Source organism: Oncorhynchus nerka, linkage group LG9a, assembly GCF_034236695.1.
Source record: "Oncorhynchus nerka isolate Pitt River linkage group LG9a, Oner_Uvic_2.0, whole genome shotgun sequence".
Lineage (NCBI taxonomy): Eukaryota > Metazoa > Chordata > Actinopteri > Salmoniformes > Salmonidae > Oncorhynchus > Oncorhynchus nerka.
The window spans coordinates 55,280,652-55,569,009 of NC_088404.1; the positions used below are offsets into that span (position 1 = coordinate 55,280,652).

General features: G+C 42.8%; 8 protein-coding genes and 1 long non-coding RNA gene across 11 annotated transcripts in view; 6 read left to right on the forward strand and 3 right to left on the reverse strand.

Moving 5' to 3' along the window:
• Nucleotides 1–23,844: 23,844 nt before the first annotated feature.
• On the forward strand, nucleotides 23,845–28,321 carry rxfp3.3b (relaxin family peptide receptor 3.3b). The gene has a single exon (XM_029668998.2). The coding sequence runs from the start codon at nucleotides 23,963–23,965 to the stop codon at nucleotides 25,127–25,129; it is 1,167 nt and encodes a 388-aa protein (XP_029524858.1). The 5' UTR covers nucleotides 23,845–23,962; the 3' UTR covers nucleotides 25,130–28,321.
• A 6,824-nt stretch (nucleotides 28,322–35,145) lies between these two features.
• calml4b (calmodulin-like 4b) lies at nucleotides 35,146–50,928 on the reverse strand. Its single transcript, XM_029668648.2, has 5 exons — nucleotides 50,476–50,928; nucleotides 50,322–50,352; nucleotides 41,021–41,161; nucleotides 40,684–40,872; nucleotides 35,146–38,466 (listed from the first exon to the last, which is right to left on the reverse strand). Exons 1-5 carry the CDS (start codon nucleotides 50,476–50,478, stop codon nucleotides 38,369–38,371), a joined length of 462 nt encoding a protein of 153 aa, XP_029524508.1. The 5' UTR covers nucleotides 50,479–50,928; the 3' UTR covers nucleotides 35,146–38,368.
• A 3,727-nt stretch (nucleotides 50,929–54,655) lies between these two features.
• cln6b (CLN6 transmembrane ER protein b) lies at nucleotides 54,656–68,119 on the reverse strand. The gene is made up of 8 exons (XM_029668650.2): nucleotides 67,580–68,119; nucleotides 63,506–63,620; nucleotides 62,291–62,389; nucleotides 59,661–59,849; nucleotides 59,081–59,136; nucleotides 57,574–57,696; nucleotides 56,395–56,523; nucleotides 54,656–56,194 (listed from the first exon to the last, which is right to left on the reverse strand). The coding sequence occupies exons 1-8, from the start codon at nucleotides 67,639–67,641 to the stop codon at nucleotides 56,044–56,046; spliced, it is 924 nt and encodes a 307-aa protein (XP_029524510.1). The 5' UTR covers nucleotides 67,642–68,119; the 3' UTR covers nucleotides 54,656–56,043.
• On the forward strand, nucleotides 64,462–77,785 carry LOC135573422 (uncharacterized). The gene is made up of 3 exons (XR_010464744.1): nucleotides 64,462–64,658; nucleotides 68,990–69,214; nucleotides 77,189–77,785. It is a non-coding gene; the product is annotated as an uncharacterized LOC135573422 (long non-coding RNA).
• An 839-nt stretch (nucleotides 77,786–78,624) lies between these two features.
• On the forward strand, nucleotides 78,625–84,864 carry fem1b (fem-1 homolog b). Of its 2 annotated transcripts, XR_010464743.1 has the most exons (3): nucleotides 78,625–79,385; nucleotides 79,546–81,628; nucleotides 84,083–84,864. XR_010464743.1 is itself a non-coding variant. In XM_029668651.2 (2 exons), exons 1-2 carry the CDS (start codon nucleotides 79,138–79,140, stop codon nucleotides 81,179–81,181), a joined length of 1,884 nt encoding a protein of 627 aa, XP_029524511.1. In that variant the 5' UTR covers nucleotides 78,625–79,137; the 3' UTR covers nucleotides 81,182–82,754. The 2 variants fall into 2 exon arrangements, 1 of the variants encoding a protein (XP_029524511.1); XM_029668651.2 differs by lacking the exon at nucleotides 84,083–84,864 and having other exon boundaries at nucleotides 79,546–82,754.
• A 1,730-nt stretch (nucleotides 84,865–86,594) lies between these two features.
• On the reverse strand, nucleotides 86,595–175,970 carry itga11b (integrin, alpha 11b). Of its 2 annotated transcripts, XM_029668653.2 has the most exons (32): nucleotides 175,846–175,934; nucleotides 150,884–150,949; nucleotides 150,365–150,431; nucleotides 144,448–144,559; nucleotides 128,807–128,916; nucleotides 128,291–128,382; nucleotides 128,072–128,186; nucleotides 127,834–127,961; nucleotides 126,903–127,051; nucleotides 126,506–126,650; nucleotides 126,060–126,225; nucleotides 125,650–125,720; nucleotides 114,205–114,349; nucleotides 113,439–113,587; nucleotides 112,400–112,543; nucleotides 111,433–111,636; nucleotides 111,163–111,293; nucleotides 110,894–111,057; nucleotides 103,739–103,881; nucleotides 103,382–103,492; nucleotides 98,028–98,113; nucleotides 96,965–97,169; nucleotides 96,635–96,733; nucleotides 94,407–94,483; nucleotides 93,200–93,283; nucleotides 92,991–93,081; nucleotides 92,700–92,813; nucleotides 91,983–92,066; nucleotides 91,609–91,719; nucleotides 89,069–89,164; nucleotides 88,027–88,140; nucleotides 86,595–87,581 (listed from the first exon to the last, which is right to left on the reverse strand). In XM_029668653.2, the coding sequence occupies exons 3-32, from the start codon at nucleotides 150,396–150,398 to the stop codon at nucleotides 87,501–87,503; spliced, it is 3,555 nt and encodes a 1,184-aa protein (XP_029524513.2). In that variant the 5' UTR covers nucleotides 150,399–150,431; nucleotides 150,884–150,949; nucleotides 175,846–175,934; the 3' UTR covers nucleotides 86,595–87,500. The 2 variants fall into 2 exon arrangements, with proteins under 2 accessions (XP_029524513.2, XP_029524512.2); XM_029668652.2 differs by lacking the exons at nucleotides 150,365–150,431; nucleotides 150,884–150,949 and having other exon boundaries at nucleotides 175,846–175,970.
• Nucleotides 175,971–201,418: 25,448 nt separating this feature from the next.
• Nucleotides 201,419–255,229, forward strand: coro2bb (coronin, actin binding protein, 2Bb). The gene is made up of 12 exons (XM_029668654.2): nucleotides 201,419–201,625; nucleotides 223,675–223,875; nucleotides 243,577–243,693; nucleotides 245,121–245,270; nucleotides 246,487–246,651; nucleotides 250,671–250,787; nucleotides 250,885–250,989; nucleotides 251,401–251,497; nucleotides 252,057–252,169; nucleotides 253,033–253,123; nucleotides 253,244–253,377; nucleotides 253,658–255,229. Exons 1-12 carry the CDS (start codon nucleotides 201,611–201,613, stop codon nucleotides 253,787–253,789), a joined length of 1,437 nt encoding a protein of 478 aa, XP_029524514.1. The 5' UTR covers nucleotides 201,419–201,610; the 3' UTR covers nucleotides 253,790–255,229.
• A 6,998-nt stretch (nucleotides 255,230–262,227) lies between these two features.
• On the forward strand, nucleotides 262,228–278,431 carry nox5 (NADPH oxidase, EF-hand calcium binding domain 5). Its single transcript, XM_065022168.1, is given in 15 exon segments — nucleotides 262,228–262,398; nucleotides 262,710–262,860; nucleotides 263,157–263,367; nucleotides 263,723–263,963; nucleotides 264,248–264,401; nucleotides 268,164–268,336; nucleotides 270,195–270,377; nucleotides 270,715–270,847; nucleotides 271,833–272,311; nucleotides 273,127–273,171; nucleotides 273,389–273,513; nucleotides 273,813–273,897; nucleotides 274,098–274,197; nucleotides 274,456–274,622; nucleotides 274,910–278,431. Coding segments are annotated over 15 exon segments (2,499 nt in total). The 5' UTR covers nucleotides 262,228–262,278; the 3' UTR covers nucleotides 275,042–278,431.
• Nucleotides 278,432–287,788: 9,357 nt separating this feature from the next.
• The window catches only part of ambra1b (autophagy/beclin-1 regulator 1b), a 56,762-nt gene continuing 56,192 nt past the window's right edge, over nucleotides 287,789–288,358 (forward strand). Inside the window, 1 exon segment of the mRNA XM_029668655.2 lies at nucleotides 287,789–288,063. The gene's annotated coding sequence lies outside the window, so the exon portion shown is untranslated.

The window sequence follows — 288,358 nt, forward strand, 5'->3', positions numbered from 1 at the left end:
TGAGGCATGAGCAGTTAACAAATTCATGTTTTCCAAAGGCTTGTTTATCAGCTGCATTGGGTATCAGGATTGGAACATGCGGCCCTTGATTGATATTATTTTCTCATTGAAATACTTATAGTATTCCGACTGTTTTATGGAAAGGAAAATAAAAAATTACAAGATGATCGGTAGCTTAACATTTTTAAAAGGCAGAGAAACCCAGAGTTTAGAGTTCAGTGCACCTGGTGTGGAAAGTTTATAGTCTTTCTCGCAAGCCCCAAATCCAACAGTTGAGTTGCAGAATTATTGTAGTTATTGAGGATGACACAGGCCTTGAACCAGTGACCCTATGGATAATGGGTACGTGTAATACTGTACTACTGTAAGTGTATTACTGTATCATAAAAACACAGGTCTCATGGCTAAGGCAATAGTAGGCTGAACACATGTACAAGAAAGCTACACTTTTATCCCTCTCCCTAGAAGAGTTCCATGCACAACAACCAATGCAAACAAGGTAACACGGCCTGAGAGAGGACTATCCCACTACTCCCACCAATGTAGCGATTAAGAGAGAACTGCCAGGGCGAGACCCTGTGGTTAAGGGGAAAGTGCACTACTACCTGGGCCATTAAATCCTGGGCCCTTTCCTGTACCCTAAATGTATATTCACTGACTCTACAATGCCACTGTCTAGCAAAATAACTAACAGAAATAACAGGTTTGAAACAGGTTGAAAGAATCCATCAAATAATTGGCAGCTATACTACAGCAGCTATACATCAGGGGATAATGGGATATGTTTGCCTACCCCCGACTGTATCTGTCATCGGCGAAAGATCCTGGTTAGAATGGAGGATAATGTTTGCATAACGCCAACATGTGACAGCTGGTATATTTGCATGTCTAGTCTTTCACGTAGACAGTGAAATATTACTGTGAAATTGAAACTGGAGATCGCATACCCATTGGTAAGACTATAATAAGCTCCACAATCCACCCTCTACGGCTGCACTAACAAAGTATGGAGTTTCATAAATCAGAAAATAGATTATGCTTCTGCACAAAAAAAGTGTTGGTGTTTTTTTAATTCAAATACATTATTTTCCCACAATCCCTTGTTTACTTTTTTACTCAATTATATGTGCATAGGAGTACAGATCTGACTTCTCAAAAACTTAAAAATACACAATTAACAAACGTATGATCGGTTATTAGGCTAATCCGATTATTAGAACACTTAAAATGCACTCTGCGATAAAGGCTACCATCCTTTGTGAAAAGATTTAGCCTGTTCAATAAGTGTAACAGTATAACTTTAGACCGTCCCCTCGCCCATACCCGGGCGCGAACCAGGGACCCTCTGCACACATCAACAACAGTCACCCACGAAGCATCGTTACCCATCCGCTCCACAAATGCCGCGGCCCTTGCAGAGCAAGGGGAACCACTACTTCAAGGTCTCAGAGCAAGTGACGTCACTGATTGAAACGCTATTTTAGCGCGAACCACCGCTAACTAAGCTAGCGTTTCACATCCGTTACATAAGCCTTTAACATCCTCACTGTCTGGTGCTCGAAATCAAAAACATTTTGAAGCTGTTTTGTGGTGGAATGTCGATGTGTGCGTGCGCTGTCCTTTCAGCACCTCAGCGTGACTACAAGAGGAAAATCATGCCATCAAGGAGCTGGTTTATTCACTGTGCAAGCTAATTTCTTTATCGTTTGTAACCCAGTTGATCCATACATCATTTTCAACTCCACGTCATGCATCTCCCTATGTTAGTTGATACGGTTTGGACCCTGATTAAATGCTAAAGTATGCAGTGCCTTAGACCGCTGCGCCAATCGGGAGGCCCTGGCCAATGAAATATAATGGCGATTCTGATTCAACCATTCATTCATGCAATGTTGTGCCCCTGTCCTGAGAGGACGGAAGTTCAATATGTATTTAGGATGTAGAAGGCTAATGTTAACTAGCTAACGTTGCCTGTGAATGGAAGCTAGGCTAACGAGCGAGCAAGCATTTTAGCCAGGTAGCCTAGGACAACAAATTAAAGTGTGTACTGTTTCGTCAACATGAAAGAGATGAGGATGGCATTGGTGTTCTCTACAAGTAGGGTGAGTCAAAACGTTTTTCTACGAGCACAAACTCGCATGCACACACACACACACACACACACACACAGGGGCACAATCCCCCCACATTCTGAAATTGCATTTTTGACACCCCCAGTTTTATCATTGGAATGTGATAGAAAATACGGCAACGGTGTGCTTTAGGATGCCGCCGAGCAGTCGGGTGGGTTGTTTGGACTGGACTGGATTTAGGACACATGGACACCACAGAGTGGGCTGACAGGCTGTGTGAAGGCAAAGCTTCTGGAAGGCTGGCTGAAGCAGCATGGGAGAGTTAAACATAGTGTGTACGTGTTGCGCTCTTTCACCGAGTTGTTAAAGAACCAGAACTAAAACTGGCTACTCTTTAGTTGACTGATGTAGCTGGCATTATGCAACGGGTGGGTCTAATCCTGAATGCTGATTGGTTAAATGCGCAATCCACTGTCTCATCAGCCCAGCCAGGCAAATTGTGAACTTGATCTCCACTATAAAAAGCATTATCTCACATTTAGTTTAGACTAACATTCAGTTTTCAACACTGGATCTGATCTGACGGATTCACTAAACACACATGCTTCATTTGTAAATAATGTCTAAGTGTTGGAGTGTACCCTTGACTATCCATAAATAAAATAAAAAAGCAAGAATATTGCACTGCTTGGATTGCCTAATAGAAGTCATTTGAAATTATTTATACTTTTCACACTTAAATATACTTAAAACGGAATACTTTTTGCCTTTTACCCAAGTAGTATTTTACTGGGTGACTCACTTTTACTTTTTTTAAACTTTTAAAACTTTTTTAAAAACTTTTTAAATTTTTAAATAATATTTGTATTATTTTCCAACAAAAAAATCAAATGAATACTAATACTAGCAATACTAACAACGACATTCATTGTACTGTTGAATGGGATGGCCAATTTAGAGGACAAAACTAAACTTAACTCACACATACACAAAATAAAACAAAATCCTATTAGGTGGTACATGTATAAGAAGACAGCATATAGTCATGACAAGCAGTGTAGTTAAACCCAAAATAAATATTGAGTGGAGTACAGCACAGAGTAGCAGCAGATCATCAACCCAGTTATGAAGCGGGAACTAGACCATTTATCCAGAATCGGCTGCCATATTTTGTAAAACATTGGACTTCTATTGGAGGTATTGTATCGAATCTTTTCCATATGTATTACATTCCCTAAATCCCGTAACCACATTTCAAAGGTAGGTACAGTCTCCAATTTCCAAAATTGCAATATAAGCCTTTTGGCTAATAGAGTACAAAGAGAGACAGCTTTCCCTTCCTGGTTATTCCCATCAACTGTACCAAACAGAGCGATCAATGGGTCTGGGGCTAGAACTCTATCAAAGGCTCTAGATAAGTAATAAAAAATGAGAGCCCAGTAAACATGTAACTTAGGACGTGTCCAGAATAAGTGGGTCAACGTCCCCTCATCCTGCTTGCACCTCTCACACAGTGGTGAGTTGTCCGGGAATATTTTATGCAGTTTCACTTTTGAGTAATGTAACCTGTGTATCACCTTAAACGGTACAAGGTTTTGTCTGGCATTCACTGAACTGTGGTTTATATTCCTGAGAGCTTCTACCCAGTCCTCATCTGAGATTTCTGACCCAAGTTCTTGTTCCCAAGCCCTTATAATGGTGTCTGTGGATACCTCTATGTGGGCCTGTAGCACATCATACAGTCTAGAGACCGACCCTTTTGAATGGGGTTTGACAAGGATCAAGCTATCTAATGTAGGTCTATTTGTCTTCATGCCATACTGTGGGATATGTGTCCTTACGAAATTCCTGATTTGGAGGTATCTGAAAAAATGTGTTGTTGGCATGTTGAACTTTCCCTGTGATTTTTGAAATGAAGCTAACTGACCATCTATGTATAGATTACCAATTGTTGTCCCTCCACTGTGAAAACACCATCATCCAATGCGGGGTGGAAAGCATGATTCAGGCAAATCGGGCTGTCAATATATACAGTGGGTATGTTAAGAAAATACCTAATCTGTTTCCAGATCCTAAGCGTATGACAAATGACTGGGTTAGAGTCATAAGTGGATTTTTTCACATATGATGGGCTATTAACAAGTGCAGGGAGTGAGGAACGTTGACAGGAGGCCTGCTCAATCAAAAGCCATGAAGGCATATCCTTCTGTCTCACCGCAGGTAAACTTTCCCTCCAGAAAGACACAATGTTCAGATTAGCAGCCCAATAATACAGTTTAAAGTGAGGAAGGCCAAAGCCCCCCTCTATCTTGTACTTGCATAAATGCTTCTTTGAAATTCTGGCTGCCTTGTTATTCCATAAAAATTGAGTTACTATTGAATCCAGTTTCTTAAAATAGCTTTGTGGTATGAAATTGGGTCGACATTGGAAGAGGTAAAGAAACCTGGGTAGGACAACCATTTTAATAGCGTTTATACGACCAACCAATGAGATAGGCAGAGTTTTCCAAAACTCTATATTATGTTTAAGCTGATATATTTTCATGTCCCAATTCGCTTTCAATAGCTGATCAAGGTCTCTTGTCACTACAATGCCAAGGCTTGTGAACTTGTCCATCACTGTTCTAAATGGGTTAGATTGCAGAAATTGCATATCTACAGGCCGTGATATTGGCATCAACTCACTTTTTTTGCCAGTTTATCTTGTAGCCAGAGAAGGAGCCAAATGTGTTTATAAGTTTTAGGCTTGGACAAAAACAAAAGAACATCGTCTGCATATAGGGAAATGTTGTGCTGTGTGTCCTTTATCTTAACAGAAGCTATATCGGCACATGCCCGAATGAGAGTAGCAAGGGGTTCCATGGCTATAGCGAAGAGAGCAGGCGAAATAGGGCACCCCTGTCGGCACCCCTTGAACAAGCAGAATGACTGCGACAATTTCTTGATTGGTTACCACGGACACCATTGGGTGTGCATAAATAATTCTTATCCAATTAATGAATTCCTTTCCAAACCCGAAGTGCTCCAGAACCGACATCATATACTTCCACTCAATCCGATCAAACGCCTTCTCTGCATCAAAAGCTATTACCACTGCCTCAACCTTATGATCGTGATACACTACGTTGAAAAGGCGTCTCAAATTGTAGTATATATGTCGATCCAGGATAAAAACCTGTCTGGTCAGGGTGTATGATGTCGGAAATATATGTTTTCAATCGGTTTGCCAATATCTTTGTCAACCCCTTGTTTTCTATGGGGAGTAACGACACGGGGCGATAAGACAACATCTCCATGGAATCTCTATCTTTTTTCAAGATCAGTGCTATTGTAGCCTCATACAGTGTTTGCGGGAGTTTGGCATTTTCTTTGGATTGTTTAAACATTCGCAGCAGAAGTGGAGATAGAATTCTATAAGAAGTACTGCGCCAGTCTATTACATATCCATCGGGCCCAGGGGCCTTGCTGTTTGGAAATTGTACTATCGCTGTGTTAATTTCCTCTAAGGTTATCCCTGCATCGAGTGCAGCAGCTGCCCCCCTGTCTAGTTTAGGAAGTTCACATTCAGCGAGAAAGCGTTCCATAGTTTGTGGATCAGTAGCATCGCATTTTGATTGGTATAGCTCTGAGTAAAACTGCGCAAAGCATTTATTAATATCCTGCGGATCTGTTACTATTTTACCCTTCTTGTCTTTTATTTTGTGAATAGCTCTAGATGCCTGTACATGCCTTAGCTGTCTTGCTAATAAGTTATGTGGTTTGTCACCCAGTTCAAAATAACTTTGTTGCGTTCTAGTAAAGAGCCTACCCGTTTCGAAAGGATTGGTATTGTATTCATATTTTAACTTTGTGATCTTCTCAAGGACTGTATACGAGGAATTCGTCCTAAAAACATTCTCCTGTTCCCCTAAATCTCTTTCAATTTCTCTCAGCCTAGTATTGGCGCATTTCTTCCTCTCTGATGTGTAAGAAATAATGTAACCTCTAATCACAGCCTTTAGAGATTCCCAAAGGGTGGAGTCGTCAACATCCCCCGTGTCGTTAGTTCCGAGGAAAAAGGCAACCTGCTCCTTCAAATACTGACAAAAAGCCTCATCTTTCAGCAGGTATGCGTCTAAGTGCCACGTTCGCCGACCTGTCGACATATTGTCGAGTTTCAGCACCATGGACACAGGAGAGTGGTCCGAAATTAGAATAGGGTGATAGGTAACCGACTCAGCTGCTGAAATTAGTTTGGAGTTCAACAAAAAATAGTCAATTCTGGAATATGATTTATGAACTGATGAAAAGAAAGAGTAATCCCTGTCTGTTGGGTGCGTCAGTCTCCAAATATCGACAATGTTAAGGTTTGTCATCAATGTATTTAGACAGACACTGGCATTTGATTGTTGAAGTGACCTTGATAGCTGTTTATCTAAAAGAGGATCTAACGTACAGTTAAAGTCCCCTCCAACAATAACACTTGTATCTGAGATATTTGGTATGTCCTTAAATACCCTTTGAAAAAATAATGGATCATCGAAGTTGGGTCCATATAAATTGACCAAGGTTACTGGTTTCGAATTCAGTGTACCAGCCACAATAATATACCGACCATTAGGATCTGAAATCGAGGATGAGTAAACAAAAGGAATGTTTTTCCTTATCAGGATTGCTACCCCCCTCTTTTGCATCAAAGTTAGACTGGTATATCTGACCGATCCAGCTGACTCGTAGCTTGGCCTGAGCGGAGCGTTTAATATGAGTTTCTTGAAGAAGCACTATGTCAGCACCCAGTGATTTAAGATGAGAAAAAACCTTCGCTCGTTTCACCACATGCCCTAAGCCATTACAGTCTCAGCTGACTATCTTTATTCCACCTGGTCTACTCTGTGCTCTGTCACTATGTGGCATTTCTTATTTTAGAGCAAATTGTTGCTGTCATACAAAACTCAGAAGAAAAACGTCCTGCCGTGCGGGAGCTTGTCATGCCACCTGTACTAATAATAAACGTGAACATAAAACACATACCCCATCCCCCCTCCCGTCCCTTTACTGAGTGACTTCCCCAAACGAAGCACTCCTTGGCTAACACACAAACCTTAGGGTGTCTAGACATACAGCTTGAACTAACTCGTCGTCTATAGATGCTCCACATATAAACTAATATTAAATAACACTTAACACTTAACTCTCACGTTAGGGGGTGAGTGGCGCTAAAACATGATGTGCTAAACAATGCTATATTAGCCACAACATCTCACCTATCATTTAAGTCCCAATTTCTGATCTTCTAATCGAAAAGACATAGGCCGGAAATTCAAACACATTCCTGGCCTGTATTTGGTCATTTAGCCGGCTGACACAGCCGTTCTGTATCCTCAGCCAGGGAGCTTGCTTGTTAAGAACAGATCGGCCTCTTTTGGGTTGTAAAACTTACGTGTTGATCCTTCAACTGTCACCTTAAACCGGGCTGGGAAGAGGAATCCATATCGGATGTTGACCGCCCTGCATTTGTTGCGTACCTCATCATACTCTTTCCGTTGGTTCCTCACCTCCAAGGTAAGATCTGGATAGAAAGCCACCCTGGCTCTTTTGAAGTTAAGGGGGAACTTTTGACTAGCCAGCTTGAGGATGAGATCCCTGGTCTGGGGATAGTGCAGCTGTACAATGAATGGCCTTGGTGGCCCGCCCTTGGCCAGCTTCGTTGCCTGAGATCTGTGTGCGCGGTCGATCAGGATGGCCGTTTTGAAGTGTTCACTCCCCAGCAATGCCTGTATCAGCTCCGAGACAAATTCAGTGGGTTTCCCTTTCTCAGTGTCCTCCTGGATGCCACATATTCGGATGTTCTGGCGTCATGAATGAGACTTGAGCATTTCCAGTCAGGCTTTCAGGGTTTTGTTGTCATTTTTTAACGTTGCGCACTGTTTCTCTATGTCCTGTAGCCTGGCCTCGTGATCGACTGTCGTCTGCTCAACCTCATGCACCCTTCCCTGAGTTGCCTTCACAGTTTCGGCCAAAGTCCCAATACTCTTTGAGATATCAGCCAACCTTGTGTCCACCTTCTTGCTTAGTGAGTTTATGGCAGCCAGTATGTCACTTTGCGTAGGCTCTGTGGGGGACTCTTGGAAGCTAGCCTCTTCAGCTAACTCCTCGTGGGTCGGCGACATTGAAATTGGTTCGTTGTCTATCTCATTCAAATGATCTTGTTTAGCGCTCCCTTTTTTGGTGCCTTTTCCCTTTGTCATATTTGTTTGAAGTTATAGGTCGTGAGAGGTTAAGATAAATACTAATTTGTTTCAAAATAGAGCGGAGCTCTAGCAAAGCATGTCTACTCCATAACACGCTCTCTAGCGCCACCCGACTCACTTTTTCTTAAGTAATTTTCTATTAATGTATTAATGTCTACAAGTATGACTATTGGGTACTTTTTCCACCACTGTAGCTAATGTAAGCCAACTTTTGGCCAGCTTTCCCTATAACGGTTCATCAACTGGCGAAAGCTTGCCAGGTTCGTTTACTTCTGAAACAGGAAAAAACAAAGGTTACAAACAACTACTGTTAGATAGCGATATCAGGTGGCTATTATCACTATCTGACAGATAACTAGAGGCCAGAGCTGACCTGGCTGTTGTAGCTACTCACTAGCGTAGCGTATTCATTCACCTCAGTTGAGAGGGGATGAAACATTAGTTAACATTTCATGTTAGTTACAACACTAGCTCAGCACAAATAAACACTAGTTTCGATTTTTTTTCTGTTCAGTTAAACAGCAGTTACCTTAAGTGATAATGCCCGTAAAGTCGTGTTTGGAGGATATATTGGCACATGTTGTTCATCGAGGGCCGGCAAACCTGCCAATATATCCTCCAAACATCAGCTTCGAGGTCGTAATCACTTTTATACAATGGGTTACCAATATGTTCAAATAATGATTGACATATTTTCATAAAATGTTTTATTATGATTAATTTATTCATACTATTTCATCCTTCCACAAGATGTAGTCCCAACACAAATGTAGGGTTGCTACCTAAGCCGGCTGGTCATTCATTCTATTGGAACGGTTGCCAGAGATGCGACCCAGTCGTTCAGTCAATGTTTTATCCCTTGCTTGCTAGCTAGCCAACTACGGCTAATTTACAGTCACGTCAAACGTCAAAAAGAATAACAACAGTAGCAACATTTGCATTTGGTTAAGCTGTTTTTTTTGTGACATATATTTGGATACATCCATCAGAATGAGTTAATGAGTCACAATTTCTCCTGGCAGAGAAAATGTGCTCCTTCGTCAGGACACTGTTGTGCAGAGGAGCTAGCCGACAACACAGCTAACACAATCACTTCAAACTTTAGGCTTGGGTTCTACAAATTGAAACTGTGGGGGAACCCCTATAAGTTCTGCAAAGAACCCCTGTTAATGGATCCTCAAAGAACCTTTTGGGGTACATTTTTGAACTACCCCCCCTATTATTTTTGTATTATTAATAATCCGCATAACAATAAAACAATATTTTATTGTTTATTATGATTTTAGTGGATAAGCAGAATAAAAAAATCTAAATATGAGGTAAACTCCCAAGTCCAATTGTTATATACTCTGGCATGTTGATGTTATTTTGCAGTGCATGGTGATCAAAAAGGTTTCCTGTTATATTCAGAAGGGTAGGGAGGGTAACATCTGTGAATCCCCAAAATAGTAATTATACAGATGATTAACAAAATATGCACATGACCATATTCTTACCTTGGATTTTGTGGTAAAAGTTAATTTAAAAAACTGTTTTGATAATGGTTTTCATACACATACCATGTCCATAATGTAGAGGCCAATGGGATTTTCATTGAAGAGGTAAGGAAGGACGATGGTACATGTGATCTGCATAAATACCAATACCAACTGCCCCATGCTTCCCCATGTGTACATATAGCCTAATCTATTTCATTGACACCACACGAGCACCTGATCTTGCAGGTGTGGCTACTGAACTGGAAGCAGCAACAATGATGACAGCGACACTTGCTACGTTTTGCATAGTTCTATAGATTATAGCTTACCTTTTAGGGGGACGATTTGCAGGCAGAGACAAATAAATGGGTAATCCATACTTATTGAAGATGAAAAGGCACAACACGCACTCACCATGGTAGCCTAAACTACAGTGCATTCGGAAAGTATTTCAACTTTTTTTTTTAACTAGGCAGTTAAGAACAAATTCTTATTCACAATGACCGCCTACCCAGGACGACGTTGGGCCAATTGTGCGCCGCCCTATGGTACTCCCAATCACGGCCGGTTGTGATAGAGTCTGGAAACAAACCAGGGTCTGTAGTGGGTTCTGTAGTGACGCCTCTAGCACTGAGATGCAGTGCCTTATACCCCTACACCACTCGGGAGCCCCTTGATTTTTTTTCACATTTTGTTACGTTACAGCCTTATTCTAAAATGGATTCAATTCTATTTTCCCCTCATTAATCAACACACAATACCCCATAATGACAAAGCAAAAACACATTTTACCTTACTCTTTACTCAGTACTTTGTTGAAGCACTTTTGGCAGCGATTACAGGTATGACACTACAAGCTTGGCACACATGTATTTGGGGAGTTTCTCCCATTCTTCTCTGCAGATCCTCCCAGGCTCTGTCAGGTTGGATGGGGAGCTGCACATCGATTTTCTCTCCAGAGATGTTCGTTCGGGTTCAATTCCGGACTCTGGAGGGGCCACTCAAGGACATTCAGAGACGTGTCCCAAAGTCACTCCTGCGTTGTCTTGGCTGAGTGCTTAGGGCCGTATTCCTGGTGGAAGGTGAACCTTCGCCCCAGTCTGAGGTCCTGAGTGCTCTAGAGAAGGTTTTCATCATCTCTCTGTACTTTGCTTCATCTTTCCCTCGATCCTGACTAGTCTCCCAGTCCCTGCCGCTGACAAAATTCCCACATCATGATTCTGCCACCACCATGCTTCACGGTAGGGATGGTGCCAGGTATCCTCCAGACATGACGCTTGGCATTCAGGCCAAAGAGTTCAACTTTAATGCTGCAGACATTTCTTGGTACCCATCCCCAAATCTGTGCCTCTATACAATTCTGTCTCGGAGCTCTATGGACAATTCCTTCAACCTAATGGCTTGGTTTTTGCTCTGACATGCACTGTCAACTTTAGGACCTTATATAGACAGGTGTGTGCCTCATGTCCAATCATTTGATTTTTACCACAGGTGGTCTCCAATCAAGTTGTCAAAACATCTCAAGAATCATTAATCGAAACAGGATGCACCTGAGCTCAACTTCGAGTCTCATTGCAAAGGGTCTGAATATTTCTCTGCATTTCTGTTTTTTATTTTAAATACATTTGTCAACATTTCCACAAACCTGTTTTTGCTTTGTCATTATGGGGTATTGTGTGTAGATTGATGAGGGAAAAAATATTTAATCAATTTTAGAATAAGGCTGTAATGTGACAAAATGTGGAAAATTACTTTACGAATTCACTGTATGTGCGCGTTGTGCCTTTTCCTTTTCAATAGTGATTTTAAAAAATTGATTCCACTTTGACTCACGTTGGTGGGACCCCCTCCACTTCCTTTCATGATCTATATTTATTTACAGACTCTGTGGTAAACTACAGTTTAATCATATTTAAGTCAATTTAATATTCAAGTTAATTAACTGCCACGTGATTATCTGTATCGTGTAGGCAGGCTACTCTATTTCAATGAGACCACACATACAGTACTAGGCGCACTCTCATGCCCAACTAGGAGAGTTAGGCTACTGAAGTTGAAGCAGTGAATTCTGAGTGTGTGAATAATGCAAAAGATATGTATTTTTAATACAATAGGTAGGCTAATGCATACAAAGCAGAAAGAGGACCGTTTCAAAATAATCTGTGGGACAACAAAAATATTTTACTGTCCATCTGACCGCCCGCTCCCACCTGTAGCGTGAAGAATGAAGACCGAATGATCTCTGTCGAGAACCGCAGCATCCCGTGGGAATGCAGCCCTCTAATGCAGTCAGTACACAACACTATGCTCATTGTGTTTTAGAAGGATTAGATGGTGACAGGGGTCCCAGCAGGGTCAGACAGCCAGGGAAGATGAGTCTACGTAGCTCAGGTGAATTTTGCAGTATGTTCAGTGAATGACACAAAGTTCCATCTTGAATTGATGGGTAGACCTACAGTAGCTACATGATAGCAGCTTAAGCTTAAAGCTTCAGTCTGGGATCTGAGAAAAATTGTAATTTCAATTATTTAACCATTGATTCTATTCTTGGATAATATCATGTATAATAGTACACCAAGGTAATTCTTTGTCATGCCTCATTTTAGAAGGATCAGATGGTGTCTGGCCCCCGGAAAAAAAAATGAAATTTGTAAACTAATTTCCTGCCATTCTAAAACGTTTCAAAATTCACTCACACATGGGATAAACTTTTTTTTTTTTTTTTTTTTTTACAATAATGCCTAATTGTGTATTGAATTACATTGCTCTGTTTTTTGGCAGAGATTGGCAGAGATTAGGGATTAATAAAGTACAACTATAACCATAATCATATAAACAGAAATCTACACATTGTTATATGAAGACAAGTCCAGATATTTTGGCCAAGGTTGAGCAAATTGTTGTTTTTATTGACATATTTACAAGCTTGGGTGGGCAGCAGGGGCGTTTGCTCTGCTCTCCTCTTGTCCTCTTGTCCTCTTGTCCTATCTTCTCCCCTCTTCTCCCCTGCTCTCCAGTCATCTCTTCTCTTTTCCTATGCTCTCTTATCCTCTCATCTCATCTCCAGGCAACGACATGTTTTGACTTGCCATTCTTCAATCCAAAGGCCTTTTTGCGCTTATCGTTGACACCGATAAAAGACTGGCATATTCCTTCAAGGTCCAGTCTGTCCAGTTTCTCCTGGTCCCTGTTACACATGGCCACATTGTTCAGCCTTGTTTGACTCGTCGAAGATCTAAGCCATGTCTTAAGCCTCCTCAGGGCACTACAACTCCTCTCAGTCTGTACAGAGGAGGCAGGGATGACCAGCAGAAGCCTTACTAAAGCTTCCACCTGACTGAAGAGACCTTTCACCTCTGGCACCATTTCCCAAATAATCCTAGCAACATCTGAGCTCGTTTGATATGTGTAATTAGCCCCACACATGGCCAACTGCACCTGCAGTAGTTTTGAATTCAATTCAGGATACTCGTCTACCACCCTGTCCATGTCTCTGCGTAGCAGCACATTTTCAAGCTGCTGCAGTTTGTGGAATCCAGCTTAATCAAACCTCTCTATGAATTGATTATTCACTGTGTCCAAGGCATTGTAAAATTGGGCTCTGTACAAAGACTGGGCATCCGGATGGATATCGGCTGCTGCCTGACCGGTGTAACGCCTTGTAGGTTTGAGGATATGAGGCATCTGAATATGTTGTAGGTCCAACTTTGTTGCCATAGCAGTTGCTTTTGTGAACAAGACATCAAAGTGCTACTCCGTTCGCTTGTCCTGCATGCTTGTTTTGACATGGTCCACAGCCTCCAACATGCCTGAAACGGTCTGTTTCCTAAGCTGCAGGGAGGTGTCAAATCCCCCATCAGGTCTTCAGCCATTACAAGGCTGAGCACAGTGTTCCCTTTTAGAAATGTTCCATGAAGACCATTAGCCTTAGTTCTTCAAAGACTGTCAGCACTAATTCATACTGGCTGAGAACTGAGCGGATGGCAAAGGTGCGAACAGTCCACCTGGTGTGACAGAGAGGTTTCAACGAGTTGAAATCATGCTTTGATTTTGCAATTTCTTGGAAAAACAACTTGAACTTTTTTTATTTTTTTATTTCACCTTTATTTAACCAGGTAAGCAAGTTGAGAACAAGTTCTCATTTACAATTGCGACCTGGCCAAGATAAAGCAAAGCAGTTCGACACATACAACGACACAGAGTTACACATGGAGTAAAACAAACATGCATTCAATAATACAGTAAAAAAAACAAGTCTATATACAATGTGAGCAAATTAGGTGAGAAGGGAGGTAAAGGCAAAAAAGGCCATGGTGGCAAAGTAAATACAATATAGCAAGTAAAACACTGGAATGGTAGTTTTGCAATGGAAGAATGTGCAAAGTAGAAATAAAAATAATGGGGTGCAAAGGAGCAAAATAAATAAATAAATTAAATACAGTTGGGAAAGAGGTAGTTGTTTGGGCTAAATTATAGGTGGGCTATGTACAGGTGCAGTAATCTGTGAGATGCTCTGACAGTTGGTGCTTAAAGCTAGTGAGGGAGATAAGTGTTTCCAATTTAAGAGATTTTTGTAGTTCGTTCCAGTCATTGGCAGCAGAGAACTGGAAGGAGAGGCGGCCAAAGAAAGAATTGGTTTTGGGGGTGACTAGAGAGATATACCTGCTGGAGCGTGTGCTACAGGTGGGAGATGCTATGGTGACCAGCGAGCTGAGATAAGGGGGACTTTACCTAGCAGGGTCTTGTAGATGACATGGAGCCAGTGGGTTTGGCGACGAGTATGAAGCGAGGGCCAGCCAACGAGAGCGTACAGGTCGCAATGGTGGGTAGTATATGGGGCTTTGGTGACAAAACGGATTGCACTGTGATAGACTGCATCCAATTTGTTGAGTAGGGTATTGGAGGCTATTTTGTAAATGACATCGCCAAAGTCGAGGATTGGTAGGATGGTCAATTTTACAAGGGTATGTTTGGCAGCATGAGTGAAGGATGCTTTGTTGCGAAATAGGAAGCCAATTCTAGATTTAACTTTGGATTGGAGATGTTTGATATGGGTCTGGAAGGAGAGTTTACAGTCTAACCAGACACCTAAGTATTTGTAGTTGTCCACGTATTCTAAGTCAGAGCCGTCCAGAGTAGTGATGTTGGACAGGCGGGTAGGTGCAGGTAGCGATCGGTTGAAGAGCATGCATTTAGTTTTACTTGTATTTAAGAGCAACTGGAGGCCACGGAAGGAGAGTTGTATGGCATTGAAGCTTGCCTGGAGGGTTGTTAACACAGTGTCCAAAGAAGGGCCGGAAGTATACAGAATGGTGTCGTCTGCGTAGAGGTGGATCAGAGACCTTGCCGGATTGATTAAAGAAGCCCCCCAATTCATGAACCAGATCCATTGAATCTCTTACTATTGGAGAGGCTACACAGTAACTAAGTTCACACAGTCTGGACCTCAGTGACAATACATAGCCAGCGGTCGTTCTTTCCTTAAAATGGCATGCACCCCCTGCAATCGTCCTGCCATGTTTGCGGCACATTCATAGGTTTGTCCTCTAACTTGGGACAGAGGAAGCCCTAGACGCATCATCACATCACATGCCATGCTGGGGGTGTAAAGCACAAAAGAGGACATATTTACATGTGTTGTGGTCTTGTGAAGGTTGGCTGAACTCTGACAAAGTGTATATTATTTTATCTCAACATGTCTACAGATTCTCCTTTTTCCCTGTTTTTGTTTGTTGGAAATGTTGATACTGGAGACTGTTATAAGAAGAATGTATAACCTAGCATTTATAGTGGCTAATAAATGCATTGCCATTAATTGGAAGGTTGGTCATCCTCCCACAATGTTTTGAAGAAATGTCAAGTTATGTACAGTATCACCAGTATCACTTTGTTTTTAGATTAAGGGTATGCTATGCAACTTTCATAAGGTCTAGCTGAATACCTTATATGGAATACAGTGCGACAAAAGGAGTCTGTATTGAAAACATGCCCCTGAGATATACCTATTTAGGCAATCCCTAGTTGCTGGGCTGCAAATCTGCAAGGGGGTCTGGCCCCCGAAAAAAAATTGAATTTGGAAACTAATTTCCTGCCATTCTAAAACGTTTCAAAATTCACTCACACATGGGATTAACTTTTTATGTATTTTTTATTTTTTACAATAATGCCTAATTGTGTATTGAATTACATTGCTCTGTTTTTTGGCAGAGATTAGGGATTAATAAAGTACAACTATAACCATAATCATATAAACATAAATCTACACATTGTTATATGAAGACAAGTCCAGATATTTTGGCCAAGGTTGAGCAAATTGTTGTTTTTATTGACATATTTACAAGTAAACTTGGGTGGGCAGCAGGGGTGTTTGCTCTGCTCTCCTCTTGTCCTATCTTCTCCTCTCTTCTCCCCTGCTCTCCAGTCATCTCTTCTCTTTTCCTCTGCTCTCTTATCCTCTCATCTCCTCTCCAGGCAACGACATGTTTTGACTTGCCATTCTTCAAGCTAAGGATCCAAAGGCCTTTTTGCGCTTATCGTTGACACCGATAAAAGACTGGCATATTCCTTCAAGGTCCAGTCTGTCCAGTTTCTCCTGGTCCCTGTTACACATGGCCACATTGTTCAGCCTTGTTTGACTCGTCGAAGATCTAAGCCATGTCTTAAGCCTCCTCAGGGCACTACAACTCCTCTCAGTCTGTACAGAGGAGGCAGGGATGACCAGCAGAAGCCTTACTAAAGCTTCCACCTGACTGAAGAGACCTTTCACCTCTGGCACCATTTCCCAAATAATCCTAGCAACATCTGAGCTCGTTTGATATGTGTAATTAGCCCCACACATGGCCAACTGCACCTGCAGTAGTTTTGAATTCAATTCAGGATACTCGTCTACCACCCTGTCCATGTCTCTGCGTAGCAGCACATTTTCAAGCTGCTGCAGTTTGTGGAATCCAGCTTAATCAAACCTCTCTATGAATTGAGTATTCACTGTGTCCAAGGCATTGTAAAATTGGGCTCTGTACAAAGACTGGGCATCCGGATGGATATCGGCTGCTGCCTGACCGGTGTAACGCCTTGTAGGTTTGAGGATATGAGGCATCTGAATATGTTGTAGGTCCAACTTTGTTGCCATAGCAGTTGCTTTTGTGAACAAGACATCAAAGTGCTCCTCCGTTCGCTTGTCCTGCATGCTTGTTTTGACATGGTCCACAGCCTCCAACATGCCTGAAACGGTCTGTTTCCTAAGCTGCAGGGAGGTGTCAAATCCCCCATCAGGTCTTCAGCCATTACAAGGCTGAGCACAGTGTTCCCTTTTAGAAATGTTCCATGAAGACCATTAGCCTTAGTTCTTCAAAGACTGTCAGCACTGATTCATACTGGCTGAGAACTGAGCGGATGGCAAAGGTGCGAACAGTCCACCTGGTGTGACAGAGAGGTTTCAACGAGTTGAAATCATGCTTTGATTTTGCAATTTCTTGGAAAAACAACTTGAACTTGCCAGATTGATTAAAGAAGCCCCCCAATTCATGAACCAGACCCATTGAATCTCTTACTATTGGAGAGGCTACACAGTAACTAAGTTCACACAGTCTGGACCTCAGTGACAATACATAGCCAGCGGTCGTTCTTTCCTTAAAATGGCTATAAAATGGCTTCCTTAAAAGGAAGCCCTAGACGCATCATCACATCACATGCCATCTTGGCTATATTTGGCCCTGTCGTTGAAGACACTTCGTAGAGTCCCATGAATTCTTCCATTGTTTGTAGATCTGCATCTACAAAGCACAAACATATTGACTCCTGCTCAACTCCTGATATATCCTGGTTGCCATCAAACATATTGACTCATGCTCAACTCCTGATATATCTTGGGTGCCATCAATAATAAGTGCAAACCGGACCACTGGCATTGATGGTATTTCTGATACAATTTCTTTGACGATTGTATTTCCCACCAGCTTCAAAATGTAGTTTTGCATTTGGGGACTGGTGAAATCAAAGTGACCTTTCAGCCAGTTGGTCAGCTCTACATTGCCCTCTGCCTTGTACTTTAGAAGCTGGCTGAAGTTCCCACTCTCCTTATCAATGCTTTGAAAAGCCTGACCGTGCCGTGCCAACTACTTCACACCCCCAACAATCTTCATAAGATTTCTCCTCGCTTGTTGCTGCTGTCTTTCAAGCTCAAGTGAAAGTTGCACATTAACAGGCTTTGGCTCCTGAATCTGAGTCATCGCAGCTAATTTGTGACACTTGTTGTCTTTATGCGCTCTAAATTTCTCCAGTGCCAATTTTGAAAGCCAGTCTTGACTGAAAGCTGAATCTGCTTTTGACACAAGCTTAGACTTTTGTGTTGCAAAGTATTTAGCACAATAGAAACAGAGAACCCCCTTTAACTTCTTATGGGAAAGTGATGGTAGCATCCCACCTGGCCAACATTCGGTGAAATTGCAGAGCGCAAAATTCAAACTACAGAATAATAAATATTTTACTTGCATAAAATCACAAGTGTAATACATCAAAATAAAGCTTAACTTGTTGTTAATCCCGCCACTGTGTCAGATTTCAAAAAGGCTTTACAGCGAAATCACACCATGCGATTATTTGAGGACAGCTCCCCGCATACAAAAGCATGAAAAACATATTTCAACCAGGCAGGTGCGCCACGAAAGTCAGCAATAGCGATATAATAAATGCCTTACCTTTGATGATCTTCTTCTGTTGGCACTCGAAAAGGTCCAAGTTACATCACAAATGGTCCTTTTGTTTGATAATGTCCTTCTTTATATCCATAAAAACTCAGTTTAGCTGGCGCACTTCAGTCAATAATCCACCCAGTTTCTATCCATCAAAATGCATACAAAATGAATCCCAAACGTTACTAATAAACTTTTCCAATCAAGTCAAACAATGTTTATAATCAAACCTTAGGTACACTAATACGTAAATAAACTATAACATTTAAGAAGGAGAATCGTTATTGTCTTTACCGGAGAAAAATACCAAAGAACACGTTCTCTTCCACGCGCTATGTAACACTACAGACAAAATGGGAGCCACCTAGAAAAACTACCATTTCTGGCTCATTTTTCCAAAACCCAGCATGAAACTCTTTCTAAAGACTGTTGACATCTAGTGGAAGCCCTAGGAACTGCAAGCTGGGAGGATTTTGCCTTATAATAAAAGTGACAGCCATTGAAAACAGTGGTAGGCTGAAAGATTTTTGGGGGGTATGGTTTGTCCTCAGGGTTTTGCCTCCCATATCAGTTCTGTTATACTCACAGACAATTTGAACAGTTTTAGAAACTGGAGAGTGTTCTATTGTATGCATATCCTAGCTTCTGGGCCTGAGTAACAGGCAGTTTACTTTGGGCACGCTTTTCATCCGGATGTGAAAATACTGCCCCCTACCCAAGAGAGGTTAAGGGGAGGCTGTAATGGAGCAAAGTATAATCTTTAAGCAATTTCTCCTGAAACAAGAGTGTCTTATTTGATAGGGAATCCCACCATACCTTCTCTGCTGTGCAATCCGGTTTCCAAGCTGGTCACGGGTGCACCTCAGCCACGCTCAAGGTACTAAATGATATCATAACCGCCATCGATAAAATATTGTACTGTGCAGCCGTCTTCATCGACCTGGCCAAGGCTTTCGACTCTGTCAATAATCATATTCTTATCGGCAGACTCAACAGCATTGGTTTCTCTAATGACTGCCTCGCCTGGTTCAGCAGCAACTTCTCAGACAGAGTTCAGTGTGTCAAATCGGAGGGCCTGTTGTCCGAACCTCTGGCTGTCTCTATGGGGGTGCCACAGGATTCAATTCTCGGGCTGATCAATTCTCGGGCTGACTCTTTTCTTGGTATATATTAAAGATGTCGCTCTTGCTGTGGGTGATTCCCTGATCCACCTCTACGCAGACGACGCCATTCTGTATACATCTGGCCCTTCTTTGGACACTGTGTTAACAAACCTCCAAAAGAGCTTCAATGCCATACAACACTCCTTCCATGGCCTCCAACTGCTCTTAAACGCAAGTAAAACTAAATGCATGCTTTTCAACCGTTCGCTGCCCGCACTGGCCCGCCCGACTAGCATCACTACTCTGGACAGTTCTGACTTAGAATACGTAGACAACTACAAATACCTAGGTGTCTGGCTAGCCTGTAAACTCTCCTTCCAGACTCATATTAAACATCTCCAATCCAAAATTAAATCTAGAATCGGCTTTCTATCCCGCAACAAAGCCTCCTTCACTCGCACCGCCAAACATAAATCCTGTTTGGGATAGAGTAAACTGCCTCCTTCTCAGTCCCAGATGCTAATATATGCATATTATTAGTATTGGTATTGGATAGAAAACACTCTGAAGTTTCTAAAACTGTTTGAATGATGTCTGTGAGTATAACAGAACTAATATGGCAGGTGAAAACCTGAGAAAAATCCAACCAGGAAGTGGGAAATCTGAGGTTTGTAGTTTTTCAAAGCTTGGCCTACTAAATACACAGTGCCTATGGGGTCAAGTTGCACTTCCTAAGGCTTCCACTAGATGTCAACCGTCTTTAGAAACTTGTTTCAGGCTTCTGCTATAAAGGAGGGGGGAATGGGAGCTGAATGATTCAATGGTCTGGCAGAGTGTCTCATGCTCGTGACGTGCGGTCCCGACAGAGTTAGCACTTGTTCCAGTGCTTTTCGACAGACAATGGAATTCTCCGGTTGGAACATTATTTAAGTTTTATGTTAAAAACATCCTAAAGATTGATTCCATACATCATTTGACATGTTTCTACGACCTGTAACGGAACTTTTCAAGTTTTTGTCTGGATGTAGTGCTCGCACCTCATGAAGATGGATTACTGGACTGAACACGTTAACAACAAGTGGCTATTTGGACATAAATGATGGACTTTATGGAACAAATCAGTAATTTATTGTCGAACTGGGATTCCTGGGAGTGCATTCTGATGAAGATCATTAAAGGTAAGTGAATATTTATAATGTTATTTCTAACTTCTGTTGACTCCAACATGGCGGATATTTCTTTGGCTGGATTGGGCTCTGAGCGCCACATACTCAGATTATGCTTTTTCCGTAAAGTCTTTTTGAAATCTGACACAGCGGTTGCATTAAGGAGAAGTCTATGTTGTCTATCGATACATCTGAAGAGGATCTATGTCTTCCCTGTGTTTTGACGGGAAAATATATCCATGCGCTACTTGAACCCATTGATAAAGGTGAACCACAATTAATTGACTGAGGTTGCAGTACCTACAGCTTCCACACGGTGTCTAGAGTCTTGTCATTTCCCTTCAAGTTTTTTCTTGGTCAAACACATGCAGGGCACCGTATCTCCTTAGGTCTAGGACCGGATATTTTCGTTGAGTTTCTAGCCGGACATTTTTCCAGACGGACAGCTAATGATCTTTACATCGCCTCCTGATGAATTTTATCGCTTATTAACGTTTACTAATACCTAAAGTTGCATTACAAATGTATTTCGAAGTGTTTTGTGAAAGTTTATCGTCGACTTTTTGAATTTAAAAAAATGACGTTACGTTTTGAAACGATGTTTTTTTCGTTTATCACACAGTCTACATATAACGATATCTAGGCTTTATATGGACCGATTTAATCGAAATAAAGACCCAAATAGTGTTTATGGGACATCTAGGAGTGCCAACAAAGAAGATGGTGAAAGGTAATGAATGTTTTCTATTTTATTGTGCGGTTTGTGTAACGCCGAAATGCTAATTATTTTGTTTACGTCCCCTGTGGGTCTTTTGGGGTGTTACATGCTATCAGATAATAGCTTCTCATGCTTTCGCCGAAAAGCATTTTAAAAATCTGACTTGTTGCCTGGATTCACAACGAGTGTAGCTTTAATTCGATACCCTGCATGTGTATTTTAATGAACTTTTGAGTTTTAACTAATACTATTAGCATTTAGCGTAACGCAAGCGTCCCAAGTAGAGGCAAGAGGTTAAGACAGCTTCTCGCAAGTTGACCCCGCGGTTCATTGGTCCGTTCCGTATTTCTCAGGTCATTAATCCTGTCGCAGTGCGACTTCTTCTTCCGCGACATCTTCGTCGCGTCCACCCGGTCTTCCATGTCTCCTGTGTTAAACCCTTTCTTCGCACCCCCGTTCGTCTTCGCGCACCTATCTACAGGGTCCGTAAGATTTTGGACATGCGTCCTCGGGGCCGTGGTCATCAGTACCTAGTGGATTGGGAGGGGTACGGTCCTGAGGAAAGGAGTTGGGTTCCATCTCGGGACGTGCTGGACCGTTCGCTTATCGATGATTTCCTCCGTTGCCGCCAGGTTTCCTCCTCGAGTGCGCCAGGAGGCGCTCGGTGAGTGGGGGGGTACTGTCATGTATTGTCATGTTATGTCTTGTTCCTGTTCTTTCTGTTCTCTTCGTTTCCCCCTGCTGGTCGTATTAGGTTACCTTCTCTCCCTTTCCTTCCCCCAGCTGTTCCTCATCTCCTCTAACTACCTCGTTTACTCTCTCCCACCTGTTCCCTTTTTTCCCTCTGATTTGGTCTCTATTTCTCTCTCTGTTTCGGCTTCTGTCTTTGTCAGATTCTCGTTTGCTTCACCCTTGTCCTGTCCTGTCGTAATCTGCCTCTTCATCAGATGCTACGTGTGATCAGGTACCTCTGTCCTCTACAACCCGCGCCTACCCGGAGAGACCAGCAGTCTGTCGGCGCTAACCCTGCTATTCTCCTCTGCTGCTAGAAGGGGACTCTCCTGTTAAGATCAGAGGACTTTATAATTTGTTTGTCGCCCCCTCTGCGGGTTGTCTATGTTGTCTATCGATACATCTGAAGAGGATCTATGTCTTCCCTGTGTTTTGACATTAAAAGACTGTTTCTGTTAAAGCGCTTTTGGGTCCTCACTCACCTGCATAACACTAACAGCACAGTTGAGAAATATATGGCAAATCGAAATCAAAACTGGATGGTGTTCAGAGATAGATGGGAGGGGTTGAAGGAGCTGAAGGATGGGACTAAAAAACAAACAAAAGATAACAATTGTAAAATATACTGTGTGCCCCCCCCCCCCCCCCCCCACTTCTAAAATCAAAGTTGAGCCCCTGGACACACACGCACACGGAAATCAGAAACATGGACAGCCACATCATATTTAGCTTACCTTGCTTGCACTAAATAGTTTTTGGTATCTTTAGTTGTCAGTGAATTAGACTTGGCAGGGGTTATTTCATGAAGTTGAAATGCTGAAGTTGAAATGGTGCTGGAATAGTGGAAGCGGCTCCAGTTTTCTTTGCGACTTGCAGTAACTCTCTGTTGTTCTAAATCAATAGTTGTTTAGTGGTCTGAAAATGTCGGAAACGTTAACTTGCTTGACTATGCTCTAGGTCATGTAATTGTTTGTTACTGTACATGCAATATGCTTTGTGAACTTCACTGGACAGAGTTTGCTATCCGGTTTTGTGATAAAACAAGGTGTGGTTGAATTTATTCTGCCACTGTCTTCTTATTATCTCGGCGTTTAGATAACGGTCGCAAGACATATGAATTAACAGGTTATAGATCTAACAAGCAATTATCACAACACATAGGTTGTGTGTGTGTGCGTGGGCGACCTTCCGGTTACTGGGCCAAAGCTTTTTTGCTAGTGTAACGGATGTGAAACGGCTAGCTTAGTTAGCGGTGAGCGCTAAATAGCGTTTCAATCGGTGACGTCACTTGCTCTGAGACCTTGAAGTAGTAGTTCCTAGGCTTTTGTGGAGCAATGGGTAACGATGCTTCGTGGGTGACTGTTGTTGATGTGTGCAGAGGGTCCCTGGTTCGCGCCCGGGTATGGGCGAGGGGACGGTCTAAAGTTTTACTGTTACACTAGGCTACCTGGTTGAATTTCCCCCAGTCCCTTGTGATACGTTGTGTTCCTTGCTGTTCCTTTTACCGTAGCAGGCTTGAAACACCCATGTCAATCAGCAGTCAGAGGAACGTTAACCAATTGTTGCCTATGGGGTGACGCTTCCACTGGCACAGTAGGCTATTTAAAAGCCAGTTTGCTGTCAGAGCGCACGGACCATCATTACATGAGAAGATGGAGACTTTCGGGTATCTGTTTTGAACGTATGAAAAGTTTATGCTACCATACCATGTTTGCAACTATGTATCTTTAATTTTTTTGGAACATATTTTACGTCTGCAACGAAATAGTGGATATGCAAACGGCACTGGGGGACACTTGGAACCATAACATCAGCTCTTATAACCTGTCCTCTACGGACCCAGACCGCTTCAGCAGCCTGGAGGACATAGATATGACTGCGGACGGCAGTCCAGCGCTTCGAATCATGATATCAATCGTGTATTCTGTGGTTTGCGCAGCGGGTTTGGTGGGGAATTTGTTAGTCGTTTTCTTAATGAAAGTGAGACAAGGAAGAAAAAGGTCCACCATACACTTTTTTGTTCTTAATCTGGCCATGACAGACTTCCAGTTTGTCCTGACCCTGCCTTTCTGGGCTGTGGACACTGCTCTGGACTTCAGCTGGCCGTTTGGGAACGCGATGTGCAAGATCATTCTCTCCGTTACTGTTATGAACATGTACGCGAGTGTGTTCTTCCTCACTGCTATGAGTGTTACGCGCTACTGGTCCGTTGCCTCGGCTCTAAAGGACCGCACCAGACACAGATATTGTTCGGTGAGATGGGTGAGCGCAGTGCTCTGGGTTTTTGCCACTGTGGCCACAGCTCCAACGGCTATTTTCTCCAATATGACAAACATCGCTGGGGAGAAGCTCTGCCTTTTGCGGTTCCCGGAGGGCCAGCACTGGCTGGCTTTATATCACTTACAAAAAATCATAATTGCCTTTGTTTTCCCCATGCTCATAGTAACAATTTGCTATTTGATGCTCCTACGATTCGTTCGCCTGAGGAGTATGAACAACAACCATCCTAAACGGAGTAACAGAGTCACTAAATCCGTTACCATTGTGGTTCTTTCATTCTTTTTGTGTTGGATGCCAAATCACGCCATCACTTTCTGGGGCGTCCTGGTCAAATTTAATGTGGTGAACTGGGACAAGTCTTATTATATGGTTCACACCTATGTTTTCCCCGTGACCGTGTGCCTGGCACATGCCAATAGTTGCTTGAACCCAGTTTTATATTGTCTCATGCGAAGAGAGTTCAGGAAAATGCTGAAGGATTTATTCTGGCGGGTTTCCTCACCTGCGAACAGCTGCCAGATACGTCCCTTTTCTGCAACTCGAAAAGCCTCTGTCCACGGTGACACACAAATACCTTTGAATGTCATAGACACCGACCTCTGTCAACTGTCCATTGTAAATGGGCAATGTGACGCATTAGCGGAGGACAGCCAACCATAAAGGTAACTTAATGCGTAAAACCAGAGCTCTAAGCCGCTTCGTAAAACTCGTTCGTTTTTTTATTGTCAAAAGAGTCAAATATTACGACATGTATTATCCTCGACTCAATGCATAGGACTAAGATGAGAACATTAACTTTTCTAAATTAACAGTATTTAAGTTTATAAATGATGATATTCTATCATGTAGCTTACCAAACCATAAGATGCCAGCTGCGCCAAGCAAATATTTGTCTCCGTGACTGGCCTCAGCCCCTATGTGACTTCTAAATTATTTCTACCTATGTACATAGCGTACTACCTAACATAATTTAAGTTGAGGCCTACTTGGGGATCTATTGAATCTGTATCGCGGAAGTTCAGCGTTACACGCTTGATTGAAATTTATTAAGGCAATATTCCCCCATTAGCAGACTGCATTCATAGTAAACGCAGTATATGTCGGCTCAATCGGGAATTACCTTTACATTTCTGTCGCAGAATGTGTAAAGCTTCAACAATACAGATGATTGAAAAGCCTTTGACCTTGCTAAATCAATGGTATATTGTCGTTACATTGCGCTTTTGTGCTGTTTTTAAATCGAACAAAAACGTTGGCTACTGCCTGAACGCCTGGTGTGATTTCCATGTCCATTGGTTGTCGTAAGTGTGTAAGTGTGGTATAGTAAGTGTGGTATAGGCCTAGGTGTATTTTGAGAAAAATATTGTTATTTAAATTTTGCAAAGTAAAATGCAAGTGTCAGTCATTTTCAGTAATTCACAGTATTTCATTAACAGATACTTTGCAACTTTGTGACTAGGGATTCACATTTCCCCGGAAACTTTCCAACTTTCAGTACCGGGGATACTTCATATGTATCCCTTTGAGTCCCAGAAAGTACGCCGAAAATCGGAAGTGCCCAATTCAAAACGTTTAAAACCAAAATATGGCCACTATGCCAGGGTACTGCCCAAATAATAAGCGCGCTGTGCCACCTTGTCGACTGAGCTGCACCACTATGTAAAGATTTCAGAGCAAATTAAACTGATATTTAGTAATGAACTATCTTTGATCGCCAATGACACTGTTGTGAATTAAATTCCATAAATTCCGAGCATTATCATGTTCCTCAATTAATGTAGTGCATATCTCGATACAGAGCGCGCTCAGGACGCACAGAGCGCACCCCGAGTATAGCGTTGTCTGATCATGCAAACTTGCTAAGCTTGCTAGATAACCTCCTTCAACTATTGACATAATATATTCTATATTTGGCAAAATCGAGTTGATGATTATACAGATAGTATATCAGGAAATTAACAACAGAGAGATTTAAGAGTATAAATTGTTAAAAATGTCAAGGTATCTTAACAGGAACCAACTCTAAAAATATCCATATCTACTTTCATACGGTCTGTTGATCACGCATACCGAAGCTCTCATCTGGGCAGCAACTATACAGTAAATTGTTAACAGACTGTGACAGAGATGCCTATATAGGGAATTGTGCACAGGCCTGTCAAATGTGTGACTGTCTGGAGAGGCACACGTCAAATAGGCACACGTTATTTTACAGGCTCTATTGTAGGGGTTTCCTGTAGGGCAGAGCTCTAAAGATAAAGATATTTCGGAAGCTATAGCAATACATTTATTAATGTCTACATTTGTTTTTGCCACATTTATTCTATTACAGACAACTTGATGCATACAAAATAAAAAAATATTTACTTTTCCCCCCTTAAAGTATACATTTTTTGAGATTCCTAATGTTGCTGTCCCCACTACAACAACAAAAAAATACAATCCCGAAGACACAGATCTTTGAGCTAAAGTAGGCTAATGCAATTAGCATGAGCTTGTAATCTAACTGCACTGTCCAATTTACAGTAAGTATTACAGTGAAATAATACCATGCTATTGTTTGAGAAGAGTGCACCATTTTGAACATGAAAAATTATTAATAAACAAATTAGGCACATTTGGGCAGTCTTAATAACGTTTTTGAACAGAAATGCAATGGTTCATTGGATAAGTCTAAAGCGTTTCACATACACTGCTCCATCTAGTGGCCAAAATATAAATTGCACCTGGGCTGGAATAATACATTATGGCCATTCTCTTGCATTTCAAAGATGATGGTACAATTTTTTTTTCAAAATAACGTTTTTTTCCTTCTTTGTATTATCTTTTATCAGATCTATTGTGATATATTCTCTTACATTACTTTCACATTTCCACAAACTTAAAAGTGGTACCTATCAAATGGTACCAAGACTATGCAAATCCTTGCTTAAGGGCCTGTGATTGTGTCCTGGAAACATTTAATTGAAATACTGTATAATTACATTAATTCCTGTGGAGGACTGCTCCTACTAGGGAGTGCCAATATGGCCAATCGGTGGCTTCAAAGCCTCCCAATGGCCAGGGTTTATTTACATCATTGACTTGTTTTATTATGAACTACAAGTAGAGCTTTGGAAACGAGTGCTGTAAATATTATAACATTTTCTGTGACTGATGCCTGTGAAATACATGTACTCTTCGCTAAACAAATGTAATGACTGATATGTCTACCAATACATTTGCATAATACAATTATTTCTCATGGCCATTTTTTAATCTTATTTAGCAGTGATGTTAACAAGTTTGGCACAAATATGTGGAAAATCATCAACACAATAAAAACTACACATTTTGGAAAACCGTCAGTGCCAAGGGTAAGACAGAACTGGCAGGAGCTAATATACGATAAGTGAATTTGTCCAAATACTTATGACTTCTTCAAAAGGAGGGACTAGATACACAAGGTGCTTTCATTTCTGAATGGTAAAAGCAGTGGTGTAAAGTACTTAAGTAAAAAATACTTTAAAGTACTACTTAAGTCGTTTTTATGGGGATATGTACTTTACTATTTATATTTTTGACAACTTTTACTTTTACTTCACTACATTCCTAAAGAACATTATGCACTGTTTACTCCATATATTTTCCCTGACACCCAAAGGTACTCATTACATTTTGAATGCTTAGTAGGACAGAAAATGGTTCAATTCGCACACTAATCAAGAAAACGTCCCTGGTCATCCCTACTGCCTCTGATCTGGCGGACTCCCTTTACACAAATGCTTTGTTTTTAAATGATGTCTGAGTGTTTGAGTGTGACCCTGGCTATCCGTAATTAAAATAAAAGTGTCTGGTTTGCTTAAAAAATAATTTTACATTATTCCTATTTTTACTTTTACTTTTGATACTTAAGTATATTTTAGCAATTACATTTACTTTTGACACTTAAGTATATTTAAAACCAAATACCTTTAGACTTTAACTCAAGTAATATTTTACTGGGTGACATATACTTTTACTTGAGTCATTTTCTATTAAGTTGTATTTACTTTTACTCAAGTATGAGAATTGAGTACTTTTTCCACCACTAGGTAAAAATAGATATGTAATACCCTCAAATAAAAGGTGACATTCTGAATTGTCACCTCATATGAAATATTTGATCTCAAATCCAAAATGCTGGAGTATAGTCAAATGAAGTGTAGCTCTTAACCCAGTATGTCCACTGAGGGCCCACTACAGTCAATAAATAATTCATTGAATCTCAACGTGTACTTGACAAGACAACAAAACCGTCTAAATATTTAGGAGAAAACCAAGGGAATTATTGGGCCATACATGATGTGTTTAAAGTATATTTTATGAATATTCTAAAATAAACTAAAAAGGAAGTCATCACGGGTTATCTCCAGTTTCAACCCACGTGTGTGTTGTTTTCCAAGTTAAGGTTATCCTGATCTCTAACAAATTACTTCACATTTCATAACCCTTTTATAACCTGCCAATCTCTACAAAGGCAAACGCCATAACCTTAATAATCTACCACACACCAGTTGACCTGCCTCTATCGATTCACTTTAGACATAATCACTGAAAGGGTCTACATGGCTGAGGGGCTATAATGTATATGCTATCTATAGCAATAATTATTATTATTAATCCCCATGGTATTTGTGAAATGGAGTAATGGGGGAGATCATGAAACTATTGACAACCTTTTATGAGATTATTAAGGGCCATAGAGATCCTCAGGGCTACGCATACACACTATTGTACTGCTCAAGGCACATTACTGTAACTTCACTGTGTACACAGTCACTGTACCAAGTCCGCTGAAATGTCTCTATGGGTTTCAATTTCATAGCTCATTTACTGCCATCTCCAAGTCTGAATATGCTAGTTTGCATTGCCCAGGAATAAGCAATACTCAGTGGAAAGGCAAATGCAAGATGGTAGCCAATCAGTCTGTCCGTTTGTATGTGTGATCCTTGAGATCAGAGTTTAAGAGTTTTTATGTTTTAATGACTCTGATCCTGTTTACAGAAGCAAATACTTTTTTTATGTGAAGGTGGATGCTGTATATAACAACTATTATTTTTAGATCTCAGTCTCTATTTTACATTTCGGATTGAGAAGGCATTTGTTTTTTTATACGCCTTTCTGGAGTTGGTTGCTCACGGAGTCAGGAGCGTCTGTCTGCGCGCAAGGCCTGCTACGCGAGCGCAGGTGCGCACTGAAGGCTAGGAGCGGAGAAGCGCCTAATTAGATTGGAAAACCTGATGCACCGTGGGCGGTGGGAAAATATAGGTTGTTCTACACAACGTCTACTGATCGTTGGACACCTGTGCTAAAATACCTATAAAAAACCGGCATTATGTATCTGTCACCGTGCCTGCTCTTTACTCCATGCCATCCTGGATTAAATAGGCTGAATGATCAATGGTTGAGTTACCTTCGCTTTATGCCCTACAATTTGCAAACACTCCGACGAGACCATCATGTCAATACCACCAGGAACTTGGTCTCTCTGCAATTACATTTCTACTATTCTCAAACGCAACTGGACCTACACTTGATGGCACTTGGGCAACAGATATATTGTTATGCTTTTATTGTTGGTCTCTGGTAAAGTGCGACCAAACCCTGGTCCGGTAGATACTATCCAATCTCTACCGAATCCCTATGATTTTAAAAACAGAGCAGTTTTGGCCTCTTGTATGTTAATGTCAGGAGTCTATTTCCAAAAATAGACATGATTAAAACATGGGCCATTCTGAATTGCTTGCGGTTAAAGTGAACGTATTTAAGGATTCCCACATCACTGTAGTCGGCTGCTACAGACCGCCCTCGGCTTCGGGAGACGCACATCTTTCTGATGTCTTGCACAAGTTAAATTACTCTGAATTCATTATTTTAGGAGATTTGAACTGGGACATGCTTACATCTGTATCAGATTCTTTTGAAGAACTGTGTGACTCTCTGAATTTCGCTCAATTAATTCATGCGCATACAAGACCGAATCCCCGACCACCTAACAAATCAGCGCTAATGGACATTATTTCAACGAATACCACTTACAAATACACATCGACTGGGATATTCTGTAATGATGTCAGTGATCACTGTGCAATTTCTTGTGTTAGAAATTTTAAAAAAGACCAAATCCAAACCCCATTATATTTTTAAAATACATTTTAGACAGTTTGACGAGCAAGCGTTCTTACATGATCTGTACCATACTATTGATAGAGTAAGTCTGATTCTTGATGTTGACACTGCCTGGGACTATTATTATATGAAATTTGTGTCGATTTGTGATAAGCGTGCCTCTGTGAAGAAATTTAGAATCAGTGGAAGGGACAATCCCTGGTTTTCAGAAAACTTGGCAGAATTAAATAGAAAGATATATCTAGCTCAAGCTAGACGTGCAAACGCTCCTGTTGACTGGGCCTCCTTCAGAGCGCTAAGAAACAAATGCACAGGATTGATCAGGAAGTCCAAATCAGATTACTATTTAAATACAGTCACAGTCACACATCAGTGTCAGGTTCTAAGGTATCCTCCGACCTTCCTGACCATTTAATGATGGATTCTAATGAAGTGAAGGATAACGCCAATATTGTAGTTTTTTTAACAAGCACTTCATATCTGCTGGTTCAGTTTTTGATAATGGTGGGGCCCAGGCCTCTAATGTAAGCTCGGTTATACTCATCTATGATATAGGCACTCGTGTGAACCATTTTAACCTTGAGCCTGTTTCTTATACTGAGGTCTATAAAGCACTAAAGGCTATAGACACTAAAAAATCTGCAGGTCCAGAGCCCTACCTCTTAAAGATAGCATATGATATTAGTACTGAACCTGTGACTCACATTTTCAACTTGAATTTCTTGACCAATTCCATACCCAGCATTTGGAAATCAGCTTATGTCCTCCCACTGCTAAAGGGTGGAGATCCCTCAGATGCTATTAACTATTGTCCTATCTCTAAACCCCCTATCCTGGCCAAAGTCTATGAATCCCTAGTGAACTCACAGTTAAAACACTTCTTAATTGAAAATAACATACTGAGCGGGTCTGGCTTTAGATCCGGGCACAGCACCATAACTGCAGCTATGGCAGTGGCAAAATACATCATTAATGCACTAGATAAAAAGCAATGTTGTGCTGCTCTGTTTGTGGATGTTGACCATGAATTGTTGCAAGCTAGACTCTGTTTGTGGAAGTTGACCATGAATTGTTGCTAGCTAGACTCTGTTTGTGGAAGTTGACCATAAATTGTTGCTAGCTAGACTCTGTTTGTGGAAGTTGACCATGAATTGTTGCTAGCTAGACTCAGAAACATTGGTCTCAGTGAAGGGGAAGTCAATTGGTTTAGGAACTATCTTTCTTACAGAACAAAATGTGTATATACTGACAATCACAAGTCTAGCTTTTTAAAGATTAATAAAGGTATTCCCTCCTCTCTTCTCCAGACCATTTCCGGAGACCTTCTCCCTTACCTCACCTCGCTCATCAACTCATCCCTGACCGCTGGCTACGTCCCTTCTGTCTTCAAGAGAGCGAGAGTTGCACCTCTTCTGAAAAAACCTACACTCGATCCCTCCGATGTCAACAACTACAGACCAGTATCCCTTCTTTCTTTTCTCTCCAAAACTCTTGAACGTGCCGTCCTTGGCCAGCTCTCCCGCTATCTCTCTCAGAATGACCTTCTTGATCCAAATCAGTCAGGTTTCAAGACTAGTCATTCAACTGAGACTGCTCTTCTCTGTATCACGGAGGCCCTCCGCACTGCTAAAGCTAACTCTCTCCTCTGCTCTCATCCTTCTAGACCTATCGGCTGCCTTCGATACTGTGAACCATCAGATCCTCCTCTCCACCCTCTCCGAGTTGGGCATCTCCGGCGCGGCCCACGCTTGGATTGCGTCCTACCTGACAGGTCGCTCCTACCAGGTGGCGTGGCGAGAATCTGTCTCCTCACCACGCGCTCTCACCACTGGCGTCCCCCAGGGCTCTGTTCTAGGCCCTCTCCTATTCTCGCTATACACCAAGTCACTTGGCTCTGTCATAACCTCACATGGTCTCTCCTATCATTGCTATGCAGACGACACACAATTAATCTTCTCCTTTCCCCTTCTGATGACCAGGTGGCGAATCGCATCTCTGCATGTCTGGCAGACATATCAGTGTGGATGACGGATCACCACCTCAAGCTGAACCTCGGCAAGACGGAGCTGCTCTTCCTCCCGGGAAGGACTGCCCGTTCCATGATCTCGCCATCACGGTTGACAACTCCATTGTGTCCTCCTCCCAGAGCGCTAAGAACCTTGGCGTGATCCTGGACAACACCCTGTCGTTCTCAACTAACATCAAGGCGGTGGCCCGTTCTGTAGGTTCATGCTCTACAACATCCGCAGAGTACGACCCTGCCTCACACAGGAAGCAGCGCAGGTCCTAATCCAGGCACTTGTCATCTCCCGTCTGGATTACTGCAACTCGCTGTTGGCTGGGCTCCCTGCCTGTGCCATAAACCCCTACAACTCATCCAGAACGCCGCAGCCCGTCTGGTGTTCAACCTTCCCAAGTTCTCTCACGTCACCCCGCTCCTCCGCTCTCTCCACTGGCTTCCAGTTGAAGCTCGCATCGCATCCGCTACAAGACCATGGTGCTTGCCTACGGAGCTGTGAGGGGAACGGCACCTCAGTACCTCCAGGCTCTGATCAGGCCCTACACCCAAACAAGGGCACTGCGTTCATCCACCTCTGGCCTGCTCGCCTCCCTACCACTGAGGAAGTACAGTTCCCGCGCAGCCCAGTCAAAACTGTTCGCTGCTCTGGCCCCCCAATGGTGGAACAAACTCCCTCACGACGCCAGGACAGCGGAGTCAATCACCACCTTCCGGAGACACCTGAAACCCCACCTCTTTCAGGAATACCTAGGATAGGATAAAGTAATCCTTCTCACCCTCCCCCCCCTTAAAAGATTTAGATGCACTATTGTAAAGTGGCTGTTCCACTGGATGTCTTAAGGTGAATGCACCAATTTGTAAGTCGCTCTGGATAAGAGCGTCTGCTAAATGACTTAAATGTAAATGTAAATGTAAAGGTGTGCCCCAGGGTTCCATTTTAGCTCCTGTGTTCTCAATTTTTATGAATGATTTGGGAAATGGGATGCAACCGGCAAAATTACATCTATATGCAGATGATACAGTCATATATTCATGTGCTCCTTCTCTGGTTCAGGCTGTTGAAGAGCTCCAGACTGCTTTTCAGTCACTGCAGGCCTCCCTTTATGGTCTCAAACTGGTCTTGAATGTACAAAAAACAAAATTCATGACCTTTACCAGAGCTAGAACTTTTAGCATTGTCACATCTGGTGGCTTATCCCTTGAAAAAAGTGTGCCTCAAATACCTAGGTATTTGGTTGGATGACAAGTTGTCCTTTACAGTTCATGTGGATAATCTTGTGACAAAGCTTAAATTGAAATTGGGTTTTTATTTTCGTAATAAGACTTGCTTCCCGCTTATGGCTAGAAAGAAGCTTGTTCAGGCCACTTTTCTCTCTGTAATTGATTATGATGACTTGTTATATATGCATGCAACCTCCTCCGTCTTACAAAGACTGGACTCTGTTTATCATGCATCCTTGCGCATTATTACAAACGCCAAGTCACTCAACCACCATTGCACATTGTACCAAACGATAGGTTGGACTTCACTTTATATGAGCAGAAAGATACATTTGTATGCGTTCATCTACAAAGCCATTTTGGGTAAACTCCCTCTTTACCTCTGTAGTCTGGTCTCCTTCACCACCAGTAATTACCATACCCAGTCTGCTAGGTGGTTGCTACTTAAGGTCCCCAGGACATACACGGTATTAGGCAACACTGCCTTCTCTTCTTGTGCACCAGATGCATGGAATAGTCTACAATCCATGCTTCATCTAGATATGTTAGTGCCATTGAATGAATTTAAAACATTGATGTTACAGAGAAGTGCAAATGCTTTTTTTAGGCTGGATCATGTTGCTGTATTGTTGTATGTGTCACACCCTGATCTGTTTCACCTGTCCTCATTATTGTCTCCACCCCCTCCAGGTGTCGCTTGTCTTCCCCAGTGTATTAATCCCTGTGTTTCCTGTCTCTCTGTGCCAGTTTGTCTTGTATGTTCCAAGTCAACCAGCGGTTTTCCTGTACTCCTGCCTTTGATATTCTCTTTTTTCTAGCCCTCCCGGTTTTGACCCTTGCCTGTTCTGGACTCTGTACCCGTCTGCCTGACCATTCTGCCTGCCTTGACCACGAGAATTTCTGCTACTCTGTACCTCCTGAACTCTGATCTGGTTTTGACCTTTTTCCTGTTCACGACTATTCTCTTGCCTACATTGTAAGACTCCAACCACCTGCTTCCTGTGTCTGCATCTGGATCTCGCCTTGTGTCATGATAGTATGTTTTAATTATGTAATGTATTGATTGTTGCTGCCTTCTTGGCCAGGTCTCCCTTGAAAAATAGACTCTGGGTCTCAATGGGCTTTTCCTGGTTAAATAAAGGTGAAATAAAAAATATATATGTTGTAAGGTAAATAAATTATATTGGCAATAAAAAATGTTTACCATTTACTCAGCTGTATTCACAATTGCAAAAGGAAAATCTAAGTAAGGAATGGCTATAGTTGTACAATAATAGTAACTGAAGCCATTTCTTATCTGCCTTTATTTTCATCAATTTGTGAAAGTTAACTTTACAGACATATTACCTAATAAGATTAGGTAAACAGTTGCAATACTGACCTCTTTCTGCCTCAAGTTAATGTATCTGTTTGGGTGGTTATGAAATCCAAATATATCTAAATTCAGCAAAAAAAACGCCCCTTTTTCAGGACCCGACCTTTCAAAGATAATTCGTAAAAATCCAAATAACTTCACAGATCTTCATTGTAAAGGGTTTAAACACTGTTTCCCATGCTTGTTCAATGAACCATAAACAATTAATGAACATGCACATGTGGAACGGTCGTTAAGACACGGTAGGCAATTAAGGTCACAGTTATGAAAACTTAGGACACTAAAGAAGCCTTTCTACTGACTCTGAAAAACACCAAAAGAAAGTTGCCCAGGGTCCCTGCTCATCTGCGTGAACGTACCTTAGGCATGCTGCAAGGAGGCATGAGGATTTCAGATGTGGCTAGGGCAATAAATTACAATGTCCGTACTGTGAGACGCTTAAGACAGCGCTACAAGGTGACAGGGTGGACAGCTGATCGTCCTCGCAGTGGCAGACCACATGTAACAACACCTGCACAGGATCGGTATATTCGAACATCACACCATCTGGTGGGCCAGATGGAGGCCAGGACATCAACACAAGGTTAATGTTTTTATGATTTACACATTTTTAAAAAATTGTTGCAAAGTCACTCGGGCTCCCGAGTGGAGCAGCGGTCTAAGGCACTGTGAAGAGGTGTCACTACAGTCCCTGGTTCAAATCCAGGCTGTATCACATCTGGCTGTGATTGGGAGTCCCACAGGGAGGTGCACAATAGGACAGGTTAGGCCGTCATTGTAAATAAGAATTTGTTTTTAACTGACTTGCCTAATTACATTTTTAAAAAGTGTAACAAAGTCTACTGTGTAAAGCAGGGTTCCCTAATTGGTGGAACTCTGACACATTTTATTTTGACACCCAAGTTTTCTGAGCATTTTTTGTTGTTATTTGCTGGACATAATCGACTAAAAACCAGGAAATCAGCTCCAAGTGGTTTTAATTTAAGAAATGTATTCCCAAATATTCCCACGCATAATAAAGAGAAAATGTGATCGTATACAAATGTAAGCAGTTTGAAATGATTCCCATTATATTGATTTCGGCTTCTTGAGGTCCATTTGCTGTCTATAAATGATTTGTAATTATGTTCCGGACCCCCGATCATCTGCTCAAGAAACAATCATCCTGCAGCTGAATCTAGTTCATGAAATCTGGTGCATAGTGTTAAATGAACCCTTGCAACGAACAACCATATATGTGTGAGAAAAATTCTGATATTGTCAAATATTTATCTTTTTTATCTGTATATGACATCAAAAGTGTAATTATTGAAAGATAATTTCATCACGCTTCTCTCTTTCAATTATAGTTGCTAGTTTTTGATTTCATACTTACAGCATTTACCATACATTTTATGATTCATAAAATCAATTTCTTTCAAAAAGCACTTTTTAAATGGTTCTGTAGGTTTCAAATGTAATCCTGCCTTACATAAAGCTCACAGAATTAATATCAGAAGAGCACTGCAGTCAGATGAACAAATAATCGGTTGTGACTAAATTAAAATAGTTTTCTACAATGAAACCTGTCTTTACATTTTTTTTAAAAGTCCACTGCTTAACTTCTTGATCAGTGTACCGTCCACGGGACAGTTGAACTAACGCAGGCTAATGTGATTAGCATGAGGTTGTAAGTAACAAGAAAATGTTAGGACATAGACATATCTGATATTGGCAGAAAGCTTAAATTCTTGTTAATCTAACTGCACTGTCCAATTTACAGTAGCTATTACAGTGAAAGAATACCATGCTATTGTTTGAGGAGAGTGCACAATTTTTAACATCAAGTTAATTAATAAACAAATTAGGCATATTTGGGCAGTCATGATACAAAATTTTGAACAGAGATGCAATGGTTTATTGGATCAGTCTAAACTTTGCACATATACTGCTGCCATCTAGTGGCCAAAATCTAAATTGAAGCTGGGCTGGAAAAATGCATTATGGCCTTTTTCTTGCATTTCAAAGATGATGGTACAAAAAATGTAAAAAAGAACGGTTGTTTTTTTCTTTGTATTATCTTTTACAGATGTATTGTTATATTCTCCTACATTCCTTTCACATTTACACAAACTTCAAAGTGTGTCCTTTCAAATGGTACCAAGGATATGCATATCCTTGCTTCAGGGCCTGAGCTATAGGCAGTTAGATTTGGGTGTAATTTCAGGCAAAATAAAAAAATTAAAAAGGGAACGGGTATTTATTAAGAGTTAACATTGTGTGTGTATAGATATTATAATATTTAAAGACATTGTAAGCATAACGCTCAGCCCTGCTATAATAGTTCACTAAACTACAGGGTATGTTGTCCATTGACGTTGTTGTCTCTGGCTCTTTTGATATCAGATTCGGAATGAATAACAACAAGGTTTGTGGTAGTTTGAAAAGTCCACCTTAGGTCAGCAGTGTTTCCAATTCACATGACCTGACAGGGAAAAAACAGCCCTATAGTCATAGCACAGACGAAAAGGGAAGCTATCTATAATAATGCTGTTTTGTCATAGCCTACGAATAGGACCCAGAGTTTTACCTGACCAGGACATGAGATTAGGAAAAACTACAGGCCCCAGAAAAGACATGTTCATTTTGCCACACCACTTTTGAACCACACCACGTAAACTACCTCTGGTTTACAAATTTTCTCCATGAGAAATGGTTTGATCCAAACCTACAAAGCTTTTTCACATTTACATAAAAACAATTTTACAGCAAGTTTGGACCCAAGAAATCAAGTTGCTCTTTATATCAATAAGAACAATGTCATTACTTTGTGAAAATGTCAGTAGGCTTTTTAGTGATTACTTGGTAATAGTGATAAGCTATAACAATGCCAGTTAGTATTAGTTATATATTTAAAGTGCAGACATTTCAACCAGGCACATCATTGCTTCCTTCAACATACAAATCTATATAAGGGATACATAATAGAAATATAAGGAAAACGTAATAACTAAAGAAACACATACCTCAGAAAGCTAATAAAGAAAAAAAAACTTCTCATCTCAACATGATGTTAGTGGGCAGCCAGCATGCAGATGCTTTGAATCAGTGCACTTTTGTGGTACAGTATGATCGTATCCGGCCTGATGGCTGCTCAGCAGTTTGTAGAAGGAAGGGTCATTGTTTTGGCAAACTCCTCGTAGTGGACACATCCGTCTGGTCCCACGCCAGTCTCTTTCAGCAGCTCGTCAACTGCAGGGAAGTGAGAAGATGATGCCCACACAACTTAACTTAATTATAACTCATCAAATCCAGTAATTTCATCAATGGTCTTTGAATATTTTAAGACGTTTTGACTACTGGTCACAATCTCTGCCACACACAAAGTACCAGTCAAAAGTTTGGACACACCAACTCATTCAAGGGTTTGTCTTCATTTATACTATTTTCTACATTGTAGAATAATAGTATAGACATCAAAACTATAAAATAACACATATGGAAATCATGTAGTAATCAAAAAAGTGTTAAACAAAACATATTTCAGATTTGAGATTCTTCAAAGTAGCCACCCTTTGCCTTGATGACAGGTTTGCACACTCTTGGCATTCTCTCAACCAGCTTCACCTGGAATGCTTTTCCAACAGTCTTGAAGGAGTTCCCACATATGCTGAGCACTTGTTGGCTGCTTTTCCTTCACTCTGCAGTCCAACTCATCCCAAACCATCTCAATTAGGTTGAAGTCAGGTGATTGTGGAGGCCAGGTCATCTGATGCATCACTCCATCACTCTCCTTCTTGGTTAAATATCCCTACCCAGCCTGGAGGTGTGTTGGGTTGAAAAACAAATGATATTCCCACTAAGAGCAAACCAGATGGGATGGCGTATCTCAGCAGAATGCTGTGGTAGTCATGCTGGTTAAGTGTGCCTTGAATTCTAAATAAATCACAGACAGTGTAACCAGAAAAGCACCCTCACACATCACACCTCCTCCTCCATGTTTTACGGTGGGAACCACACATGCAGAGATCCTCCGTTCACATACTCTGCGGTTGGAACCAAAAATCTCAAATTTGGACTCATCAGACCAAAGGACAGATTTCCACTGGTCTAATGTTCATTGCTTGTGTTTCTTGGCCCAAGCAAGTCTCTTCTTCTTATTAGAGTGATATAGTAGTGGTTTATTTGCAGCAATTCGACCATGAAGGCCTGAGAGGTGTCTGTTACTTGAACAACGTGAAGCATTTATTTGGGCTGCAATATCTGAGGCTGGTAACTCTAATGAACTTATCCGCTGCAGCAGATGTAACTCTGGGTCTTCCTTTCCTGTGGCGGTCCTAATGAGAACCAGTTTCATCATAGTGCTTGATGGTTTTTGCGACTGCACTTGAAGAAAGTTTAAAAGTTCTTAATCTTCCGGATTGACTGACCTTCATGTCTTAAAGTAGTGATGGACTGTCGTTTCTCTTTGAGCTGTTCTTGCCATAATATGGACTTGGTCTTTTACCAAATAGGGCTATCTTCTGTATATCACCCCTTCCTCGTCACAAGACAACTGATTGGCTCAAACGCATTAAGAAGGAAATATATTCCACAAATGAACTTTTAAACAAGGCACACTGTCACGAATATCACAGAAGGTGGCTCCCCTTCCCGTTCGGGTGGAGCTCGGCGGTCGTCGTTGCCGGTATACTAGTTGCCACCGATCCCTTTTTTCCCCTTTTCGTTTGGTTTTGTCTAATTGGTTTCACCTGTTCCTTGTTGGGGTATTGGTTTGGGGGCTTGTTGCTGTGATGTCAAGATGTGTTCATTATTATTGTTGTTTTTTTTCGCTGTCCGGTGAGGTACCAGTTTGTACTTGGATAGAGTGTATTACGCCTGTGTTCGGCGTCACCCGTTGTACGCTATTTTGTTGGACATTAAAGCGTTTTTCCCTAATCCTCTGCTCTCTGCACCTGACTCCACTCCCATCACTCTTCGAGCGTTACACACACCTGTTAATTGAAATGAATTCCAGGTGGCTACCTCATGAAGCTGGTTGAGAGAATGCCAAGAGTGTGCAAAGCTGTCAAGGCAAAGGGTGGCTACTTTGAAGAACCTCAAATATAAAATATATTTTGATTTGTTACTAAATGATTCCATATGTGTCATTTCATAGTTTGATGTCTCCACTATTATTCTACAATGTAGAAAATAGTAACAATAAAGAAAAACCCTGGAATGAGTAGGTGTGCCCACACTTTTGACTGGTACAGTAGTGTGCTTTTCAAGTGTTCATACAGAATATACAGTATTGGTGTAATAAAGTAACAAAGTAATTCAATTACATTTACTACCATGTTAAGTTGGTACAATAATGCACACCCATGATTCTGGATGTGCGTGGTTTGAACAAACAAACACAATGCACATACATACACTCTACAACTCTCTCATATACATGTGGCATGTGTGTTTTATGACCCTTACCTTCTTTATCAGTGAGCTTCTCTCCCAGCCCGGTGAGCTTGGCCCGGAGCTCCGAGGACAGGATGTAGCCCTTCTTCTGCTTGTCCGTCATCCTCATGGCCTCCAGAATCTCTGCTCTGGGGTCCTCCTGCTGGATCTGCTGGTGCATCATAGTCAGGAAGGTGGAGAAGTCCAGCTCTCCACACTTATCTAGTTTTATGGAGGGAGAGTGATTGATTGAATGATCGATCAAATGATTGGTTGATTAGAAAATGGATTTATTGAAAGGGATAGTTTAACATTGAAAGACATACATGCAGGCGGGCAGACAGACAGACAGACAGACAGACATGCGTACCAATCTTGGAGATTTGCAGGTGTCTGTCCACCTCAATGAAAGTGGGGCTGACCCCCAGGCAGCGCATGACTATAATCAGGTCCTTGGCCTCAATTTTACCCTTGTGCTTCTTGTCATAGAGTGAAAAGCATTCCTTGAATTCTGTGAGAAAGAAGAGGTTGTCACATTTCCTCAGCTCTTCTAGGTATGTATGCTTCTAATGGCTATTCCCCTGACGTCAAACCATAGAAATAGAATGAATAGAACAGACATCCCCATACAGGTCAATTATGACATAATAGATGGACTGTCAGACATGTTTTGTGCACCCATGAGTTTACCTGTCAAATTTCCTTGGTCAGAGGTTTCAAGAGCATTCTAATCCCTCTAATTCAATAGGTTTTGTTTAGTTTATTAAGATCACGATTAGCTACTGCTCATTGCTGACGACAACAGTGGTAGGTCACCAATAACGATGAGACAGCCTATACAGTGGGGTGCCAGGACAACAACCTCTCTCTCAATGTGAGCAAGACAAAGGAGCTGATTGTGGACTATAGGAAAAGCAAGGCCGAACACGCCCCCATTAACATCAACGGGACTGAAGTGGAGCGGTTTGAGAGTTTCAAGTTCCTTGGTGTCCACATCACCAACAAACTATCATGGTCCAAACACACCAAGACAGTTGTGAAGAGGGCAAGACGACACATTTTCCACCTCGGGAGACTGAAAAGATTTCGTATGAGTCCCTAGATCCTCAAAAAGTTCTACAGCTGCACCATCGAGAGCATCCTGACTGGTTGCATCACTGCCTGGTATGGTAATTGCTCGGCATCTGACCGTAAGGCGCAGAGGGTTGTGTGTACGGCCCAGTACATCACTGGGGCCACGCTTCCTGACATCCAGGACCTATATACTAGGCGGTGTCAGAAGAAGGCCCCAAAAAATTGTCAAAGACTCCATTCAACCAAGTCATAGACTGTTCTCTGTTACCGCACGGCAAGCGGTACCGGAGTGCCAGGTCTAAGACCAAAAGGCTTCTCAACAGCTTCTACCCCCAAGCCATAAGACTGCTGAACAACTAACCAAATGGCCACCCAGACTATTTACATTGATCCCCCCCCCTTTGGTTTTACACTGCTGCTACACGCTGTTTATTATCTATGCATAGTGACTTTACAAATTACCTTGACTAACCTGTACCCCCGCACATTGACTCGGTACCAGTACCCCTTGTATATAGCCTCGTTATTGTTATGTACATTTCTTGTGTAACTTTTTGATTAATTTGATTTTTTTTCACTTTAGTTTATTTGGTAAATATTTGATTAACTTCTATTTCTTGAACTGTTGGTTAAGGGCTTGTAAGTAAGCATTTCATGGTAAGGTCTACACCTGTTTTATTCTGCGTATGCAAATACAATTTTATTTGATTTTAATATTCCTTCTCATGGTCTGAGAGTCATTTAGCTGCCTTTTGGCAAACTCCAAGTGGGCTGCAATGTGCCCTTTACTGAGGAGTGGCTTCCGTTTGGTCACTCTACCATAAAGGCATGATTTGTGGAGTGCTGCAGAGATGGTTGTCCTTCTAAGGTTCTCCCATCTCCACAGAGGAACTCTGGAGCTCTGTCAGAGTGACCTTCAGGTTCTTGATCACCTCCCTGACCAAGGCCCTTCTCCCCCGATTGCTCAGTTAGGCCAGGTGACAGCTCTAGGAAGAGTTGGTGGTTCCAAACTTCTTCCATTTAATGATGGAGGCCACTGTGTCCTTGGGGACCTTCAATGCTGCAGAATTTTGTTGGTAGCCTTCCCCAGATCTGTGCCTCAACACAATCCTGTCTCGGAGCTCTACAAACAATTCCTTCAACCTCATGGCTTGGTTTTTGCTCTGAAATGCAGTCAACTTTGGAGCCTTATATAGGCAAGTGTGTCACTTTCCAAATCATGTTCAATCAATTTAAAATACCACAGGTGGACTCCAATCAAGTTGTAGATACATTTCAAGGAAGATCAATGGAAACAGAATGCACCTGAGCTCAGTCTCATAGCAAAGGGTCTGAAAACTCATTTTAAGTAAGGTATTTCTGGTTTTATTTTTAATAATTAGCAAAAATGTCAAAACTTTTTTCACTTTGTCATTATGGGGTATTGTGTATAGATTAATGAGGAAAACAAATAATTTAATTAATTTTAGAATAAGGATGTAATGTAACAAAATGTGGAAAACGTCAAGGTGTCTGAATACTTTCCAAATGCACTGTAAGTACAGAACAGTTATAGACAAGAACAAAATAAGATATTATATTACATTTTAAATAAAAAATAGAAGTTAGACATTAAGAACACCTTTCTAATATTGAGGAATTAATGGTAAATAATATATTGTGTAATTTTGGTTGTGTTTCAGATGATTTTGTGCCCAATATAAATTAATGGTAAATAATGTATTGTTGATATTCTGGAGTCACTTTTATTGTAAATAAGAATAGAATATGTTTCTAAATACGTTTACACTAATGTGGATGCTACCATGATTACGGATAATCCTTAATGAATCGTGAATAATGATGAGTGAGAAAGTTACAGATGTACAAATATCACCCCCCCAAAAAAATAAAATAAATGTCTAACCTCCCCTGTTATTATAATGGTGAGAGGTTAGCATGTCTTGGGGGTATGATATTTGTCTGTAACTTTCACATTCATCATTATTCACGATCCATTCAGTATTATTTGTAATCATGGTAGCATAACATCCACATTAATGTAGAAGTGTTTAATTTATTCACCTTTATTTAATTTATTTAACCAGGTAGGCCAGTTGTGAACAAGTTCTCATTACAACTGCGACCTGGCCATGATAAAGCAAAGCAGTGCGACACAGACAACAACACAGAGTTACACGTGGAATAAACAAACGTACAGTCAATAATGCAATAGAAAAGTCTATATACAGTGTGTGCAAATGAGGTAAGATTAGAGAGGTAAGGCAATAAATAGGTCGTAGTGGCGAAGTAATTACAATTTAGCAATTAAACACTGGAGTGATAGATGTGCAGAAGATGAATGTGCAAGTAGAGATACTGGGGTGCAAAGGAGCAAAAAAAATAATAATATGGGGATGAGGTAGTTGGACAGCCTATTTGCAGATGGGCTATGTATAGGTGCAGTGATCTGTGAGCTGCTCTGACAGCTAGTGCTTAAAGTTAGTTAGGGAGATATGAGACTCCAGCTTCAGTGATTTTTGCAATACGTTCCAGTCATTGGCAGCAGAGAACTGGAAGGAAACGAGGCCAAAGGAGGAATTGGCTTTGGGGGTGACCAGTAAAATATATCTGCTGGAGCGCACGCTACGGGTGGGTGCTGCTATGGTGACCAGTGAGCTGAGATAAGGTGGGGCTTTACCTAGCAAAGACTTATAGATGACCTGGAGCCAGTGGGTTTGGCAACTAATATGAAGCGAAGAGCATACAGGTCGCAGTGGTGGGTAGTATATGGGGCTTTGGTGACAAAACGGGTGGCACTGTGATAGACTGCATCTAATTTGCTGAATAGAGTGTTGGAGGCTATTTTGTAAATTACATCGCCAAAGTCAAGGATCGGTAGGATAGTCAGTTTTACTAGGGTATGTTTGGCAGCATGAGTGAAGGATGTTTTGTTTGCGAAATAGGTAGCCGATTCTAGATTAATTTTGGATTGGAGATGTTTAACGTGAGTCTGGAAGGAGGGTTTACAGTCTAACCAGACACCTAGGTATTTGTAGTTGTCCACATATTCCAAGTCAGAACCGTCCAGAGTAGTGATGCTGGACGGGCTGGCAGGTGCGGGCAGCGATCGGTTGAAGAGCGTGAATTTAGTTTTACTTGCATTTAAGAGCAGTTGGAGGCCACGGAAGGAGAGTTTTATGGCATTGAAGCTCGTCTGGAGGTTAGTTAACACAGTGTCCAAAGAAGGGCCAGAAGTATACAGAATGGTGTCGTCTGCATAGAGGTGGATCAGAGAATCACCAGCAGCAAGAGCAACATCATTGATGTATACAGAGAAAAGAGTCGGGACGAGAATTGAGCCCTGTGGCACCCCCATAGAGACTGCCAGAGGTCCGGACAACAGGCCCTCCGATTTGACACACTGAACTCTGTCTGAGAAGTAGTTGGTGAACCAGGCGAGGCAGTCATTTGAGAAAACAAGGCTATTGTGTCAGACAATAAGAATGTATTGATTGACAGTGTTGAAAGCCTTGGCCAGGTCGATGAATACGGCTGCACAGTATTGTCTTTTATCGATGGCGGTTATGATATTGTTTAGGACCTTGAGCGTGGCTGAGGTACACCCATGACCAGCTTGGAAACCAGATTGCATTGTCACAAGGAATGATGCTGGAGAGACGAAGCAGGTACGGGGAGTAAAACATTTAATTATAACGGACAGAGACTAGACAGGAACAGCGTCAGAAACAAATTCAAAAGACAAAAACAATACAATGCAGCAGCAGGGAACAGAGCAAGGGAACAGAAAAATATAGGGGAGGAAAAGAACATGTGATAAGTGAGTCCAGGTGAGTCCAATAACGCTGATACGAGTGACGGCATGTGTGCGTGATGGATGGCAGGAGTGCGTGATGCAGGGTAATCTGGCACCCTCAAGCGCCAGGAGAAGGGAAGAGTGGGAGCAGACGTGACATGCATAGCGGAGAAGGTACGGTGACATTCAAAATGGTCGGTGATCTGTTTGTTAACTTGGCTTTTGAAGACTTTAGAAAGGCAGGGTAGGATAGTTATAGGTCTGTAACAGTTTGGGTCTAGAGTGTCTCCCCCTTTGAATAGGGGGATGACCACGACAGCTTTTCAATCTTTAGGGATCTCAGACGATAAGAAAGAGAGGTTGCATAGGGGTTGCAACAATTGTGGCGGATAATTTTAGAAAGAGGGGGTCCAGATTGTCTAGCCCAGCTAATTTGTTGGAGTCCAGATTTTGCAGCTCTTTCAGAACATCAGCTGTCTGGATTTGGGTGAAGGAGAAATGAGGAGGCTTGGGCAAGTTAATGTGGGGGGTGCAGGGCTGTTGATCGGGGTAGGGGTAACCAGATGGAAAGCATGGCCAGACGTAGACAAATGCTTATTGAAATTCTCAATTATCGTGGATTTATCGGGGGTGACAGTGTTTCCTAGCCTCAGTGCAGTGGGCAGCTGGGAGGAGGTGCTCTTATTCTCCATTGGCTTTACAGTGTCCCCGAACGTTTTGGAGTTTGTGCTACAGGATGCAAATTTCTGTTTGAAAAAGCTATCCTTTGATTTCCTAACTGCCTGTGTATATTGGTTACTAACTTCCATGAAAAGTTGCATATCGCGGGGGGATATTTGATGCTAACGCAGGATGTTTTTTGTGCTGGTCAAGGGCAGTCAGGTCTGGAGTGAACCAAGGGCTATATCTGTTCCTGGTTCTACATTTTTTTGAATGGGGCATGCTTATTTAAGATGGTGAGGAAGGCACTTTTAAAGAATAACCAGGCATCCTCTACTGATGGAATGAGGTCAATATCCTTCCAGGATACCCGGGCCAGGTCGATAAGAAAGGCCTGCTAGCTGAAGTGTTTTAGGGAGCGTTTGACAGTGATGAGGGGTGGTCGTTTGACCGCAGACCCATTACGGACACAGGCAATGAGGCAGTGATCGCTGAGATCGTGGTTGAAGACAGCAGAGGTGTATTTGGAGGGCAGGTTGGTCAGGATGATATCTATGAGGGTGCCGGTGTTTAAGGATTTGGGGTTGTACCTGGTAGGTTCATTGATCATTTTGTGTGAGATTGAGGGCATCTAGCTTAGATTGTAGGACGGCCGGGGTGTTAAGCATGTCCCAGTTTAGGTCACCTAACAGTGCGAACTCTGAAGATAGGTGGGAGGCAATCAATTCATATATGGTGTCCAGGGCACAGCTGGGGGCTGAAGGTGGTCGATAGCTTGCGGCAACGGTGAGAGACTTGTTCTGGAAAGTAGAAGCTCGAATTGTTTGGGCACAGACCTGGATAGTATGACAGAACTCTGCAGTAGATTGCAACTCTGCCCCCTTTGGCAGTTCTATCTTGTCAGAAAATGTTATTGTTAGGGATGGAAATTTCTGGATTTTTGATGGCCTTCTTAAAGCCAGGATTCAGACATGGCTAGGACATCTGGGTTGGCAGAGTGTGCTAAAGCAGTGAATAAAACAAACGTAGGGAGGAGGCTTCTAATGTTAACTTGCATGAAACTCAAACCAAGGCTTTTGCAGTTACAGAAGTCAACAAATGAGAGAGCCTGGAGAATGGGAGTAGAGCTAGGTGCTGCAGGGCCTGGATAAACCTCTACATCACCAGAGGAACAGAGGAGGAGTAGGATAAGGGTACGGCTAAAGGATATAAGAACTATTGTTTAGTTCTTTAGAAACATATTCTATTCTTATTTACAATAAAAGTGACTCCAAAATGACACAATACATTATTTACCATTAATTTCTATTGGGCACAAAATCAAATGAAACGCGACCAAAACAAACAGCAAATGCATCAAACAAATGTGTAAAGTCACAGGCTTGATGTAGTTATTGCGGTGCTTGTCACGCCCTGACCATAGAGAGCTTTTATTCTCTATGTTGGTTAGGTCGGGTGTGATTTAAGGGTGGGTCATCTAGGTGAATTATATTTCTATGTTGGCCTAGTATGGTTCCCAATCAGAGGCAGCTGTTTATCGTTGTCTCTGATTGGGGATCATATTTAGATAGCAATTTTCTCATTGTGCTTTGTGGGATCTTGTCTATGTATAGTTGCCTGTGAGCATTAGATTAGCGTCACGGTTCGTTTGTTTGTTTTGTTCTTTAAAGTGTTCTATTCCAAAAATAAAGGATGGAAACATAGCAAGCTAGCTGCTTCTTGGTCCACTCCTTATAACGATTGTGACAGTGCTATGAAGGGATCAAATACTTAACTTTTTACTACTTTAACACACATATAAGTGAATTTGTCCCAATACTTTTGATCCCCTAAAATGTAGGGACTACGTACAAAAAGTGCTGTAATTTCAAAACGGTTCAACCTATATGGATGAAAATACCCTCAAATTGCACTTGACAGTCCAAACCCATAGTCATTGTACATTTCAAATGCTGGGGTAGAGCCAAAACAACAAAAAATGTGTCACTGTACCAATACATTTGGTCATTGTACAGATTCATATTCTTAAGTACAGTTAAATTAAATATTTAGAAAGAGGAGAGGCGCTGTGATAGAATATGTTTATCTGTTAAAAAAAAAAGTTAAATCTGTTTTTGGTTTGGGTACCGTGATGAAACCCATAGTGGCGTGTCTGGTGGGGTATGTATGTCTGTTTGAAGTGTATGCAAATAGATTACACAAGTGGTTAGGCATTTCCAACACACAAATGTTTCTTAAAAAGACTGGAAGGGAAGTTGCCTTTCATGTTTGAGGGTTAAAGAGAAATTGACTATCATGCATGTTGTTGATGTTAGTTGTGTGTTTAAGGGCAAGGCATGCTGTTAAACTCACTGTGTTACGCATACATCTCAGACTGAACTAGCCGACAGATCCCCGAGCTTCCTGTGTAGATTAAGACACCACGAAGCCAGCGTGAGACAAGGCTCGAAAAACGGACCTCAACCCAGGGATGAGAAATGTGTTCTACTCCGAATTGTCCCATTATCCAAACTGTTACACTGAGAAAATGATCATGCTAGCTAGCAGATAACAGTTGTTCAATCGTCTCTGTGTAACAGTTGTGATAATGGGACAATTCAGAGTACAACGCAGTTCTCATCCCTGGAATGAGGTACGTATTCCGAGCCATAGTTTGTCTTAATCTACACAGGAAGCCTGTCCAACTTTAGCGCAGTTGTAAGCAAATTGGATCTGCTGGCTTAAACTGAACTAGAGCATTATACTCTTCAATGGGAGATACAGGTCAGTCTTAATCGAGGCAGTATCTGCAGTCACCGCTCATTAATCTTTGATGAGGGATTACAGCCGTCAGGATCTGCTTCAATCACACAGAGGAGAGCACAGGCTGCCTACTGAAAGGCAAAGAGAAGGGCCATAGAAATATATATGGGTTTCATGGTGCACTGTATACTAGCCCTTGATCATGACTCTCAGTTCCATTACATTATACATAAGAGTCATTGGATGAAGGCGTCTTCTGTACAGGGGAGTTTTGTTAAGAGCCCCAAGTCTGGATCTGAACATTAACACGAATCGCTTGCGGTATGGTTTTGGAAGCATAAGGACCTTATCTTTCATATCAGCAAAACATTTTTTATTTTTTTTTATAAAGTGAAATTGATACACACCTTTATAAATAAGGTTAGGGTTAGTGTTCCCACACGGCCATATATTCATGTTACAGGGCATGTTTATGGAAGACAGAGGGACCACCTGTGCTAACTAGCTATCTAGCATGCTCGGAACACCTGTAACGGAAGTAGGCCGCCAGAAACGTGTTATCACTGAAAAATACTTTTGGCTGCAACTGTAAGTGCAGTGCACTAAGTGTATATTTTGCATTTGTGAAATTATTTTAATTTGAGATGTTTCTAGAACCGTATTGCAAATAAGTATCAATTCACGTTTAGATGGAGTATTTGGCTGTTTTGTGTGCCAGAGTCAGTCTACCTCTGAAAATAACATGTCCTTGGACCTAAAGATAACATTAGGAACGTTAAGAGTACATCTTGGGCTAGGTGCATATATGATGCATGATAGCACCAATCTGACATAGTATTGTATATTAGTAGGCTATATATTGGTATACATAAACTAGTCCTCCACAGTCTGTAATATCCTATTCAAAATATTGTTGAACAGTTTTATGATCTACATTTGACAACAAAAGAAGAAACTATCAAAAGACTGGTGATATAAGTGATGCATTGTGTGTGTCTTCTCAACAGGAACGTTGACACAAATGGGGTGCATTGTGTTGTGGCAGGCACACGGAAAATTACGTGGAATACAAGTCTGTTCTTATCAACATCCAGCAATAAGAAGTAAGTCCTGGAATGTAGGCTTCTGTGAACTTGTAGTAGTTTTCATTTTATTCGCCAATTTCTTGAGTATAGATCAGATACTATCCAAACTGTAATCATCAAGATAGTGGACATTCTCAGACAGTAACGCAAAACAAAATGATTAAAAAAAAGGTTGTGCATACCAGGAATTAAATTAAATGAATACCCACGATTATTTTGACATGTGATAAACAATCCTGCCTCGTGTCGTACTTGCCTAAAATGATCACCTTTATCCAATTCAACATATGTGCACACAGTCTAACGCGTCTTACCATTTATTTGGTCTTGAGTCAGGAACTTTGCCTGTAACAAAACAAGAGAAGCACGTCACTTTTATATTCAACTAAGTATTTATAGTGGATGCTACATCTAACTATGAGCCAACTATTGTACATAACAACGATTTCACTGGAATAACTTGCTTACCATCGTGGTTACGCTCAGTCAGTGCTCCTAGACACACTCGACGTGTCAGGTCCGCTTGTTAAACCTGCGTGAGTAACCTTTATTTTGAAGTTTGCATTATTGATACAGTGTTGCCATGAGCACATGGTGAACTAGACCCCACACCAACTATAGGTTACTATGCTATTTATCCCCGATCACCATGAAACGGTCTGTCACAATAAAGGCACAATCCTTAATTTATGTATTCGCCGAAAGACCCACCACTTGGTTTGCTGTAGGGCTGGATAAATGTAGCCCAGCCTACTAACGTTACTCTCAAATTCGTAACTGGAAGAAGCTATGGATGCAGAATGGCATCACGTTGTTATATAGTTTTAAACTTTTACCGTTATATTGTTTGGTTACAAAGACAAAGGATTCATAAGTAGTTTATGGACTATAGATTGTTTATAAATCAGTAATAATAGTAGCCCAACCAGCAGCAAGATGGCAGTATTAGGCTATTCGTTTTACATCGTTTTTCATTTTACGTCCGACCTCTATGTGCACAGCCGGAAATACACTGGTGTCCGCCGTGGACCGGCTCGTAAATAAAACATCCTGCATTCAGGCTGAAAATGCGTCAGTTTCATCCATAACTCGACAAGGCCATTTTATTGCCTGCCAAAATTCTCCCCCCCCCCCCTCTATTTTGGGATTGTAATGCCTGGCACACTTCAGAATCGTTTTGGTAGCTCATGTTGCCCACAGAAAGTAGTGTGTCTGCCACAGAAAGTATTTGACTCTAAGTACAAAATTAAGGAAATTAGAAGGGGGGGGGGGGGTTCGGCAAGGCCATTTTCTTGCATATATCCATAATTACAGTAAACTGTTATAATATTTTTTTGAAAAGTAAAATATAAATAAATGTATAATATTATAATAAACAAAACTATGACTGAATGTGCCTCCACGAAGAATCTCCTCCCCAATAGGTCCCTTCGCCCTAAATAGGAACCCCCCCAGCACCTCCACTATCCCCATCAACCTCCCCCCACCCCTCATCCCACAAAACACAATAATGATAATAATAATTGAAAATAAAATGTAAAAAAATATACCAAGATTATTCTATAAATGTGTTCCCCCCTTGGCTTTTTCCCTATTTTGTTGCATTGCAACCTGTAATTTAAATTGATTTTTATTTGGATTTCATGTAATGAACATATACAAAATAGTCCAAACTGGTGAAGTGAAATGAAAAAAACAACAAAAAAATACAAAAACGGAAAGTGGTGCGTGCATATGTATTCACCCCTTTTGCTATGAAGCCCCTAAATAATATCTGGTGCAGCCAATTACCTTCAGAAGTCACATGATCTGTCACATGATCTCAGTGTATATATACACCTGTTCCGAAAGGACCCAGAGTCTGCAACACCACCAAGCAAGCGGCACCACCAAGCAAGCGGCACTATGAGGACCAAGGAGCTCTCCAAACAGGTCAGAGACAAAGTTGTAGAGAGGTACAGATCAGGGTTGGGTTATAAAAAAATATCAGAAACTTTGAACATCCCACGGAGCACCATTATTTCAAAATGGAAAGAATATGGTACCACAACAAATCTGCCAAGAGAGGGCCGCCCACCAAAACTCACATACCGGGAAAAGAGGGCATTAATCAGAGAGGCAGCGAAGAGACCAAAAATAAGCTCCACAGCAAAGATTGGAGTATCTGTCGTACACTCCACAGAGCTGAGCTTAACGGAGGAGTGTCCAGAAAAAAATAAGCAAACATGTTTGGTCGTACACTCCACAGAGCTGGGCTTAACGGAGGAGTGTCCAGAAAAAAATAAGCAAACATGTTTGGTCGTACACTCCACAGAGCTGGGCTTAACGGAGGAGTGTCCAGAAAAAAATAAGCAAACATGTTTGGTGTTCGCCAAAAGGCATGTGGGAGACTCTCCAAACATATGGAAGAAGGTACTCTGGTCAGATGAGACTAAAATCGAGATTTTGGGTCATCAAGGAATATGCTACATCTGGCTCAAACCCAACACCTCTCATCACCACAGTGAAGCATGGTGGTGGCAGCATCATGCTGAAGGGATGTTTTTCATTGGCAGGGACTGGTCAGATTTGAAGGAATGATGGATGGCGCTTAATACAGGGAAATTCTTGAGGGAATCCTGTTCCAGTCTTCCAGAGATTTGAGACTGGGACAGAGGTTCACCTTCCAGCAGGACAATGACCCTAAGCATACTGCTAAAGCAACACTCGAGTGGTTTAAGGGGAAACATTTAAATATCGTGGAATGGCCTAGTCAAAGCTCAGATCTCAATCCATTTAAGAATCTGTGGTATGACTTAAAGATTGCTTAAAGATTGTGGAACCCATCCAACCTGAAGGAGCTGGAGCAGTTCTGCCTTGAATAATGGGCAAAAATCCCAGTGGCTAGATGTGCCAAGCTTATAGAGACATACCCCAAGAGACTTGCAGCTGTAATTGCTGCAAAAGGTGGCTCTACAAAGTATTAACTTTATTTCTTGTTTGTTTCACAATTTTTATTTATTTAGCATCTTCAAAGTGGTAGGCATGTTGTTTAAATCAAATGATACGAACCCCCCAAAATCTATTTTAATTCCAGGTTGTAAGGCAACAAAATAGAAAAAATGCCAAGGGGGGTCCCTCCCCCCCACACACACACACGTACATATACATATTCACAGGACACTCAACTTATCTCTTTTCCTACATCAGATATGCAGGTGACATTTCCACCTGGATGACAGCACATAATCAGCCAGACGAAGATGCTCTTCATTCGAGGGAATGCCTGCCCATTCTCAGATGTTAGATAATCCGAGATGATGACTTCATTTACATTCCTGCCCTAACCTGAATGTTCTGCTTCTTCCTCCACACTACACACCATCCCCCAATATGCTAAATCAGAGCTTTGTCAGCTCCAGATTTGACTACTTCAACTCACACCCGGCTGGAATCCCTGTATTCTCAGATTACCCTCTGTTATTAATCTCTATATTGTAATCAAGAAAGTGTTTCAAAATGTTGTACTTTTATTAACATATGTGCAGATCATTCCTAAGAGAGAAGTGGTGTAATATCTCCAGATGGGTGTGTGGTACCTTGCCAACAAGATGTTACTTCTTGTGGGGTCTTTGCCTTGAAAGTAAGTATGAGAGTATAAGTAATGTACAATTAACCTACTGAAAGTATACTGACTAAAAGGCAAAACATAACTGTCAAATTATATTTTAGCTGTGTCATTGTATACTTGCGAATTTGAATCTTAAGTGTAACAATTTTGTTGGGGAAACCAATTTTTTTCCCCAGTTTGCTGAATGTGTTCTGAAGGAGGACTTGATTGTCTTTTCATATACGGACAAAGATGTTAAAATCATGAGAGATGAAATAGCAGTCACTCTCCTCCAAAACACTGCTATGTTCAATTTCTAATTTAAAATAGTTGTAGATAAATAATAAAAAAGCATTTATATGGAACTTTCAAGGTTATCTTTGATCCAACTTCTGACTAGTAAGCACCACCTTTATTTTTTAAACAGACCAGGGGTGAAAACAGACTGCTGCAACATCATTGGCTGAATGTGGTAAGCAACATCCCTGTGTAGCATTAGTCACTCTAGCATAGTGGTGGAAAATTGTGTTTTATTAAGACAGTATACATATTTTCTGTTTCTTTCCATAGACAAGCCATTAAATTGATTTAAGGAGGAAACTGATGCCATTGTAGCCTGCACATTCAATTCGGAAATAAGATGACAAACAACGTAAAAGGAATAATACAGTACTGCCATCTTGCGGCCATTGGGCTATAATTAAACAATAAGGCCGGAGGGGGTGTGGTATATGGTCAATATACTGCGGCTAAGGGCTGTTCTTAAGCACAACACAACGCAGAGTGCCTGGATACAGCCCTTAGCCGTGGTATACTGGCCATATAACACAAACCCCAGAGTTGCCTTATTACTATTATAAACTGGTTACCAATAAATGTTTTGTCATACCCGTGGTATACGTTCTGATATACCACAGCTGTCAGCCAATCAGCATTCAGGGCTCAAACCACCCAGGTTATAATAACAGCTATGTCTAACAGTTTGAGTTTGCCGCATTGGGACATTTCAGACCTTACAATCTGTACTTGTGTAAGTGAGCATACAACACAAACTAAACATAATTCATTATTTATTTATGGGCTACAACAATAGTTTGGACAAGGACAGTATAGAATATATACATTGGAATATAGGAAAATAATTAGTCAATATTTTCCTCTCTTAAAGGTAGACTCAGCGATATGATGAAGATGCAGAAATGAAACAGCATAGTGGGTCAATTTCTGCAAACAACTAAAAGCGATGAGCCTCAACTTTGGCTGTTTTGGTGCCCAGGCTACCACACTGTGAACAGTGTGAACTGAATCCGTGCACATGCGCAGATACTGTGTGTGACTGCGTGAGAGCAAAGTGTTGCATCTCGCTCATCTCTGGTGCTGTCATTTAGCTGAGTCTACCTTTACATTCTACAAGAACACAGTATGAAACAAGGTGGAAAAGATAAAGGTAGACATTGAAAAAATATTTTAAATGAGTCAAGCCATAATAAAACATTGTCAGCTAAAATTTCCTCACAGTGTTGGTGGTGCACATCATAATAAAAGCTAAGATGACTTCATATCATCCAAGGAACTACATCAAATCTGCTTCTGAACATTGATAAAACTATAATGATCTTTTCAATCCTGATAAAGGGTATAGAGTGAGTGACCGAGTTTGGGTCAATTCTATTCCGTAGCTTTTCAACAAGGAAAATCAGTGTACTTCCTGAATTGACTGGAAATGGCATTGACACCAAAATGAAATTGACCCCAACCCTGGTGAGTGTGTGTGATCGAAAAGCATCTCTGCAGGAATCCCAGGAGAATCATACATTCAGTTTCTCCAGTCTCCATTCAGTGTTGCCAGATGGTGCTGGCTCAGCTCCACTGTTCTGAGCTCTACTGTTCTGAGACATATGACACAATCAACAGGGCTTGCATTGATTACACCACATCACTTCTCTGTAAAAAATTAAGCAATGGAGGAATTTCATATCTGTATCTGCATACGCAATCAAGTTAATTTATCTTAGGTAACTTAAACCTTAGTAAAAAAAAAGTTACTTCACTTCGGAGATAATTCAAGTTCTTGACACAGTCCCAAGAGTACAGTACCCCTCAACATCTCTTACTCTTCTATTTTTGTTGCATAGTAGGTAAACTCGTGCTCTATCCCTCTTTCTTTTCCTCCCAGCACACATGACTAGAGTGAGTCATTTGAGCAGCTAGTGATTGTGCGCGTGTTGGAGATCGACTGCATTGCAGTCGGAATGGGAAAAATCTGCAAATCACCTTGCATCCCAGATAGCTACTCATTATATTATGGGTGATCAAGATAAGTGATTCTGTGCCTCGCTTGCTCAAACTGATTCCATCCAACACGCTGATTGTCTCTGCTGTGCACCTGCATCCAAAGTAGCTACTCATTATGTGATCAAGATTACCGATTCTGCAATTTGCCTTGCTCAAGCTGATGCCCCCTTGTCTCTGATGTGCAGAGTGTAGAAGGCCCAAGGCTCCGGTATGTAGATGACCCCGCGGTATTTCTTGCGGAGGACCTGGTCGCTCCAGAGACAAGCCACCCAGATGCTGACCAGACCCAGGGCGATGGAGAAACTGTCAAGTCAAGTTTATTTTAAAATGCATTTTGCTCAGGTCTCAATTCACTTTAAATAAAGGGGTGGTTTCTCAGACACGGATTAATCCTAGTCCTAGTCCATGGGTTTTAGCCTTAATCTGTGTCCGGGAAATCGCCCCAAATATTCTTAAAGAAAAACAAGGAACAAACAATGTAGGAAACAGTATCATTATTATACCTGTAGAGCAGGAAGAGCCCATTGCTATCAGGGACAAAGCCTTTACGTTTCTGGTGCATCACTGTGGCCGTCATGGCAAAGAAGGTGAAGATGAAGAGGATGAAGATCTGGCCCTCTGTGATCAGGTACCTGTACAGAGTAGAGCTGTGTTCAATTTAGCACATGTGATAGATGACAAAAATTGGGTTACTTAAGTCCCCTCCCTGTTACACAGTTTTCTTCCGCTTGGCACCTTGAACATGACGCAGTCAAGGTACCTGGATGGAGGAGGTGGTCTTATGCTGCTGCCTTTTTGGTATCTGTCTCAATTGACACTGATACCCTAAGATCAATGCACTTGTAGAGATCTGAGAATGTTTAATTGATATAAGCATGGGGACATTTCCACCTATCCTATCAGAGTGCACGGTGGATCTATTATTATATTGCTTACACCGGTCAAATCCTCTCAGATCTCCACAAGTCTACAGGTCGATTTGGGATCGGGCCATACTCTCTCTTTGCCTCGTTCATTGAAATGGACCCAAAGTATCAAACTACTTCGGAAACAATGGATGAAATCCTTTCCTGTCAACTGCTACATTTCATATTCGCACATAGGGGAGGTTTCCTCAACACATATTAAGCCTAGCACTAAAAAAGTACTTTCAATAGAGATTCTCCACTGAGCTTGCTTTTTAGTCGAGGACTAGGCGTAATCTGTGACTGCGGAACAATCCCATACAGTTGACATAAAGGATAAAAAGCCATTCAAAATGTTGCCTAAAAACATTCAGTGCCTTTTATTTGACCTGATAACTCTTCCATCATGTTACATTTTAGTAGCATTAAGGAGACCTCTGAAGGGAAATACTGTAACTCTGCACCACCTGTGTGACCTTGTGAACGCAGCCCATAAAGAACTCTACAGATAGAGGGCAAGTCTCAGGAAGTCAGTTTTGCTGTGGTGAATAATGGACAAGAGCCCATTGGAATCAGAATGTACGGTGCATCCTTCGTTCCCTCCCTCCCTCCCTCCCTCCCTCCCTCCCTCACAAACACACACGATACACTGACGTGTCCTGCCCTTTGCCCAGGGCTAAGTCATTGTGTTCAATCACAGTGGATTCGGACAGAAACAAAGCAAACATTCTAGCATTACAGGCTGTGATAGTATGATGTGTCACTAAAGAGGCTGACCAATAGTAGACGGCGCTGGGAGCGAGAAGAAACCAAGCAGCGAGCGGCATCCTCTTCTCCTCCTTGATGTGTGTGAAGCAACCAGTGAAGTAGAGGAAGAGGATGAGGAAGAAGGGAACATACCTGTGGAAGAGAAGAAAAAAGGCACATTTTCAATCATGTTCAATTGTGTTTTTCCCAGGGAAGATTCAATAATTGAAAGTGATTAAAATGCTGGTAAGCTGCAAACACTGCACATCATGTCAATGTATCTATGACAGTCTTCACGTCGATGTAATCTCATATGACATTCACAGTTTGAATGGTATAAATTCATCTATAGCTATGGGCAAGGTGAAATGACCTTTTTCGTCTGATTCAGTCATTCAGTACAGTACAGTAAAGTAAAGATACACTACTGTTCAAAAGTTTGGGGTCACTTAGAAATGTCCTTGTTTTTGAAAGAAAATCACATTTTTTGTCCATTAAAATAACATCAAATTGATCAGAAATACAGTGTAGACATTGTTAAGGTTGTAAATGACTATTGTAGCTGGAAACGGCTGATTTCTTAAGGAATAAGGCCAGCATCCCAGAGTCACCTCTTCACTGTTGACATTGAGACTGGTGTTTTGCGGGTACTATTTAATGAAGCTGCCAGTTGAGGACTTGTGAGGTGTCTGTTTCTTAAACTCGACACTCTAATGTTCTTGTCCTCTTGCTCAGTTGTGCACCGGGGCCTCTCACTCCTTTTTCTATTCTGGTTAGAGCCAGTTTGCGCTGTTCTGTAAAGGGAGTAGTACACAGCGTTGTACAAGATCTTCCGTTTCTTGGCAATTTCTCGCATGGAATAGAACAAGAATAGACTGAGTTTCAGAAAGTTTTGTTTCTGGCCATTTTGAGCCTGTAATCGAACCCACTAAAGGTGATGCTCCAGATACTCAACTAGTCTAAAGAAGGCCAGTTTTATTGCTTCTTTTTTTATTTAACCAGGCAAGTCAGTTAAGAACAAATTCTTATTTTCAATGACGGCCTAGGAACAGTGGGTTAACTGCCTTTTCAGGGGCAGAACGACAGATTTGTACCTTGTCAGCTCAGTGGTTTGTACTTGCAACCTTCCGGTTACTAGTCCATCGCTCTAACCACTAGGCTACCCTGCCGCCCCCCTTTAATCAGAACAACAGTTTTCAGCTGTGCTAACATAATTACAAAAGGGTTTTCTAATGATCAATTAGCTTTTTAAAATGATCAACTTGGATTAGCTAACACACCGTGCCATTGGAACACCGGAGTGATGGTTGCTGATAATGGGCCTCTGTACGCCTATGAAGATATTCCATTAAAAAAATATGCCGTTTCAAGCTACAATAGCCATTTACAACATTAACAATGTCTACACTGTATTTGTGATCAATTTGATGTTATTTTAATGGACAATGAATGTGCTCTTCTTTCAAAAACAAGGACATATCTAAGTGACCTCAAACTTTTGAACGGTAGTGTAGTTTCGAGCAAACATGCTCCTTACCACATAGAATGGCCAAGCTTTTCATCATAATAGTAAAGTAGCTCAAATGAATCTATCTGTGGGAAGAAGAGGACAGTAAAGGTACAGCATTTCTGCTATTACCAAAATAGAATCCAATCAAATCATGCTAATGAGTACTACAATTTCATGTTTGGTCTTTAAACAAAAAAAAGCCTATCCAATAAGCAAAAACAATGTAAAAAGTTACACACAGTATAAGTATAGCAGTTACACACAGTATTCAGCGGAGTATGGCATCCTTGACTTTCACAGCTTTTACATTTAGCTTTCACAGTGTTATTGACTATGCACAATGTAGTAGGCAGATACTGGTTTGTTATTGTGTGGGGTAAGGGTGGGGAGGACACTTATTTTCTCCACCCAGCGGTTTACGGCAAAACTGGATGAAATGACTTTGTTACAACCTTGTAATAACATCCTGGAAAAACTGATTGAAATTACAAAATTCCACATAAGCTTTAAACTGGTTGTAAAGATGTAATTAAAACCAGCTTGCCCGCTGGTCAAGACAAGTGCTCCTGAGTATGAGAGAGGTATAGAGGGTGTCATGGTGGAGTACCAGAGAGGCAGGCTGGAGGTTCTTGATGATGGGGTTCTCTCTGACAGACAAGTGGAGCTGGTAACCACTCAACAGGAGGCGATGGTTAATGGAGTCACCCACCAGGTGAATGCTGGCGCCCATCACAAAGGTGATGATGCACAGGTACACGGCGGCGTGGGGCAGGGTCTTGGGGCTACGCTCGATCAACTGGAGAGGGATGGGAGAGAATTGGGCAGTGAAATTCCTTCTGGGGACAATTTCAACAGGGGGGTTAGTTGGAGATGGCAGGCCAGCAGGGACATAAAGGTTATGTTCTCTGTTCAACTTGACAGCTATGATCTTTCAGCTTCCTCAGTCCAACGTGTGAATGGGTTTTATCTGAGACAGGACTAATCAAATTGTATTTGTCTCATGCGCTGAATACAACAGGTCTAGCTAGACCTTACAGTGAAATCCTTACTTACAAGCCCTTAACCATCAATACAGAGTAAGAAAATATTTGCTATATAAACTAAAGCAACAAAAAAAGTAACACAGTAAAATAACAATAACGAGGCTATATATTTTACAGGGGGTACCGGTACCAAGTCAATGTGCGGGAGGACGGGTTAGTCGAGGTAACTGAGGTCATATGTAATATAGGTACGGGTAAAGTGACTAGTGACAGCGAGTAGCAGCAGCGTTACAAAAAGGGGGTCAATAAAAATAGTCCGAGTAGCCATTTGATTAAGTGTTCAGCAGTCTTATGGCTTGAGGGTTGAAGCTATTCAGGTGCTTTTTGGTCCCAGACTTGGCACTCCAGTACCGCTTGCCGTGTGGTAGTAGAGAGAACAGTCTATGACTGGGGTGGCTGGAGTCTAACAATTTTTAGGGCCTTCCTCTGACACCGCCAGGTATAGAGGTCCTGGATGGCAGGAAGCTTGGCCCCAGTGATGAACTGGGCCGTTTGCACTACCCTTTGAAGCGCCTTGCGGTCGGATGCCGAGCGGTTACCATACCAGGTGTTGATGCAACCAGTCATCGATTGTGCAGCTGAAGAACTTTTTGAGGATCTGAGGACCCATGCCAAATCTTCTGAAGGGGAATAGTTGTCTTGCCCTCCTGAGGGGGAATAGGCGTTGTCTTGCCCTCTTCATGACTGTCTTGGTGTGTTTGGACCATAATAGTTTTGTTGGTGATGTTAACACCAGCTCTTGACCCGGTCCACTACAGCCCCGTTGATATGAATGGGGATGTGCTCGGCCCTTCTTTTCCTGTAATCCACGAATCAGCTCCTTTGTCTTGATCACGTTGAGGGAGAGGTTGTTGATCTGGCACTACACTGCCAGGTTTCTGACCTCCTCCCTATAGGCTGTCTCATCATTGTCGGCGATCAGGCCTACCACTGTTATGTCGTCGGCTAACTTAATGATGGTGTTGGAGTCGTTCTTGGCCACACAGTCATGGGTAAACAGGGAGTACAGGACTGAGCATGCATCCCTCTGAGGTGCCCCTTGTTGAGGATCAGCGTGGCAGATGTGTTGTTGCCTACCCATCACCACCTGGGGGTGGCCCGTCAGGAAGTCCAGGATCCAGTTGTAGAGGGAGGTGTTTAGTCCCAGAGTCCTTAGCATAGTGATGAGCTTTGAGGGCACTATGGTGTTGAATGCTGAACTGTAGTCAATGAACAGCATTCCCACGTAGGTGTTCCTTTTGATTAGGCGGCAGGGTAGCCTAGTGGTTAGAGCGTTGGACTAGTAACCGAAAGGTTCCAAGTTCAATATCCCCGAGCTGACAAGGTACAAATCTGTCGTTCTGCCCCTGAACAGGCAGTTAACCCACTGTTCCTAGGCCGTCATTGAAAATAAGAATTTGTTCTTAACTGACTTGCCTAGTTAAAAAAAGGGGAAAAAGGGCCATGTGGAGTGAAATAGAGATTGTGTCATGTGTGGATCTTTTGGGGCGGTATGCAACTTTGGGTGGGTCTAGGGTTTCTCAGATGAGGGTGTCGATGTGAGCCATGACCAGCCTTTCAAAGCACTTCATGTCTCAGACATGAGTGCTACGGGTCGGTAGTCATTTAGGCAAATTACCTTGGCGTTCTTGGGCACAGGGAATATGGTGCTTGAAACATGTAGCTATTACAGACTCAGTCAGAGAGAGTTTGAAAATGTCAGTGAAGACACTTACCTTACCAGTTGGTCAGCGCATGCTCTGAGTGCACATCCTGGTAATCCGTCTGGCCCTGCGGCCTTGTGAATGTTGACCTGTTTAAAGGTCTTACTCACATTGGCTACAGAGAGCGTGATGTTCCATTAAACGAGTAAACGACCGTCTGACCTTCCCGTTACTGGCCTGGCTGAGTGGAGCTGGCATCTGCTTTAGCAAGTTAATGTCAATGCCTTCAAAGTGTCCCTTATAAACTGCCAGAGTGCCTGCAGAGAAGCCAATGTTGGAGGGACAGCAGCGTGCCCTCATCATGTAGCATTCAACTGGGTTGTCGTGCCTTGTGTTCATTAGGCACCAAGATGAAGAAAACTAACTAGAACAGGAATGTACTACCTGGACTTGTCCAACAAGAAACACTTGTTTTTGTATCAGTTTTGAAACGTATCGCTATGGTGTGTCTAATGAACACCACCCTGTCTCTGTGTGCCATGATTGGTTACCTTGAGAAGCAGGAAGGGTGTGATGATGTTGTAAGCCATGTGGAAGTAGTCCCCAGCACTGGGTCTGTTCAGGGGGAACCACTCTAGAGGGAGGATGATCTGAAGAAATACAGTTTATCAGTTAGAGGAGGGGAAAACAATACACAACAGGGACATGTAATAAGCATTGAATATACTCAGAAACAACATGGTAGTATGGTAATTGTTACACTGACCTAATAATTACTGTGGTTTCTGGGGTGTTGTTGAAAAAAGCACCACTACTTGACATTTGATACTAGGTACCTGTAGTTCTTTTTTTGTGTCAAAGTTACCATACACCACTCATTGTGACCAGATACTGTTTTAAAACCAGTCTGGACGTTTAAGATGGAATAGGCCATATTATGAAAGTGCTACTGCACAACCTCCGACAACCAAGAGTAAGAGAATTGCTCTACAACATCCGCAGAGTACGACCCTGCCTCACACAGGAAGCAGCGCAGGTCCTAATCCAGGCACTTGTCATCTCCCGTCTGGATTACTGCAACTCGCTGTTGGCTGGGCTCCCTGCCTGTGCCATTAAACCCCTACAACTCATCCAGAACGCCGCAGCCCGTCTGGTGTTCAACCTTCCCAAGTTCTCTCACGTCACCCCGCTCCTCCGCTCTCTCCACTGGCTTCCAGTTGAAGCTCGCATCCGCTACAAGACCATGGTGCTTGCCTACGGAGCTGTGAGGGGAACGGCACCTCAGTACCTCCAGGCTCTGATCAGGCCCTACACCCAAACAAGGGCACTGCGTTCATCCACCTCTGGCCTGCTCGCCTCCCTACCACTGAGGAAGTACAGTTCCCGCGCAGCCCAGTCAAAACTGTTCGCTGCTCTGGCCCCTCAATGGTGGAACAAACTCCCTCACGACGCCAGGACAGCGGAGTCAATCACCACCTTCCGGAGACACCTGAAACCCCACCTCTTTCAGGAATACCTAGGATAGGATAAAGTAATCCTTCTCACCCCCCTTAAAAGATTTAGATGCACTATTGTAAAGTGGCTGTTCCACTGGATGTCTTAAGGTGAACGCACCAATTTGTAAGTCGCTCTGGATAAGAGCGTCTGCTAAATGACTTAAATGTAAATGTAAATGTAACCAATTGAGTTGTAGTCATATAAATAGAATTACTAGACCGGACATTGCCATTCAAGTCAATAATACTTTTTATTTTTATTTCACTCACCATGACAATGGGCCTCCCGAAGTCCAGCAGCCAGTTCTGGATGGTGAAACTGACCCACAGGTCCAGGTGGAACTTGGGCTTCAGCAGAGATGAGTCCATGTCTCTGGACCCATGCCTATTGTGTATAAGGAGGACAAAATAAGATCAATATGGACCCATGCCTGTTGTGTGTTAGGAGGACAAGTAAGCTCATTATTAAATTTAAAAGGATTATGTGCTCCGACTTTGAATTGACATCAATAATAACCCTGAAGCTAGGCTTTACTCTCTGCAGGGTGCATTAGGTTTGGTTACACAAAGTATGTATAGTTCAGAGCAGCAGGGGCGGCAGGGTGGCCTAGTGGTTAGAGAGTTGGACTAGTAACCGGAAGGTTGCAAGTTCAAGCCCCCGAGTAGACAAGGTCTGTTGTTCTGCCCCTGAACAGGCAGTTAACCCACTGTTCCTAGGCCGTCATTGAAAATAAAAATTTGTTCTTAACTTACTTGCCTAGTTAAATAAAGGTAAAACAAATAAAAGAGACAGTGTTGAAAGAGTAGGAACCTCAACAGGCTCAAGTTGTTGGAAAGGAGAGATGTCTGTTCAAAGACAGAGTCCTGAGGGGGAGGATACACAGTATATACACAGGGTTGGGTGACATGCCTCCTCTACAGTCTTAAGCAGTAGGTCTGCACAGGCTTTCTCTGCTGTAAGATATTAGGCTTTACACATCAGACCATATTCTGGCATTTTTGAATCCCAGCTGTTCCTCCTGGCCCCAACATTAACAAGGCCAACAAAAGAACAAAACAACAACGCTGCTGTCATCTCTCTCTCTCAAGTTTATTGTCTTTATTTGGTCATTAAACAAGACACATGCAGTTGAGAGAGCGATCCACTGCTGGCTCCACACATTCCCTAGCAGAACCCATTTGGCCTTAGCTTCCATTCAGCTGCCTGAGTTGGAAGTCGGATTATGGGAGCCTCTGTGCACACTATGTGGAGCATCAGCAGTGGTTGGGGTGACAAATGAGTGCCTGTCCTGATCCTGTGGCAGAGAGGACCTCTTCCCTTTCCCAATCCTGGCACGGCCTGGAGAATCAACTCTAATCTCATCCGATTTGTCTCTTTCAAATCCCGACAGAACAAGCTCCTCCTGCACGCTGGTTTCATAAGGTCAGTACTCCTGAGTGGAGCTAAGAGAGGAGAGGCAGCAGCTGCACTTGGCAGGCCATAGTATCACCTTTCTGTGGGCTATATTTCAGACTAATGTGACACATTCACTCATGGGGACTGACCCTGTTAATCCCACAGAAGGAAAGGAAATGCCTGGTAATGGGCATTTGAGCACTTACTTGCAGCATGCACAATAGGGGAACTATACCTTGGTTAGATAATGTATGATAATACACATACAAAAAGAAAGATTCTTAAATGGTTATTCCTCAGCTCTTAAGGTTCCTTGGAGAACTCTTGCCCCAAAAAACAACATTTGTGAAGTGTGGGGTTCTTGACATGGCATCTACGATTCTTCATAATTCTAAAAGGTTCTTGAAATGTATGGAAGCCTGCAGATGTGTCACTTTCATATCACCCAGAAAATTGGCCAGTGTCAACTTGTGTTGATTTTTCAGTGTAACATTTCTAGTGTTGATTCAGGAGTTAAATTAACACTCAGTGTAAAATAACCCCATGGAAATATGATAATGATGGGTGTGGTTTTGGTTAAACTCTGGTTATTGACACCAGAGTTTAACCAAAACCAGACCCATCATTAACTATATTTCCCAGCATGCTCTATTGCAGGTTGATTCTAAGAATTGTTTGTTTCAATATCTTGTTTCATACATTTTTCTAAACTATTCCAATCTCCTACTTGGTCGTATTGCACCCGTTACTGAAATGGTTGTTCCAGTTAGATGTTTAAGGTAGTCTCATATCTTAGTTTTTCCAACCTGGCAAACCTTCTGAATGCAGGTTGTGGATGAATAAAAATTCAAAAATGTTGGATATCCCCACTCTGGCTGGATGCCAATACGAATTACAATTACAATCACTTTGCAAGCCAGCATAACGTAACTTGCAGGCCCGATGTGGCCTGTAAACTATGAGTTTTAGACCATTGTATTAGGGTAAAACTATGTCCGCAAAATAAATATGAAATATACATTTTATTGTCTTAGGACCCGATTCCAGATTTCTTACACACGCCTTTCCTTTGCACGTCACAGTATTTGGTATTCAACCTTACCTTATTCAGTCGCGTAATGCCCTCTGAAGGTGCGGGTACCTTGCGCACTCTGAATAAATGTAATTCAACCACAGAAAACCCTCCCACTTGCCGACCAACAGATTATCTCGTGGAGATTTTATTCAGTGGGGGTTTCAGTACATTTATTTTAAGCCATCCCTTTAAATACGGTGTACCTTTTAAGTTTGAATTTCATCGACAGACTTGAATATATCGAGAAAACGGGTTCAGAATATTAGGCATCAATGAAAGAAAGCCAAGTATGCATATTCGTCTCTGTTTCATCACCAATTGGTAGATTTTTTTTAAATCAAAAGAATTCTGATAATTTAGGTTTAGGGAAGCATTTAAGCACGAAAGAATGGAAAGGGTGGTTTTATTAATTCATACATTTGCCACATTCAGTTCTTCAACGCATGGTAATGTTGGAAGATTAGTTTTCATAAAATTATAGTAGGGCGAATAGGTTACAAAAGTAGGCTATACCCTCATCTATTGCCTCCACTAACCATGGAACTGCGCGATGACACAGTCAAATATTGCGCCATGCGTCGGGTTAAAACTGTTAAGGCTTAAGGCTTGGATCTCCGCTCCGTAACGATTTAATTAGCCTCCCTGTCTTTTTAAAATATTATCAACTGTTAATAATGATCCTCAGCAACAACCACGCGGCCATGACAGCGTTTACAAAGGAAGCAAATGAAGGTAAACTAAACAATGTAATTATATTAAATGATAATGTAGGCTATACCAACTGAAGGAGACTAACAGTACATTGGCAGTTGAATATGCGTGGTTATTAGGCCTACTGATGGCTGATACTGATAGTGGCTAATATCTAACGTGATATAAGTAGGAAACAGAGAATGTCGGGGTAGCCTATCATTAATACATTAAGACAGTCAAGTTCTAAATTACAGTGCATGGAGAATTGTGTTATTTCTATTGTAAAAAATACAGTAGATGCTTTTTCCACTTGGAACCGGTAGATTCGCTAGACCTTATTCATGGTTTCCTTGCGCTTAAAGGTGGTGGAATTATTAGTGAATTAAGTCCAGGTCAGAATATGGTGTATCTGTAGACAAACCTCCACCCGACATTAATTTATTTGATTTCCACCCCAAACGAATAGTGGGTGAATAGCATGCTATCCTCATGCTTAGGTTCAAGGTCAGAATACCCATAGAGAAAAGTGCATAAAAGGGGAATTGTTTTTAATTTACATGTGCTATTATCGCTGATCAGAATCAGACCCTTAAAATAATAAAATTAATAACAACATATTCAGTTAGGCTCTCACTTGGTGAAGGCCACAGGACTGAAAATGAATGAATGCAACAACCATATCTCTGTCACTAGCAAACAGTCATGGGTGGTACTGGTAACTAACATTCACTCCAAAGGCACCCTGGGAAATATGCAAATAAGGCTTAAAACCTGACAGCAGGGCTATTCAAATCTGGTCCTGGAGGGCCAAAACATTTCTGGTTTGGGATTTTTGTATGATTCTTTATTGGACCATCACATGTAATGGTTCTTCAGAGACCCTAAAATGGTTCCATTATGGCATCGCTCTCAAGAACCTTAATTGGTTCTAACTTTTTAAGAGTGCACTGTATGGCATTATTTACAGATACATGGTGATGATTAGGCTTTAATATGTCTACTTATGGAATTGTTAATAATCGTAATGTTGACATTAACATTTAAGGTGTGAGGGGGTCATGCATATGAAAGGTAGGGAAGGCCAGTAAACGGAAGACAATTCAATTGGATATGAGTTGGTTAGGTATGGCTATTTAAATTACGTTTTTCAAATGCTATATTAAAAAGTTGTTTTTCAAACCTAGAGAGAAAAGTTGACGACTGCATAGCATAGCTCTGCCGTTTCCGCATCGACGCGTGCATCCCCCTTCCAACAGAACCATGAAGATTCTCCTCGATATCACTTCTTTCAGACCCGACTTGGCAGCCACCGGTCCCTTTAAACTTGGCCCAAGGAACTAGTTGCTAAAATACGATTTCACAAAGGAAATAGCCATTTGTAGATCTGTGTTGAATAATTGACTAATCAACGATCCGAATAACAATGCCGACCTCAAAACCTCTTCTTTCGCTCACCGCTGCTCTCCTTGCAAAGTGAACGCAACAATAGAGATTGACAGGCTCAGTGACAATCTGTAACATAATAGCCTTGGATGAGATGGGAGTCCCACACTCTCCAGTAGTTTACACGATGTTCCTCTCCTCAGCATTAGTTGACACAGGCTGTTATTGCCCTCAAAGTCTAACCCGTGTCTTGAAGAGAGTTCTGAAATATTATCACACAGTTCGGCTGAGTGAATCTATTTTGAAATGCGTGTTTCAGTTCTATGAGTCTGTGAGTCCAAAGGGATATTGAAATGAAATGGTTCAGTAGCCTGCAGATTAACCGTTAATCTGTTTCCCCCCATCCCCTTTTTATCAGGGGCATAATCTCTGATTTTGGCAGAGTAGAGCAGATAGGATGCAATTTAGGCCGACCCGGTACACATATATAGCCGGCTCCCATCAAACCAAGGTGCCCTCATGTACAAGAATGATCAGTAAAATGATCTCTGTTATACCTCTTATCTCTGCATTATTATAATATCTATATCATCTCTATTATACTGATTATACTATAAAGGGGAGTAGTGGAATCCAGGCTGTGAATGGGACATTCATGATATTAAGGTCAAATTGTGGGTGCTTATAGTTGTTCTGTTTCACACATTTACAACTGGAAATGTTTTTTTTTTTGCATAACCCACTCCTCCTGAGACACCCTCGGAGAGTGGGGTCATGGATCAGCCATTATTGACAGCAACACTGGAGCAATAAAGGTTAAGTGCCTTGTTCAAGGGCAGATGGATAGACGGTTCCTTGTCAGCTTGGGGATTTGAACTAGCAAACTTAACCGATTACTGGCCCGACATGCTAACCGCTGGGCTACATCAATAAGAAAGACAGTGCCAAACCTCTGCCCATAACAGCTAGCATTCAGTTGTCCCCTCCCCACTCAGACCACTCCCAGACAGTCCTAGTAAATGTATTGCTTGAGAAATTGCTATTTGCTAAGAAGTTTTTTTTTTAACCATTTCCAGTGAAGGACAGGTTTGTGGTCCGTCCACACGACGAAGGGGAGAATAGAACCCTCCAGCCAGTGACGCCATTCCTCAAGAGCTAGCTTCACTGCCAGGGGTTCCCAGTTACTAATGTCATCATTTCTCTGCAGATGAGAGCTTACTGGAAAGGAATGCACATGGGTGGAGCTTCTGATCACAGGGGGGAACGTGGAGACAGAACAGCACCTACCCCGGTGTCGGAGGCATCCACCTCCACGGTGAACTGGAGTTCTGGGTCTGGCTTGGTGAGGAGCGGAGCGGAAGTGAAGCGGCATTTGAGTTCCAGGAAAGCTGCCTCTGCCTCAGGGGTCCAATGGAACGGAGTGGAGGTGGCGGTGAGTGGTGCTGCCAGACGGCTGGGGTTGCGGATGAATCATCTATAAAAATGTGCAAACCCCAGGAAATGCTGAAGCTGCTTCAGGTTTAAGGGTGCAGGCTACTCTGACTGCCCTGACCTTGGCGGGATCCATACGTAACCATCCCTGTGCAATAATATAACCCAGGAAAGACAGGAAGCATGGAATTCACATTTTTCAGCTTTAACAAAAAGATTATTCTCCAACAGCCATTAGAAAACGTGTTGTTGGTGAGCCTCAAGAGTCCTTAGAAAGAAAATCAAAATGTCATCCACACAAAAAAACTAAGCATCAAATCACATCCCTCAGTACATCATTGACTAGGTTCTGGAAAACAGCAGGGGCGTTAGTGAGACCAAAAGGCATGACCAAATACTCAGTGGTGTGTTGAACGCCGGTTTCCACTCGCGGACAAGGTGGTAGGCATTCCGGAGGGCGAGTTTGGTGAACACCGTGGCACCATGGAGGGGGGCAAAAGCAGAGCTGATGAGTGGCAAGGGATACTTGTTCTTCACAGTGATGTTATTCAGCCCACAGAAGTCTATGCACGACCTCCGCATCCCATCCTTTTGTCTTTACAAAGACAAATCCAGCACCTACCGAAGAGGAAGAAGGCCTGATACTGTATGTCCTACAGCCAGGGAATCCTGGATGTACACCTCCATAGCCTCCTGCTCGGGGCGAGAGAGGTTGTACAACAGGCTACAGGGGAGAGGAACTCCAGGCTGGAGGTCAATTGCGCAGTTGTACGGCCGATGAGGCGGCAGCGACAGGGCGTGGTGCTTGCTGAACACAGAAGCTAGATCGTGATACTAGAGAGGAACTCATGACAGGTCCGGAGGTTGTGGAAAGGACTGGGGCACAGACAAGGCAGGGGCAAGTGCAGAACAAAGATAATTTGAGTGACAAAATTAACTCCAAGTGGTTACCTTTCTGGTGGTCCAGTCAATTTGTGGATTGTGCAGCTTTATCCAAGGATAGCCAAGATCCAGGGAAGAGAGGGCAGTCGATTATGTGGAGACTGATCCTTTCCTGGTGATTCCCAGAGAGACGCAGGATGACAGGGACAGTTCTCTCAGACACGGGCGAGGAGCTGTCCGTTGAGAGCATTGGCATCAAGCGGTGAATCGAGTGGAACAGTGTCCAAGCCCAACTGGATAACGACACCTCGGTCCAGGAAACTCTCGTCGGTGCCCGAGTCGATAAGCGCAGGCAGAGGAAAAGCCTGGCTCTGCCACACAAGGGTGCCGTCTAGCAAGGGGAGATGGGCTGGCGATTTGGTTACAATATACCTTTTGCTGCCCGCAGGGAACGAGTGGAGACAAAGTGACCAACCTGACCACAGTATAGGCAGCTCCTAGTGATGATTCGCCGCTGCCTCTCATTTACATTTACATTTAAGTCATTTAGCAGACGCTCTTATCCAGAGCGACTTACAAATTGGTGCATTCACCTTATGACATCCAGTGGAACAGTAGTGGATCTAAATCTTTTAAGGGGGGGGTGAGAGGGATTACTTTATCCTATCCTAGGTATTCCTTAAAGAGGTGGGGTTTCAGGTGTCTCCGGAAGGTGGTGATTGACTCCGCTGTCCTGGCGTCGTGAGGGAGTTTGTTCCACCATTGGGGGGCCAGAGCAGCGAACAGTTTTGACTGGGCTGAGCGGGAACTGTACTTCCTCAGTGGTAGGGAGGCGAGCAGGCCAGAGGTGGATGAACGCAGTGCCCTTGTTTGGGTGTAGGGCCTGATCAGAGCCTGGAGGTACTGAGGTGCCGTTCCCCTCACAGCTCCGTAGGCAAGCACCATGGTCTTGTAGCGGATGCGAGCTTCAACTGGAAGCCAGTGGAGAGAGCGGAGGAGCGGGGTGACGTGAGAGAACTTGGGAAGGTTGAACACCAGACGGGCTGCGGCGTTCTGGATGAGTTGTAGGGGTTTAATGGCACAGGCAGGGAGCCCAGCCAACAGCGAGTTGCAGTAATCCAGACGGGAGATGACAAGTGCCTGGATTAGGACCTGCGCCGCTTCCTGTGTGAGGCAGGGTCGTACTCTGCGGATGTTGTAGAGCATGAACCTACAGGAACGGGCCACCGCCTTGATGTTAGTTGAGAACGACAGGGTGTTGTCCAGGATCACGCCAAGGTTCTTAGCGCTCTGGGAGGAGGACACAATGGAGTTGTCAACCGTGATGGCGAGATCATGGAACGGGCAGTCCTTCCCCGGGAGGAAGAGCAGCTCCGTCTTGCCGAGGTTCAGCTTGAGGTGGTGATCCGTCATCCACACTGATATGTCTGCCAGACATGCAGAGATGCGATTCGCCACCTGGTCATCAGAAGGGGGAAAGGAGAAGATTAATTGTGTGTCGTCTGCATAGCAATGATAGGAGAGACCATGTGAGGTTATGACAGAGCCAAGTGACTTGGTGTATAGCGAGAATAGGAGAGGGCCTAGAACAGAGCCCTGGGGGACACCAGTGGTGAGAGCACGTGGTGTGGAAACGGATTCTCGCCACGCCACCTGGTAGGAGCGACCTGTCAGGTAGGACGCAATCCAAGCGTGGGCCGCGCCGGAGATGCCCAACTCGGAGAGGGTGGAGAGGAGGATCTGATGGTTCACAGTATCGAAGGCAGCCGATAGGTCTAGAAGGATGAGAGCAGAGGAGAGAGAGTTAGCTTTAGCAGTGCGGAGGGCCTCCGTGATACAGAGAAGAGCAGTCTCAGTTGAATGACTAGTCTTGAAACCTGACTGATTTGGATCAAGAAGGTCATTCTGAGAGAGATAGCGGGAGAGCTGGCCAAGGACGGCACGTTCAAGAGTTTTGGAGAGAAAAGAAAGAAGGGATACTGGTCTGTAGTTGTTGACATCGGAGGGATCGAGTGTAGGTTTTTTAGAAGGGGTGCAACTCTCGCTCTCTTGAAGACGGAAGGGACGTAGCCAGCGGTCAGGGATGAGTTGATGAGCGAGGTGAGGTAAGGGAGAAGGTCTCCGGAAATGGTCTGGAGAAGAGAGGAGGGGATAGGGTCAAGCGGGCAGGTTGTCCTCTCCTCAGGAGAGAGACGGGCCCGGCCGAGTGGCATGGGTTCAGGTTCTGGAAGAGACTTGGGAAGGGAGGCAGTCAGAGGAGAACCAAGCAAAGAAGCAGATGTCGTGATGGGGCATGCAACCCTACCTGCCCTCTCCCTCCGACGCTCGTGGAGACCGCTGTCGATGCAGATGGCGAGAGAGATGAGCTCCTCGAGTCCATCTAGCTCATCCCTGGACACCAACTCATCCTTGATGGTCTCAGTGAGAGCTTACTGAAATGCTCCCTGAAGGGCCTCCTCATTCCAGCCGCTCTCAGTGGCGAGGGTGCGAAACTCGATTGCCATCTCAGCGACACTATGGGAGCCTTGACGGACGGACAGGAGTCGCTTAGCGGCATCCTTACCGCAGACACGGTGGTCAAAGACTCTCCTCTCATCTCCTTTGTGAAGCTGAAGGAGGAGGAGCAGATGGGGGACTGTCTCTCCCACACCGTGTGGCCCAGGAAAGCGCTGCTCCACAGAGGCTGCCGATCAGGAAGGAAATCTTGGCCGGCTCGCTAGCGTAAGCGAAGGGCTGTTGTTCGTATACTAGTGAACATTGTACCAAAAAGGCTTTGCAAGCTCCGAGGTTGACATCGTCAACCAGACGGCACCAGAGTCAGAGCGGACAGAACTGTAGCAGAGAAGAATACAGCGTCGGGCAAGGGAAAACAGGCACAACACGAAAACAGTATCTATGCAGGAACAAACGTCTAAAACCGCAGACTGACTGAGCAGAGGTTACGATCTGGCAGAGTGGAAGTGGCAGGGCTGAGTATTTGTAGAGGTCTTGATTATGGAACAGGTTGCAACTGGTGGGGATCTGCTCTACCTCCAGCACACCTATCTCCACCCACACAATCACACAGGAAGAGAGCACTGGGGGAGGGGAGACAGGATGAGCAGTAGAGGGCGTGGCAGGTGCAGATGTAACACTTTGGATGTACACAGAGATATAAAATGAATATGTCAATCTCTCCTGGCTCAAAGTGGAGGAGAGATTGACTTCATCACTACTTGTAAGAGGTGACATGTTGAATGCACCGAGGTGTCTGTTTGAACTACTGGCACACAGCTCTGACACCCATGCATACCCCATAAGACATGCCACCAGAGGTCGCTTCACAGTCCCCAAGTCCAGAACAGACTATTGGAGGCACACAGTACTACATAGAGCCATGACTACATGGAACTCTATTCCACATCAAGTAACTCATGCAAGCAGTAAAATTATATTTAAAAAACAGATATAAAAAGCAGGTCCTAATCCAGGCACTTGTCATCTCCCGTCTGGATTACTGCAACTCGCTGTTGGCTGGGCTCCCTGCCTGTGCCATTAAACCCCTACAACTCATCCAGAACGCCGCAGCCCGTCTGGTGTTCAACCTTCCCAAGTTCTCTCACGTCACCCCGCTCCTCCGCTCTCTCCACTGGCTTCCAGTTGAAGCTCGCATCCGCTACAAGACCATGGTGCTTGCCTACGGAGCTGTGAGGGGAACGGCACCTCAGTACCTCCAGGCTCTGATCAGGCCCTACACCCAAACAAGGGCACTGCGTTCATCCACCTCTGGCCTGCTCGCCTCCCTACCACTGAGGAAGTACAGTTCCCGCTCAGCCCAGTCAAAACTGTTCGCTGCTCTGGCCCCCCAATGGTGGAACAAACTCCCTCACGACGCCAGGACAGCGGAGTCAATCACCACCTTCCGGAGACACCTGAAACCCCACCTCTTTAAGGAATACCTAGGATAGGATAAAGTAATCCTTCTCACCCCCCCCCTCCCCCTTAAAAGACCTAGATGCACTATTGTAAAGTGGCTGTTCCACTGGATGTCATAAGGTGAAAGCACCAATTTGTAAGTCGCTCTGGATAAGAGCGTCTGCTAAATGACTTAAATGTAAATGTAAATAAACCTTATGGTACAGCGGAAACTGTGAAGCAACACAAACACAGGCACAGACACATGCATACACACATGGTAACATACACACTATACACACGTACACATGGATTTTGTGTTGTAGATATGTGGTAGTGGAGTAGGGGCCTGAGGGCACACACGTGGTGTGTTGTGAAATCTGTTGTGAATATGTTGTAATGTTTTTAAAATTGTATAACTGCCTTAATTTTGCTGGACCCCATGAAGAGTAGCTGATTCCTTGGCAGCAGATAATTGGGATCCATACTTAATTAATTAATTTTAAAAAGTAATTTATCAAATTCAGCAGGCTATGGTGTGAAATAGGCTTTTAGAAGTGCCATCTTAATTTGATTACTTATCGTTAATGCTGTCTTTGGTGTGCTTATTAATGCACAAGCATACCCACTCTTACGATACAATTATTTAATAAGTCATCCAAAAGTTTTACAGTGCGTGAAGTTTCAAATGCAGTCTGTTATCACTACATTTGTAATGTGATAGTATTTTATTTTATTTTAAACACACAAAAAACATTAATAAAATAATGTATGTCACTGCGGATCTGACTTTTCCGGGATCTTCAGTTTTCTGTACTAAATATCACCTGCGCATGTGAATACCTTCAGCACGTGTATATTCTCTACTATGCGTAGAGACAGGCTACTCGGGCAAATTATGCTCGTGTATTCAAGTTAGATGAAAGCTGAATCAATGTCTGCAAGATCACATAATGATAGTATTCTACATAACAGTACCGAATATAATAGCATTGTATAACGTTACTGTAAGACAAAAAAAACTACCGCATTCAAACGTGAATGGTTCAACATCTGCATGTCAACCATTTGGTCTCAATCAGTTAGAAGGGGTTTCCGCTAGCTTCTATATCCACTAAATTAGATTCCACAGTCACAAAGTCAGATTCCATAGCCACAAAGTCAGATTCCACAGTCACAAAGTCCGATTCCACAGACATAAAGTCAGATTCCACAGTCACAAAGTCAGATTCCACAGTCACAAAGTCAGATTCCACAGACATAAGGTCAGATTCCACAGTCACAAAGTCAGATTCCACAGTCACAAAGTCAAGATTGGCTACACAATTTAATTGTAGGTCAGGAATAAGGTTAGCAGTGTGTTTAAGGTTAGTAAAACGGTTAGGATTATGTTTTAAATCAAATTTGAAGAAGATGCCTTTTAGAAATTGGTGTGGTTTATGACTTTCTGGGTATAGAAGCTGGTGACGACCGTTTCATGGGGATATGCATTTAGATCTTCTTGAGTTATACAGTGTTGTTTCGAAGTAGCCTACAGCGTTGTTTTGAATGATGTACAGTGAACTCTTTTTTTGAGAAGATTGTGTTAAACTATAGCATAGCCTCTGTGTATTTTACCTGGTGATGTGCGCTGTTGAATTTTGGCCACATGAGAGAAAAATCTGTTGGTGTTTTTGTCTTACAGTAACATTATACCATGCTATTACATTCGGTTCTGTTATGTCGAACACTGTGATCATTATTACATTTACATTTAAGTCATTTAGCAGACGCTCTTATCCAGAGCGACTTACAAATTGGTGCGTTCACCTTAAGACATCCAGTGGAACAGCCACTTTACAATAGTGCATCTAAATCTTTTAAGGGGGGGGGGGGGGTGAGAAGGATTACTTTATCCTATCCTAGGTATTCCTGAAAGAGGTGGGGTTTCAGGTGTCTCCGGAAGGTGGTGATTGACTCCGCTGTCCTGGCGTCGTGAGGGAGTTTGTTCCACCATTGGGGGGCCAGAGCAGCGAACAGTTATGTTGATTAAATATTTTTCCTTTATTTAAATAGGCAAGGCAGTTTAGAATAAATTATTATTTACAATGACAGCCTTGTTCTGAGGCAGAACAACAGATTTTTATCTTGTCAGCTCAGGGATTTGATCTAGCAACCTTGCGGTTCCAACGCTCCAACCACTAGGCTACCTGCCGACCCTAAATTTGAAAACATATGAATTGTTGTATCATTATTAGTGTTTGGACAAAACATTTTCATATTAACAAGAAATACAGGTTATAGACACTTATTTATTTATATTCTAATAATGTGGGGGACTTTTTAAAAATTATTTTAATTTTTTATTTATTTTTTATTCCATGACCCAGATCCTACTGAGTACTCCCTACCCCACATCGGCACAAATAATCGTTTTTTCCTGTACAGTGCTCTAATTGTACAATATAATGTCCAGGGAACTCGTTTATAAATGTTGCATATGCACAAAATATGCCCCAAAACATACGTACACAAGTTGCCATTTATAAATGAGAATGTGCTTATCCTCCTGCAAACTTTAGACAATGCATATGCACAGTTTCTAGTTGTTGAAGAATTGCATTGCAAGAAGGCAAAAGTAGTAGCCTTGTGCAAATGGTGAATATACAATATGTCACGATTATTCATAGCAAAGAAAACATGTAGCCTAACTAAATAACAACAATATGCAAAACATTTTCCATTAGTGATGACTGACATTTTTTCTTCTTCTTATCTTTACATTCTAAAATAAAACATTCCTAATCTTTTCAAACTGTGATGGTTTCATAGGCTACTCGTGTTGCGGAATAGCCTATAGGCCTACAACAAGTGTGTATAGGGTACCATTTGTCCCATCTCTCATTTGATGAGAAGTATTTTGTTCTATCCAATCCGATCCAAAGCGCAGATTAACGGTAGAACAGACGGTTCACCTTTTCCATTGACGTTTGTAGGCTACACCTAATACTGTAATGTCCAATTTCTCGGGAAGACAATATTTCATTTCTAAACATAATACATATATCACAACCATTACTGCATCACACTATTGTTCTGTTTCACCTTTCTTTGTGCTTGTCTTCAGCCCCCTCCAGATGTCGCCCATCTTCCCCATTTTAATGTTATTTAATGTTTATTTAACTAGGCAAGTCAGTTAAGAACAAATTCTTATTTACAGTGACGGCCTACTCCGGCCAAACCCAGACAACGTTGGGCCAATTGTGCGCCGCATTATGGAACTCCCAATCACGGCCTGATGTGACACAGCCTGGATTCAAACTAGGTACTATACTGACACCTCTTGCACTGAGATGCAGTGCCTTAGACCGCTGCACCACTCGGTAGCCCATTATCCCCTGTGCATTTATACCTGTGTTCTCTGTTTGTCTTTTGCTAATTCGTCTTGTCTCGTCAAGTCTACTAGCATGTTTTTGTACTCCTGTTTTCTTGAGCCCCTGTTGTCTAGTTATGCCTGTTTTGATCATTCTGCCTGCCCTGACCATGAGCCTGCCTACTTTTTTGTACATTTTGCCACTGCCCTGGATTACTGACCTCTGCCTCCCCTTAGCCTGCCTGCCACTCTGTACCTTACGGACTCTGCCCTGGACTACCGACCTATGCCTGCCCTTGACCTGTCGTTTGCCTGTCCCCTGTTTTATAATAAACATCTGTTATTCAAACTGTCTGCATCTGGGTCTTATCCTGAGTCGTATAAATTCTTCACCTTTTCTAGCCATGTTGAGACAGTTTAGTTCATATTCCTGAAGTAGCCATACAAAACAAATTACCATGTGCATCTCTCATTTAATTGGGCCTATTAGATAGATTATTATAATTTAAAGTTCTTGCTCTATGTATCTGACAGGAAGCACAGTTTTCTAACATACAGTAGAATTTAACAGGTGAACAGACTGTTGCGCCTATTGAATTGTGTAGGCTACCACTCTAAGTTGGCCTACTTGTAGTTTTCCTCTTTTTTATTAGTAGACAATATTTCAGATTTCAGCATATTTAGGTTTGGGGAAAAGTGAATGCAAGACTATTGCATTCAAAATATCCACAACAATTAGGAATTGTTTTTCTATTTCAGAAATGGACAGATAAAGCAAATGTCACTGCAAAAGAAAACATTCTGAGAACACCTCCAAAGACATTTGATCAAGTTCACAATGCATTGTCTTGCCTTATTCCAGTACTTCCAAAGTATACAGCAAATAAGGGTGTTATAGTCACCATAAAAGGTGAATGATGGGCGTTTTTCATGTGGAGTTATATAATGTTCGAACACACACACATAGTTTTACGGAAGATGTGATTTATAATTTATAAGGGGAAACATGCGTATGTATGCCATGTTCCAAGTTTATAAATCTCAACATTTTGGTGGGTGCGCAGTCTTTTCAGAAATGGTGTAGACATCTATTTAGTGTTACATTTACCCAACGGTAATGTCACTTAAATATGAACAAATATGAATCACTGTTAATGTTTAGACAATTATTTGTCATTCATCATGAATAAATACCGGTTATTTTCACTTTTCTTCTATTTCGTGGGGACTTTTATTTAGAAGATTTCTGAAATTCCGTGACCCGGAAGTACTTCTTTTTTTAGTGTTGCTGACGAGACGTTGATAGCCTTGCTCTGTTCTCAAAACACTTACATTTGTTGGCTAATATAGCCGACTGCATTCTTCTTTGACCTTGCCTGCTTTAACGTGTTTAAAGGGGAGTACTGTAATTCAAGAGAAGCGAGATTTAACAGCACGAAGTTCTGATACTTGCATGGTTTTGAATGTGAGCTTGCTAGCTAGCTATCTTCAGATGATGCATTAGCTAGCTAGCTCGGTGCCACCGAAATTGGGGACAACAAAGTTGATAATCGAATCCAGAAGTTAGCCCAAACAAACAATACGAATTAGTTCGGATGCAGCTTGTTTTGTGCTTTGAAATAATGGGTTTCAGTAAAACGAATTACTGTATCAACCAAGCTCAATTGAGTTTTTCATGTGAGCACTGAATAACCTTGTTTCGGTATTTTAATGGGAGGCGGGCTGCGTTGGAGTAGTACATCTAGTGGGCGACACTTGCGAAGAAGGCGAAGGTGCCGGCGACGTGCTGGGCTTGGATGGACTCGCTTGCCGGGTACGTATACAAAGCGGCTGCTGAGGGCCGAGTCCTGACGTTGGCCGCCCTGCTGCTCAACCACTCCGAGGCTGAGACACGATATTTACTGAGTTACGTGACCCACCTCGCTGGCCAACGGTCAACTCCTCTCATCATTGCATCTCGAAACGGACACGACAAAGTTGTGAGGCTGCTGCTGGATCACTACAAGGTGGATACTGAACAGACTGGCACAGTCAGATTTGACGGGTTAGTATTCATTAATTGAATCATTGGTCAGTCAATTGTGTGTGATTGCACTTTATTTCTGCTGGCAATGGTGGGAAAATTAAGCACCGTAATGGTCTTTTATGTCAAATGCATTATTTGCTGGGTAATTCATTTGACCCATCTCTTCTCCCTCCTTCAGGTATGTCATTGATGGGGCCACTGCTTTGTGGTGTTCGGCTGGCGCAGGACACTTTGAGGTGGTCCGCCAGTTGGTGTGCCACCAGGCGAATGTCAACCACACCACTGTCACCAACTCCACCCCCCTGAGAGCGGCCTGCTTTGACGGGCGCCTGGACATTGTGAAATACCTGGTGGAACACCAGGCCAACATCGGCATCGCCAACAAGTACGACAACACCTGCCTGATGATCGCCGCCTACAAGGGCCACACGGACGTGGTGGGCTTTCTGCTGGAGCATGGCGCTGACCCCAATGCCAAGGCCCACTGCGGGGCCACCGCCCTGCACTTTGCTGCTGAGGCAGGCCACCTGGACATCGTGAAGGAGCTGGTGCGCTGCCAGGCAGCCATGGTGGTGAACGGCCATGGCATGACGCCGCTCAAAGTGGCGGCGGAGAGCTGCAAGGCGGACGTGGTGGAGTTGCTGCTGTTGCACGCTGAGTGTGACCCACACAGCCGCATCGAGGCTCTGGAGCTCCTGGGTGCCTCGTTCGCCAACGACCGGGAGAACTATGACATCCTCAAGACCTACCACTACCTCTACCTGGCCATGCTGGAGCGCCACCGCGATCTCGGCGCGCTCATCGCCAAGGAGCTGCTGCCACCCATCGAGGCCTACGGCAGTAGGGGCGAGTGCCGCACCCCGCAGGAGTTGGAGGCCATCCGGGCGGACCGCAATGCGCTGCACATGGAGGGCCTGATGGTGCGCGAGCGCATCCTGGGCTCGGACAACATCGACGTGTCACACCCCATCATCTACCGGGGTGCCGTGTATGCCGACAACATGGAGTTCGACCAGTGCATCAAGCTGTGGCTGCACGCGCTGCTCCTGCGCCAAAAGGGCAACCGCAACACTCACAAGGACCTGCTGCGCTTCGCCCAGGTCTTTTCCCAGATGGTGCACCTGAAGGAGCCGGTGGGGGCGGAGCCAGTGAAGCAGGTGCTGCACTGCAGCGTGCTGGAGATCCAGAGGAGCATGGCCAGGGTGGAAGCAGCGCCTGAGGCCGAGCTTCACACGGCCATGGACAACTACGAGTCCAACGTGTTCACCTTCCTTTACCTGGTGTGCATCAGCACCAAGACAGTGTGTGGTGAGGAGGAGCGCGCCCGCATCAACAAGCAGATCTACAACCTGATCCAGTTGGACCCGCGCTCGCGGGAGGGCTCGTCCCTCTTGCACCTGGCCATCAGCTCCAGCACTCCAGTGGACGACTTCCACACCAACGATGTGTGCACCTTTCCCAACGCGCAGGTAACCAAGCTGCTGCTGGACTGCGGCGCGCAGGTGAACGCGGTGGACCACGAGGGCAACAGTCCGCTGCACATCATTGTGCAGTACAACCGGCCCATCAGCGACTTCCTGACGCTGCACGCCATCATCATCAGCCTGGTGGAAGCGGGCGCCCACACTGACATGACCAACAAGCAAAAGAAGACGCCACTGGACAAGAGCACCACGGGAGTGTCGGAGATCCTGCTCAAGACCCAGATGAAGATGAGCCTCAAGTGCCTGGCGTCGCGGGCCGTTCGCCAGCACCAAATCACATACCGCAACCAGATCCCTAAGACTCTGGAGGAGTTTGTGGAGTTTCACTGATCCACCTGGCCATGGAGACATTTTAAACAATTAGAATCTCTTGTTCTTTTTTTGTTTTGTTTTATAATTTTCTAACAAATCAGAATGGTGCTGGCTGGGGATGATTATGAACAGTTTGACACATTGTGGTTTTTAACAATGGTTCCCTTTTTTTCTGTTATAAGTATGAATTGCGAGTACCAGCAGGAGCGCCCATGTTCTCGTTCTCCAGATCTCTTACTGAAGTGTGTTACTGTCTGTGGTTGTCATTCGGACTACTGGGTGTCACCAGCAGAATGAGGAAATTGACAGCCTGCTTTGTGCTTTCACTTTCCCAGAGTGTTCCAAAGAGAATACTTGGCACAGCCAAGCATCCACACAATGGTGACAACAGCAGGACCATTTGACAGCTTGTACTGCATGGATCCAATTGTCCCAGACATCCAGCTGGGTTCGCAACCATGAAAAGTAACATTGCACTCTTGATTCTTTTTGCCTTATCATGTTTGCCTGTTGCAGGGATGGTGTGTGCCATGTTGCAATGATTATGGGGGTCAGTGGTTTGTTGGTGTGTGTTTGAGGGAGCGAATGCGTGTCAGTCAGAGAAAGGCTGGGAGGTGAGACGGTAGTAGTTAGTCTTGGCGATAGAGAATAAGCCAGAAATGCACGGCTTTGCCAAGCAGCCAGTCAAACTTGTGTGTTAGACAGTGACGCAGAGATCTTGTGGGACTTTCTTTTATTTCAGTCACCCATTGCTCTTTAAAGTTGTCACGGTTCCACTGATGTCTACATTTTGACATTGGTTTGCCTTGTGATTCTCATTTCTAGTTGGATTGTCTGCCTATGTTTGGTTCCAAACTCATGACTGGTGATTGAGTATTGCATTATAATAACAGATCGTTTCAGATTTCTCTAGAAGAACAGCGAGCCAACCCACACAGTACAGAGAGAGAACTGCTGGACAGCACTTTATACTTATAATAGGAGTATTTTATTTTTCTTTCAATAACTGATATTTAAAAAAACAAAAAATCAAAAGAAGTTTTATTTAAGAGGGTATGTTTGAAGATATATTTTTATGGAAAAAACATCTGTGGAAGTAGATGTAAAAGGAGCTTTCTTTTACACAAACACTGACTGGTAAAGATGTGCCTGTGATTCTATTTAGATTTTCTCTATCGGAGTAATTAGGCGTAGATGTCCCCTTTTAACCAAGTCACCAACGCATGTGGGTTGTTGGCCATCCTGATGAGCTTTGCTACAGTGTGAGGGAACGAGCTTGGCGGCTGTCTGTGGAGACTCCATGGCTTTGGCTGAGTATGACCACATACGGGCCTTTAAATGGATGCTGCTGGTATTGATGTTTGAGCATGTCTTCCATTCTACGTCTTTTGGATTTGTGTGTGGGTGCGCATGCTGAGATCGAGGGAAGGACTGTGGAATGTTCCTGGCGGGGTTGAATGTATGCCTATAGTCTTTTCCCTCATGCTTTGCAACATGTCGTTTGTCCATAATAACCAACGATTTGTACAGTCCGTCCTTGTTCTGTTTCCTAATCAGATGGTCAGAGATTAAAGCTGAGAATGAAAGGTGATTTCTGCCGATTTTTCTTTGATTTTCATCGAAGTGATACTGTGACCATAGCGTGCCGTTAAGTGTGCTTTCTACTTTAAAAGGGCGTGCGTGTTAAGACTTTAAATGCTCTCGCTATTGATTTGATCCGATTTGGCTTTTACTGTATGACACTGTTTAAAAAAAAATCTGGAGTGGAGAATGTATGTACATTACCAGTCAAGAGTTTGGACACACCTACTCATTCAAGGGTTTTTCTTTCTTTTAAAAAAAAAATTCTACATTGTAGAATAATAGTGAAAACACAAACTATGAAATAACACATGGAATCGTGTAGTAACCAAAAAAAAGTATTATTTTATTTAACTAGGCAAATTCTTATTTACAATGACGGGCAAACCCTAACCTGGACGACACTGGGCCAATTGTGTGCCGCCCTATGGGACTCCTAATCACGGCCTGTTGTGATACAGCCTGGAATTGAACCCGGGTCTGTGGTGACGCCTCTCACACTGAGATGCACTGCTGTGCCACTCTGGAGCCCTAAACAAATGAAAATCTATTTAATATTTGAGATTTTTCAAAGTATCCACCCTTTGCACACTCTTGGCATTCTCTCAACCAGCTTCACCGAGAATGGTTTTCCAACAGTCTTGAAGGAGTTCCCACATATGCTGAGCACTTGTTGGCTGTATTTCCTTCACTCTGCGGTCCAACTCATCCCAAACCATCTCAGTTGGGTTAGGTCGGGTGATTGTGGAGGCCAGGTCATCTGATGCAGCGCTCTGTCACTCTCCTTGGTCAAATAGCCCTTACACAGCCTGGAGGTGTGTTGGGTCATTGTCCTGCTAAAATAACAACTGATAGTTCCACTAAGCTCAAATCAAATGGGATAGTGTATCGCTGCAGAATGCTGTGGTAGCCATGCTGGTTAAGTGTGCCTTGAATTCTAAATAAATCACTGACAATGTCACCAGCAAAAAAACAAAAAAACATCACCACCACCTCCTCCATGCTTCACGGTGGGAACCACACATGCAGAGATCATCTGTTCGCCTACTCTGCATCTCACAAAGAGAGCGAGAGTTGCACCCCTTCTGAAAAAACCTACACTCGATCCCTCCGATGTCAACAACTACAGACCAGTATCCCTTCTTTCTTTTCTCTCCAAAACTCTTGAACGTGCCGTCCTTGGCCAGCTCTCCCGCTATCTCTCTCAGAATGACCTTCTTGATCCAAATCAGTCAGGTTTCAAGACTAGTCATTCAACTGAGACTGCTCTTCTCTGTATCACGGAGGCCCTCCGCACTGCTAAAGCTAACTCTCTCTCCTCTGCTCTCATCCTTCTAGACCTATCGGCTGCCTTCGATACTGTGAACCATCAGATCCTCCTCTACACCCTCTCCGAGTTGGGCATCTCCGGCGCGGCCCACGCTTGGATTGCGTCCTACCTGACAGGTCGCTCCTACCAGGTGGCGTGGCGAGAATCCGTCTCCACACCACGTGCTCTCACCACTGGTGTCCCCCAGGGCTCTGTTCTAGGCCCTCTCCTATTCTCGCTATACACCAAGTCACTTGGCTCTGTCATAACCTCACATGGTGTCTCCTATCATTGCTATGCAGACGACACACAATTAATCTTCTCCTTTCCCCCTTCTGATGACCAGATGGTGAATCGCATCTCTGCATGTCTGGCAGACATATCAGTGTGGATGACGGATCACCACCTCAAGCTGAACCTCGGCAAGACGGAGCTGCTCTTCCTCCCGGGGAAGGACTGCCCGTTCCATGATCTCGCCATCACGGTTGACAACTCCATTGTGTCCTCCTCCCAGAGCGCTAAGAACCTTGGCGTGATCCTGGACAACACCCTGTCGTTCTCAACTAACATCAAGGCGGTGGCCCGTTCCTGTAGGTTCATGCTCTACAACATCCGCAGAATACGACCCTGCCTCACACAGGAAGCGGCGCAGGTCCTAATCCAGGCACTTGTCATCTCCCGTCTGGATTACTGCAACTCGCTGTTGGCTGGGCTCCCTGCCTGTGCCATTAAACCCCTACAACTCATCCAGAACGCCGCAGCCCGTCTGGTGTTCAACCTTCCCAAGTTCTCTCACGTCACCCCGCTCCTCCGCTCTCTCCACTGGCTTCCAGTTGAAGCTCGCATCCGCTACAAGACCATGGTGCTTGCCTACGGAGCTGTGAGGGGAACGGCACCTCAGTACCTCCAGGCTCTGATCAGGCCCTACACCCAAACAAGGGCACTGCGTTCATCCACCTCTGGCCTGCTCGCCTCCCTACCACTGAGGAAGTACAGTTCCCGCTCAGCCCAGTCAAAACTGTTCGCTGCTCTGGCCCCCCAATGGTGGAACAAACTCCCTCACGACGCCAGGACAGCGGAGTCAATCACCACCTTCCGGAGACACCTGAAACCCCACCTCTTTAAGGAATACCTAGGATAGGATAAAGTAATCCCTCTCACCCCCCTTAAAAGATTTAGATCCACTACTGTTCCACTGGATGTCATAAGGTGAATGCACCAATTTGTAAGTCGCTCTGGATAAGAGCGTCTGCTAAATGACTTAAATGTAAATGTAAAGACACAGAGGTTGGAACCAAAAATCTCAACATTGGACTCGTCAGACCAAAGGACAGATTTCCACCTGTCTAATGTCCATTGCTCATGGTTCTTGGCCCAAGCAAGTCTCTTCTTATTGGTGTCCTTTATTAATGGTTTCTTTGCAGCAATTCGACCATGAAGGCCTGATTCACGCCTGATTTCCCCCCCCCACACACACACCACCTTGTCACAACACAACTGATTGGCTCAAATGCATTCAGAAGGAAAGAAATGCACTTTGAACAAGGCACACCTGTTAATTGAAATGCGTTCCAGGTGTCTACCTCATGGAGCTGGTTGAGAGAATGTGTGAAAGCTGTTAAGGCAAAGGGTGGCTACTTTATAAAATGTATTTTGATTTGTATAGCACTACATGGTTCAATGTGTTATTTCATAGTTTTGTTGTCTTCACTATTATTCTACAATGTAGAAAATAGTACAAATTAAGAAAACCAATGAATGAGTAGGGGTCTGTCCAAACTTTTGACTGGTACTGTATATCAGGTATTTCTATTTTAATATTTTGTATTTGGGGTAATGGATGCAAATGAACCCAAATACAGTTTAACCCTGTTTTTTTTCTTCAGCAGTTTACATGTTTTTTTGGAAAGACTAATGCTTTGAAGACATGAGAGATACTGCATATGTACAAAGTTGGTGTCATATTAAAGCTCAGTGTTTCCCATTAGCTCATTGGTTTTGTCATTCCCCTTTCAAGCTAATTTATTTCATGTATTTAATCAAAGACAGCTATCAAAAGTCGAAGTGAAACTATTTCTGTCAGAAGTTGTGGGACTAGAATGATTTCTATATCACTCCATGTGTAAAGTGATACGTTTTTGCCTTGATATTAATGTTTCTTATACTTTCCTTTTCTACCTGCGTGCAATTAATATTTCTTCAGGTATAATTATCAAAGGTGTAGTAAGTATCTCCCTTTTAATATGACACCAAAACTGCTTATAAGTGAGTACACAACCAAATGTATTGACATTGGTCCTCTCCAGTCTCCGGAGGGAAAATTTTACGTGGCAAGTGGATAGTGCCCAAAATGTGTCTGATGTCACATGCAATGACCCGCATACCAGATGGCCTCTGGATTGAGTCAGAACAACTGTGGGCTTAAATCTTCTCTAAAACAGATGATTCCACCGATATACCACACACGTTTCATTGCATGTGGAAGCTGACCAATTCACTCTGTGGTTACAGTGTACAGATTTAATTACACATAAACTCATGAACTCTTTATAAACCACTTGGCATGCTTTAATGATTTCTACATGGCCATCATTGCATCTTCCTTGAGATCCTTTCTAGGACCCCAGGTCATCTGTGTTCATATATAAATCCACAGGTTGTACGCCACGGTGCAAAACAGCCTCGTATTGGTGTACATACATCTGACAACGTTGTTGCACAATAGCCTTAAGTTAATATTATGTAGTTGTATAGTAATGCCACTTTAAAGGTCATCGACAACTTAATTCAGTTGTGAAGGCACAGTTGGATATGTACACAATTCAAGTTTATCGTTATAAGACAAAAGTGCATCAGCTATAGAATATGGAATTTGCAAATACAATATAATATTTCAGTTGCGTCATGTTCTCTTCCAAAATAAATGAGTAGGTTGTTGCTGTTGCATATTTGAGAAACGCCATAGCAAAAGCCCAAAAAATCATCAGCCATTATAGGTAATCTTGTGTTCTGAACAGGCTGCCTGGTTTTCTTTGGCCTTATATTAATGATGGGCTTATTCCATTCACTCTATTATATTCAGGCACACTTTCTTAGAAAAATATTCTGTGGTCATTGCTCTGGTGAAAGATTGTCATTTGGCTTTGTGGTTGATGATGATGATAGGTCATAAAGTCTGACTGATAACCAGGACCTCAGTCTTGTCCAGATGGTGTCTGCTGTTCAGATGGTGTCTGTTGGAAGTTCCTCAGTCATAAGAGAGACACAGGTGGGCCGGGAGCTTCTGTCGGGTTCTAAGACAGCAAGTAAGAAGGCTCGGCAGTGCAAGACGGGTGCTGTTCAGCCAAGGGGAATATGGACACCGAGGTCACTCCCACAGTCTTGTCTGGGGGTGTGCTGGGGGTCCCTGAGTGATGGGGCTGATGCGGGTCTGCACTGTTGCCATGGTTACCGCTCCTCTGGCATCTTCCCGTTGGCTACTTGCTCCTCCTCTTCCTCCCTCTGTTTCTGCCTGTTGAAGAAGCCCAGCTGGGAAGGCAGAAACAGAGAGGGGAAAGAGTGAAACCAAAACCCTTCACCAGGTGTCTACAGGGACCAACATACTGGTAGAAAGGCTGAGTTATCATTGATTATACACCAGGTCATTGATTATAAACCAGGTAGTTTGGTACCTGGATGCTGATTGGCTCAAAGCCATGGTATGTCAGATCGTATACCACGGGTATGACCTCACAAATATTTTTACTGTTCTACGCTGGTTACCAGTTTATAATAGCAATAAGGCACCTTAGGGGTTTGTGGTATATGGCCACTATACATACCAATGTTAAGGGCTGTATCCAGGCACTCTGTGTTATGTTGTGCATAAGAACAGCCCTTAGCCGTGGTTTATTAGTCATATACCACACCCCCTCGTGCCTTATTGCTTTATTATAATGAAGATTTATGCAGGATGACATTGATTCATTCCTACCTTCCATAGAGCCAGGATGAGCAAGGATAGCAGCAGCAGACCACCCAGCGTGCTCCCTACTATAATCCAGATGGGAATTTTGTAATCTTCCTCCTTTCTCATCTCCAGGATTATCTAGAGGGGAAATTACACTGGACTCAGGCATGTATGGGGGATCTGGTTTGGCTGGACTTTGCGGCGAGTAAACGGTCAACAAACATACATTTAATACTGTCTGAAATGTTTTTCATTCTCTATGACTGGTGGTCTAAAATGTGGATTTACATGAACATATAATGTGTATAGGTCATACCAGCACACTCCATCACCAATCTCCCTGACCAACTCCCTCGGCTCAATCCATAAACCTTTCGAACATCTCATGACCGTCGCGCCATCATTTGGAGGATGCACTCAAAAGATTTGGCCTAGCTTGGCTACTCAGTACTCATGATATATTGCTGGTTTGTTTCTTGTGTTTTTTTAAGCACTTTTAGGTTTAGGCCACGATTCAACCAGTCACGGTGTGCTCTCGGCCATTACCTTTAAATGGCACATAGCCGACAAAGCGCAATCGGATTAAATCCGGGCCTTATTTCGGTTATTCAAAGCGCTATAGAAGTTGAATAAATGTATTATTATTTGGTGTGTTTAGCGTCTAATAAAAATAACAAACTGACCACAACCGAGTGATTAAAATAAACCTTGGAAATGACTGTGCCTGTTCAAGTTATCAAGTTGAACCTGTGGTTTGAAGTGTAGTGAAATTGTAACAAAACAAATGAAAGGCATCTACAACAGCAAAGTAATCAGTATCACTTTCTGCCAGAAGGTGGAACCATAACCACATATATCTGAGCAACTATCACCGCATTCTCCTGGTCCTCCTAGTTCTTATAGGCCTCACTGCACTGGCAAGCCAAACAAATGTGGCCGTTCAACAGAGGGACTATGTACACTTCATTAAGTACACTCAAACCAGCCCATTCCTTCAGGCTGTTATGAAGTGTTACAAAGTGTTATGAAGCATATGAAGTGTGAGTTGGACGCTGCTGGGTCTTACGTGTCGTGTTGGCCTCTCCTCATGCAGGAACACGGGACTGGAAGGACTCAGTTCTATGGAGGCTGCTGTCACCAACTCCAGAGTTTTAAACTTCACCTATCAGGGAAGAGTTTAACAAGAAAATAACTATAATTGCATTGAACAAATAACTCAGTCATCAACAAGTGACATTAAAGAACAATAAGGAATTGAACGTTCTTTACATTAAAGGGGCGATTCAAAACCTCGGGACCAGATCAGGACTTAAAATGGTCCACACACACGTAAACAGTTGTGAAGGCTAAACACCCGAACGTTAAGCAGTACTGGAGCAACAGGCTCCAGAATAGCTTCTATCCCTAAGCCATAAGAATGTTAAATAGCTAACAAAATGGCTACACGGACTATCTGAGTTGACCCTTGTATTTATATATTTTTTTGTACTGTCTCTAGGCACACTCACAGGACTCTACACACTCACGCACACTGACACTCCAACACACACATAACATGCACGCACATTTATACTGACTATACACAAGCACACACACATCTTAATTTACACTGTTGCTACTCCGTTTATCATACATCCTGGTGCCTAGTCACCTTACCCCTATACACACATTTGAAGCCAGAAGTTTACATACACTTTGGCCAAATACATTTAAACTCAATTTTTTTAAACATTTAATCCAAGTAAATATTCGCTGTTTTAGGTCAATTAGGATCACCACTTTATTTTAAGAATGAGAAATGTCAGAATAATAGCAGAGATAATGATTTATTTCAGCTTTGTTTTTTTTTCATCACATTCCCAGTGGGTCAGAAGTTTACATACACTCATTTAGTATTTGGTAGAATTGCCTTTAAATTGTTTAATTTCAATCAAACGTTTCGGGTAGCCTTCCACAATAAATTGGGTGAATTTTGGCCCATTCCTCCTGACAGAGCTGACACCAACCTGAGTCAGGTTTGTAAGCCTCCTTGATCGCACATGCTTTTTCAGTTCTGTCCACAAATTCTCTATGATTGAGGTCAGGGCTTTGTGATGGGCACTCCAATACCTTGACGTTGTTGTCCTTAAGCCATTTTGTTATGACTTTGGAAGTATGCTTGGGGTCAGTGTACATTTGCAAGACCCATGTGCGACCAAGCTTTAACTTCCTGACTGATGTCTTGAGATATTGCTTCAATATATATCCACATATTTTTCCTGCCTCATGATGACATCTATTTTGTGAAGTGCACCAGTCTCTCCTGCAGCAAAGCACCCCCACAACATGATGCTGCCACCCCCGTGCTTCACGGTTGGGATGGTGTTCATCGGCTTGCAAGCCTCCCCCTTTTTCCTCCAAACATAACAATGGTCATTATGACCAAACAGTTCTATTTTTGTTTCATCAGACCAGAGGACATTTCTCCAAAAAGTACGATCATTGTCCCCATGTGCAGTTGCAAACCGTAGTCTTGCTTTTTTTATGGTGGTTATGGAGCAGTGGCTTCTTCCTTGCTGAGTGGACTTTCAGATTATGTCGATATAGGACTCATTTTACTGTGGATATAGATAATTTTTACCTCTTTCCTCCAGCATCTTCACAAGGTCCTTTGCTGTTCTGGGATTGATTTGCACTTTTCACACCAAAGTACGTTAATCTCTAGGAATCAGAATGGGTCTTCTTCCTGAGCGGTATGATGGCTGCGTGGTCCCATGGTGTTTATACTTGCGTACTGTTGTTTGTACAGATGAAGGTGGTACCTTCAGGCGTTTGGAAATTGCTCCCAAGGATGAACCAGACTTTCTGAGGTCTTGGTTGATTTATTTTGATTTCCCCATGATGTCAAGCAAAGAGGCACTGAGTTTGAAGGTAGCCCTTGAAATACATCCACAGGTACACCTCCAATTGACTCAAATGATGTCAATTAGCCTATCAAAAGCTTATAAAGCCATGACATAATTTTCTGGAATTTTCCAAGCTGTTTAAAAGCACAGCTAACTTAGTGTATGTAAACTTCTGACCCACTGAAATTGTGATACAGTGAATTCATTATATGTGAAATAACCTGTCTGTAAACAATTGTTGGCAAAATTACTTGTGTCATGCACAAAGTAGATGTCCTAACCGACTTGCCAAACTATAGTTTGTTAACAAGAAATTTGTGGAGTGGTTGAAAAACGTGCATGTAAACTTCCGACTTCAACTGTATCTGCCTCTATCACTCCAGTATCTCTGCACAATGTAAATATGCTATTGGAATTGACCCTGTAAATAGATTCTAACTTCTCGTGTTCTTCTTATTTCTTGTGTTATTTTTAGTTGTTGTTTTTGTTCTGCCTCATGTTATTTTTAGTACTACATTGATATAGATTATTACATTGTACATTAGAACGTGCAAGAAAGGCATTTCACTGTACTTGTGCACGTGACATTAAAACTTGAAACGTGGATGCTATTGAGCCAACACATATCCTCTAAAATGGTCAAAGTTTGAAAGAGTTATCGAGAAAGAGTGGAATAGGCGTACTGAATGTCAGCGGAGTGCACAAGTAATGTCAAACTCACAGCAAAGAGAGCTTGGAGGTGCAGATGCCCCCTGACTGTCACTCTGACCTCCCTGTACGCAGGCACGTTGAGTCTGCACTGCATTGGCAACGTCATGCTGTTGGAGTGATTCTGCACAAAGCATAACAAGGATTCTCATCAACATGATACTGTCCTAATAGCCCATATGCTGCATACTCCATAACCAGTTGCAAAACCGATTGAAATGACATCACAGTCATTTTATTCCAACCAGTTTCTGGTCGAAATTATATCTTAGTAATGTTATTCCAACCAGTTTCTGGTCGAAATGACAGCACCAGTTTTGCCATCTGGGTAGTACTTCAGTACATACACAACCACACTAGACACATATGCAGATAACCAATACTTACCAGCTGTGGGACATGTGAGAGATCTTCAGGGAAAACATGGTTTGGAGTCATGTGATGTGGGAGGACACAGTTAGAGCTAACCGCCTGGTGAGGAGAGAGCGAGAGAGAGTTTTAATCTGTCATCCTGTAGCTACACACAGACACAGGGTACAGTCCGGTATAGTTAGAAGAGGACTGGCCACCCCGCAGAGCCTGATTCCTCTAGGGTTATACCTAGGTTCCTGCTTTCTATGGAGTTTTGGCAACACTTTATTTTATCTGTCCTTCTGCCCCTGAACAGGCAGTTAACCCACTGTTCCTAGGCCGTCATTGAAAATAAGAATTTGTTCTTAAGTGGCCAGCGAAGAGTCCAGATCGGAATCCCATCCAAACCCTATGGCAAGAGCTGAAAACAGCAGTTGGTGCGAGGGCACCCATCAAACATTGAAGAATTAGAGCAGTTTGCTGCTAAAAAGTGGGCCAAATAGCCCGAAGAAAGGTGCAGCAAACTCATTGATGGCTACAAGAAGCGTTTGTCTGCAGTTATCTTGGCCAAAGGTTGTGCAACCATGTGGTGACCACAATTTTGTTTGAAATGTCAACTTATTTGAGAAGAAATAGGGAATATCTACTAAAGGTGCAAGGGTGCCAATATATGTGGTCGCAACTGTATACAGTAGAATTCATGTATATTGACAATGCAACGTTATAACATTGAATAATAACTGATCCTCTCACCTGGTCAGTGTCGATATTGGCAATCTGGAAGAGATGGTTACCACTCTTTGTAACAGCAAACACGTCAACAGCGAACAGCAAGTCTGTCACTGGGAAGAAGCCCAGATTCTGGATCTGTACGTTGAGAAGAGAATAAATATAAAGATACTGAAGAGAATGTAAAAAAATGTATAGTCTACAGATTATAGTCAGTATTTAGTATTTATACTTATAATGTAGATCGGCCATATGTATAAAGGACAAAGGATTGCAGGTCGGGTCTTGTTAAGGTAGCGATTGAGAGAAACTCACGTGATAAGTAAGGTTAAACATTGGACCACTGCTGCCGGGTTTGTTCCGGTAGTGGTCTGAGTTGATCTCAAAACGAGGAGGCTTGGAGTCCCTGAGGTGGAGAGAAAAGGGATGGATGATACAAAATACGCCCCCCCCACACACACACACACTTTAAATGACTCCTTATGTGTGGAATCATCTAAATTCAGCAGCTCATTGAAACCCACCTTGTGAACAGGAGGTCTGCCTCGTACTTCAGAGGATGAAATATGTTGTTGATGTTGTCCTCTGGGCTCATCTCCTCCCCATCGCTGTAGAGCACAAATCAACATGAAATAATTCACCTGCACCCTGTTTGTGTTTGACACCAGGGTTAGGGTCAAGTTCATTTATTTCAGTTTACTTCCTGAATTGACTGGATTGAAATGGAATTGACCTCAATCCTGTTGGGTACAGTACATACATGAATTGTTTAGGAGGAGGTGATTGTGGAAACATAGCAGGTCCGGTTCCATTAGTCCGTAACGGATGGTTACCTGGTGGTAATAGCTACCCAATGGGCAAAAACTGGCTGAATCAACGTTGTTTCCACGACATTCAAAAAAAGTCTGTGATGACATTGAATCAACGTGGAAAATTGATTGGATTTGAAAAAATCATCAACGTAAGGGAATTTCATAATTTATTCATCCAACTTTTAAGCTAAATCAAATAACATGGTGACAATTTTTGTTGATTTCACAACTCAACCATCAAAACTAGATGTTGAACTGATGTCTCTGCCTAGTGGGTAGGGGCTGAAATGGAATGTGGTGATTGGCAGGACAAGTTAAAAAGTGTGGTATCTGAGCATACAAGGCCCTCACCAATGGTTAATATGAACATATACAGGTGACTGCCAACATGAAGGAAACACTTGAGTAAATGATACAAAGTATATTGAAAGCAGGTGCTTCCACACAGGTGTGGTTCCTGAGTTAATTAAGCAATTAACATCCCATCATGCTTAGTGTCATAAAAATGCAGTTGCCATTATCTTGGCTACCGTGGCTTGAAGAAGACTTTGAAAGAGGGGTCTCAAAGGAGCATAAGGGGTTTTAAAGTGTGTGTGTGTGTGTGTGTGTGTGTGTGTGTGTCACCAGATCTCAACCCAATTGAACACTTATGGGAGATTCTGGAGTGGCGTCTGAGACAGTTTTCCACCACCATCAACAAAACACAAAATTACGGAATTTCTCATGGAAGAATGGTGTCCTATCCCTCCAATAGAGTTCCAGACAATTATAGAATCTATGCCAAGGTGCATTGAAGCTGTTCTGGCAGCTTGTGGTGGCCCAACACCCTATTAAGACGCTTTATGTTGGTGTTTCCTTCATTTTTTAAGTTACCTGTATGTCTATGAATATATTCATATATGCACTGTATGTCTATCACCTGGCAGCCTGCAGGACAACCCTCACATGGTCCAGGAAGACAGAGTGACTCAACTCAAACTCCAGCCGGAAAGACACCTGGGACACGGCCAGAAAATACATATACTATTAGTCACATAGCATCCACATGCAAAAGATTTTATGTTGGAAACTTATAAACAAAAAATGTAATACCCATGGTTGCATTTGAAGATTTTTGATCAAATATCTTATCCGAAAAATGAGAGACTTATAGAGGCTCATATAGGCTAAGAAATGTTAAGGTCTCTGGCAACAAGCTTTGTTTTACATTTCGTTTTTACTTCCAGTCAAATTATACCTGATATGGTCAGAGGTTTTCCAAAGGAGAGCCAGTGGAAATCTGCACCATTGTATTTCAGACATCCGTCTCTGAAGCGGTGCCTCAAGGTCAGGGCCTATACTGGGGCCACCACAGTCTCTACTGCTTTACTGTGGGGTTTCATATATAATCTTATTAAGAGTTTAGAAAAACTTTTTTCCCCTAGTCCAATGTAATCTAATCTAAATAAATGAACTGAAAATGAACAAAAACTAGATTTCTTTAAGACACTGCAGTACCTGCCCACCTATTAGTATAATAAGGTTTTGGGTATGTTACTGTCAAAAATATTCCTTTGCAAAAGAGCTATAACGATCAATATTACACCATAAACACAAGTCTATTATCGCCTGAAGCATCTGCCCTGTGATAGACAACATCTGTCAATTCGTTGTCCTTCTCCAAAACATTTCTTCCTTTCATTCCTCATAACTTCTGCGTGCTATTTCCCCCCCCCTTGTCCTGATTCATCTGACCACCTAAGGGTTTCTATTAAGGGAAGAACAACCCTGCACTACATAGGGAGTGTGGTTTCTGCTCACAGCCAGAACACAGAATGGACCTGTAACTCACTGACTGACCAAGGTATATCAAGAGAATACAACCAGGGACAGAAAGAGGAATCTCCAAAATGTGGCTCGGTGGTCTTTAAGGCACTAGGTGACCGCAATTCTCGGACTACAAAACTATGTGACCATGTGTTGAGTGGAGAATGCAAGTTTTCGTACAGCTTCTTTTTGCAGGTTTAGGTTTCTGTTTATTACCCTCACCTGGTAAGCTGTACGTACGGAATTTATGTCTTTAGTCATGTTAAAGGGACATTTCACGCAAATTTACAAAATTGCATGTTGGTTTCCATACACTGCAAGCAGTTTTTGGACAAGATATGACAGCAATCCATGCTTTGGTTTAGTTTCTCTGGCACTGTTTCCAAATGCTAACGTTTTAGCATTTGTGGCACAAATCCCATAGCCTGACGACTCACACTAAAACCTTCCGCTGCTGTTGTTCGCTGCATACTTTATTCTGAGACTAAAATTGTTTGTGGTGACGAGGGGCACAAGTGGCGTTGTACAAAACAAAGTGATCAGCGTTTGGATCGTCTCTAACCAATAAGAGTATCAAAGCCAATTACAGATTTTCAAACAGACGATTTACCCACGTGTGTTCTGGATCTGGCCCAATCCATCAGTTTCTGGACCAATCAGACAGACGAATGTGTTCACATTCGATGAAGGGTCAGGGAGGTACTCAGATCCAGACTCATTGCGGAGAAGAAACTGACGTCTGTGGGCATGGCGTAGCTTCTCGCCGGAGCATGGAGTCTGGGTAGCCAGGCAACAAATCCCATTCAAGTCGTGGGACTGATATTAGCATTTGTCACACATCATGTTCAAATCTTTCAAAAGTATCTAAAACTGATTGTGAAGTTCAACAAAGGCACTTATAGATGATTTGAACATGATGTGCGAAAAATGCTAATATCGGCCCCATGACTTGAATGGGATTCGTGCCACAAATGCTCAAATGTTAGCATTTGGAAACAGTGCTAGTCACTGCCAGGGAAACTAAACCAAAGCATGGATTGCTGTTATACCTTGTACATAGACTGCTTACAGAGTAAGGAAACTAATGTGTCATTTTGTAATTTGGGTGAACTATCCCTTTAAGGGCCAGGAGTTCTTCCAAACCGTGTGGCCTGACAAGGCAAAAATCCAGTAAGTCCCTCAGTTTTTCCTGGTCAGATGCTTTGGTAAGCAAAAATGCTGGCCCTAGTAATGTTAACTAAATGTGTCCAATTGAAAACCTCTAGTATTGGCAAGGTGATGTAGTGAGGGTGATGAACTGACAAGGCAGGAGCCAGCAACAATGCTGATCAGATACAGTACCTGGGTCAGTGACCTCATAAAGGGTGAGCTGACATTGCAGGTCCTATCGTTCCTCTCCCTGTCCTCAGCACGACATTCAATCTGGATGTCTGAGTGGTCCTGCAGGGTGACAGAGATACGCCGAGTCAAGTGCTGATTTGATCACAAACTGCCATAGGTTACTTATGCTGTAATCTTAACATAATAAGAGATGTCATGAAATCTAACTCATGTCTGAAGAATCATTTAAGGGTTTGTGTATGACCTCTCCCCTCACTGATATGATATGAACATTACTATGCAGCAACAGTTTGCACAACCATACCATGGTTATCCTCCGTTTTCTCCTACCTTGACTATGAGACTGGAGAAGAGCAGGTTGTGGGAGTGGGAGATGTTGAGCGTGGTGCCATAGGCGTTCTCTCCTTGGTTCTCCAGACGAGCTTCTACCACCAGCCTCCTGCGTGATGCCTCCACCACTCGCTCCGAGCCCACCGAGGCCCCCTGGTGGTGACACAGCGCCCATGCGGCCCGCTCCCTTGGCCTACAGAACTGCCTTTGGCCGTAGACAGACATGAACATTAGCGCCACGTTCTTACCCCTTTTTCTCCCCAATTTCGTGGTATTCAAATAGTAGTTACAGTTTTGGGAGAGGCGTACGGACTCGAGAGCCGTGCATCCTCCAAATCACAACCCAGTCAAGCCGCACTGCTTCTTGACACAACGCCCGCTTAAACCGGAAGCCAGCCACACCAATGTGTCGGAGGAAACACTGTACACCTGGCGACTGTGTTATTGTGCATTGCGCCCGGCCCGCCACAGGAGTTGCACATTTTTTAAAAATTTTTATTTTACCTTTATTTAACTAGGCAAGTCAGTTAAGAACAAATTCTTATTTTCAATGACGGCCTAGGAACAGTGGGTTAACTGCCTGTTCAGGGGCAGAACGACAGATGTGTACCTTGTCAGCTCGGGGGTTTGAACTTGCAACCTTCCGGTTACTAGTCCAACGCTCTAACCACTAGGCTACCCTGCCGCCCCTAATGCGCGATGGGACAAGAACATCCCTGCCAGCCAAACCCTCCCCTAACCCAGACGACGCTAGGCCAATTGTGTGCCGCCCCATTGGTCTCCCGGTCGCAGCCGGCTGCAATAGAGCCTGGTCTTTAACCTTAGACCACTACGCCAATCCTTTCTAAGGTGAATTCAATGATTCAATGATTGGTGGGTTCCCAGGGGAACTTTTTCTATTTCCAAATGGGTGGAAACAGTATAGGGGAATCTCCACCTTGTCTATTAGAGTGAAGTGTAAAGGGGAGTGGCTAAAGGGATGACTTGGGATTGGACATACAGACACCATCTCATCTCGTGTGCGTGTATTGTGTGTGTGTGCTTCTGAGGGCTAAAAAGTCACCTGCGGTCTAGAAGGTCTGTCCGACTGTGCAGGATGAGGTCAGGGACACAGCTGTCATCCCCCTCGCAGCCATTCCAGAAGGGGATCTATAGAGAGATATCAAATCAAAAAATTAAATACAAATGTTTTGGGCACATAAACAACTGGTGTGGACTAACAGTGAAATGCTTACTTATGGCCTCTTCCTAACAATGCAGAGATAAACAAAATAGAGAAATAATAGAAAAGTAAAACACGTAATAATGAAAGTAATGATAGATACACAATGAGTAACAATAACTTGGCTATATACGAGGGTACCAGCACTGAGTCGACGTGCAGGGGTACGAGGTGATTGAGGTAGATATGTACATATAACTAAACTCAGCAACAACAACAAAAAATGCCCCTTTTTCAGGACCCTGTCTTTCAAAGATAATTAATAAAAATCCAAATAACTTCACAGATCTTCATTGTAAAGGGTTAAAAAACTTCTTAGGAGTAGAGTCTAGTTTCCTGAAATTCCGCTTGACTGACATGCCCATTATTTTGATACGGCAGGCAAAAATCTTTTTTTTTTTTAGGTCCCAGGCTCTTATAATGGAAACCTATTGTTCCTATGTAATTCCGTCTCCCAGATTACAATTCCTATGGCTTCCACTAGATGTCAACAGTCTTTACTCAAGGTTTCAGGCTTGTTGTTTGAAAAACAAGCAAGAATTTTGATTTTTGGTGAGGAGAGCACCGGAACAATATCAGTCTTTCGGCGCACGCTTGCTAATTTTGCTTTCCAATTGAACATACTACTTTCAGTATGAAATATTAGAGTTTAATCCTCAGAGTACCTGAGGATTAAATAGAAATGCCGTTTGACTTGTTTGGACGAAGTTTAGTGGTAGCTTTTTAGACTCCTTTGTCTGCATGTTGAACGAGTGGATTACTGAAATCGATGGCACCAACTAAACAGACTTTTTGGGATATAAAAAACGATTTTATCCAACAAAACAACCATTCATGTTGTAGCTGGGACCCTTTGGATTGCAAACAGAGGGAGATCTTCAAAAGTAAGTGATTTACTTTATCTCATTTCGTGATTTTATGAAGCCTGTGCTGGTTGAAAAATATGTTGATCTGGGGTGCCGTCCTCAGATCACATGGTATGCTTTCGCCGTAAAGCCTATTGTAAATCGGACAATGCAGTTATATTAACAAGAATTTAAGCTTTTAAATTATATAAGATACTTGTATGTTCATGAATGTTTAATATTATGATTATTTATTTGAATTGCGCGTCCTCCAATTTCATCGGATGTTGTCGGCTGGTGTCCTGCTAGCGGGATGCCTATCCCTAAGAAGTTTCCCATGCTTGTTCAATGAACCATAACTTTTTATGGCTGCAGGGGCAGTATTGAGTAGCTTGGATGAAAAGGTGCCCATTGTAAACGGCCAGATCATCAGTCTCAGTTGCTAATATATGCATATTATTATTAGTATTGGATAGAAAACACTCTGAAGTTTCTAAAACTGTTTGAATTACGTCTGTGAGTATAACAGAACTCATATTGCAGGCAAAAACCTGAGAAATTCCACTTCCTGTTTGGATTTTTTCTGATCTTCAACCAAGCTCTCATTGAAATTACAGTGAGATATGGATGAGTTTTCAATTCCTACGACTTCCACTAGATGTCAACAGTCAATAGAACTTTGTCTGATGACTCTAATGTGAAGGGGGGTCGAATGAGACAGGAAATAGTCACCACTGCCACGAGTTGACCATGCTTTCACCATGCGCCTTCACAGGGTAAGGACCTGCGTTCCACCGGTCATCTGAAGTCATTCTAATTCTCCGGTTGGAATATTATTCAAGATATATGTAAACAACATTCTAAAGATTGATTCAGTACATCGTTTGACATGTTTCTACTGACTGTTACAGAACTTTTGGACATTTCGTCACGTTATAGTGGACACGCTTTGTGACTTTGGAATTGTTTACCAAACGCTCTAACCAAAGTAGCTGATTGGACATAAATAACGGACATTTTCGAACAAATCAAGCATTTATTGTGGACCTGGGATTCCTAGGACTGCATTCCGATGAAGTTCATCAAACTAGGGAAACATTATCATGTATTTTCTGGTTTCTGTTGACTCCAACATGGAGGCGAATTTGGCTACTGTTCTGAGCTCCGTCTCAGATTATTGCATGGTGTGCTTTTTCCGTAAACCTTTTTTTAAATCTGACACAGCGGTTGCATTAAGGAGAGGTATATCTATAATTCCATGTGTATAACTTGTATTATCATCTACATTTATGATGAGTATTTCTGTTGAAATTATGTGGCTATGCAAAATCACTTGATGTTTTTGGAACTAGTGAATATAATACGCCAATGTAAACTCAGATTTTTTAAATATAAATATGAACTTTATCAAACAAAACATGCATGTATTGTGTAACATGAAGTCCTATGAGTGTCATCTGATGAAGATAATTCAAGGTTAGTGGTTAATTTTATCTCTATTTTGTTGTGAATGCTATATTTCGCTGGAAAATGGCTGTGCTTATTGTGGTTTGGTGGAGACCTAACATAATCGTTTGTAGTGCTTTTGCTGAAAAGCATATTTGAAATGGACACTTTGGTGTAACAACAAGATTACATTTAAAATGATATCAGACACATGTATGCTTTAGGAATTGTAATTATGAGATTTCTGTGGTTTGAATTTGGCGCCCTCTATTTTCACTGGTAGTTGTCATATCGATCCCGTTAGCGGGATTGCAGCCATAACAAGATAAACAATTAATGAACATGCACCTGTGGAACGGTTGTTAAGACACTAACAGCTTACAGACGGTAGGCAATTAAGGCCACAGTTATGAAAACTTAGGACACTAAAGAGGCCTTTCTACTGACTCTGAATAACACCAAAAGAAAGATGCCCAGGGTCCCTGCTCATCTGCGTGAACATGCCTTAGGCATGCTGCAAGGAGGCATGAGGACTGTAGATGTGGCCAGGGCAATAAATTCCAATGTCCGTACAGTGAGATGCCTAAGACAGCGCTACAGGGAAACAGGATGGACAGCTGATTGTCCTCGCAGTGGCAGACCACGTGTAACAACAGGTACAGGTACAGGATGGCAACAACAACTGCCCGAATTATCCTAGGAACGCAAAATCCCTCCATCAGTGCTCAGACGGTCCGCAATAGGCTGAGAGTGGCAGAAATGAGGGCTTGTAGGCCTGTTGTAAGGCAGGTCCTCATGAGACCTGTAACATTGTCCTGTAACATCACCTGCAACATTGTCGCCTATGGGCAAAAACCCACCATCGCTGGACCAGACAGGACTGGCAAAAAGTGCTCTTCATTGACGAGTCGTGGTTTTGTCTCACCAGGGGTGATGGTCAGATTTGCGTTTATTGTCGAAGGAATAAGCGTTACACCGAGGCCTGTACTCTGGAGCGGGATCGATTTGGAGGTGGAGGGTCCGTCATGGTCTGGGGCTATGTGTCACAGCATCATCGGACTCAGCTTGTTGTCATTGCAGGCAATCTCAACGCTGTGCTTTACAGGGAAGACATCCTCCTCCCTTATGTGGTACCCTTCCTGCAGGCTCATCCTGACATGACCCTCCAGCATGACAATGCCACCATACTGCTAATTCTGTGCGTGATTTCCTGCAAGACAGGAATGTCAGTGTTCTGCCATGGCCAGCGAAGAGCCCGGATGTCAATCCCATTGAGCACGTCTGGGACCTGTTGGATCTGAGGGTGAGGGCTAGGGCCATTCCCCCAGAAATGTCTGGGAACTTGCAAGTGCCTTGGTGGAAGGTGCAGTCTATCTGGTGCAGTCCGTGAGGAGGAGAAGCACTGCAGTACTTAATGCAGCTGGTGGCCACACCAGATACTGACCGTTTCTTTTAATTTTGATCCCCCCCTTTGTTCATAGACACATTCCATTTCTGTTAGTCACATGCCTGTGGAACTTGATCAGTTTATGTCTCAGTTCTTGAATCTTGTTATGATCATTCAAATATTTACACATGTTAAGTTTGCTGAAAATTAATGCAGTTGACAGTGAGAGGACGTTTCTTTTTTTGCTGAGTTTAGGAATAAAGTGACAGATGGTTAACAGTAGCAGCATCGTATGTGCTGAGTCAAAAGGTTTGTGCAAAAAGGGTCAAGCGTCAATAGCCCGAGTAGCTATTTGGTTAACTATTTAACTATCTATTTAGCAGTCTTGTGGCTTGGGGGTTAAAGCTGTTCAGGGTCCTGCAGAGATAGTAGGATATTTAGTGTAATAAATTGCTGTAAAGTCAAATAACAATGCCTCTCTTCATCAAAAGTATGTATCAGAATCAGTACACCAGTACAAAGGTTACAATGGCGCCGACTGAGAAGGCTGCCTCGCTTCTAGTCCTTAGGAAACTTTGAGGTATTTTCTTTTCACAATCAAATGCCGACCGTTTTATCTTCCAAGAGAATTCTCTTTGGTTAGTGTCACAGACATGTATATACCCCCTCAAACCGATACCACAATGGCCCTCAAGGAACTTCACTGGACTTTATGCAAACTGGAAACCATATATCCTTAGCCTTTATTTATTGTAGCTGGGGATTTTAACAAAGCAAATTTGAGGAAAAGGCTACCTAAATTCTATCAGCATATCGACTGTAGCACTGAACCATTGTTACTCTAACTTCCATGATGCATACAAGGCCCTCCCCCGCCCTCCTTTCAGCAAATCTGATCATGACTCCATTTTGCTATAGGCAGAAACTCAATCAGGAAGTACCCGTACCAAGGACTATTCAACCAATCGGAATCCACGCTTCAAGATAGTTTTGATCACATGGACTGGGATATGTTACGGGTAGCCTCAGAGAATAATATTTACATATACGCTGATTCGGTGAGTAAGTTTATAAGGAAGTGTATATGAGATGTTGTACCCACTGTGACTTATTAAAACCTACATATGTGGCAGGGTCTACAGACAACCACAGACTACAAAAGGAAAACCAGCCACTTCGCAGACAGCAACGCTTTGCTTCCAGACAAACTAAACACCTTCTTTGCCCACTTCGAGGATAATACAGTGCCACCGATGCAGCCCGCTACCAAGGACTGTGGGCTCTCCTCCTCCGTGACCGACGTGAGTAAGACATTTAAACATGTTAACCCTCGCAAGGCTGCTGGCCCAGATGGCACACCTAGCCGCGTCCTCAGAGCATGCGCAGACCAGCTGGCTGGTGTCTTTACAGACATACCCACCTTTCCCTATCCCAGTCTGCTGTCCCAACATGCTTCAAGATGGCCACAATTGTTCCTGTACCCAAGAATGCAAAGGTAACTGAACTAAATTACTCACCTCAGTCCTAAAGGTAGTAGGCCAGCCGTGGTCCAGCACCGGGCCTTGGTCTGGACTCTGCAGACCTACCTTCACCACAAACACTATGGGATGGCCGTAGTCTGCAGTTTCCTGTTGGAGCAAGGTGGAAAGTCAACTGTAGAAATGTAATTACCCATTGCCTTAGTTTGAGGGTTCTTTTTCCATTCTAGAATTTCTATTTCTAGAATGTAAAAAGTCTACTTCCTGCCACAACTAGTTTCAATACAGAACATGTATGTACAATGAAATGTATACAGTAATAATGAAGATTATGCAGAATTAAAACATGAACTGCTTTTACTTGCAGGTGCTTAGCCTGAGACTGTGCTCACTCACCTGAACATAGAAGTGGACATGTTCACAGGACTCCTCCCCGCGTTGTAGTGTCAGATTCCTTGACTGCTGTTGTCTGTCATTGTCGTCCAGCGATGCTCTGGGAGGGTGCCTCCTCTCGTCTATCAGCACCCTGTACCACACACCTAACCACACTCAGAGAGAGAGAGAGATAAAGAGTGTGTGTGAGTGTAACAGTGGTGGTTCTGTTACTTCGATGACCACACTCACGGGTAGAGAAACCTTGTCTGAGACCTCAACAGTTTTATTGGCTCCTCAGCCTGAGCCAATGCTTTGGCTTAGCGGGCTAATATGATGTGCTGCACACAGAAGACCCAGGTACAAATCCCGTCAGTCACATGAGAAGACAATGTTCATGTCCACTAAACTGTGTTGACAGGCTGTACATGTTGGCACCAACTGCTTTTAGATTATTTTAAGCTTGAATTATATGTCAGTGAGGGCTAGCTGTACATAGCAGGCAATAAATATTCCCTCTCCATCTGTGGACATGAATGAGATGAGGACACAGACTAGACTTTTTCATATTTTTCATTCCGGCTTCTCCTCTCACCATGGGCGGTCGTGGTAACAGGAGAATGCTGAATGGGAAAAGTGGAGGCACAGTATGTTGTGTCTGTCAGGTTCTGCTTTCATCTAAAAGTGGGTTTGAAAGTAGGCAACTCTATAACCCTGAGGTAAATCAGGAGATACGCTGCTCCACTTCTATGCGTGTAGAGATGTGTGTGTGTGTGTGTGTGTGTGTGTGTGTGTGTGTGTGTGTGTGTGTGTGTGTGTGTGTGTGTGTGTGCCTGCGTGCATACACTCTTCTGTCTGATATAAACCAGACTAGGGGAAGGAGGGGAAAGGGAGGACTGAAAGGGAAGACAGAGACCGACACACTTTAAGCCCCTCTCCGTGGCTCTGCTCCGCTGAGTGATGCACTTTAAAGAGTTCCCCCGAGCCCCTGGGCTTAGGACATTAGGAAAAAGGTTTTCTTGAAAAAACGCACTGACCCTAGCCACACATCTGACAGGAATTACACACAGACACAACAACAACCACTAACCCTGGGGAGGTTTTTAAAAAATGTCATGTGACCCTCCCTTTGTACTGTAAAAAAATGTGCACACCCCCCTCATAAAATTAACTCTAAAATAATTATTACCACCACAATAAAAATAACTGTAGCAGCCCTGTGTTAATAAACATGGATATCGACTTGAGCACTTCAGCATTGTTTTATCGATCCCACGCAGGTCTACGGGCCAGAAGGTTGATGGTTTTCCAACCTCCACTGACAAGCGCACTCTCCCTGCCTGTCTCATTACACTAAGATCAGAGCCGGCTGCAGACAATGATCGGCTAGGGTGAAATCTGATTTTTTAAATATTTATGCTATATTTATAACTATAAACTAGGTGGTTTGAGCCCTGAATGCTGATTGGCTGACAGCCGTGGTATATCACGGGTATATCACGGCTTAATTATATACAATATTTGCAACAAAGTTTCCAGCCAATAAGCAATGCAAAACTGCTTACCGATTACTGACTGAGTGCTTCACCATGGTTTGCGTTTTCAACATCACAATCAAGTAGAATACAGTATGTCAATCTCGACAAACAGAAAAATACACCCCTCCCTACTCAGTATCGAAGGCTTGGCTTGACAATCTCCGAATGTCATGAAACTTTTTGGTGTTTTGTAAAGGATGTCTCGTTCCATTCCTCAAATGAACGGTGCGCAGTTCGGGAGGGCTGGAATTATATTAGAGTGGAGTGGATGAATGTGTGCAGGTATCATACGGGAGACTTTTGAAGTAGCCTAAGCAGATAGAAACATTGTGACTGGTTGTGTTAAATGCCACACATAAAAGGTAATACATTTAAAAAGTTAAATGACAAACATTTAGGCTATATTGAAGCTTTAGGTTTGATGTCAAGGTTTGCGTCACTGAAGTCAATTGTACTCACTTGAAAACAATAATGCAAATATTCATTGCATTGTGGTGTTGTAGGCTAGTCTAGATAGCATAATTATATTGTCCCCAAGGCCATACAAATTTAATGAATTGTATATTGTAGGATATTTTTTTAAAGTGAGGCGAGCCAGCGAAAAAACATATCATAATAAAACATTTCAAAAAGTTGTACCCCTTGTAATAACACTAAACAACATTTGTACAACACCTAACAACCTCACCAAGAGATTTTAGCCTTTTGGTATTCCCACTTCTGACACTGCGTGACAAACAGCAGGACAAGGAAATGAAATCAGGTCACTGGCATGAAAGGCAAACACCCTATGCATTGTGCCAATAGGGTTAACCCATTAGGTAGGAATTGTGTCATGGCTCATATTGCGAGGATTGTGACAGTTTAATGGTTTTGGAATGACAGTCACAGGGACCAGGGTTTGAATCCAAGTCAGGGTACCCCCCTTCACTATATTGGTGTCAGGTGTTGGAGAGCACCATTGAAAGCATGTCCCAGCTGAGTTTTAGTCACAGTACATTTGTGATGGCAGAGTACAGAGGCATCATGCCCATAGGGGGCACAGATTTGTCCATTTCTTTATTTTATTATTTCTTTATTTTATTTACATTTGGATGTTCCTCTGTAATACTACTAGTCACCTAGTCATTTTATGAAGTTGGCCTTAGCCAATTTGAGGTTCCCAATCTCCCAATCTCATAACTCATAACTAGCTACCAAGAAGCAATTGCAGGCTATTAATAACGTTAGAGTAGCTAGCTTGTTTATCTTAGCTGGGATGCTTGCTGGTAGTGTTAGTAGACTTTAGAAAAGCAAGCAATAACTAAATGTACTGAATGTAATTTACTTTTAATCTTTTACACAGATTTGAGCGGAGATGCAGAGAAGCATATTTTGTTTCTTTAAAAAAAAAGAACCAGCAGTCAGGAGGATACAGACAGCTCAAGAGATATGCTTTGATATGCAAGAAAATATACTTTTTTATTTTGTATTTTGTATTTTTTAAATGTATTTCTTTACATATAATCAACTATCATTATGACTCTAAATTGCAGGAAAAACTGTTTCAGGTATTTGAAAAATGCAAAAATTCCCAAAAGACCACCCCGCAAACATTCTCACATACTTTATGTCCCTTTAGATTTTGGGGGGTGAATGACGCCCCTGACAGAGTATGCAAAACAAATGTGCACCCGATACTGTATATATATACTATATATACTATACCTTACCTTTAGGAGTGTTTACTTCAGGCTGATTACTAGCATCTATTGAGTTGAAATGTCCCATAAATGTCACGACTTCCTCCAAAGTCGGTCCCTCTCCTAGTTCGGGCGACATTCGGAGGTCGACTTCACCGGTCTTCTAGCCATCGCCAATCCACCTTTCATTTTCCATTTGTTTTGTCTTGTCTTCCCACACACCTGGCTTCAATTCCATCATTACATGTTGTATATTTAACCCTCTGTTCCCCCCCATGTCCTTGACAGAATTGTTTATTGTAAGTGTTTGTGCAAGTTATGTCTGGCGTGCGTCGGGTTTGTGCCCATTTATTGATTGCTCTGTTTTCCGGTGGTTTTTATTATTAAACAGTTTTTGCTCTCCTGTGCCTGACTTCTCTGCCGCCAGTACGCACCCCTTAGAGAATTCTGGACCAAACTTATGGAGTCAGCAGGAGCAGGTAGCCCGGGTATAGGGATGGAGGAGCGCGTCCGGGAGCACGCAGCAATGCTCCACCATCTTGGCACCGCCATGGACCGCGTTGTCCAGACAATGGACCTCCACCAGCACAGCCGGGGTCTCCACTACGCTCCCCTCCTTCTCCTAGTCCCAGTGGGATTTGTCTCTCCTTTCCCCAGGAATACGATGAGACGGCTGCGAACTGTCACGGGTTCTTCTTGCAGCTGGACTTATACCTGGCAACCGTCCACCCGGCTCCTTCCGCCTTGAGAGGGTGTCCGCCCTCATCTCCTGCCTCACTGGGAAAGCCCTGGAGTGGGCCCACGCCGTATGGAGAGAGGGAAATGCAGCGTTAGACCAGTTTGAGGAGTTCAGTCTTCGACCACCCGCCCGAGGGTAGAGCAGCGGGTGAACGCCTCTTCCATCTGAGGCAGGGGACGAGGAGCGTCCAGGAGTTCACGCTGGAGTTTCGATCCCTGGCTTCCTGGGCGGGATGGAACGACAGGGCCCTGATCGACCAGAGACACCACCATCACGTTCGACCAGTTGGTGGACCTGTCCATCCGGCTGGATAACCTGCTGGCTACCCGCGGACGTTCAGATCGGGGTCTGTTGGTTCCATTCCCTGTACCCCCTCTCCGATACCCATGGAGCTGGGAGGGGGCGGTGCGCAGGGAGACCGGAGGAGGTTCCAGCTCGTGCACCATCTGTGGCCGCAGAGGTCACACTGCCGTTCGATGCGGGTTGGTTCGCCTGGGTATCGAGGCAGCAGGCAGGGCGCTCTGGCGTCACCCCAGGTGAGCCGGCACCATTCTCACCCAGAGCCCTGTGTTGCACTTATGTTTGTGTATGTCACAGTTTTCCCTGCATTCCCAGCATACGGCGCTCGTCGATTCAGGCGCGGCTGGGAATTTTATAGATAGATCGTTCGCCCATAGTATTGGGATCCCCATTGTTCCCGTGGCTGTGCCCTTCCCCGTTCACGCCTTAGATAGTTGACCATTAGGATCAGGGTTGATCAGGGAGGCCACCACTCCTCTGGGCATGGTGACGCAGGGTAACAAGGAGTGAATTAGTCTCTTCCTTATTGACTCTCCTGCGTTTCCCGTGGTGCTAGGCCTACCCTGGTTAGCTTGTCATGACCTCACTGTTTCTTGGCCACAGAGGGCTCTCACAGGGTGGTCGCGAGAGTGCTCGGGGAGGTGTTTAGGAGTTTCCGTTGGTGCTACTATGGTGGAAAGTCCAGACCAGGTCTCCACCTTGCGCATTCCCCCTGAATATGCTGATTTGGCTCTCAAAATTGACGGGCAATTGTGCGATAAATCTCCTGGAAGACGCTGCACTTCCCAGGAGTCACGTGTATCCCCTCTCACAGGTGGAGACTGAGGCTATGGAATCATATGTCTCCGAATCCCTGCGTCAGGGGTACATTCGGTCCTCCACTTCAACTGCCTCCTCAAGTTTCTTTTTTGTGAAGAAGAAGGAGGGAGGTCTGCGCCCGTGTATTGACTATCGGGGTCTGAATCAGATCACGGTGAGGTATAGTTACCCGCTACCGTTCATAGTCACAACGATTGAGTCAATGCACAGGGCGCTTCTTCACCAAACTAGATCTCAGGAGCGCTTACAACCTGGTGCGTATCCAGGAGGGAGACGAGTGGAAAACGGCTTTCAGTACCACCTCAGGGCACTATGAGTACCTCGTCATGCCGTACGAGTTGATGAATGCGCCATCAGTCTTCCAGGCCTTTGTAGACAAGATGTTCAGGGACCTGCAAGGGCAGGGTGTAGTGATGTATATTGATGACATTCTGATATTCTCCGCTACACTCGCCCAGCATGTGTCCCTGGTGCGCAGGGTGCTTGGTCGCCTGTTGTAGCATGACCTGTACTTCAAGGCTGAGAAGTGCCTGTTCTTCCAGCAGTCTGTCTCCTTCAGAGGGTACCGCATTTCCACCTCAAGAGTGGAGCTGGAGAGTGACCGCATTTCAGCCACCACTGTAAAGGAGGTGCAGCGGTTCTTAGGGTTTGCCAACTACCGGAGGTTAGTGGTCGGCTGAGGTGGACAGGGCTTTTGGTCACCTGAGGGCTCTGTTTACCTCGGCTCACGTGCTGGCCCATCCGGATCCTTCTTTGGCCTTCATAGTGGAGGTGGACGTGTCTGAGGCTGGGATAGGAGCTGTGCTCTCTGCACGTTATGTCTGGTGTGCGTTGGGTTTTGTACCCATTTATTGATTGTTCTGTTTTCCGGTGGTTTTTATTATTATTTATAATTAATATTATTTATTATTTTGCTCTCCTGCGCCTGACTTCTCTACCGCCAGTACGCACCCCTTACATAAATTGAATGTCCAAATCCATTTAAAGTATCTACTGTACAAAATGAATTTTGCAGGGACACAATTTGAAAGGAAGGCTACAGCAAAAAAAAATACTTTTACTGTTTGCGATTCACAAATTATTATTTTGATTCCCATGATTCAAATCATCGCATTTTAACCGAACCCCAACTACTGCAATGGTGAAGCACATCATTCAATTAGTCTAAAATAATAATTTAAAAATAAGTGATTCATGTTAATGAAATTTACTCACTATTTTATTTTTTACTATTTTGAGAAATGTGAAGAGGGGAATCAATTATACAGTAAATGTAATTTATATGGCCTAAACAAGATCAATAGGGGAGCTTTTTGAGCTGCGTGTCTCATGTCTTGACTGTTCTTTCATGTGCAATGACACACCTGGCCTCTCCACTGCCTATCAGCTATTCCTCTATGTTCTTGTGGATTTATATGGAAAATTGGTGCAGATTTGAATAATTTTACGTGTGGTATGATTGCTAGTTAACCTATTGCAGATCTTGACAAACCATCCACCTACCACTATTGTCACTATGGGTAGAGGGCAGGATAGATTTGACTATATAGTAAGTGCTCAGAAAGCGTAGTGCATAAGGGAACTACCAAAACACCTCGATAGGGAAGTTGCATGCTGGCAGAAATGTAGGTCCTATTTTGGAGCCACACATTTGTGGGACATTGGGGTGAGTTTTGCACGTACAACGTAAAAGTGAAAAGTGCTGCACTGTATAAATGCAAACCGCATTGTTGTTTTTATTATGGCATTTTGATTTGAGAGGAGTGGTTACTAGTCTTGGAGGATTAGTCCAAATGAGGACTAAAAGAGATCCAAATCAAATCACATCACATAAAAAATCCTGAGTGCAATGGAGTGAGAACAAGGGGATCTTTATGTAAACAGCTCTGCTCTGAGGTACTTGAGGTTTTGTTGGTCTCATTGTGCACCCAAATCGTTACTGCAATAAGCAGTCAGAATCTAGTCAGAAAGCTCAATGAACCCATAGTTAGGAGTCCCAACCAAGATCTACATGAAACCACATGTACGCACTAACACGCCACACACACGCTCATTCCAACCCTTGTAATTCAGTAATAATGCCCAACTAGACCAAACACACCCACTCCATGGCTCTGCATCCGAGTCCTGGCATCCAGACTGATACACACGATGGCAGACATGCAGGTGACGTCCTTGCCTCCCCTGCGACAGTCCTTGTTGAAGGTGTTGATCTTTTCCGGTTCAAAAGTGATTTTTCCTTGGATGCGCACCACACTGCGAGACCTGAGGGAAGAGAAGGGGCATAAGGGACATTATCAGTGTGTCTATGTGTGAACGATGGGACTGCAATAGTATGGGAGTGTGTTGGGGTGAGTGTGTGTCACGAACCAGATCAGTACTGCTGCACCTAATGCGCCCACTGCCAAGTCCACCAACCCGTCTTCATTGACATCCATCATCCCATGAACACTGCGGCCAAAATACTGCAGACCAGCAGAGAAGCCTGCTGCTCCAATTCTCTGAGAGGGGGTTGTAAGGGAGGGAGGGAGGGAGGGAGGGAGGGAGAAAAAGCCAGTTAGTGAGACAGCAAAAAATACTTTTAGTATTGGTTCTGAATAATCCACTGCATGACTAGGGGTTGTGTGCCACTGAGCTCACCTGTCTGTATTTGTGTTGTATGCCACTGAGCTGGCCGTAGAACAGGTAGATGGCCCCCTGGTGATCGTCCTCTAGAGGAGCTCCCACCACTACCTCACTGTACGAGTCACCATTCATATCAGGGATAGGGGCCATCGCTCCACCAAAACGAGAGTTCTGGGACTGGTCGGAGACCTCAAGTGTCCCTTCCAAAAGGAAATGGTTCTGTAGATAGAGAAAGAGAGAAATCTCGACAAGCCTTTTCTGTATTGACCTTGCTTTGTGCACAGCTGAATCAGGAATGGGCCTTCCCCAAACTGTTGACACAAAGTTGGAGGCACAGAATCGTTTAGAATGTCATTGTATGCTGTAGCGTTAAGGGGCCTAGCCCGAACCATGAAAAACATCCCCAGATCATTATTCCTCTTCCACCAAACTTTACAGGCGGCATTATGCATTAGGCAGGTAGCATTCTCCTGGCATCGCCAAACCCAGATTCGTCCATCGGACTACTTGATGGTGAATCGTGATTCATCACTCCAGAGAACACATTTCCACTGCTCCAGAGTTCAATGGCAGCGAGCGTTACATCACTCCAGCCGACCCTTGGCATTGCGCATTCTGTGAGCTTGTGTGGCCTACCACTTCGCGGCTGAGTCGTTGTTGCTCCTAGAGATTTCCACTTCACAATAAAAGCACTTACAGTTGACCAGGGCAGCTCTAGCAGGGCAGAAATTTGATGAACTGACTTGTTGGAAAGGTGGCATCCTATGGCGGTGACATGCTGAAAGTCACTGAGCTCTTTAGTTAGGTCATTCTACTGACAATCTTTGTCTATAGAGATTGCATGGCTGTGTGCTCGATTTTATACAACTGTCAGCAACAGGTGTGGCTGAAATAGCTAAATCCACTATTTTGAAGGGGTGTCCACATACTTGTGCATATATAGTGTTCATGTACACTCCGATTCACTTCTCCTGGTTCTCACCTGCTGAGTCACCCTGTAGATGTAGACCTTGCCCCTCTCCCAGCCCTTACTGAAGAACATGGGCGCTGCCACCAGGAGGAAGTCTGTCACACCGTCCCCATCGATGTCCAGAGGAGCTAGCTCACTCCCGTAGTATGACCCAATCTACAGACACACCAGATGACAAAGAGTCAAGCCATATGTGCTCTTCTAAAATGTGCAGAACAGTGATTCATTTATATCTATGCACATACAGCCCGAACCATATCACAATTTGAAAAGTGTTAAATTAACACAGTACAATTACCGCCCATAGCATCCAGTGAGGGGAAAACCCCATTCATATCAAGTCCATTTAATTGTCCTAATCGTATTTTTAGCCCATATACCCCACCAGCAAGGAAGGAGTGTAAGAGGGAAGGGGAGGCATGTGAGACCGGATGCACCACCTAACACATCCCAGCCGGACTAGCTTACTGTAAATCTTGCCCAAGTGGCCTCAGGCTACCTCAGAAAACACCACAGCAGCCGTAATTAATCCTAGAGGCGTACTGCATTTCTAATGTCCCCTCAGGAATGCGCAGCGCTGACTCTAGGACTCTACTCCTCCCTCCCTCCCTCTCCAAAACAACAGTCTGGTCTGACACAGTGGTTAGACCTTATTTACAGGGAGCCTGTTGCCCGGGGCGATGCGTCTGTGCTCAGTAGCATACCCTGTTTTGATTGGATGCATACAGATGAGAAGCACATGAGCCGATGAGACAAAGGCCATCTGGACCGGGCAGCCGAGTCTAGACCATAATGTAACGAAGACTCCAATGTGTCACACATGTGCACACACAAGCTTGACACGTAGAGCCAGTGTGTGTGTGTGTGTGTGTGTGTGTGTGTGTGTGTGTGTGTGTGTGTGTGGGTGTCACTGTCAGTGTTGGTCTGTCTTGTTGGTGTGTGTTTGTTTGTTTGAGCAAATCAACTCAAGCACCTGCCTGTAATGGTGTTACCCAATGTTCAGTCCTTGGCCCCCTTGTATTAGTCATGTATATCTCTTGGTGTGTCTCACCTGCTGGCCTTTGAGTGAGTGTAGGATGGTGAGGTTGCCATTGTTTCTCAGGGTAAAGATGATGACTTTGCCTGTGTGGTTGAAGCGAGGGGCTCCAGCAACATAGAGCTGCCTGCCTTTGGCCGACACCACTGAATTTACTGTGTAACCTGGGACATTGGACACAAGGACACACTTTCTGAAGGCACTGTCCAAAAGTTATGGGAGAGGGTGCAGTTATGGGTGTGCAGTGAGATAACCAATCGGTTGAACTGTATTTTCCTTGTCAATCATTTTCAAAAAATATTTTCTTAAAAATTGGAAATCAAGATGACCCTCCATCGTTAAGACAGTGAATGAATCAAATGCATTATTATCTAAATACAGAAAATTTTGGGCTCCAGAGTGAAACAAAATAGTACAATTTGAAGCCATATGGCATAAAGTATTACAAGCACTGGAGATATTCAAAGGATGAGAAATTAGGCGGACAGAATAGGTAAAGAACTTGTCTGCTAAAATGTATGTGTGTAAATGTTAAGTCGTCTATTGTTTTTAAATTGTCAAAAAAGAAAAAGAAAACACACTATAGTATAGTACTGCATGCAATGTTAGACAGACTATTCATCCATCCATCTATTTATTCATCTATCCACACACCCATTCATCTCTTTATTTATTAGTCTATGCATCCATCCATTCATCCATCCATTCATCTGTCCGTCCATCCACCCACCCATCCACCCATCCACCTACACAATTCTACCTGCCCATCCAGTTCACTCACCCAAGTAGGCCCCATGGTTCTTCAGTTCTTCTGGGAACTCTTCTAGATAGGAGGACTTGGGTGGGACTACCTTCCCATGACGTGTCTCTTTCAGAACAGCCCCGTTCCAGTCATAGGCCCCCACGGCCCCCACCAATATGCCATCCTACAGGAACAAGCATTTTCACATCACTCGCCAAATACGCATCTCTCATTAGGTCAATGTACCTCTTTCGCCACCGTACAAAGAGGTACCAAAGCAGAGAGTGATGATGGTGGACAGATATGTCTTTTATGAGAAATAATGGGTTGAACATTTGTCTTTTGAGTAAGTCCAATCCTTTCAGTGAGTTGATTTATTCTTTGGTAATTTTCCACTCTCTATCCTGTTTTTCTCTAATGGCAGGGTAGCCAAGTGGTTAGAGCGTTGGACTAATAACCGGAAGGATGCAAGTTCAAATCCCTGAGCTGACAAGGTACAAATCTGTCGTTCTGCCCCTGAACAGGCAGTTAATCCACTGTTCCTAGGCCGTCATTGAAAATAAGAATTTGTTCTTAACTGACTTGCCTAGTTAAATAAAGGTTAAACAAAATTTTAAAAAGAGCACCGGGCAACAAGGAAACAAACGACTTGGTTACACTTTCTAACATGAATGCATCACCATCATTGCTAAACGTTCACAATAAAAACACGTGAGTACATTTAACAAACACACAAACACGCACAGGTGGTGTTGAATTAACTATACACACACCGTCACACACAGATGTGAATGCACTGTACAGTATGTCATGTCCAGAGGTGAAAGTCATTCAACCGTGAGTTACACATCTCTACACATCTCTCAGAGCAAGAAAAACAGGGATCATGGTCAACGACCAAATCCCCAGCAGTGTGTGCAATGCTCCGTTAGGCTGCATGATGCATGGGAATGTTCATAGAGCCCTGTCAAACTCTCATACTGTTTTGTATTATTGTTTTAGATGCTGGTGAAGCTATCACCACTGTCACCATACTTCAAGTTCGCCTGATCCCAGATCTGTTTTGTGGTGTCTTGCTGTCTCCAATGGTCACGTGACTTGAAAATGACCATAGGTGCTGGCAAGAAAGCACAAACAGATCTGGTACCAGATTAGCATTGACCACCAAACTATACTCAGCAGACCGCATGTACGGTACTATAGCAACGGTCTTCCTTAACCTTTGGAAGAGAGAAAGAAGGTGTTCAAGAGAAACCGTGTTCTACAGGGTTGTAATTGTGCCGCATACACAGCCCATGTGAATTTACTAATAAAAGTTCAAATGCTGACACCATGCCAGCGGACAGATTTCAGCCAACGCTACAGTCATGGCTAAATCAAGACAGCAGTGGGGCTGTTGTGAAGATACGCCATGGCCAAGTATTCCCTCACTCATAGTCATAGGCTGTCGACGTGGACAGTTTGACTGGCTGCCATGGCAACTGTTGCGGAGTAAAGTAAGTCTCCCAATGGGATGGATACAGTATTATCCATGACTTATGATTTTAAGAATTTGGGTATTAGCTAATAGTTTATTCGCTAATTTACATGTACAGACAAACAGAGAGTAGGTTTACTGGCCCTTCTGTGATATCCTTAAAGGGTGTTTTCACATACAGTCCTCTTTAAAAGACGCGATCTCAGTCCTCTTTAAAGTGAACTCTGGGGTAAAATAAAGCTAAATAACTCTAGTCTCTTTGTATTCACACTGCCCTTGCCTTTGAATGAGGACTCAACTCTTTTGTCAGTTCACTTCACATATTTGTGGTCTGAGTCCTCTTTCCATTCACGTTGTTATGTTTAAAAAGGAACCCAGATCTTTTTCCAGCATTCAGTCAATGCACTCTGGGTTGTGCAGGACAAGCCATTCCATCAGAATGTGTTATTGGACAGCTGTACAGTGCCTTTGGAAAGTATTCAGTCCAATTAACTTTTTTCCACATTTTATTAGGTTACAGCACTATTCTAAAATTGAAAGCCCTATAATGACAAAGTAAAAACAGGATTTTAGCAATTGTTGCTAATTTATAAAAATAAAAAATAAAAATAAATATCACATTTACATAAGTATTCAGAACCTTTACTCAGTACTTTGTTGAAGCACCTTTGGCAGCGATTACAGCCTTAAGTCTTCTTGAGTAGGATGCTACAAGCTCGGCACACCTGTATTTGAGGAGTTTTTCCCATTATTCAATGCAGATCCTCTCAAGCTCTGGAGTATTGCTGCATATCTATTTTAAGGTCTCTCCAGAGATGTTCGATCGGGTCCGGGCTCTGGCTGGGCCATGCAAGGACATTCAGAGACTTGTTCGAAGCCACTCCTTCGTTGTCTTGGCTGTGTGCTTAGGGTCGTTGTCCTGTTGGAAGGTAAATCTTCGCCCCAGTCTGAGGTCCTGAGTGCTTTGGAGACGGTTTTCATCAAGGATCTCTCGGTACTTTGCTCCATTCATCTTTGCCTCGATCCTGACTAGTCTCCCAGTCCCTGCCGCTGAAAAAAATACCCTCCACCATGCTTCACCGTAGGGATGGAGCCAGGTTTCCTACAGACGTGACGCTTGGCATTCAGGCCAAAGAGTTCAATCTTGGTTTCATCAGACCAGAGAATCTTGTTTCTCATGGTCTGAGAGTCTTTTGGTGCCTTTTGGCAAACTCCAAGCGGGCTGTCATGTGCCCTTTACTGAGGAGTGGCTTCCATCTGGCCACTCTACCATGAAGGCCTGATTGGTGAGGTGCTGCAGAGATGGTTGTCGGCCTGATTGGTGAGGTGCTGCAGAGATGGTTGTCCTCCTGGAAAGTTCTCCCATCTCCACAGAGGAACTCTAGAGCTCTGTCAGGGTGATCATCGGGTTCTTGGTCACCTTCCTGACCAAGGCCCTTCTCCCCCGATTGCTCAGTTTGGCTGGGCGGCAAGCTCAAGGAAGAGTCTTGGCGGTTCCAAACTTGTTCCATTTAAGAATGATGGAGACCACTGTGTTCTTGGAGATCTTCAATGCTGCAGGCCTTTTTTTTTAACCTTTCTTCAAATCTGTCCAATCAATTGAATTTACCACAGGTGAACTCCAATCAAGTTCATCTCAAGGATGATCAATGGAAACAGGATGACCCTGATCTCAATTTTGAGTCTCATAGGAAAGGGTTTGAATACTTATAAGGTATTTCTGTCTTTAATAAATTTGCCAAAATTTCAAAAAACCTGTTTTCACTTTGTCATTATGGGGTATTGTGTGTAGATTGCTGTAATGTAAAAAATGAGGAAAAAGTCAAGGGGTCTGAATACTCTTTATACCTACTTACATTTTGGAAGCTAATAGATTGCATTTAGTTAAAAGATGAGACATAAACATTGTAATCAACAGATAATATTAACATGTAAATATTATCTTTAACAGGATAAATAGCAGAAGAACAGCAGCCGATTAAATAATGCTTTAATTGAAAATTGCACACCCAATGTCGGCTACTGCCCCTTTAAGGGCTAGAATTGATTTTTATCCCATGTTGGGATTCTCATCAAATATGTTGTTATCTTCTCACACCATTCAAACCCCACACGCGAATAAACAGCTTATGAAGCTCTCTTTATAGATCACATATTGCAAACAAATAATCTGAACTAAAAACTCCACACATATTTTGGCATTTCTGTGCATCATTGACAATCGCTAATCAATATCCAAGAACAGCACACGTTTTTTTCTGCGAACCTGCGCATCATCATCTTCTCTTTTGTGGCACCAATGTGAGGGGTTATGGCAGGTGAAACGGTGTTGCAGTATTCTAGTGTGTGGTGAGGGAATAATGACAAGTGAACCTGGGGGCTTAGTGTTCACGTTGCCCTAAAAAAAAGGGAACCGGACCAAGGAATTAAAGGGAACCAAACTCATACCACCTCTCAGTCCTGTTTGCTTTGGGGACTCTTTTGAGGGGTCTGAGTTCCTTTGGAGTGTTCACACTGGACACAATATTAAGTGAACTGCACTGAGTTAACAAAAATTGTCTGAAAGGGACCAAGTGTGAAAAAACCTGAGTGTTGGCCATACCAGTGTGGAAAAGTGGTTGGAGGAAGTAGCCATATGAGGTTCAAGGTGGGTTGCAGGCAACTGTTTTTGAAAAGGTTACATCCTTATTTCATCCATTCTTGTTTCCTCAATTCTTCTCAAAGTGCATTGAAGGAGAGAATCCAAGGTACCTCCCTCGGATATCCTTTTCCAATGAGCTTTGAGAAGGACTGAGGAAACAAGGATGACGGAGGAAGAAAGGATTTGACAGTGTTACGTTCCCCTAGCAAGAAAACCAAAAATGACGCTCAAACAGAAGGGAATCTAACAAAGAGTCACTGACAACAAACAAAATGAAACGGTAGGGTACTGTTTTCAGACACAGCCACAAGTTGCGATATGGACAGTGTGCTTCCCTGCCCTGATATGAGGGAACAGCATTCAAATGGCCAACGTAGAGACAAATGAGGATTGAGGAGACAAACAAAAGTGAGATGATACATAAAACTGATACCTGGAGAGATCCCTGAAGACTGGGATTTGGTATGCAAGAGGTAAAACCCAAAATTACTCATGTCAGTAGTGCGGCAATGTCAGCCAACACAACCAATGACCTGAACAAATCTTTCCATATTATTTTTACTTGTACTATATTAAATGACTTCAGCTAATAATCCCCTAAAGATATTAGGATTTCAAACTATGAGCAAATAAATTCCATCACAATAGGACAATCTCAAAATATTTGGTGTGTCTGTGTCGTGTGAGCTTGTTGATCAGTGTGTATCCGTGTTAATGTGTATGCTGTGTGTGTTAATGTCTGTCTGTCTGTCTGTCTGTCTGTCTGTCTGTCTGTCTGTCTGTCTGTCTGTCTGTCTGTCTGTCTGTCTGTCTGTCTGTCTGTCTGTCTGTCTGTCTGTCTGTCTGTCTGTCTGTCTGTCTGTCTGTCTGTGTATGCATGTGTTTAGCTGGCAAGCTCTGCATTCAACTAAACCATCTGTACTCTCTTGCCTGTTTTCCTCTCAAAGTCCCCCCCACCCCACCCCTCCCTCCGCCAACAAAAAATACTTTCCACAACGTTATCATCATCTCATTCTCAAATTGCCCCTGTGCCTAGAATCCAACAATGCGTTGATGAATATATAATTTTTCCCAGAGACGGTTAATGCTTTCTCCAGTATCCACAGTGCCGTGGTCCATGCTAATATGAACAATAATATGAGCTCCTTAGAAGTAGCTCACATTCATCATCTACCACCCATCATCTTTCACCAACATACACCTCCCACCTGGGTAATGTAGTCTTCCCAAGAGATCTTTAAAGCGGTGTATAAATACAACAGATTTGGTTCCGTTCAGCCCTGGACACAACTCATTGGAATGCAACCTCCCCATGGCCCTACTTGCAATTCACACCTGGGCCATGTTTAGTACGAAAACGTTCTTGAACGTTGCAGACAGAAACACCAAAAATAGAGCTGACGTGATTCCATATTCTGCATGTCAGAGATGCATGTTTGTTCTACATAGCATATTTCTATCTGAACGTTCCAAAACGTTGCTTCCCCAGTACAATGGTGGTCCACACAGTGGGTGGACAGGGGCCGGTGAGTGAGTGAGTGAGTGAGGAAGAGAGAGGGAGAGAGACCAGCCACATAGACTCACACTAGTTAGACAAAGTTGTACATTCCACAGGTTATCTATCATCCCATCTGGAAGTACACATGACTGACTGCAACAAATCGATGTAAATAAGCTAGCTAAGATAGCCAGATATGCTAGCCAGCGAGCTAGCTAGCTAGTTACCTAGACTATTTATGGCTATTTTGCTCAGCTTCCCATTCTTGTCTACAACAATTCCATGCAGATTAAAGAATAGCCTAATTGATGTTTGCTCGTCATTGTAACCAACTCCTTCTCATTTAATTAACTTAATTCCATCATTTTCATTACATTTTGCACTGACTGTAGACAGTGCCACTTTCATTGGCCGACAATAACAACTAAAACGCATGAAACCCATGTGGGCTATTAAAGGATGTATTTTTATGTTGTGCAAGTCATACACCTACATGTAAAAGTGTTTTTGTTTTTTTTGTTAATTGGCATGTCGGATGAGCAATAGTGTTTTCCCCGCTACTTGCATTTTAGTAAATGTGAGCTTATTCTTGTGTGCGCACTGCTGCTTATAATGTGAATAAATAAATAATAGTTTATCAGCATTTTAAGCTAAACTTTCTAATTTGTTCTATCAGTTTCGTTATTTCAAAATATGGGGATTTACAGTGGATGTAGGAACTTTGGATCTAGCATCCCAAGAACTGTCCCAGAGTCTGTTTAGAACCGTCACAGCCCTGGCTACTTGTCATTAATGCAACTGCAATGTTGCATATGTCAGAACAGCAGAACACTTATAGAAGGTGAAAATAGAATGGATGTTGTTGGCGTATTCAAATAATTTTAAATACTGTAGCCTAAATGATGCAGTGCAACATGGACATGGCATGAATATCTGTCAGGGAGGCTACAGCAGTCAGCTCCCAACCAGAGGCGTCATGCCAATAGGGGGCACAGATTAATGTGATTGTTGTTGTTGTTTCTCTGTATACTACTAGCCAACTAGCAATTTTATGAAGTTGGCTTTAGCTAGCCAGATAGGTTTCCAAACACCCAACTTCATAACTAGCTGTCAATAATCCATTTCAGGCTATAGAGCAAGTTCGAGTAGCTAGCTTGTCTGACTATCTTAGCTGGCATGACTGCTGGCAAGGTTGTTAGACCTTAGAAAAGCAAGCAATAACTAAAAGCCTAACATTCATTTCAATATATTACCCATATATTCATGAAAAAAAAGAACCGCAAGTCAGGAGGATACAGACAGCCCAAGAGGTATGCTTACACATATGCAGAAAAATGTACATATTATTTACATAGAGTGCCTTCAGAAAGTATTCATACCCCTTGAATTATTCCACATATTGTTGTTACACCCTGAATTCAAAATGGATACAAAATACATTCTCCCCCATCAACACACAACACCCCATAATGACAAAGTGAAAACATGTTTTTAGACATTTTTGCTAATTTATTGAAAATTAAATACAGAAATATTTAATTTACATAAGTATTTAAGTCATAAGTCCTTACTTTGTAGAAGCACCTTTGGCAGCGATTACAGCTGTGAGTCTTTCTGGATTAGTCTCTAAGAGCTTTCCACATCTGGATTATGCAACATTTGCTCATCATTCTTTTCAAAATTATTCAAGCTCTGTCAAATTGGTTGTTGATCGTTGCTAGACAACCACTTAAAAGTCTTGCTATACATTTCCAAGTAGATTTAAAAACTGTAACCCTGTAACTCAGGAACATTCACTGTCTTCTTGGTAAGCAACTCCAGTGTAGATTTGGCCTTGTGTTTTAGGTAATTGTCCTGCTGCAAGGTGAATTCATTATCCAGTGTCTGGTGGAAAGCAGACAACCAGGTTTTCATCTGTGCTTAGCTTCATTCCATTTCCTTTTTATCCTGAGAAACTCCCCAATCCCAAACAATTACAATCATACCCATTACATGATGCAGCCACGACTATGCTTGAAAATATGGACAGTGGTACTCAGTAATATGTGACTGACCGACTTGATTCGATCTTATGTAGCAAAATTTGACATTGTTGGATAAAAGTAGAGACTCAGAACTAGAACATGGTTTATTGTACACTACAGTCGAGGAACAATGGGAAAGTTAAAGCGTACTGTTAGCTAGCTGACGTTACGTGTATAGTCTTTGTAGTAATATTAGTCATATCTCAGAGCCATTTGCATTGCTAGTTATAGCCTAATGTCACGCCCTGGCCTTAGTTATCTTTGTTTTCTTTATTATTTTGGTTAGGCCAGGGTGTGACATGGGTGATTTATGTGTTTATTCTTGTCTAGGTTTTTTTTGTAGATTTATGGGGTTGTGTTCTTTTAGGTGTCTAGGTTGCCTGGTTGCCTGGATTGGTTGCCTGGTTGCCTGGATTTATGGTTGCCTGGATTGGTTCTCAATCAGAGGCAGGTGTTTATCGTTGTCTCTGATTGGGAGCCATATTTAGGCAGCCATATTCTTTGGGTATTTTGTGGGTGATTGTTTCCTGTGTCAGTGTTTGTGCCACACTGGACTGTTTTGGTTAGTTCACGTTTATTGTTTTTTGTATTTATGTTCATGTTGAGTTTTCCTAAAACCATGGACACTTACCACGCTGCGTATTGGTCCGATCCTTGTTTCACCTCTTCAGAGGAAGAGGAGGAAATCTGCCGTGACAGAATCACCCACCACAACAGGACCAAGCGGCGTGGTGACAGGCAGCGCCAGCAGGAGCAGCGCAATCAGGACTTCTGGACGTGGGAGGAAATCCTCGACGGGAGAGGACCCTCGGCAAAGCCAGGGGAGTGTCGTCGCCCCAAGGTGCAGCAGGAGAAGCGGCAGCAGGAGCAGTGCAAGGAGGAATGGACATGGGAGGACGAGTTGGACGGTGATGGACCCTGGACACAGCCGGGGGAATATCGCCGCCCCAAGGCAGAGCTGGAGGCAGCCAAAGCGGAGAGGTGGCGGTTTGAAGAGGCAGCACGGAAGCAGGGCTGGAAGCCCGAGTGTCAGCCCCAAACATTTCTTGGGAGGGGGCACACAGGAAGTGTGGCGAAGCCAGGTAGGAGACCTGCTCCAACTTCCTGTGCTTACCGGAGAGCGAGAGAGACCAGGCAGGCACCGTGTTATGCTGTGGAGCGCACGGTGTCCCCAGTGCGGGTGCATAGCCCGGTGCGCTACGTACCAGCTCCTCGTATCGGCCGGGCTAGAGTGGGCATCGAGCCAAGTGCCATGAAGCCGGCTCTACACATCTGGTCTCCAGTGCGTCTCCTTGGGCCGGCGTACATGGCACCAGCCTTACGCATGGTGTCCCCGGTTCGCCTGCACGGCCCAGAGCCGCCAGAGTCTCCCGTCTGTCCAGAGCCACCAGAGTCTCCCATCTGTCCAGAGCCGCCAGAGTCTCCCGTCTGCCCAGAGCCGCCAGAGTCTCCCATCTGCCCAGAGCCGCCAGGGTCTCCCGTCTGTCCAGAGCCGTCAGGGTCTCCCGTCTGTCCAGAGCCGCCAGGGTCTCCCGTCTGCCCAGAGCCGCCAGGGTCTCCCGTCTGTCCAGAGCCGCCAGAGTCTCCCGTCTGTCCAGAGCCGCCAGAGTCTCCCATCTGTCCAGAGCCGCCAGGGTCTCCCGTCTGTCCAGAGCCGCCAGAGTCTCCCGTCTGTCCAGAGCCGCCAGAGTATCCCGTCAGTCATGAGCCGCCAGAGTCTCCCGTCTGTCATAAGCCGCCAGTCAGCCAGGATCTTCCAGAGCCGCCAGTCGGCCAGGATCTTCCAGAGCCACCAGTCAGCCAGGATCTTCCAGAGCCGCCAGTCAGCCAGGATCTTCCAGAGCCGCCAGTCAGCCAGGATCTGCCAGAGCCGCCAGTCAGCCAGGATCTGCCAGAGCCGCCAGTCAGCCAGGATCTGCCAGAGCCGCCAGTCAGCCAGGAGCCGCCAGTCAGCCAGGATCCGCCAGAGCCGCCAGTCAGCCAGGATCCGCCAGAGCCGTCATTCAGCCAGGATCCGCCAGAGCCGCCATTCAGCCAGGATCTGCCAGAGCCGCCATTCAGCCAGAAGCTGCCAGAGCTGTCAACCAGCCTGAGCTACCCCTCAGTCCTGAGCTACCCCTCAGCCCTGTGCTACCCCTCAGTCCTGAGCTACCTCAGTCCGGAGCTGCCTTTCAGTCCAGTGGGGCCATTTAATAGGGTTGCCAATCCTAGGTCGGCGGCGAGGGTCGCCGTTCCTAGGAAGAGACTAAAGCGGACAAAGACTATGGTGCAGTGGGTTCCACGTCCCGCGCCAGAGCCGCCACCGTGGACAGACGCCCACCCAGACCCTCCCCTATGGGTTTAGGTGTGCGGCCGGGAGTCCGCACCTTTGGGGGGGTACTGTCACGCCCTGGCCTTAGTTAACTTTGTTTTCTTTATTATTTTGGTTAGGCCAGGGTGTGACATGGGTGATTTATGTGTTTTGTCTTGTCTAGGGGTTTTTGTAGATTTATGGGGTTGTGTTATTTTAGGTGTCTAGGTAAGTCTATGGTTGCCTGGATTGGTTCTCAATCAGAGGCAGGTGTTTATCGTTGTCTCTGATTGGGAGCCATATTTAGGCAGCCATATTCTTTGGGTATTTTGTGGGTGATTGTTTCTTAGACTGCTGCGCCACTCGGGAATCCCCTGCCAAATGTTTTTCATCAAAGTACTGACTAAAGGGTCTGAATACTTATGTAAACGTGATATTTCTGTTTTGCAAAACTTTCTAAAAAACAGTTTTTGCTTCGTCATTATGGGGTATTGTGTGTAGTTTCATGAGGGGAAAAAAACTATTTAATCACTTTTGGGATTAAGATGTGTCGAAACTTTTGACTGGTACTGTATATCACAACGTTCAGATAAAATAGTAGTAGCATAATATAGAGCAATTCAATACAAGCACCTGAGGCTGTAACGTAAGGAAATTTGGAAAAAGTCAAGAGGTCTGAATAGTTTCCCAATGCACTGTAAAGTGTATATCAGGTCCGGGTGGGAAGCCCTGGGACCATTTCTTAACGGGACCTCTAATTCCCATCACAATTTATCCTCATCATTCAGATCAGATCTAAATGTTCAAATCTCAGATCCTCCAAAAATCTGTGTTTTAATAGATTTCACCTGCGTTCTAACTTAACAAATGGACATTTAAAACCTGAGTCCACTCAGCGCTAAAGAAAGCAGGAAAATATGCATCAGTTCAAGAGGGTGCTATGGTAGATGTAGTTTTCTTTACCCTATGTCATTATACATCACATTAAATAATCATTATATTAATCTGAACGATATTATAAACTTAATATGCATGTACTGGACAGTGTTGATGAAATACGAATAAGTGTGTTGGGAAAATTACCTGCTCCCAACATGCACCATTAATTCATTATGAATAAGATTTATTTGATTTTATTGAAATGACATGTGCACTCGTATTTGCATGCACCAACAGAAGGGACATCTTATTGGTAAAATATATAAAATATGTATCTGGGCTAATTCACCAGCTCAGTAAGTGGAAACTCAAAATGCATTACTTAGATAGCTAAATATACAGTATGCTGCTAGTTTGCTGTGTAATTGATAGCCTAGTTACCGTGACTCAACAGTCACGTGGAATTTGACTGCGGTCATGAGTAGTGACCGCAGGTGTGTTCATACCATCACTGTAACAGCCCTATACCCACCTTGAAAAAAAAACACTCCACCTTTTTGGAAGGAAGAACCTGTAAAACTACTTGCCTATTCCAATAAAGTGTGAGAGGGAGAGTCAGTGAGTATAAAACCAGATCCCAGGTTAGACTCATGTGGTGACTTATTTCAGACTCACCTCCACTATGTGTGATGAGAAGCCTGCCTGAGACATCTGCAGACCGAACCCCGTCCCGTTAGGGTTCACTCCTGTGGAGAACAGTGAAGTGACAGCTAGTCTACACACTTCATTAGAATGATCATCGCAGTCTGCTACAATGGAGTCCTCCAGAATTGTTCTATATTGCCACCATTATAAACTTCACAATTCCGTTCATCTCTAGAGACAGATTTTCATTAAAAATTTTTAAAAAAAATGAACATCTGTTGCAGAATGTTAAACGTTGTTCAAATTCAGACACGTCCACCCCCAGAAGTAAATGCAGCTAGCTAGCCTAGCTAACACATGCAAGATGTATTTCTGGGTGTTTCTGAGATTACAATCCCTTGAACACTTGATGAAACTAAAGGGTCATTAAAGGAAAATACCCTCGAGACTGAAGATCCTCTCTCCCAGGGCGTCCACTATGTCCTTTAGCGCCGACTCATCAGTCACATTGAAGAAGTGTTTGTCGTCAGGATCGCTGGCGATATATTTGATCTCTTTCAAGAAGGCCTCTGGGTTTATCCCGCGCCGATTGTAGTAGCCCAATACCTGGTGGTACATAACATGCAATGTCAATACCAAACAGAGGATATAGGAAATACCATTAGAACGTCAAAAGAATACTAGGCACATGATCTGATAAATGCTATAGAACATTGATAGAATAGTAGGCAGATGCTCTAAAAAAATAGAGAATATCAATTCAAGCACAGGATATGGATATGGAAACGGTATAACATGTAAGTGATAGACCAAGACGTGGCAGAAGGAACAGAGAATGGGATTACAGTGTTCCCAGGGGAATATAAAAAGGGACAGACTGACTCACAGCGATGGCATACATGGTGATGTTGTCCGCCTCAGTGTCCTCCATGGCCTTCTGCAGGTCAGGGCTGTCGTGGGATTCACCATCCGTGATCACGAGCATCACTTTCTTAGCCCCTTTCCGACCTCCCCGTTTAAATCCCTCCGTCCTTTGAGCGAATACAGTTTTTTTTTCTTTCAGTCAACTCATTAACCGTTATGAGTAACTATCGGTTAGTTAGCCAATCAATCATTATGGATAAACAGCATTAGCAACTTTACCTCAACACACTGCGCAACCAATTCAGCAACAAAGTGCTTTATTTTACCCCCTGTTTCGAAAGGCACTACTATGGAAAATGATACTGAGAAACGTGGGATTAGGGTGAGAGTTATGACCAGTGCTCAGCAGCTCTCCATACCGTGCCACATTGATGCCCAGGGCCGTGCGTGTCTCCTCCCCTCCCCGTTGGTCGATGGTCTTGGCTGCTTCTACCACCTCCTCCACAGAGCGAAAGTCATTCAGGGTGAACTCATGGACCACCCTCGACCCATACTGCACCACTCCAACCTGTAGAGATAGGAGTGTGATTCACTTGCCCCTGGGTGCTGATCTAAAGGCAGCATAGTATTTTCCACATTGATGGTCAACGTTAGGATTTGAGGAAGATAAAGATGATCCTAGGTCTGTGCCTATAGGTACAACTTCCACACAGAACGTAGAGATACTGGCTCGCACACATGCAGTCAGGTCCACAGTTATTGGCATCCTTTATAAAGATGAGCAAAAAAGACTATATGAAATAAATAATACAAATGTTGAGCTATATTGTATGCACATTTTTGTGTGAAAATTATTTTATACAAAAAAATTGCTCAGAGAAAAAGATTTTGTTTAACAAGTCATAAAAGAAATAGGGGCCCCTGTTTATTTGCACCTCTGTTTTCAATTCTCCAGCACCCTGCCCTTGCGAGGATAACGACACTGAGCCTTTTTCTAAAATATTTTATGAGATTGGAGAACACACTGGGAAGATCTCAGACCATTCCTCCAAACAGAATCTTTCCAGATCCTTGATATCCTTCTTCTGTGCTTACAGACTGCCCTCTTCAATTCAAACCACAGGTTTTCAATGGGGTTCGGAGACTAAGATGGCCATTGCAAATATTTAGATTTTTTGGTCAATTAACCATTTCTTTGTGGATATTGATGTGTACTTGGGGTTATTGTCTTGCTGGAAGGTACACCATAATTTTGGACATGACTATATACACTCACTGGCCACAGAATAATACACATTCAGGTACACATACTTGTCTATCAGAATCAGATCAGAATCTCAGATAACACACCTGGATCTGACCTGGCCCAATGTAGAACTTCTGCAGAATGTTGATGAGGAAGTCCTGCACCTCATACCAGGGGTAGATGGAGTTGGACCCGTCCAGGACAATCATTATGTCCATGTAGGTCTCGCACCCTGGAAGAAGCAATTGGAAACGGTCTGTAACAGTGAGTAACTCTGGGAAGCCATTGTCTTATGAGGTGTATGTGAGTGAATTGTAGATTGTGAGAGTATATTTTTTTTACTCTGAAAGGCTGGCGAGATGGTTTTGGAGAACTTGAAGCTTTCGTTAACCCTGGAGCAGATGCCTGTGCTGTAGTAGGAGCTTCCACATTCGTACGACCACAGAGGACCACAGGTCTGGAACACAAAGCCATTGATGAACCACCTTCAATTGGGTTAAACACAGACCACAGTAAATCTCAATTTAATATTTTCAACAGTCAAGATCAATTGACACCCACCACAAAGCTGTTGTCCTTGGGGTTGGAGGTCAGTGTCATGCCCAGCCTCATTTTGTCCTTGCGCTCTGACACATTGTTCAGGGATACCTTTCCTTGAAGGAATTAATGAAAGCAGACAAAGAAACAAAATTTAAAAAATTGCATTGAATGAACCACAACATTAGACAAATTCAACAATATCAATGAAATCACAGTCAAGCTGATGCTACGATACTATGTTTAATGCATCATCGGGTGGCCTATATGGGTAATTCATACTGTAACTGTCCATCATGCATAACTCCCACTGGGCATAACAGGGTGTAGAGTTTCCTCTGCATGAGTTGGACTTGAGTCAACAATGTGAGATCTCAATCTACAGCACACAATCCTGCCAGGTGTTTCTAATCCAACTGAACACCTGGTCGGAGAGCCAGCTTCTGGAGGGAAGCATATTCTTCAAAGTATGCGAAGGTGTGCTGTGATTTGGAGGGAGAACAGTTCCGTATGGAATCTATCTATCTCATTCAGCCATACCTAGGTTGAGTCTAGTGCAGTTGGTGCTGGGACTGGTGTCCATCGGGCATTTGTATATATCGCCTGTCTGGTGTTGGCCACTGGTTTCAAAGGGAGCTCCAACTAGTAGCCTGGAATGACAAAAACAGCAAAGGATGAGGACTGATCTTCATTTCTACATCAAAAAGAGAGAATACCCTGCTGAAAAAACAGCATAGACCATCACCATTTCAAGATGGTCAATGCTGGTATTTTCTGGTCCTTACTGGTCTATGCTGGTCAGTTCTGGACAGATGCTGGTAAAGCTGGTCTGATCAGTATGGTCAAGCTGGTCCAGCTGCTCTGACCAGCATGGTCTGGCTGGTTATGCTGGTTTTCAGGTGACCAGCCTTCGCTGTGTTTTGGGCACTGGTGACCCGCCTTCACTGTGTTTAGGACACTGTTGACCGCCCTTCACTGGTCCAGCATGGTCTAGCTGGTCATGCTTTATCATCAATTCTAAGATGGCTCCGTGTACTGGAATGTACTGGTACAAAAACAGACCATACAGTTTGAAGAGCTAATTGGCGTAGGAGCTAGCCTAGCTGCTAACTAGCTACCAAGTTAGCAAGGTTTCCTTGACAGGTTGAACACAGCCTGGAAAGCGGTTAGCCCTTGTGGCTGAGACTGTTTTATTAGTTTTGAACTGACGCAAGGAGATAGGATGCAAGGAATCAAGGAAAGACAAATTGAAATAGAGCCTGGAATGACTAAAACAGCAAAGGATGTAGGCAAATATTTTCTATGTCAAAAAGAGAGAATAGACAGCGGACGGTGGGGTGAAGTACTAATTCTGTGAGAGGCGTGGAGGCCATTTGCCCTGTCAACCTCAGGCGTTTACTATAAATATTACCGTTATTACAAACATAAGATGGAGTCTCCTGGAGTCCACACTTCAGCGGTATTTAAACCTACAGTATGACAGCCAGAGACAAGAAGGCCTTATCTACTGGTATTCCAACCAATTTCCAGAGGACCTGCTAAAACAATCAGCGGTGAGCCTGTTATTAAAGTTAGAACCGAGTCATTAGTGTCAAAAGGAGAGGGTAATAGTGCTCAATGGGGCCTTGGGCAAAATGGTGCTTGGGAAATGCCTGAATCACCTTGGAGTTTGATGCCATACCAAAGAAGACCTAACCAGCAATCTGCTCATTTATTTAACATTCAGATCAAATGGTCTGGGGAGTGATGGGAAACTACATCCAAACCCTCAGCCTGCATAATGGGTCTGTGTTTTTGTATACAGTAATGAATCCGCATTCCCCCCCTACGTTTCACTCATGCAGTGTGAGTAGTTCACATCTCTGTGGTATTAATATGTCCTTTGAACACTATAATCTATTTACAAGCATGATAGCTGTACTTTTAGTCGCTGGTTTACGCAGGTTGTCGTCCATTAGCTAATCAGCATTTCTCGATGAGTTCAAAGCACGTGAATGCATCCAACTGGTATTTAAGACTTCACAACCTGTAAATTCCCAACTCCTGCTTTTCCCTGGTCTCTCCCTAGTCTCTCTTTTTCTCACACTCCTGGTTTTGACCTTTTGCCTGTCCTGACTCTGTGCCCGCCTGCCTGACCCTGAGCCTGCCTGCCATCCTGTACCTTTGCCCCTACTCTTGATTACCAAACTCTGCCTGACCTGACCCTGAGCCTGCCTGCAGTCCTGTACCTTTGACTCACTACTCTGGATTATCGACCCCTGCCTGTCTTGACCTGTCATTTGCCTGCCCCTGTTGCTGTAATAAATAATGTTACTTCAACACAGTATGCATTTGGGTCTTACCTGAAATGTGATATTCTAATTATGTTGTCATTTAAGAGTTGTAAGTTTACATACACTTAGGTTGAAGTCATTAAAACTAGTTTTTCAGCCACTCCACAAATGTCTTGTTAACAAACTATAGTTTTGGCAAGTCGGTTAGGACATCTACTTTGTGCATGACACAAGTAATTTTTCCAACAATTGTTTACCGACATATTATTTCACTTATAATTCACTGTTTCACAATTCCAGTGGGTCAGAAGTTTACATACACGAAGTTGACTGTGCCTTTAAACAGCTTGGAAAATTCCATAAAATTATGTCATGGCTTTAGAAGCTTCTGATCATCATTTGAGTCAATTGGAGGTGTACCTGTGGATGTATTTCAAGGCCTACCTTCAAACTCAGTGCCTCTTAGCTTGACATCATGGCAAAATCTAAATAAATCAGCAAAGACCTCAGAAAAAATAATTGTAGACCTCCACAAGTCTGGTTCATCCTTGGGAGCAATTTCCAAACGCCTGGTACCACGTTCATCTGTACAAACAATAGTACTCAAGTATAAACACCATGGGACCATGCAGCCATCATACCGCTCAGGAAGGAGATGCGTTCTGTCTCCTAGACATGAACGTACTTTGGTGCAAAAAGTGCAAATCAATCCCAGAACAACAGCAAAGGACCTTGTGAAGATGCTGGAGGAAACAGGTACTAAGGTATCTATATTCACAGTAAAACAAGTCCTATATCGACAAAACCTGAAAGGCCACTCAGCAAGGAAGAAGCCACTGTGCCTAAACTGCCATAAAAACCCAGGCTACGGTTTGCAGCCGCACAAGGGGACAAAGATCGTACTTTTTGGAGAAATGTCCTCTGGTCTGATGAAACAAAAATATAACTTTTTGGCCATAATGACCATCATTATGTTTGGAGGAAAAAGATGGAGGCCTGCAAGCCAAAGAACACCATCCCAACCGTGAAGCACGAGGGTGGCAGCATCATGTTGTGGGGGTGCTTTGCTGCGGGAGGGACTGGTGCACTTCACAAAATAGATGGCATCATGAGGCAGGAAAAGTATGTGGATATATTGAAGCAACATCTCAAGACATCAGTCAGGAAGTTAAAGCTTGGTTGCAAATGGGTCTTCCAAATGGACAATGACCCCAAGCATGCTTCCAAAGTTGTGGCAAAATGGCTTAAGGACAACAAAGTCAAGGTATTGGCTTGGCCATCACAAAGCCCTGACCTCAATCCTTTAGAAAATTTGTGGGCAGATCTGGAAAAGCGTGTGCGAGCAAGGACGCCTACAAACCTGACTCAGTTACACCAGATATGGCAGGTGGAATGGGCCAAAATATACCCAACTTATTGTGGAAAGTATGTGGAAGGCTACCCGTTTCGGTTTGACCTAAGTTAAACAATTTAAAGACAATGCTACCAAATACTAATTGAGTGTATGTAAACTTCTGACCCACTGGGAATGTGAGGAAAGAAAATAAAGCTGAAATAAATCATTCTCTCTACTACTTTTCTGACATTTCACATTCTTAAAATAAAGTGGTGATCCTAACTGACCGAAGACAGGGAATTTGTACTAGGATTAAATGTCAGGAATTGTGAAAAAGTGAGGTTAAATGTATTTGGCTAAGGTTTATGTAAATGTCCGACTTCAACTGTACTTACAAAAAGTATTTTAGATTGATAGGCAGTCTGGCGATTTATTTATGTTCCTGATATGTCGATATTTCATTTGAGGCGGGAGTAGAGAACCTACACGCAGCTGTCTGGTGTCAGACTCGTTTGACACACTAACAACATGAGCTCAACTGAATGGTATGCTACAAAGTAGGATCAATGAGTTAGACAGCTAACTTTTACAAACAACCAGAAATAACAGTTGATTTCTGGTTTGGTTCATTAAGAAAGCCAAATATAGATACAGTGCATTCGGAAAGTATGAGGACCCCTTGACGTTTTCCACATTTTGTTACATTACAGCCTTATTCTAAAAAGGATTTGAAAAAATCCTCATCAATCTACACACATTACCCCATAATGGCAAAGCAAAAGAAAAACTGAAATGTAACATTTACATGAGTTTTCAGAACCTTTACTCAGTATTTTCTTGAAGCACCTTTGGGGGTGATTACAGCCTTTAGTCTTCTTGGGTATGACGATACAAGCTTGACACACCTGTATTTGAGGAGTTTCTCCCATTCTTCTCTGCCGGTCCACACAAGCTCTGCCAGGTTGGATGGGGAGCGTCTCTGCACAGCTATTTTCAGGTCTATCCAGAGATGTTCAATTGGGTTCATGTCTGGACTCCGACTGGGCCTTTCAAGGACATTCAGAGACTTGTCCCTGAAGCCACTCCTGCATTGTATTGGTCCTGTGCTTAGAGTCGTTGTCCTGCTTCACAGTAGGGATGGTGCCAGGTTTCCTCGAGACGTGATGCTTGGCAATCAGGCCAAATAGTTCAATCTTGGTTTCATCAGACTAGAGAATCTTGTTTCTAATTGTCTGAGACTCCTTAGGTGCCTTTTGGCAAACTCCATGCAGGCTGCCATCTGCCTTTTATTGAGGAGTGGCTTCCATCTGGTCACTCTACCATAAAGGCCTGATTGGTGGAGTGCTGCAAAGATGGTTGTCCTTCTGGAAGGTTCTCCCATCTCCACAGAGGAACTCTAGAGCTCTGTCAGAGTGACCATCGGGTTCTTGGTCACCTCCTTGACGAAGGCCCTTCTCCCCCGACTGCTCAGTTCTGCCGGGCAGCCAGCTCTGGGAAGAGTCTTGGTGGTTCCAAACTTCTTCCATTTAAGAATGATGGAGGCCACTGTGTTCTTGGGGACCTTCAATGCTGCAGACATTTTTTGGTACCCTTCCCCAGATCTGTGACTCGAACACAATCCTGTCTTGGAGCTCTACGTACACTTTATTTGACCTTGTGGCTTGGTTTTTGCTCTGTCATGCAATGTCAACTGTGGGAACTTATATATACAGGTGCGTGCCTTTCCAAATCATATCATATCAATTGAAATACCACAGGCAGACTCCAATCAAGTCGTAGAAACTTCTCAAGGATGATCAATGGAAACAAGATATACCTGAGGTCAATTTCCAGTCTGACAGCAAAGGGTCTGAATAATTATGTAAATAAGTTTCCCTTTCCTTATTAGGGGGTATTGTGTGTACTGTAGATTGATGAGGGAAAACATTTATTTTGTCCAGTTTAGAATAAGGCTGTAATGTAACAAAATGTGGAAAAGTTCATCTTTCTAAAAGCTTATATTTTTTTAAATGTTGAAGTTATTTCAGAATATTCTTGCAAATTAGTTGGCTAACTCCTTGATCTTGCTTTGTAGTCTACCGCTCTGCTGGTTTATTCTTGTGAGGTTTTAGTTGCAAGCAAGTTTGTTTTAACACGCAGGTGCAGGCAATCTCCCATTAGCAAAGTTTTAAGAAATAATTTTCTAACATGTAGGCACGAGTTAAGTTCTGCCCGTAGTTTGCAGTCTACCCGCCAAGTCACAGACCAAAATCAGACACAAAGATCAAAGGAACAAACAGACTAAACAAACAGATTCACGCAGCCCTGCAAACATCTGCCACCTCTTAGCGTGACCTTCCCTTTGACTCAAAGGTCAAAGGCGTCTGACCCCATTACGCAATACTCTGATCCCTTTGGCTTCTCATCTGAGGTAGCAGAGAATGTGGGAGCTGACAGCTGGAAACACAGATGACTAGGAGAGCGTTAACGGCCAATGGTATTTGGCTGTGATATACAACACCCTCACATTTGAATGGCAACTATTCATATATAAAAGCCAGAGGCCATTAAGGTTTGAATGTGATGCTTGGTGTAAATTCACCAGAGGTACATATCGAGGAAACAAGTTTGCATATGTTCCTCTGGGCCGTTTAATAAGGGCCAAATACATTTCAAAGCATTAAACATGTATATTTTTTTAACCTTTAATTAACTAGGCAAGTCTGTTATGAACAAATTCTTATATTCAATGACAGCCTAGGAACAGTGGGTTAACTGCCTTGTTCAGGGGGAGAACAACAGATTTTTACCTTGTCAGCTCAGGGATTCGATCTTGCAACCATTCAGTTACTATTCCAATGCTCTAATCATTAGGCTACCTGCCGCCCCGTAATGTAATGTCTGCCTAAAAGAAATATGTGCCAGTTGACTCCACATACTTTTTGCATGTCACCAATGCCTCTACAAAGGTCCCAGGTTCAAATAGAAAACTATGGATATATTCATTAGTCAGATTCAGTTGCGTTTTGCAACAAAAACGTTTACCGTTTTACTGCTCAGTGATACGGGAAGGAAGGGGTTGTTACTTCACAAGCAGAGCCTGGGGTGTAGTCGTTTTTCTTTTGGAGTAAATGGTTACCGTTGCAAAACGTTTTGCAACAGACAAAACATTTTGCAACGGATTCCGACTAATGAATACACCCCAGGCTCTGCTTGTGAAGTAACAACCCCTTCCTGTATCACTGTGTAGTTTGTTTTTCTCCCCCTACTAATCGGCCAGTGATGGGATGCACAGAAGGGGGCTTGGGAATAAACGACCACAACACATTCTTTCCAGAGTCATCAAAAGCCTCTGGGATGCTTGCGAACAGGTTGCTAGACAAACACAAATACTTTCCACTTATTTACCTGTGACTTCATAGGGCAAAATATTTTGCAATCCTGGAAGAACCGCAAGATATTCCGCATGGCTGAAAGACTTCCAGTCTGGAAACAGGAAGAAGACCTGGAACGTTGCTCAATCTCGGCCATCTTGACGATAAAACCCTCTCATCCAAGACGCCCGACTAAAAGTTAAGCTAGCAGCTTTTAAACTGTTAGGTTTACAAATGATAATTTATCACATTAATAGTTGAACAAAAAACAACCAGCTGGAGACGGATTTAATTCATGCTCCTTTCCACAAGCTCACTTCGGTAAAGGACTTCAAGTCCATTCCTGTGGAGAGTAGCAGCAGTTGAGAGCCATAAAGATGAGGGATGTGATATTCTATCAGGCTAGACTCATACCTCACTGACAGCAGACATTAAGAGGAAAGGAATTTCAGCCTGGCGTCAAGAGTTAACATATAATGAACAAAAATAGAAACACAACATGTAAAGTGTTGGTCCCATATTTCATGAGCTGAAATAAAAAAATCCCAGAAATGTCCCATACACACAAATAGCTTATGTATCTCATTTTGAGGACAAAATTGTTTACATCCCTGTTAGTGAGCAATATCCATCAGAGCTGTTGTCAGAGAATTGAATGTTCATTTCTCTATCATAAGCTGCCTCCAATAATCATTTTTGAGGATTTGGCAGTACGTCCAACTGGCCTTACAACTGCAGACCACGTGTAACCACGCCAGCCCAAGATCTCCACATCCGGCTTCTTTACCTCTGGGATCGTCTAAGACAGCCACCTGGACAGATGATTGAACTGAGGAGAATTTCTGTATGTAATAAAGACCTTTTGTGGGGAAAAACTCATTCTGATTGGCTGGGCCTGGCTCCCCCAGTGGGTGGGCCTGGTTCCCGAGTGGGTGGGCCTCCCAGGCCTCCCATGTGAAATCCATAGATTAGCGCCTAATGAATTTATTTCAATTGACTGGTTTCGTTATATGAACTGTATCTCAGTAAAATCGTTGAAATTGTTGCGTGTTACGTTTATAATTTTGTTCAGTTTAACATAAATCTGTGAGACATAAATTAGTATGATATGTTACATTTGGCCTTGTTACATAGGAAAGACGGTAGTGCGTTGCTGCACAGCTATTTTCAGGTTTCTCCAGAGATGTTCGATGGGGTTCATGCCCGGGCTATGGCTAGGCCACTCATGGACATTCAGAGACTTGTTCCAAAGCCACTCCTGCATTTTCTTGGCTTTGAGCTTAGTCGTTATCCAGTTTGAAGGTGAACCTTCCCCCCAGTCTGAGGTCCTGAGCGCTTTGGAGCATGTTTTCATCAAGGATATCTCTGTATTTACACAGATCATCTTTCCCTCAATCCTGACTAGTCTCCCAGTCCCTGCCACTGAACAACATCTCCACAGCATGATGCTGCCACCACTATGCTTCACCGTAGTGATGGTGCCAGGTTTCTTCCAGATGTGACGCTTGGCATTCAGGCCAAAGAGTTCAATCTTGGTTTCTTCAGACTAGAGAATCTTGTTTCTCATGGTCTGAGAGTCCTTTAGGTGCCTTTTGGCAAACTCCAAGCGGGCTGTCATGTGCCTTTTACTGAGGAGTGGCATTTGTCTGGTCACTCCACCGTAAAGACCTGATTGGTGGAGTGCTGCAGAGATGGTTGTCCTACTGGAAAGCTCTCCCATCTCCACAGAGGAACTCTGGGGCTCTGTCAGAGAGACCATCCGGGTCTTGGTCACCTCCCTGAACAAGGCCCTTCTCCCCTGATTGCACAGATCTGGGGAAGGGTACCAAAAATTGTCTGCAGGATTGAAGAACTCCAACATCATTCTTAAATTGAAGAAGTTTGGAACCACCAAGACTCTTCCCAGAGCTGAATATACACTGCTCAAAAAAATAAAGGGAACACTTAAACTACACAATGTAACTTCAAATCAATCACACTTCTGTGAAATCAAACTGTCCACTTAGGAAGCAACACTGATTGACAATAAATGTCACATGCTGTTGTGCAAATGGAATAGACAACAGGTGGAAATTATAGGCAATTAGCAAGACACCCCCAATAAAGTTCTGCAGGTGGTGACCACAGACCACTTCTCAGTTCCTATGCTTCCTGGCTGATGTTTTGGTCACTTTTGAATGCTGGCGGTGCTTTCACTCTGGTGGTAGCATGAGACGGAGTCTACAACCCACACAAGTGGCTCAGGTAGTGCAGCTCATCCAGGATGGCACATCAATGCGAACTGTGGCTAGAAGGTTTTCTGTGTCTGTCAGCGTAGTGTCCAGAGCATGGAGGCGCTACCAGGAGACAGGCCAGTACATCAGGAGACGTGAAGGAGGCCGTAGGGGGGCAACAACCCAGCAGCAGGACTGCTACCTCCGCCTTTGTGCAAGGAGGAGCAGGAGGAGCACTGCCAGAGCCCTGCAAAATGACCTCCAGCAGGCCACAAATATGCATGTGTCTGCTCAAATGGTCAGAAACAGACTATGAGGGTGGTATGAGGGCCCGACATCCACGGGTGGGGGTTGTGCTTACAGCCCAACACCGTGCAGGACATTTGGCATTTGCCAGAGAAGACCAAGATTGGCAAATTCGCCACTGTGCTCTTCACAGATGAAAGCAGGTTCACACTGAGCACATGTGACAGACGTGACAAAGTCTGGAGACGCTGTGGAGAACGTTCTGCTGCCTGTAACATCCTCCAGCATGACCGGTGGGTCAGTCATGGTGTGGGGTGGCGTTTCTTTGGGGGGCCGCACAGCCCTCCATGTGCTCACCAGAGGTAGCCTGACTGCCATTAGGTACCGAGATGAGATCCTCAGACCCCTTGTGAGACCATATGCTGGTGTGGTTGGCCCTGGGTTCCTCCTAATGCAAGACAATGCTAGGCCGCATGTGGCTGGAGTGTGTCAGCAGTTCCTGCAAGAGGAAGGCATTGATGCTATGGACTGACCCGCCCGTTCCCCAGACCTGAATCCAATTGAGCACATCTGGGACATCATGTCTCGCTCCACGTTGCACCACAGACTGTCCAGGAGTTGGCGGATGCTTTAGTCCAGGTCTGGGAGGAGATCCCTCAGGAGACCATCCGCCACCTCATCAGGAGCATGCCCAGGCGTTGTAGTGAGGTCATACAGGCATGTGGAGGCCACACACACTACTGAGCCTCATTTTGACTTGTTTTAAGGACATTACATCAAAGTTGGATCAGCCTGTAGTGTGGTTTTCCACTTTAATTTTGAGTGTGACTCCAAATCCAGACCTCCATGGGTTGATACATTTTGTTGTCAGCACATTCAACTATGTAAAGAATAAAGTATTTAATAAGAATATTTCATTCATTCAGATCTAGGATGTGTTAATTTAGTGTTCCCTTTATTTTTTTTAGCAGTGTACTTGGAAGTGGTGGGTGGTGTGCGAGCCTCCTAAGTCGAACCAGCAGGCCGCTCCGAGTGCCTCTGTTCTGCCAGCGATGTTTTAGGCCGGCCTCTGGAATCAGTTCAATTGCCCTGGGGAGAGCGAACAAAGGATCTGCTTTCGGGGAAGTCATATTTCTGGTCATAATGCTGGTTGTTCTGGTAAGTTACTGTCACTTTGATATCCAATAGTTCTTCCCTGCTGTATGGAATGACACAAAACATTTCCTGAGCTAATAATGTAAAGAATAATACAAAAATACAAAAATAAAGTACTGCAAAGTTTCCTCAGAGCTAGTCGCGAAGATGATCGATGGAAACAGGATGCACCTGAGCTCTCATAGCAAAGGGTCTGAGTACTTATGTAATTTAAGGTATTTCTGTTTTTTAAACTTTTTATACATTTGAAGAAATGTATAAAAACTTGTTTGTTTTCGCTTTGTCATTATGAGGTATTGTGTGTAGATTGATGAGGAAAATGTTTTATTTAATCCATTTTAGAATAAGGCTGTCACGTAACAAAATGTAGAAAAAGTCAAGGGTTCTGAATACTTTCCAAACATATTGTACTCCTGTGTCCGTAAGAATCAGGGCTACCGCTCAATGCAAGTCATTTCGATCTATGGTTTCCACATATCGATTTCTAAGTGAAAGTACCAGAACCACACAGGTCCACAAAACAGGGGACTTTACATATTAAGCCAAAAATTAAAGGAGAGAGATTGGTCGTGACTCGAATGTCTAAGCAACTACTTAGCATGTTAGCTAACCCCTTCCCCTTACCTTAACCACTAACCCAAACTCCTAACCCTAACCCTTAACCTCTAACCCCTAGCCTAGCTAACTTTAGCCACAACAATGTGGAGTTCATAACATATTGTACGAATTTGCAATTTTTAACATTTCATACTAAATGGATGATGGACATCCACAATTTAATATATACCATACAAAATGTAACATGTCATACTAAATCGAGGGAGACAGATTTACGTTAACTATGTGACACCTATCCCTGTGTCCAGGTTGGCAAAACACCCAGTGCCATAGAGACCCATTGGTGGTGTGTGTGGGTGGATGTGTGTGTGTATGCGCCTGCATGCATGTACACGTGCACATTGTGTATGATGAAGCAGGGAAAAGCTAGCTAGAGGCATATGGATTGCACATTTCCACTTTTACAATATGAAAACAGAATTTCAACGAAAGATGACCATAAATAATCTCCAATGTACGAGAGAGACGTTACACTTATTTTTTAATTTTTGTTTATTAATTCACTTTATTTATTCAGGGTAGCTCAATTGAGATCAGGGTTTCATACACAAGGGTCCCCTGAGTACAAACATTTTCTAACAAACAGGAAGAAAACATTTACATGACAAATAAAACAACAAGAAGAAAAATAACCACAACACCACAACCTCAACACCACAATTTCAACAAATAAACCACTACAATCAATCGAAACAACTGCCATCCTCAAAAAATGTATTCAACACCAGAGTCCTAAACTGCCCTAGCATTTCCCTAAATTGGTCGGTATAGGTCATTCTTTTATACGTTAGCAACGAAGTTAGGTCAGTTGGAAGTTTGTGTAGTAGGCAATAATGAAGTGATCTATGGGACTTTAACTAGGACCAGCCAACCTTTTGATACAAGATGCAGTATTAAACTGTCACCTGTGATAAAGCGAAGGGAGCTATGGTAGGATACATTCAAAGGTTTAAGAGTAGAGGCTGCTACAATATGGTAAATGGTGTCACCATAGTCTAGAACTGGCAGGAAATTCGACTGGACAATCTGCTTCCTGATATTTAGGGAGAGGAAATATCTATTTTTTTTTAATTATCCCACTTTAAATCTTAGCTTTTTAACTAGCTCATCCATATGTTTTTTTAAACATTAAGTCTTTGTCAATCCAAATGCCCAGATATTTATAGGCCTGAACCTATGATGGGAGAAACATCCAATTAATAAATATGCAGTTCATTTAACAGGCTATTTACATAAGTAGTAAAGCGAACAGGTTCCAGTACCGACCCCTGCGATACACCTCTGGTAATATCCAGGAAACTAGATTTGACGCCATCAGAAATCATTATTTGAGTCTTATCTGACAGATAATTCTCAAACCACAGGCAAGACGCCTGATGCAGGCCTATTTCAGCCAGCCTTTATGGGGTAGTGGGAAACATCTCAGCTCCAGGCAACATCTCAGCTCCTGTTCTGATGTGTATGACTGTATGGAGTCTGTTGGGAGGAACAAAATCCCATTGATATCCAGGGGTACTCTTCTTTCATCCAAATACAGTGCTTTAAAAAAGTATTCACATCCCTTGACTTTTTCCACATTTTGTGTTACAGCCTGAATTTTAAATGGATTAAATTGAGATTTTGTTTCACTGGCCTACACAAAATACCACATTATGTCAAAGTGGAATTATGTTTTAGAATTTTTTTAAATAAATAAATAAAAAAGTATTCTACCCCTTTTGTTATGGCAAATTTGCTTAACAAGTCACATAATACATAGCATGGACTCACTCTGTGTACAATAATAGTGTTTAACCTCTCTAGGGGGTACGGGACGCTATCGTCCCACCTGGCCAGCATCCAGTGAAATTGCAGAGCAGTGACCAGCCAAGTAGATTAGTCACAAAAGTCAGAAATATCAATAAAGTGAATCACTTACCTTTGATCTTCGTATGGTTGTACTCACAAGACCCCCAGTTACACAATAAATGTCTGTTTTGTTCAATAAAGTCCCTCTTTATATCCAAAAACCTCAGTTTTGTTGGTGCGTTTTGTTCAGTAATCCAATGGCTCAAAGGCAGTCACAACAGGCAGACGAAAATTCCAAATAATACTGGTAAAGTTTGTAGAAACATGTCAAACGATGTTTATAATCAATCCTCAGGTTGTTTTTAGCCTAAATAATCGATAATATTTAAACCGGACAATAGCGTCGCTCTGGGGACATCCCACTATCCACTCATTCAAAGTGGTCATTCTCCCTCATTTTTCAGAATAAATGCCTGAAACAATGTCTAAAGACTGTTCACAACTATTGGAAGCCATAGGGAACGGAATCTGGGTCCTATCCCTTTAAATGGTGGATAGGCTTTCATTGAAAAAACAGCCATTTCAAAATAATGGCACTTCCTGGATGGATTTTCCTCAGGTTTTCGCAGACATTATTTTAACAGTTTTGGAAACTAAAGAGTGTTTTCTATCCAAATCTACCAATTATATGCATATCCTAGCTTCTCGGCCTGAGTAGCAGGCAGTTTACTTTGGGCACGCTTTTCATCCGGAGGTGAAAATAGTGCCCCCTACCTTAACATGATTTTTGAATGAATAACTCATCTCGTTACCCCACACATACAATTATCTGTAAGGTCCCTCAGCCGAGCAGGGAATTTCAAACACAGATTCAACCACAAACACCAGGGAGGCTTGCCATTGCCTCGCAAAGGAGGGACATAGAATATCAAAGCAGACATAGAATATCCATTTCATCATGGGGAAGTTATGAATTACACTTTGTATCAATACACCCAGTCACTACAAAGAAACAGGCATCCTTCCTATCTCAGATGCCGGAGAGGAAGTAAACCTCTCAGAGATTTCACCCTGAGGCCAATGGTGACTTTAAAACAGTTCAAGTTTAATGGATGTGGAGAAAACTGAGGATTGTACAACATTGTAGTTACTCCACAATACTAACCTATATGACAGAGTATATGACAGGAAGCCTGTACAATAAGGAACTAAAGTAAAACTGCAAAAAATGTGGCAAAGAAAGGAATGTTATGTCCTGAATACAAAGTGTTGTGTTTGGGGCAAATCCAACACAACACATCACTGAGTAACACCCTTCATATTTTCAAGCATAGTGATGGCTACATCATGTTAGGGTATACTTGTCATCGGCAATGACTAAGGAGTTTTTTAGTATAAAAAGGAACGGAATAGAGCTAAGCACAGGCAAAATCCTAGAGGAAAACCTGGTTCATTCTGCTTTCCAACAAACAATGAGGGACAAATTCACCTTTCAGCAGGACAATAACCTAAAACACTAGACCAAATATAGACTGGAGTTGCTTACCAAGACAACATTGAATGTTTCTGAGTGGCCTAGTTACAGTCTTGTGCAAATATTGTACAATCCAGGTGTGCAAAGCTCTTAGAAACTTACCATTTATAGACTCACAGCAGAAATCACTGCCAAAGGTGATTCTAACATATTCTAATGTATTGACTCAGGGTTGTGAATACTTATCTAAATAAGATGTTCTGTATTTCCTATTAAATAATAAGAAATATATAAAAAATAAAAGCATGTTTTTACATTGTCATTATGGGGTACTGTAGATTGGTGAGGGAAACATATTTCATCCATTTTGATTTCAGGCTGTAACACGACAAAATGTGGAAAAGGTCAAGGGGTATAAATACATACTGATTCATTGACACGCAATGACCTCTCATTGCGTGTCAATGAATCAGAAAGTAATCAGAAAGTATTTATATCCCTTGAGCACTATGCTTTCTGGAAGAGGTATAAACCCACTAAGCAAGGACAGACTTTTTTTGGTGCAGTCTGGACCGGCCTTGATTTCAACATCTATGTTTGGTTCAGATTTGGTCCTGTCCTGCCTTGTTTTGGCGCAAACATAGATGTCTATGATAGGTTCAGATTTGGTCCGGTCCTGACCAAATCTGAACCAAGCATAGACGTCTATGTTTCACAAGTTTGAACAGCACAGTACAGTAATGTGGAGGACAGCAGAATACGGGACATTACAATAAAGAAAAGTAAAGTATGGTTTACTCTAATGTAGTCTACTATAATGAATTCAACTGTAGTGTACTGAATGAAACTATTGTACTCTACTGTACTTTTCTCTTCTGAATTCAACTTTACTGTATTGTACCGTACTACACTGTACTCAACTGTACTCTACTGAATAACACTCTGTCCTGTATCATACTATACTGTACTCCACTGTGCTCTACTGAATAACACTCTGTCCTGTATCATACTATACTGTACTCCACTGTGCTCTACTGAATAACACTCTGTCCTGTATCATACTATACTGTACTCCACTGTACTCTACTGAATAACACTATGTCCTGTATCATACTATACTGTACTCCACTGTACTCTACTGAATAACACTCTGTCCTGTATCATACTATACTGTACTCCACTGTACTCTACTGAATAACACTCTGTCCTGTATCATACTATACTGTACTCCACTGTACTCTACTGAATAACACTCTGTCCTGTATCATACTATACTGTACTCCACTGTACTCTACTGAATAACACTCTGTCCTGTATCATACTATACTGTACTCCACTGTGCTGAAGATTTGGTCTGGTCCGGACCAAACACATTTTTTCTTGTTTTGGGCGGACCTCAAAATACGTGTTTTAAACATCAGGAAAACACTATTTTCACCTTTCATTCAGAACCTAAAATGAACTTAACTTTAACGCCTGGAAAATACATCTTGTAGACATCCTTTCAACTTAACTTTGCTTGCTGGGAAGAGAAATAACGTTGTCGAAAGCCTTTCTGAAATGCTTTCCGACCATGTCCAAATCTTTGGGTGAGATGAAATCAACATTTTCTTTTCATTTTACAGTGATTGGAAGTGGGGAGGTAGTGAGTGGGGGCGGAAGTGATAGTGATAGTGATTTAGAGTGGAAATGTGAGCGAGAGAAAATAGAAAGACTGTGTCTTACCACTTCCGTCCTCCTGCCTCATGCTGCTGCACTGTGTACCCAAACTGGGCCTCTTTGGAGCCTTCAATGATCTTGTAATTCTTTGTGTCAAAATTGAAGCAGTGCCGAAGGCCTAGAAACACACACAAAACATTGTATAAGCATTTAAAAGATTAAGTACACTGAATGAATGTGATTACATCACTATTGCGTTGCATCCCACACTCGACGGGCTTACCAATCACTTGCACAGTGAGAGGAGCAAACTTACCAGTAACACGTTACAATAAGTTGCTCCTATTAATATGTAACTACCCAGTAATAACTGTAGTAATAATAGTAGTTACATAGATGTCCCTAAGTAATTACATGGTAATAAGGTTGTGTAGCTCTCAAGTATTACACATGTGGAACACGAAATGTGCAATTGCACATTCACTTCCTGAAGGTTAGTCCACATGTGTAACTACTGATGTTATGAAACATTTTCTTGTTCCACTATGTAACTAATGTTGTGTAATTACACGCTTGATATCAAAAAGAAGTAACAAAGACAAATGGAAACAAATTTGTGCTGATTTGGTACTCACGCGTCAATTGGTTTAGTCTTGACTTGATGGGTAATGACCCATCCCCCAACACTGTCAACCAAGAGTCAAAACTAAACCAATTCACCTTGGTGGTGTGCAGACTAGTTTTATATTATTCTTAATGATTTCGCACAAACCAGAAAAAAATGCCACAATATGTCTGTGAAACTATATAATATGTCTGTGAAACTATATATTCACAGTGTTATGAATGAATTGTGGTTTATTTGGTAGCATTTCGCAATGTGACTGATTTTACTAATTGTATTAGTACTGTACAAAGTTCGAGGTGCGTTATGTAATAGATTACCCCGCTCCCCCTACCTCAGGTTTCCAGTGGGGAGACCTGAGGTCAGCCTACCCTTCTCCCCTCCCCATCTTGTATTTCTGAATAGGAGACCTTCCCAGGCAGTAGCCTGCATAGCTTACAAACTAGAATCAGGGTGCCCACTCCGACATAGTTAATTGACCCACAGTCCCACACGGTGACATGATATCACTGATGTGACGTGCAAATGAGCAATAGAAAACTGATTGCGGAATTGTCACCATTCCAAATGTTTTGGTGCGTCGCCCCCTTGCCCATATCGCCTATACTTAAATTCGCCACTGACTCCAACCAAAATCCGACCTTGTTACACATAACTACAAGGTGCCACTACTATTGAATCCACATAATAATACCAGGATTGATAGATAGGCTAGGACCTTATTTTCAATTAGTTTACTTCTATATTATGACCTGGCTCAAAAGCTAGGGAGTTAATAAAAAATGTTTACCTTTATGTAGCTAGGTAAGTCAGTTAAGAACAAATTCTTATTTTCAATGACAGCCTAGGAACAGCGGGCGTTCAGGGGGAGAATGACAGATTTCTACCTCGTCAGCTTGGGGATTCAATCTTGCAACCTTTCGGTTACTAGTCCAACGCTCTAACCACCAGGCTACTTGCCAGATATACTTACATAGGATATACTTGTAATTATCATGTACCTACCCAGTAGTAGGAAACTTAATGTAAAGTGAAACCCAGTTGGGGATAACAACCAGGCGAACTTGAGGTATAACCAATTTAGTTACATTGTGCTCACAATGTAGCAAATCTTTGACAACCAACTTAGTTGTAATTACAATGTTGGTACAAAAGATATACATATATTTACAATGTACTTGCCCAGGAGAAGCAACTTAATGTGAAGTGAAGTGACATTGTTAATGACTTGGTAGTTCCAATGTAACAACCTTTGCAGACAATAGCATAACCAGGAGAAATAAGGAGACAAGAGAAAATCCTTCAGTTTGACTTTTCTTTAATGGATTTGACAAAGATTCGTATTCAAACTAGGGCTGTCAAACGATTAAAACAATTAATAGAGTTAATGGCTTTAGTTAATCACGATTTAAGAATTTGTTCAAATTTGGCCCTAAATTTTTTTTTTAAATCTGTTTTAAAAAGCAGTGTACTGAGTTATTTGCAATATTATGTTTTGATTGTCAGGGGGAAAAAAACACAACATAATCTGCATCGGAATGTTTTTTAATGGCATTTTCACCATAAACAACACAAAAGTCACTAACATGCAGCTATTATGTTCTTGAAGTTGAACACGCGCGTGCATAAACACACACACACACATACACAAGTACTGTTGAATCTTCAGGCATTCTAAATGAGTGTTCTCCCAATTTATGATTGGGAAACAAATAAGTGGCTCTATGGATACAAAGCGCTTTATACTTGTCCAACCATGTTCTGAATTCCACAGAAGACAATAACAACAGGTCAGCCAGGTCTGAGTTTATGTCAAATGTAATATCGCTGTGAGATCTTGCCTAGGCTACTTATCCATGTACTTCAACATAAACTTGTCACAAGCTGCTACTACTACAATTGGGATCATTTTGCTTAAATCTTTTGACCAGAGAAGTACAACAAAAACAGTAGCTGGCTAAATGCATGTTCATGTTCTGATTAAAGTCATTGTGGGAAGTTAGCCATGGTATTGTAAACATTCTTCTGGTTAGCTAGCTAACGTTAGCATAACTAGCTACTTCTGTACAAATGATGTTTTTGGAGTTTTTGGAGTCAGCAGTTTAAGACAATGCGGCACTGTTTGAAAATAAACAAATTCGTGCAGAGGCGTAGGAAAACGTGAACTCTTTGAAAGCAGCTGCACTGAATGGGTTTACCAGACATATTCATAAGTTAATGTCATAGAAAAACTGTTCAATGTTAAAAAAGCAGGCCTCTGTTATTGGAAAAGTTGACATAGTACCTCACCCAATTTCAGCCCGTTTGCCTTTGTTTTGTCTCGTGAAGTCAGTCACAGTGGTCTCCTAGCTACAGTGTACAGACCCTCATCAACCACGCCTATCAACAACTATGTTTGGTTGCACCAGCACATTTTTGTTTGATTCTGCACTTGGTTTCTTTCTTCGCTCATCCTCCTCTCCTGCCTACCTGGTTGTTTGCCTCACAAGAGAGCGAACACAAATTTGAATGGAAACAAGGTATGTGTCAGTAAAAGCAATTTAATAAAAGCAGTTTAGTCGTCCTCTAAAACTAGGTAGATTAATACATGCGGTAAAGAGGTCAATGGAACACCGACTGTGGGGGATAGATGAAGGATGCTGGATCAAATCAAATTTTATTTCTCACATACTCCGAATACAACAGATCTTACAGTGAAATGCTTACTTTACAAGCCCTTAACCAACAATGCAGTTAAGAAAATACCAACAAGAAAAAGAACAAAAAAGTAAGAGAGAAGAAAAACAAATAATTAAAGAGCAGCAGTAAATAACAATAGCGGGGCTACATCCCGGGGTACCAGTTCAGAGTCAATGTGTCAATGTGCGGGGACATCGGTGTCGAGGATATTATGTACATGCAGGGGGTTATTAAAGTGATGAGAGTAGAAGCCTCTTGGACCTATATTTGGCGCTCTGGTACCACTTGCTGTGCGGTAGCAGAGAGAACAGTCTATGACTAAGGTGGCTGGAGACTTTGACCATTTTTAGGGCCTTCCTCTGACACCTCCTGGTATAGATGTCTTGGATGGCAGGAAGCTTGGCCCCAGTGATGTACTATGCCGTACGCACTACCCTCTGAGGTATCGGAGCAGTTGCCATACCTGGCAGTGATGCAACCCGTTAATGTCGTCGTTCAGCCACGACTCGGTGAAACACAAGATATTACAGTTTTTACTGTCCCGTTGGTAGGATATACGTGCTTTCAGTTCGTCCCATTTATTTTCCAGCGATTGAACGTTAGCTAGCAGAACGGAAGGCAAGGGCAGATTAGCCACTTGTCGCCTGATCCTCGCAAGCCACCCTGATCTTTTCCTCGAAATCTCAGTTTCCTTCTCCAGCGAATCACGGGGATCAGGGCCTTTCCATTGTTTTTGACTAGTTCCATTGACCTCTTTATGGCATCTATGATCCAATCTTAGCTAGCTAACGAAACTGCTAACATTAGCTTTAGTAGCCTAGCTAGAAAACTATCTAATTAACCTTAGCTAGCTAGGTTGATGTAATCATGCAGCCAGCAGCTAACATGAATAATTTAGACTCACTAAATAAACGATCTGCTGCTACCCAAGGCCAAGGGATACTGAAGGTCCTGAAAAGGTTAGTCACCCAGTTTGTTAGTACAGTAATGTTGGCATATTACTTTATTTCCACTGCTGTTGATTATTCACAAATGTTTGTGTCACAAACTTCTGTCTTTAAAGTAAAAATAATTTTAAAAATACCACAGAGCAGTCTACACAGACAATATTAACACATTTGTCCAACCATAACAGATGGATGGCTAACGCATAAAGAAAGAATTGATGGATTCTAGCACCACCTTAATTTAACAAACACTGAGACAGGCAGTCATCATGGCATCAGTCTTTTTCGACTAGCTAGTGCATAGTGACACCTACTGATATGAACTGGTAATGCAGATTTGTTAGAATAGAGCAGGGTTCCCCAACTGGCCCGCAGGCCAGCAATTTCATTTGGCCCCTCAAGTTTTCTGAGCAAACATTTTTGGACATAAAAGACTAAAAACAACAGCCAATCAGCTCCATGTGATTTTAACTTTGGAAATCTATTCCAAAGTATTCCCACACATAATAGAGATATATGTGATCTTATACAAAATGTAAGAAAGGTTTGACATTTTTATGTTTTAGTAAAATGTTATATCTGTTCGGGCTTCTTGTTGTCAGTTTTAAGTCTAGCAGGTAGCCTAGCAGTTAAGAGCGTTGCGCCAGTAACTGAAAAGTTGCTGATTTGAATCCCTGAGTCAACTAGGTGAAAATTCTGTTGAGGCACTTAATCCTAGTTGCTCTGGATAAGAGCATCTGCTAAATGACCAAAATGTAATTTTCAATACAAATGTTGAAAGTAGTTGTTCTAATGATTGAATAAATTGATTTTACATGCAAAGTTCCTCTGCTCGGACATTGTTAATGCCTGCCAGATCTTACAACCACTGGATAGGTTTTTTATGTATCAGCTGACCACATCATATGTTATAGCAATCTGTAATTTGATGACACAGTCGATGATGTGGCATGCAACCATTGGCTGATGCATGCAACATCTGAGCAGGGGAACACAACTTAAGACAACAGGATTTTAATATCCCATAACTCTTTGCAAGCCTCCCATGAGGTGGCACCACAGGTTCAGAAGTGGTGTGGCAAATTTCATATGTGTCTTTTCTGGGGCCCAGAGTTTTTCCTGATCTCATGACCTGGTCAGGTAAAACTCTGGGCCCTAATCATAGGCTATGATAAAATGTTATTATTATAGATAGCTTCCCTTTTCATCTTTGCTATAACTATAGGGCAGAGGTTTTTCTTGTCGGGTCATATGGATTGGAAACACTCCTGGCCTAAGGTGGATCCAACCCTTCAAACTACCACAAACCTTTATTATTAATTCTGAATCTGATTTCAAAAGAGCCAGAGACAACAACTTCAATGGACAACATACTCTGTAGTTTAATGAATTACTATAGCAGGGCTGAGTGTTACGCAAAGAATGGTTAAATGTCTTTAAATATTAATTTCACTCTATACACACACAAAGTTAAGCAGTGGAATTTGAAAAATAAAAAAGACACGTTTCAATGTAGAAAATTGTTTTAATTTTGTCATAAAACCTATTATTTGTTCATCGGATTACAGTGATCTGCAATTATTTGTTCTGTAACCTTTATGTAATGCAGGGTTACATTTAACACTATACACAGTAGAATTTGTAACAAGGCAGGATTACATTTAACACTAAAGTATACACAGTAGACTTTGTAACAAAGTTGTTTTTATGTGTAATTCATAAAACCACTAACCTTGTGTTGTTGTCCTGGTCTCCATCTGGCTCATCAGAGGTTGGTTCCCTGGTGCTCACTGTAGGAACTGATTGCCATATATATTCAATCATTAAAACAACTACTTTCAAGATTTTCAGTAATAACAATATCCCTCTTTTCATGAAGTAGATTTGATTGAGTGTCACTCGTTCTATTCCACTCTATTCTAACCAAACCTACATTACCAGTTCATATCAGTAGGTGTCACTATACACTAGCTAGTCCAAAAATACTGATGCCATGATGACTGCCTGTCTCTGTATTTGTGAAAGTTATGGTGATGCTAGAATCCATCATTCCGCTTTTTATGCATTAGCCATTCATTTGTTATGGTTGGACAAACGTGTTCATATTGTCTGTGTAAACTGCTCTGTGGTGGAATCTGTAGGTTTTTTACTTTAAAGACAGTGAAATTTGTGCCACAAACACTTGTGAATAATCAACAACAGTGGAAATGAAGTAATATGCCAACATTACTGGACTAACTGGCTGACTAACCTTTTCAGGAACTTTAGTATCCCTTGGCCCTGGGTAGCAGAAGCAGATCGTTTCATCTTCTTTATCCTGTGCCAAACACATTTATTCGGTGAGTCTAAATGATTAACATTATTTGTTGGCTGCATGACCGCATAAACCTAGCTAGCTAATGTTAGATAGCAAAAAAAAAAAAGCTGGCCAGGACTTCCCAAACTCGGTCCTGGGTCCTGGCGGTGCCACACCAGATTGAAAAGTACTGGGGCAAATGCTGTCTCACCACCTTTTTTCCCAGCGGCTCTGCAACCACCGACTGCGTCCTCATTACTGTTTGTCTAAGATGGCAAATACGATGCAACCTAAAGGGTTAAACCTAAAGGTCTCCTGTCTTTTCATTTCTCCTGGTTAGCCTATTGCCTGCAACGGTTGCCACATTACAAGGTTACGCCCAACTAGATTTCACTTTACCTTAAGTCGCTTGCTCCTGGGTAGTTACATGATTATTACGAGTATATCCTATGTAACAATATTGTTCTTACATTACACTTGATTCGGTATAGCCTTTGAGCCAGGTCATAACATAGAAATAAACTAATTGAAAAATGACCGGTAGTTTAATGACAAGGGTGTGCCTTGTCACAATTGTTGTTACAAGGTCTCAGCCTGTTTATCATCCCTGGTGTTACATGTGGATCCGATGGTAGTGGCATCTTGTAGTAGCTGTAACATCCTGTATGTGATACTTTAGATTTGTGTATTTGTGACAGGATTAGACCTGACTTCTGGTAATCAGTGGACTCCCGATTAACATGTGGTAATGATCAGCCAAGAGGCACGCATACCCACAGTCATTAAAGAGAGTGGGAGAGAATACACTGGAGGACAAAAACCCCTATGAAAGTTGATCAAAGAACAGACCCTTCAGTGGAGAGATTGCTTCTCCTCCTCTCCTCTCCTCCCTCCTTTCCTCTCCTCTCTTTACTATGTTCTCTCAGCTCTTGACAAGCACACGCCACACATTGGGACAGGAGCAGCTCCCTCTGGTTTCAATTTAAATGTTTATCAGGAAAGGTTACTTGAAAGACAGAAATGGGAGGGAAACTCTTTTTCTTGATGTAGCAAAAACACTCCTAAAAAGGAGTATTAAAATGATGTCACATGGTCTTTTAAGTTTATTTTCTTCTGCAGGAAATGGTGAACAGTAGAAATAGATGTAGCAGATGAGAAGAACGTCCTCTTGGATAAAACAGAAAGGGGGTGAAGTTGATCTGACTTCCTTTAAATCCCCCTCTCCCTCTTCACTCCTTACGTGGATCTCCTTATTGCACTTGACTTTTCAAGTCCTCTAACATTCTCGAACGAGAATACGATGTTGATTGGTCCAGTGAGACTATATGGACCAGAGTAATTGAGTGTTGTCCTGGCGATACTTGGAAATGTATATAAAACAGAGTAGGTTCTTAACGATAGCACAAAATAGAATCTACAAACAAAAGTAATTGCAGAAAAGGCACGTGGCACTGAGTTGGGCAATGTTGTCAGCTTGCTGTCTGAATTTATAGAAGGAAAAAAACGATCACTCAGGGGAGTGACAGATATTGAGGCTGTTGGGAACTCTTAAAGGAGGGAGAGAAAGGGAGGGAGGGAGGGAGAGAAATAGCTTTAAATGTCATCATACTTAAATCAGATGCAGAGCTCCTTCTCCTCCTCTGTCAGGAACAACACAATAATATTAGTCTGTTACTCAAGAAAAGTATATTTGACACATTCAGAACTCTGGGAGTTGTCCTGAATTCATCAAGCTTAGAGGAACATATCGCATCATGATAACTGGCCCACCTTTTGGGCCTCTTTGCCTCACAGTGTGACAAGCTGAGTATTTCAACACCTAAAATGGGAACGCAAAGATTTCTCAGAAGTGAGCCTTTAGCACAGAAATCAAATCAAAGTTTATTAGTTGCGTACACCAGTTACAACAGGTGTAGACGATGCGATGAAATGCTTACTTAAACTAAAGCTCCCATAATAATGCAGTCCAAATATCAAGATCAATAATAATCCAAAATCAATAACAAGTCATTTAAATAAAGTAGTATGCAATAACAATCAGAATAAATGTGTATGCAGAAGGACAGATCGGAAGTTTTCCTGCCCCTGGTAAGAATGGCTGGCAGCAGAGCTGTTGTAGCCGAGTCTAGTTAGGAACTATGTGAGCTATGAGTCCCTTAAAAGGAGAAGAGATACAGACATCTGCCCCCGATATACTATGGAGTGAGATTCCTTACTCTACCCACCCAGATGTACAAATGACCAGTGTGTTTAAAAACACAGTGAGCTGTGAGACTGTCTTGCACGGGTGCCAACAAAGCCAGTTCTGATCAGTTTGGCTACCTGGGAAAATAAACATTGGGGAAAAGAAGATGATTTGTAGTTAGTGAGTGCCCTGAGGTTGCATTACTTTGTTAATGGCTGAATGGAATTTGCTTCTGTTTGTGGAGGAACTGCATTTATCTGAGCTGTCTCAGGGACTTGGCACAGTGGGGAAACCTCAGTAAGATCCAGACCAGACCAGACATTGGACCTGAGAAAGTCTCAAAAGTCATGGCTCAACTCCCACATAGCAAACGTTTCAATACAAGGCCGTTTTTCTACTTAACAGTCAGACACTTGGATGATCCTCTCTGGCTCTTAGAAGTGTTTATACTTTTTAAAGAATTCTTCAGGGGCCATCTGAGATTGTCTGTCATTTTTCATTCTTATAATTCCATACTTTTCTAGATGCTGCTTGGGTGCCACAATGTGATGCAATGATTTGAAGACATTTGAATGGTAGCTTTGCTTTGTAATATTACTTTTGTAATATAGAATATTATACAGCCCCAGGTGGAAGTAAATAATTGTCTTTCAGTAGTATTTTCACAAGACACTTCCCACTGGGCAAAAACTGGGTGAATTAAAGTTGTTTCTACGTCAATCTGATTGGATTTGCACCAAGTCATCAATTTAATTTAGCCAAATCCAATGACAAGATGACATTTTTGGTGGATTACCTGTTGAATTCACGTTCGTTGACAGCTCAACCAAATGTGAATTAAAACTAGATGTTGAACTGACAGTGTAGCCTAGTGGTTAGAGCGTTGGAATAGTAACCGAAAGGTAGTAAGATCAATTCCCTGAGCTGACAAGGTACAAATCTGTCGTTCTGCCCCATGAACAAGGTAGTTAACCCACTGTTCCTAGGTTGTCATTGAAAATAAGAATTTGTTCTTAACTGTCTTGCCTTGTAAAATAAATAAATCTGTGCCTAGTGGGTTGGTTTAATGTCAAATAGTATATAAATGGTTGAGAGAGAAAGAAAAAATGATGAGGCAAATTCTTAATATTCCTCTCAGTAATATTAGAAGACAGACAGTCTGCCCACAATAATAAACCCAGTCTCAATCACACCCTGGCACATAGTGGAGCTAGGACACAGACTGACAACTACTGGCACAGCATCACTCACTGCAGCTTAACATTGACAACACAGACTTATGATAACCTCACCCCTTCCCACGTATAATGGATGTGGTCGGTGAACCACACTTGCGTGATGAGTAACCTTGCCTGACACCGGAAGAATTGTGTTGGTTCCCTGGGTTATAATGCCTAGGCTTTAGCTCAGCGGCCTAACACAGTCTTGTTTAAACCCAGGGTTTGAATCCAGCTAGTCACAAGCAGGAGGAAAAGACAAGCACACACTAACTAACATGACCATACACTCATGTACCTCTCTAACCTGTCCTGCCACACCCCGATCAGTAGATCATGGACTGGTTATTATTACCTACCAAGAGCATACAGAGGAGAGTAAGATATGGGCTGCCAATAAGTGTTGTCTGATCCATTTAGAAAGGCTGATCAATCCCCCTCTGAACTCACTCCTGCTAGAAGGGAATGCACCTACAGGACTGAAGAACACACCTGTTTTAGAAACCGTTTCCAATAGTTCAGAAATAAGCTATATGCAGCTATGTATAATATATATGCAACTGAAGTGTAAGCCCAGCTACTGTACTCCCTCTTCTGGTAGGAATTTGATTTTCCTTGGTCTTTATCACAACAGTGCCCATGATTCCAAACCCTGCTTTTACTGTGCTAAGGACGCCAGATATGGGTTGTCTATCTCAAACAAATATGAAGAATAAGTAACTTCACAGAAGGGGCATAGCATAGAGTCTCTGCCAATAGAACTCTGAAACCCATGTGCATTCTCAGGGTCAGTGACCACCAGCCTCCTTCTCCCCCAGTAGTGAACCCCACTCAGGAGACCAGGGCCCAGTTTGTCAAAACTTTTCATCTGCATCAGAATGATCCGAATTCTGTAATCCTCTTTTTTTACGATCCAGGATCAGTCAATATGGGTGTTTTTGAGCTGTTTCAGAAAATGATCCGATAGGATCATTGTGATCCAGATACCACAATATCAAGATCGCAGGGCTTTAAAACAGGTCTACACCTTGCCATCTACTGAACATGTTGTGGTACTACTTCTACACTGCCATAAGGAAACAGAGATGAGTAAACTGCACGAATAAATGTACCTTGATTAAAAATAACTAAGCCTGCATAAGTAGATGCGTTTTATTTGACATTTCTCAATATAACAATTTACCACATACCTACAGAGGCTTGCGAAAGTATTCACCCCCCTTGGCATTTTTGCTATTTTGTTGCCTTACAAACTGGAATTAAAATGTATTTTGGGGGATTGTATCATTAAATTTACATGACACGCCTAACACTTTGAAGATGCTAAATATTTTTTACTGTGAAACAAACAAGAAATAAGACACAAAAAAGAGAGAACTTGAGAACGTCAATAACTATTCAGCCCCCCCCCTCTCTTGGGATATGTCTCTATAAGCTTGGCACATCTAGCCACTGGGATTTTTGCCCATTCTTCAAGGCAAAGCTGCTCCAGCTCCTTCAAGTTCTTTAAGTCCAAGATGTTCCATAATGTTTCAAGATGGCGTAGCAGTCGGTCGTCTGTTTTTGTCTTGTCCCTTTATATATATATTTTTTTCTTCGTATGTATTTCGTATATATTTTTTCGATTTTTAAATCTCAATTTCCATCTACGGACTGAACATACTCTCCTGCAACCCGCCTCACCCAATGTGGTACGGATCTACTGTTTTTTATACTTTAGAACCAGAACCCCCATCAGAAGCTAGCCAGCTAACTAGCTGCTAGGTAGTAGTCAGTTAGCCACTGCTAGGGGTCATCACAGCAAACATCAGCCAGCCTCAGCACGGTCAATTCCTACCACTCTGCACAGCGCGATATCAACCCAGAGCATATCGGACTGCTTTTTTACTACCACATCTTCCCGGATTCCTACCGCAAGCTCTGAACCTTTACACTGGATCATCACAGCTAGCTAGCTGCGATCCGAGTGGCTACTCCTGGCTAACATCTCTGTCCCGAAGAAAGCACCAGTTAGCCTGGAGCTAGCCTCGAGCTAGGCCCATCTCCCGGATAGCCGAAGAGATCCATCAGCCAATTCCTGGGCTACAATACCTCATTTGCCAATCGGCATGGACACCTTTACTTCCGAAACGGAGCCCCGACGATCCATCACAACTGGTCTGCCGATGTAACTGCCCGAACGGGTTTCTACAGGCTCTTCCATTGCGACGTCCCCAGGAGGCCTGCTAGGTGTCTGAATCGCTGTGTCTCCAGCACGCCTAGCTACTCACTGGACCCATGATCACTCGGCTACACATACCTCTCCCTAATGTCAATATGCCTTGTCTACTGCTGTTTTGGTTAGTGATTATTGTCTTATTTCACTGTAGAGCCTCCAGCCCTGCTCAATATGCCTTAGCTAGCCCTTTTGTTCCACCCCCCCACACATGCAGTGACCTCACCTGGCTTAAATGGTGTCTCAAGAGGCAAAACATCTCTCATCATCACTCAATGCCGAGATTTACCTCCACTGTACTCACATCCTACCATACCCTTGTCTGTACATGATGCCTTGAATCTATTATTCCGCGTCCAGAAATCTGCTCCTTTAACTCTCTAGAACGCACTAGATGACCAGTTCTTATAGCCTTTAGCTGTACCCTTATCCTACTCCTCCTCTGATGCAGAGGTTAACCTAGGCCCTGTAGCCCCCAGCATCGCTCTCATTCAACAGGCACTCTCATTTGTTGATTTCTGTAACCGTAAAAAGCCTTGGTTTCATGCATGTTAACATTAGAAGCCTCCTCCCTAAGTTTGTTTTATTCACTGCTTTAGCACACTCCATCAAACCGGATGTCCTAGCCGTGTCTGAATCCTGGCTTAGGAAGGCCACCAAAAATCCAAAAATGTCCATCCCTAACTATAACATTTTCCGACAAGATAGAACTGCCAAAGGGGGCGGAGTTGCAATCTACTGCAGCGAGAGCCTGCAGAGTCCTGTCATACTATCCAGGTCTGTGCAAAAACAATTTGAGCTTCTACGTTTAAAAATCCACCCTTCCAGAAACAAGTCTCTCACCGTTGTAATAGACCCCCTTCAGCCCCCAGCTGTGCCCTGGACACGTGTGTAAATTGATTGCCCCCCATCTATCTTCAGAGTTCGTACTGTTAAGTTACTTTTTTATGGCAGTTTTGGAGCCGTGGCTTCTTCCTTGCTGAGGAGCCTTTCAGGTTATGTCGATATAGGACTCGTTTTACTGTGGATATAGATACTTCGGTGCCTGTTTTCTCCAATATCTACACAAGATCCTTTGCTGTTGTTCTGGGATTGATTTGTACTTTTCGCACTAAAGTATGTTCATCTCTAGGAGACAGAACACGTCTCCTTCCTGAGTGGTATGACGGCTGCGTGGTCCCATGGTGTTAATACTTGCATACTATAGTTTGTACAGATGAATGTGGTACCTTCGGGCGTTTGGAAATTGCTCCCAAGGATGAACCAGACTTGTATACAATTATTTTTCTGAGGTCTTGGCTGATTTCATTTGATATTCTCATGATGTCAAGCAAAGAGGCACTGAGTTTGAAGGTAGGCCTTGAAATATATCCACAGATACACCTCCAATTGGCTCAAATGATGTCAATTAGCCTATCGGAAGTATCTAAAGCCATGACATAATTTTCTGGAATTTCAAAGTCTTTTAAAGGCACAGTCAACTTAGTGTCGGTAAACTACTGACACACTGGAATTGTGATACAGTGAGTTATAAGTGAAATAATCTGTCTGTAAACAATTGTTCGAAGAATTACTTGTGTCATGCGCAAAGTAGATGTCCTTACCGACTTGCCAAAACTATAGTTTGTTAACAAGAAATTTGTGAAGTGGTTGAAAAACGAGTTTTAATAACTCCAACCTAAGTGTATGTACATTTCCGACTTCAACTGTATATCCATCCTGCCCTGCCTTATTAACATCTTTGAAAGCCATGTTAACAAACAGATCATCGACCATTTAGAATCTCACCGTACCTTCTCCAATATGCAATCTGGTTTCTGAGCTGGTCATGGGTGCACCTCAACCATGCTCAAGGTCCTAAACGATATCATAACCGCCATCAATAAAAGACCGTACTGTGCAGCCGTTTTCATTGACCTGGCCAAGGCATTCGACTCTGTCAATCGCTGCATTCTTATCGGCAGACTAAATAGCCTTGCCTTGTCAAAGGAATGCCTCGCCTGGTTCACCAACTACTTCTCAGATAGAGTTCAGTGTGTAAAATCGGAGGGCCTGTTGTCCAGACCTTTGACAGTCTCTATGGGGGTGCCACAGGGTTCAATTCTCAGGCTGACTCTTTTCTCTGTATATATCAATGATGTCGCTCTTGCTGCTGGTGATTCTCTGATCCATCTCTACGCAGACGACACCATTCTGTATTCATCTGGCCCTTCTTTGGACACTGTGCTAACAAACCTCCCAACGAGCTTCAACACCATACAACACTCCTTCTGTGGCCTCCATCTGCTTTTAAATGCTAGTAAAACTGAAGCTGGAGTCTTATATCTCCCTCTCTATCTTTAAGCATCAGCTTGTCAGAAGAGCTTAGCGATCACTGTACCTGTACACAGCCAATCTGTAAATAGCACAACCAACTACCTCATCCCCATATTATTACTTACCCTCTTGCTCTTTTGCACCCCAGTATCTCTACTTGCACATCATCATCTGCACATCTATCACTCCAGTGTTAAAGCTGAAATGTAATTATTTCACCTCAATGGCCTATTTATTGCCTAACCTCCCTACTCTTCTACATTTGTACACACTGCACATATAATTTTCTATTGTGTTACTGACTATATGTTTGTTTATCCCATGTGTAACTCTGTGTTTGTCACGCCCTGGTATTAGTATTCTGTGTTTTCCTTATTATTTTGGTTAGGCCAGGGTGTGACATGGGTGATTAAAGATGTATAAAGATAACCACGCTGCATTTTGGTCCTCCTCTCTTTCGACGGAAGAAACAGGACCAAGCGGCGTGGTGACAGGCAGCGGGAGCAGGAGCAGCGAAGTATGGACTATACGACTTGGGAGGAAATAGACAGGTCGACCCAGGGAGAGTGCCGGAGCCCGCCTGGGATTCGCTGGAGCAGTGCGAGGAGGGTTATAGGAGAATGGAGTTGGAGAGACGAACACGGCGGCGTGGATGAAAGCCCGAGAGTCAGCCCCAAAAAAATTTGGGGGTGGCACACAGGGAGTATGGCGAAGCCAGGTAGGGGACCTGCGCCAACTTCCTGTGCTTACCGGGGGGCTAGAGAGACCGGACAGGCACCGTGTTATGCTGTGGAGCGCACGGTGTCCGCAGTGCGGGTGCATAGCCCGGTGCGGTACATACCAGCTCCGCGTATCGGCCGGGCTAGAGTGGGCATCGAGCCAAGTGTCATGAAGCCGGCTCTACACATTTGGTCTCCATTGCGTCTCCTTGGGCCGGCTTACATGGCACCAGCCTTGCGCATGGTGTCCCCGGTTCGCCTGCATAGCCCAGTGCGGGCTCTTCCACCTCACCGCACTGGCAGGGCGACTGGGAGCATTCAACCAGGTAAGGTTGGGCAGGCTCAGTGCTCAAGAGCTCCAGTGTGCCTGCACGGTCCGGTCTATCCAGTACCACCTCCACGCACCAGCCCTCCGGTGGCAGCTCCCCGCACCAGGCTTCCTGTGCGTGTCCTCGGCCCAGTACCACCAGTGCCAGCACCACGCATCAGGCCTACAGTGCGCCTCGCCTGTCCAGCGCTGCCAGAGCCTTCCTTCTCTCCAGCGCTGCCGGAGTCTCCCGCCTGTCCGGCGCTGCCGAAGCCTTCCTCCTCTCCAGCACTGCCGGAGTCTCCCGCCTGTCCAGCGCTGCCAGAGCCTTCCTCCTCTCCAGCGCTACCGGAGTCTCCCGCCTGTCCAGAGCTGCCGGAGCCTTCCTCCTCGCCAGCGCTGCCAGAGTCTCCCGCTTGTCCGGAGCTGCCAGTCTGCAAGGAGCCGCCAGAGCTGCCAGTCTGCAAGGAGCCGCCAGAGCTGCCAGTTTGCAAGGAGCCGCCAGAGCAGCCAGTCTGCATGGAGCCGCCAGGGCCGCCAGTCTGCATGGAGCAGCCAGAGCCACCAGTCTGCATGGAGCAGCCAGAGCCGCCAGTCTGCATGAAGCAGCCAGAGCCGGCAGTCTGCATGGAGCAGCCAGAGCCGCCAGTCTGCATGGAGCAGCCAGAGCCGCCAGTCTGCATGGAGCAGCCAGAGCCGCCAGTCAGCATGGAGCAGCCAGAGCCGCCAGTCAACATGGAGCAGCCAGAGCCGCCAGTCAGCATGGGAGCAGCCAGGATCCGCCAGTCTGCCATCCGCCAGTCTGCCAGGATCCGCCAGTCTGCCAGGATCCGCCAGTCTGCCAGGATCCGCCAGAACCGCCAGTCTGCCAGGATCCGCCAGTCAGCCAGGATCTTCCAGATCCGCCAGTCAGCCAGGATCTACCATTCAGCCAGGATCTGCCATTCAGCCAGGATCCGCCAGTCTGCCAGGATCCGTCAGAGCCGCCAGTCTGCCTGGATCTGCCAGAACCGCCAGTCAGCCAGGTTCTGCCAGAACCGCCAGTCAGCCAGGATCTGCCAGAGCCACCAGTCAGCCAGGATCTGCCAGAACCACCAGTCAGCCAGGATCTGCCAGAGCCATCAACCTGCCTGAGCTTCCTCTCAGTCCCGAGCTTCCTCTCAGTCCAGTGGGGCCCTTTGTTGGAGTTACTAGGCCAAGGTCGGCGGCGAGGGTCGCCAATCTAAGGACATTGAGTAAGAGGACTAGGACTATGTTGGAGTGGCGTCCACTTCCCGCGCCGGAGCCGCCAACGTGGTCAGACGCCCTGGTATTAGTTTTCTGTGTTTTCCTTATTATTTTGGTTAGGCCCGGGTGTGACATGGGTGATTATGTGTTTGTCTTGTCTAGGGGTTTTTGTAGATTGATGGGTTTGTGTTCAGTGTAGTATTCTAGGAAAGTCTATGTTTGCCTGGAGTGGTTCTCAATCAGAGGCAGGTATTTATCGTTGTCTCTGATTGGGAACCATATTTAGGCAGCCATATTCTTTAGGTATTTCGTGGGTGATTGTTCCTGTCTCTGTGTTTGTTTGCACCAGATAGGGCTGTTTCGGTTTTTCACGTTACGTTTATTGTTTTTGCATTGTTCGTCATTATCTTTATTTAAGATGTATAAAGATAACTACGCTGCATTTTGGTCCTCCTCTCTTTCGACGGATGAAAGTGTTGTTTTTGTAGCACTGCTTTGCTTTATCTTGGCCAGGTCGCAGTTGTAAATGAGAACTTGTTCTCAGCTGGCCTACCCCTGGTAAAATACAGATGAAATAAAAATAAAGAAGTCATACCACATATTCTCAATTGGATTGAGGTCTGGGATTTTACCAGGCTATTCCAAGACATTTAAATGTTTCCCCTTAAACCACTCTTGTGTTGCTTTAGCAGTATGCTTAGCGTCATTGTCCTGCTGGAAGGTGAAAATCTTTCCCTGTCTCAAATCTCTGGAAGACTGAAACAGGATTCCCTCAATAATTTCCCTGTATTTAGTGTCATCCATCATTCCTTCAATTCTGACCAGTTTCCCAGTCCCTGCCAATGAAAAACACCCCCACAGCATGATGCCACCACCACCATGCTTCACTGTGTGGATGGTGTTCTCGGGGTGATGAAAGGTGTTGGGTTTGTTCCAGACATAGTGTTTTTCTTGATGGCCAAAAAGCTCAATTTTAGTCTCATCTGACCAGAGTACCTTCTACCATATGTTTGGGGAGTCTCCCACATTCCTTATGGCGAACACCAAACGTGTTTGCTTATTTTTTTGGGACACTCTTTCGTAAAGCTCGGCTCTGTGGAGTGTATGGCTTACAGTGGTCCTATGGACAGATACTCCAATCTCCGCTGTGGAGCTTTGCAAATCCTTCAGGGTTATCTTTGGAATCTTTATTGCCTCTCTGATTAATTCCCTCCTTGCCTGGTCTGTAATTTTGGGTGGGTGGCCCTCTCATGGCAGGTTTTCTGTGGTGCCATATTCTTTAACTTTTTTAATAATGGACTTAATGGTGCTCCATGGGATGTTCAAAGTTTCTGATATTTTCTGTAACCCAACCCTGATCTGTACTTCTCCACAACTTGGTCCCTGACCTGTTGGAGAGCTCCTAGGTCTTCATGGTGAACCTTGCTTGGTGTTTCCCCTTGCTTAGTGGTGTGGCAGACTGGGGCCTTCAGAACAGGTGTATATATACTGAGATCATGTTACAGATCATGTGACACTTAAATTGCATACAGGTGGACTTTATTTAACTAACTATGTAACTTATGAAGGTAATTGGTTGCTGATTTTAGGCATATTACTGCACTGTCATAACCAGAAGCACAAGCATTTCGCTACACTCGCATTAACATCTGCTAACCATGTGTATGTGACCAATAAAATGTCATTTGATTTGGGGGAAAAAATATTGGCTGCATGATGCAAAAAAAGGCAAGCTCTCTGATCCTTGTACTTCCCCAGAGAAAGAGACAATTGCATTGCAGCTCTGCTTGTGTGGCAAAAATGTTAAGAGAACTCTAGTCAATGAACGATGGAATTAAATTTACAAAGTGAAAGTTAAATGAGAAGGAAAGGCTACAACGACCAAAAGCCAACAGGAAGGCTATTTATAATCTGAAGGGAGTTGTTATTTGTAGGCTAACTGTAGGACAGTAAGAAGCGCAGTAGCATTATGGCTAGCCTCAATTATCAAAGTTAGCTACACTATATATACAAAGGAATGTGGACACCCCGTCAAATTAGTGGATTCGTCAATTTCAACCACACCCGTATAAAATCCAGCACACAGCCACGCAATCTCCATAGGAGAACATTGGCAGTAGAATGGCCTTACTGAAGAGCTCAGTGACTTTCAACGTGGCACCGTCATAGGATGCCACCTTTCCAACAAGTCAGTCCGTCAAATTTCTGCACTGCTAGAGCTGCTCTTGTCAACTGTAAATGCTGTTATTGTAAAGTGGAAACGTCTAGTAGTAACAACGGCTCAGCCATGAAGTGGTAGGCCACACAAGGTCACAGAACGGGACCAACGAGTGCTGAAGTGCGAAGTAAAAATCGCCTGTCCTTGGTTGTAAAACTCACTACCGAGTTCCAAACTGCCTCTGGAAGCAACGTCAGTGCGAGAACTGTTCGTTGGAAGCTTCATGAAATGGGTTTCCATGGCTGAGCAGCCTAATATTACCATGCGCAATGCCAAGCGTCGGTTGGAGTGGTATAAAGCTGCACTGCTTGGACTCCGGAGCAGTGGAAACATGTTCTCTGGAGTGATCAATCACGCTTCACCATCTGGCAGTCCGACGGACAAATCTGGGTTTGGAGGATGCTAGGAGACTGCAACCTGCCCCAATGCATAGTGCCAACTGTAAAGTTTGGTGGAGGAGGAATAATGGTCTGGGGCTGTTTTTCATGGTTCGGGCTAGGCCCCTTAGTTCCAGTGAAGGGAAATCTTAACTCTACAGCATACAATTACAATCTAGACAATTATATGCTTCCAACTTTGTGGCAATAGTTGGGGAAGGCCCTTCCTGTTTCAGCATGAAAATGCCCCCGTGCACAAAGCGAGGTCCATACAGAAATTGTTTATCGAGATTGGTGTGGAAGAACTTGAACTCCTTTGGGATTAATTGGAATGCCAACTGCGAGCCAGGCCTAATCAGCCAACATTAGTGCCCAACCTCACTAATGCTCTTGTGGCTGAATTGAAGCAAGTCCCTGCAGCAATGTAGAGTGGAGGAATCAAAATGTTCAGTTTTGAAAAACCCAATTCTATCTTTTAATCCTATCCGATTGCCAAAATACGATCTAAAGAATTCCTTTGTGCCGGATGGTGAGGACCATGTCTCATCGCCTAACTGGAGTTGGTTTACCAGTTGTTGGAATGAGTGGTTTTAGAGCACCCCTGTCTCTGAGAGCACATGCAGGAAAATTTATTCTGAATGGGAGGAAAAGGACATTCTTTGGACGAAGCAGTCATGACACCTTTTGGAGTGTCTTTCAAATAAAATCACATTTTATTTGACACATACGCCAAACACAACAAGTGTAGACCTGACCGTGAAATGCTTACTTGCAAGCCCCTAACCCACAATGCAGTTCAAGAAACAGAGTTCAGAAAATATTTACTAAATGAACTAAAATAAAAAATATTATAAAAAGTAACAACAATAAATTACATAAAAATAGCGAGGCTATATACATGGGGTACTGGGACCCGAGTCAATGTGCGGTGGTACAGGTTAGTCGAGGTAATTTGTACATGTAGGTAGGGGTAAAGTGACTATGCATAGATAACAAACAGCGAGGAGCAGCAGTTTAAAAACAAAGGGGGAGGGTCAATGTAAATGGTCTGTGTGACTATCTGATTAGCTGTTCAGAAGTCTTATAGCTTGGGGGTAGAAGCTGTTAAGGAGCCTTTTGGACCTAGAATTGGCGCTACGGTACTGCTTACCGTCCGGTAGCAGAGAGAACCGTCTATGACTTGGATGACTGGAGTTTTGTTTTTTACCCCTTTTTCTCCCCAATTTTGTGGTATCCAATTGGTAGTTACAGTCTTGTCTCGTCGCTGCAACTCTGGACTCGGGTGAGGTGAATGCCGAGAGCGGTGCATCCTCCGAAACACAACACAGCCAAGCCGCACTGCTTCTTGGCACAATGTCCACTTAACCCTGAAGCCAGCCGCACCAATGTGTCAGAGGAAACACTGTACACCTGGCGACTGTGTCAGTGTGCACTGCGCCCGGGCCGCCACAGGAGTCGCTAGTGCGCGATGGGACAAGCACATCACTGCCGGCCAAAACGTCCCTGAACCCAGACAACACTCGGTCAATTGTGCCCCGCCCAATGGGTCTCCCGGTCGCTTCCGGCTGTGACAGAGCCTGGACTCGAATCCAGAATGTGACTGTGATGCAGTGCCTTAGACCACTGCGCTACTCAGGAAGCCTGGTGAGTCTTTGACAATTTTTTGGGCCTTCCTATGACACCGTCTAGTATATAGGTCCTGGATGGCAAGAAGCTTGGCCCCAGTGATGTATTGGGCGGTACGTGTAGCACCTTACGGTTGTGTCCTGAGCAGTTGCCGTACCAGGCGGGGATGCAACCGGTCAGGATGCTCTTGATAGTGCAGCTGTAGAATTTTTTGAGGATCTGGGGACCCATCCAAAATCTTTTCAGTCTCCTGAGGGGGAAAATCTGTTGTTGTGCCCTCTTCATGACTGTCTTGGTGTGTAAGGACCATGATAGTTTGTTGGTGATGTTGACACCAAGGAACTTAAAACTCTTAACCCACTCCACTACAGCCATGTTGATGTTAATGAGGGCCTGTTCGGCCCTCCTTTTCCTGTAGTCCACAATCATCTCCTTTGTCTTGCTCACATTGAGGGAGAGGTTGTTGTCCTGGCACCACACTGACAGATTTCTGACCTCCTCCCTATAGGCTGTCTCATCGTTGTCGGTGATCAAGCCTACCACTGTTGTGTCGTCAGCAAACTTAATGATGGTGTTGGAGTCGTGCTTGGCGACGCAGACGTGGGTGAACAGGGAGTACATCAGGGGACTAAGCACGCCCCCCTGAGGGGCCCCGTTGTTGAGGAACAGAGTGGCAGATGTGTTGTTGCGGAACCTTGCACTAATTTAGTAATTTCAACCATTTTGTTGTAAATTAGATGTCAGGCATCAACCTTAGCCTCCTCCAACACAGTAGAACCTGCATGTGACTCAATAAAAATCGAATCAATGTATTACCGACAATTACTTCCGGCGCCGACAGAGATGGCCGCCTCGCTTCGCGTTCCTAGGAAACTATGCAGTTTTTTGTTTTTTTAGGTGTTATTTCTTACATTAGTACCCCAGGTCATCTTAGGTTTCATTACATACAGTCGAGAAGAACTACTGAATATAAGATCAGCGTCAACTCACCATCAGTACGACCAAGAATATGTTTTCCGCGACGCGGATCCTGTGTTCTGCCTTACAAACAGGACAACGGAATGGATCGCATGCAGCGACCCAAGAAAACGACTCCGAAAAAGAGGGAAACGTAGCGGTCTTCTGGTCAGACTCCGGACAAGGGCACATCGCGCACCACTCCCCAGCATTCTTCTTGCCAATATCCAGTCTCTTGACAACAAGGTTGATGAAATCCGAGCAAGGGTAGCATTCCAGAGGGACATCAGAGACTGCAACGTTCTCTGCTTCACGGAAACATGGCTTACTGGGAAGACGCTATCCGATGCGGTGCAGCCAACGGGTTTCTCCACGCATCGCGCCGACAGAAACAAACATCTTTCTGGTAAGAATAGTGGCGGGGGCGTATGCCTCATGACTAACGAGACATGGTGTGATGAAGGAAACATACAGGAACTCAAATCCTTCTGTTCACCTGATTTAGAATTCCTCACAATCAAATGTAGACCGCATTATCTTCCAAGAGAATTCTCTTCGATTATAATCACAGCCGTATATATCCCCCAAGCAGACACATCGATGGCTCTGAACGAACTTTATTTAACTCTTTGCAAACTGGAAACCATTTATCCGGAGGCTGCATTCATTGTAGCTGGGGATTTTAACAAAGCTAATCTGAAAACAAGACTCCCTAAATTTTATCAGCATATCGATTGCGCAACCAGGGGTGGTAAAACCTTGGATCATTGTTACTCTAACTTCCGCGACGCATATAAGGCCCTGCCCCGCCCCCCTTTCGGAAAAGCTGACCACGACTCCATTTTGTTGATCCCTGCCTACAGGCAGAAACTGAAACAAGAGGCTCCCACGCTGAGGTCTGTCCAACGCTGGTCAGACCAAGCTGACTCCACACTCCAAGACTGCTTCCATCACGTGGACTGGGACATGTTTCGTATTGCGTCAGTTAAAAATATTGACGAATACGCTGATTCGGTGTGCGAGTTCATTAGAACGTGCGTTGAAGATGTTGTTCCCATAGCAACGATAAAAATCATTCCCTAACCAGAAACCGTGGATTGATGGCAGCATTCGCGTGAAACTGAAAGCGCGAACCACTGCTTTTAATCAGGGCTAGGTGTCTGGCAACATGACCGAATACAAACAGTGCAGCTATTCCCTCCGCAAGGCTATTAAACAAGCTAAGCGTCAGTACAGAGACAAAGTAGAATCTCAATTCAACGGCTCAGACACAAGAGGCATTTGGCAGGGTCTACAGTCAATCACGGACTACAAGAAGAAACCCAGCCCAGTCACGGACCAGGATGTCTTGCTCCCAGGCAGACTAAATAACTTTTTTGCCCGCTTTGAGGACAATACAGTGCCACTGACACGGCCTGCAACGAAAACATGCGGTCTCTCCTTCACTGCAGCCGAGGTGAGTAAGATATTTAAACGTGTTAACCCTCGCAAGGCTGCAGGCCCAGACGGCATCCCCAGCCGCGCCCTCAGAGCATGCGCAGACCAGCTGGCCGGTGTGTTTACGGACATATTCAATCAATCCCTATACCAGTCTGCTGTTCCCACATGCTTCAAGAGGGCCACCATTGTTCCTGTTCCCAAGAAAGCTAAGGTAACTGAGCTAAACGACTACCGCCCGTAGCACTCACTTCCGTCATCATGAAGTGCTTTGAGAGACTAGTCAAGGACCATATCACCTCCACCCTACCTGACACCCTAGACCCACTCCAATTTGCTTACCGCCCAAATAGGTCCACAGACGATGCAATCTCAACCACACTGCACACTGCCCTAACCCACCTGGACAAGAGGAATACCTATGTGAGAATGCTGTTCATCGACTACAGCTCGGCATTCAACACCATAGTACCCTCCAAGCTCGTCATCAAGCTCGAGACCCTGGGTCTCGACCCCGCCCTGTGCAACTGGGTACTGGACTTCCTGACGGGCCGCCCCCAGGTGGTGAGGGTAGGCAACAACATCTCCTCCCGCTGATCCTCAACACGGGGCCCCACAAGGGTGCGTTCTGAGCCCTCTCCTGTACTCCCTGTTCACCCACGACTGCGTGGCCACGCACGCCTCCAACTCAATCATCAAGTTTGCGGACAACACAACAGTGGTAGGCTTGATTACCAACAACGACGAGACGGCCTACAGGGAGGAGGTGAGGGCCCTCGGAGTGTGGTGTCAGGAAAATAACCTCACACTCAACGTCAACAAAACTAAGGAGATGATTGTGGACTTCAGGAAACAGCAGAGGGAACACCCCCTATCCACATCGATGGAACAGTAGTGGAGAGGGTAGCAAGTTTTAAGTTCCTCGGCATACACATCACAGACAAACTGAATTGGTCCACTCACACTGACAGCGTCGTGAAGAAGGCGCAGCAGCGCCTCTTCAACCTCAGGAGGCTGAAGAAATTCGGCTTGTCACCAAAAGCACTCACAAACTTCTACAGATGCACAATCGAGAGCATCCTGGCGGGCTGTATCACCGCCTGGTACGGCAACTGCTCCGCCCTCAACCGTAAGGCTCTCCAGAGGGTAGTGAGGTCTGCACAACGCATCACCGGGGGCAAACTACCTGCCCTCCAGGACACCTACTCCACCCGATGTTACAGGAAGGCCATAAAGATCATCAAGGACATCAACCACCCGAACCACTGCCTGTTCACCCCGCTATCATCCAGAAGGCGAGGTCAGTACAGGTGCATCAAAGCTGGGACCGAGAGACTGAAAAACAGCTTCTATCTCAAGGTCATCAGACTGTTAAACAGCCACCACTAACATTGAGTGGCTGCTGCCAACACACTGTCATTGACACTGACCCAACTCCAGCCACTTTAATAATGCGAATTGATGGGAAATGACGTAAATATATCACTAGCCACTTTAAACAATGCTACCTTATATAATGTTACTTACCCTACATTATTCATCTCATATGCATACGTATATACTGTACTCTACATCATCGACTGCATCCTTATGTAATACATGTATCACTAGCCACTTTAACTATGCCACTTTGTTTACTTTGTCTACATACTCATCTCATATGTATATACTGTACTCGATACCATCTACTGTATGCTGCTCTGTACCATCACTCATTCATATATCCTTATTTACATATTCTTTATCCCCTTACACTGTGTATAAGACAGTAGTTTTAGAATTGTTAGTTAGATTACTTGTTGGTTATCACTGCATTGTCGGAACTAGAAGCACAAGCATTTCGCTACACTCGCATTAACATCTGCTAACCATGTGTATGTGACAAATAATATTTGGTTTGATTTGATTTGATTTGATTATAAACTGGGTGGCTTGAGCCCTGAATGCTGATTTGGCTGACAGCCTTGGTATATCTGACCACGGGTATGACAAAATATACATTTTTAGTCCTCTAATTAGCCTTGACTTTTTTTTCACATTTTGTTCGTTACAGCCTTATTCTAAAATGTATTTTAAAAATGATCCTCAGACATCTACACACCATACCCCATAATGACAAAGTGACAACAGGTTTTTAGACAATTTTGCAAATGTATTAAAAATAAAAACATAAATAAATCAAATCAAATCAAATTTATTTATATAGCCCTTCGTACATCAGCTGATATCTCAAAGTGCTGTACAGAAACCCAGCCTAAAACCCCAAACAGCAAACAATGCAGGTGTAAAAGTAGACTTGAAATTGAGCTCAGGTGTATTCAGTTTCCATTGATCATCCTTGAAATGTTTCTACAATTTGATTGGAGTCCACATGAGGTAAATTCAACTGATATGACATGATTTGGAAAGGCACACACCTGTCTACAAAAGGTCCCACAGTTGACAGGGCATGTCAGAGCAAAAACCAAGCTATGAGGTCGAAGGAATTGTCCGTAGAGCTCCAAGACAGGATTTTGTCAAGGCACAGATCTGTGGAAGGGTAGCAAAAAATGTCTGCAGCATTGAAGGTCCCCAGGAACACAGTGCCCTACATCATTCTTAAATGGAAGATATTTGGAACCACCAAGACTCTTCCTAGAGCTGGCCTCCCAGCCGAACTGAGCAATCGGGGGAGAAGGGCCTTTGGTCAGGGAGGTGACCAAGAACCTGATTGTCACTCTGACAGAGCTCTAGGGTTTCTTTTTGGAGATGGGAGAACCTTCCAGAAGGACAGCCATCTCTGCAGCACTCTACCAATCAGGCCTTTATGGTGGAGTAGCTAGAAGAAAGCCACACCTGAGTAAAAGGCAAATGACAGCCCACTTGGAGTTTGCCAAAAGGAACCTAAAGACTCTTAGACCATGAGAAACAAGGAACTCCGGTCTGATGAAAACAAGATTGAACCCTGGAGGGCCTGAATGCCAAGCATCACGTCTGGAGGCATCCCTGCGGTGAAGCATGGTGGTGGCAGCATCATCCTGTGGGAATGTTTTTCAGAGGCAGGGACTGGGAGACTAGTCAGGATTGAGGCAAAGATGAACGGAGCAAAGTACAGAGAGATCCTTGATGAAAACCTGCTCCAGAGTGCTCAGGACCTTAGATGGTGGCTTAGATTCACCTTCCAACGGGACAGTGACCCTAAGCACAAAGCCAAGACAGGAGTGGCTTCGGGACAAGTCTCAATGTCCTTGAGTGGCCCAGCCAGAGCCCGGACTTGAACCCGATCAAACATCTCTGAAGAGATCTGAAAATAGCTGTGCAGCAACGCTCCACATTCAAACTGACAGAGCTTGAGAGGGTCTGTAGAGGAGAATGGGATAAACTCCTCAAATAAAGGTGTGCCAAGCCTCATACCCAAGAAGACTCAATGCTGTAATCGCTGCCAAATTTGCTTCAACACATTACTGATTAAAGGTTCTGAATACTTATGTAAATGTGATATTTCAGTTTTTATTTGTAATAATTTATCAAAAATATAAAATAAAATTAAACTGTTTTTGCTTTGTCATTATGGGGTATTGTGTGTCTATTGATGAGCTGGAAAAGAATGTAATCAATTTTAGAACAAGGCTGTAACGTACCAAAATGTGGAAAAAGTCAAAGGGTCTGAATACTTTTCGAATGCACTATATGTTGGTAAATTAGCTTAAAGCTTGTTTAAAGAAATTGTGAAAGAAATTGGTATGTTTTTCCACCATATAATCACGGCATGGGGTTGTTCAATTACATTATGTATTTCTTTCAAATCTATTACTTTATGTTGTACTTTTTTTTGCAAAATGCTATATAGCCGCCTCACTCTTAGAGAAATAAGTTGTATTGCTAGGTTTAACACAGTCAAATGTAACAATTAACTACATTTTTAGAAAGAAATCTAAAAATAATACATGTGTTACATTAATATACTGTATATATTTTTTAAACATCATTCTATACAGTAATATGAGATTTTTATATGAGAAAATGTACATTTGACATTTTAGTCATTTAGCAGATGCTCTTATCCAGAGACACGAGTAAGTGCATTCATCTTAACCCCTGTAGGTCTAAGCCATTAGATTGCAAAATCTACTAAACTACGATATGGAATTGTTTTGTAGATGCACTCTCAAATTCTTTTCAACATTTCAGCCTGTAGTTTAGAAAGTTGTGGTCACGAGTCAAAAGTGATCCCGTTTTTTGGATTGCTGTGTCATCCAATTGTGTACTACGTCATTCATTTCATATTATATGTTAGGTTCTACAAATACATTGAATACAATAGCAATTTGAATACATGTATGGAAACGAATCCAATTCGTACTGTACGTTACACATTTGTTGTGCATAAGATCCTGGAGTGCATCTTTAAGATGGATCATTTAGACTATGACTTAGAATTTTAGGGCCCCTGTAGGCATAGAAGATACATAAAAAACTGATTTGATGAAATATGGATATTGGCCTTTAACTGTTATAGCCCATAGAAACCTGTTAAATAACACATTTGTAGATAAGGAATAATGTTTTGAAGAGTGTCCTATGTCTGAAAGATATAAGACATTTTAAAAGCACTATTTACCGCTATGCACATTATCATTATGACATTTTTACAGCCTAGTACTGTGTTACCTTCAGATGACTCCCCTGACACTTGTGTGCGTCGTAGAGCAAAACAACCAGCACTGTGTTGCTAAGAGTTTCCCCTTTCCATATTGGCGATCCGCTTTCGAAATTATACGTTTGTAGCTTCAAGGGTTCGGTCTGGACAGTCGGTTTTGTGAGAAGACCTCTCTGTAAGTAGGGCATCCGCGACATAGCGTTCCGATGACTGACATAAAACTGGTGGTCAAAAAGCTAAATAAAAAGACACTGTCATGTTTGTGAGAGTCTCATCTTTCTTCTACTTCTACGTGTATTGGCAGACTGCATCCGATAATTGCCACCATCTACTATACTGGATTGTTTGATCAAACACGATTTTATGCTGGTATATCAACCTGCATATACAGTGGGGCAAAAAGTATTTAGTCAGCCACCAATTGTGCAAGTTCTCCCACTTAAAAAGATGAGAGAGGCCTGTAATTTTCATCATAGGTACACTTCAACTATGACAGACAAAATTAGAAAAGAAAATCCAGAAAATCACATTGTAGGATTTTTTAAATGAATTTATTTGCAAATTGTGGTGGAAAATAAACTTTTGTTATTGATCAAATACTTATCTCAATACTTTGTTATATACCCTTTGTTGGCAATGACAGATGTCAAACATTTTCTGTAAGTCTTCACAAGGTTTTCACACACTGTTGCTGGTATTTTGGCCCATTCCTCCATGCAGATCTCCTCTAGAGCAGTGATGTTTTGGGGCTGTTGCTGGGCAACACGGACTTTCAACTCCCTCCAAAGATTTTCTATGGGGTTGAGATCTGGAGACTGGCTGGGCCACTCCAGGACCTTGAAATGCTTCTTACGAAGCCACTCCTTCGTTGCCCGGGCGGTGTGTTTGGGATCATTGTCATGCTGAAAGACCCAGCCACGTTTCATCTTCAATGCCCTTGCTGATGGAAGGAGGTTTTCACTCAAAATCTCACGATACATGGCCCCATTCATTCTTTCCTTACACGGATCAGTCGTCCTGGTCCCTTTGTAGAAAAATAGCCCCAAAGCATGATGTTTCCACCCCCATGCTTCACAGTAGGTATGGTGTTCTTTGGATGCAACTCAGCATTCTTTGTCCTCCAAACACAATGAGTTTTTACCAAAAAGTTATATTTTGGTTTCATCTGACATTTTCCCAATCTTCTTCTGGATCAAATCCAAATGCTCTCTGGCAAACTTCAGACGGGCCTGGACCTGTACTGGCTTAAGCAGGGGGACACGTCTGGCACTGCAGGATTTGAGTCCCTGGCGGCGTAGTGTGTTACTGATGGTAGGCTTTGTTACTTTGGTCCCAGCTCTCTGCAGGTCATTCACTAGGTCGCCCCGTGTGGTTCTGGGATTTTTGCTTACCGTTCTTGTGATCATTTTGACCCCACGGGGTGAGATCTTGCGTGGAGCCCCAGATCGAGGGAGATTATCAGTGGTCTTGTATGTCTTCCATTTCCTAATAATTGCTCCCACAGTTGATTTCTTCAAACCAAGCTGCTTACCTATTGCAGATTCAGTCTTCCCAGCCTGGTGCATGTCTACAATTTTGTTTCTGGTGTCCTTTGACAGCTCATTGGTCTTGGCCATAGTGGAGTTTGGAGTGTGACTGTTTGAGGTTGTGGACAGGTGTCTTTTTATACTGATAACAAGTTCAAACAGGTGCCATTAATACAGGTAACAAGTGGAGGACAGAGGAGCCTCTTAAAGAAGAAGTTACAGAAATCTTGCTTGTTTGTAGGTGACCAAATACTTATTTTCCACCATAATTTGCAAATCAATTCATTAAAAATCCTACAAAGCTATTTTCTGGATTTTTTTTCTCATTTTGTCTGTCATAGTTGAAGTGTACCTATGATGAAAATTACAGGCCTCTCATCTTTTTAAGTGGGAGAACTTGCACAATTGGTGGCTGACGAAATACTTTTTTGCCCCACTGTACTACAATACCCATCCCTATCCCACTACCCATAAGATCCATATTATTCACTCTTCGGCCCACGGCCCTGGGAGGGCAGCACTTCTTCCAACATCTTCTGTCGATCCTCTGCAGATATTTCCCAGAAAACATTCAGCCATTACACAACAATGCACATTTCTTTGATCTGTGTTCTACTTGCTCAACACAATTCACCACCATTGTGATGAAGGCCAAGAATCAGGATTTTTTTAACACACGGTTTCTGGGGTCCACATGCTGAAATGGGAACATTCACTGTTGCCGTTGGCCCTTCTCTACCCTCAACCCTTCTCACTGCCTCTGCATACGTAACTCCCTGTCCTACTCTGACTTTAGCCATCTGTATCTGTTTCACTTTTACCAAATAAGTCTCATCTTGATGATTTTCTTGTCCAGATCCTCTCGTGTAGAAAACCACTGCTTTCACAAGCCCCGTGTTATGGAATAAGCTTTATATCAGTGGAAAGAGGGTATTGAAGAAGAAGTGTCTTTAACATTTGTACATTTTATGTGGACACCAAGAAGAGTAGATGCTACATGTGCAAGAGCTAATGGGGATCCTAATAAACTTAACAAATCATGGGGACATGTTCAATATTCAAAATGACGTCACTGTGTGACGTGCATGTGCATCCAAGGTGAGACAATCACATGTCATAGTCAAATATACAGGAACTGAAAATCTGAGAACAGTAATATTTTACGCACACATGAAGGTACCCATAAGCAATCATAATAAGCAATCAAAAAACAACAAATGTTTTGGAAATGTAAAGGCTCATTAAGGACTCAAATGTAGCCTGGGTTGAGCTGCATTTGAGCTACAGCACTGACTGATCCCGAATCAGGCTAATGGCCAGATCTTTACAACGAGTGGAAACTCTGAGAGCTGCACTGAGAGCAGATAGCATCATTCCTCCTTGCATCATCCCAGAGGGAGGCTTAAAGAGGAGGCCGACAGACAGAGGGTCTCAGAAGAGCAATAGTTTTGACAAGGTATGAGGCCATGCCAGATTCGTGCATCATGCTGTTGGCTCATCTCACACACTCTGTGCCTCTAGAGACGAGGAACAGGTGGACGCACCACCTCACATGGACTAGTCGTTAACTTCCCAAATGGCCTAAAAGCAATACCACAAAATAATGAGAAACTCTTGCCAACTCTGCTCGTCTGTCTAACAAAAGGAACGACCTGACTTAAACTAGTCCAGAGACATTCATCTCACCTTCGCTCACTGAGATACAAAAACACATTGCGCACACACACACACCTCTTCCACATGCTCTCTTATCCTGACTCCAGAGGTCACACACACTTTTACAAACATGCTCAAACTCTTACAGTCCCAATTAAATTGCTTATGAACTCTCACACGTTTGTTGTCATTCTGTAACACATACAAACTTTCCATCGATCCCTTATTTTCACCTTCACTCACTCACTCACTCACTCACTCACTCACTCACTCACTCACTCACTCACACACTCACCTGGCAGGAGGGCACAGGTCCACAGCAGCAGGCTGCAGTAGTATTCCATTTGTGTGAAAGAGTGTGTATGTTTGGGGGGCTGATCCCGTGCTCTCGTTTCAAGGCTTCTGCTCTTATTGACTCCACTGCTATTCCACAGCCTCACTATATCTGAGGGAAGTAGGAGGGGGCTGGCTCTGGTTGACTGAGGCACAGCTGAGAGGTGTACATACAGTGCATATACGGCCAGGACTTGATGCTTCCTCACTAATCAATGTGGACTTTCTTTCATGCATGCACGAACGAACGCACACACCCACGCACACACACATTCACTCTCAGATACATACAGACTCGTTCACACTCTTACTGTATACAAACATCAAATCCTATTTTATTAGTCACATGCGCCGAATACAACAGATGTTGACCTTGCAGTGAAATGCTTACCTACAAGCTCCTAACCAACAATGCATTTTAAAAAGTATGAACAAGAATTTAAAAAATAAAAGGAACAAGTAACTAAAGAGCAATAGAAAAATAACAATAGCGAGACTATATATAGGGGGTACCAGTACAGAGTCCACGTGCGGGGCACCGGTTGGTTGAAGTAATTGAGGTAATATGTACATGTAGGTAGAGTTATTAAAGTGACGATGCATAGATGATAACAGAGAGTAGCAGATGCGTAAAAGGGCGGGGCAATGCAAATAGTCTGGGTAGCCATTTGATTAGATGTTCCCGGAGTCTTATGGCTTGTGGGTAGAAGCTGTTTTAGTAGCCTCTTGGACCTAGACTTGGAGCTCCAGCACCATTTGCCGTGCGGTAGCAGAGAGAACAGCCTATGACTAGTGTGGCTGGAGTCTCTGACAATTTTTAGGGCATATGTTACACTGATTGGGACACAGGTCACTTACACCCCAAAAAATATGCACTGAGACACACACACACACACACACACACACACACACACACTACATGTGTACACGTTGTACGACACCATCCTTTAAAAATAAAATAGCTCAGACAATAGTTGTCAAAACCTTTGTTCTTTTACAACCTTTAATGCGGCTGCACCGTCATAGGGTTGGTCCTGGTGTGAATTCCTCCCTCTGTTTCCGTGACCTCACACTGGACTGAATAAAAATGGAGGTAAATACAGTCCAGATGTGGGGGGAAGTAGCACTCTACTGTCCAATGCTCTGAAGTTCAGGTATTTACGATACAGCACCATCCAGGAAAGAAGTATGGAAGCTAGCGCTGTTGACTGCCAGAGGGACAACAGCACTGATAAAAGCAAGATTTTTCAAAAATGTTGGTCTGTCTTACCAGCATAAATAACGAGACCTTCAAGGGCTATTGGAGAAAAAAAAATCACATTCAATATAAAAGCTCTCCAAAATCCACAGTGGAAATTGAGACCAACAGAAACACTGTGAGACTTTGTGGACTAGATTTCATTGAAATTTAGGCTAATAAAGGAGACCAGTTACATAAATGATGGCAAAATCGACATGTTTATGGTTCATTGGTGTAAACAACTAGACTGGCAATTTGTTGTGACAAAGCTGTAAATACGATCCACACTGACTGAAAGACATTCTGATAAGTAATCTTCTCTGACTTGTTGGATTCATGGATGTCAAGTCTCAAAATATGACTTCAAACACCAACCCACATTACCAAAACATGAGCAGACATAGTTCATCACAAACAGTCCTATTACCGCCAATGCAGTGTGTATCTGGCATCAAACTGCTTGGAAAACAAAAGAGCACAAATTTTCTTAGAGGCAGGAGGAGGTTTGACGACTGTTATCGCACTACACACGAGCTGTGTGGAGCTAGTTTGAGGCAAGAAAACATGAAGTGACAAACAGTAAATCAAAGAAAGGTTGATGATTAACCCAGGGCTTGGATCCTCTGTGTGATGGCAGAGGGCCAGGACCATGTTGGGAGAGGGGGAGGGGAGGGGGGGAACCATAGAAATAGAATGACTCAATTATATTTCTATGGCCCAGGCCCACCCATCACAGTGTTGACTTGGATGGAAATGTCTGTTCTGGTAATTGTATTTCTATGGAGAGAGAACGTCATGCTTATACAGAACACAGTCTTTAGAGAAGCTTTTTGTAGATGGGCCTACTGACCTGCTTGTCAGACATGACATCTCTAGTTGTCACTGGGTATATAAATAAAGGTGAAATAAAAAAATGGAATACAAATATTTTGGGGGGAGGCCCGTATAGTGTAAATCAATTTGGTCTCGAACACAGCACAACTCAAATGATTGTCACTTTTCATTCTGACTGACTTTCAGAACAAATAGGAAATGTACACTATTAGCTAATAGATGAGTCCTATATTCTACTTCATGGGCAAATGGGGAATTAGTATATTAGTAATATTCAATATGCTCTGAGTGTTGTCCAAGCTAACCTGAATGTTGAAAGCAGGCCAGCAACACTGGACTGGTTTTACAGATACAAACCAGAGCTAGCTCATGCCTGATACGTAATGATTTCATTCGAGTGCTATCGTCAACATCTACAAGTGATGACAACACGATCTGCCTTTAATCATCTTACTGCTCAGACAAAAGGTCAATTGCACAATTCGTCTGATTTAGAAAATGAATGGGAAAACAGTGGAAACGGTGTCTTTCTCTTGGAAATACCAGTGGAAATGCAACTCCACATGCCAAATGGGACTGGAGCATAGCACAAAATAATATTAAACGGAAACATTTGGACTGTGACGGACAATAACAGTCTTTAAAATGACCGAAAGGTAAAACTCATCACAATACACTCATCTTGAAACGATATCAATGTAACATTAACTCTGTCTCTCTAGAATTACCTTAGTTTTCAGCTAGATATGTCCCAACTACTATCTATCTATCTACAGAGCATTTGGAAAGTATTCAGACCCGTTGACTTTTTCCACGTAATTATTCACACCCATTACACAGAACTTTGTTGAAGCACCTTTAACAGCAATTACAGCCTTGGGCCTTCTTGGGTATGACACTACAAGCTTGGCACACCTTTATTTGGGGAGTTTCTCCCATTCTTCTCTGCAGATCCTCTCGAGCTCTGTCAGGTTGGATGGGGAGCGTCGCTGCACAGCTATTTTTAGGTCTCTCCAGAGGTGTTCGATCGTGTTCAAGTCCGGGCCACTCAAGGACATTCAGAGACCTGTCCCGAAGCTACTCTTGCGTTGTCTTGGGTGTGTGCTTAGGGTCGTTGTTCTGTTGGAAGGTGATCCATCGCCCCAGTCTGAGGTCCTGAGTGCTCTGGAGCAGGATTTTTATCAATTATCTCTCTGTACTTTGCTTCGTTCATCTTTCCCTCGATGGTGACTATTCTCCCAGTCCCTGCAGCTGAAAAACATCCCCACAGCATAATTCTGGCACCAGCATCCTTCACCGTAAGGATCGTGCCAGGTATCCTCCAGATGTGACACTTGGCATTCAGGCCAAAGAGTTCAATCCAGGTTTCATCAGACCAGAGAATCTTGTTTCTCTTTTTCTGAGAGTCCTTTAGGTGACTTTTGGCAAACTCCAAGCGGGCTGTCATGTTCTTTTTTACTGAGGAGTGGCTTCCGTCTGGCCACTCTAACATAAAGGCCTGAATGGTGGAGTGCTGAAGAGATGGTTGTCCTACTGGAAGGTTCTCCTATCTTGTGGGGGTGCAGGAAAAGAAGCAGGAAAAGTATGTGGATATATTGAAGCAACATCTCAAGACATCAGTCAGGAACTTAAAGCTTGGTTGCAAATGGGTCTTCCAAATGGACAATGACCCCAAGCATGCTTCCAAAGTTGTGGCAAAATGGCTTAAGGACAACAAAGTCAAGGTATTGGATTGGCCATCACAAAGCCCTGACCTCAATCCTTTAGAAAATGTGTGGGCAGATCTGGAAAAGCGTGTGCGGGCAAGGACGCCTACAAACCTGACTCAGTTACACCAGCTATGGCAGGTGGAATGGGCCAAAATTCACCCAACTTATTGTAGGAAGCTTGTGGAAGGCTACTCGAAATGTTTGACCCAAGTGAAACAATTTAAAGGCAATGCTACCAAATACTAAATTGAGTGTATGTAAACTTCTGACCCACTGGGAATGTGATGAAATAAATAATTCGCTCTACTATTATTCTGACATAACACTTTCTTAAAATAAAGTGGTGATCCTAATTTACCTAAGGCAGGGAATTTTTACTTGGATTAAATGTCAGGAATTGTGAAAAACTGAGTTTAAATGTATTTGGCTAAAGTGTATGTAAACGTCCGACTTCAACTGTATTTGCCTTTCCAAATCATGTCCAATCACCACAGGTGGACTCCAGTCAAGTTGTAGAAACATATCAAGGATGATCAATGGAAATAGGATGAACCTGAGCTCAATTTCAAGTCTCATAGCAAAGGGTCTGAATACTTACGTAAATAAGGTTTTCAGTTTTTTATTTTTTATAAATGTGCAAACATAAAAAAAAACTGGGTTTTGCTTTGTCCTTGGAGTATTGTGTGTAGATTGAGGAGGTAAGTCTGTATCGTACCAAAAAGTCAAGGGGTCGGAATACCTCCCAAATGCACTGTATCTATCTATCTATCAATCTATCCATCCATCTGTCCACTTTGCTTGTTTACCCCCCCCCCAAAAAAAAAATACTACAGTTTTTTTTATTATAGAATTCTATGGTATTCTGCAGCAAACTATAGTATACTGTAGAATACTGTACTCCACACTGTAGTATCCCTCGATCATGTGTAGAATTGAATATAGAATGTTGTGGTATACTGTAGAATACTATACTACACACTGTAGTGTTTCTCAATCGTGTAGTGTGAACTACAGAAGGTTGCAGTGTACTGTAGAATACTATACACCACACTAGGTGTGTCCCGAGTGCTCGGACAAAACAAGTATCGTAACAATATGGAGAAGTTTACATTTTTTTTACCAGGTAAATAGACTGAGAACACATTCTCATTTACAGCAACGACCCGGGGAATAGTTACAGGGGAGACGAATGAGCCAATTGTAAGCTGGGGATGATTAGGTGACCGTGATGGTATGAGGGCCAGATTGGGAATTTAGCCAGGACACTGTGGTTAACACCCCTGCTCTTACAATAAGTGACACAGGCTCTTAAGTGACCAGAGAGAGTCAGGACACCCATTTAACATCCCATCCGAAAGACGTCACCCTACACAGGGCAAAGTCCCCAATCACTGCCCTGGGGCATTGGGATATATATTTTTTTTTAGACCAGAGGAAAGGGTGCCTTCTACTGGCCCTCCAACACCACTTCCAGCAGCATCTGGTCTCCCATCCAGGTCCAACTCTGCTTAGCTTCAGAAGCAAGCCAGCTGTGGGATGCATGGTGGTATGCTGCTGGCTAATATGATTATACCGCAAGTATTTTTTGTAATTATCCATGATCGAAGAAAGAAAAACAGTTGCCAGCACGCATCTCTCTTTCAATCAAACTGTGTGAAGCTCTGTGTGCTCCAAACAACTATTGGCTAGTTCTTCTGTCTGTATAAAGAAACGGTTGAGCCTGCTGCAACAATTATGGATTAGAACAAGCCACTCTCGCTCTACTATCCTTTCCTCAGACAGACACATGCGTGGCTCTGTTTCACTCACTGGAAATAACTACATTGAACAACAATGACTAGCTAGTCTCCCCTTCTCCAAACATTGTGTTTGAATCAGAATCCGTACATATGTAGGATCTTAATTTGATCACTAATTTGTTGCTGAGAATGTTCCTGCAAATGCAAACTTATAGTGTATTCAGGGTTTAGAAAAGCTTCTAATGTTTGTAATTTTTACTTTAAAATATCTATTTCGCGTTGTTTAGTAGGCTACTTTGTCTGTCCATATACATTTTCCTTTGCAGACTGTCATTGGATCGTGATCCAATCCCATGCTTGCTAGCTATTATTATTTATTATTGCCCAGGGATGGTTACCGAGCAACAGATAATTTGAAAATAAAATTACTCCACACTGTAGTATCCCTCGATCGTGTAATGATTTACTATAGAAATTTGTAGTATACTGTAGAAAATTATACTATACACAGTAGTATCCCTTGATCATGTGGTTCTGACTATAGAATTTCATAGAATACTGTTTACTATAATATTAATTTCTATAGTACCTTTCAGCACTACCAGCAGTACGACCAGGAATGCGAGTTTCCCGAAGCGGATCCTTTGTTCGCACCCCCCAGGGCAATTGAACTAATTCCAGAGGCCGACCCAAAACAGCGCCGGCAGAGGAGAGGTACTCGGAGTGGTCTTCAAGTCCGACTTAGGAGGCATGCACACCACCCACTCCTTCCGAGTATATTACTCGCTAATGTTCAGTCTCTGGATAATAAAGTTGACGAGCTCAAAGCGTGGGTTTCTTTCCGGAGAGATATCAGGGATTGTAACATACTCTGTTTCACAGAAACATGGCTCTCTTGGGATATACTGTCTGAGTCGGTACAGCCAGTTGGGTTCTCAGTTCATCGGGCAGACAGGAATAAATATCTCTCCGGGAAGAAAAAGAAGGCCGGGGGTGTATGTTTCATGATTAACGACTCATGGTGTAATTGTGATAACATACAGGAACTCAAGTCCTTTTGTTCATGCGACCTAGCATACCTCACAATCAAATGTCTACCGTATTATCTCCCAAGATTATTTTTTTCAGTTGTAGTCTTGGCCGTGTATATCCCCCCTCAAGCCGATACCACGACGGCCCTCAAAGAACTTCACTGGAGTTAATGCAAACTGAAAACCACATATCCTGAGGCTGTATTTTTTGTGGCTGGCGATTTTAACAAAGCAAATTTGAGGACTAGGCTGACAAAGTTCTATCAACATATTGACTGTTGTACATGATCGGGGTAAACACTCGACCACTGCTATTCAAACTTCCAGGATGCTTACAAGGCCCTCCCCCGCTCTCCTTTCGGGAAATCTGACCAAGGCTCCATTTTGCTCCTCCCTTCATATAGGCAGAAACTCAGTACCCGTGCTAAGGACATTCAATGATGGTCTGACCAATCGGAATCCACGCTTCAGGATTGTTTTGATCACGTGGACTGGGATATGTTCCAGGTAACTTGCGAAAATAATTTAGATGAACACACTGAAACGGTGACTGAGTTTATCAGGAAGTGTATAGGAGATGTCTATTAAAACCTACCCTAACCAGAAACCGTGGATAGATGGCAGCAATCAAGCAAAACTGAAAGTGCGAACCACCGAATTTAACCATGGCAAGGTTACTGGGAATATGGCAGAATAAAAACAGTGTAGTTATTCCTTCCGCAAACATGCAAAATGTCAGTATTGAGACAAAGTGGAGTCGCAATTCAACGGCTCAGACACGAGACGTATGTGGCAGGGTCTACAGACAATCCCGGACTACAAAAGGAAAACCAGCCACGTCGTGGACACCAACGTCTTGCTTCCGGACAAGCTAAACACCTTCTTTGCCCGTCTTTGAGGATAACACAGTGCCACCAACGCTGCCCGCTACAAAGGATTGTGGGCTCTCTTTCTCCATGTGAGTAAGACATTTAAGAGTGTTTACCCTCCCAAGGCTGCCGGCCTGGCCTAGCCTAGCCGTGTCCTCAGAGCATGCGAAAACCAGCTGGCCGGTGTGTTTATGGCCATATTCAATCTCTCCCTATCCCAGTCTGCTATCCCCACATGCTTCAAGATGGCCACCATTGTTCCTGTAACCAAGAAAGCAAAGATAACTGAACAAAATGACTATCGCCCTGTAGCACTCACTTCTGTCATCATGAAGTGCTTTGAGAGACTAGTCAAGGATCATATCACCTATACCTTAACTGTCATCCTAGAGCAGACCTGGGCAATTCCAGTCCTCGGAAGTATGATTGCTGTCACACTTTTCCCCCATCCCTAGCAAATCAAATCAAATCAAATGTTATTTGTCACATACACATGGTTAGCAGATGTTAATGCGAGTGTAGCGAAATGCTTGTGCTTCTAGTTCTGACAATGCAGTAATAACCAACAAGTAATCTAGCTAACAATTCCAAAACTACTACCTTATAGACACAAGTGTAAGGGGATAAAGAATATGTACATAAATTCCTCTTTAAGGAATACCTAGGATAGGATAAAGTAATCCTTCTCACCCCCCCTAAAAGATTTAGATGCACTATTGTAAAGTGGCTGTTCCACTGGATGTCATAAGGTGAACGCACCAATTTGTAAGTCGCTCTGGATAAGAGCGTCTGCTAAATGACTTAAATGTAAATGTTAAATGTGATGGTACAGAGCGGCATAGGCAAGATACAGTAGATGGTATTGAGTGCAGTATATACATATGAGATGAGTATGTAAACAAAGTGGCATAGTTAAAGTGGCTAGTGATACATGTATTACATAAAGATGCAGTAGATGATATAGAGTACAGTATATACATATACATATGAGATGAATAATGTAGGGTATGTAACATTATATTAGGTAGCATTGTTTAAAGTGGCTAGTGATATATTTTACATCATTTCCCATCAATTCCCATTATTAAAGTGGCTGGAGTTGAGTCAGTGTGTTGGCAGCAGCCACTCAATGTTAGTGGTGGCTGTTTAACAGTCTGATGGCCTTGAGATAGAAGCTGTTTTTCAGTCTCTCGGTCCCAGCTTTGATGCACCTGTACTGACCTCGCCTTCTGGATGATAGCGGGGTGAACAGGCAGTGGCTCGGGTGGTTGTTGTCCTTGATGATCTTTATGGCCTTCCTGTGACATCGGGTGGTGTAGGTGTCCTGGAGGGCAGGTAGTTTGCCCCCGGTGATGCGTTGTGCAGACCTCACTACCCTCTGGAGAGCCTTACGGTTGTGGGTGGAGCAGTTGCCGTACCAGGCCATGTCATCTACAAGACCCTGCTAGGTAAAGTCCCCCCTTATCTCAGCTCGATGGTCACCATAGCATCACCCACCTGTAGCACGCGCTCCAGCAGGTATATCTCTCTGGTCACCCCCAAAACCAATTCTTTCTTTGGCCGCCTCTCCTTCCAGTTCTCTGCTGCCAATAACTGGAACGAACTACAAAAATCTCTGAAACTGGAAACACTTATCTCCCTCACTTGCTTTAAGCACCAACTGTCAGAGCAGCTCACAGATTACTGCACCTGTACATAGCCCACCTATAATTTAGCCCAAACAACTACCTCTTTCCCTACTGTATTTATTTTATTTATTTTGCTCCTTTGCACCCCATTATTTTTATTTCTACTTTGCACATTCTTCCACTGCAAATCTACCATTACAGTGTTTTACTTGCTATATTGTATTTACTTTGCCACCTTTTTTTGCCTTTACCTCCCTTATCTCACCTCATTTGCTCACATCGTATATAGACTTGTTTATACTGTATTATTGACTGTATGTTGTTTTTTTGTTGTATGTGTCGAACTGCTTTGCTTTATCTTGGCCAGGTCGCAATTGTAAATGAGAACTTGTTCTCAACTTGCCTACCTGGTTAAATAAAGGTGAAAATAAATAAATAATAATAAGCTTTGATTTATTTCAACATATTCCCAGTGGGTCAGAAGTTTACATACACTCAATTAATATTTGGTAGCATTGCCTTTAAATTATTTAACTTGGGTCACATGTTTTGGGTAGCCTTCCACAAGCTTCCCACAATAAATTGGGTGAATTGTGACCCATTCCTCCTGACAGAGCTGGTGTAACTGAGTCAGGTTTGTAGGCCTCCTTGCTCGCACACGTTTTTTCCGTTCTGCCCACAAATTTTCAAAAGGATTTAGGTCAGTGCTTTGCGATGGCCACTCCAATACCTTGACTTTGTTGTCCTTAAAAGCCACTTTGCGACAACTTTGGAAGCATGCTTGGGGTCATTGTCCATTTGGAAGACCCATTTGGGACAAAGCTTTAACTTCCTGACGGATGTCTTGAGATGTTGCTTCAATATATCCACATACTTTTCCTGCTTCATGATGCCATATATTTTGTGAAGTGCACCAGTCCCTCCTACAGCAAAGCATCTCCACAACATGATGCTGCCACCACCACAACATGATGCTGCCACCACCGTGCTTCATGGTTGGGATGGTGTTCTTTGGTTTGCAAGCCGCCCCCTTTTTCCTCCAAACATAATGATGGTCATTATGGCCAAACAGTTCTATTTTTGTTTCATCAGACCAGAGGACATTTCTCCAAACAGTACGATCTTTGTCCCTATGTGCAATTGCAAACCGTAGTCAGGCTTTTTTATGGCGGTTTTGGGGCAGTGGCTTCTTCCTTGTTGAGCGGCCTTTCAGGTTATGTCGATATAGGACACGTTTTACTGTGGATATAGATACTTTTGTACCTGTTTCCTCCAGCATCTTCACAGGGTCCTTTGACGTTGTTCTGGGATTGATTTGCACTTTTCGCACCAAAGTAGGTTCATCTCTAGGAGACATAATGCGTCTCCTTCCTGAGCGGTACGATGTCTGCGAAGTCCCATGGTGTTTAAACTTGCGTACTATTGTTGGTACAGATGAACGTGGTACCTTCAGGTGTTAGAAAATTGCTCCCAAGGATGAACCAGACTTGTGGAGGTCTATAATTTGTTCTGAGGTCTTGGCTAATTTCTTTTGATTTTCCCATGATGTCAAGCAAAGAGGCACTGAGTTTGACTCAAATCATGTCAATTAGCCTATCAGAAGCTTCTAAAGCCATGACATAATTTCCTAGAATTTTCCAAGCTATTTAGAAGCACAGTCAATTTAGTGTATGGAAACTTCTGACCCACTGGAATTGTGATATAGTGAGTTATAAGTGAAATAATCTCTCTGTAAACAATATTTTGTTCTTGTTAATAAAACATTTGTGGAGTGGTGGAAAAACAAGTTTTAATGACTCCAACCTAATTGTATGTAAACTTCCGACTTCAACTGTATATACTGTATTCTATACTATTCTGCTGTGTCATAGTCTATGCCGCTCTGACATTGCTCTTCCATATATTTATATATTCTTACTTCCATTCCTTTTTCTTAGATTTGTGTGTATTGGCTATATGTTGTGAAATTGTTAGATATTGCTGCACTGTCGGAGCTAGAAACACAAGCATTTCGCTACTCCCGCCATAACATCTGCTAAACTATGATAATTTTGTAAATAATAGCATGTATTTATTCATATTACTCTACTGTGAAATGATGTAAAATGTGTTATACTGTAAATATGCAGCCATTTAAAAAATCATTCCCATGAATGCGATCATTTTATTTATGGAAATAAATCATACCCACATTAAATAATACTATAGTTTACTATAAAACACTACAGTACTTAGTATAGAATGATGTACTACACTGAAGTAAACTGTAGTATACTATACTTCACACTGTATTGCTATGCTAATATTTAATCTGTATATACCCACCTGTTCCCCTCCCCCATAACACAATTTGCTGCCACCCATGAGTAAGAAACCTACATGCCAAGTATGGAGTATATATTCCCTAGAAGTTATTGAAAGCCACATAAGAGCTGAATTTAACTGTTCAGTCCCCAGTCCTACCAATTTACAGGTTATGGAACATTTTTGCATTTAGTATTCAGTATGTTCAGTTGGTTTCCTCAATACAATGTACAAATTACCTCTGTGCAGTTCAAATCTGTACTTGAAAAGAATATCTTTGAAAATAAAATTGATACTTACAATGCGGATTCCTTCACCTCCAGTGTCCATTATCAGACTCACAACTTAATAGTTACCCTATGGATAATGCAGAGACGGTGTCAGTATAAACATTCCACACAGCATGAAGATTTGACCCTTCGCTAAGCCCTGCCCCCCTTGGCTACTGTTGCAACCTTGGACAACATTTTCAAGGGAAGCCCAAACTTCTATGTTTTTGCACAAAAACACTACATTTTAGTCATTTAGCTCTTATCCAAAGCAACTTACAGGAGCAATTAGGATAAAGTACATTGCTCAAAGGCATCAACAGACTTTCCACCTAGTTGGCTCAGGGAATCAAACCAACAACCTTTCAGTTACTGGCCCAAATTCACTTATATGGGTATTAAAGTAGTAAAAAGTGAAGTATTTGGTCCTATATTCCTAGCACACAATGACTACATCAAACCTGTGGCTCTACAAATGTGTTGGATGCATTTGCTGTTTGTTTTGGTTCTGTTTCAGATTATTTTGTGTCAAATACAAATGAATGGTAAATAACGTATTGTCATTTTGGAGTCACTTTTACTGTAAATAAGAATAGAATGTTTCTAAACACTTCTACATTATTGTGGATGCTACCATGATTAAGTATAATCCTGAATTAATTGTGATGATGATGAGTGAGAAAGTTACAGAGACATAAATATCATACCCTCCAGAAAATGCTAACCTCCCCTGTTATTGTAATGGTGAGATGTTAGCATTTTGGGGGGGTATGATATTTGTGCGTCTGTAACTTTCTCACTACAGTATTTATACCGTAGTAAACTATAGTATTTTTTCCATGTATTGCTGACCCCCCTTTAACAAATGATTATATGGAATATCCCTGACCCATGATGGAGTAGGTCAAGCCTAACTATGAATGGAATTGGTCATGCGTAATGCCTTGCCAAAAGCCCAGGGAGGAAGTGAGAGTTAGTTTTGGAAGAATGGAGGAATGAGCTCAGTCTGAACACACACAGAGTTATGTCTTCCTTCGCAGACACCTGGCTTTGGTGCCAGAGAGAGTGAGATAAAGCAATATCCATGTGGATAAGGCTGAATCCTGACGAACTGCCACTAAATGACTAAACACCTGTATTTCATATGGTAAATCAAACATGTGCATACAAACTTCTGAAAAGCAATGCCATTAAAAAGGGACAGTTGACAAGATGGTGAAATACTTGAAATCGGATGCCTTGTCATAGAGAAATGGGGTCCTTTACTCCAACCATTGGATTTCGTAACACACACCCACACTGATGCATTTGCCTGTCACTGTTTTTGGACCTACTGTACATCAAGCTGTAACTTAAAAGTCAGAGAAGACACATACTAGCTTTTGCACCTTGTCGTTTGAGGAAAACATAACAGCCAAGACGAAAACCAACCAAAGCATTGGACAGTAACATCTAACTAATTGGGCTGAGGTCATAATAATACCCACCACAACATTACAAATATTCCAAGTATAAACTATAAATACGTTTAATGACCATCACAGCCGTCCAAATAAGGCATTATTCATTATCCCCTCTGAAAAACAAAGTCCCAGGACAGAGAAAAGACAGGGTAACCTGAACCAAATGCTCTGAAATAGGACACATTTAGTAATTCTGGCTAGCTCAGTTTCCTGCCCTGCCAAACAGCTGGCCTGGGTACGTTTAGCCAGGAAAGCCTGATCACTCCTGAAGCTCCATGATTGAAGAGTGGGGAGATATGCTGGCCTAGTGATGGGCTAGGTTGGTAGGCGAGCCCCTAGCCTTCGAGTGGATTGGGATCTGACGGCAAAAGTGCCACCTCAACCTGTAGAAGAACCCAAACAAAGACTTGGGGAAAGATCTAAGTACAGAAAAAAAAATCTGTGTATTGGTTTATAGGCTATTGATGGTCTGACTGAAGCAAGGCTGGATTTGATCACACCCCATTTAACTGCATCTCTAAGGAACCAGATCGCAGCTGTTCTTGGCTAAGGGTGGGTGGAGATTGAACACAGAGCAGCAGAGTCAGCAGATTTCCTCCTCATCTCAACCCATTACACTACAGAAAGAGTTCATTTTCTCACAACAGACCTTATATTCATAACACTTCCAGAGATGCACAACAAGAGCATTTGAGAGTTTTCGAAACTAACTAACCAGAGCATGGGACATTTAATTTCAACTCAGTCCATTCAGCAAGTGAATTTTTTTTCTTCCCATAAATCGAAACATCTTCAGAAATGAATGGGAAGTGATGAGTTGAATTTTAATTGATGAGTTGAATTTTAAGAATTTTCATAAAATTGCCGAATTAAAATTAAACTGACTCCAACCCTATGTCCTACTCATTTACATCGACACATAACGCAGATGTATAACGCAGAGCTAAAAGTAATATAGGAATCCAGACACACCGGATAGTCATTAATCCTGGCATAAGGACTTGGAATCGGTCTGCAGTGTGAGTAACCGAAGTACAAAAATCCTTCCATCACAGCTGCTTCTGATAAGAACTTCCTCTAGAAGTGTGACTACCTCAGATGCCAGACCTGATGTGTATAAGCAACATGCTCCATTCTGGTGTGGACCAAAGTCTTTCTTTACATTACATAATATAAAGGACTTGGTCTGAACTGAACTGGGCTGGTCTAAGCTCAAGTAGAATGTTATAATGGATGGTGTTCCTGGTTCACACATGCATAGGGAAGATCACTGTCAAATCAAATCAAACTGTATTTGTCACATGCCGAATAAAACAAGTGTAGACCTTACTGTGAAATGCTTACTTACAAGCCCTTACCCAACAGTGCAGTTCAAGAAGAGTTAAGAAAATATTTACCAAAGAAACTAAAGTAAAAAATTATAAAAAGTAACACAATAAAATATAAAAAATGAGGCTATATACAGGGGGTACTGGTACCGAGTCAATGTGTGGGGGTACAGGCTAGTCAAGGTCATTTGTAAATGTAGGTAGGGGTGAAGTGACTATGCATCGATAATAAACAGTAGCAGCAGCACTGTACAAAACAAATGGAGGGGGGTGTCAATGTAAATAGTCCGATGGCCATTTGATTAATTGTTGAGGATCAACGTGGCAGACGTGTTGTTGCCTACCCTTACCACCTGGGGGTAGAGGAAGGCAAGTCCAGGATCCAGTTGCAGAGGGAGGTTTTTAGTCGCCTTAGCTTAGTGATGAGTTTTGGACGCTGTGGTGTTGAACCCTGAGCTGTAGTCAATGAACAGCATTATCACACAGGTATTCCTTTTGTCCAGGTGGGAAAGGGCAGTGTGGAGTGCGATTGAGATTGCGTCATCTGTGGAACTGTTGGGGCGTATACGAATTGGAGTGGGTCTAGGGTATCCGGGAGGATGCTGTTCATGTGAGCCATGACCAGCCTTTCAAAGCACTTCATGGCTACCGACGTGAGTGCTACGGGTCGGTAATCATTTAGGCAGGTTACCTTCACTTCCTTGGGCACGGGGACTATGTTGGTCTGTTTGAAACATGTCGGTATAACAGACTCAGTCAGGAAGAGGTTGCAAATGTCAGTGAAGACACTTGCCAGTTGGTCTGCACATGCTTTGAGTACATGTCTAGGTAATCCATCTGGCCCGCGGCTTTGTTAACCTGTTTAGCGAGAGCGTTATCATACAGTCATCCAGAACAACTGGTGCTGTCGAGGCATTTAGCTCGTCTGGTAGGCTCGCGTCACTGGGCAGCTCGCTTCTGGGTTTCCCTTTACTTCCATTTATCCAACGAGCGTCAGATACGGTGTAGTAGGATTCAATCTTAATCCTGTATTGACGCTTTGATTGTTTGATGGTTTGTCTGAGGGCATAGCGGGATTTCTTGTAAGCGTCTTTAGTGTCCTGCTCCTTGAAAGCGGCAGCTCTAGCCTTTAGCTTGATGCTATGTATTGCCTGTAATCCATGGCTTCTGGTTGGGATATGTATGTACGGTCACTGTGAGGACGACATCGTCAATGCTCTTATTGATAAAGCCGATGACTGAGGTGGTATACTCCTCAATGTCATTGGATGAATCCGGAACATATTCCAGTCTGTGCTAGCAAAATAGTCCTTTAGCATAGCATCCGTTTCATCTGACCACTTCCGTATTGAGCGAGTCACTGGTGCTTCCTGCTTTAGTTTTTGCTTGTAAGCAGGAATCAGGAGGATCTAATTATGATCCTGATTTGCCAAATGGAGAACGGGCGAGAGCTTTGTATGCATCATTGTGTGTGAAGTAAAGGTGGTCTAGAGTTTATTTTCCTCTGGTTGCACATGCTGGTAGACATGCTGGTAGAAATGAGGTAAAACCGATTTAAAGTTGCCTGCATTAATGTCCCCGGCCACTAGGAGCGCCGCTTCTGGATGAGCATTTTCTTGCTTGCTTATGGCCTTATAGAGTTGGTTGAGTGCGGTCTTAGTGCCAGCATCGGTCTGTGGTGGTAAATAGACAGCTACGAATAATGTAGATGAGAACTTTCTTGGTAGATAGTGTAGTCTACAGCGTATCACAAGGTACTCTACCTCAGGCAAGCGATACCTCGAGACTTCATTAATATTAGACGTTGTGCACCAGCTGTTATTGACAAATAGACACACACCCCCACCCCTCATCTTACCAGACGTAGCTTCTCTGTTCTGCCGGTGCATGGAAAATCCTGCCAGCTCTCTATTATCCGAGGTTTACATGTGTATGTGTGGGTGTGGGATAACTGATAGGAATATCAGATAATACACTAATCATGTTTAGTTCCTCACCTTTATAGATCTGAATATTGCTACATTAAGAATTATCATAATTCCGTTTTTATAGCAAGAGCTTAAAATGTATGCCTATTTTTAGTTGTTGTATGGTAAACCAGTGTGGACCACACCTATTGTGGCTCTATTTCCTGGATACATTTTCAGTGGGCTCAGTGACTCTCCAGGGCTTCTTCACAATAAGCCTTTGCATGCCACCAAGGAGGCCTAGTGTCTGAGCCTGAGGAGGTTGTGTGAGGTATGCAGATATATCAGGCCCAAGGCAGGAGAGACGTTGATATATAGATGTTGGCTTAACTGATGTTGTGCTCAACAGTCAATCGGCAATGGCACATACGGGAAATACTTTCCTTTCGAGAGTCAATCCGCGAAAACTAATAGAATATGAGTATTTTAATCTGTATTAGTAATATAGATGTGTTCTGAGTTTAATTAATACATTTATGAAAATCTGCAGAACAATGTCTTGTAAAAAATGATCTATGGTTTTGGCTTTTTTAAATGCCAATATATTTATGCCTAGAGCAGAAGGGTAAGCTCTTGCAAAAATATTACCAATATAATGTTTTTGTGGGAGAAGCCCAAACCAAAGGCATTATCCAGATACATTGGAGTTTTTTTCTTTGATTTCACATTAACAAGAGATGATTCCTAACTGCTAACACATGTGCAATACTGTGCTGCACTTCATCACAGAGACTGTGGACTTTTTCCAGGTTAGCAGAGTAAAAGTGACAGTGAGGAGGAAATAAAGAGAGAGAGAAAGAGGCCCACATAAAAATGACTACAGTTTACTGTAGAATACTATACTACTAGAATTCTCAATCATGTGTAGTACTTACCATATCATTTTGTAGTATACGGTAAAATACTACAGCACACTGTAGTATCCCTCAAATGTGTAGTGCTTACTATAGAATTTTGTAGTACTGTATACTGTAGAATACTATACTCCACACTGTTGTATCCGTCAATTGTGTACTGCTTACTATAGAATTGTGTAGTGTACTGTAGAATACATATTTAATTTGCATATGCCCATTTCCCTCCCCACATCCCAATTTGTCTCACCCATGAGATGAGTGAGAAACCTACCTGCCAAGTATCTATGTAGACCATGATTTCACAATCTCTGTCCTGGGGCCCCTGCTGGGTGTATGTTATATCTGAAAAAGCAATACAGTAAATACTACACTCTACTACAGTAATGTCAGCAAAACACTACAGTAAATACTACATAAATATAGTAATACTACTGTAGTATTTTGTGGGGCAAACAGAGAGAGCGAGAGAGAGAGAGGCAGATCGCTCAAGTGACTTTGAAATTGGACGTATAGATGTTGCATCTAGCTATATAATTCAGTACAGCAACATCACACAGACATGCATTTCTCTGGGAGACACTGGTGGAGAACCTGACGCTGTACAAGTAATGGTTGTGCAAACCCCAACGCTGAAAAAGAGGTAAGAAATGCTATATGCATTTTCTGTTATGCTTTGTGATTCAATAATTATTTTGTTGGTAATCGACCAAAATAGTTAGCTTAGCTATGTTTGCCTGTTCAGCACATTGCCTGCCCATATACAGCATTGATTCCTATCTAGTGTGAACTACCCACCAGAACGACTGAATGAATACCCAGCATGGTCAGTAAAGTAAACAATGGGTCATCTGCATGACATATTGGTGGACTATGGGCGATCAAGTCACAGGATGGTACATTAGTAGGACACATGTTCCACTGGTTGCATTAAAGAACATGAGGTGGTTTAATTCGGATACGGTGTGTACGTTCTCACAATAATGTATTCATTTTCCATCGATATTATGTTATCAAATGAAAATCAACATTTATTTGGCATACGCATAGGATGCAGGCTGATATATACTGGAATATGACATTGCATTGTACCATGTGCAATTGAAGTAACAATTTGTTTCATGTTTTCCCAACGTCAACCTTAAAATGTCCAGGATAGCTCGGACCTGTTGGATGGCGGAAACAGTCAGTCGTAGATGACGAGGAACATCCTAACCCTTCAGCTGCACTATGTGCGTCACCGTCAGCGGTGTCCATGTGACGTTGTACCTGCCTACACCAGGAACCAATCACATCAACTCTATTTCTCGTTAGTTCAATTCACAAGAACTCGCACGTCAGCCATCGATCATTTGACCACTGTAGCAGGGCTGTAAAAGATGCACTGCGGTGACCTCCTAGTAGGGAGTGAAAGGTGGGAATCAGGAGCAGCACATAACAGTTTGTGACCTGTAGGTGTGGGACCTGGCAACACGGTTGTCATGCCAGGCCGCTGTGTGTGGCGAGTACTGGCCTCCCGTGATCCGCTGCGGCACCATGTAGGCTTTTCTTTCCTGGGAGCTGGTCGTTAGCTAGATATGTCCTGCCTTGTTTGTGTGTTTTATTTCAGCTACAAGTGTTCAGTTGTCATTGTAATTGACTCTTTGGTTGTTGTTGAAAACAGTCACTTATACCTTGTAAAAGTTTTTATTAGCGAATTAAGTGGATTTTTCACAACAGAGATTTGTGCTCAGTCTTTTCAGGCAGCAAGAAGTCCAAGTCATCCATTGTTCTGTTACTCCAGCAGTGTTGATGCTGATCTCATTGAAACGTATTGAAATCCCTTATTAGCACAAGTGTCAATGGCCTTCACGAACCAAATTTGTATAGCATTGATTCATTAACTCAATGTAATTGTATATTCATTTCTCAAGTTTCATCAGGAAAAGGTCAAATACTTGTAACAAGCGTCATGTCTGACATTCTGTATGAACATAAGTTTCCTACCAAGCACTTTGCACTGATGTTCCTGGAAAAACTCTTGCTTGGTTGCTAGTGGGACAGGAGGGACGAGTCTGAGTCTTTGGGGATTGTTGGCACTGTGTGGGAAAACATCAAACGAATTGTTACTTCAATAGTATCCAGTACAATGCAATTTCATATTCCCGTATATACCCCACTGTGTCCTGTGCATATGACAAATAAACGTTAATTTTGATAGCATAATATGGATGGAATTTGTATTGTGTTGCTTTAACCAGTGTAACACGCTAAGGTAACCATCCAATTAATTAATGGTCCATACTCAACCAATACATTCTGAAAATATTCAGACCCCTTCACTTTCTCCACATTTTGTTACGTTACAGCCTTATTCTAAAATGGATTTTAAAAAACGAATCCTCATCAATCTACACCCAATACCCCTGCCACGACTTCCACTGAAGTCGGTTCCTCTCCTTGTTCGGGCGGCGCTTGGCGCTCGGCGTCGCCAGTCTTCTAGCCATCATCGATCCACTTTCAATTTTCCTTTTGTTTTGTCTTGTCTTCCCACACACCTGGTCTCAGTTCCCTCATTACATGTTGTGTATTTAACCCTCTGTTCCCTCCATGTCTTTGTGCGGAATTGTTTATTGTAAGTGCATGTGCACGGTTTCTCTGGAGCGCGACGGGTTCTGTACCCATTTGTTTGTTGTTCTGGTTTCTGGTGGTTTTATAAATAAAACTGCTCCGTTGATTACCCAGTTTTGCTCTCCTGCGCCTGACTTCCCTGCCGCCAGTTACGCACTCCTTTACAACCCCATAATGACAAAGGGAAAACAGGTTTTTAGAAATGTTTGCAAATGTATAAAAAATACACAAAATAAATACCTTATTTACATAAGTATTCAGACCCTTTGCTATGAGACTCGAAATTGAGCTCAGGTGCATCCTGTTTCCATTGATCCTCCTTGAGATGTTTCTACAACTTGATTGGAGTCCACCTGTGGTAAATTCAATTGATTGGATATGATTTGGAAAAGCACTCACCCGTTTATGTCAGATCCCACATTTGACAGTGCATGTCAGAGCAAAAAACAAGCCTTGAGGTCAAAGACATTGTCCGTAGAGCTCTGACACAGGATTGTGTCGAGGCACAGATCTGGGGAAAGATACCAAAAAATGTCTGCAGCATTGAAGGTCCCCAAGAACACAGTGACCTCCATCATTATTAAATGGAAGAAGTTTGGAACCACCAAGACTCTTCCTAGGGCTGGCCACCTGGCCAAACTGAGCAATCGGGGTAGAAGGGCCTTGGTCAGGGAGGTGACCATGAACCTGATGGGCACTCTGACAGAGCTCTAGAGTTCCTGTGTGGAGATGGGAGAACCATCCAGAAGGGCAACCATATTTGCAGCACTCCACCAATCAGGCCTTTATGGTAGTGGCCAGACGAAAGCCACTCTTCAGTAAAAGGCACATGACAGCCTGTTTGGAGTTGCCCAAAAGGCACCTAAAGGACTCTCAGACCATGAGAAACAAGATTCTCTGGTCTGATGAAACCAAGGTTGAACTCTTTGGCCTGAATGCCAAGCGTCACGTCTGGAGGAAATCTGGCACGATCCCTATGGTGAAGCATGGTGGTGGCAGCATCATGCTGTGGGGATGTATTTCAGCTGCAAGGACTGGGAGACTTGTGAGGATTGAGGGAAAGATGAACGGAGCAAAGTACAGAGAGATTCTTGATGAAAACCTGCTCCAGAGCACTCAGGACCTCAGACTGGGGTGAAGATTCACCTTCCAACAGGACAATGACCCTAAGCACACAGCCAAGGCAACGCAGGAGTGGCTTTGGGACAAGTCTCTGTATGTCCTTTTGTGGCTCGGACTTGAACCTGATCAGACATTTCTGGAGAGACCTGAAAATAGCTGAGCAGCGACGCTCCCCATCCAACCTGACAGAACTTGAGAGGATCTGCAGTGAAGAATGGGAGAAACTCCCCAAATACAGGTGTGCCAAGCATGTAGCGTAATACCCAAGAAGACTCAAGGCTGTAATTGCTGCCAAAGGTCCTTCAACAAAGTACTAAGTAAATGGTCTGAATACTTATGTTAATATGATATTTCAGTTTTTATTATTAATACATTGAAAAAATGTCTAAAAATCTGTTTTTGCTTTGTCATTACGGGGTATTGTGTGTAGATTGATGAGGAAAAAACTATTTAATCAATTTTAGAATAAGGCTGTAACTTAACAAAATATGGAAAAAGTCAAGGGGTCTGAATACTTCCATGTCATGCAGATGAGCCATTGTTTACTTGACTGACCACAATGGATATTCATTCCGTCTTTCTGGTGGGTAGTTCACACTAGATAGTAATCAATGCTGTACTGTATATAGGCTGGCAATGTGCTGAACAGTCAAACATAGCGCACTATTTTGTCGATTGCCAACAAAATAATGATTGAATCACAAACCATTACAGAAATTGCATACAGCATTTCTTACCTCTCTTCCAGTGTTGGGGTTTACACAACCACAACTTGTACAGGTTCAGGTTCCCTCGAAATCCACCAGTATCTCAAATCAAATCCAATTTTATTAGTCACCTGCGCCAAATACAGCAGTGAAACCGTGAAATGCTTACTTACAAGCCCTTAACCAACAACGCAGTTTTCAGAAAAATACCAACCAAAAAAAGGAAATAAAATTGACAAATAATTAAAGAGCAGCAGTAAAATAACAATAGCGCGGCTATATACAGGGGGTACCGGAACAGAGTCAACGTGCTGGGGGCACCGGTTAGTCGATGTAATTGAGATAGTATGTACATGTGGGTAGAGTTATTAAAGTGACTATGTATATATAATAACAGAGAGTAGCAGCAGTGTAAAAGAGGGGAGAGGGGGGGGACAATGCAAGTAGTCTGGGTAGCCATTTGATTAGATGTTCAGGAGTCTTATGCCTTGGGGGTAGAAGCTGTTTAGAAGCCTCTTGGACATAGACTTGGCGCTCCGGTACCGTTGCCATGCGGTAGCAGAGAGGACAGTCTATGACTAGGGTTACTGGAGTCTTTGACTATTTTTAGGGCCTTCCTCTGACACCGCCTGGTGTAGAGGTCCTAGATGGCAGGAAGCTTGGCCCCCGTGATGTACTGGGCCGTACGCACTACCCTCTGTAGTGCCTTGCGGTCAGAGGCCGAGCGGTTGCCATACCAGGCAGTGATGCAACCCATCAGGATGCTCTCGATGGTGCAGCTGTAGATCCTTTTGCCAAATCTTTTTAGTCTCCTGAGGTGGAGTAGGTTTTGTGCCCTCTTCATGACTGTCTTGGTGTGCTTGGACCATGTTCGTTTGTTGGTGTGATCTTACTGTATTGAATTTTATAGCTGGATGCATTTTTTGTGGTGGTCCTGGGCCGAAAATGCTGTCGACTGCCTAGATAGCTAGTATTATCATCTACAAACTAAAAACAGCCATGACTGCCATGTCAACAATCTGCATATCTTGCTTTAGATAGCTAACATGAATTTGTTGAAATTAAGGCATTGGGCATCTTGTGGGGTTTATGCAGTGTAGCGACATGATTCTATTGTTAGATTAATTTGAGTACAAAACAGTAAGTATACAGAATATGTTAGCTAGATAGCTAGCTAAGTAGCCTTATTAACTAGCTTGAACATTGAACACACTAAGATCAGAAGCTGACGTAGCTAGCAGGCTAAAAACGCAACCCAGCACTTCCCTAATGTTACCAGTCCATGAGAACAGTGGCAATTTCGCAGTCACTCTTTCACCTTTCAAAATGTATTCCAATATGAATCTTGTTTCTCGATTGTTCATGAGCAGTCTTTTTCCTCGCCTCTTTTGCAGTCGAGCTGATTCAGATCCAAGAACCGAGAATGATGCTTGTTGGCTTCATCTGCTCTGTTTGTTTTTGGCAGCTGTAACGTTAGGTTGCAAGTGGCATTCACTTTTTCTCCAGCTCCGGAGCCGCATGGTCATTTGATTAGGTGGGATTGTTGCGAACAGCCAAAGTTGGCACAGTGCTCAACCGCCTTCTTTTCGTTCAAAGTGAAAACATTTCTATTTAACTTCGAAATTTGACTATTGGAGAAACGTTACGATGCTGAGAACGAGGAGTCAACCCAGGGTGTCAAAAGCACTTCGAAATTTGGTGTTTGGAGGAACTTTGAATATTTTTGAAATGTGGATAAATATCTAACCCTGCAGTGAGACTGTGAGAGCCTGTTGATACCAGAGCCCACATGTGGACTAGCATAGGGTTGCAGTGTAAACTCTTCATTGTCACACTCCTTCAGCAAGTAAGGAATCATACAGAAAAGGACTTGCACTGTTGTATTGTCTTACACCATTGCCTTCAACAGCTTCATTAAGCGTTTAAGAAGAGCTACCGACTGTGGTTGATGATATGCTTTACAAAGTAAGTACATGAAAGTCTGCGCAATATTGTGACAGCTCACTGAGAGATGTCGATTTTGGTTTGTTATTATTCTAGAATTTGTTATTCTGGTGTTTAATCGACAGAGGGAGGGCTGATCAGATGAATACATACTATGTACACAGTGCACAAAACATTACCCCCCCCCCCCATGGACTCTACAAGGTGTCGAAAGACTTCCACAGGGATATACTGGTTCATGTTGACTCCAATTCTTCTCACAGTTGTGTTAAGTTCGTTAGATGTCCTTTGGTAGGTGGACCATTGTTGATACACATAGGAAACTGTAGAGCGTGAAAAACCCAGCAGAGTTGCAGTTCTTGACAAACCGGTGCTCCTGGCACCTACTCTACTACCATACCCCGTTTCAAAGGCACTTAAATATTTTGTCTTGCCCATTTAAACATTGTCTCAATTGTCTCAAGGCTTAAAACTCCTTCTTTAACCTCTCTCCTCCCCTTCAGCTACACTGATTGAAGTGGATTTACATAACAAGTGGCATCAATAAGGGATCATGGCTTTCACCTGGATTCACCTGGCAGTCTATGTTATGGAAAGAGCAGGTGTGCTTAAAGGAACATTTTTAAAAAATGGTCAAGTTCATATTCATAATCTTCAGCAACACCCCACAATCAACATATGTGAATTTGCGCATTTTGATGTTTTGTTGTAAAAAAGACAGAGAAAGAGCTCTCAGTTTTTCCAATGACATCTTCAACCAATTCGTCGACAATTTGTAGGCATTTCCTACTCACAATTGGTCGAAATCACACAATGCATACCAATGGTGTCATTGGAAACACTTATCTTCCTCTATCTTTTTTGACTACAAAACATAGAAATGCACCATTTTAACATATGTTGATGTTGGGGTGGTGCTGGAGATGAGGAATATGTTGAAACATTTTGAAGTTTCCCTTTAATATTTTGTACACTCAGTAGGCTATGAATACATCCCTGGTAGGGGATGACAGGCTGAGGTTGTTCATGGGTGGATGTAGTGTATGTAACAGGACTTGGGTTGTTGTTTACAAAAGAGAAAGGTCATTGCTGTTGTTCCTAAAAACAACCACACAGTGGCAGCATAACATCAGCTAATGCTTGAAGAACACAAGTTCTCTCAATAAATTCAAGTTCACGCAAATATTTTACAAGCAACTCCTACTACAACATACTGAGATATTGTACTTTCTGACAAATGGATTTAAAAAAAAAGGTAATGCATGCCAGGTAGAACACATTGACATCTTACAACATTATCTGCGCAGCGTTCAATTTGAATACTCGTTATTGTCGTTATTCATCTCTTAACAGACTATTTCAAGATGAACAAAGGTTATTTAAGGAGTTGAAAAGTGATGCTCCAGGTGAGTGAAAACATTTGTAGTTTGTGTGAGAGAGAGTGGGTTGTTTGTCTGTTGCCAGTAGCCAACCACCTCTTGCTTCAGGAACACGAGCACTGGGGGAATTCATGTGCTTCATGCCAGTGGAAACCTGAACGGGAGCCCACCACCACCGAACCTGAACTTCACTTGCAAGTTGCTCACAAATAGTTACCATTTCACTGAACAACATTCTCTTCTCTACTCTCCAATCCTCTCCTACTCTCCAGTTCCCTGTCTCTCATCCTCTCCCACGTTGACATCCATCCTCTTTCTCTCCTTTCCTCTCTTCTCCAATCCTCTCCTCTCCCCTGCCCTCTCCTCCATCTCTCTGGTATTGCTTCTTTCCCTAAGCCAGTAAATCACTGAGCTTCAGTGAGGCTGTGAGAGAGAGGAGATTACAATGGAGGGATGAGGGAAGGGAGGAGAGGAGGAGGAGCTCTTCCTGTTGTAGTGACCACGTGCGCCTCCTGCCTCACTGCAGCACTCTCAGACCGACAGCAGCATCATCACAACAGCAGCAGCTATTGGCTCCTTCCACATAGTGAGTGAGAGTGCAGTTTCACTCCCTCTTCCTCTCCTCTCTCTCTCTCTCTCTCTTTTTCTCTCTCTCGTTGTGTCTCTCAGATTAAAAGGAGTTCCTGTGCGATAAGAGCACGTTGGTGGAACACCCACACGCCTCCACTGCATGGCTCTCACAAAGGTAAGCAGCAGACTGAGGAGAGAGATGCTGGCTGGGTCAGGAGGATGCTGCTTTGGGGAGGTGGTGGTGATAAAGTTCAAAATGGGTGGTTAGGGAAGTGATGCTCTTCCGTCACTGCTTCAGCCAAGATGCTGTTTTGGTAGGAGTTAGGGAGGGAACCGCTCCTAGATTGTGAAGCCAGATGCTGCTTTGGAAGTTGCTGGGTGGGGAAACATGGTTGGCTGTGTCCGTCTCTGTGGTTCAGCTTTGACAGGTGGAGGGAAACAAGATAAAGTTTCAGGGCTGTCATTGATGCCAGGCTGACCTGCTGCCATTGTGGTTACAAGAGGTGGGGGGCTTTTAGGTGAAGTATCACTTTTTGTATGTTTCAGACAGGTGTATTCATTTTGGAGTATGCAATGAATTTGAAAATGGCTTTTTTTCATATCATGATTGTCATATTAGCCCAGCCTTTTGCAGTCGATTTGGCATCATTTAGTTCAGCAGTAGAGTTGCCGAGCTGAGGGGAGTGCATGTGTTTTGTTTGTGTTCAAATCATGAACAGTACACTGCCAGTTTGAGCTTGCAGCCAGCAGCAGGCTCAATCCCCTTAATGAAATAACAACAGGACAGATGCTTTCCACTGGGAAATTAGCATTATGCCCATCTGCTGTGTTCTATGACAAATAAATATGACAATCATATTCCATTACACACATGCATACCATAGGCAGCACTAGAGCTGTTGAGCCCATATGTAGAAAATAATCCACTACTGCTAGAGTTACACTAAGCCCCTACGAGCAGCAGCATCCCACACAAAAAAAAGAGTAGAATAGGGAGGGGTGCATGCATACATGATGAGAGACAGAAATAGACACAGAGAGAGGAGAGAGGGGAGGGGGGGAGAAAGGAAATTAGAGATGGGGAAGCAGTGTGGCGTGGTGTGGAGTAGGAGGCTGAGAACAGGTGTTAGCCGTACAGCCGTCTGTAATGCTAACCAGTGCCCTGGCCTCACCCACATCACTCAGACACACAGAGAGATCTGTCTCCGTGAAATGGGAGGCCTGGCCTCTGGAGAGAGAGAGAGATGCTGACTGGGTTGCTGTGATAAACACAGTGGAGAACAGACCATCCTCACTCAGCACACTGTGACCTTGCTGTAGCGTTCTAGCAGACCTTGGGGCTGGATGGATGTCAGGGATATGGTATCACAGGAAAGGGACACAGGCTGATAATGATACAAAAAGAGCTCACAGTCAAAATCTCAGCAAAAAAGACCATGACAAAAATAATGAGTAAAGCACTCATGTTGAATCAAATCACAGCCAACTATGTTAACCTAATGATACATTATTAACCCGAATCTCTTGAGGAAATTGGAATACTGTATATGAGCTAACCATATGCCTAAAGATTGTATCCTTACCTTTGCCCAGTCATATCCATTAGGCTGTGGAGTTTGTGTGGATGATTGTGTCTGAGCCTCTTAAGGCCTTCGCAGATTGTACGATTTTATGCCACAATTTTGACTTCCCAAATAAATGGCCATGTCATGGGCAAATTCTTAGGTTGTGAACGATTGTTGGACGTCTTGGCTCGTTCAGTGTGACAGGGTTTAGGTCTGCCGATTAAGTCCCACTAGGTGCGGTCGTAGGCTCCGACAAAGTTCCGTTTTTTTTTTTTCCTTTATGGTGAAGTGTGGCTGGTGTTGCAAACCGATCCCGGCGACTGATCAATAGGAACATGGCCAGCACTGAGTATGCACACAATAACACGGTTATGGTGAATAGTCAGATGAATATAATAGTTTGATTTGAACGATCTCCCTAATAATCTTGTTTACACAACTTCACAATCGCCAGACAAAACAAACGTTCTACAACAGTGACCATGTTATTTTGGGAAGTTTTAGACATAAAAAGTTTGTATGTGAAAACTATTTCTAAGATGGATACTTTCACTCACGCATAAGCATTGAGAGAGGCTTGCGCTGCTGGTGCTGGCACGTGCACAGATCAAACGCACCGCTGCAGTTGACGTAGCCTGCATTGATTAACGTGGCCTCGCAAGCCAATCGCAGAATGTGACGACAGAACTGAGGCAAATCATATAATCAGGCTAGGTTGATATTACAGTTTTTAATTTAGTAACATCGCACAGTGCGACGTGATAATCGCAAAGGACTGAATCCGACGTAGAGTGCAAAGGCCTTTAGCAGTGAGAAGGAGGGTGAAGTATTGTATAGGGCAGCTGGTGGAGGAAGAGGAGGAAACACGGCTGGAAAAGAAGCCTATTGTCCCCCTGAAAATATCCAGAACAATGGCATGACATCAACCAGGAAAGTTACGTAACCTATCTCAATGTAAAAAACTCAGCCATGACATTCAGGAGCTAAACAGTAGAGTTAACCTCAAATCGTTGCTGCACTGACTGACTGACTAAATGGTCTGTTATATTTGAACTGCAGGTCTGATTTCAATCATTCTGGAATCATGTGTAATTTAGCCTACTAAAAATGGAAACATTTTCAAGTGATAATTAGGCAGTGTAATTAACTACTGTGTGTGTGTGTGTGTGTGTGTGTGTGTGTGTGTGTGTGTGTGTGTGTGTGTGTGTGTGTGTGTGCGTGTGTGACCATTTCAAACCACGGATGCATAGACGAAGACATGATACATTCCCATTCCCTGCCATCTAGTACAGCTATTAATTAGTTCTAATGATGCTTAATGATTACTGTCACCTCCTCCCAAACACATACAATCATGATAATACGTTTATGATGAGGCCCATACACAAGACTCACCTACAGTACTGTAGGTCTTGTATTCTATGTGAAACTAAAAGATTTCTGGAGCTAGACAAGTGATATGGGGATTTGAGTCTGAGGAGGTCAGATGGTCTCTATAAGGATAGTTTCTTACCCCTCTATCTGCGCTGGAGAATACCCTGGTTTGTACGCAATGGAAAACGTTTTAAGATGTGTGTTTCTTATTGGACAGGTTCAGGTAGTCCCTTCCTGTTTCAGGCCATTTCCTTCCATTTGGTGCCTAATAAATAAAACCCTGGTCTGCGGTTCAGATCTGCTCAAACTATCTCCGAGCTGTCAAAACAAATCCAGTCAAACCAATGACCAAAAAAACAGCCAGACCTTTACAAAGGGGTGAAGGTCTGGATCACTGGGAACATGTGCCATCTCACTTTACCTCAGATGCATGCCGATTGAAATGTCAAAGGGTTCCACAGGTAGAGGAAGAGCAGGAAGTCACCCATGAATAAAGGAACCAAGAGGGAGATAAGGTCGGATGGAAATGGAGCGTGGGCAGTGAGAGGTCTGTCGTTGTTCTGGGGTTATGGAAGGAAAGAGACTTTCTTCCTCCTACATGACTCAAAGGAAATACCTGTTTTTGATGATCAAGGGCTCATAAGGTTGATGAGTCCATGCGTCAACTACCACAATAGACCTGTTTGTACTGTATTGACATACCGTACTAATCTGGTTAAAGGTGTAATGGCGACACTGATTTCCCTCTTTGTTCAATGCTAAGAAGTTGGTTTCTCCCATGGGAAAACAGGGTTCAGATCCCGCATGTGACAATGACGTCCAACGCGGGGTGGTCTCTCATGGGGGAGGAGGTCAAAGGGGGTGAATATAAACCAAATAAACTGTTTTTGGTCACATACACGTGTTTAGCAGATGTTATTGCGGGTGTAGGCTTGTGTTTCTAGCTCCAACAGTGCAGTGATATTTAACAAATAATATCTAACAATTTCACAACAATACGCACAATACACACAAATCTAAGTAAAGGAATTGAATTAAAGAATATGTAAATATATGGACGAGCAATGTCAGAGTGCCATAGACTAAGATACATTAGAATACAATATAATACAATACAGTATATACATTTGAGATGAGTAATGCAAAATATGTCAATATTATTAAAGTGGCCAGTGATTTCAAGTCTATGTATGTCAATCAATCAATCAAATGTATTTATAAAGCCCTATTTACATCAGCTGATGTCACAAAGTGCTGTACAGAAACACAGCCTAAATTCGCAAACATGTAGAAGCACGGTGGCTAGGAAAAACTCCTTAGAAAGGCCAGAACCTAAGAAGAAACCTAGAGAGGAACCAGGCTCTGAGGGGTGGCCAGTCCTCTTCTGGCTGTGATGGGTGGAGATTATAACAGAACATGGCTAAGATGTTCAAACGTTCATACATGACCAGCAGGGTCCGATAATAATAATCATAGTGGTTGTAGAGGGTGCAACAGGACAGCACCTCAGGAATAAATGTCAGTTGGCTTTTCATAGCCGATCACTCAGAGTTAGAGACAGCAGGTGCGGTTAGAGAGAGAGTTCAAAACACCAGGTTCGGGACAAGGTAGCATGTCCAGTGAACAGGTCAGGTTTCCATAGCCGCAGGCAGAACAGTTGAAACTGGAGCAGCAGCATGACCAGGTGGACTGGGGACAGCAAGGAGTCATCAGGCCAGGTAGTCCTAAGGCATGGTCCTAGGGCTCAGGTCCTCAGAGAGAGAGAGAGAGAAAAAAAACTTAAATTCACATAGGACACCAGATGAGACAGGAGAAATACTCCAGATAACAGACTGACCCTAGCCCCCTGACACACAAACTATTGCAGCATAAATACTGGAGGCTGAGACAGAAGCGGTCAGCAGACACTATGGCCCTGTCAGACGATACCCCAGGACAGGGCCAAACAGGCAGAATATAACCCCACCCACTTTGCCAACGCACAGCCTCCACACCACTAGAGGGATTTCTTCAACCACCAAACTACTACCCTGAGACAAGCCTGAGTATAGCCCCGGACAAGGGCGAGTATAGGAAGCAGTCTTTAATGTGCTAGTGATGGCTATTTAACAGCCTGATGGCCTTGAGATAGAATCTGTTTTTCATTCTCTCGGTCCCTGCTTTGATGAACCTGTACTGACCTCACCTTCTGGATGATAGCGGGGTGAACAAGCAGTGGCTCGAGTGGTTGTTGTCTTGGCTTTCCTGTGGCATCTGGTGCTGTAGATGTCCTGGGGGGCAGTTTACCCCCCGTGATGCGTTGGACAGACTGCCCAGCGGCTGTGGGTGGTGCAGTTGCCATACCAGGCGGTGATACAGCCTGACAGGATGCTCTCAATTGTGCATCTGTAAAAGTTTGTGAGGGTTTTAGGTGCCAAGCCAAGTTTCTTCAGCCTCCTGAGATTGAAGAGGCGCTGTGGCGCCTTCTTCACCACACTGTCACTGTGGGTGGACCATTTCAGTTTGTTAGTCATTTGTACTCCGAGGAACTTGAAGCTTTCCACCTTCTCCACTGTGGTCTCGTCGATGTGGATAGGGGGGTGCTCCCTCTGCTGTTTCCTGAAATCCACGATCAGTTCCTTTGTTTTGTTGATGTTAAGTGAGAGGTTATTTTCCTGGCACCACGCTCACAGAGCCCTCACCTCCTCCCTGTAGGCTGTCTCGTCATTGTTGGTAATCAAGCCTACTACTGTTGTGTCGTCTGCAAACTTGATGATTGAGATGGAGGTGTGCAGGGTTATGCAGTCATATGTGAACAGTGAGTACAGGAGGGGGCTGAGCATGCACCCTTGTGGGGCCCCAGTGTTGAGGATCAGTGAAGTGGAGGTGTTGTTTCCTACCTTCACCACCCGCCGGGGGTGGCCCGTCAGGAAGTCCAGGATCGACCCAGTTGCACAGGACGGGGTTCAGACCCAGGGCCTCGAGCTTAATGATGAGCTTAGAGGGTACTATGGTGTTGAATGCTGAGCTATAGTCAATGAACCGCATTCTTACATACTGTAGGTATTCCCCTTGCCCAGATGGGATAGGGCAGTGTGCAGTGTGATGGCGATTGCATCGTCTGTGGATCAGTTGGGGCGGAAAGCAAATTGAAGTGGGTCTAGAGTGTCAAGTAAGGTAGAGGTGATATGATCCTTGACTGGTCTCTTAAAGTACTTCATGATGACAAAAGTGAGTGCTACGGTGCGATAGTCATTTATTTCAGTACCTTTGCTTTCTTGGGTGCAGGAGCAATGGTGGCCATCTTGAAACATGTGGGGACAGCAGACTGGAATCGGGAGAGATTGAATATGTCCGTAAACACTCTAGCCAGCTGGTGGATTCCAATTGGTTAGCACAGGTACTTCCTGTTTGAGTTTCTGCCTATAGGAAAGAAGGGGCAAAATGGATTTGCTGGAGGACACTGGAGGGCATTGTAGGCATCCCGGAAGTTGGAGTAGCAGTGGTCAAGCGTTTTAGCAGCACAAGTACTACAGTACTACAGTCAATGTGTTGATAGAACTTCGGTAGCATTTTCCTCAAATTTGCTTTGTTAAAATCCCCAGCTACAACAAATGCGGCCTCGGGATATATGATTTGCAGTTCGCATAAAGTCCAGTGAAGTTGGTATCGGCTTGAGGGGGAATATACACAGCTGTGACTATAACCAAATGGAATGCTCTCGGGAGGTAACATGGCCGGCATTTGATTGTGAGGTATTCTAGGTTGTGTGACCAAAAGGAATTGAGTTCCTGTATGTTATCACAATTACACCATGAGTAGTTAATCATGAAACATACACCCCCACCCTTCTTTTTCCCAGAGAGATATTTATTCCTGTCTGTGCAATTACCCAACTGGCTGTACAGACTCAGACAGTATATCCAGAGAGATCCATGTTTCTGTGAAACGGAGTATGTTAAAATCCCTGATGTTACTCTGGAAAGAAATCCTCACAATCTTTGATAATAAAGTAAACTTTATTATCCAGAGACGGAACATTAGCGAGTAATATACTTGGAAGCTGTGGGTTGTGTGCGTGCCTCCTGAATCGGAATAGAAGTCCACTCCGAGTACCTCTTCTTCTTCTTATTGTATCAGCCTCTGGAATAAGTTCAATTGCCCTGGTGGGTACGGACAAAGGATTCTGGAATGTCGCATTCCTGGTCGTAATGCTGGTAAGTAACTTCCGCTCTGATATCCAAAAGTTATTTCCGGCTGTATGTAATAACACAAAAGAATGTCTGGCCTAATAATGTAAGAAATAACACAAAAAAACGAAATATTGCAAAGTTGCTAGAAGCACAGCTGCCCTCTCTATCGGTGCCATGAGACAACACTACATATATAGTATATCCCTTACTAGCTCAAGATAGCAATCTGCCTTTGTCACAGGCAATATTTGAACCCTGGTCTCCCACGTGAGTCAGGCTTATGGTCTCACTGGGAACGTGTGGCACGACTGCAACTTCAAAATTAGTGTTACCCTCAGCTTAAGTGTGAATTTCCTCTTCTCCTAATGGTAAAATGTTGGCTTCTCCTGTGGACCAGGGTTCAGATCTTAGCCTGCCTGTGACAAAAGCATATTGCTATCTTAATCTAGTAAGGGGTATATGTAGTGCTGTCTATTAGTCTGATATTCTATATTATAGTTTAAATACAATATCTAAAACATGCTGTGGCTTAAGTAGTTGATAGACTTGGTATGCAACAGGCACTGAGTGTGCTGAAAAATACAACATACTGTTGTATTCGTCCTTGATTACCACAGAGCTAATGCTGGCATATCTGTTTTAGCTGATGTTCAAACACACGGGTGTTTCATCGCATAGACCAACTATATTTTTTTCCCTCCACTGAAAATCAGTGTTAGCCAAAAGATATATCTACAAACATTATTAATCTGCCTGGCATTCAGATAGCATCCTGCTTAGGTCTCCCCGACCAATTTATTTCTCAATTGGGGTCTCAACTTACTGTTGAGAGTTAGTACAGTAGAATACACAAAGTGCAATAAAAAAAGTGGTTATTCATCATCAGTTTTTATCTTGTTATGTCAATCATTGACAGTCACTCAATTAGCCTATGTCAGCTAAAAAAAAAAAATATTGGTAAATTAGTCTAGCCAGCTATCTAAACCTTGTAGTAATCATGGCCAAATTATCGACTAGGCACGGAGGGAACATGCACAGGGGGCTGACCTCCAGGGGCCTCCATTCGTTGTGTTAGTCACTCTCACTCAAATATCCTATTAACATGGCATAAGTCATGTCAAAATGTGTATAATTACAGCAAATTAGCTTTAAAACCGCAAATGTCTCTCTCCACCCCATAGCAAAATCTGTAGGATTGCAGGAAATTAACTTTCAAGCTTTTTTTCTCTCTCTCCGCCGTCAAGAGGGGGACCACAACTTTTCTTTGCCTGGGGTGAGTCAACCAAATCTCGCTTAGGGCCCCAAAAGGCTAGGGCCAGCCCTGCATCCTGTCACTGTGTCCAGTGTGCCTACATGTGGTGCACCAATCAGTCAGATTGACTCCATCACATAGTAATCAGTCATGGCTCTACAAACACAATGCATCTCTTTCTCTGCTCCCTCGCCACAAACTTACAACCATTTGTTTCCAACACCTTTTTTACAGCCTAAGCCAATGAGTGAAACATGATGTGTTCCTGTGCATAAATAAGAATGGACAATCTCATAATGATCAGATAATCTCTTGGCTATAAATATATAAGCTCCTTATCGGTGCTGCCTCTACACTGTACAGTAGCAGGTTCCAGCATGATCATTTACTGCTGCTGTCGTGAATTCACTTTCTGTGCCTTTCAGCACTTCGGCTGGAGAGCAGTGTCACAGGAGACAGCATTGCCCTGCAAGTTGGATTTTTGACAGCTTCGCTCGGCAGAAACGTCATGGTGCTTCAGCATTACAGTTTGACACCATTAGCCATCCAACTACTGTATATGTACGCATAGTTTAAAAAATATAACATTTGTTGTATGAACGCCCAACGTGAAGCTGTCTTGACCCCAGTGACGATTTTAGCATGTACATCTTGGTGGGGGAAAAAAAAAAAGTGGAATGCATGCCAGCAAAGCCCCAACACAACACAACACTAAACAATACATTAATTACACAAACTGTTAGGGCCTACATAAAGCTGTCCCAACAGCACAGTCCCAACAGCAGTCCCATCACCTTACCACTGCTACACCTGGTTATCAGCGGAGCCTTGTCTGGCAGCGAAACAGTTCCTTCAGCCTCATTTTCTGCCTTGTAAAAAAGCATAGCTGATATGGCTGGCTGGCTTGCTTGCTTGAACAAATGTGGTTTCTACTGAAAATTGAAATGTACAAACTATGACATAAGGGGACGAGAAGAGGATAAGAGGCTATCCGTAATTTCAATTAAGACATAATGAGCAAAATAGGATGGACGTAGTCAATATAACTATTTGTTCAGCATGTACAGTGACATAATTCAGAACATGGGCCATTCTTACACTGTTTTCCCTGTACACCAAGTCAGAACCGTAGGATGAATAAAGGGGCCATATAAGCAGACAATGAAAGCTCTTACAATATTAGATTAAAAACAGGTTATAGGCTACATGTGCACCACCAAATCAGAAGAGTAGGTGAAATTAAGAATTGAGAATAGACCAAATTATTAGGGTGAGGCACATGGGCTACTAACAGCTTATTACACAGCATACCCAGCATATTACTTTATTAGCTACAGTATACATATATCCCTAGTATGTTACATAATTTATGCAGCAGCATACAATACATTTTTGGACTCACCTTGTTGTGCTGTGCTCATTTGAACAGGAAGATAGTGCGGCTGTCCTTCATGGGCAAATTTTGTCATCAAACTTTGTCATCAAAGCCACGGATTTATGGCTCTTTCAAGACAACTGGTTGAATCATAATGACGTCAGTGATCTTCAGGTCGTAGCTCTAGAAAGAGGCCCGAGTTCCCGATTTACAATTCCGAGTTGGATGAAAGTTCAAAACCTGTTTTCTCAGTCGTAAATAGTTTTCACGAGTTCCCAGTTGCATTGAACTCACAGGTAGCCACGGATTCCTTCCAGACCATTAATTGTTGATTTTGCGATTTCCAACTTGTTTTGTAATGTTTGTCCGATGAGCACCGATACGTTTTATCTATAATTTCTCTTCATTATTTCTCTTCAGATGACAAGGATTAAAAAGGATTTGCCAGTAGATTGTCAACTTGATTCATGATGATGACTGCTAGCTAAGAATTTGAAAGTATGATGTTGACATGATCAGTCCAATCAAAGCTACTATAGATATGTGATATGATGTCATTTCTAATGTAACTCTATCCTTTTCATACGTGATTTCCAAATATCTCTAACGTTCGCCCCAGCGTGATTCTTTTTATGCACATGATGTCAGAATGCTCTCACCATTCCAAAATGTGATTGTTGCGCAACAGGACATTTAATCCGCGCTGCCCTCAAACCAAGGCACACAGCCTGTTTTTATTTATAGGCTGTTTTCAACTTGTCAATTTCAAATGATTTTCTAACAAGTTTTTATTTTCTAAGAACAGAACATTAATTTTTGTGCAGTTCAAGTCTGCAGACATTTGCGCATCTCCCATCAGAACAGCATCTGCACACACGTGTTCACATTTTCCATCTGGTGCCCGCATCGCAGTCATTGTTGTTTTCATTACTAACAATAACTTTGGAAATGTGTGCGTTTCTATCAAAGTAAGTGTCTTATTAGGTTATGTCGTTTCTACTGTAACTCAATATATTTGTGTATATTCCTTATATAACCACGGACACTCAAAGTAATGTTACTCATTTCATAACCTTTATGGTGTTATAGTCAGTCGTGCTTATGTAGCTAGCTACGTTCTTCTATTAGCTCTGTAAAATAATGCTAATTGCGTCAGAGAAGTATTAGCTTGTGTTGTCTTTTGAAGCTACCCTGGCCTTATGACTCCCAAGTGGCGCTGTGGTCTAAGGCACTGCATCTCAGTGCTAGAGGTGTCACTACAGACACCCTGGTTTGAATAGAGGCTGTATCACAACCAGCCGTGATTGGGAGTCCCATAGGACGGTGTACAATTGGCCTATGTCACGCCTTGGTCATTGTATTTTGTGTTTTTGTTATATGTTTGGGTAGGCCATAACTGGACATGGGTTTATATTGTGTTGGGTTCGTATTGGGGTTTTATTAGCATTGGGATTGTGTATGGGTGTGTCTAGTTAGGCTTGGCTGCCTGAGGCGGTTCTCAATTAGAGTCAGGTGCTTCTCGTTGTCTCGGATTGGGAACCGTATTTAGGTAGCCTGTGTTCACGTTGTATTTCGTGGGTGATTGTACCTGTCTCTGTGTTAGTCACCAGATAGGCTGTAATTAGTTTACGTTCCGTTTGTTGTTTTCTTCTTCAGTTATTTCATGTACCGCATTATCTTCATTAAAAGTCATGAGTAACCTACACGCTGCATTTCGGTCTGACTCTCTTTCAACAAACGAAGAACGCCGTTACAGAATCACCCACCACTCACGGACCGAGCAGCGTGTAAACTGGCAGGAGCTAAAGGACGACGTTATGTACAGCAGAAGTATGGAGTATACTAAGTGGGAAGAAATCGACAGGTGGGCGGCCGACCCGGAGAGAGTGCAGGAGCCCGCCTGGGATTCGCTTCAGCAGTACGAAGAGGGCTACAGGCTAATGGAGTCAAAAAGGAAAACACGGCGACGCAGAGCGAAAACCGAAAGTAACGGGGAGAGCGCAGAGAGAGAGTAGCTGAGTCAGGAGTCAGACCTGAGCCTACTCTCCCTGTTAATCGTGAAGAGCAGTTGCAGTGGGAGAGGCTGCACCACTTGGAGATTTGGACATGGGAGGAGGAATTAGACGGTAAAGGACCCTGGGCTCAACCTGGAGAATATCGCCGTCCCAAGGAAGAAATAGAAGCGGAGAGGCGCAGGTATGAGGAGGCAGCACGGCGACGCGGTTGGAAGCCGGAAAAGCAGCTCGAAAAAATTATTGGGGGGGGGCTAGAAGGGAGAATAGTTATGCCAGGTAGGAAACCTGCGCATACTCCCTGTGCTCGCCGTTGGGCTAGAGAGACCGGGCAGGCACCGTGTTATGCTATGGAGCGCACGGTGTTTCCAGTGCGGGTGCAGAGCCAGGTGCGGCACATACCAGCCCTTCCTATTGGCCGGGCTAGAGTGGGCATCGAGCCAGGTAAGCTTGGGCAGGCTCGGTGCTCAAGAGCTCCAGTGCGCCTGCACGGTCCGGTCTATCCAGAGCCACCTCCACACACCAGTCCTCCGGTAGCAGCTCCCCGCACCAGGCTTCCTGTGCGTGTCCTCGATCCAATACCACCAGTTCCAGCACCACGCACCAGGCCTTCAGTGCGCCTCGCCTGTTCTACACAGCCAGAGCCTTCCTTCCCTTCTACGCTGTCGGAGTCTCCCGCCTGTTCAACACAGCCAGAGCCTTCCTTCCCTTCTACGCTGTCGGAGTCTCCCGCCTGTTTAGCGCAGCCAGAGCCTGTCTCCTCTCCTGCGCTGCCGGAGCCTCCCGCTTGTTCAGCGCAGCCAGAGCCTGTCTTCTCTCCTGCGCTGTCGGAGTCTCCCGCCAGTTTTGCGCAGCCAGAGCCTTTCTCCTCTCCTGCGCTGCCGGAGTCTCCCGTCTGCCCAGCACCGCCAGTGCTCCCAGTCTGCCCAGCGCCGCCAGTCTGCCCAGCGCCGCCAGTGCCGCCAGTCTGCCCAGCGCCGCCAGTGCTCCCAGTCTGCCCAGCGTCGCCAGTCTGCCCAGCGCCGCCAGTGCTCCCAGTCTGCCCAGCGCCGCCAGTGCTCCCAGTCTGCCCAGCGTCGCCAGTCTGCCCAGCGTCGCCAGTCTGCCCAGCGTCGCCAGTCTGCCCAGCGCTGCCAGTGCTCCCAGTCTGCCCAGCGTCGCCAGTCTGCCCAGCGCCACCAGTGCTCCCAGTCTGCCCAGCGCCGCCAGTGCTCCCAGTCTGCCCAGCGTCGCCAGTCTGCCCAGCGTCGCCAGTCTGCCCAGCGTCGCCAGTCTGCCCAGCGCTGCCAGTGCTCCCAGTCTGCCCAGTCTGCCCAGCATCGCCAGTCTGCCCAGCGTCGCCAGTCTGCCCAGCGTCGCCAGTCTGCCAGGATCCGCCAGAAGTGCCAGACAACCAGTCTCTTCCAGATCTGCCAGACAACCAGTCTCTTCCAGATCTGCCAGACAACCAGTCTCTTCCAGATCTGCCCGACAACCAGTCTCTTCCAGATCTGCCCGACAACCAGTCTCTTCCAGATCTGCCAGACAACCAGTCTCTTCCAGATCTGCCAGACAACCAGAATCTTCCAGTTCCGCCAGCCAGCCAGGATTTACCGGAGCCTACTACCTGTCTGAGCTTCATCTTAGTACTGAGCTTCCTCTCAGTACTGGGATTCCTCTCAGTGCTGGGATTCCTCTCAGTACTGGGATTCCTCTCAGTCCCGGGCTTCCCCTCAGTCCCGGGCTTCCCCTCAGTTCCGGGCTTCCCCTCAGTTCCGAGCTACCTATACCCCGAGCTGCCCCTCTATCCCGAGCTGCCCCTCTGTACCGAGATGCCCCTCTGTCCCGAGATGCCCCTCTGTCCCGAGATGCCCCTCTGTCCCGAGATGCCCTCTGTCCCGAGATGCCCCTCTGTCCCGAGATGCCCCTCAGTCACAAGCTGCTCCTCAGTTATGTGGGGATCTGGGTGAGGACTATTAGGCCATGGTCGGCGGAGAGGGTGGATTACCCCAGGACGCGAAGGGGAGGAACTATTACACTAATGGAGTGGGGTCCACGTCCCGAGCCGGAGCCGCCACCATGGACAGACGCCCACCCGGACCCTCCCTATGGTTTTGAGGTGCGTCCGGGAGTCCGCACTTTAGGGGGGGGGGTTCTGTCACGCCTTGGTCATTGTATTTTGTGTTTTTGTTATATGTTTGGGTAGGCCAGGGTGTGACATGGGTTTATATTGTGTTGGGTTCGTATTGGAGTTTTATTAGCATTGGGATTGTGTATGGGTGTGTCTAGTTAGGCTTGGCTGCCTGAGGCGGTTCTCAATTAGAGTCAGGTGCTTCTCGTTGTCTCGGATTGGGAACCGTATTTAGGTAGCCTGTGTTCACGTTGTATTTCGTGGGTGATTGTACCTGTCTCTGTGTTAGTCACCAGATAGGCTGTAATTAGTTTACGTTCCGTTTGTTGTTTTCTTCTTCAGTTATTTCATGTACCGCATTATCTTCATTAAAAGTCATTTCGGTCTGACTCTCTTTCAACAAACGAAGAACGCCGTTACAGCCTAGTGTTGTCCGAGTTTGGCCAGTGTAGGCTGTCATTGTAAATAAGAATTTGTTCTTAAATTACTTGCCTAGTTATATAAAGGTTAAATAAATGAAAAATATTTGACCATGGATTGTTTTCATTTGGACTATTTGGCATAGCTCTGCTCTGCCCTGCCCCCTTGTGGAGCTCAACAGTTACTGTGTCTTACTGGTATAACGCAAATGTGGGATTTTGTCAATGCAAGTATATTATTTTTATAGTCGTGTTTATTATGTTTCTTCTTTGTAAAAATTGTTTTATTGCTATATCCTGATATTGTATTCTAATTACTAAAAATTCCTCTTTATTCTGTACTTTCAGAAACCACACACACACAAACAGTATTTGCCAATATCATAACTGGAACTAGAGCTGGACATCTTTGGAGCTGAAGACTGAGGATTCTGTATGCTAGCGTATACTCTTTAACAGTTTTACTGGATGAAAACACAGCGAGAAAACACATTTCGACCAAACGTCAGGCTGGGAAGAACATTTCTTATTTTGTATAGCGGGTCATTTAGGTTGACAGTGCTATTGTTGACTAAATGCAGGCATCGCAGCAGAAAAAAAAGGAAGCGGTCTTGGGAGAAGAGGGTGGCAAAGAAGGGAGTCGCAAACATAGGATCTGTGCTCCAGTATTCTCTTAGGGAGTTCTTCTTTACTATTCCCATGAGAAGGACTGTCACCAGGAAGGTATACATTTCACTAATTGTGGTTGTAACCCATTTAGCGAGTTTCCCCCTCACTCCTGGCTCTCTCTTCTCCTGTAGCTCCATGGCATATTGATTGGTCTCCTCTACTATGTCTCCCACCAGCTCCTCTGTCAGAAACAAATTTAAGCACTCTGCCTCAGATGGAAATGGAAAGGGGCGCTGCACTCCAAACTGGGACTCAAAGAAAACAGCAGGGCCAGAAGGGGTTAAATGGCTGGTGGCCTTCCAGCTACTACAGAACTCCTATATTTCAGGCACTGTCGGTCTGTCTCCATCACCACCAGCATCTTCAAACGAACCTGGGACTTCGTCAGTGGACAAGGGGTCCTCAGATTCAGGGCTCTCAATGGCTACAAGGTTGGGGGGCAGCTCCTCACTGTCACTGTCAGAATCTGATTCCTGACTTTCATCCTCAGACTCATTGTCAGTCTTTCAAAAAATCTACAGAATTTCTGCATTTGTGAGTTGTCTCCTTTTGAAAGACATTGCTAATGCTACAGCTTAGCTCACTAGCTACATACTTAAACAACAACACTGAATGGCTCAGAGTGGGAGTGAGAGGTTACATGATTGACTGCCGGCACGCACCACTTCTATCAATAAATCACTATCAGAAAATGTTTTGTGTGGTAATTATTTATATATTTACTGTTTCATTCACATGTTTTCAAGTACTGGTGACAAATCATGCATTCCAATTCTTGCATAGATTGCAATGGACACATTTTATGTCTGTAAAATACTTTTTTGAAGGTTGAACGGATTATTATCATGAGCTAAGCTAATTCCAGCTATGTGTGGAGCCATGTTTGTTGACATACAATGCATTCTGGGTTTCACGTAATCATCTGTCAGACCAACATTAGGTGAGTAAGGGTTCACTCATTTTTGAGAACTTCCGGAAGTGAATAGTGGCATGTGAAAGACCAAACTCATCTTGTCTACCATCGTTCAAATCCCACCATTCACTTCCGGAAGTTCTCAAAAAATTAGTGAACCCTTACTCACCTAATTTTGTTATAACATCTTTGGTCCGACAGACAATTACGTGAAACCCAGAATGCATTGTATGTCAACAAACATGGCTCCATCGGTAGATTTTCGATTTCTAGAAAGTGTTAGAGAGTTATAAAAACATTACCCCTTGTGTAAAGTCAATCTTTCCTCCGTTAGCACTAGGACAAATGTAGCCTACATTTTTCCGGTTTGGATGATTGTGTTATGCTGTAGTTACTTCAAAGAATGTCTGAACATTGTATCCAAGAATAAATTGCTCACATTCTGTACATAACTTTGTAAGGGTTGTGTTTGTGCAAAATGTTTCTGAAAAAACAGTGTGTCCAGCTCAAATGCTGATTGTTGCGTCTTTCCAAACTGGATGTTCTAAAAAAAGCGTTCTAATCACACCGGTTTGATCGTAAGCTACAGGGACCACTGTAGAATGATCACACCAGTGTGTTGGTATGTGTGAAAAGGCTATGGCAGCACCCAAGGGGCTAGAATTTTCTAAGTATACCCTTAGACTTGGCCTGTGACGTAGCATCCCCAAGAGTGACAGAACACTGAGCCAATCACGGTGCAACGCTCCGTATTTTCTCCTGGCTTGCCCCAACACCACAGAAAACACAGAGCTAGGCTGAAACACCTGCATTTTGGAGCTCCCTTACTCAAGAAAACAAAAAAGAGACCATATTTGTATGCGGCTTTATTAACTCAATTATATATATATATATTTTACATTGTTTGCAAACTGATATGTGACGTCTTAAATGCTGATATGTGACACGTCTTACTGCCAAAATAACATGCCAAAAGGCAAGTTCAACATTTTTATTTATATTTTGCAAAAAATTTGGGGCTCAAAATCCCTGAATGACGGGTCGCCACTACTTGGCTCCAATTTCTAATTAGGTGAGGTAGGCTACTCTAATGTTCTACTTACTACCACAGAGACCTACTTAGTTTACTACACTAAAGGCAGATTTCATTCAGCCAAACATTACGTGAAATGAACTACAGTTTGAATGTGATTTCCTCTTAGGAAATCCTCAGTGAAGTATCAATGGCCATTAGAAATGTCTGTGTAAACATCTACTCCATTGAGAACAAGATTTCACTTAGAACAATACTATGTGAAGCATTGACTCTGTCTATTTACTCTCTACCAACATGAGCTGAAACTTAAAGTAAGCTGTAGGGCGAACACAACAGACTTAAGGCTCTATTCTAGGCTGGTGCTAAGGAGACGCAAGTATCAAACCCACGTTAGTTAGCAATTTCGTCATGTACAGTGAGGGAAAAAAGTATTTGATCCCCTGCTGATTTTGTACGTTTGCCCAATGACAAAGAAATGATCCGTCTATAATTTTAATGGTAGGTTTATTTGAACAGTGAGAGACATAATAACAACAACAAAATCCAGAAAAATGCATGTCAAAAATGTTCTAAATTGATTTGCATTTTAATGATTCACATACAATTCAAATTACCAAAGACATGCTCTTCCAAACTATTCAGTCCTCTTATAATGTCATATCAATGGCAGATTTTTTAAATAATCTGCCTCACACATAGGCAACGAAATAATTGACAGGAGCCTAGTATTTTGTTTAGACCTACGTGGGCACTGAAGACAGTGTCATTGAATGAGAGAAGCGATTTATTTACATTTACATTTAAGTCATTTAGCAGACGCTCTTATCCAGAGCGACTTACAAATTGGTGCGTTCACCTTAAGACATCCAGTGGAACAGCCACTTTACAATAGTGCATCTAAATCTTTTAAGGGGGGGGGTGAGAAGGATTACTTTATCCTATCCTAGGTATTCCTGAAAGAGGTGGGGTTTCAGGTGTCTCCGGAAGGTGGTGATTGACTCCGCTGTCCTGGCGTCGTGAGGGAGTTTGTTCCACCATTGGGGGGCCAGAGCAGCGAACAGTTTTGACTGGGCTGCGCGGGAACTGTACTTCCTCAGTGGTAGGGAGGCGAGCAGGCCAGAGGTGGATGAACGCAGTGCCCTTGTTTGGGTGTAGGGCCTGATCAGAGCCTGGAGGTACTGAGGTGCCGTTCCCCTCACAGCTCCGTAGGCAAGCACCATGGTCTTGTAGCGGATGCGAGCTTCAACTGGAAGCCAGTGGAGAGAGCGGAGGAGCGGGGTGACGTGAGAGAACTTGGGAAGGTTGAACACCAGACGGGCTGCGGCGTTCTGGATGAGTTGTAGGGGTTTAATGGCACAGGCAGGGAGCCCAGCCAACAGCGAGTTGCAGTAATCCAGATGGGAGATGACAAGTGCCTGGATTAGGACCTGCGCTGCTTCCTGTGTGAGGCAGGGTCGTACTCTGCAGATGTTGTAGAGCATGAACCTACAAGAACGGGCCACCGCCTTGATGTTAGTTGAGAACGACAGGGTGTTGTCCAGGATCACGCCAAGGTTCTTAGCGCTCTGGGAGGAGGACACAATGGAGTTGTCAACCGTGATGGCGAGATCATGGAACGGGCAGTCCTTCCCCGGGAGGAAGAGCAGCTCCGTCTTGCCGAGGTTCAGCTTGAGGTGGTGATCCGTCATCCACACTGATATGTCTGCCAGACATGCAGAGATGCGATTCGCCACCTGGTCATCAGAAGGGGGAAAGGAGAAGATTAATTGTGTGTCGTCTGCATAGCAATGATAGGAGAGACCATGTGAGGTTATGACAGAGCCAAGTGACTTGGTGTATAGCGAGAATAGGAGAGGGCCTAGAACAGAGCCCTGGGGGACGCCAGTGGTGAGAGCGCGTGGTGAGGAGACAGATTCTCGCCACGCCACCTGGTAGGAGCGACCTGTCAGGTAGGACGCAATCCAAGCGTGGGCCGCGCCGGAGATGCCCAACTCGGAGAGGGTGGAGAGGAGGATCTGATGGTTCACAGTATCGAAGGCAGCCGATAGGTCTAGAAGGATGAGAGCAGAGGAGAGATAGTTAGCTTTAGCAGTGCGGAGGGCCTCCGTGATACAGAGAAGAGCAGTCTCAGTTGAATGACTAGTCTTGAAACCTGACTGATTTGGATCAAGAAGGTCATTCTGAGAGAGATAGCGGGAGAGCTGGCCAAGGACGGCACGTTCAAGAGTTTTGGAGAGAAAAGAAAGAAGGGATACTGGTCTGTAGTTGTTGACATCGGAGGGATCGAGTGTAGGTTTTTTCAGAAGGGGTGCAACTCTCGCTCTCTTGAAGACAGAAGGGACGTAGCCAGCGGTCAGGGATGAGTTGATGAGCGAGGTGAGGTAAGGGAGAAGGTCTCCGGAAATGGTCTGGAGAAGAGAGGAGGGAATAGGGTCAAGCGGGCAGGTTGTTGGGCGGCCGGCCGTCACAAGACGCGAGATTTCATCTGGAGAGATTTATGATATCATACGTCTGACCCAAACCTATTTAGAAATATTGTTGTTGGTATATAAAACAGATTGATTGTTTTTTGTTGAAGTTGATTGAAAACCAAACCAGATTCACCGTCCATCGGTTTGCGGTGAAAACGCACATGGCTCGAATGCAATGCAATTTCATCTGCTATTTCTGGAGAAGTAGGAAATATGATCTGTAAGATGGTTCCATGGTGTTTATAAAACATTACATTTGCATGCAGTATATTGGTAAGTGGACATTCCCCCTTTTCTGTTTTACAGTAGCCTATATTGGATCTTTATCCAGGTCCTGTGAAACATTTGGATGGCCTGTAAAAGCCTCCAATGTCTAAGTTACCTTGTCTGTATGATACACCCACGGGGAGCAATTATGGTGCCTGCAACTGTCTTTAGACTGTTCTGTTTTTATAAGAATTTCATTCGAATTATACCGTGTCTTTTCAGGCCTTATCAATAGCCTAGTGAGATTTATCTTTCTTATTGACTACGTTCGGTATGTCCATGTCCAGACTGCAATCGGGTCTGGGGTCCACGTAACTACAGCTGATCTAACCAGGTGGACCCAAATGGACCTGACCCACGGCTCTGCATATAGACTCAATGGTTCCTAAAATGAGAAAAGGTCTGTCCATGATACAGTTGTGTCTCACCGGACTACTGTCCAGTTGTGTTGTCAGGTGAAGGCCAGCATCCCGGAGTTGCCTCTTCACTGTTGATGTTGAGACTGGTGTTTTGTATTTACTATTTAATGAAGCTGCCAGTTGAGGACTTGTGAGGCATCGGGTCTGATTGTTTTCGGGTCCGTTTGGGTCTGAGTCCAACTTATTGGACTGGAGAAGACCTTTATGATATAGCCTATGTTTAAAGATGTATTTCCACAAAGAAGCAATGCAACTTAAGCAATGTGGATTGCAAACATGTTCAACATATTTAGCAAAAATGGGGCAGGCTATTTAACGAACTAGGCTATAACGGACTAACATTCAAATTGGAGTTGATGAAAATGCAATACATAAAAGAGCGTAAATACACAACTTGAAGCAACGACATATTTATCCATGGAGCGCGTTCTGATTGGCCAGTGAGCGACCAAGCCTCGACACACACTCACAACTTGTTTATTCATCAAAACCCAACTTTTTCTTGCCACCGCCAGCTACTGCGCCCATAATTCCGGTTGTGAAAATAGCAGTGCTAACATTTACCATTGCATTAGGTTTGTTAAAATGAAGGCTTTAATGTTGCCAATTAAAAATAAAGGAACAATGTGATACAGAGGATAAAATAAAAGTTCAGGTTTATAAAATATCAACGTTCTTACAAGTGGAAGGTGTTTCCTGTAAGGAGGAACCTTGACTTTGTGTCAGAGCATTGTTTCCAGTCTTATGGCAACTACAGGACAAGAAAATTATTTTAATAAACAAGTTCTATTGACAAGCCCATGATAGAGGTCTAAGCGGAGAGCAGAAACTGTATAAAAAAATAAGGTGGGAGCCAGGTGAGAAGAGGAAGAGTTGGCTCAGCACAGAGGTGCATAGTCTACACTGGAAGCTATTTCTGTAGTAGACACGTAGAAAGAAAAATATTTATCATCAGGAAGGGAAAATGGATTTAAATCTTAGGATTTAAAAAAGGTAGGATCTGCTCCTAACCGGTAGTCCATAATCATGCATGGTAGTTGTATAGCCAACAGTGTGTTTCACAAGAAAGCCATTGAAATGATTACTGATCCATCTGCCATCACATTCTGCTCTTTTTTCCGTTGCATTTTTTTTCACATTCTTTTTTAGTTGTAATGGAGTTGTACAACAAAAATCACCTTCCTAAAAGTAGGAAAAATAATGACGCCCTCACTAGCTACGGCTTATCCTTGGAATCCTCTCAGTGGAGAAAAAAAACTGCTACATATGAAAATAGGTCAAAGTCCTCATGCCATGACTATTTGAAACGTGTTACAACATCATGTGGGCAGCAAGGCCATACACTGAGGCCATACACTGAGGCCATACACTGACAGCTGTTGAACGCCTGTCCCATTTCTCAGCTAAGGACATGATGGCAAATGAGAAATGTTGGCTTTAAGAACTCAAACTCCTCCTGCATTGTCAGTAAGTAAGGAGGAACACAGTCAAACAACATATGGGCTTATATCAACATAAACTCCAAGCCACAGAGAATAACAGCTTATCAACCTACCAAAACCACCAGATATTACCAGCCCCTAATTCACGCATCTTGCTGTTTATGGATCACACACACAGGGTTGAATATCAGACAGACAGTGGAAATACGCTCAACTGTATTGAGGGCTAACTGATCTTGATAGGGCAAGCGTTGCCTCCCAGTGTGTTGCTGCTAGTCCTGAATAAGCTGCAACCCCCATTATTTTACCAGACGATCCTGTCGCTCTGAAGGCTTTTCACCAATCTCATCTGTCTGCTCATTACACCTTGACCATCATTCCCTTAAGTAACCCAACATGCCACAAAGACACACAGCACTCTCAGGTCACCTCATATTAAATCACAACTACACTGACTGCCTGGGAGGACAGCCAAGGACTACTGCCTGCCTCCATTCACAATGAAAACATCATCACTAAGCCTTGCAGGGGTCATTTGCTCACTTGGAATCTCCAACAAAAGACAACCAAGACAATTGGTCCTGTATAACATTGTGAAGTGTAAAACACCTCTAGGAAGTGTCCTGCAAAGGACATAGAATATGAAAATAAATAAAGAGAATGTGTCTCCTCTTTGCGGACAGGCTGTTTACTGTTTCACTGATATATTTACTGTGCTTTGTCCCCAGATATCATGGCGTCCAACATACAGAAGCTCAAAGTTTCGGAATGTGTATGGCAAGGCAGGCAACCGAGAGCAGTGCTTCGACGGCATCCCCATCACCAGAAACGTCCATGATAACCACTTCTGTGCTGTAAATGCCAAGTTCCTGGCCATTGTCACTGAGACTGCAGGTGGAGGGTCCTTTCTCGTCATCCCTGTCAACAAGGTAGGCTACACACCATAATGACATTGAGGGCTCTGTTTTAACAAGCCTAACGAAATGGTAAATCTAAGCGCTGGCAATAGCTCTATAGGTACGGGAGGTGGCAGAAATATTTGTGCTATTTTCACAACCAGAATGATAGGCGCAGTAGCTGGCGGTGGGGCGAAAGGGCTGGGTTTTGATGAATAAACAAGTTGAAGGTGTGTCGAGCCTTGACCCCTCACTTGCCAATCAGAATGTGCTCCATGGTTGACACTGATTACCAAAGCTATAGCCCAAGTCGGTATTAGATAGATCATCACGGGCATGCCCGCTTGTAGGGTAAATAAGGTTAAGTTACTCCATTGGCCCACAGCAAAAACTTCACCTTTTTCAAACGCAGTTATGTTGTTGTCAAGAAACTTATTTTAATCAATTGCAAAACTACATTTAAGAAAAGTACAACTTATCTAAAGATTACTTTTCATCATTGCCCTAGCGTTCTCACTACTTAGGAAAATGTAATATTGTAGGGCTTCCCTCATGCCCCTTTTCATGATGGTGCTAGCAGCCACTTGAGTGAGTGCTAGCTAGCTACCTACTGGAACGTTAAGCTAGCCAAGACCAACAACACAAACAAATGGACTATACAGCTACAAGTAGTGAGTGGAGTTACAAACAGATTATACAAAAAAAGTTTAAGTCTTATCTGTGATTAAATGTTTTCCACACACATAGCTATGTGTAGCCTACTTGCACACTGGTTCCCAACATTTCCCACTCTCCCACACCGAATAGCCTGAAGCCACAGGGCTTTTCTCGCAGCTCCTACGTGGGAGAATTGCGAACCATAGGTTGGGATTTTTGACCTGGTTAAATGTACATTGAGCAACACAGAAGCTTTTTGGCATGTTTTGTTATTTCTGTATGACAAAAAATATCACATTTGTGGGTGTGGTCACTGCGTACAATACCGTTCAAAAGTTTGGGGTCACTTAGAAATGTTCTTGTTTTCCATGAAAACATACATGAAATGAGTTGCAAAACGGATAGGAAATATAGTCAAGACGTTGGCAAGGTTATAAATAATGATTTTTAATAGAAATAATAATTGTGTCCTTCAAACTTTGCTTTTGTCAAAGAATCCTCCATTTGCAACAATTACAGCCTTGCAGACCTTTGGCATTCTAGTTGTCAATTTGGTGAGGTAATCTGAAGAGATTTCACCCCTCCCACAAGTTGGATTGGCTTGATGATCACTTCATACGTACCATACAGTCAAGCTGCTCCCACAACAGCTCAATAGGGTTGGGATCAGTCCATTATAGACAGAATACCAGCTGACCGCTTCTTCCCTAAATAGTTATTGTATAGTTTGGAGCTGTGCTTTGGGTCATTGTCCTGTTGGAGGAGGAAATGGTCTCCAATTAAGCCCCGTCTAGAGGGTATGGCATGGCGTTACAAAATGATATCCTTCCTTCTTCAAGATCCCTTTTACCCTGTACAAATCTCCCACTTTACCACTACCAAAGTACCCCCAGACCATCACATTGCCTCCACCATGCTTGACAGATGGCATCAAGCACTCCTCCATCATCTTTTCATTTTTTCTGCATCTCACGAATGTTCTTCTATGTGATCCGAACACCTCAAACTTAGATTCGTCTGTCCATAACACTTTTTTCCAATCTTCCTCTGACCAGTGTCTGTGTTATTTTGCCCATCTTAATCTTTTATTTTTATTGGCCAGTCTGAGATATGGCTTTTTCTTTGCAAATCTGCCTAGAAGGCCGGCATCCCGGAGTTGCCTCTTCACTGTTGACGTTGAGACTGGTGTTTTGCACGTACTATTTAATGAAGCTGCCAGTTGAGTACTTGTGAGGTGTCTGTTTCTCAAACTAGACACTCTAATATACTTGTCCTCTTGCTCAGTTGTGCACCGGGGCCTCATATTCCTCTCTCTATTCTGGATAGGGCCAGTTTGCGCTGTTCTTTGAAGGGAGTAGTACACAGCGTTGTACGAGATATTCAGTTTCTTGGAAATTTCTTACATGGAATAGCTTTCATTTCTCAGAACAAGAATAGACTGACGAGTTTCAGAAGAAAGTTCTGTTTCTGGCCATTTTGAGCCTGTAATCGAACCCCCAAATGCTGATGCTCCAGATACTCAAATAGTCTAAAGAAGGCCAGTTGTATTGCTTCTTTAATCGGGACAACAGTTTTCAGCTGTTCTAACATAATTTTTGTAATGATCAATTAGCCTTTTAAAATGATAAACTTGGATTAGCTAACACAACGTGCCATTGGAACACAGTAGTGATGGTTGCTGATAATGGGCCTCTGTACTCCTATGTAGATATTCCCAGAAAAAAACCTGCAGTTTCCAGCTACAATAGTCATTTACAACATTAACAATGTCTACACCGTCATTAAATTTGCTATTTCAGTTGAAAAGGAAATGACAGAAATTGTGCCTAAGGTATTTTATACAACATTTCACATTATAATTTTTCAAATATAGTTTTTTAAAACTATTTTGACATTTTCTTAATTATATGTATTCAACATTGTCATGTCTAAATGTCCATATATGGCTTGATGATACTCAGAAACATGTATTTACCACATCAACATCTTAATATTTGTAACGTTTGTCGTTGGAAGGAGACCAAGGTTCAGTGTGGTAGGCGTACATTATTTTATTTAAATGTTCCACCAAGAAAAACAATACAATGAACGAAAAGTTTTGTCGTGCAAACTACATGCACTGAAACAAAGACACAATCCCACACTGAAGGAGGGGAAAAGGGCTGCCTAAGTATGATCCCCAATCAGAGACAAAGTAAGACAGCTGCCTCTGATTGGGAACCACACTCAGCCAAACACAAAGAAATAGAGAATATAGAATGTCCACCCAAATCACACCCTGACCTAACCAAACATAGAGAATAACAAGGATCTCTAAGGTCAGGGCGTGACAATATTTTACATTATTTTAGGAATGATCTTAATAACAAGCATATAAGGTATGGGAAATATGGGAAAAATTATCAATACAAATTGTAATTTAATACATGTACCGTGATGGTATTGACAGAGTGTGGTGTAAACAACATTTCATATAAAACAACTGATGAAAAGTACGATTAAACATTTTAATGTCACAGTGAGATACATGCCTCAATAACCAAAGATACATGCCTCAATAACTTAAGCATCTTTTAGAACAATTTTGGGATTCAATGCATTATTCAGATATACATGTACAGGGTTGGAAACACTGGCTGACATTAGGGCTCCCGGGTGGCGCAGCGGTCTAAGGCACTGCATCTCAGTGCAAGAGGCAACACTACAGTTCCTGGTTTGAATCCAGGCTGAATAACATCTGGCTGTGATTGGGAGTCCCATTGAGCAGTGCACAATTGGTCAAGCGTTGTCTGGGGTGGGCTGTCATTATAAATAAGAATTTTTTCTTAACTGACTTACCGAGATAAATAAAGGTTAAAAAAAACATTAAACAAATCATTGTTCACTGGCTGCAGTCTATTGATTCAGACTCATGAGACAGGTGTGTGCTCACTCAAGATTAGGTTTTGCCCTTTAATGCTTAAAATGATCGGACCCTTTTTCTCAATCTTCGCATAAAATGACACACCCAAATCTATAGTTGAAGTCGGGAAGTTTACATTCACTTAGGTTGGAGTCATTAAAACTCGTTTTTCAACATCTCCACAAATTTCTTGTTAACAAACTATAGTTTTGGCAAGTCGGTTAGGACATCTACTTTGTGCATGACACAAGTAATGTTCCAACAATTTTTTACAGTATAACTGCGTTCGTCTGTTGTTGAAAGAAAGTCGGACCGAAATGCAGCGTGGTGGTTACTCATGTTGCTTTAATGAAGAAAAACGGAACAATACATGAAATAACTGTTAAATACGAAAACAACAAACGGAACGAGAAACCTAATACAGCCTATTTGGTGAATACAACACAAAGACAGGAACAATCACCCACAAATTACAAAGTGAAACTCAGGCTACCTAAATACGGTTCCCAATCCGAGACAACGAGAATCACCTGACTCTGATTGAGAACCGCCTCAGGCAGCCAAGCCTAACTAGACACACCCCTAATCATACACAATCCCAATGCTATAAAACCCCAATACGAACACAACATATAACCCATGTCACACCCTGGCCTGACCAAAATATATTACGAAAACACAAAACATTATGACCAAGGCGTGACATACAGACAGATTATTTCACTTATAATTAACTTTATCACAATTCCAGTGGGTCAGAAGTTTACATACACTAAATTGACCGTGCCCTAAAACAGCTTGGAAAATTCCAGAAAATGTACCTGTGGATGTATTTCAAGGCCTACCTTCAAACTCAGTGTCTCTTTCCTTGACATCATGGGAAAATCAAAATAAATTAATAAAAAAAATTATAGACCTCCACAAGTCTGGTTCATCCTTGGGAGCAATTTCCAAACGCCTGAAGGTACCACATTCATCTGTACAAACAATAGTACGCAAGTATTGACATCATGGGAACACGCAGCTATCATACCGCTCAGGAAGGAGACGCATTCTGTCTCCTAGAGATGAACGTACTTTGGTGCGAAAAGTGCAAATCGATCCCAGAACAACAGCTAAGGACCTTGTGAAGATGCTGGAGGAAACAGCCACAAAAGTATCTATATCCACAGTAAAAACGAGTCCTATATCGACATAACCTGAAAGGCCGCTCAGCAAGGAAGAAGCCACGGCTCCAAAACCACCATAAAAATGCCAGACTATGATTTGCAACTGCACATGGGGACAAAAATCGTACTTTTTGGAGAAATGTCCTCTGGTCTGATGAAACAAAAATAGAACTGTTTGGCCATAAAGACATCGATATGTTTGGAGGAAAAAGGGGGAGGCTTGCAAGCCAAAGAACATCATCCCAACCGTGAAGCACGGGGTGGCAGCATCATGTTGTGGGGGTGTTTTGCTGCAGGAGGGACTGGTGCACTTCACAAAATACCCGAAACGTTTGACCCAAGTTAAACCATTTAAAGGCAGTGCTACCAAATACTAATTGAATATATGCAAACTTCTGACCCACTGGGAATGTGATGAAAGAAATGAAAGCTGAAAGAAATCATTCTCTCTACTATTATTCTGACATTTCACATTCTTAAAATAAAGTGGTGATCCTAACTGACCTAAAACAGGGAATTTTTACTAGGATTAATTGTCAGGAATTGTGAAAAACGGAGTTTAAATGTATTTGGCTAAGGTGTGTGTAAACTTCCGACTTCAACTATAACTGTCTGTAGCTCAGGACCTGAAGCAAGGAAGTTTGTGGAAATGTGAAATTAATGTAGGAGAATATAACACATTAGATCTAGTAAAAGATAATACAATGAAAAAAATGTGTTTTTCTAAATGAAAGAGAAAGGCCATAATGGATTATTCCAGCCCAGGCGCAATTTAGATTTTGGACACTAGATGGCAGCAGTGTATGTGCACATTTTTAGACTGATCCAATGAACCACTACATATCTGTTCAAAATGTTGTATCATGACTGCCCAAATGTGCCTAATTGGTTTATTAATACATTTTCAAGTTCATAATTGTGCACTGTCCTCAAACAATAGCATGGCATTCTTTCACTGTAATAGCTACTGTAAATTGGACAGTGCAGTTAGACGAACAAGAATTTAAGCTTTCTGCCCATATCAGATATGTCTATATCCTGGGAAATATTATTGTTACTTACAACCTCATGCTAATCACATTAGCCTACATTTGCTCAACCGTCCCGCAGGGGGGGACACCGATCCCGTAGAGGTTAACGAGAGAGAACATTTCCTTGCAGACTGCACCATCAAGCATCATATGTCGTTTTGTCAGTGGATGAGGCTCAGGGACAATCGCAAGCACATTCGCTTGTTGGTACCATACAATGTCCCCTTTCATTGGCCAAAATAATCGGTTGGCTCCCACGCAACTCATCGTCTTCACTAGAGTGCAGCTCTCTGCATCAACATCTTGTGTAATACCAGTGTAAGGGTCTTCATCATCTGTCACAACACACCACTTTCCAATCAGTCCCTCATGTATGTCTGCAATGGGCTGTATTGCTCTAGGGGTGGCTGTGGTGCTGTGCAGGTGGAAGTGGAAGGTTGTGCTTTGTCTGCCTCTGTTTGTTGAATTGTCACGGTTTGTGCATGGGCTGAAACAATCACATAGATGTGGAGTCATTTGAACGGCAGTTAGGTCATCATTCTGTAGCTGTAAGAATTCAGGTGAGTATGGTGGTGTGTTCCTTGACAGGTATGACTCCATAACCACAATATTCTGGATAGTTGATCTTCTGTTTCTTTGGCTAATTTTCTTTAGCCTCCTTTTTTTTTTTCTCTCACTAGGAAAGTTGTGAGATGGATTTCAGTTCACCACTTTATTTTTTCTTGAGTTTTCTTTATTTTTGTTTCTTAAGATACTACTGGTATCTTATAGGATCTTGTTGGATTCTGTTTATATACATGCATATACACTGCATGACCAAAATTATATGGACACCTGCTCGTCGAACATCTCATTCCAAAATCATGGACATTAATATGGAGTTGGTCCCCCCTTTGCTGTTTTAAAAGCCTCCACTCTTCTGGGAAGGCTTTCCACTAGATGTTGAAATGTTGCTGTTTGAACTTGCCTCCATTCAGCCACGAGCATTAGTGAGGTCGGGCGCTGATGTTGGGCAATTAGGCCTGGCTCGCAGTCGGCATTGCAATTCATCCTAAAAGGTACTCGATGGGTTGACATCAAGGCTCTGTCAAGTTCTTCCACACCAATCTCGACAAACCATTTCTGTATGGACATCACTTTGTGCACGGGGGCATTGTCATGTTGGAACAGGAAAGGGCCTTCCCCAAACTGTTGCCACAAAGTTGGATGCACAGAATCATCTAGAATATCATTGTATGCTGTAGCGTTGAGGTTTCCATTCACCGTAACTAAGGGGCCTAGCCCGAACCATGAAAAACAGCTCCAGACTATTATTCCTCCTCCATCAAACTTTACAGTTGGCACTACCCAGATTCGTCTGTCGGACTGCCAGATGGTGAAGCGTAATTCATCACTCCAGAGAATGCGTTTCCATTTCTAAAGAGTCCAATGGCGGCTAGCTTTACACTACTCCAGCAGACGCTTGGCGTTGCCCATGGTGATCTTATGCTTGTGTGCGGCTGCTAGGCCATAGAAACCCATTTCATGAAGCTCACAACAAACAGTTATTGTGCTGACATTGCTTCCAGAGGCAGTTTGGACCTCGGTAGTGAATGTTGCAACCGAAGACAGACTATTTTTATTCGCTTCAGCTCTCGGTGGTCCAGTTCTGTGAGCTTATGTGGCTGAGCAGTTGTTGCTCCTAGACATTTCCACTTCATAATAACAGCACTTACAGTTGACCAGGGCAGCTCTAGCAGGGCAGAAATTTGACAAACTGACTTGTTGGAAAGGTGGCATCCTATGACGGTGCCAGTTGAAAGTCAATGAGCTCTTCAGTACAGGCCATTCTACTGCCAATGTTTGTCTATAGAGATTGCATGGCTGTGTGCTCGATTTTATACACAAATTTGAAGGGGGTCCAAATACTTTTGCATATATAGTGTATATCCTTGTCCTGTCCTTGGTTGATTTAGGGGGCATCTTATAGAAAAATAAAACATTTATAATTGAAGTCAGTAACAAAAGTAAGTCACATAAATACACATCAAAATCACTCAATCATCCTAACATAATACAAAATGTAATGGTCTTATTTAGAAAATAAGTGTTCAATTTCAACTTAACCAACTTGTAATTTGTGTGTTTTTTCTGGTCTTAAGATAAGTAAAAATATATTAACTAATAAATGTTGTCATTACCACCACGTTCTGTTCTTACATCACAGTTCATTTTGTGGTGGTAATGACGTGTGGTGGCATGCTAACTCTAGCATGCTAATTCTAGTTGAACTGCTAGCATAGAGTGTATCCTAAATACACATAATTATAATTTTATGAAATTCTGTCATTTGGGAATGACATACAATAAAAATATGACCTTCTCAGGTCATATTTACCTTTATTTTTCAACAATTTCTAGGAAGGCTCTAAAAATTGTCAAAGACTCCAGCCACCCTAGTCATAGACTGTTCTCACTGCTACCGCACGGGAAGCAGTACCGGAGCACCAAGTCTATGTCCAAGAGGCTTCTAAACAGCTTCTACCCCCAAGCCATAAGACTCCTGAACGGCTAATCAAATGGCAACCCGGACTATTTGCAAAGTATCATGACTTTTGTAAGTGAGGTCAAAAGTCTGGGTGTGAGACAGGACAAAAATAGTGTAAACAGTGAAATCCAGACATGAAATGTTTAAGAAAATTGAACAAAAAAACTAATTGAGAGCTAAAAGTTTAAGGTTATTTTAGTCTCTCGGATGTGCAGAAACAAAATCCCCAAAAACATTTAATCTCAAAAATGTAACCCTGAGACACAAAAAGTCCCGTATTTGCAAAATCACCCAGCTAGATTATTACCATTCACATGTCTAGCTGATAATTATGAACTAAAACGTTTGCTTTGTGTACACTAATGGTCAGAAGTTTTAGAACACCTACTCATTCAAGGGTTTTTCTTAATTGTTACTATTTTCTACATTGTAGAATAATAGTGAAGACATCAAAACTATGAAATAACACATATAGAATCAACATTTTTTAATGTTGAGTGTAGGGGGCAGTATTTTCGTTTTTGGCTAAAAAACGTACCCATTTCAAACTGCCTATTTCTCAGGCCCAGAAACTATAATATGCATATAATTGTCAGATTAGGATAGGAAACACTTCAAAGTTTCCAAAACTGTAAAAATATTGTCTGTGAGTATAACAGAACTGATATTGCGGGCAAAAACCTGAGGAAAATCCAACAAGGAAGTGCTGTTTTTCCTGAAAGCTCTCTGTTCCATTGGATGCCTTGCCTCCATTTAAAGGGATATCAACCAGATTCCTTTTCATATGGCTTCCTCAAGGTGTGATCAGTCTTTAGACATAGTTTCAGGCTTTTATTTTGAAAAATTAGCGAGAAAGAACCCATGGATGGCTGGGTGCCAGCAGAGTTTTTCATGCACAACAGCCATTTTCTCTTTCTCTCTCTCCTATGGAAGAAGCTACATTCCGGTTGACATATTATCAATTATATATTGTAAAAACAACCTGAGGTTTGTTTATAAAAAAAAAACGTTTGGCATGTTTCTACGACCATTACGGATACTATTTGGAATTTTCGTCTGCGATGTCGTGACCGCTCGAGCCTGTGGATTTCTGAACATAACGCGCCAAACAAATGGAGGTATTTTGGATATAAAATCATCTTTATGGAACAAAAACAACATTTATTGTGTAACTTGGAGTCTCGTGAGTGCAAACATCTGAAGATCATCAAAGGTAAGCGATTTAATGTATTGCTTTTCTGACTTTCGTGACCAATCTACTTGGCTGCTAGCTGTTTGTAATATTTTGTCTACTGAGAGAGATGTTCTTACATAAACGCTTGGTATGCTTTCACCGAAAAGCTTTATTGACATCTGACACGACAGGTGGATTAACAACAAGCTAAGCTGTGTTTTGCTATATTGCACTTGTGATTTCATGAAAATTAAATATTTTTAATTTAATTTGCATTTGGCGTGCTGCAATTCAGCGGATGTTGATGAAAATGATCCCGCTAACAGTATGGGTGCGTCAAGAAGCTTTTTAACTTGTCTGTGATAGGTGGGACGGCAGTGTTCCAACATCCAGTGAAAATGCAGAGTGCCTTCAAATTAAAGCTTCACTTGTTGTTTATCCAGCCAACGTGTCAGATTTCAAAAGGCTTTACGGCGAAAGCAAACGGTGCTATTATCTGAGGACAGCACCCCAGCAAACAAACACAGACAATCATATTTCAACCCGCCAGGTGCGACACAAAACGCAGAAATAAAGATATAATTCATGCCTTACCTTTGACGAGCTTCTTCTGTTGGCACTTCAATATATCTCATAAACATCACAAATGGTCCTTTTGTTCGATTAATTCTGTCGATATATATCCAAAATGTCCATTTATTTGGCGCATTTGATCCAGAAAAACACCGGTTCCGGTTGTAGTAACATGACTACAAAATATCTCATAAGTCACCTGTAATCTTTGTCCAAAGATTTCAAACAACTTTCCTAATACAACTTTAGGTCTTTTTTTACGTAAATAATCGCTAAAATTTAAGACGGGATAAACTGCATTCAATACCGGAGGAAAACAAAGTGTAGCGAGCTTTCAGGTCACGCGCCTCTAACAAAGAGTACACTTCTCTCTACCCTCGTTCTGAAACAGTGCTACTTCTTCATTTCTCAAAGGAAAAACCTCAACCAATTTCTAAAGACTGTTGACATCCAGTGGAAGCGATAGGAACTGCAAGCAAGTGCCTTAGAAATCTGGATTCTTAATGAAAACCCATTGAAAAGAGAGTGATCTAAAAAAAAACTGAATTGTTTGTCGTCTGGCTTTTGCCTGCCAAATAAGTTCTATTATACTCACAGACATCATTCAAACAGTTTTAGAAACTTCAGAGTGTTTTCTATCCAAATCTACTAATAGCTTCTGGGCCTGAGTAGTAGGCAGTTTACTTTGGACATGCTTTTCATCCGGACGTGAAAATACTGCCCTCTATCCCAAAGAAGGTTTAAACAAATCAAAATATAATTGATATTTGAGATTCTTCAAATATCCACCCTTAGCCTTGATGCTTTGCGCACCCTTGGCATTCTCTCAACCAGTTTCACCTGAAATGCTTTTCCAACAGTCTTGAAGGAGTTCTCACATATGCTGAGCACTTGTTGGCTGATTTTCCTTCACTCTGTGGTCCGACTCATCCCAAACCATCTCAATTTGGTTGAGGTCGGGGGATTGTGGAGGCCAGGTCATCTGATGCAGCACTTCATCACTCTCCTTATTGGTCAAATAGCCCTTACAAAACCTGGTGGTGTGTTGGGTCATGGCCTGTTGAAAAACAAGTGATATCCCATCTGGTTTGGGCCTAGTGGGACTGGCGTATCGCTGCAGAATGCTGTGCTAGTCTTACAAAGACACGCTGGTTAAAACCAAAAATCTCCAATTTGTAATCCAAACCAAAGGACAATGTTCATTGCTTGTGTTTCTTGGCCCAAGCAAGTCTCTTCTTATTATTGGTGTACTTTAGTAGTGGTTTCCTTGAAGCAATTTGACCATGAAGGCCTGATTCACACAGTCTCCTCTGAACAGTTGATGTTGAGATGTGTCTGTTACTAGTCCATGGAGAATAAGAACACCTCCTCCCAGCTGCCCACTGCACTGAAGATAGGAAACACTGTCACCACTGATAAATCCACCATAATTGAGAATTTCAATAAGCATTTTTCTACGGCTGGCCATGCTTTCCACCTGGCTACTCCTACCCCGGTCAACAGCACTGCACCCCCAACAGCAACTCGCCCAAGCCTTCCCCATTTCTCCTTCTCCCAAATCCTTTCAGCTGATGTTCTAAAAGAGCTGAAAAATATGGACCCCTACAAATCAGCCGGGCTAGACAATCTGGACCCTTTCTTTCTAAAATTATCTGCCGAAATTGTTGCCACCCCTATTACTAGCCTGTTCAACCTCTCTTTCGTGTCATCTGAGATTCCCAAAGATTGGAAAGCAGCTGCGGTCATCCCCCTCTTCAAAGGGGGGGACACTCTTGACCCAAACTGCTACAGACCTATATCTATCCTACCATGCCTTTCTAAGGTCTTCGAAAGCCAAGTCAACAAACAGATTACCGACCATTTTGAATCTCACCATACCTTCTCTGCTATGCAATCTGGTTTCAGAGCTGGTCATGGGTGCACCTCAGCCACGCTCAAGGTCCTAAACGATATCTTAACCGCCATCGATAAGAAACATTACTGTGCAGCCGTATTCATTGATCTGGCCAAGGCTTTCGACTCTGTCAATCACCACATCCTCATCGGCAGACTCGACAGCCTTGGTTTCTCAAATGATTGCCTCGCCTGGTTCACCAACTACTTCTCTGATAGATTTCAGTGTGTCAAATCGGAGGGTCTGCTGTCCGGACCTCTGGCAGTCTCTATGGGGGTGCCACAGGGTTCAATTCTTGGACCGACTCTCTTCTCTATATACATCAATGAGGTCGCTCTTGCTGCTGGTGAGTCTCTGATCCACCTCTACGCAGACGACACCATTCTGTATACTTCCGGCCCTTCTTTGGACACTGTGTTAACAACCCTCCAGGCAAGCTTCAATGCCATACAACTCTCCTTCCGTGGCCTCCAATTGCTCTTAAATACAAGTAAAACTAAATGCATGCTCTTCAACCGATCGCTACCTGCACCTACCCGCCTGTCCAACATCACTACTCTGGACGGCTCTGACTTAGAATACGTGGACAACTACAAATACTTAGGTGTCTGGTTAGACTGTAAACTCTCCTTCCAGACCCATATCAAACATCTCCAATCCAAAATTAAATCTAGAATTGGCTTCCTATTTCGCAACAAAGCATCCTTCACTCATGCTGCCAAACATACCCTTGTAAAACTGACCATCCTACCAATCCTCGACTTTGGCGATGTCATTTACAAAATAGCCTCCAATACCCTACTCAACAAATTGGATGCAGTCTATCACAGTGCAATCCGTTTTGTCACCTAAGCCCCATATACTACCCACCATTGCGACCTGTACGCTCTCGTTGGCTGGCCCTCGCTTCATACTCGTCGCCAAACCCACTGGCTCCATGTCATCTACAAGACCCTGCTAGGTAAAGTCCCCCCTTATCTCAGCTCGCTGGTCACCATAGCATCTCCCACCTGTAGCACACGCTCCAGCAGGTATATCTCTCTAGTCACCCCCAAAACCAATTCTTTCTTTGGCCGCCTCTCCTTCCAGTTCTCTGCTGCCAATGACTGGAACGAACTACAAAAATCTCTGAAACTGGAAACACTTTTCTCCCTCACTAGCTTTAAACACCAACTGTCAGAGCATCTTACAGGTTACTGCACCTGTACATAGCCCACCTATAATTTAGCCCAAACAACTACCTCTTTCCCAACTGTATTTAATTTATTTATTTTGCTCCTTTGCACCCCATTATTTTTATTTCTACTTTGCACATTCTTCCATTGCAAAACTACCATTCCAGTGTTTTACTTGCTATATTGTATTTACTTTGCCACCATGGCCTTTTTTGCCTTTACCTCCCTTCTCATCTCATTTGCTCACATTGTATATAGACTTGTTTATACTGTATTATTGACCGTATGTTTGTTTTACTCCATGTGTAACTCTGTGTCGTTGTATCTGTCGAACTGCTTTGCTTTATCTTGGCCAGGTCGCAATTGTAAATGAGAACTTGTTCTCAACTTGCCTACCTGGTTAAATAAAGGTGAAATAAATAAATAAATAAAAAACTTGAACTCTGTGAAGCATTCATTTGTTTGGGCTGCAATTTCTGAGGCTGGTAACTCTAATGAACTTATCCTCTGCAGCAGAGTGGCGGTCCTAATGAGAGCCAGTTTCATCATAGTGCTTGATGGTTTTTGCGACTGCACTTGAAGAAACTTTCAAAGCTCTTGAAATTCCCCGGATTGACTTTCATTTCTCTTTGCTTATTTGAGGTGTTCTTGCCATTATATGGACTTTAACCAAATAGGGCTATCTTCTGTATACCACCCCTGTCTTGTCACAACACAACTGATTGGCTCAAATACATTAAGAATGAAAGAAATTACACAAATTAACTTTTAAGAAGACACACCTGTTTAATTGAAATGCATTCCAGGTGACTACCCCATGAAGCTAGTTGAGGGAATGCCAAGAGTGTCCAAAGCTGTCATCAAGGCAAAGAAAGGCTGCTTTGAAGAATCTAAATATATTTTGGTTTGTTCAACACTTTTTTGGTTATGTGTTATTTCATAGTTTTGATGTTTTAACTATTATTCTACAATGTAGAAAATGGTAAAAATTCAAATTTAAAAAACTGTTGAATGAGTAGGTGTGTCCAAACTTTTGACTGGTACTGTACAGGAAGTAGCGGCAAGAGAACCGTTGAAGATACATATAGTGCAAAGCAAGTAACAACAAGAGAATTGTTGAAGATGCACATGGGTAATAAGGGAGATTACCAAGTGTGTTTGGGAATAGTACTAAGTGAATTTGGATGTGAAATTTGTGTGATTGTGAGATATAACATATTAAGCTGATTGAAATTTGGATGATAAATGGATCGAAATTAGTACTATTAAGATTGAAGTTATGATTGAATTGTGGATATTAAAATAATTGAAATTTGGATAACAACATTGAAATATGGATAATAAACTGATTGAAAATAGGATAATAAGAGATTGAAATGAGCTATAAATTACTGAGTGAATTAGAGCTGTCAGAGGACTAGCTCAAATTATTTTGTATCTGTAGTGTTATCTGGGGTTCTGTCCACCACTGCCCATTTGATCTGCAGGTAGAGGATAACTGTAGTGTTATCTGGGGTTCTGTCCACCACTGCCCATTTGATCTGCAGGTAGAGGATAACTGTAGTGTTATCTGGGGTTCTGTCCACCACTGCCCATTTGATCTGCAGGTAGAGGATAACTGTAGTGTTATCTGGGGTTCTGTCCACCACTGCCCATTTGATCTGCAGGTAGAGGATAACTGTAGTGTTATCTGGGGTTCTGTCCACCACTGCCCATTTGATCTGCAGGTAGAGGATAACTGTAGTGTTATCTGGGGTTCTGTCCACCACTGCCCATTTGATCTGCAGGTAGAGGATAACTGTAGTGTTATCTGGGGTTCTGTCCACCACTGCCCATTTGATCTGCAGGTAGAGGATAACTGTAGTGTTATCTGGGGTTCTGTCCACCACTGCCCATTTGATCTGCAGGTAGAGGATAACTGTAGTGTTATCTGGGGTTCTGTCCACCACTGCCCATTTGATCTGCAGGTAGAGGATAACTGTCTCAGAAATCTCATTTGAGTAACATTTCTCAGATGATAACATGTCTCGATTAGTAATGAGGATAACATGATAACGTGTCTCATTAGAGGATAACATGATTACACATCTCATTAGTAGCGAGGATAACATGTCTCTGAGGGTAACATGACTCATAGGTGGAGTTTGAGGGTATAATGTCATTGTGTATGTGGAGATGTGAAAGGAGAAAGCACTATTCCTGAATATTTTGTTAAATAGAACACTAGAGTGAATATTCAAACCCCTGTATAAATAGTGGTGAAGGGGAGACATTTGTGATGTAACACAAAAATGTATAATGGGTTACTAGAAATAAAGTAACATAATATTGAGTGTAATGGGTTACTAGAGATCTGATGAAGTAGCAATAGAAAACATTATAATAATATACACCTGGCACACCCACACATAGACATCCGTAAGTGGTGTTAAAATAATTCAGAGAAATGTTCAGAGTGGTCCCTTTATTGATCATTTGATAAATATAAGGTTAAAGCATTGTACGGGACTTGACTTACCCCTAACCAATAAAGCTATAAATGCTGATGAGATTTCCTCCACCCTGATAATACATTTTGAAGTAAACCCCATACCCTGTTAAATGGAACCTATGATTTTCTGTTAATTAAACTTAAGGCTACAATGTATTGTACTCCAAGATAATTGATATCCCAAATGATGACGTTCTATTCGTGAGTACGCAAAATAGAAAATGCATCTGTTTCCCTGTATAAGCTGTCTCAGGTGCCAGACTTATTACGGACCGAGTGCCCCATCTACAGGGGACTGACAGACAGTGCCAACCCAGTTAATACATATTGATCCCTCCAAAGCATTACGTATTAATCTTAAAATAATATACGTTTTTTCGAAGCAGAAATTGAATATCCAACAGAGATAGGTAATAAAAATATAGAGTAACTTTTTGAAAATATACTAAAATGTAAAACAATGCCTTCTAATATGGAGAAAGTTATCATGTTTATCTTGTAATAAACCTTGCAATAGGGGGAAAGCAGAACGTTGTTTACCCTACGATATTTGCCACACACACGCCACCACCCACACACAACCCACCTGTTAATGAATATTTGTTAGTCGTTAATACTCTTTGATTTATTGTTTGTGGTCTTTTTATATTTGTTTTAGTGGGGTTTTCACGGGTTAGAAAGGATGCAACTTAAAGGGTACAAAAAATGAAAATTTCTGAAGATTCTATTGTCAGAATTTTGGTTGCCCACATGTCAATTATTTTGATAAGAAATGTACTGAAAACCCCAATGTAAACCTAATGCACAAAATGTTTGAAATATCTTTAATGTCTGAGGTACAAGAAACCAACCCTCACTTAATAGGGCTGACTGACCTGAGGCCAGATCACCCTCACTAGAAAGACTAGAGACATTGGGTTAAAGATTTAAACGGGCTATGTAAACACTAATAATTACATTATAATTCATCAATAGTCCTATGTGTGTTCAGACCACGAGAAGGACATTATTTTAAGATAGATCACTAGTCCATTAGATCACTTGACTAGATCACTTGATTGTTCTTAGCTACCTGTCCTGCAAATTTACCTCAGCTCAGCTTCCTGTGGCTTCGCAATATCCTCATTTCTGACAAGAACGATATTCCCTTGGATAGTTACAGTGGGGCAAAAAAAGTATTTAGTCAGCCACCAATTGAGCACGTTCTCCCACTTAAAAAGATGAGAGAGGCCTGTAATTTTTATCATAGGTACACTTCAACTATGACAGACAAAATGAGGAAAAGAAATCCAGAAAATCACATTGTAGGATTTTTAATGAATTTATTTGCAAATTATGGTGGAAAATAAGTATTTGGTCACCTACAAACAAGCAAGATTCCTGGCTCTCATAGACCTGTAACTTCTTCTTTAAGAGGCTCCTCTGTCCTCCACTCGTTACCTGTATTAATGGCACCTGTTTGAACTTGTTATCAGTATAAAAGACACCTGTCCACAACCTCAAATAGTCACACTCCAAACTCCACTATGGCCAAGACCAAAGAGCTGTCAAAGGACACCAGAAACAACATTGTAGACCTGCACCAGGCTGGGAAGACTGAATCTGCAATAGGTAAGCAGCTTGGTTTGAAGAAATCAACTGTGGGAGCAGTAATTAGGAAATGGAAGACATACAGGACCACTGATAATCTCCCTCGATATGGGGCTCCATGCAAGATCTCACCCCGTGGGGTCAAAATTATCACAAAAATCACAGAACCACCAAATCCTGCAGTGCCAGACGTGTCCCCCTGCTTAAGCCAGTACATGTCCAGGCCCGTCAGCATTTGGATGATCCAGAAGAAGATTGGGAGAATGTCATATGGTCAGATGAAACCAAAATATAACTTTTTGGTAAAAACTCAACTCGTTGTGTTTGGAGGACAAAGAATGCTGAGTTGCATCCAAAGAACACCATACCTACTGTGAAGCATGGGGTGGAAACATCATGCTTTGGGGTTGTTTTTCTGCAAAGAGAGCAGGACAACTGATCCGTGTAAGGGAAAGAATGAATGGGGCCATGTATCGTGAGATTTTGAGTGAAAACCTCCTTCCATCAGCAAGGGCATTGAAGATGAAACGTGGCTGGGTCTTTCAGCATGACAATGATCCCAAACACACCGCCCGGGCAATGAAGGAGTGGCTTCGTAAGAAGCATTTCAAGGTCCTGGAGTGGCCTAGCCAGTCTCCAGATCTCAACCCCATGGAAAATTTGTAAGTCGCTCTGGATAAGAGCGTCTGCTAAATGACTTAAATGTAAATGTAAATGAAAATCTTTGGAGGGAGTTGAAAGTCTGTGTTGCCCAGCAACAGCCCCAAAACATCACTGCTCTAGAGGAGATCTGCATGGAGGAATGGGCCAAAATACCAGCAACAGTGTGTGAAAACCTTGTGAAGACTTACAGAAAACGTTTGACCTCTGTCACTGTCAACAAAGGGTATATAACAAAGTATTGAGACAAACTTTTGTTATTGACCAAATACTTATTTTCCACCATAATTTGCAAATAAATTCATTAAAAATCCTACAATGTGATTTTCTGGATTTTTTTCCCACCTTTTGTCTGTCATAGTTGAAGTGTACCTATGATGAAAATTACAGGCCTCTCTCATCTTTTTAAGTGGGAGAACTTGCACAATTGGTGGCTGACTAAATACTTTTTTGCCCCACTGTATTTCATAGGCCAAAACCCTGCTAAATTATTGTACAATAATCTATAGATAAGATTGAGACCGATGAAAAGGACCTGCAAAATAGGATGGCTTCCTCCCTCTCATCTATTGCTCACGCATGCGGTCCTTTTTGGCTCCAAATTAACGTGCTTAGTTATTTCTCCCACTGGCACTACATATAAATTCTTTGCCATTGAATGCTTCAATAGTTGGCTTTGCTATGTCTGTTGGCACTGGTGTGAGGTGTGCATAAACTTTTTCAATACTCATGTTAGTGATGCCAGTTTGTTAGGACTGAAAACAAGGCTTCAAAAAATAATTACGAGCCTACATACAACATTTTTTTCACTGAGATGTGTAAGTGGTAAAAAACGATATTTATTAGAGGAAACAATGTGCTCAGAAACCAATATGTTAAGCATGAAGGAGTGGGGAAGGGGGGTTTTTGATTGGGGAAACAATGATTAATTGTTGGCCATGATGAGGATAGCCTACAGCTTTATATACTGCTCTTAATAGCCAATTAGTAGAAGTGATAGTGCACAAGGGTTCCTCAGTTTAAGCCACAGGCTTCTCTGCTACTGTCTAGGTCATATGGCTTGTATAGGCCCACTTATTATAGGATTAACCCATATTAGTCACTTCTACATCTTCCACTTGTAAACAGCCATGCTATAGGGTGTGACTGGTACAGAGTTAGCTTGAATCCTATTTTTTCAGTCATGTGACCCTCCTGTCTTACAATGTTCTCTTTCTATCCTAACTGTTGTATCAGACACTTTTAGACAAAGACTGACAATGTCACTGATACAATGGGTTCCATTAAGCAACGATAGCAATGTGGCCTGTGAGGCATGTTTTGAATTACAAATTAGGCTACTTTCCTTTGTACTTCCAACTGGATTTCCTTCCAACCCTATTTTGGAAATCATATACTTAACTTGTGTGGTTTCTGTCCAAATAGCCCTATTGCTCACTGTCCTTATACACATCAAAAAGCATCTACTCAAAATCAAAATGCATCTATTTTGTTATAATTGACCCAGCTTTTGACCCTAAGATCCAGTAGCTCAGAGATGCTGAGGGAAGCAGGATGATGTGAAAGGCAACGTATGGCACAGTACAGTGGCACCACTCAGTGGGCGTTAGGGGTAACCACTGGCTGTCAATATTGGTGTCGACCCTGTTGATGCATTTCATGTTATGTATTGGTGGTAGACAGTTATGTGTTATTTTTCTTTGTAGACAACATTCTGTTGAATACAAATATCCTGAGTTCTCTTACTCATTGAGTTCAGCAAGGTTTTGAGTATGGGATTGAATTTTGAACAGCATGTTTAGATTCAAATAAAGGGATGATAATGCTTTTATGCTATTTACAGTATCTGTTGTGTGTTGTCTCTGTTTCTCTCCTCCATGTGCTCCTCCAGGCTGGGCGAATCGACCCTCACCAACCTAAAGTGTGCGGCCACCAGGGAGGCGTGCTGGACATCAAATGGAACCCCTTCATCGACAACATCATAGCCTCCTGCTCAGAGGACTGCTCTGTGAGTAACAACAATCGTTGGTGTGTGTGTGCGCACGTGTGTCTATGTCTGTGTGTGTGTTTTTGGGAGCACGCAAGCATGTCTCTGTGTGCGTGTGTGCACACATGTCAGTGTGTGTGCTTCCCTGTGTGTGCATGCGGGTATCCCTGTGCATAGGGGAAAGTATTTATACCCATTGACTTATAACACATTTTGTTGTGTTCAAAATAGATGAAATATGTTTGTTTTTTCTACACATAATACCCCATAATGACAAAGTGAAAACTTGGCAAATTTATTGAAAATGATATACAGAAATATGTCTTTAACATAACTATTCACAAGCCTGAGTCAATACATGTTAGAAATCAGCTTTGGCAGTGATTGCAGCTGTGAGTCTTTCTGGGTAAGTCTCTAAGAACTTTCCACACCTGGATTGTGCAATATTTTAACATTTATTATTTTTGTAATTCTTCAAGCAAATTTTTTTGCAGTTTACTTTAGTGCCTAATAGGATGCATGTTTTTCTGGACAGGCTTCCTTCTTTTCACTCTGTGATTTAGGTTAGTATTGTGGAGTGACTACAATGTTGTTGATCCATCCTCAGTTTTCTTCTATCACAGGCATTCAATTCTGTAAATGTTTTAAAGTCACTATCGGCCTCATGTTGAAACCCCTGAGCGGTTTCCTTCCTCTCTGACAATTGAGTTTGGAAGGACGCCTGTATCTTTGTAATGACTGGGTATTTTGAGACACCATCCAAAGTGTAATTAACAACTTCACCATGCTCAAATGGGTATGTAATGTTTTTTTTTTTGCAAGGCATTGGCAAAACTCCCTTGTGGTTGAATCTGTGTGTGAAATTCACTGCTCGACTGAGGGACCTTACAGATAATTGCATGTGTGGGGTACAGAGATGAGGTAGTCATTCAAAAATCATGTTAAACACTATTATTGCACACCGTCCATGCAACTTATGTGACTTGTTAAGCACATTTTTACTCCTTAACCCATTAGGCTTGCCATAACAAAGAGGTTGAATACTTATTTACTCCAGACATTACTCCATACTCTTTACTCCAGACATTTAAGCTTTTTATCTTTTACTATAACTAGTAAAAATGTCTAAAAACATAATTCCACTTTGACATTATGGTGTGTTGTGTGTACGCAAGTGACACAAAATCTGAATTTAAACCATTTTAAATTCAGGCTATTACACAAAATAATGTGGAATAAGTCAAGGGGTGGAAATACTTTCTGATAGCACTGTACTATATTTTTGATATACAGTACTTTTAAAATGAGATCTTTAGAAAGAGGAGAGGTCTTATTTAACTGTTTTTTAAAGCTAAACTTCCTTTTTGCCTGAGTAACCTCTGGTGGCAGAGCATTCCACGATGACATGCCGATGATGTCTATGACCGTTATCTATATGTGGCCTATAGGTGCGGATATGGGAGATTCCAGAGGGAGGGCTGAGGCGGAACATGTCCGACGCGGTGCTGGAGTTGTATGGACACAGCCGGCGAGTGGGTCTCATAGAGTGGCACCCCACCTGTAGTGGCATCCTCTTCAGCGCTGGCTACGACTTTAAGGTATCAGTAAATCATTGCTGTCGTGTTCTTTACCATCCTTTCCTCTCTTTAATGAATTCTCTCACTCCCCTCACTCGCTTTACCCATCTTTCTCTCTCGCTTTGTTCACCCTTTCATCTCTCTCTCTCTCTAAACACTACATGACCAAAAGTAGACACCTGTGGACACCTGCTTGTCAAACATATCCTTCCAAAATCATGGACATTAATATGGCGTTCGTCCCCCCTTTGCTGCTATAACAGCCTCTACTCCTCTGGGAAGGCCTTCCACTAGATGTTGGAACATTGCTGTGGGGGGCTTGCTTTCATTCAGCCACTAGAGCATTAGTGAGGTCGGGCACTGTTGGGCGATTAGGCCTGGCTCGCAGTCGACGTTCCCATAGGTGTTCGATGGGATTAAGGTCAAAGGTGTTTGATGGGATTAAGGTCACGGCTCTGTGCAAGAACAAAGGGGCCTAGTTCAAACCATGAAAAACAGCCCCAGAAAATTATTCCTCCTCCACCAAACTTTACAGTTGGCACTATGCATTCGGGAAGGTAGCATTCTCCTGGCATCCACCAAGCGTGATTCATCACTCCAGAGTCCAATGGCGGCGTGCTTTACTCCACCAGCCGACGCCTGGCATTGCGCATGGTGATCTTAGACTTGTGTATGGCTGCTCGGCCATGGAAACCCACTTCATGAAGCTCACGACAAACAGTTCTTGTGCTGACATTGCTTCCAGAAGCAGTTTGGAACTCGGTAGTGAATGTTGCAACCAAGGACAGAACATTTTTAAGCGCTTCAGCACCTGGTAGTCTATGAGCTTATGTGGCCTACCACTTTGCGGTTGAGACGTTGTTGTTCCTAGACGTTTCCACTTCACAATAACAGAGCTTACATTTGACGGGGGCAGCTCTAGCAGGGCAGAAATTTGACACACTGACTTGTTGTAAAGAGGTGGCATCCTAAATTCACTGAGCTCTTCAGTAAGGCCAATGCTTGTCTATGTTGATTGCATGGCTGTGTGCTCAATTGTCTCCACCTGTCAGGAACGATTGTGGCTGAAATAGATGAATTCACTCATTTGAATGGGTGTCCACATACTTTTGTATATATATATATATATATATTCCTATAAATTCACTCCCATTTCTCTCTCTTCTATCACATCACATCCTCATACTTTTGTCTCTCCCTCATTGACTTTCACTCTTTATGTCCCTCCATTTGTCAGATCCTGATCTGGAACCTGGAGGTGGGAGGCCCAGTGAAGATGATCGACTGTCACTCAGACGTGGTGCTCTGCATGTCCTTCAACACCGACGGCAGCCTGCTGGCCACCAGCTGCAAGGACAAACACCTGCGTGTGATCGAGCCTCGCTCGGGCAAGGTCCTACAGGTTGGTCACTCACCCATGTAGACAGAGAGACACCAGCTATATTACAGTTTTTCACAATCGCGAGGACCCATTTCTCAATACTTAGGAAACTTTTTCAAAACTCTTCACACAGATCTCCTAACCAACTTTCAGCTTAGCACAGCAGTTAATTTCACATCCAAAATGCAATAAAACTACCAGAACACTTCATACATGTCTCAAATCAACTCATTCTTCCATAACACTAGCAAAGGTTGTCACCAAACAAGCACACTTTGTCATTCATAAAACAATGACATAAAAAACACTAACAACAGGTAGCAATACACAATGTTTTCTGTTGTAAAATGTCTTTACAACACAAGAATGACCTCCCTACTGTTTAGAATTCACTGCAGTATATGTTACAGGAATTAATCAGACATGATGCAATATGCTTTATCACATTTTTTGGCATTGAGTGATTCCAAAATACAAGAATTTGTATATACACCGATACAGATACAGTAGCAAGTCTAGTCAACCCTGTCTTCTGCATTTGGCCACAGGTTCTCATCCACATCACATCTTATGTAATCTTGGGCAATATACATAGGAAATAATCTTTTGGCATTAATGGTCCATCCCTGGCAATCTTCTGCAGATATGTCCAAGCATCCAGCATTCATTGCGTCCAGGAGGGACATTTGATCATGAGGATGGTGGTCCATGAGGAAAATAATTCCTCTATGAGGTTGAGGAATGGAGAGTAAGGTGGGAGGAAAAGTGACACCATCGTGGAATGGTGAAATGCCACATTGTCCCATACAATTGCAAACGTTGGCCCATTTCGCCACACTGCAACCCTTTCCTCACCTGGCACAACCCTTCCATAGAGGTCATCCAGGATTGAAATAAGATGCAGCAATCCATCAGAGTATATTGCTGTACACGTTGTGATGTTGGCACCCCTCTGACCCGGGACATTCACTGTGCCTCTTTTCCCAATCACATTCCTTCCTCGCCACCGTGTTTTGGCCAAGTTTAAACACAGCCTCATCCACAAAGATGAATATGTGGGTTGTTGACCTGGCTTCAATCTCCATGACTCTCTAAAATAAATCCACAAGGCAACATAAGAGTTAGGCTATACCATATTGGTTCCTGAGTTTGCTTGACTCGTTCAGAGTTCCTTTCAAAGGAGACAGTGTACAACTGCTTCATCCTGATTTGATGTTGTTTCAGGACTCTAGAAATAGTTATGCTTACATTGTGAATATTTCCAAATGTAATGTTGTCTGCCAACACTGTCCTGAATCTCTGAGTTTCATGCCATTATTTCTGATGACCATATCAATGATTGCAGTTTCCAACACGACAGTGAAAATCCTACCTCTCCCGCCTGTGGGAGGTAACCATTGGGTCCTAAGCAGGAATACAAAAAGAATTGTACACAAGTGGGTTTGGAGGCTTTGCTCGATTTACTTCTATGATGTACAGGTCAGTCAGATGTCCTTGCAGAATGCACATCTTACCTGTTGTTTTGCTGAAGATTTCTCACAATAGATGCCACTGTTGAGCGTTGCAGATTTGGATTCACTCTCAGACCAGCCTCTCTCATTAATAGACCATGATTTATTACATGATCAATTATAGTAGCCCTAATCTCATCTGAGACTAGAGCTCTTGATCTTCCTCTCAGTCTTCTTCCACCATGCATATGTACACTTCTCCCTCTCCCAGCCCACTCTTCTTCCTCTGTCAGCCACTTCTCTATCTCTGGCTGGGTCCATGTTTACATTGCAGTACAGCATTATTCCTAAAAAAAATGTTTTGTATAGATGGTAATGACATTGAAAGACTAACACCTGGGTAGGTGTTCAGCTACAATGGGAATCAGCTGTGGTTGGTCTAATTGTTTTGATAGTATTTCATTTTTTAGATTTGGAATATATTTCAATAGGGCAGAAATGTAGCAAATTGCTGTGTTATTCAATTTTGTGTTATGTTAGGTTTTGAACATAAGTTTAACAGTTTTGAAAAGAGTATGTAAACGTGCAAATTGGCCTGTAGGTACATAGAGTTTTGGTGGTGGTTGTGTCTGAGGGAGAAAGTAATTCATGAAATTTGATAGATGTAGAACATTGAATACATTTTGTGACAAAGCAATGGAAAACTATCCGCAGTTTAGAATTTTGAAAAAGTGACCTACAGTAAGTATTCAGAAATGGGTCCTAGCGATTACATTTTTATTTGTATTTATTTTTATTTTTACAAAGGCCATGTTTCACTTTAAAACAATTAAAAACAATAATCAATAGTGGGATATGTATCAATTGGATTTGGATCAATTATTTTTCAATACGACATTGTAAATTGGAGATCTAATAGCTTATATACTGCTGGGCTACACACGCACAACAAAAACATGAAATAGAATATTGACCAGGCTTTACAAGAATGCTGAGCCACATTGATTATCTGTATACACCACTGCGAGCAGCGATCAGCGATACCCACATTTCTAGCTAAACTACATAACATTAGCTACATATTACATGACACACTAGGGGTCAAAAGTTTTAGAATATCTACTCATTCAAGGGTTTTTCTTTATTTTGACTATTTTCTACATTGTAGAATAATAGAAGACCTCAACTATGAAATAAAACATATGGAATCATGTAGTAAACTAAACAGTGTCAAACAAATAAAAATATATTTCATATTTGTGATTCTTCAAATAGCCACCCTTTGCCTTGATAACAGCTTTGCACACTCTTGGCATTCGCTCAACCAGCCTCTCTGAGCTCCTCCTCCATGCTTTACAGTGGAAAAACACGTTCAGAGATCATCCGTTCACCCGCATCGTGTCTCACAAAGACACGGCGGGTTAGAACCAAAAATCTCCAATTTGGACTCCAGACCAAAGGACACATTTCCACTGGTCTAATGTCCATTGCTTATGTTTCTTGGCCCAAGCAAGTCTCTTCTTATTATTGGTGTCCTTTAGTAGGGGTTTCTTTGCAGCAATTTGACCATGAAGGCCTGATTCACACAGTCTCTTCTGAACAGTGTTGAGATGGGTCTGCTACTTGAACTCTGTGAAGCATTTATTTGGGTTGCAATTTCTGAGGCTGTTAACTCTAATGAACGTATCCCCTGCAGCAGAGGTAACTCTGGGTCATCCATTCCTGTGGCGTTCCTTATGAGTCAGTTTCATCATAGTGCTTGATGGTTTTTGCGACTGCACTTGAAGAAACTTTTAAAGTTCTTGACATTTTCCATATTGACTGACCTACATGTCTTAAAGTAATGATGGACTGTCATTTATCTTTGCTTATTTGAGCTATTCTTGCCATAATATGGACTTGGTCTTTTAATATGGACTTGGTCTTGTCACAACACAACTGATTGGCTCAAACACATTAAGGAAGGAAATTAACTTTTAAGAAGGCACACCTGTTAATTGAAATGCATTCCAGGTGACTACCTCATGAAGCTGGTTGAGAGAATGCCAAGAGTGTGCAAAGCTGTCATCAAGGCAAAGGGTGGCTACTTTGAAGAATCTCAAATGTAAAATATATATTTGATTTGTTTAACACTTTTTTGATTACTACATGATTCCATATGTGTTATTTCATATTTCATATTATTCTACAATGTAGAAAATAGCAAAAAATAAAGAAAAACCCTTGAATGAGTAGGTGTTCTAAAACTTTGGACCGGTAGTGTATATATGTTTATTTGTATTTATTTTCTCATTTTGTGATGTCATCTACAAGGGGTGTATGTTCTATTTTTAGTAGCCCATTCTACTTGCAACATGGCCTTTAAAGCCAGAGTGACCTGTTCACACACCTGGGTTGTCTCCATATACAGCACCATTTGTGGGGTATCTGGACACAAACATACACACACACGAAACACCTCACACACACACACAAATGCTTTGGCATTAGGATTACTTCTGTAGACGTAGATACTGTATTGTGTAACGCTGTGCTGTAACACAGCCAGTTTGAATAATTTTCCAGAGCTGTTGCCATATATGTGAACAGGAAGCTGACTGTAAGAGCCACAGGGTGAACAGAGTGGTGTTTCTGGGCAACATGAAGCGCCTGGTGACCACCGGAGTCTCTCGATGGAACACTAGACAAGTGGCACTGTGGGATCAGGTGAGCTCATTGGTGTGAGAGAGAGAGAGAGAGAGAGAGAGAGAGAGAGAGAGAGAGAAGTGTGTAGAGCAGTGTCTCACTAAGGTTCTCTCTCCAGGAGGACCTGTCCATGCCCATCATAGAGGAGGAGATTGATGGGCTCTCTGGGCTGCTCTTCCCTTTCTATGATTCTGACACACACATGCTCTACCTGGCAGGCAAGGTAAGACACGTCATACCAAGGCCACTTGACCTTAGCTTTCAACTATCACACGAGGTGATGTGTATGAATGACATTTTTTACGTTTTAATGTGAATTTCTCTCTTGAATTTAAATGGGATTTAATTTCACTTTTTGAATTGACTGACTTGACCCTATGTGGGATGTGTGTGTCCTCATTTGCTTATAATTGTGAAAATGCATTTTGTGTGGTGTGTGTGTGTGTGTGTGTGTGTGTGTGTGTGTGTGTGTGTGTGTGTGTGTGTGTGTGTGTGTGTGTGTGTGTGTGTGTGTGTGTGTGTGTAAAGTATATGTATGTACGTGTGCATGTGTGTAAAAGAGTGTGTTACCATGGGGACCTCAACATTACTGCTATCTGCTGTGAGATCTTAGGTATCTGTGTCTGGTTCACAGGGAGACGGTAACATCAGATACTATGAGGTCGGCACAGAGAAGCCCTACCTGCAGTACCTAATGGAGTTCAGGTCCCCGGCTCCACAGAAAGGCCTGGGTAAGTCAGTCACATCAATCGATGAATACTAAGTAGTCTCACAAATCGCAATGCCATCCTTCCAGGTCTCGTTCATCAGTGAGGAAGCCTGTAAATTGAGGTTAATCAATGAGTGAAAATCATACTTTTCTAACTCTTGGAACAACATTTCAGATACATGACAGGGTACACGGTTGAGTTTTTTTTTCTATTGGTCCTGAATCATAAAACTTGAGATCTGCACTCAGAACTCTGATGTTAGCGCAAAATTCCAATTGACATCAATGCATGATTTTAGAGGATGTGATCTCAAATTCAGCCCTCAGTGAACCCACAGCACAATCAGGAATCTTAACAAGAGGGACATTCGCAGCACATTGCAGATAGACTAGACTCGCCTCTCATCTCCAACTGAACTAGAGAATGGTGACTGTTCCAGACATTCCGTTTCTATCCATGCTCAGTCTGAACATTGCTCCTGACAGTAGAAGCCCCTAGATTGGCATGGTATGAAAGGTGTCCATTTTAACTTCAAGACTCACCTCAACCCCCTTTTCCCTCTCTTTGTCCACCCTCACAGGAGTGATGCCAAAACATGGGCTGGACGTGGCGGCCTGCGAGGTGTTCCGCTTCTACAAGCTGGTGACTCTGAGGGGCCTCATCGAGCCCATCTCCATGATAGTCCCACGAAGGGTGAATGGAGTGCAGTGTTGGGGAAGCTACTCTGAAGCTACCAATCACTTCACAATGGAATAACTTTAGCTACACTAGCCTTAGGAAAAATATAGTTTAGTTAACTGAAGGTTCATTTTAAATAGTAGTTCACTACATCCAAACTACTTAGTGATACATTATCATATTTCAATCTGAAATGCCATAGATTACAAATTGCTAAAACAGATCCCTCTGGAATCATGTGTAATTTAGCCTACTAAAAATGGAAACATTTTCAAGTGATAATTACTGTGTGTGTGTGTGTGTGTGTGTGTGTGTGTGTGTGTGTGTGTGTGTGTGTGTGTGTGTGTGTGTGTGTGTGTGTGTGTGTGTGTGTGTGTGTGTGTGTGTGTGTGTGTGTGTGTGTGTGTGTGTGTGTGTGCGAGAGAGAGAGAGAGAGAGAGAAATAGTACAAATGTGCTTCATTGGTCAAGAAGGCCTCTAGCCTTTGGGACCTGGGTTCAAATCCTAAGGACCTGGGTTCAAATCCTAAGAGTCCACAAATAGTAATATTACAGAAACTGTGTTAGGGCACTCAACACTGAATGCGTCAGCATAGTAAATCAAGTGATATCAAATGTTGTCCTTCCTGGAAAAAAGGGAGTTGTCTGAGTCGCTGAGATACTGTATGATATTGGCCATTAATGCTACGTTAGTGTGGAATATTACCCAGGACAGAAGCTAGCTGAAATGTAATCCTCTCACCATATGGGTTATGCTTGGCTTATCTCCCTTATCATACCACCTAGGTGCTTTCTAGACTAGCACAAGGCAATGCAGCAGCATTCATTTTCTGCTTTGGGTGCTATAGGAATGATTAATATTGTCTTGTGGTTTTGCAGTCCGAGACATACCAGGAGGACATCTACCCTATGACAGCAGGCACAGAACCAGCCCTCACTGCAGATGAGTGGCTGAGTGGGATGGACAGAGGTGAGTAGCGCAATACTGCAAAATGGCATACACATGTAACTAATGTTTTTATGAATACTGATACAAACATACAATTATGCAAACCTGGTGAGCATCATCCAAGTGTGTGTGTGTGCGCAGAGCCAGTGTTGATGTCCCTAAAGGCTGGATACAAGCGGCCCTGCCAGAAGGCCTTCAAGGCCCCTGTGAGGGAGAGGAAGACCATGGTGATGAATGGCCTGCTGGAGAGTATTCCACCCAAGACAGAGAACGAGGTGAAACCAATTGATGTGTTGTTGTGTATATGACAGCGGTATGTCCCTACTCACTCTCAGAAGCATTACCACGTCTTGAACAACATAGAATGGATAGCACACTGCACAACCATAGGCACTGTCTTGCCAATGCATCTGCACTATGCCTTTACCATGACCTTCTGTGTGGTGTGTGTGTGTGTGTGTGTGTGTGTGTGTGTGTGTGTGTGTGTGTGTGTGTGTGTGTGTGTGTGTGTGTGTGTGTGTGTGTGTGTGTGTGTGTGTCATTCCTCTCTCCCAGCTCATGCGGACGTTCTTCAGGCAGCAAGATGAGCTAAAGAGGTTGAGAGAGGAGCTGGTGCAGAAAGACGTTAGACTCCAACAGCTGGAGCTGGAGCTCAACAACCTGCGGAACAACTCCAACAAACTGTGACCTTTGACCTGGCTGACCCCTGACCTCCCCACTCTGACCTCCTGCCCACTCAGGGAGAGAGACCACTGGTGGCCGACTCCCTTCCCTTCTTCCCGAAGTGTGCACCCCGGGTGGAAACTCTCTCTGTCTAGTCCATGCGGGTCCAGTGAGTGAGCTCGTGCTCACTTCTGGGAGAAGGGTAAGGAATCGGAAGGCAACCTCTGTCACACTGTGTCCCTCACCCTGAGAGCGGGTCACCAAGCCCTGAACACTGCCAAAAATACACCCAGCACCACCCTACCTGGCTGCACCTCTTCATCCCTTCTCCATGTTCCAAAGAACTTCACCTCCTTCAGCAACAGAACCTTAGTATGTCCCCATTCAGCCAAAGCACCAAGACCAACTGTGGTAGATAGCTCTGCTTAGAATTTACTCAAGTTGACAGGATCAGTTATGTGGGGAGTGAAGCCATTGTTTCCCTTTAACTTCAAGCAGGCTCTGTCCTCAAGACATGAAATGTCATGTCTTGCGACTTGAAGGCCCTTGAATATGAGGACTTGTGAGGACTGTAGTGCATAGCAGGGGTATTGCAGGTGTATCGCTGGGTTGAGCATGTGTAGTCTGTAGTCTCTGCAGTGGTCCTATCGGAGGATGGGGAAAGAGATGAGGCAATAGAGTGGTAACCAAGCCTATTCAAACAGATGGCTTGTCTAGTACTATTCATCCCATACATTATTCATCCTATTACTTATGATGAATCTGCGATAGAGGCTCATCATATTTTCACTTTATAGTTACATTTTGCCATTAAATGAACATTCTGACTAAAAAATAAATAAATACATGAGCGCCATGTTAGATGAAAGGCAAAAACAGACTTTAAAGCCATATTGGGTGGCAAATCTTTGCTGACATGGTAGCAGGTTGACCACAACATGAACATGACTGAGGCTTTCCCAAGGTTGAAGAGACCCCTGAGGGATGTGTGTATGCCCCTCGACCACTGAGGGACCATGTCCTCGCAGACGTCTGTATGAAGTCGGTAGAGCCGCTCGCAATTCACGGTGGCCACACGTAGCTACTGCGTGACCACTCTGTGGTCATGTGTGACTACCGATCAGAGGTAACTAGCAACGGCAAACACTTATCATTTGACTGTATAATACAGTACGACCGTAACCGGCAACGATACTGGTATATTTATATTGTAGTACATGATGATAGAACGATAGGAGAGAGTATTTATTGCAAATAAAACAAACAATGTCATGTACGGAGAGAAAAATGACAGGGTAAGTGTATTAAGGATATAGCCATAGGCAGCAGTGGGTTTAGTAAGATACCCAAGGTAAATGTATGACTGCTAGAGGATGTTATTTCTTAATGACTGTAACATAATATCATAATATGTCTTCCTGAAGTTGCCCCTCTCCCTAAATAAATGCATTGACACCATGACAAGGACTGTTCAGTACGTTGACATTTGTGGTTGAATCTGTGCACTGCTTAGTGGTATGCATCACCGGAACTGCGCGAAGCAAACATGCTGCAGAGAAACAAAAATGATATTAACAGTCTGTTCTAGAGAAGCACTGGAATTCTATATTCTGCCGTGTCCACGTCTTCTTTTGTTACAACACAAAGGTGCACCATGAAAACAAGGTCAAAGGAACCACGCTTCTACATGGAGTCTCCACTAGGTGGAGCCCTTTCCCCAACTGCAGTACTCTTCATGCTACATGATAGGGTGTATTATCTCTCTAATTCAATTACCAGTAGTTTAAAAAAAGGGGTGGTGATATATAAATACCCAATAGCAGCTGTTCCACCTCATCCACTTGGCTCAAGGGTTTTTGTCTCTACTTCTGAAGTGGTTATTTTGACAGCATCAATGGAACCTATTCCATTAATGGACATAGTGTCGTCTGAATGTATTCCTGACAAGGAAATGTTTATAGATATCATTGAACAACCAGTTATATACACTATAATGTGGACACCCCTTTTAAATTAGTGGATTCAGTTATTTCAGTCACACCTGTTGCTGACAGGTGTATAAAATCTCCACAGATCTCCACAGATTGCATGGCTGTGTGGCCTTACTGAAGAGCTCAGTGACTTTCAATGTGGCACCGTCAAAGGTCGTCAAATTTCTGCCCTGCTAGAGCTGCCCTGGTCAGCTGTAAGTGCTGTTATTGTGAAGTGGAAACATCTAGGAGCAACAACAGCTCAGCCACGAAGTGGGAGGCCACACACACTCACATAACGAGAGCTGAAGCGCATCGTGTGTAATAATCGTCTGTCCTCGGTTACAACCCTCACAACCGAGTTCAAAACTGCCTCTGGAAACAACATCAGCACAAGAACTGTTCATTGGAAGCTTCATGAAATGTGTTTCCATGGCCAAGCAGCCGCACACAAGTCTAATATCACCATGCGCAATGCCAAGAATCGGTTGGAGTGGTGTAAAGCTCGCCATTGGACTCTGGAGCAGTGGAAAACATGTTCTCTGGAGTAATGAATCACGCGTCACCATCTGGTAGTCCGACAGACCAATCTGGGTTGGAGGATGCCAGAAGAACGTTACTTGCCCGAATGCATAGTATCAACTGTAAAGTTTGGTGGAGGAGGTATAATGGTCTGGGACTGTTTTTCATGGTTCGGTTTCAGCCCCTTAGTTCCAGTGAAGGGAAAATTTAACGCTACAGCCAGTGGTAACCCGTCATTCAGGGCAGGTGGGGCAGAGCTCAACTTGTTTTGTTAAATATACACACAGTACCAGTCAAAAGTATGGACACACCTACTCATACAAGGGTATTTCTTTTTTCTCTACATTATAGAATCATAGTGAATACATTAAAACTATTAAATAACACACATGGAATCATGTAGTAACCAAAAAAAGTGTTAAACAAATCAAAATAGATTTTAGATTTTAGATTCTTCAAAGTAGCCACCCTTTGCCTTGACGACAGCTTTGCACACTCTTGGCATCTTGAAGGCATTGACCAGCTCTCTCAACCAGCTTCATGAGGTAGTCACCTGGAATGCATTTCAATTATCAGGTGTGACTTGATAAAATTTAGTTTGTGGAATTTCTTTCCTTAACACGTTTGATCCAATCGAACAGCTCAAATAAGCAAAGACAAATGGCAGTTTATCATTACTTAAAGATGACTTAAAGGTCAGTCAATCTGGAATATTACACAAACTTTCAAAGATCTTCAAGTGCAGTTGCAACAACCATCAAGTACTATGATGAAACTGGCTCTCAAGAAGACTGCCACAGGAAAGGAAGACCCCAGAGTTACCTCTGCTGCAGAGAATAAGTTAATTAGAGTTAATTGCACAGTCTGGGTGAATTAGGCATTCATGGTCGAATTGCTGTAAAGAAACCACTACTAAAAGACACCAATAATAAGAAGAGAATTTCGTGGGAAGAGAAACACGAGCAATGGACATTAGACAAGACATTTAAATGTTCCCCAGTATGCTTAGGGTCATTGTCCTGCTGGAAGGTGAATCTCCGTCCCAGTCTCAAATCTCTGGAAGACTGAAACAGGTTTCCCTCAAGAATTTGCCTGTATTTAGCGCCATCCACCAGTTTCCCAGTCCCTGCCGATGAAAAACATCCCCACCACCATGCTTCACTGTTTGGATGGTGTTCTCGGGGTGATTAGAAGAGTTGGGTTTGTGCCAGACATAGCGTTTTCCTTGATAGCCAAAAAGCAACATTTTAGTCTCATCTGACCAGAGTATCTTCTTCCATATGTTTGGGGAGTCTCCCACGTGTCTTTTGGCGAATACCACACGTGTTTACTTATTTTTTTCTTTAAGCAATGGCATTTTTTCTGGCCACTCTTCCATAAAGCCCACCTCTGTGGAGTGTACGGCTTAAAGTGGTCCTATGGACAGATACTCCCACATCCACTGTGGAACTTTGCAGCTCCTTCAGGGTTATCTTTGGTCTCTTTGTTGCCTCTCCAATTAATGCCCTCCTTGCCTGGTCCATGAGTTTTGGTGGTGCTCCGTGGGATGTTCAAAGTTTCAGATACTTTTTTATAACCCAACCTGATCTGTACTTCTCCACAACGTTGTCCCTGACCTGTTTAGAGAGCTCCTTGGTCTTCATGGTGCTGCTTGCTTGGTGGTGCCCCTTGCTTAGAGGTGTTGCAGACTCTGAGCCCTTTCAGAACAGGTGTATGTATACTGAGATCATGTGACAGATCATGTGACATTTAGATTGCACACAGGTGGACTTTTGTGCACTGAGATACAGTGCCTTTTGTCTGACGTGTTGAGGGAGTGGTCAAAACGGCAGTTGTTTGTCAAAAGTTGGGTAAAAACGTGTTAACGCAGTTACTAAAACAGCTGTATCGTTACATCCGTAGATGTTTCACAAACAGATTTGAATAGTAGAGAAGTAGACAAGTATATCATACCCTCTAAGTCGTTGGGGAAGGGGTAAAAATGTCAGGTGTTTACAAAAAGTTACAGAAAATGTTGAAGCGGTTAATAAGACGACTAACTTTTTATCGGAATTCTTCCAACCTCAGATTTGAATAGCCGAGAAGAAGACAGAGATTTCATACGCTTCAACTTTGTCTCTCAGTTGTGGCAAAGTGGTCAAGGTAGTTGATTTGTGTCCAAAGTTGTATTGTTGCATTTACAGTGAATTGAATGTTGGAAGTGACGATGTCACTATGGGGCCTTTCAGAATCTTGAGGAAATGTCATGAAAATGAATGAACAGATATCAGACAGTTTTATCCGACCACACTATTCCAGACCGATCTTCATGTTTTAAAGTTTGAATTACTTTTCTAGCTTAATAAACGGTGTAGGAGGAGCTGCATTCCAAATAATAATAAGAAAAAGAAGTATGACAAATATTCCAAATGGGCCGTTTTCTTCGCAAGTCCCATTAATAACCAAGTCAGAAATCATTCCTACAATATCTAAAGTGTGGCTAGTAATAAAGCCACGTGAGTAATAAGTAATTGAAGTATGACCAATAACGGTAGAATGTTGCTTCACAATCACACTAGGCACAGTATGTAAAAACCCGCATGCATGTTGATACCGAGATATGAGGGCAACCCACTGCTATTACACAACGTTATATCTAAGCGTTGATGCCTGTACTGAAAGCTGCTCAGCGGGGAGTGGGCTGTCAGACACAGCTGCTGGGTATCAGGGCTCACTGCTGCCTGTTTCTGTCCCCTCCACCATCACTACAATAAGCCAGGCTGCCAACCAGGGAGTTTGGGTTTGGACGAGTGAAGAAAAATATCAATGATCGAGAAAGGTGCATCTTGAAGGCATTGACCAGCTCAGAAAATTGGACATAGGCTTCTGCGTCAATACTATCTGTGTTGTAGGTAAGCACAACTTCTTATGCAAGGATTGCATGATTATGACTGGTGAAGGTATAAAGACAGGTAATACTATGCTTTCCCGTCAATACAGGCTTATACGATTTTAAGCAGTGTTTTTTAGAACGATATTGATTTAGTCTAACACTCCAGTGATTAACATCTGATTTAGTTCATAATGTTTATTTTTAAAAATGTTAAATGACACCTTATTGCCAAAAGGAACTGGAGTTATAATAGGCCTTGCCAATAAAAACGTTTGCGTTACAGTGAACATTTTTAAGATCATCATCAAAATATATGATGGTATGTATTATGCAATCTTATAACGGTTGCTGTATATCTTCTGGCCAAACAAATACTGTATACAAAGTCCCTCCTCCTATTCCATTAGGTTCATTCCATTTGATTTCAATAACTTTTAGACCACAACACTTTTGTTTTCCACAAAAGTTGTCAGAAAGATACTTTTTGGACCTGAATGCCAAAACATTTAGGAGATTGTCAAACATTTAGAGTGTTGTCAAACAATTTTATAATTTCTTGAATTTTTTTTTTTTATATAAACATTTTGTAATTCTTTAACCTTTAATGGTAAACTCCTATAAAATGTCTGCATATGTTGTAGCTTAGTATCTATATGACATAATATGAGGTGCTTGTGTTGTGCCCTCCATCGGTTGAGCCATAGCATACTTGAATACAGGGTGGTTGGCATTTCAATCATCGAAAAATAATTCATAGAATGAACATATCCCGCCAGACCACTGCAATTTAGCTGCTCATTGAAATTGAAATTGAATAGAAATGTTGACTTCCAAATATTACCACAAAGATGGCCACAGGTCAACCCACCGTTGAATGTCAACTGAAATTGGAAGTCTATTCTATTATCTATATTTCTATGATTTCATGGCAGATTACAGTATAATTTCCAATTGATATTCCCATTCAAACCAACATTTTCAAATGTGTGGAACTCCAACGATCTTTGTGCTACCATATTAAAGTAGAAATTTCAAATGTATTGAAATGTTAGTACATTTATCAACTAAAACATGACACCCACCCTGTATTCAAGAGCATGCTGTGTCTCAACCGATGGTGGGCACAACACAAACACCTCAGATGATGTAAAATAGGGTCTCGGTGTCACTCTGCTACCGTGGAATTGCACTCACCTGTCTTTCACCATTCTATGTATCAGATGTCAGGACACTCTAGGCCTCAACTCGTGACAATCCAACCTTAAAACTCTTCAACATTAGCAAAGCTTATTATTATTATAACTAACCGCCAAAGGTTTCCCCATTCATCTGTGACATTACTCTCAGTAGGAAACATGACAATGTAACAGATGTCTCACCGTTCTCATTGTTCAATTGATAGTTGTATCAGCTTCATATCCACCAACGTCTGTAATGATGCATGTTTACGTCATTCAGAATGACTATACAATCTTGATACTCAGAAGCATAATTTGCTCTTTAGCCACCATGCTTTTAGCCATTGAGTCTATCCAAATGTTCTTAGTCTCTGGTGCTATTAGCCTTTCCATTTTCACATAACTATCTGTACTCCGAAAAGCTCTGTATTAAAACTTTTACTTCGACCAGATCCCGGGAGTCAAGTCTACTTTGAACCTTTACAAAGTCAACTTGCTACTGCAAATGACCATCTGCATTGTGTTGTAAAGAAGTGGGATTCATTCAACTCCACAACAGAGGTAAGTGGTTTACTTATGACCAGGATGCAAGTCGTTAATTAGAGGCTCTGACATCCCCCTGGCAACCTCAGTCACGCTGTACTCTTTCTAGAGCTGTACTCTTTCTATAGAGCCATGTCTCACGAATGATTACCCTTTTCACATTACTGCGCTGACCTCAACCAAACTGAGCTGACTTGGAAATGTTCTTTCACATTGGTCTTGTTCGACGTTGCAGCCAACAGTGCAGGCGACTGCCGACGGACTGATCTGGCAAAAAACCTTGCATTGTAAATAACTACTCAATATTAGTTGTAGGTCAGTCAGTCACAATTGACCCGTGATGCATTTAAGCGATAAGGCCCAAGGGGGTGTGGTGTGTGGCCAATATACCATGGCTTAGGGCTGTTCTTATGCATGACGAAACGCCTGGATACAGGCCTTAGCCATTGGATATTGGCCATATACCACAAATCCCCAAGGTGCCTTATTGCTATTATAAACTGGTTGCCAACGTAATTAGAGCAGTACAAATAAATGTTTTGTCATCCCAGTGGTATACGGTCGGATAACCCACGGCTGTCAGCCAATCAGCATTCAGGGATCGAACCACCCGGTTTATAATATGGTTTTGATCCTCTTCAACCCGGCCATTGTCTTTAAAGGGGGGAGGCTATACAGACACGCCTGGTGCGCAAATTGATGATGTTTGTCATGCAGGGAGAGTCAAGTGGAGACGAAGCTGGGACTTGGGAGTGTACAGAATCTTTACATTTTTATCGGAGTAATTGTTGAAAGTCACTGCAATAAATGGGCTTTAGCCATCACCCTGGCCGGATATTGGCTACACTATCTAGCTACTTCCCTCACCTTACTGAGGCAAGCAGGAGCTAAAGGACACTGTGCCCCATGATGTGTTGCCTGACTGTAGCGCAAACTCTCCCCGTTGAGCAATGTAGACTATCACAGTGACATCCAGATGGTTACTCCCAGTATTACAAGTTATTTCTCATGTAGGCTGTTATCCTGCTCTAAATAAATCAAGTGGGATGGAACAAATTGGAGATGGTGTCTAAATCCAGATGAAGACCAATACTACAAGTTATTTCACCCATCGAAGTAAACATCACGTTCTTTAACAAGTCGTAATTTAGCGCCATGATGCTGTTGCCAGCTAGCCATCATAAACTAGCTGTGAAGGGCTCATCAGCACCACTGGATCAGGACAACTGACTGAACTGAGTTCATTTTTCTTCACACTCAACTCTCAGCTGTGCGACATACTTCATCAATTTGGACAACAGGCGTGTCCACATAGCCTCTCCCTCTTTAAAGCTCCCTTTTTGCCATGGCCTTATGTAGGTTATTTCGTGTGTTGACATTACAGCAGGCGTGGTGGTGAGTGTAGAAGGCTACCATCCCAGCAGCACCATGAGTCTGGATGAGGATGCACGCTGGCTGGAGTGGGTCACCAAGCAGTTTGAGAGCATCGCGGGAGAAGACAAAGAAATTGACCTGGAGGAGTTCAAAACGGCCCTCAAGGTCAAGGAGGTGAGTCAGGGCTCAAGGGTCAACTGATTTCTCATTGTCCCCAAACCTTTTGGGGGAGGTTTTATGTATTTTGTTGGTCATTTCTTTTGTGACAAATAAGCTCAAATAGGGGTAGGATGGGTAAGGGGTACAGTGCAACAACGTCAAATACGTGAAGGTTCACATACAGAGCCGCCAAAAATGAACAGTCTCAATGTCTGACTTCCACTTACTCTAAGTGATCGTGCTTCACGGATTATGTACGGTATGTGAGTTTTACTTACTTTGTCCATAGAAGTCAGTGCTGTGTGATTCTGTGTGCGTTTCTGCAGTCTTTCTTTGCGGAGCGGTTCTTTGCGCTGTTTGACTCTGACGGTAGCAAAACCATCAGTCTGGATGAGCTGCTGGAGGCTCTGGACCTGCTGATCCATGGCAGCGAGACGGACAAGCTCCGCTTCCTCTTCCAGGTCTATGACGTCGATGGTATGTGTTTAGCCTAGTGCCAGATCTGTTTGTGCAGTCTTGACAATTGCCAGTGACCAGGAGTTGGCATGACGACACACATAGATCTGTGACCAAGCTTGCAAGTGTTACTTGTGAAGACAAAATGTGTGCATTATCCACCATTAAAACACACAGTGAAATAAAACATCTACACTTTTTTTTGATATATGCATTGTCTCACCTTTAGGACGTGCAGTTTATTGCGTCCAACTTAGCTGCCTATATTTTCATCACCTTGCAACAGACTATTGACAAGGATTTCTCTTGGCCTGCAGGCAGTGGCTCGATTGACCCAGACGAGCTGCGCACGGTGCTCAAGTCGTGCCTGCGCGAGAGCGCCATCTCCCTGCCAGAGGAGAAGCTGGACGACCTGACCCTGGCTCTGTTCGAGTCGGCTGACAAGGACAACAGTGGCTCCATCACCTTCGAGGAGCTCAAGGCCGAGCTGGAGAACTTCCCCGAGGTTATGGAGAACCTCACCATCAGGTCTCAAGGCACAGCTAACATGTTTAAACACGGGGGCCGGTTTCCCAGACACAAATGAAGCCCAGCCCTGGACTAAAAAGTTTAAGAATATGCTTCCTTTTTGTCAGGGAACAGGCCCAGAATGTATCAAACATGCAAAATATAAGGAAGGCTCACACGTCCGTACACGCATACGATTTTGCCCTGTGACATTTTATGTAGTCCAGTGTCTGTTCTCCAACTCTGTATCTCAGTGACAGTCAATATGTCCCCAAAGAATGATCTTTACCGCTGACGAAGTGCCTAGATCCTAGATCAGCACTCCTATTCTGAAACTCTTTGTAAATATGGGCCCTCCATTTCCTCCACCACCTAGCGCTGCCAACTGGCTGAAGCCTCCCGGCCTGGAGCAGAAGAAGGGGCGGCATACCCCGCGCTACCTGACGCCAGCGTACTGGCACAACAACAGCCGGAAGCTCCTCTTTCTGTGCGCCTACACTTGCCTCAACCTGCTGCTGTTCATCACCGCCATGCTGAAGAACGCAGAGGGGGGATTCTGGTACATGGTGGCCAAGGGCTGCGGCCAGTGCCTCAACTTTAACTGTACCTTTGTCATGGTGAGGGAGTTAGTGGGGAAGTGGGGGAGGGAGGGGGTGAATGTGGTTTGGTGGATAGAGATGAAGAGATATTCAGCATCTCTTGGTAAGGACAATGAATGTTTGCTTCATACGTCGATCTTTTAAACCGGCACGTTTTCGGCGAAGGCCTTCATGATGGTATTGGTGTTAAGAGGTAGACATCGACATGCAGCTGTGACATTTCCCTAGACTTTCTGCATTGACTGTGTCTGTGTATCCGGGTATGTGTGTGTGTATACGTGTTTACATGTGAATGCGTGTAGGTGCTAATGCTGCGGCGCTGTTTGACCTGGCTGCGGGCCACTTGGGTGGTGAGGGTGCTGCCTCTCGACCAGAACATCCTGCTGCATCAGATGGTGGGCTACGCCATTGTCACCTTCTCCACCGTGCACACCACTGCCCACTTCATGAACTTTGGTACGAAGGAACACGCACGCTCTAAACCACAAACACTCACATGTTATACACCTTCCCTCTCCCAGGTGCAGTGAACCAGTCCAAAAAATATGTTTAAGCCTTGAGACAATTGTTTCATGAGCTTTAATAAAAGGCCCCAGAAATGTTCCATGTGCACAAAAAGCTTAATTCTCTCAAATTATGTGCACAAACATCCCTGTTATTGAGCATTTCTCCTTTGCCAAGATAATCCTTCTACCTGACAGGTGTGGCATATCAAGAAGCTGATTAAACAGCATGATCATTACACAGGTGCACCTTGTGCTGGGGACAATAAAAGGTCCCTCTAAAACGTGCAGTTTTGTCACACAACACAATGCCACAGATATCTCAAGTTTTGAGAGAGTGTGCAAGACCAACCACACGGACAGCTGATGAAACTATGGCTTTGCAAATCTGCAGAATTTCTGCACAAACTGTCAAAAACCGTCTGTGCTCGTCGTCCTCAACAAGGTCTTGACCTGACTGCAGTTTGGCATCGTAACAGACTTCAGTGGGCAAATGCACACATTCAATGTTTACTGGCACGCTGGAGAAGTGTACCCTTCACGGATGAATCCTGGTTTCAACTGTACGGGCAGATGGCAGACAGCATGTATTGTGTCGTGTGGGTGAGCGGTTTGCTGATGTCAACCTTGTGAACAGAGTGCCCCATGGTGGCGTGGGGTTGTGGTATGGGCAGGCATAAGCTACGGACAATGAACACAATTGCATTTTATCGATGGCAATTTGGATGCACAGAGATACCGTGGTGAGATCTTGAGGCTCATTGTGGTGCCATTCATCCGCCGCTATCACCTCATGTTTCAGCATGATCCTGGAACCTGAAAATGTTCTAGATCTGCCACTTACCAAGCATGTCAACATTTGAGCATGTTTGGGATGCTCTGGATCGACGTGTACGACAGCGTCTTCCAGTTTCCGCAAATATCCATAAACTTCGCACAGTCATTGAAGAGGAGTGGAATAACATTCAACAGGCCACAATCAACAGCATGATCAACTCTATGTGAAGGAGATTTGTCACGCTGCATGAGGCAAATGGTGGTCACACCAGATACTGACTGGTTTTTATTATCCACGCCCCTACTTTTTTTAAGGTATCTGTGACCAACAGATGCATATCTGCATTCCCAGTCGTGTAATCCATAAATTAGGGCCTATGTATTTATTTCAATTGACTGATTTCCTTATATGAACTGTAACTCAGTAAAATATTTGAAATTGCTTCATGTTGCATTTTTGGGGGGGATTCAGTGTAGTATATACAGTACCAGTCAAAAGTTTGCACACACCTACTCATTCAAGGGTTTTTCTTTATTTCTTACTATTTTCTACATTGTAGAATAATAGTGAAGACATCACAGCTATGAAATAACACATACGGAATCATGTAGTAGCCAAAAAAATTGTTAAACAAATCAAAATATATTTTATATTTGACATTCTTCAAAGTAGCCACTCTTTGCCTTGATGACAGGTTTGCACACTCTTGGCATTCTCTTATCCAGCTTCATGAGGAAGTCACCTGGAATGCGTTTAAATTAACAGGTGTGCATTAAAAGTTCATTTGTGGAATTTCTTTCCTTTTTAATGTGTTTGAGCCAATCGGTTGTGCTGTAACAAGGTAGGGGGGGTATACAGAAAATAGCCCTATTTGGTAAAAGACCGAGTCCATATTATGGCAAGAACAGCTCAAATAAGCAAAGAGAACCGACAGTCCATCATTACTTTAAGACATGAAGGTCAGTCAATCCAGAAAATGTCAATAACTTTGAAAGTTATTCAAGGGTAGTAGCAAAAACCATCAAGTGCTATGATGAAACTGGCTCTCTGGAGGACCACCACAGGAATGGAAGACCCGGAGTTACGTCTGCTGCAGATGATAAGTTCATTGGAGTTAACTCGGATTGCAGCCCAAATAAATGCTTCACAGAGTTCAAGTAACAGACACATCTCAACATCAACTGTTAAGAGGAGACTGTGTGAATCAGGCCTTCATGTTTGAATTGCTGCAAAGAAACCACTACTAAAGGACACCAATAATAAGAAGAGACTTGCTTGGACCAAGAAACACGAGCAATGGACATAAGACCGGTGGAAATCTGTCCTTTGGTCCGACGATTTTTGGTTCTAACCTCTGTGTCTTTGTGAGACACAGAGTAGGTGAATGGATGATCTACGCATGTGTGGTTCCCACCGTGAAGCATGGAGGAGGTGTGATGGTGTGGGGGTGCTTTGCTGGTGACACTGTCAGTGATTAGAATTCAAGGCACACTTAACCAGCATGGCTACGACAGCATTCTGCAGCGAAAAGCCATCCCATCTGGTTTGCGCTTAGTGGAACTATCGTTTGTTTTTCAACAGAACAAAGACCCAACACACACCTCCAGGCTGTGTAAGGGCTATTTGACCAAGGAGAGTGATGGAGTGCTGCATCAGGTGACCTGGCTTCCACAATCAACCGACCTCAACCCAATTGAGATGGTTTGGGATGAGTTGGACTGCAGAGTGAAGGAAAAGCAGTCAACAAATGCTCAGCATATATGGGGACTCCTTCGAAACTGTTGGAAAGGCATTCCAGGTGAATCTGATTGAGAGAATGCAAACCTGTCATCAAGGCAAAGGGTGGCTACTTTGAAGAATCTAAAATCTAAAATATATTTTGATTTGTTTAACACTTTTTTGTTTACTGCATGATTCCATATGTGTTATTTAATAGTTTTGATGTCTTCACTATCATTCTACAATGTAGAAAATAGTAAAGATAAAGAATGAGTAGGTGTGTCCAAACTTTTGACTGGTACTATATTTTGGCTATAATTAGAATGCCAAATGTGTTTAATAAGACTGAGTACACATCAATGTTTCCCTTATCACTACTTATTACCTCACCTAAACACATATTTTGTCTATAGATGGGTTGGCTGACAAAGTCACGAAAATGAATTATGCTTTGTTATGATTTTGAACGGTCAGATAGCTAGCAACAATTACAAGAAGATGCCATGTGGGAAAATCGTAGGTGGCTTGTTTCCGCTAGTTGTATCTTGTTCTTGATACCATGTCTTGTTTTGAGGTGTTTTGACTTATTTCATGTCAACACTAAATAATATGGCTCAAATTCATTAGCTAGGTAACCAACAACAGTAATTATGTATTTGTGCATTGTGCAAATGTATTTATAAGTTTTCAATAAACATTTGGAGACAAAATATAGTTTACATGTTGTCAACAATCTAAGCCAACCCCGTCTGTTTTGCCCCATAGTTGCGCACGTGATGGTTTTGTTGCTAAACAACCAACCCATTTATTGGTTTCAATTTAATGTTTTGGTATTTGCATCCCTGAATGATGTCTCTAGACTGGAGGGTACACCAGATGAGGCTGGTGGGAGGACCGATAGTGGGACGTGCTCATTTTAATGCCGGAATGGAATTAATGGAATGGTCATTTGTTTGATGTGTTTGATACTGTTCCATTTATTCCATTCCAGCCATTACAATGAGCCCGTCCTCCTATAGCTCCTCCCCCCAGCCTCCTCTGTGGTACACATAACAGCATGTTTATGTTTAGACTGATCTTGCCCTTGGTCTAAGGTGGTGCTGTATTGTGGCTTTCAACTGATCGATCACATTTATTTATAAACCTCTTTTTACATCAGCAGTTTCCCACAAAGTGTTTTTACAGTAACATGGTTGGATCCTTTGTTTCCTCCTTCAGTACACCTATCTCAGAACAGCAGCTACAGCCTGTGGGAGCACCTTTTCACTACACGGCCAGGGATTGGCTGGGTGCAGGGCTCTGCATCCCTTACCGGCATGGTGCTACAGATCATGATCTGTCTAATGGTGGTCTGTTCCAGCACCTTTGTCCGCCGCAGCGGACATTTTGAGGTACAGTTGACAATCTAGCTAGTAATTTAGCAGGCGCTCATATACAAACTTTGAAGTTGTATTCGTCTTATGTACGGGATACGCATGGTATACACCAGGGTTCCCCAACTGGCAAACCCTTTTATTTGGACATAAAAGATTAAAAACACCAGCAAATCAGCTCCAATTTATTAACATTTTGTGAATCTGTTCCCAAGTATTCCCACGCATATGAGAGACACGTGATCGTATACATACAGTGCATTCGGAAAGTATTCAAGCCCATTGACTTTTTCCACATTTTATTACTTTACAGCCTTATTCTAAAATGGATGAATCTACACACAATACCCCAATAATGACAAAGCAAAAACAGGTTTTTAGACCTCAAAACCCCGGAAATATCACATTTAAATAAGTATTCAGACCCTTTACTCAGTACTTTGTTGAAGCACCTTTGACAGTGATTACAGCCTCAAGTCTTCTTTGGTTTGACGCTACTAGCTTGGCACACCTGTGTTTGGGGAGTTTCTCCCATTCTTCTCTGCATATCCTCTCAAGTTCTGTGGGGTTGGATGGGGAGCATAGCTGCACAGCTATTTTCAGGTCTCTCCATAGATGTCCGATCGTGTTCAAGTCTGGGATCTGGCTGGGCCACTCAAGGACATTCAGAGACTTGTCCCAAAGCCACTCCTGCGTGGTCTTGGCTGTGTGCTTAGGGTTATTGTCCTGTTGGAAGGTGAACCTTCACCCCAGCCTGAGGTTCTGAGTGCTCTGGAGCAGGTTTTCATCAAGGATCTCTCTGTACTTTGCTCCGTTCATCTTTCCCTCAATCCTAACTAGTCTCCCAGTGGCTAAAAAACATCCCCACCGCATGATGCCGCCACCACCATGCTTCACCATAGGGACGGTGCCAGGTTTCTTCCAGACGTGACACTTGGCATTAAGGCCAAATAGTTCAATCTTTGTTTCATCAGACCAGAGACTCTTGTTTCTCATGTTCTGAGAGTCTTTAGGTGCCTTTTGGCAAACTCCAAGCGGGCTATCGTGTGCCTTTTACTGAGGAGTGGCTTCCGTCTGGCCACTCTACTATAAAGGCCTGATTGGTGGAGTGCTGCAGAGAGGGTTGTCCTTCTGGAAGATTCTCCCATCTCCATAGAGAAGCTCTGGAGCTCTGTCAGAGTGACAATAGGGTTCTTGGTCCCCCGATTGCACAGTTTGCCAGGCGTCCAGCTCTAGGAAGAGCTGGGTGGTTACAAACTTCTTCCATTTCAGAATGATGGAGGCTACTGTGTTCATGGTGACCTTCAATGCTGCAGACATTTTTTGGTACCTTTTCCCAGATCTGTGCCTCGACACGATCCTGTCTCGGAGCTCTACGGACAATTCCTACAACTTCATGGCTTGGTTTTTTCTATGACATGCAATGTCAACCGTGGGACCTTATATAGACAGGTGTGTGCCTTTCCAAATCGTGTCAAATCAAATTAAATTACCACAGGTGGACTCAAGTTGTAGAAACATCTCAAGGATGATCAATGGAAACAGGATGCACCTGAGCTAAATTTCGAGTTTCATAGCAAAGGGCCTGAATACTTATGTAAATAAGGTATTTCTGTTTTTATTTGTAATACAGTACATTTGCAAAAATGTCTAAAAAACGTTTTTATTTTTTTGTTATTTGTCAGTTCTCTTTATCGAATATTAGGTTTTGGTTGAAGATCTGATAGCATTCACTATCACAAATATGTACAAATAGAGAAAATCAGAAAGGGGTGAAATACTTTTTCATGGCACTGTACATTCACGTACACGAGCTCCCTCCATCGCTACACCCAAATACTCCAATTTTTTACATTTCTGTGTGTTGTTTCCCCAGGTGTTCTACTGGTCCCACCTGTCCTATGTGTGGGTGTGGGCTTTGCTGGTGGTGCACTGTGCCAACTTCTGGAAGTGGTTTGTGGTGCCTGGTGTGATCTTCCTGCTGGAGAAACTAGTGGGCGTTGCTGTTTCTCACATGGGAGGCCTCTACATCGTGGAGGTCAACCTGCTGCCATCTAAGGTGCCCATCTGGATGTTATACCAATAGCGATCACTTTTCTTAAAGAGGACGACATCTATTCATTTTTGTGTTTTTCAACATCTAGCTATTGTGTATTTACACCTGCTCAACACGTAGTGAAGTTTGACTACACCTCTGCTGTTGAAATATTAGATCATAATATGATACATCTTATTACAACCTACCAACCCTACTATAAGGCGAGAAAAGTCAACTAGCATTGTGGACAGAGTGTAGATGGCTCTGTTAGCCTAGTAGTTCATGTCTTCATTTTTGTTCAGAGACCATTTTTGGTTTCCCCCCCTTGAGAGTGTTGAAAAATGTCTGTTACTTGCAGGTGACCCATCTGGTAATCAAGCGGCCCCAGTTTTTCCACTTCAAACCAGGGGACTATGTTTACATCAACATTCCAGACATCGCAAAGTACGAGTGGCATCCTTTCACCATCAGCAGTGCCCCAGAGCAGCCAGGTTTTTATTTTTATTTCACCTTTTAGCAGGGAGTCCCATTTGAGACCAGTACAAATATACAAGATCACAAAACATACTTAATAAGAGAAACAATCACATTCCTCGAAAAAAAGAGGTTCCTAATCAACCATTTGAATTGCCCGAGAGGCACCCAGTACATATAGTTGCAGGGAACTCTGTAGATTGTTAGCCACCCCTGAAACCGAGTATGTTAACTCATACAGTCTAAATTATGTTAAGTATGGCGGAAGTGTCACCGCTTTCTTCTGTTGAAGGAGAGGCGGACCAAAACGCAGCGTGGTTATTTTGATACATCTTTAATAAAGATGAAAATAGAACAATATACAAAAACAAGAAACGTGAAAAACCGAAAACAGCCCTATCTGGTGTAACAAACACAAAGACAGGAACAATCACCCACAAAACCCAACACCAAACAGGCTACCTAAATATGGTTCCCAATCAGAGACAATGACTAACACCTGCCTCTGATTGAGAACCATATCAGGCCCAAACACAGAAACAGACAAACAAGACAGCCAACATAGAATGCCCACTCAGATCACACCCTGACCAAACAAAACATAGAACATACAGAGCAAACTATGGTCAGGGTGTGACAGTACACCCCCCCCCCCCCCATAAGGTGTGGACTCCGGCCGCAAAACCTGAACCTATTGGGGAGGGTCTGGGTGGGCATCTGTCCGCGGTGGCGGCTCTGGTGCTGGACGTGGCCCTCACTTCACCATAGCTTTCCATCTGCCAGTTCTTTTCCATTCCCATTTTTCCGTGTCCCAGCCCGGGGCTTGAACAAGCAAACTTCCATCTGCTGGTCTGCCTCTCTAACCTCTAGGCAACTTCTGCCTCCAAATTAAACTAAACTTACAAACGTATACACATGGTCCAGTTGCAGCTTTGACATCCATGAACATTTCCATACAACTCAATGGAGTGTGTCTGCGCTTGCACATCCCTTTCTGAAAAGATACTCTGTGGTTGCATATCCGCTCCATGGGCCAGTGGACCAATCGTCTGTATGAGTACTTCAGGCAGCCAGACAGCCAGGTGGTCAGCACCAAGAGACTGAGCGCCAGCCTGAAGGACAGACGGCACCAGAGGAGGGCCCAGGTTCTCTACCTTCTTTTTCGCCCACTACTTATAATTCTCTCTGTTAGCAATACAATACAATTCTACATACACAAAGTCAAAACCATACAATTAAGTAGGACCCTGGAATATGGGAGTGGGCTAAATCATTAGATTTTCTTGCAGGAGGAGCTGTTTAAATGTGCGAACTGCAACGGGACGGTGGCCTCCAACGAGGACGATGCCATCGAGCTAACCCTGTATCGACAAAACGGGTGTAGACCAGGGACAGGACCATGCCCAGGACCAGGGCCACAGGGGCCCAACCCAGACCAGCAGAACCAAGCAGAGAGAGGAGAAGGCCCCCCGCTCAGAGAGGTATGATCTGGGCCCCTTATAAGATATGCAACATAGAATAAAGATATTTATCATACAAAAGAGCCTAAACTCTGAGTGATGTTTCAAATGTTTACTCAGCGAAGATGTACAACTGAATGCATATATTCAATACAGTGCAGTGTCAACTTATACCCTTAGCTCTTACCCCCTCACTTTCCACAAAGATGTACTTCAGTACTTTTCCATCACCCAGGATTTCTCCGTGCTCCTATGTCCATATCACAGGACATTATCATTCAGGAGAAGCCTTGAGTTAATGGGACGACACATTCCCACAGTCCACTGCAATCCACCAAATAATGACACTTCTCATACACAAAGAGCTTGAACCTAACACTACTTTCAGTCTCTGAGGATCTATTCATACTAAGAGGATATAATGATATAAAAGAGTAAAGATATAAAACAGTAATTTGCTATCTATCGCCCATATTCATAAAGCATCTCAGGGCAGGAGTTCTGATCTAGGATCAGTTTTGCCTTTTAGATCATAATGAATTAGATTATATGGAAAGGAGGGGACCTGAACCTAGATCAGCACTCCTACTCTGAGAGGCTTTAAGAATACGAGCCCAGGTCCCCCATGTCCACATCATTTTTATTTATTTTGATCTAAAAGGCAAAACTGTTCCAATATCAGCACTTTTACACTAAGACGCTTTAGGAATGTGGGCCCTGGTCTGACAGTACAGGAGTTTGGGTCACTGGGTCACTGTTGTAATGCATTATGATAACATCTTATTACTTATTTTAAAAACTGACGATTCATCCGTTTTTCCTCCCGACCAACATAGACCACAGCCAAGCTTAGTGAAAACCACAGGTTCTGCAACGTCAAAGTGAGTTTGACTTCAACCTGCTCCTGTAACATTTAATTGTTGATAATGTACATAGGCATACATAACATATTACTAACCCTATTTTAAGACATTATAAAAGGCTTATAACAAGTTATGAAGCATTATACCATCAAGGTGATATGTCATTCTCTTATTAGCTATCTAGACGTTCACATTAGGTTTGAATGTACTCTGTGTCTGTATCTCTGTCTGCCAGTGCTTCGTGGATGGGCCCTATGGGACTCCGACGAGACAGATCTTTGCCTCTGAACACGCGGTGTTAATCGGTGCCGGTATTGGGATCACGCCTTTCGCCTCCATCTTACAGAGCATCATGTACCAGTAAGTACATGCTAGGTTGCCCTGGAATGGAAACACAGAGAATTTAGAAGCACTAACCGTCTTACAGTATACATCAAATGAAATACCCAAGTAACCCGAGCTATGGTGCAAGCTATAATCCTACAATGATGATTATGGCGCCAATGTCTACGTTTGTTAAAGCTTAGCCCAATACTATGGTTATTAATAACTAAAAATGTTCCTGCATATTCTGCTGTAAGTCAACTTCCTAACAACTTTGGTTGGTGTGGGCATTAAAGTTTTGAGTTTTGCGTTTTTACTTCTGATTTCTATTTCAGCTATCGCATGAGGAAACAGAACTGTCCCAACTGCAGCTACTCGTGGTGTGAGAACATCAAGGACAGTGAGATGAAACTGAGGAAGGTAAGACCCACTGCAGATGACAGATGCCCATTGGGCCTGAAAGCTTGAAGTTATTAGCCTGGTCCCAGATCTGTTAGTGCAGTCTTGCATACTCCTGTGGCCAAGTAAGCAAGACATCATGAACAGATCTGGGACCAGGCTAAAAAAATATTAGTTCTAGTAAACATTTGTTAAACACTCGGTTTGTGGTTCTCGTACAGGTTGACTTTATCTGGATCAACAGAGACCAGAAATCATTTGAGTGGTTTGTGAGCCTCCTGACCAAACTGGAGATGGATCAGGCTGACGAAGAGCCAGAGGGTAAGTGAGAGGAGGAAAGAAAGATACAGAGATGGAGGGAGGACAAAGAAAGGAAGAGTAAGATCTTCTGTAAGAGAAACACCACTGTGTGTTTGGCGTCAAATCTAACGTTTGTTCCACTCCTGTGTTTCTCTGTGTAAGGCACATGTGTAAATGCCTTTTGTTTAAGTTATCTATCTTATTACTGTTTTCACTGTAAAGTGGTTGCAATTTTAAACGCACTTTAAATAAAGTTTGATTCGATTTTTGAACCCTCAGGCCGCTTCTTGGAGATGCACATGTACATGACCTCTGCCCTCAGCAAGAATGACATGAAGGCCATCGGCCTGCAGATGGCACTAGACCTCCTGGCCAAGAAGGAAAAGAGGGATTCCATCACTGGCCTTCGCACCCGCACACAGCCAGGGAGGCCAGAGTGGGGGAAGGTATGGATGTCAAACTGTATCTCTGTATATATCTGTACCTGTCCATTATAAAGCTCATAGAGCATTTTTCAGCTAATCTTGAAGAGATGCACCATTTCTAAATCGGTATGGGGTGCCTCTGCTTTATTTCGTTGTTGGCTATAAGGGCCCTGAGTTTTTCCCTGGTTAGGTTAGGTGGTCAGGAAAAACCTGCAATGAGTCGTGATTCGGTGACATGCAAGCTTGTGGGTCCTGTCCAACCACCGTACATTGAACATGTCCTCTTCTTTCACGTGTATCAACCGCAGGTGTTCCAGAAAGTGGCAGAGGAGAAGAAAGGGAAGGTTCATGTGTTCTACTGTGGAGCCCCTGCACTGGCTAAACTCATCAAGGCCCAGTGTGAGCACTTTGGATTCAACTTCTACAAGGAGAACTTTTGAGGACTGTCCAACATTTTTCCTGACTGACATCAGCACCCTCAACTAAATCCACACACCTATGTGCTGATCTATGTCAACAGTTTCTGTACCATACAGGCTGGTTATCCACAAGCACTATCTCGTGCTGAATCCGCACTATGCCGTTACCAACCCAAGTATGTGAAACCGACAATCAGTATGCTGCTAACGCCTTTGCTTCTTCCACTGTCCCTGTCCCCTTACTGGGCTCGAGCCAGTGGTCCTCTGAATTCAAACACACCGCCCTCCTTGAAAACATACCAACTAGTTGTGCTATAAAAAAGGATCCGATAGGACCATTGGCGTGCCTGCCCTTAATGCTTGCCTTGGTCAAGAAGTATAATGTGGGCCTTTATACTGTATGTTCTATCACATTTAGTATTCAAATGGATCTACCTTGCTTTAAACCAAAACATATTCCAAAGCACAAATACTAAATGGCAGATATTGTGACAGAGAATGAAATTATATGTTCACACCATACACTTACATAGTTAAGTTTATGTACCTCTTAACTATGTGTTGTTGCCAATGGATCTGATGTTTTTTTTTTTAACTAGACAAGTCAGTTAAGAACAAATTCTTATTTACAATGACAGCCTACCCCAAACAACACTGGGCCAATTGCACGCCGCCCAAACCATGGCCAGTTGTGATACAGCCTGGAATTGAACCAGGGTCTGTAGTGAGTTCTCTAGCACTGAGATGCAGTGCCTTAGACCACTACGCCACTCGGGAGCAGTGCTTGTACTGGATGTATTGTAGTAGATATATTTGAAGTTTCTGCTTAAATCTTCATGGAAGGTTGTTAAGATACAAAATACAGCATAATATGCACCTTGGTGGAAGGGTTAAATGGGCAAGCCTAAGTAATGTAGTGATTGTTCTGCATCCTGGGTAAGACCAGAAGATGTCCATTATTATAGGAAATTTAGAACATATCAAACTAACGTTACAATTGTATCAAACGTATAGCTATTCTAAGTTACGTAACTAAAGTGCCTTCAGAAAGTATTCACACCCCTTGACCTTTTCCACGTTTTCTTTTATTACAGCCTGAATTTAAAATAGATACAATATAGATTTTGTTTTTGTCACTGAAATATCTTCAACCCCTTTGTCATGGCAAGCCTAAATATATTCAGGAGTAAAAATGTGCTTAACAAGTCACATAATAAGTTGCATGGACTTTTGAATGACTCATCTCTGTACCCCACAAATACAATTATCTGTAACGTCCCTCAGTCGAGCAGTGAATTTCACACACAGATTCAACCACAAAGACAAAGACAAGGGAGGTTTTCCAATGCCTCGCAAAGAAGGGCACCTATTGGTAGATGGGTCAAAATATAAAAAGCAGACATTGAGTATGCCTTTGAGCATGGTGAAGTTATTAATTACACTTTGGATGGTGTATCAATACACCCAGTCACTACAAAGATACAAGTGTCCCTCCTAACTCAGGGACTTCACCATGAGGCTAATGTTGACTTTAAAACAGTTAGAGTTTAATGGCTGTGATAGAACAAAACTGAAGAGGATGGATCAACAACATTGTAGTTACTCCACAATACTAACCTAATTGACAGAGTAAAAAGAAGGAAGCCTGTACAACAAGGCACTAAAGTAACACTGTAAACAATGTGGCAAAGTAATTAACTTTTTGTCCTGAAAGTCTTATGTTTAGGGCAAATCCAATACAACAGATTACTGTGTATCACTCTCCATATTTTCAAGCATAGTGGTGGCTGCATCATGTTATGGGTATGCTTGCAATCGTTAAGGACTGGGGACTTTTTCAGGATAAAGAAATAGAGGAAAGCCTGGTTCATTCTGCTTTCTAAAAGATACTGGGAGACAAATTCACCTTTCAGCAGGACAATAACTTAAAACACAAGGTCAAATATAGACTGGAGTTGCTTACCATGACAACATTGAATGTTCCTTGATTGGCCTAGTTACGGTGCAACCAACTTGACAGAGTTTGAATAATTTCTAAAAGAATATTGTGCAAATATTGTACAATCCAGGTGTGCAATGCTCTTGGAGGCTTACCCATAAAAACTCACTGCTGTAATCTCTGCCAAAGGTGATTCTAACATCAGGGTCAGCGTGTTGAATAATTATCTAGTAAAAATATTTAGTGATTTTTAAAAAATTATTTTGTATTACTTTTTTACAAATGTTAGTATTTTTTCTTCCACTTTGACATTGGAGTATTTTGAATAAATTGTTGACCAAAAATAATAATAATTTCAATTTTAATTACACTTTGTAACACAACCAAATGTGGACATACAGGGGTGTGAATATTTTCTGAAGGCACTGTATGTCATTTACATCATGTAAATAGTGTAGATTTAGATTTCTGTTCAATAGTGTATTATTGATAGCTAAATTATAAATATTAATTTTAGATTTACATTTCTGTTATATTATTGGTAGTTACATTGTATTTGTTTATTTAGGTTTCACTGCAATTCAGCTTTTAGCTGCCAATGTTGTACAACATGAATAAACTAAACTATGATTATTATAAATGCATAGCATAGCAGTTTATATAATATTATGAACAGAGTGACTAAATGTTCGAGAAACATTTATAGTATGTGAATATGGATCTATATAAGAACATTGTATTTTGTAAGTGGTAATGGTTTTATTTGTTGTAACCGACAGTCTATAAAACTATCCAAAATGCCAATCCAAAACAAGTCTGTCTGTATAGACCTGTCTAAAGCATAGTTTGGTGAACAATGTGATTTCCCCTGTTGCCTTGTTGAAATTATACAATTATTTCCTGCGCACTGAATGGTGTAAGGGGTTCTAGGGGAACCTAACTGCAATAAATGAAATGCAGGGCAGAAAATGAATTGTTTTTCAGACATTGTGTCTATATGTGAGTTATTTGAGCAGTCTTTTACATAGCCCCCATTATCCTTTGATTAAAAAAAAGGGCTTGTGTGCCTATACATAAACTTTTGCCTATGGGGGTGTTCTCTAGCCAAAGGAGGTTCTTATAGGCTGTGTTTTCTGCCTGTCTAAACGAAGCCAATGTGTGTTCGAGCAGTAAGCCTTACTAAGACGACTATAAAAAATAAAGTTGTGAGTGAAGTCGGGGAAGGGGCATCTGCGACAGCCGAAAGTCAGACACTGTAGTGGTTTTCTAACATCATGGCAAGGCTCATGCTGGCTTCACATGCCCATGGGAAACTGGGAAGTCGTAAATCCGACATGATTGGGCTAGTTTGAGTGGTAAGGACTGAAGCAATGTTTTCCAACAGCAAGGCTCATAACATGGCAGTGTTGTCATTGTTTGTATGAAAAGAATCTTTGTAATATCGATATAAACATGCCTCCAACCCCCATATCACACACTCACAAACTGAAATAAAATGTGTGTACGTTGTACAATCAATTAGTGAGTCTCAAATATCACATTCATTTGTATATACAACTTAACGGACAGTTTATAAGGTACACCACCCAATTGAGGAAAATGGCTTGCTCCTACAGACAGTGAGTCACGTGGCCATGGCTTGCTATATAAAGCAGGCAGACAGGCATCAAGGGATTCAGTTACTGTTGAATTGAACGATAGAATGGGCAAAACGATTGACCTAAGCGACTTTGAGCGTGGTATGATTGTCACTGCCAGGTGCGCCGGATCCAGTATCTCAGAAATAGCCGCCCTCCTTGGCTTTTCACGCACATCGCTGTCTAGGGTTTACTGAGAATTGTGCGACAAACAAAAAACATCCAGTCAGCGGCAGTCCTGTGGGCAAAAACAGCTCGTTGATGAGAGTGGTCAAAGAGGAATGGCTAGAATCGTGCAAACTAACAGACGGGCCATAAACAGGCAAATAACGGCACAGTACAACAGTGGCGTGCAGAACGGCATCTCAGAATGCACAACTCGTCAGTCCTTGTCATTGATGGGCTATTGCAGCAAACAACCACACCGGATTCCACTCTTATCAGCTAAAAACCAGTGGGCAGGGGATCACCAATACTGGAGTGGAAAAAACATTGCCTGGTCCGACAAATCCCGGTTCCTGTTGTGGCATGCTGATAGCAGAGTCAGGATTTGGCGTAAGCAGCATGAATCCATGGACCCATCCAGGCTGTTGGCGGTGGTGTACCGTCGTCCAATATGCAGCAACTGCGTGATGCCATCGCGTCAGCATGGAGCAACATCCCAGTGGAACGTTTCCGATTTGTATAATCCTTGCCCCAAATAATTCAGGCTGTTCTGGAGGGAGGGGAGGGTACTAGATGGGTGTACCTAGTAAACTGGCCAGCTAAATAGCAGTGTTTCGCAAACCTTTTGAACTGTGGCAAACGTTGATGGGATATATACACTTAATCTGATCCATACAGCAAACCATCTACTGTATTTTCTTTGACAAACTCTTTTTATAGATTAGGGCTTATTTGAAATATGTTCATAGTTTTGATAGCTTCTCACGCACGTGATGGTTAATTTGTGTGTACCACTTTAAGAGCGTCCCGGAATCTGGAAAGAAGAAGATGTATACTGACCAAAATATAAACGCAACATGTAAAGTGTTGGTCCCATGTTTCATAAACTGAAAAAAAAATGTTCCAATCAAACAGAAAGCTTATTTCTCTGAAATCTTGTGCACAAATGTGTTTACATTCCTGTTAGTGAGCGTTTTCTCCTTTGCAAAGATAATCCATCCACCTGACAGGTGTGGCATATCAAGAAGCTGATTAAAGAGCATGATCATTACACATTGAGCTGGGGACAATAAAAGGCCACTCTAAATTGTGTATTTTTGTCACACAACACAATGTAACAGATGTCTCAATTTTTGAGGGAGTGTGCAATTGGCATGCTAACTGCAGGAATGTCCACCAGAGCTGTTGCCAGAGAATTTAATGTTAATTGTTCTACTATAAGTCACCCCCAATGTCGTTTTAGAGAATTTGACAGTACGTCCAACCGGCCTCACAACCGCAGACCAAGTTTAACCACGCCATATCCGGATACATCACCTGCGGGATCGTCTGAGATCAGCCACCCGCACAGCTGATGAAACTCTGAGTTAGCACAACCAAATAATTGCTGCAATGTCAGGGAAGCTCATCTGCGTGATCATCATCCTCACCAGGGTCTTGACCTGACTACAGTTCAGCATCGTAACCAACTTCTGAGGGCAAATACTCACCTTCAATGGCCACTGGCACACTGGAGAAGTGTGTTCTTCACAGATGATTCACGGTTTCAACTGTACCGGGCAGATGGCAGACAGTGTGTATGGCGTTGTGTGGGCGAGTGGTTTGCTGATATCAACGATGTGAACAGAGTGCCCCATGGTGGAGGTGGCGTAAAGATATGGGCAGGCATAAGTTACGAACAACGAACACAATTGCATTTTATCGATGGCAATTTGAATGCACAGAGATACCGTGATGACATCCTGAGGCCCATTGTCGTGCCATTCATCTGCCACCACTAAATACACGAACACGTACATCTAATGCAAACACCAGGGTTACAATAATAATAATAATACAATATAATACAATAATCCCGCACAAAGAACCAGGATTGATTATTGTAACCCTGGTGTTTGCATTAAATGTACGTGTTTGTGTATTTAGTGCTAGACTGTTTTCGTTCCCTGTGTCTGGGGCATTTGGTTTGAGCACCCGAAAGTGGGGGGAACGTAGTTCATCGTGTGTGCATTAAAGAAGCACTTTATTGAACTCTGCTTTCCTGCGCCTGATTTCACCCTCACGACACCCAGGACCTTACAGATGGCAGGTCGACGAATCACCCTCAGATGATTCGTTGAGAGACCGAGACAAAAGTACAAAGGTCTTTTATAGCCAAGATACACCCCCCTCAGGCTACATGACAAACATCAGATGTATGGAATGGGTCACAAGGTTAAGATTAGTATGAAAGATACTTATAATTCACAGACAGTATCTGCTGTAAAAAAAAATCTCGTTGTGTAGAGACCAGGGTCTGGCCCTGGAGTCATCTCTCCCTGGTACCTTATAGAACAGAAACATTAACTCATGCTATGGAATGTGGTCTCTTTAGGTTTTATCACCCAAAAGACATCGTAAATCTTCTGTCAGTGTTTAATCTACCAGAGGCCCTTCCTCAGTAGAACACACACAAATGAGTGTTCTAACAACCCCTTATTCTGTTGCATAAAACAACCATTTGATGCAATAACAGAATTATAACATCATCCTGTAATTTCTATTCTGACAGGCCCCCATATCACACACTGACAAACTGAAAAAATAACTTGTGTACAATTAATTGGTTAGAGAGAGAGTTCTCAGATATCACTCTAATTTATCCCCTGTAGCTTTAGACTCCAAATCTGCCCAATTAGATGATTCTCTTTCCATACACCCACTTCTTTTGACATGCCCACTTTCAGATGTATGCAGTTACCCATGACTCTTAAGCCGTGTTCACATTGGCAATTTGAAGTAACTGAAATCTATTTGCGTATATACAGCCAAAAAGCACATGGCGGTTGTGATTCTGATTCCTGGCCCTGTGACTTGTCTGAATGTTCAAATCTGCCTTCAAGTGGTTTTTAGACTGTTATTTGGCATATCTTGTTGCTTGCTAGCTACTCTGTTGACAGTTTGACAAGAACATGTGGTAGCTAGCTAGCTTGTTAATTGTTTACAAACAAATTAGTGAATGCTTGACTGCTGTGGCTAGCCAAAAAAAGGACTCGTTTTGAAAGTTGGATCATCTTATCAATTGAGGCTTTTAAAGTCTTCTTACCCTATGATTTACACATTCCAAGCAACTGGGAAACCTCCATGGCAGACATTGTTGTCAGCTTAGCTTGCTACATAACATCTGAGCATAGGAATCACAACCGCCAATCAGCCTACAGCACTGCACACACACCCATCATTACTATGACACTAGCATAGCCTTGTCAGCAAATGATTGCTGTTTGAACACACACAAATCCAATTTGGTCACTTGTAACTTGCTGTTTGTACAGTTAGTAGTCGAAAACGGATTTGAGCATTAAGGCCTGCATTGTGAATAAGGCTTTAGAATTGTGGCAAAGTTGGTTCCTGTTTCTTCTTCAAGTGGTTTTCCAGCAGACTATGTTGCGTCTGGCTGCCTTTCACACTTCAGAAAGTGCATTGCATATTTGTTTGGTTGCTGTTTCAGACACATATTTGGCCATGTTATAGCGTGGGTCAAACAAAAACACTCAAATAATTCCTCCCACAATGCAGGGATGGCTGCATGGTGCAGTTGGTGAAAACAGAGTAAAGTGAGAGGGATAACTGGGCCCAAAATGTCTTCTCCAGCAGGTGGCGTTTTATATATTTTTCACTCACCAAGCAAGTTCTTATATGGAGGTCAATGAGAGTCGCATTTGGCTTATTTGATCAAATAGATGTTTCGTCATGATCGGATAGTTACGAGTGTACTGATATGAGTAGGACACGTGAGATCCCGGCACGTGACATCCCTAGTGCCTGGTCCTGGGTGATACACGCGTATCTGCCCTCTCATTGACTTGAATGGTCCAACCTGATCTTGCCTCTTCCCGACTGCCTTCCATTTTTTAAGAAATGTATTTTCATTGTTAGAGCGGTCACTAGAGTATGTGGTCAATATAATGGATAATCTGTGTTGAAAAGCAACTTCGGCGACTTGAAGGCGACCTTCATCAAAAACTGATTGACCTTTGATCACATGATTTTTGTAAATGTCATACAGACGACATGTAGTCAAAGACAGAAGAGAAAGCGAGACATCTCCACTCCCTCATTTTTTGTATGTTTCAATGGAAGTCAATTTCCTAAGTAGACCAGACCCAGCTGCTATTGCATTTTGTGTCTATGGGAGAGGCTTTTAAAAGATTAGGACCAACGGTGACCAACGATGGTCAATGTCTTGACAACAGTGATCTGTTCGAACGCGCCTATAGGACAGAAAGGAGCACACCTCTCCCACACCTCTCAGCAAAAGCTGTTTGACAAGTGTAATTTATATAAATAAGAGTGTAGTAAAGAAATATTTGGTTTCTTTTCATTTAGAAAGTCAGATTAATGACTGGTGTCAAGTCATAATAATGCTGAAATGAATAGTGACACTGGCGCACCCATATACAAATTATATTCCTGGTGCCAAAAACCCTGGTCTCCCATAAAAAGCCTATGTAAACTATGATCTCCAGAACTGCCAAACATTTTTTTAGACAGACGTTTTGGGCTCTAAAATGTGTTTATTATGATCAAGTTTGATCCCCACATGAACTATTTTAAAATCGCTACAAATCAAGATATTTCATTAAATAGTGATCTATTCTGACTACTACATTTGTCATCACACAGGACCACATGCTAACACAGACCAAGCACGGGGCTCTCTCGTGTAGGACGAAAATGAATTCATCGACCATGATCCTTTGCTAGTTACCGCCACTTTTACTATCATCCTTTGCGATTATTTTGGTGCCTTTCAGCCCCATTCAGCATGGCGCGCTTCAAATTAAAATACTTGCAGCTTCGTGCTCCATATGGAGTTTTCCATATTAATTCGTGGATGACGTCAGCGCTATCACCATCTACTAGTTTTATGCTAGTCTGAATTAGGAAACTCTGAAATTTCCGATTTGCTAACTGGTTGTAGTTATACACGTGCCGTGTTCAACGAATCAGTAAGTCTGAAATGTCTGAGTTTCCTAGTTCCGACTATTATGTAAATTGTGCGCACAGGGGAGCAGCGCTAGCAGTGACGACGTCATCACGTTATCCAAAAACATTGCAGACATTGGATATGTCTAAAATGTTAATATCTTCGGCTGACCTTTGCTGGGTCATGGCTGATAGGGTTCCTTCTTTTGTCAAATTAACGTTCTTTAAAAAAAATATTTGAGCTAACCCTAGTCATAACTATTTTCTTAACCTTAGCTTAATTACTCTAAGCTGCTAAGAAAAGTCTAATTTGATGTTAATTTTACAAAAACTGGATCCCTTATAGTCATGACCGCCTTTTTTTGCGGCCGAGTCCGCAGATGCCTCGAGTCCCCAACAACCGGGTGTAAAGGTTTTCAGGAGAAATGTTAAGAGAGAGCCTGTGACACCGCTTCTGCTTTTGGACTTTAATTAACAAGGCGATTTAACTCCTCCACATTTACTGGGTTGTTTGAACAGTGCAGAAGAGAACCTCCCCCGACAGTTGCTTTCCTTCTTCTCAAGTATGTAGGGGATCTAGTTTCAGGCGTTTCTTTTGCGGCACCTACTACGTTAAATTGTCTTTTCCTACATAATGTTCGGTATACAATTTTGCTTTTCTGGAACGCACATGTGTGTCGTGAGCAACAATAGTGAAATCGGCGGTTCAGCTTCAAAATACAAGTCCGTGATGCAAACGGATAAAAATTGTGGAATCGTGCCACAATTGGACTAGAAAATGCCAAAAAAGATTGGAATGTTATATAATTTCAACCAAAGACAATACTTAGTTAATTTGACGGGGCTATACATTTGGGTGAGGGTTTTTTTCTCTCCTGAGTAGCCTCGTTTCACTGCCAAAAATAAAATTTACCATCTAGTGTTCAGCGAAATAACAACACAAGGTCAAATACAGGTAGCCTAGTCAAATAATTAACATCCAATCACATTAACTGTTACTATCTCGCAGGAATTCCACTAACTGTCTGTATGAAGCCAAACGTAGCTACTGCTCATGTTGGTATCTGTACTGATGGCGCAAAAGCCATGACAGCGAGACATAGTGGAGTGGTAACATGCATGCAAGTAGTTTCTCCCAACGCCGCTTGGGTACGTACACTGCAGTATCCACTGAGAGGCTCTTGTTGCCAAGGGAATGCCTGGCAGCTTGAAATAATTTTTGGACACTACAATGAAAATTGTAAACTTTTTATAAAGCAAGGCCTCTGAACTTTTGTGTATTTTCAGCACTATGCAATGATATGGGCAGCGACCATGTAACACTTTTACAACATACTGGTTAACAAGGGGCAAAGTATTGACACGTTTTTTTTAAATTGAGAGGCGAGCTTAAAGTTTTCTTTACTGACCATAATTTTCACTTATCTGACCGCTTGCATGATGACGAGTTTCTCACACGACTGCCCTATCTGGGTGATGTTTTTTCTCGCCTGAATCTAGGATTACAGGGACTCTCCACAACTATATTGAGGCTATGGTTAAGAAGTTGAAGCTATTTTCTGTCTGCATTAACAAGGACAACCCACGGGTCTTACCATCATTGTATGATTTTTTGTGTGCAAATGAACTCAAGCTTACGGACAATGTCAAATGTGATATAGCGAAGCACATGAGTGAGTCGGGTGCGCAATTACACAGGTACTTTCCTGAAACGGATGACACAAACAACTGGATTCGTTATCCCTTTCATGCCCTGCCTCCAGTCCACTTACCGATATCTGAACAAAAGAGCCCCAATGAAATTGCAACAAGCAGTTCTGTGAAAATTTAATTTAATCAGAAGCCACTGCCAGATTTCTGGATTGGGCTGCATTCAGAGTATCCGGCCTTGGCAAATCACGCTAAGACACTGATGCCCTTTGCAACCACGTACCTATGTGAGAGTGAATTCTCGGCCCTCACTAGCAAGAAAACTAAATACAGGCACAGACTGTGTGTAGAAAATGATTTAAGAACGAGACTCTCCAATACAACTCAACATTGCAGAGTTATGTGCATCCTTTCAAGCACACCCTTCTCAGTAACCTGTGGTGAGTTATTTACAATTTTCAATGAACAAAAAGGTTCTATATGTACGATGGTTAAATAAAGAGCAAAACTATTGATTATTATTATTTGTGTCCTGGTCCTATAAGTGCTCTTTGTCACTTCCCACGAGCCAGGTAGTGACAAAAACTCACACTCATTCTTATGGTTAATACATGTATTGTATAGTGTGTGTGGCAGGCTTACAATGATGGCAAAAAACAACATTTGAGAGTGCATTGACCCTGGTGCTAGAGAGGGTACGCAGCTGGAGGTTGAATGTTTGAAGGGGTACGGGACTATAAAAAGTATGGGAAACACTGTTCTAGGGCAACATATAAGCCTAATGACAGAAGAGAAGCTGCATGTATCTAATTAAGGACAAGTTGACTAACAAATAGCCTACCAAAATGTTGGAAATTATAAAGCAGAAACATATCTAAATCAGGCAGCAGAAGAAGAATCCTGCACCCCCTGTCAAAAAAGTATTCCACTGTCTCCTACTGTGGCCTACACCGCATTTCTATATTTGCGGGGTTAGGTTCGGGTGTGGGCCTCAGATTGTCACTTTATCACATATGGGCCTAGTCTGGCAGTTACGGGTGGGTTATTAGCAATAACCCACCCGTTAAAAAAAAAGGGACTGCAGTTGAAAATTAGCCGGCTGGCTAAAACCGGCACTTTTACTGAAACGTTGATTAATGTGCATTGTCCCTGTAAAAATAAACTAAACTAAATTGTGGGCGGGTGCGGGTGAACAATCAGCTGACCAGAGCACCAGGCTTGAGTAGCCTATGCCACCAAAGCAATTCTGAAGTCTAATACATCCATTGTGCGATTTCAACAGATGCTTATCTATACTGAAGAAAATATATAAATGCAACATGTAAAGTGTTGGTCCCATGTTTCATGAGATTAAATAAAAGATCCCAGAAATTTCCCATATGCACAAAAAGCTTATTTCTGTGAAATGGTGTCTACAGATGTGTTTACTTCCCTTTTAGTGAGCATTTCTCCTTTGCCAAGATCATCCATCCACCTGACAAGTGTGGCATATTAAGAAGCTGATTAAACAGCGTGATCATTACACAGGTACACCTTGTGCTGGGGACAATAAACCACCACTCAAATGTGCAGTTTTGTCACACAACACAATGCCACAGATTTCTCAAGTTTGAGGGAGTGTGCAATTGGCATTCTGACTGCAGGAATGTCCACCAGAGCTGTTGCCAGAGAATTGAATGCTCTTTTCTCTACCATAAGCCGCCTCCAAAGTCATTTTTGAGAATTTGGCAGTATGCCCAACCAGCCTCACAACTGTGTAACCACACCAGCCCAGGATCTTCACATCCAGCTTCTTCACCTGCGGGATCATCTGAAACCAGCCACCTGGACAACTGATGAAACTGAGGAGTATTTCTGTCTGTAATAAAGCCCTTTTATGGGGAAAAACTAATTCTGATTGGCTGGGCCTGGCTCTCCCGTGGGTGGGCCTGGCACCCAATTGGATGGGCCTATGCCCAGTCATGTGAAATCCATAGATTAATGCCTAATAAATGTATTTCAATTGACTGATTTCCTTATATGAACTGTAACTCAGTAAAATCATTGACATTTTTTCACGTTGCGTTAATATTTTTGACCATTATAGTTTATATTCAACAGACCATTATTTAGTCTAGGGCTCTCTAACCCTGTTGCTGGAGAGCTATTGTCCTGTATGTTTTTGCTCCAACCCTAATCTATAGCACCCGATTGTTGTAGTTAGCTGGTTGATGAGCTGAATCAGGTTAGTTAGGGATGGAGTGAAAACCTACTGGATGGTAGCTCCCCATGAGCAGGGCTGGAAAGCTCTGATTAATCTAGTACAACTGTGGCATGATTCCTCTATACTTTTTATCAGTTTCAATGGGGGACTTTTATATTGAAGGCGAACCACCGATTCCACTATTGTTGCTCACGCTAAAATGTTGTTCACGACACACATCTCTGGGAAGCTAGCTACGCAGTAGACGGATAGTTAGCACAATGAATTTGCTCTATGCCACGATAATATTATGAAATAGATTTATCAGAGGATATGAATGTGTTCAATCGCAATTATCATAGATTGATATTGGTCAATTCATTAATGTGTCAAGGCTAAGACAAGTGTAGCAAGCTCGTACTTGCCGTACATTTGTGCTTGTTACGCTAACAGTTAGCTACGCCTATGATGACACATTTCAACAAGAATACAAGAAAGAAAGGTAGGCAATGGCCTCTTGACTCAGCTGATTCTGCAGAATATAAGTAGTTTGTTTTTTGTTATGTCTCATATCTAACGTTGTATCGTCGGCTTTGTTCTATACAGTAGCTAGTTAGCGCGCTAGTTATGCTAATACAGTATCCGGGACTGGCAGCAAGGATTAGCTATTTTCCAAATAACTAACATTAACCAACTTAATAGCAAGTTTTTTTTCTCTATTGGCTAGTTACCAAGTTTAGCGGGATAACCTAGCAAGCTATCGGGGTTCGTTGGGTAACTACACTGACAAATTAGCC

Coding starts and splice junctions, on each gene's coding strand:
- rxfp3.3b (XM_029668998.2), top strand. CDS start 23,963: ATGCAAACGGCACTGGGGGACACTTGGAACCATAACATCAGCTCTTAT.
- calml4b (XM_029668648.2), bottom strand. Junction 41,162..50,321: donor GACTCAAGACCAAATAAATG/GTAAGACGCGTT, acceptor TCTTTCTCACAG/AATTCAAGGAATGCTTTTCA. Junction 40,873..41,020: donor CCTGCAAATCTCCAAGATTG/GTACGCATGTCT, acceptor CCATAAAACTAG/ATAAGTGTGGAGAGCTGGAC.
- cln6b (XM_029668650.2), bottom strand. CDS start 67,641: ATGCACGCGTCGATGCGGAAACGGCAGAGCTATGCTATGCAGTCGTCA. Junction 59,137..59,660: donor ACCTCCAGCCTGCCTCTCTG/GTACTCCACCAT, acceptor TTCTTCCCACAG/ATAGATTCATTTGAGCTACT. Junction 56,195..56,394: donor GGGCTCTTCCTGCTCTACAG/GTATAATAATGA, acceptor TTGACTTGACAG/TTTCTCCATCGCCCTGGGTC.
- fem1b (XM_029668651.2), top strand. CDS start 79,138: ATGGACTCGCTTGCCGGGTACGTATACAAAGCGGCTGCTGAGGGCCGA. Junction 79,386..79,545: donor GGCACAGTCAGATTTGACGG/GTTAGTATTCAT, acceptor TCCCTCCTTCAG/GTATGTCATTGATGGGGCCA.
- itga11b (XM_029668652.2), bottom strand. CDS start 175,894: ATGGAATACTACTGCAGCCTGCTGCTGTGGACCTGTGCCCTCCTGCCA. Junction 126,226..126,505: donor TCACCATGTATGCCATCGCT/GTGAGTCAGTCT, acceptor ATGTACCACCAG/GTATTGGGCTACTACAATCG. Junction 92,814..92,990: donor TGTTTAACCTTACTTATCAC/GTGAGTTTCTCT, acceptor CTCAACGTACAG/ATCCAGAATCTGGGCTTCTT.
- coro2bb (XM_029668654.2), top strand. Junction 253,124..253,243: donor GCTGAGTGGGATGGACAGAG/GTGAGTAGCGCA, acceptor GTGTGTGCGCAG/AGCCAGTGTTGATGTCCCTA. Junction 253,378..253,657: donor CACCCAAGACAGAGAACGAG/GTGAAACCAATT, acceptor CCTCTCTCCCAG/CTCATGCGGACGTTCTTCAG.